The following is a 288358-nucleotide window of genomic DNA, read 5'->3' on the forward strand; positions in this document are numbered from 1 at the left end:
CAGCTCCCATTCCCCAACCCCCTTCTCCCTCCTCATCCTATCTAGCTCCGCCTGTGCGTTTTTCAACTGCACCTGAAGGGCACAGATCTTACGCTCCTGGGCCTCGATCAACTTACTCTTGCTACATAACCTGCAGTTCCAGGAGAGGATCTCACCAGAATGCCCACTGGCTTCCCCACTGCATTCCCCCCACGTGAAAATACGAGGGTTATTCCAAAAGTAAGGTCCGATTGATTGCCAAATTGAAACCGCAGTGAACATCAGAAATGTTTTACTTGTGACAATTAGCTACACCTTTCAGCTACTTCTCTACGTAGTCGCCGTTCTGACTTAGACTTTTGTCATAGCGTTGTACCAACTTTTCAATTGCCTCATCATAGAAGGCAGCCGCCAGTGCTTTCCGCCAATTCTCCACGCTGGCCTACACCTCGTTGTCTGTGTCAAAATGTTGTCTTCAAAGACAGCGGTTCATGTGACCAGAGATGAAACTCAGGGGGAGACAATTGCGGACTGTATTGTGGGTAATCTAACATTTCCATTTGAAAACGATGCAGGAGCATCTTCATTGCCCCTGCAGAATGCGGCTGAGAATTGTCGTGAAGACGAAACAGCACGACAGTTATGTAATGTTGGCTGCATAGCTTCAGGCGACATTTCTCACCAGGCCCTCGTACTTGGCAGCAGGCACTATTTTCTAGACATCTTTACGCACTCACTGCGAGCTCAGAAATGAGAAGAGCGACGTGATGCTAACTGGGGTTATACTAGAGACACTACCCAACACATCTGTGCAAAGCTTTATCGGATTTTCATAGTCGTTTCCATTTCGCGACCGATCGGACCTTACTTTTGGAATAACCCTCGTACTTCGAACAAGTGTCACACCGCAATCCACTACTCACGAACCTACTGTTCATTAGCCTTAGTGACTGGCGAGTGGCAGCGTTTCAGTGAATTTAATTTCGCTTGCCCGGTGTAGGTGGATAAATACGATATTGCAGTGCCTATGTTGTTCCGATGTACAGTGCAATATTCCTTCAAACATGCATGCGTTTACCTGCCGGCAACAAGCAAGCGACTTTTAATTAAAATACCTCCCATACAGGGGAATATACACAATGCATGTACGAGTATAGGCTGCAGATCCGTGGTTGACGCCATATGGGAGTTTGGGTCTGGCTGCAAGTCGTGTTCGGATAGCCTAATGCTAAGGCGACCGCTTGTCATAAGCGGGAAATCCGGGTTCGTGTCCCGGTTCTGCACAAATGTTCATTGTCGTCATCCCATATAAAGATGCTGGTTGTTGCCATTCCTAACTGCGAATACATTTCACTTACTTCTACATCTGTAGATGCCGAATCGAGTCAGGAATTTTGCTTGATATCACATAATCTTTGCTGTGATATCGAGTCATACGCTTTTCAGAAGTGGAGAAATACTGCATCCACCTGACTGCCTCCATCCAGGATTTTTAGGATGTCACGAGAGAAAAAAACAAGTTGGGTTTCGTATGAACAATATTTTTGGAATCCACGCTGGATGACATGAAGGAGGTCATACTGTTCGAGATATTTAACTACGTTTGAGATCAAAATATTGTGTAGTGTTCTACAATAGATAGACGTCAATTGTATAGAACAGTAGTTTTGAGGATCACTTCTGCTACTTCTCTTGTGATGTCTTCCAATCCCTGAGCACAATTCATTGTTGAAGGGATCTTCAGTATATTGTTTTTGAACTGAGAGCTAACACAGCTGCAGACTCTGTATAGAATCTGACAGGGATTCCAATGTACGAGTAACATGGAACCTTGCGGCTATTTTTCAGCACCACTGACACTGGAATAAATATCTTTGCTGTGGTGCGAGAATTGAAGTGGGGCAACTCCTCTTTATCTTCCTTAGTAAAGGAACATTTGTAAACGGAATTCACCGTTTCTGCTTTAGCTTTGCTACCCTCAATTTCAGTTCCTGTATCGTAAATGAGTGTGTGGATACTAACGTTACCACGGACAGACTTTACGTATGACCAGAATCTATTTCGTAACGTCTTAGACCTCCTAGCAACGGACAGAACTGTACTTACCGAATCAGTTAGCGTAGAGGGAGGTATCAGTGATGATAAGGTTGTGACAGCAAGTATGACTACGGTTATCACAAGAAACGTTCAGAAAGGTAGCAAAACGTTTTCGCTTAGCAAGAGTGACAGAATACAAATTGTAGAGTATCCGAATATCAAATATTCACTGCTGAGGAAGAAGATGTGGAGCACAAATAGAAAAAAATTCGAAACCGTCGTTCAACATGTCTCAGACAAGTATGAATCGAGCAAGGTCTTAAGGGATGGAAGGACCCGGCGTAGTTTAATGACTGTGTTCGGAAACTGCTACGTAAACAAAGAGAGCTTCATCACAGATTCGAGAGAAGTCAAAACCTAGCTGACAAACAAAAGCTGAACGAATAGAAAATGAGCATAAGGAGAGCAATAACACAAACGCTCAACGACTTTCAAAGTGAAATTTTATCAACTGACCTAGCTAAAAACCTTAAGAGGTTGATTTTCCGTAAAAGCAGTAAGCGATTCAAAATCATCTCTTCAGTCACTCAGTGACCATACTGACACAGAAACGGAAGATAACAGAGACGGGTGAAATACTGAATTCGGTCTTCCGGAGTTGTTTCACCAAAGAAGATCTTAAGACGGTCCTTATTTTCAGTCATCGTACGAACGTCGAAATGGCAGATATTGAGATTATCGATAGTGAAATTATAAAAGAAATTACAGTCGCTTAGTAATGGGAAGGCCCCAAGACCAGATGAGATACCTGTGAGAATCTACGTGGGATGTTCAATAATAATGCAATACATTTTTTCCTCGGCCAATTTCGGTTACAAAAATGCGGAATTTCATGCGGGATATTGTGGAATATTCCCGTTTAAGCCCCTGTATTATCAGGAAGTTGTGATATGTGGCGGTGACAAACGTGGCTTTCAAAATGGCGTGTGTAGCGAGAGAGCGATCCAGACAGAGAGCTATCATTGAGTTTCTTTTTGCTGAAAACCAGAACATCACAGATAACCATAGGCACTTGTACAATGTGTACGGACACCTGCCAGTGAACAACAGCACGGTGAGACGTTGTGCGAGGCGTTGGTCGTCATCGTAATACGGACGCGCAAACCTGTCCCATCTCCCGCGTGTTGCCGGCTGCACGCAGCTCTGACTCCTGCTATTTTGGAGCGACTTCAGCGTTTTTGTCGCCACAGAAATGCAAATGAACTTCTAAATCTCCATGACAACGCAGGGCCTCGCACAAGTCTGCGCACCTGAGAGGAGCTCACAAAACTTCACTGGACTCTTCTTCATCACCCACCCTGCAGCCCGGAAGTCGCGCCTTCAGACTTTCGTCTGTTTGGCCCAATGAGGGATTTACTCTGCGGGAAGCAGTACGTGGATGACGGGGAGGTTATTGGTGCAGCAAGACGTTGGCCCCCACGTGTACTAGTGGAGTGGTACTATGCGGGCATACTAGCCCTTACAGTACGGTGGCGTCAGGCCGTCAAATTGCACGGACATTATGTTCAAAATCAGGGTTTGTTAAAAGAAGGATTTTATAGCCAAAATAATGGGGAATAATATGGCGTATTGGAATCCTGAATAAAAGCAACATGCTTTCAGAAAAAATGCTGCATTACTGAAGATTAGATGGGTAGATCACATAACTAATGAGGAAGTATTGAATAGGATTGGGGAGAAGAGAAGTTTGTGGCACAACTTGACCAGAAGAAGGGATCGGTTGGTAGGACATGTTCTGAGGCATCAAGGGATCACCAATTTAGTATTGGAGGGCAGCGTGGAGGGTAAAAATCGTAGAGGGAGACCAAGAGATGAATACACTAAGCAGATTCAGAAGGATGTAGGTTGCAGTAGGTACTGGGAGATGAAAAAGCTTGCACAGGATAGAGTAGCATGGAGAGCTGCATCAAACCAGTGGTGGTGGTGGTGGTTAGTGTTTAACGTCCCGTTGACAACGAGGTCATTAGAGACGGAGCGCAAGCTCGGGTTAGGGAAGGATTGGGAAGGAAATCGGCCGTGCCCTTTCAAAGGAACCATCCCGGCATTTGCCTGAAACGATTTAGGGAAATCACGGAAAACCTAAATCAGGATGGCCGGAGACGGGATTGAACCGTCGTCCTCCAGAATGCGAGTCCAGTGTGCTAACCACTGCGCCACCTCGCTCGATCATCAAACCAGTCTCAGGACTGAAGACCACAACAACAACAACTTACCGAAGGACTCTCCGACAAAGATTATGCGAAAGAACTTGCCCCCTTTCTAGCAACAGTTTATCGTAGGTCACTGAAACAACAGAGGATACCTAGCGACTGGAAAAAAGCGCAGGTCATTCCCGTTTTCAAGAAGGGTCTTAGGACAGAAGCACATAATTACAGGCCTATATCGTCGACGTCAATCTGTTGTAGAAATATGGAACCTCTTTTATGTTCACGAATTATAACGTTTTTGGGGAACGGAAATCTCCTCTATAAAAATCGACATGCATTCGGCAAATAGAGATCTTGCGAAACTCAGCTCGCTCTCTTCCTCCACGAAATTCTCAGCGCTGTAGAAAACGGCGCTAAGGTTGATGCCGTGTTCCTTGACTTCAGGAAAGCATTTGACACCATCCCGTTCTGCCATTTAATGAAAGAAGCTTACCGAGCGACTGGATTCAAGACTTCCGCTATTAACGGAACAAAATTGACAGATGTTAAGGTAATTTACGGAGTAAGCCAAGGAAGTGTGATAGGGTCATTACTAGTTACAATGTGCATGATGCAGAACGCGACAGAAGCTCTTGAAGACTGTTCCCAGATGATACGTTCGTCTATAAGAAAGTAGCAAGCCAGAAGACAGTATCTGTTTTCAAAATGACCTACAGAAGACTTATGATAAGTCCAGTCTCTAGCAGTTGACCCTAGACGTAAATAAATACAACACATTGCGCATACATAGGAAAAGCGCAGTTGACAAGTGGGATGCACTCAGCCTTCGTGAGGCCTATTGAGGAGCTACTTGACTGAGCAGTAGCCCTGGTCACGAAAACTGACAACACCGGGAGAACGGTGTGCTGACCACATGCCCCTATATATCCGTATCCACTGACGCCTATCGTCTGACGATGACACGGCGGTCGGTACCTTGGCCTTTCCGAATCCTCTTCGGATGGAGTTTAGTTTTAGTTGCCACTGCGCATACACAGGAAAAGTAATCCACTGCTGTACAACTACACTGTTGATGACCATTGCCGGCCGGTGTGGCCGAGCGGTTCTAGGCACTTCAGTCTGGAACCGGGCGACCACTACGGTCGCAGGTTCGAATCCTGCCTCGGGCATGGATGTGTCTGATGTCCTTAGGTTAGTTAGGTTTCAGTAGTTCTAAGTTCTAGGGGACTGATGACCTCAGATGTTAAGTCCTATAGTGCTAAGAGTCATGTTTTGATGACCATTGCTGGAAAATAGTATCTACTGTAAAATGTCTAGGAGTAACTATCCAGAGCGACTTTAAGTGGGAAGACCACATGAAATAAATAGTAGGAGAAACAGAGGCCAGACTGAACTGTATAAGAAGGATCTTAAGGAAATGTAACTTATCCACGAAAGAAGTGGCTAACAAGGCGCTCGTTCGAGCGATTCTTCAGTATTGTTTATCAGTCTGGGGCCTTTACTATGTAGGGCCGATAGAAGAGATAGAGAAGATTCAACAAAGAGCGGAGCGTTTCGTCACGGAATAGTTGAGTCGGCGCGAGAGCGTTGGAGATGCTCAGCCAATCCAGTGGCAGACGCTATAAGTGAGGTGTTGTGAATCACGGAGAGGTTTACTACTGAAATTTGGAGAGAGTGCTTCTTCCCACATACATCTCCAGAAATGACCGCAACGAGAAAATTGGAGAAATTAGAGTTAATACAAAGGCTTCCGACAATCATTCTTCCCACTACGAGTGGAACAGGGCAGCGGGGAATTGGTGGTACCAGAACTACCCTAAACTATATACGGTCAGGTGGCTTGCGGATTATAGACGTATATGTAGAAGGCATTATTCTTACAAACTTAGTGCGTGTGTGTGGAAACGCTAGTGAATATCAAAGAATGTAGTACGCTTTGGACCAATTTGAAGTATGTTGACGCCGCCTTCATGGTGTTGCAATTTTAATGGCGAACAGTGTATACAGGGTGTTACAAAAAGGTACGGCCGAACTTTCAGGAAACATTCCTCACACACAAAGAAAGAAAATATGTTATGTGGACATGTGTCCGGAAATGCTTACTTTCCATGTTAGAGCTCATTTTATTACTTCTCTTAAAATCAAATTAATCATGGAACGGAAACAAACAGCAACAGAACGTACCAGCGTGACTTAAAGCACTTTGTTACAGGAAATGTTCAAAATGTCCTCCGTTAGCGAGGATACATGCATCCACCCTCCGTCGCATGGAATCCCTGATGCGCTGATGCAGCCCTGGAGAATGGCGTATTGTATCACAGCCGTCCACAATACGAGCACGAAGAGTCTCTACATTTGGTACCGGGGCTGCGTAGACAAGAGCTTTCAAATGCCCCCATAAATGAAAGTCAAGAGGGTTGAGGTCAGGAGAGCGTGGAGGCCATGGAATTGGTCCGCCTCTACCAATCCATCGGTCACCGAATCTGTTGTTGAGAAGCGTACGAACACTTCGACTGAAATGTGCAGGAGCTCCATCGTGCATGAACCACATGTTGTGTCGTACTTGTAAAGGCACATGTTCTAGCAGCAAAGGTAGAGTATCCCGTATGAAATCATGATAACATGCTCCATTGAGAGTAGGTGGAAGAACATGGGGCCCAATCAAGACATCACCAACAATGCCTGCCCAAACGTTCACAGAAAATCTGTGTTGATGACGTGATTGCACATTTGCGTGCGAATTTTCGTCAGCCCACACATGTTGATTGTGAAAATTTACAATTTTATGACGTTGGAATGAAGCCTCATCCGTAAAGAGAACATTTGCACTGAAATGAGGATTGACACTTTGTTCGATGAACCATTCGCAGAAGTGTACCCGTGGAGGCCAATCAGCTGCTGATAGTGCCTGCACACGCTGTACGTGGTACGGAAACAACTGGTTCTCCTGTAGCACTCTCCATACAGTGACGTGGTCAACGTTGCCTTGTACAGCAGCAATTTCTCTGTCGCTGACTTTAGGGTTATCGTCAACTGCACGAAGAATTGCCTCGTCCATTGCAGGTGTCCTCGTCGTTCTAGGTCTTCCCCAGTCGCGAGTCATAAGCTGGAATATTCCGTGCTCCCTAAGACGCCGATCAATTGCTTCGAACGTCTTCCTGTTGGGACACCTTCGTTCTGGAAATCTGTCTCGATACAAACGTACCGCGCCTTGGCTATTGCCCCGTGCTAATCCATACATCAAATGGGCATCTGCCAACTTCGCATTTGTAAACATTGCACTGACTGCAAAACCACGTTCGTGATGAACACTAACCTGTTGATGCTACGTACTGATGTGCCTGATGCTAGTAGTATAGAGCAATGAGTCGCATGTCAACACAAGCACCGAAGTCAACATTACCTTCCTTCAATTGGGCCAACTGGCGGTGAATCGAGGAAGTAAAGTACGTACTGACGAAACTAAAATGAGCTCTAACATGGAAATTAAGCGTTTCCGGACACATGTCCACATAACATCTTTTCTTTATTTGTGTGTGAGAAATGTTTCCTGAAAGTTTGGCCGTACCTTTTTGTAACACTCTGTATATACATGTTCATGTTAAAGATATCCTGGTTCCCTATCATCATGTCAGTTTGGAACATTTTTTTTTTTTTTTTTTTTTTTTTTTGGTGATGCACACTATGTTACATAATCTCCGACACACAGGTATACTTACAAAGTTTCTGTCTTTTTTTTGTGTACACTAATCTCTCTATCTCACTTATGTTGATGCCTGTCAATTGTCACTATGTGTACAAATTTCTTGTGTATGTGTGAATAGTTACAAAATATTAGACACAATAATATGCTACAGTTAAACGAGAGTATTTTTGTTTGTGTATGTGAGCGGGATATCTGTGGTTAGAATTCTGGTTAATGGTGAATGGACCATCAGTCAATCAATCACTGTGAAAAATTATCATCCTTTCTGTTCAGGGAAACAACGTGAGTGTGGTTAAATGTTTCAACCATGAAGCATAGAAATATTGTTTGTCTTTTTGCCTTCATGCAGAAGTATGTATCTGTTTGAGTTGGGCACCAGTAGCTAATTCTTAAATGTTACCTTAATGAGAAGCTTGCCGGTCCATTAGGTTAACATTTTACTGCAGCTTCGAAATTGGCCTTCTGGCATGTGTTCAACATTTGTATGACTGTGTAAGTACGTCCTTGTATGACAGTGGGCTCGCTCAGGGTGAATCTGTGTTGCGTGTGACTTATTCAAAAAATGGTTCTAATCTGCCAATTTGTTGTGACATTTTGGAAACTGATTAGACCGATTCTTATTGAGTGACTGACACACTACCTTTGACAAGTGAGTCAACCACTAGCAAATATAATCAAAAGTGGCTGGGAGGTAATGAGAGGTTCCATGCCCTCTTTTGCATGTCTCTTCTCATTTTCATCAATTTTATTAGTGTTCTATGTCATTGCACGGTAGTAACAGGCCGAATAAGGTTATTGTAATGAATTTGTACTGAGAGCTCAAAAACTACTTTTCACTTGATTCCCATGCATGTCGGTTTAGTTCCATGGGTGGCCTGTGCGAGGCAAGCATCGGAGGACGCGGCACACGGCATTTCCGGTTGGGAGCTGCACTTCCCTGAATTCTGTGGGGTTCGTACAGTAGGCTTAAGGCCGGTTCCCACTAGAGCGCGGCAGCGTGGCGTGCGGCAACGGCAGCGGCAAGCGTTTTCCGCTTTGATGCTGCGGTTCGCGGAACTGGCGTTCCCACCTAGAAGCGGCAGACGCTAGCGGTAGCCAATGACGGATAGCCACTGAGGTACGGGGCGGGACCCACTGAAAAGCACGGTGCGTTTGATTAACTATATCTTACACCTACATGAAGGAAAGACGAAGTTGGGTGAAGACACACCAATTTTTTTTTCTGTACAATGTACTCTTTCACATATTTCATTATTCATATTTTCTCATTTCACCATAAATAGATTTCATGACTACCGCTCATGATTTTTCACCATCTCCTGCACATTGAAACAATGTACGACAAAAGAGATTATTCAGATAGTTAAGCGAGACAAAAATTTAAAATGTGATACGGTAGCAGGTACAGGAAAACAGTAAGAGCACAAAGGCTTTGGGGAAGGGATGAAAGTGGAAGCCACCTGATAGAATTTCGCACAGAGCATAATGTAATCATCGCCAGCACCTTGCTTAAGAATTATGAAAGAATAATACATATTTGGAACAAAGTTTTCAAAACCAGATTTTAAATTATAAGACATTTCCTGGTGCAGACGCAAACCTACAATAATTTATTGGTTACGAGCTGCAATTTACAACTAAAGAGACAGTAAACGGTAGCAAATTAAGGAGATGGAACTTGAATAAGTCAAGACCCACAGTTTTTCGATAATCTTAAAGTTAGCGTAATGCAACGAGTGACTGTAACAGAGGAAAGAATCCGCTAGAATACGAATGGATATCTTTGAGAGAAGAAATTGGTGAATGCAGCAGAGTATGTGAACGGGGAAAAGGTACAGTAGAAATCGTTAGATAAAATGTGATATATTAAATTTGACATGAGGGGAAAATATAAAAATGCAGCAAATAAAGTAGGCCATGGGAAATAGAAATGTCTAAACATGACGTTGACAGAAAGTCCAAAACCGCAACGCGATTTGCATTTGGAAAACATAGGAGAATGAAAATGAGAAAGAAGAAAGAAAACTTTGCTCAAAGGAGAAGCAACTGTCAACAACTCATTTGGCAAGCCAGAACTAAGCAAATAAGAGAAGGCTAGAAAGTGGAAGGGATATGTAGAGAGGAGAGTGGAAGGGGTTGTACAAACTAACATAAACACAATGTTAGATTCCTGTGAAATGTCTGAACACGTAAGGCAATACTGATCCTACCACTTAGCTAAGTAGACAGACTGAAGAACTGCGAAACTGTTTTATAGCATTTGCATGTTTAGAGAAAGGTTTTGACAATATTAATTAAAACATTCTTTCAAGCTCTGGAAATGTCATCGATAAAACACAGGGACACAAGATTATCTACAACTTGTACAGAAACCAAACTGCATTTCTAAGACTCCAATGACTTGAAAAGGAAGCAGTAACTGAGAAGGCAGAAGTAGAGAGGATATAAAATGAATACTGTCAATAGCAAGAAAAGCGTTCTGAAAAAGAAAATTTGTTCACATCGAATATAAATTCTAATAGTTGGATACCATTTTACAAAGGTATTTGTGTGGAGTGCAGCCTTGTATGCAAGTGAGACGTGAACGATGAACAGTTCTGTCATGAAGGCAATGGACGCTTTCAAAACATGGTGATCAATAAGAATGCTGAAGATTAGATATCAGGATCGTGTAACTAAAGAAGAGGTACGGAATTAATAAGAGGAGGAAGAGGAAATTATGGCACAACTTTGACTACAAGAGGGGTTTGTTGACAGGACATATTATGAGGCGTCAAAGAGTGAGGACAAAGGGGTTGTGTGATAGCATTCTGATAGTAATCATCTGCTGAAATGCTATTCTACTATTTTGCCTGTTAATGTAAGCAGTGAATCTACTCTTCCATGCACTCCTCCACAAAACATTTAAACCAAAACTGAAATCAGCTTAACACCAAACCTTTCAACCACTGTCTGACAACTATTGCATTCACGAAACTTCCTGGCAGATTAAAACTGTGTGCCCGACCGAGACTCGAACTCGGGACCTTTGCCTCTCGCGGGCAAGTGCTCTACCATCTGAGCTACCGAAGCACGACTCACGCTCGGTACTCACAGCCTTACTTCTGCCAGTATCTCGTCTCCTACCTTCCAAACTTTACAGAAGCTCCCCTGCGTACCTTGCAGAACTAGCACTCCTGAAAGAAAGGATATAGCGGAGACATGGCTTAGCCACAGCCTGGGGGATGTTTCCAGAATGAGATTTTCACTCTGCAGCGGAGTGTGCACTGATATGAAACATCCTGGCAGATTAAAACTGTGTGCCCGACCGAGACTCGAACTAGGGACCTTTGCCTTTCGCGGGCAAGTGCTCTACCATCTGAGCTACCGAAGCACGACTCACGCCCGGTACTCACAGCCTTACTTCTGCCAGTATCTCGTCTCCTACCTTCCAAACTTTACAGAAGCTCCCCTGCGTACCTTGCAGAACTAGCACTCCTGAAAGAAAGGATATAGCGGAGACATGGCTTAGCCACAGCCTGGGGTATGTTTCCAGAATGAGATTTTCACTCTGCAGCGGAGTGTGCGCTGATATGAAACTTCCTGGCAGATTAAAACTGTGTGCCCGACCGAGACTCGAACTCGGGACCTTTGCCTTTCGCATGCAAGTGCTCTACCATCTGAGCTACCGAAGCACGACTCACGCCCGGTACTCACAGCCTTACTTCTGCCAGTATCTCGTCTCCTACCTTCCAAACTTTACAGAAGCTCCCCTGCGTACCTTGCAGAACTAGCACTCCTGAAAGAAAGGATATAGCGGAGACATGTTTCATATCAGCGCACACTCCGCTGCAGAGTGAAAATCTCATTCTGGAAACATCCCCCAGGCTGTGGCTAAGCCATGTCTCCGCTATATCCTTTCTTTCAGGAGTGCTAGTTCTGCAAGGTACGCAGGGGAGCTTCTGTAAAGTTTGGAAGGTAGGAGACGAGATACTGGCAGAAGTAAGGCTGTGAGTACCGGGCGTGAGTCGTGCTTCGGTAGCTCAGATGGTAGAGCACTTGCCCGCGAAAGGCAAAGGTCCCGAGTTCGAGTCTCGGTCGGGCACATAGTTTTAATCTGCCAGGAAGTTTCATATCAGCGCACACTCCGCTGCAGAGTGAAAATCTCATTCTATTGCATTCACTTTCAACTTTCTATAACTATCACTGGCTAACCACACACACATACAGATATAAGGAGAACAGAAATAAACAAACATTAGTTTTCTGCGTGTAATTCTTTACGTTGGCAACATGTACAGAAACAAACCAAACAGGGAGGGACATGAGGTGAACACACTGTAGTTAAGACTTCAAATCAGAGTTTTCAGTAAAATGTCTAGAGCTAGTGACAGAAGAAAAAAGAGCGAACATGAAAATGTTCCATAATCTAAGTTTTAGTTCGACCTCCAGCATGTGACCAGGTGAGGGGAAACGCAGATGTCCGCCAAAAACTAGATTCACTGTAAGTAATCAGTTATTCACGTAAAAAATGATGTGAACTGTTTTATAATCTGCAAGTATCACATATCAAAGCAAAACTGAATCATTCTAGATTCCACCGAAGATGCCTTAAAGTAAAAGGCGAAACGCCTCTTGAACCAATAAAGTACACTGGATCAAGAAAAAAAACGTTTGTTACTTACCAAAGGAAAAAATCAATAGCTGTAGATACTTAGCTAATTACATCTTATGACATACCAGCAAATTAGTTTCGGTTTAACTTCTCATTCCACATGCTATTCAATGCCATTTAAAAAAATGCATCTATCCCTTCTGAAAAACTGTAGTTACTTTCCTATCTCGGTAGATAAATAGATTCTGGGTATTTATCATGCGACGAAATACATGACTTTTTACAAGTTATCGTTTGTAAAAAAACACGTTTCGATTGCTTGAACCGTTTACGAAATTTGCGATTGATATAACCACATGTTTTACGACGAGCAGGACAAAGTATCGGTCGCGCGCTCACCGCACAGCCCGTCCGCCGACATATCATTCATAGCTATTGTTCTGCTCTCAGCTTTAAAAACAATTTCGATATGTTGGCTAAATTTCATATGCAATAATTTATTACCTAAAATGAACGGTACGCAAAGTCCACGCAATGCGTTTTTACATCTGCACACTCATTAAAATTTCGTGTAAAGGTTTACGTAAATGTGATACAGCAAGTAACCATGACGAATAACGAAAAGAAATACGGTCGTTTATCGAGAGAAGATATCAGGGTGAAACATGCACAAAAATCAAATTTTTCTACCGAATAGTTTCCTTGGAATCGGATGATAAGTATTTCATAGCTGCCACCGCGTCCGCGCCAGCGGTTCGGCGAAAGTTCGTGTGGCCCGGGATTCCGTATCTGACGTCACGCTCAGCGCGTTCTGTGATTAGCGGCGCGGACCTGGAGTGCGGCACGCGGCAGCGGCAGCGGTTCGACATGGTCAAACCGCAACGCAGACCCGGCCGCGCCGCTGACGGCATTTCCATGTCAACCACGCCGCTGCCGCGCGGTTATGACGCGCGGCACCCCTAGTGGCAACCGGCCTTTAAGCGTCTGGTGGAACGACTGACATTGGTCGAGTTTCGCCTATTGTATGCAGGGCGAAACGACCTGCGAGACATCTGACTGTCACCACAATGTATGTGTTTACCGTTCCGGTGCGTCCGGAACTAAGATTCCTGGCACCGACTGACTACATTGTCCTCTTGATTCTGAGAATACTTGATGACTGTGCCCTGCTGGGTGAGACTGTCTGGCGCCCAATGACCGGTGGTCTAGTCAGGTTGTTTTCGTGGCCGGTCAAAACGGCAAGTTCAGTGCCCTCAGCTGAATAGCAAAGGCAAGATTGGTCAACTTAAACTGAGGCTAATTGACGTCATATGGCTCTGAGCACTATGGGACTTAACTTCTGAGGTCAACAGTCCCCTAGAACTTAGAACTACTTAAACCTAAGGACATCACACACTGATGTCATAAAGCCCTGCTCGAAATTGGAGGGAACGGTCGCTATTGGCGCAAATGAAGTTCTGAGACAGTGTGGGAAAATTTTGAAAGTAGATCTGAATGCTGATTCGCAGTTTACGAAGAGAGTAGGGAGTAGAGCAAGGTTGGCTTCGCTGTTGCATTGCACGGGCGGGGATTGCGGGATCTGATCTTCGTCGGAGTCAGACGGTCTTGCGACTTGGTCGCTCTTTTTCGGAAGAATTTAGACTCCTCGGACAGCCTTCGAGACCAGGGGTTGACACAGAGTTGCTGCATGGCAGACGTCGGCGCCTACATCATCAGGACACTGCCTACCGACGACGTGCTGCAGATTTCAGTATTGGTACAGTATTTTGTGGCTCTGACATTGTAGGACCTTATCAATTTTATACTGAATCCCTCAATAGCACGTGCGCTCGCTTTGCTACACGTCCACCTTGCTTGTTTCTGCATGTGATCCCATTTGAGCTCTCACTACCAATTGCGTTACTGCTATATAGTCGGGAGATTAATATTTGACTCTTTAGGACCTCCAGTCATCATCGTCAATCGTTTGCATCACAGAGAGTAGGAGCCCCTTGTTCTCGAGCCAACTCTTATTCTCATAATATTTCAGTATACGCTGTCCTTTAACCCACTGTTTGTGTCGATAATCATGTACATTTAGGTTCTGATGTATAATAAATCTCATTGTAATATTTAATCCGCATATCATTTCGTAGATATATGCAAAATCCCATTTCCTGTTGTGTATTATGATAAAGTTCTCTCTGTTTTCTGAGTAGATTACGATTTTTATTAAATTATTGTGAGTGTGCACTCCTTATTTTACCAACTAGCAGCGTCCACCATCATTTTCTTCCGTTACCGTTGTGCACATAATCAATTAGGTGGTATGTAAGGAGGGGGTCGAGTGCGTGTCCAGTTCTCATGCAAAATTCGTCTGAATTAAAGAGGTACAAACTCTTCTCCACCCTGGCACCTCGCGATGTTACCATAGTGATTGCGACTTAGGCCAAGCAGAGCACTGTTGTGGCGCAGCGGACTGATTTTCCACACATGCGTGACACTGTGTCGCATCTGTTCTATCTGGGTATCCACATCCTGCCAAGTACAGTGTCGACGCGCAAACTGTTCCGTACGAAGAATCCGCCGTATCCTTGGTGAAGTAACAGCAACCCTTCATTCTCCAGAGCTTTAGGAATCAACACACGTGACTGTCTAATGTTATTTTGAACAAGAATCACACCTTACTGTATAGCGAGGCTGTGGCGGCATGCAAAGTATCGGGGCACTACAGAGTTCTTTATGCTATGCAATGAGTGAGGCCAAGACGTGCAAATGTACTTTAGCAAAATGTCAAACCAGAATCAGCTTGCGTGGTGTTGTGTACATAGTTCCGCGTAGTCAGAGCGTACACAACTTTCCCAATAGAGCGCGCCCCGCTAAGCACAACAGCGCAGGCGCAGTGCTCGTCCGTCTCCGCACTACGAGATGGCGCTGTCTTAGAGACGGACCAAATTCTGTTTCCGCCGAACCACGTATTAATATGTCATGCAGCCAATGAGATTGCTGCTAATGTAGAACCTTTTCTCCTCGTGGATCACACTCGCGCAGTGATACCTGAATGCTCGAGGTATTATAACGAGTGTACAGGCCTCCGATTACTCAGTCTGCGTTAGTCTGCATTAGTCTATAGTTAAGTTTCAGTCTGCACCTCATAAGATTATCATATGCCTGTACATAGCCATGAAGATAAATGTATAGACACTTTGTCAAGTATGAGAGATATGTGAGAATAAGATTAACGTACCAAGACCAAAGGAACTTCAGATTGTCAATTGCAAATAGCAAGTTAAGTAATTTTATGTTGTTATTATTTTAATAAATGTGTGTGTTAATCAAGTTCTGTTTAAAGTTGGTCACCGTCAATCTGCTACTCTAAGCGTGCAAGTGGCATTTCTATCGTCTGACCTGACGGCAGAAGATAAACACGCCACGATAAGACCACGAGACATATTGCTGACACTCGCCTACTTCGCTAGAGCGACAAGTCAAATAATCTGATGGTGTGTCTACCGTAGGTCTTACAGTACTCACACCACACGTGGCCTGAGCAATTTTCCTATAGTTCGGCGGAAAGGATTGAAGCAATTCAGAATCGTGAGCATCGATGTGACAAGATGCAGCAGAAGCGTGAAAGTCTGTATCAGGACCAATCGGAAGACGTGAAAGTGCATCTACATTACCATGTTGAACTGTCGGACGATACACAATCTCGTTCTGGTATTGAGACAACAGGAATCTGCTTCATCGGATGAAACAAAGACTGCAATGGCTTGTGATCCGTTACAGGTAGAATTATCTGCCCTACAAATAGTGGTGGAATTTGGTGACACCATACACAATAGCCAAGTTGCACTGATCTTTGAACAACTCTTTTGATGCGAAAGCAATAGGCCAGTCTTCATCCAAATCTGTGCGAAAGCACTGCACCGATTCCGTAAGAAGAAGCGTCAGCTTGCAACACAACTGGTTTGTCAGGATCAAAATGAACCAAGCATCGATCACTGAGCAATGCATCTTTAAATTTTTGGAAACCTTTTTGGCGCGCATCTGTCCAAACAAAGGGGACATTCTTGCGACGCAAACGATGCAATGGAGCTGCGATTTGTGCGGCACTCAGTAGGAACCGAATAGAATAGTTCATTTTCCCTAAGAGTGACTGCAATTCTGTGATATTGCGAGGAACTGGCAGGTCACGTATGGCTAACAAATGTGACTGAAGAGGATGTACATCTTGACTGATTGTGACATGACCAATATACTGCAATGCAGGTTTAGAAAAATCACACTTGTCCAGTCTACACTTTAGTCCTGCATCAGATAACACACGAAACAAAGCAAACGTCGTCGAACTGTACGTGCAGATGGTTGTTGTCTTGCAAACGTTCCCATCTGTTGGCTCAGGGATCGAGACGTGGCTGCACGATCCGTTACAGCCATGCGGATAAGATGCCTCTCATCTCGACTGCTAGTGATACGAGGCCGTTGGGATCCAGCACGACCCTCCTGAACCCACCGATTCCATATTCTGCTAACAGTCTTTGGATCTCGACCAATGCGAGTAGCAATGTCGCGATACGATAAACCGCAATAGCGATAGGCTACAATCCGACCTTTATCAAAGTCGGAAACGTGATGGTACGCATTTCTCCTCTTTACACGAGGCATCACAACAACGTTTCACCAGGCAACGCCGGTCAACTGCTGTTTGTGTATGAGAAATCGGTTGGAAACTTTCCTCATGTCAGCACGTTGTAGGTGTCGCCACCGGTGCCAACCTTGTGTGAATGCTCTGAAAAGTTAATCATTTGCATATTACAGCATCTTCTTCCTGTCGGTTAAATTTCGCGTCTGTAGCACATCATCTTCGTGTTGTTGCAATTTTAATGTCCAGTCGTGTATATTTTCCGAAAACGAGAATGTCTTGTCCATTATAAGCTCTTAGGTGGGTGCAAGTTTGAGACAGGCGTGGGGAGGCTAACAGTTCATATGTGTTACGATTCAGCATTGTAACAGCGGCATCCATGTCCAACTGAAATTTCACAAGTTTTCCACAAAAATGCAAATGAACGAAAAGTTTGTTGGACTGGCGTAGCACTGAAGAAACTGTTTGCTTGCTAATTTTGCTAATGCCTGCAGTAGGCTTTGAATACACTGCATTGATTACATGGGCCTTGTGACTAGATTTTTGTGAGTGGGCAGAATTCTTATGTTTGTTCCATTGCAAACATGCAAACTGTCTGTGACCATTCTTGCCACAAGCGTAACACTGTGCTTGTATGGACGGGCAATCTTGGCATTTTTGCTGTGAGTAACACCGAGGGCATGACTTAATTCTTTTCACAGATGTAGCAGCCTGTTTAGAGAACTGTTTACGTGGCTTGGCGCGCATGCTGTTGCTGCCCACTGGACCGGTCGTGAGCAAGGGACGACTCAACACAACAAATTGGTGGCTGCTCAGATTTATCCGCCGCCACAGCACTTGATCGTACTGAACTAGAATTTGCACTACGTGATGAAATGATGGATCTCACTGTTTAAAAATCTGTTCTCTAAGTTTCACATCAGTAACACTGTTCACGATTGCATCACACAACATAACATCTGAATATAAAGCACCGAAAGCACACTTGAATTTGTATTTCCTTGTGATACCCAGCAAATCTGTTACCCACTCGCGATACGTTTGTTCTGACCGTTTCTTGCAATGAAAGAATTGGTATCTAGCTGCCAACGCATTCACTTGTTGGTCATAATAGAGAAACTACAATCTGATCATAGGAAAGTTCACTCGGACTGGCGTTAGGGAACGATTTCTGAATGAGGCGAAAGACTGCACTTTCTACCGTTGACAAAAAATAGTGTAGTTTCACAGTATCTGATACTTGGTGATCAATGCTGTGGGATTCATACTGTTGCAACTGCTCGAGCCATTCCTCTTCTTTTTCGTTAAACTGGCGAAAAGGCGGTATGGCACTTGGAACTACGGTTGTTGCATGTTGGTCACGTGGTCGCGCTGCATTTGTTGCTTGGTTGGACAGTAGCTGCTGTACCATGTTTAGAAGGGTTGCAATCTGCTGTGTCTGAAACTGAAACATCCTTGTTAGCTGCATTGCTTCTCCCGCTTGCAGCTAAGGCGCCTGAGCGGGAGGTGGGAGAGGTTGGGTTGCTCATTTTGGAACAGGCAAATGCAATAAACAGACAATACAAAAAATAAGCACACAAGCAAGGAAAATTTCTGCAACGCCCACCTGAAAACACTGAATAGAAAAAAATACTATAAGAGACATTGTTAAAACATGTAAACACACCCCTGCAAAGAAAAGACAAGGTAGAATGAAGACGCCAGCAAAACACAAAAGCCCATGACAAAACAAAACAGAGACGATCTGTGGCAGCTGGTGGCTCTGGTTTCGAAACGTTAACAGATTGCCGCTATGTTATTGCTCCTATATCGTCGGCACCATATTATTCGTACATCTCGTCGCCATGTTGTTGTGTCTAGAAATGCTGCATACTCGGTTCACTAGACATACAGGGTGATTCAAAAAGAATACCACAACTTTAAAAATGTGTATTTAATGAAAGAAACATAATATAACCTTCTGTTATACATCATTACAAAGACTATTTAAAAAGGTTTTTTTTCACTCAAAAACAAGTTCAGAGATGTTCAATATGGCCCCCTTCAGACACACGAGCAATATCAACCCGATACTCCAACTCGTTCCACACTCTCTGTAGCATATCAGGCATAACAGTTTGGATAGCTGCTGTTATTTCTCGTTTCAAATCATCAATGGTGGCTGGGAGAGGTGGCCGAAACACCATATCCTTAACATACCCCCATAAGAAAAAATCGCAGGGGGTAAGATCAGGGCTTCTTGGAGGCCAGTGATGAAGTGCTCTGTCACGGGCTGCCTGGCGGCCGATCCATCGCCTCGGGTAGTTGACGTTCAGGTAGTTACGGACAGATAAGTGCCAATGTGGTGGCGCTCCATCCTGCTGAAATTGTGGAATTTGCAGCTCTCTGCTAGCTCTGCGAGTCGATTTTCCTGGGCTGCGAACAAATGCTTGCTGGATGCGTGCTACATTTTCATCACTCGTTCTCGGCCGTCCAGAACTTTTCCCTTTGCACAAACACCCATTCTCTGTAAACTGTTTATACCAACGTTTAATACACCACTTATCAGGAGGTTTAACACCATACTTCGTTCGAAATGCACGCTGAACAACTGTCGTCGATTCACTTCTGCCGTACTCAATAACACAAAAAGCTTTCTGTTGAGCGGTCGCCATCTTAGCATCAACTGACGCTGACGCCTAGTCAAAGAGCCTCAAGCGAACAAATGTACAACTAAATGAAACTTTATAGCTCCCTTAATTCGCCGACAGATAGTGCTTAGCTCTGCCTTTTGTCGTTGCAGAGTTTTAAATTCCTAAAGTTGTGGTATTCTTTTTGAATCACCCTGTACAATCAAACAACTCGTATTAATGAGTTTTATTGCAGCAAGACACCTACAAATACTGAACCTTTATCTGAGAGTTCTTGTAGTCCTTTATATATGATTATCCACAAGTGCAATTAGACTGATGAGTTACAAGCAAAGGCTGACATACAAAATAATCAGTCTGCTTCGACATAGGCAAACACGAGTAACACTTCTATTCCTAGCGACCACTTCTAACAAAAGCCTGTCAACTGAACGGCAGTGATGCTAATCTCTAACTGTGCTACATAGAGATTGCTAACGAAGAGGCTACGATGCAACAGCCAGTCAAGTGGCTAACGTTGAAGCTGCTAACGAATTGGGGTCCCAGCTGTCGGACGCGGTGCTTATGTCGTCTTCACCTAGGGGCAACTGCTGTCGCGTTGTCGTCCTGAAGGGAGGTCGGTCATCGTGCGAATGGCTGACCTCTTGTCACAGCCTTCTCTTCTCTGTCATTCCCGGCTGGCGTGCCGGCGCTGACTTTACGCCGTAACACTGTGTCCAAAGCGATGTCCTCAAAATGCTTCATAAAGAGGTTGGCCACAAGTGGAGCTAATAGGCTCCCCATCACAATGTTTGGTTGAAATATTCTCCACCAAGTAAAAAATATGATGATGGCAGGCTATCTTATAAATCCACGATGGTGTCAAAGAGCCGGGACTGCAAATCTGTAGAGTCTGTTATGGGCACACTCGTGAACAGGGAAACCACATCAAAACTAACCATAACATCCCCTTCACCAAGGTAAAGACATTTCATTCGATAGATGAAGTCCTCGGTATTCTTCATATGGTGCATACAATTTCCAATGTGCGTCGGGAGGTGGCTGACCAAAAGCTCTACAAATGTGTAGCTTATAATCTAAAATTAGGTGTAGTAGAACATGCACTGGAGAATGGGCACCGAATTGTATTCGACGATACTTCTATTATTAAACGGACCAACAGCTTTTTTATCCCTCCTAATGTTCTCAAACCTTCCGTTCCCCACTAGCCATACGATTTTGCCAGGCATCATGAGATCATGTGTGACGTCATCTCCAGGAAGGAACTGAGGATTATCAACGTACATCCCGTCTTTGTCCCCGTTGACTGGGATCATATCATCCAGGTCTCCGTCAAGTGGGTACAGGAGGAACACGGACGGGACGGAAGAGGCATTCCTCTCATGATTAACAACTCGTCGTCGACTACTTTAAGAATTCAAGAAACTTTTTTAACCACTGGCTTGCTAACAGTACTGTATATTAGCTTCCAGTTACAACTTCAAGCCAGCCCATAACGAGAGGTACCTTACCACCAACCAGCTAGGAATTAGAAGGAATAGCAGTCCCCGCGTAGCCTCCGCCCTCAACAGACTGAGGTCAGGTCCTTCTGGTTCTTGCAGTCGCAGTCACACGACGGGCAACAACTCGACAGTGGCAAAGGAGTGGTTGGTTTGGGTTGATTTGATGGAAGAAACCAAACAGTGAGGTCATCGGTCTCATTGGATTAGGGAAGGATGGGGAAGGAAGTCGGCTGTGCCCTTTGAAAGGAACCATCCCGGCATTTGCCTGAAGCGATTTAGGGAAATTACGGAAAACCTAAATCAGGGTGGTCGGACGTGGGATTGAACCGCTATACTCCCGAATGCGAGTCCAGTGTGCCAAGCACTGCGCCCCCTCGCTCGGTAATGGCAGAGGAGATCTCTGCCGAAAGCTCTTGGAAAGTTAAATATTTGATGCGGCTTCAAACCCGATAACATTTTATTAATATACTTCTACGTAATGCATTTATTATATACATAAAAACAAGCATGTGTTACAGGCCACTGAAAATGCTCCATAAAAGCGAAACGCGTATGGTAAAAAATGAACTGCCATTCATTTAGTTGTAAAGACAGAACCTGCCTCCATGAATTTTGAAGCAACCAAGGAACGACAGAAAATGGAAAAATTGACGATTCCTACAGTGCTCGGCATGCGAAATCACCCATAGTTGGATGCAAGCTATTATTATAAAGGGTGTATCTGAAATGAATGTAGAAAATCAGAGGGCTAGCAGAGTGGGTCATAAGAAGCATATTTCACATAGTAACCCATGTGCACGTCCCTAGGCGTCGTTGAACAGAGTCGGGCGCTGCCAAGAGGACACAGCATGCCATCTGAGCTGTTATCGCAGCAGGTCTGCACGGCAAAATTTTCAACGTATTTGTGGCATCAAGATAAGTGAGAAGTATGGGTAAATATTTATAACTTTTAATTTGAAAACAGTTACAAAAAGTCTTCGAAATGACGCCCTCTACTTGAATGCACGCAACGCTGGAATGACTGTCGCACTATTTCAAACATTCCTGGCGAAGTGGAAATTGCATCAAAAACTGCCACTTTGCCCGCTATCAGCTCTTTATCATCAGTGGGTGTTTCATAGACAGCAGATTTCAGGTGGCCCCAGAAGAAAAAATCAACGGGCGTCAAGTCAGGAGAACGTGCAGGTCATTGGTTCAAATGGCTCTGAGCACTATGGGACTTAACATCTATGGTCATCAGTCCCCCAGAACTGAGAACTACTTAAACCTAACTAACTTAAGGACATCACACACATCCATGCCCGGGGCAATATTCGAACCTGCGACCGTAGCAGTCGCGCGGCTCCGGACTGAGCGCCTAGAACCGTGCAGGTCATCCACCGGCCCAAAGCGCCCTATGTAATTCTCACCAAAGGTTTCATCCAAATGCATTCGCAGTGCATGTGCGAAGTGCGCAGGTCTACAATCGTGTTGGTAACACATTCGCTGTCACACGTTGAGTAGAACATGTTCCAACAACTATGACAGAGTTTCTCGCAGAAAGATAAAGCGTCTGTTTGCGTTCAGTCCGGGAGAATATGTATTGACCGTCCAGATTATCGCCTATCAAGCCAGCCCAAATTCTGACAGCGAAGCGATCTTGGTGACCACGAGGAAAGGCGGCTTGGGGATTTTCCTGTGCCCACACGTGTTGATTGTGATTGTTGAACATACCCTCTAGTGTAAATGATGCCTCATCCGTAAAAAGTACACAGTTCGGAAAGTCTAGTTGAATAGTACATTTTTGCTGAAACCACTGGTAGAATACAGTTCGACGTGGAAAATCATCTTGGTTAAGGGCGTGAACCTTCTGAAAGTGCCAAATTGTGGAATGGCTTACACCATTTCCCGTGTAACAAGCCGCCAGCTTATTGATGTTGTGATCTCCAGCAGTGCTAACGCCTTGTCTTCAAACCCGGGTATACACACAGTGCGTTGACGACCACGTCCGTCAGACCTTCGCACTTGTAACACAAAATGAATACACCAGGCTTCGAAATAAACCTTAAATGTACATGTGCCATTACGAGGACGTTCCAGTGGAAAATGTACCACAAGTGAAACTGTCTCTCGTAGGGACCTGTGGGTGGTGGGAAATGTGCGTGCATCTGGCACTCGACGATTCGGACTCCATGCTCCGCTGCATAAGCACAGTACATGTCTGCCCTTGCCTCCCGAGAACAGCGCTCAGTTTCCTGTCCGCTCCACACAGTAAGAAACACAAGAGTGTCCCTGTTCGATGACAAACCGACGCAGGGCGAACCAGACTCCGCAGTGTGATCGGGTGCTGCCCTCTATGCAACACCTATCAAACAGGCATTTGCACATCCATAAGCAACACGTTCACGTCCCAGTGAAAGGTGGAAAACCTGTAGTGTTTTCCCGTCTGGAATATCTGCAACAATGCCGGCCGCTGTGGTCGAGCGGGTCTAGGCGCTTCAGTCCGGAAACGCGTTGCTGCTACGGTCGCAGGTTCGAATCCTGCCTCGGATATGGATGTGTGTGATGTCCTTAGGTTAGTTGGGTTTAAGTAGTCCTAAGTCTAGGGGACTGATGACCTCAGATGTTAAGTCCCACAGTGCTTAGAGCCATTTGAACCATCTGCAGCTATGTCGACTACAGCGTTTGCAAATAAAGGTTATAAAACTTCAACCCGACGTCTCTTTTATCTTGGTATCACGAATATATTGAAATCGTTGCCCTGCAGATCTGCTACCACGAGGGCTCGGACGGCATGTTATGTGCCTACGCTCTTGGCACTGCGCGAAACTGTTCAACGACGCCTAGCGCCGTACGCTAAGGGATGCGGAGATGGGTTCCTATGTGAAATATGCTTGTTAAGACCCACTCTACCAGCTCTCTCATTTTCTACATTCATTTCAGATACGCCCTGTAGAGCCGATTTTCTTTCTCCCCTAATACCGTCGTCAGTTAGTGGACCGCCAATATCGATTTGGCAGGCCAGCAATAGTTTTCCAATTTGGTAAGGGTGGTATAGGCCTATGTGCCTGAGAAGGTGACGGTGATATGGAAGGTAGTGATCGAGACTCCACAGCCTATTGCAAAATAAACAGAGCCAAAAACAACATACCTGAGACCTTCGTGGCCACTTACTGACACGTTGCGTGTTTGGTATTGTCTCGGAATCTGCTATCAAAGTTTGTTTAACGACATTTCTGCTGTTTCGCCTTCACGAAAGCCTGGCATTGTTAAAGATTCATCCTCCACTGTTGGTGGGGGCCTTGAGTCAAGCAATGGAATGGAAATCTTTGACAATGTCGGCAACTCGTGCTGGCGAATGTCAGAAAAAAATCGTTAAACAAACTTCGGTCGCAGATACTGGGACGAAAGCCAGCAAGCAATACGGTGCAAAAACCGTTTTGCACAACCTGTACATATGCGAACACGTGTGAACTCAGACTCAATGCCAACAGGAAAATGACTTTACTGTGAAACAAAATGACACAATTACCAAAATACACTTTAAGCCAAAAAGAAGAAATACCACGAAGGAATTATCCAAACGGGACCGAAATCGGTAGATGTGACCTACATGTACAGACAAACAAATGATTACAATTTCAGAAAAAATTGTATGAGAAAGAGCTTCACAAATTGAGCAAGTTAATAATGTGTTGGTCCACCTCTGACCCTTATGCAAACAGTTATTCAGCTTGGCACTGAATGACAGAGTTATTGGATGTCCTCCTGAGAGAAATTGTGCCAGATTATGTCCAACTAGAGCGCTAGATCGTCAAAATCCCGTTCTGGTTGCAGGGCCTTGCCCATAATGCTCCAAACGTTCTCAGTTGGGAAGAGATCTGGCGACCTTGCTGGTTAAGATAGGGTTTGTCGAGCACGAAACAGGCAGTAGAATCTCTCGCCTTGGGCAAAAGGGCATTATCTTGCTGAAATGTAAGCCCAAGATGGCTTGCCATGAAAAGCAACAAACGCGCCGTAGAATATCGTCGATCTACCGGTGTGCTGTGAGGGTGCCTCAGATGACATCCAAAGAGCTGCTGTGAAATGAAATGGCACTCCAGACAATTTGTCCTGATTGTCGGCCCCATGGCGGGTGACAGTCAGGTTGGGATCCTACCACTGTCCAGGGCGTCTCCAGACACGCCTTCGCTGGCCATTTGGGCCCGGAATCTCATTGACTGGAGTAGAATTGTCTTTAGTGATGAATTCAGCTTCTAACTGAGTCTCCATGACCAGCGAAGACGTGTCTGGAGACGCAGCGGACATCGGTGTGATACCAACCTGACTCTCACCCGCCATACGGCCCGACAGCTAGGAATGATGGTCTGGGGTGCCATTTCATTTCATAGCAGGGCCCTTTTGTTGTCATCCGCGGATATGTAGATATTTTTCACAAAATAATGATATACATTTTTTCAAAAAAATAATTATATATATATATATAAAATACCGATATTTTTTCAAAAGTAGTACCAACCTGACTGTTGCCCGCCATACGGCCCCACAGCCAGGAATGATGGTCTGGAGAGCCATTTCATTTCATAGCAGGACCCTTTTGTTGTCATCCGCGGATATGTAGATATCTTTCAAAAAATAATGATATATATTTTTTCAAAAAAATAATTATATATTATAATTATATATATCGATATTTTTTCAAAAGTAGTATATATATATATATATATATATAATTTAATGATTGCAATATATATATTTATGTAATGATATCTACATATTTATCATAATGTTTTTGAAAAAATAATTATATAATGATTACAATACAAAATATCGATATAAACATTAGGCGTGCAGCAAAGGTAATACACACACACAGTGGAGCTCAAATCTCAAAGCAAGGAATGGAAACTAGCAGGAGAACCGAGAACAAAAAATTCGCGAAAATTAAGGTCCAATGTGAAGACAATGTTGATTGTTTTCTTTGATTCTAGGGGCATTGTTCACAAGGAACTTGTCCCTCCCGGCCAGAGAGTGAACGGAAATTTTTACGTTGAAGTTCTGACACGTCTCAGAGCTCGTGTGGCCCGAGTTCGACCGGAGTTGGCAAAAGAGGGCAGGTGGATCCTTCATCACGACAATGCACCCGACGATCAGTACAAATTGTCTGGCGTGCCATTTCATTTCACAGCAGCTCTTTGGATGTTATCTGCGGCGCCCTCACAGCACACCGGTAGATCGACGATATTCTACGGCCCGTTTGTCCGGAAAATACGTATAAAAGTTGAATAATAACTTTATTTTACAATATACTCTCCTCCAAAGTACTCGCCCTGAGACGCGATACACTTCTGCCAACGCCGTTTCCACTGTTGATAACAATGCTGAAAGTCTTCATTTCTGATGTTGTTCAGTTGCCGTGTCGTTTCCGCCTTCATGGCTTCCACATCTCCCAAGTGCCGCCCCCGAAGCACCATTTTGCATTTCGAGAACATGAAGAAGTCACACGGGGCTAAATCGGGTGAATAAGGCGGGTGGCCTGTCACGGTGATTGAGCTTCGGGCCAAAAACTCGTGCACAACGAGCGACGTGTGAGCGGGCGCATTGTCGTGATGAAGGATCCACCTGCCCCCTTTTGCCAACTCCGGTCGACCTCGGGCCACACGAGCTCTGAGACGTGTTAGAACTTCAACGTAAAAATTTCCGTTCACTCTCTGGCCGGGAGGGACAAGTTCCTTGTGAACAATGCCCCTAGAATCAAAGAAAACAATCAACATTGTCTTCACATTGGGCCTTGATTTTCGCGACTTTTTTGTTCTCGGTTCTCCTGCTAGTTTCCATTCCTTGCTTTGAGATTTGAGCTCCACATCGAATTCGTAAAACCAGGACTCGTCTCCAGAGATGACTCGGTTGAGAAAGTCCCCTCGTTCCTCTGCTTCCAACCAATCCTCACAGCACTCAACCCCATTTGCTTTCTGTTCTGGCGTCAAGAGCTTCGGTACGATTTTCGCACACAATTTCTTCATTTCAAGTTTTGTGTCAGGATTTCGATTGTTTTGGGGATTGACAGCTCGTCAGCAATCATTCTGACTGTCAATCTGCTCTTTAAGAACACAAGCCCCAATTCGTTCAACATTTTCATCGGAACTTGATGTCGACGGGCGTCCTGGGCGAGGGTCATCGTTCACTTCTTCTCGGCCATCCCGGAACCTTTTTAACCACTTGTTCACGGTTGGTTCCTTCAGAGAATTGTCTCCGTAAACCTGTTTCAAACATTCAAAAATCTCACGGCCATTCTTGCCTAGCTTTGCAAGAAACTTGATGTTGACGCGCTGTTCCTCAATCAGAGAGAGCTCCATGCCGACGGCAGGTGAAAAAGGGTAACTGTCAACAAGTTGCCGCACAATCCCACCTTCACGCAAAGTGCTCTGACTCGAACTTAACGTTGATGGGATTGATTACAGCAGTAGTCCCACCTGCCAGTGACTGCAACTTACAACATAAAGACATTATTCAACTTTTATACGTATTTTCCGTACAAATCTCGTATATATATATATATATATATATATATATATATATATATATATATATAGAACATAAAATGAAAATATCGGCACTCGATATTGCCATTTTGATATCGCGGGAAAATTCGCATATATATATATATATATATATATATATATATATATATATATATATATATATGCGAATTTTCACAATGATCGGTAAATATTCGAAGTCGTTCTATTGAAACTGCAGTAGAACATAATTTTACTTAGCTGTGTGAAGGGATCTTATACTTTCTCAACTTTCATCACATCCAATCGTACTCTTTGACTATGTGTAGCAAGTATATGTGGCACAAAAGAAGAAGTCCGATTGTGATGGGAGGTGGGGTGGGGTGGGGTGGGGAGTGGCGGTATGAATGGAATAACAAGATTTCCGATATGAAGAAACAGCACACTAATTGCGCTAAAAAAAATGTAACGCAGCAAATGTGCTATTTCTTCAGACCGGCAGCCTTCAAAAACAGTTCCTGAAAATGATGAACAAAAACGTAAACGACGAGATTGGTGTTTACTGTGGACGGAGATGTGTGAGGGGAAATGCTGACGTAATCGGCTCTCGGCGCTACCAACAGAAACTGCAACGTTTAGCTTCACCACGCAATTTTGACACTACAGCTGCTAGGTACCTGGCGCTGGCAGCAATGACAAAACAGGAAAGTCGACATGAAATGTTCCGGACAAATCCGATGTGTGACGAAACCTAACGACGGACCCATCGGACGCCTTTTATTGTGCCACTTACATGCAGTTACCATTGTTAGCAATGCGGTTATCGCCAAGCGTGAACGTGCATTGTTTTCCTTTCAACTCATACTGTAACGGGGATGTGCCGTCTGCTAGCTTGTTGATGTACAGAACATCTAATAATAAATCAGTACTGAAATATACAGGTCTAAAACCGGCAGTATATTTACAATGTGCAGACGATATTTTTATAGTCTGGTTGTCAATATCTTTATCGTAGATATATCGATACCTTCCTTCGATATATCAATAGGCAGTGGTGATATTTTTTAAATATCGATATATCGGAATCCCAATATTTTTAAAAATATCAACAGTCCTACCTTACAGCACTGCGATACAACGACTATATTCTACGCCCCGTTTTGTTGCCCTTCATTGCAAGCCATCTTGGGCTTACATTTCAGTAAGATAATGCCCTTCCACACACGACGAGAGCTTCTACTGGTTTCTTCGTGCTTGCCGACTCTTGCCGCCGGCCTTTGTGACCGAGCGGTTCTAGGCGCTACAGTCTGGAACCGCGCGGCCGCTACGGTCGCAAGTTCGAATCCTGCCTCGGGCATGGATGTTTGTGATGTCCGTAGGTTAGCTAGGTTTAAGTAGTTCTAAGTTCTACGGGACTGATGACCTCAGCAGTTAAGTCCCATAGTGCTCAGAGCCATTTGAACCGATTCTTGCCTTGGCCCGCAAACCCACCATATCTCTCCCCAACTGAGAACGTTCGGAGCATTATGGGTAGAGCCCTCGAACCAGCTTGGGGTTTTGACCATCTATCACGCCAAGTGGAGAGAATCTGGTACGATATCCCTCAGAAGGGCATCCATCAATTCTGTCAATCAATACCAAGCCGAATAACTGCTTGCATAAGGTCAGAGATGGACCAACGCATTACTGACTAGCTCAATTTGTGAAACTCGTTCTCTTGCATACATCAACCAATTTTTCTGAAACTGTCTGTAAAAGTGCGTCATATCTACCGATTTCCGCTTCATTCGGATAATTCCTTCGTGATGTGCCTTTTTTTATCTTACAGTGTAAATGCATAACCTAAATTAACCAAACCTACACATCAAGAATGGTGTGTGCACGAGATATCTGCGACCGCGTCACGACTGAGATCAGTGATCGATTCAGTTTTAATGATCACCTGTCACGTGCAGAACCCTCTGAACTGCTATTGTTTTCCAAACATAAAATTGTTTCCACAGAAAAAGAACTTAAATTAGCTGTTAATTTGTTTAAATTACAGTGTTCAGACTTACGTCATGAACTGAATGTGCTATACAACCGAACTGATTTTATTAAAGCCTCAGGTGATTTGCCAATGTTGAACTTTGTTTATGAAAACAGTTTATCAAAAGCTTTTCCCGAATGTGTTAAACTTCTGCAGATAATAGTAATCTTTCCAGTGACGACAGTAGAGGCAGAACGCTGTTTCTCTACATTAACGAGAGTGAAAACATTAATGGGTAATACTATGAATGAGGACAGACTTTGTGCACTTGCGAAGTGTTCTCTCGATAAAGAACTACTGAATCAGCCAAATTTCGATGAACTGGTCACAGACCATTTTGCCGCACAGAAGGGGAGACAAGCTGATTTCATCTACAAACAAATGAATTATTGTAAGCAAAAGTGCTTTAACAGGTGATAAGAAGCAATTCCTTTGTTGTAACTATCAGTTTACTTCGCGAAATTCAGTGAAAAACAATGGCATGTTTGGCCACTGACATCACATTTTTCAAAACGCGTCTTTATTCATACACTACGTGATCAAAAGTATCCGGACACCCCCAAATCCATACGTTTTTCATTGTAGGTGCATTGTGCTGCCACCTACTGCTAGGTACTTCATATCAGCGACCTCAGTAGTCATTAGACATCTTGAGAGGGCAGAATTGGGCGCTCCGTGGAACTGATGGATTTCGAACGTGGTCAGCTGATTGGGTGTCACTTGTGTCATACATCCCTAGTTCCACTGTTTCCGATGTGATAGTGAAGTGACACGTACAGCACAAAAGCGTATAGGCCAACCTCGTCTGTTGACTGACTGAGACCGCCGATGGTTGAAGAGAGTCGCCATGTGTAATAGGCAGACATTTATCCAGACTGTCACACAGGAATTCCAAACTGCAACGGGATTCACTGCAAGTACTATGACAGTTTAGGACCTGAGACATACCTCGAAGTCTTGGCAGAAAAACGTATGTATGGTAGCGTACGAAGTGTGTTAGAAAACAGTGTTTCAAACAATGACACATGGTCACAGGATGTCCCTCTTGCGAGTTACAGTATAGTCTGTGGGATACAGTCATCATCCTACATTACGGGTGATGAAACCTTAAACTGAACTCTGCAATGGATCAAAAGCTGTATATTTAATAGGACCGTCCCACATAGGTGGCAGGAGCAGTTCGACAAGTAAATTCGATGACGGACTGGGTGTCCTGTTAGGAATGCTAGGAGGAATGCAATCCTGGAAAGCATTGCGACAACTCTCTCTGAGCCGGATCCACATCGCAGCTGTGCATCATCAGGTGAGGGATGGCGCCCAGGTGAATTCTATATCGAGTGAAGTTAGTGGAGCTTTTATAGTTCGTAATCTTTTTCTGTTGGATGGAGCAGAATAATGATGATAGCATGTTGGGCTGATATATTTGAATGGATGCGGATCTGCTTCGGTCTGTAGTATCTGGATCTAGTTCAGAGACGTACCACATTGCGCACATTTCCACCGAATCATTAAAACACGGTCCTGTTGCGTTAACTCAGGTCGTTCTGTTTCTACATGAGTTGCAGAAGGTGATGTATATGTCTTTCTCCGACTTCTGCTCAGTTCCGACTTAAATTGGAACGATCACATGCACTAAGCTGTATAAATGGGAGCAGTTGCAAGATGCGTAGGGGGTGACTAAAACCACGTTGGAATTTTACTGTAGCAAACATATTCGAAAAATGTGTCTCATTTTGAGATATGAGAGTGCCAGAAATATGATTCACTTGTGGGTGCGATCCGACGCAGGTATGTGGTTGAATGGAAAGATTAGATTCCAAATAATGGACATCATTTCTAGCAGAGATCTGAAAAGCTTGTAAACAGTTTCTTACAACCTCAATCAGCACATCATCTACTGCTACTGTTTGTGCTCCTTCTCAATCAGCGATCGCCTATAACACAGGGAATATATCGCAGAACCTCTGATATGGTATCGAGTGAGAATACGTTACAAGTACTATAAAAATATCTAGTTGGGGAGGTGTGAGAGAGTCGCAAATACTGCTTACATACCACGTCCCTTAGCCAAATCACTTTCAACATTCAGTGATTTTATAAAGAGATTGCATCGTGGGCTAGGTGTAACTGGAACGAGGGTCTGATAATATACACTCCAGCGATCACCGTCTTAGTATCTGTCTGGATAGAAAAACCACCTCATTCACAGGTAATGTCGCACCTTGATTTATAAAGTCAGTATAGCTTTTAACATGGATACTTGTGTGCACCTGTAGAATCATGACCACTTGTGATAGTAACATACAGTAGTTTTTTAACATCTGGCCGATTATGTCTCTCTTTCTAGGACATGGTGGTAGCACTCGCAAGAAAAACTTATGAGACATGTCCACCCATGGTTGATATTCTCTCAGTATTATTTCGTATCGCCAGCTATCGGTTATTGACGAAGTATTATACTTAGTAGTAGGGGGTGCGTGATACGTTCGCATTTGAGCATCAAGCTTATGAAGTATGTGTTTCGACATGTGTAAAAGAAGTTACTATGTCCAGGCGTAAGGACGGCATGGATTTGATGTGGAGTACTGTGATAGCATGGGAAGAGTATGTCGGGTCATAAGAATGTTACTGATATTTCTATTTTCAGAGCCACAACTGTCAACAGAGTGTATTTCCGATACTTCGCTCATTGTCGAATGTCGTTCAACTGAGACAGCGAGCCAGCCGGGGTGGCCGAGCGGTTCTAGGCGCTACAGTCTGGAACCGCGCGACCACTACGGTCGCAAGTTCGAATCCTGCCTTGGGCATGGATGTGTGTGATGTCCTTAGGTCAGTTAGGTTTAAGTAGTTCTAACTTTTAGGGGACTGATGACCTCAGAAGTTAAATCCCATAGTGCTCAGAGCCATTTTTGTTTTTGAGATGGCGATCATAACATTTAGTTGTAAGTACAGGGATAAAATATGTATGTGACTGATTTCTTAGGATAAACATTCTACCTGTACGTGCTTAGCCTACAGCGCCAGTGACCTGTGTGGGGGTCATTCATGTTTCCCATTAACGGTAGGAGCTGTCAGACTAGAGATGCCTGTTGGAGTGTAGTAATGTAGATGAATTAATCATGTTGTCCTCTAGACGACCAAATAGCGAACTAATACTTAGTATGTGTTGGATAGCTTTCGTGATTGCGTGGAAATTTGAGGTGACTGAATACGGAGGTGCATTTGCGCTGGATCGTTACTCCCGCCCATGTAACTTGTTCAGTTGACTGCTTCTGCACATTTCACATCTTTATGTAGTTGAGAGAAGATCGATTATGGTGTGTGCATCTAGCATGTGGAAGACACGTTGCCGGCGGGTGTGACCGAGCGATTCTAGGCGCTACAGTCTGGAACAGCGCGACCCCTACAGTCGCAGGTTCGAATCCTGCCTTGGGCATGGATGTGTGTGATGTGCCTTGGTTAGTTAGGTTTAAGCATTTCTAAGTTCTAGAGGACTGATGACCTCTGACGTTAAGTCCCATAGTGCTCAGAGCCATTTGAACCGTTTTGGCCGGCCGCGGTGGCCGTGCGGTTCTGGCGCTGCAGTCTGGAACCGCGGGACTGCCACGGTCGCAGGTTCGAATCCTGCCTCGGGCATGGGTGTGTGTGATGTCCTTAGGTTAGTTAGGTTTAAGTAGTTCTAAGTTCTAGGGGACTTATGACCTAAGATGTTGAGTCCCATAGTGCTCAGAGCCATTTTTTGAACCATTTTGAAGACACGTTTGTCAGTTCTCTAGTCGTGAGAAAGACTTCAGTTGACCTCGTAAATTATGGGGATGATTTGGAATATACTACATCACCGACATCTGTATTCGAGAGTGGAAATAGCAGTTTCCTCTATTTGTTTCGAGCTGTCGAGTAAATGTCTTTGCGGACGTGACAAGTTTCTAGTTAGTCAGTGGTTTACAGCACGCCACACCTAGCTAAAGTTTCGGGGTTGTAGAGAACTAATTTCCAGTCTATACCTTGGGAATTATGTTGCGCTACCGATCGTTATGATGCTGCCTAGTGCTTGATATCGAGAAGTACCGCGAAAATGGTATAATATTATCGCGAACCATACTCAGAAATACATGTGTTCTTGTAATCCCCGAGTCTGGAGATGTGTGTAGAGAAGCGAGCAAGCAAGGAAGCAGGTACGAAGCAGAAACAGTAACGTGTGTGTGCTGAGGGGAAACAATCCCGACTTTGTAGAACAGTTCTGAGAGCGATTTCTTTCCACTCTGGTCGCGTGTTGGTGGTGGATGACTTGTGAACGTCTGCTGGGGGAAAATATCTAGTGCTGAGAGGAGTATATATACAGTACTGCCCATCTACGCGGTATATGTACGAATGATGTGAAAGGGATGATTTTGTTTGGCGAAGGATAAGAGTAGTATGTTTACTACATCAACACGGTATGCAGTGATATATTGCTGGGTTGGAGATGAGTTGCACTCACTAATATTCGAGCTCGGTGGGAGAGAAGTGTAATAGAGTAGAGTCTTTCCATATTTGATGTTACATGGGGCACGTGGTGATATATTGATGAGTCACAGGTAGGTGTCACATTCTAATATTCAAGCTCCTGTCTTCAGTGGCAGAGCAGTGTAAACGAGTAAGAGTCTCTCCATATTTGACGATATGTATGGTAGTTTGCAAGATTTAATAGCCAGTGCAATATGGCGATCTGTGTAAAATAACTGCTGAAAGTCCTTTCTGCAGAAAGAAAGAAAAGGTGGATGGTGCTTCCATACCGGCGGCTCAGTAATTCGGCGGGTAAATTCTATAAGAGCCAATCGTAATGTTCGATTCATTCACATCCTTTGTGCTGGAATATAGGAGCCTCTGTAGAGGAAGAGAAACACGTGAAGGATGGGGCACCATGTTAGGTCCGTGAGGAAGACTACATTCGACATTATTCTGCGCTATTTTCGTAAGGGCAAGAATTTCCGTGCATACAAGCTGAAACAACAAGAAAGAGAGCGTTAACTATTTGTGGGACACTATACAATTTCCGCGAGGTTGACTCGATTGTTATTTTTACGTAGTCATGTACCATCAGTATAAGATTGAGAACCTTGTTAGATGCCCTTGCGGGGGTTTGTAGCTACGCGCATGCACTTCGCGATGTTGCGTCAGTCATGCTGGGCAGTTAAGCACTGTCAGATGCATCTTTCATGTTGCACGAGGAACACTGCACCCTCTGCTATTCTAGGAAGAACTGGAACATCTCTCTCGGTGCTGGACCGTACCACAGCTATGCGTCATCGCGTATGGGACCAGCGTGAGCGCGCCTTTGAGTTCCGTGACGTCAGTATAACATTCGAAGAATTCTAACTGTATACACGAAAATAGACCCTACTTTCACCTGCAGTGGTGTGAGAGCGATGACTCGCACTGGCTTGCGTCTGGCAGTGGGTCGCGGCGGCGGTGGCGGCTGCGGCGGGGCAGGCGGCGGCGTCGGACGTCGAGTGGCGGGGTGTGTTTTTTATTAGCAATCTTTTGTTTAAGCTATATTCCATCGGTTTCACCGACCATTAGGATGCTGCGAATTAAGAAAAACTACGCCATACTTATGAAAATACTGATTTAATTAATTTGCATAAATTTTTTATATCAATGTGGTGTTAGTGGTACTGTAGTTAATGGGAGGGAGTGCATGAGTAGGTGACATGGAGCAGAACTGCAGGCTAAGTACAGAATACTAGGTTAATTTTCATAATTTTTATGTAAAACACAGTATAAAACTTTAGGGTTGTGTGTGGCAAAGAAGAATGCGCCATAAATGGCGTTCAAAAGCATTTGAAATTCGAAAAGTGTACCATAAAATAGTGGGAGGACATAATTAATTACTTACTTTTGTATCAATGGTGGAAGAATATTTTAAGGAAATGGGGGTGACATGGAAAACCACTTAACAGAACAGTAGGTTAGGTGCCAACAAAGGCCCAAACATTAGGCTAAAACACCCAGAGTACAGTGCTGAACATAAGGTAGTGCATCATGTTTGCTCCATGTAATTACTTCTTACAAGACCTACGTGTTTCCAGAGAGCAGGGAATGATGAGCAAGAGAAATACAACACCCACAAACTGTTTTTTTTTTAAATAAATAAACAATATATCTTTGAATTTCCTGTTATGAGATCCTTCCTCTCCACCAGTTTCCATATACACCATACAATGACTTGAATCCACTAAATTGTTTAAATAAACAATACTCCACACAATGTCAAAGTTGTTTAAACAATATTCCATACACTAAAATCGAATACCCTCCAAATGATCGATTAAGTTAGTCTTTTTCGCGCCAATCCCTAGGAGGAGGTGGTGGTCGGATGATTTAGGTTAGTGGAGGTCCTCTTTTTCCCACCATTTTCTTAGGTTAGTAGAGGTTGCATTGTCCTGATGGAATTTGAACTTCCCACCATGGGGGCATGGCACTTTCCCACCAGAGAGGTTAATTAATTGATTAATTTAATTAATTAGTCAATGTGACTTAAATTATCTTCCCACCATCTTCCTGTGCTAGTAGAGGTTGCATTGTCCTGATGGAATTTGAACTTCCCACCAGGGGGCTGTGGCAGGGATTAGTGGCACTTTCCCACCAGAGAGGTTAACTAATTGATCAATTTAATTAAGTAGTCAAAATTGATAAGAGTGAGAGGGGGACCTATTCAAATAACTGAGTTGAAGGTGTACCTGTAGCAGTGAGGGGGGAGAGTGTTAGAGGCAGGGGAGGGGCAGGGGGTACAACAAGTTCCTGTCAATCAAAAGGAAATGAGGGTGACATGGAAAAGCACTTAACAGAACAATAGGTTAAGTACCTGTCAATCAAAAGGAAATTAGGGTGACATGGAAAAGCACTTAACAGAACGATATGTTAAGTACCTGTCAATCAAAGAAGAAAATAGGTTCGTCCCTGAGTGCATACCTACCCCTGCTGTAGGCAATCCGCACTAACAAAATGGTCTAGCACTCCCTTCCTGAGGGGGAGAGGAGTGGGAGGGGGTGGGGAAACAATATGTTAAGTACAGCAACATGGAAAACCACTGAACAGAACAATAGGCTAAGGACCTGTCAATCAAAGGAGAACAATCGGTTAAAAACCTGTCAGTCAAAAGAGAACAATAGGTTCGCCTCTGAGTGCATACCTGCCACTGATGTAGGCAACCTGCAGTAACAAAATGTGCCAGCACCCCCTTCCTGAGGACAGAGGGGAGGGGGAGGTGGTGGGGGAACACTAGGTTAATTGTGGTGACATGGAAAAGGAATTAACAGAACAATAGGTTTGCCCCTGAGTGCATACCTGCCCCTGATGCAGGCAGCCCGCACTAATAAAATGTGCCAAAACGAACTTCGTTCTACTACTCGTGGTCAGGTGATTGGGTGTCACTTGGTTCATACGTCTGTACGCGAGATTTCCACACTCCTAAACATCCCTAGGTCCACTGTTTCTGATGTGATAGTGAGTGGAAATGTGAAGGGACACATATAGCTCAAAAGTGTACAGGCTGACCTCGTCTTTTGTCTGGCAGAGATCGCCGACAGTTGAAGAGGGTCGTAATGTGTAATTGGCAGGCGTCTATCCAGAGTATCACACAGGAATTCCAAACTGCAACAGGATCCACTGCAAGTACTATGACAGGCGGGAGGTGAGAAAACTTGGATTTCATGGTCGAGCGGCTGCTCATAAATCACACATCACGCCAGTAAATGCCAAACGACGCCCGCTTGGTGTAAGGAGCGCAAACATTGGACAATTGAACAGTGGAAAGATATTTTGCGGAGTGACGATTCACAATACACAGTGTGGCGATCCGATGGCACACTGTGGGTATGGTGAAAGCCCGGCTTGCACCCCTTGTTGTTTTGCATGGCAGTATCACAGCACAGGCCTACATTGATGGCGAATGCATCTTTCAACACGATTGAGCACCTTCTCATAATGCATGGCCTGTGGCGAAGTGGTTACACGACAATAATATCCCTGTAATGGACTGACCTGCACAGAGTCCTGAATGAATCCTATAGAACACCTTTGGGATGTTTTGGAAAGCTGACTTCGTGCCAGGTTTCATCGACCGACATCGATACCTCTCGTCCAGCACTCCTTGAAGACTGGGCTGCCATTCCCCAGCACCTGATTGAACGTATGCCTACGAGAGTGGAAGCTGTCATCAAGGCTAAGAGTGGGTTAACACCATATTGAGTTCCAACATTACCAATGGAGGGCGCCAAGAACTTGTAAGTCATTTTCAGCCACGTGAGCCGCGCGGGATTAGCCGAGCGGTCTAAGGCTCTGCGGTCATGGACTGTGCGGCTGGTCCTGGTGGAGGTTCAAGTCCTCCCTCAGGCATGGATGTGTGCGTTTCTCCTTAGGATAATTTAGGTTAATTAGTGTGTAAGCTTAGGGACTGATGACCCTAGCAGTTAAGTGCCATAAGATTTCACACACATTTCAGCATTTTCAGCCACATGTCTGGATACTTTTGATCATATAGTGTATTTCCTTGCCATTATTAGCGTTATTTAATGAGTTTTTTACTGAACACAGCTGGTTGGGTCAAATAAAATCACAGTTTAAAAACATGTATTACTTAATTCCAGTCAGAGTTCACATCCACACTCCAGCATTGTCCCAACGGGAAAGACACCAAGCAACATTTGCCTGCGCGCCTCACCACTTGCGCTGTTTCTGCCACATTTCCAGCATACAAAGTAGTCCCTCCAAAATAACAACTTACACAACTTTCTGACATTCTGGCATTCTAATGTTGTTATTTAATGCTAAATTTCGCTGTTCTTAAGGAAATATTCCTTTGTTACACTTACATTGAAAATTTGTAAGCACATGTGACGCATGGGTACAATATTTAAAGAGTACAGATTTCTGGTAAAAACAACCGACATGTGGAAATAATATCTTTGAGTTTTTTTCAAAGAGTCTCTACGATGTCTACCACTAACCATCTATGTTATTGTAATGTTGTATTTATCACTGTGTGTGTGCGTGTGTGTGTGTGTGTATTCGATATCCACATAAAAACTATAAGCATACAGCACATAGTCTTATAAACCACTAGCTGGGGCACCCAGCTTCGCTCAGGCAGTTGATATGGAGACTGTGTGATGTTGGAATAAAAGGATAAGAGGTAAAAAAAAGTTTATTGAAAACATATTCAAACTATTTACCATCCTTGTTAAAGTATAACAGGAACTTTTTTTATTGAAAACATATTCTAATTATTTACAATACTTGTTTATAAGCAACATTATTTTCAATTTGTTATCCGGGGTACATATGTACAAACTTTTCGAATTAGCAACTCCAGAGCAAGCTTTGGACAGCTGACCTTGAGAAAAGCAGGAGTCTTTGAGGATGATGCAGAAATATTTTAAATTTTGTCTTTGCGCTTTGTTAATTTTAAAACTATAGGCTAATTTGATCATAAGTTCGACTTTGATGATTTATTCGTTGGGTGTTTGACGATCACCATTGTTCCATTACATAGTTCTGGTGAGTTGATATCTCAGAGTAGTATGATCTGAGATCCAATTTTAAGTAGAAGGCAGTGTAATGGCATTCCTGGTACTTGCAAAGAGTTTAGAAATTCTGTAGGGAAGTTCATACTTCTTCAACGTTTACCATCGTGTCGATCGATTAGTATATTCTCCCATTGTCGGGAATTTTCTTTTCAATATTAAAATTGGTATCATCTACAATATTACTTTTAGTTGCCAAATTACCCTTTTAAATTACCAGTTCGGATTGGTATAGTTGTGAACAATATTTGGATAAAATTGGTCGACGAGTTCGTTTTCAGCAGTGGCTATGCTGCAGAAATCACTATAGAGTTTAATGAGGCCAGTACTCTGGTCAGTAGGATATGTGCCTTCGCCTGTTTGTAAAAGTTGTTGAGCGAAATGTGCTGTTGTTTCGGCTTTCGATAGTTCAACTCTCATATTTTTTGTTAGTCGCAGTATTGTATGTGCGGCCAGAGATGTGATTTTTTCAAAGCATGCATCGACATCGTCTGCTGGTGTTGACTGGGGGTAACTCGAAGTGTTTGTCGAAATTCTCCTGAGAGTATAAGAAGAAGTCCTCCCATCACTTCAGAGTTTCTTTGCAAGTCCTGTAATGTTCTGCCAGTGGCTTGGAGTGATTTCTTATGTGCTATTTTGCATTCGTCCCACAAGATAATTTTAGCTTGCTTTAAAAGTTCACCCCATCACATGCTTTTGAGATTTTACATGCCGGGAATTGTTCTTCGACTATATTCAACGGTAGGTGTAGGGCGGGGCAGTTCGTCGTCCTTCCATAACAGTGGCTGCAATGCCGGATGATGCCAGTGTAAGTGCGCTGTGTTGTTTAGCACGTATTTCCGCCAGCAACAGATTTGTTAGAAACGTTTTCCCTGTGCCGCCTGGTGTGTTCCAAGCAAATAATTCTGCCGGAATTGTTGTCGATCTGGTCCATGATAACGTTGTAAATTTCCTATTGATTGTCATTCAGGAGTGGTTTTTTTGTGAGCAATGTACTGAAATAGTTCATTAATGTTGTAGCTTTTTTCCTTTGTAATTTCGAAGTTTAGCACGCTGATAGCATCTTTTCATGGTAATTGTATCCCAAGTTGTACTAATCTATGGTTGTTTATTGCTAAAAATTTATGTTCTAGGCGAATGAGTGTTTCATTGAAGATGTCGTCATTGAATTCGATAGTCAGTTCAGGATAAACTTGTCGGATTTGGTACAGTATTTCATCATTCATACTCTGTTTGACGGTGTAACATAGCTGTTTTGGAATCGATAGGTCACATGTAGTTAGAATTATGGCGAATAAGTCTCTCACTTGTTCAGCTGAAGCGATGAGCGAGACATCTTGTAGTGTTAATTCCCTGTGGTTACCGTTTACCAGTAGCCCTAAGCGTTGGCATGCTTCTCTGTACGAGAGCATAGATAACCGCCAACAGTCTTGAGATCTGTGTAATTTGTTGGTCTCCATATTTCTTGTAGCAACATCCGGAGATACAAACATTCGGCGATGTTCGGGTATATGATGTATACTCGGCCTAGAGCGCCAGTTGTCATGATTCATGGATGATCTTCTACTGGAATTCCTTGCTCTGGTCGTTGAAAAATTTTTCTTGTTGTGTTCCACGTGTAATAGATAGTGCGGCGGCGCGGTTCTTTCCATCCCTTTACGACGGACCTGCACCTACCTGTGAACATTGTCTCAGCAGATCATCAGTAGGAAAGCCGAGTGAAACCTACTGTACTTCGACGTGAACCAGGCTGCAATTTAAGTCACTAATCTACGTTTTGGGAGAAAGTTTTCACACAAATGAAAGGTTGGAAATTTTGTCCTCAATTAATATATTCTGAAACTTAGGTGAACAAGTATCACTGCCACGCTCATGCTAGTCTTAACACAGCCACTCATAATCCCTTTCACTCACGTTAGCAAGTTTATGGTGTTGCATTTCCCGAAAACGTAATAGCTACAAAAATACTGATTGTTTTTGATTGATAATGCTCGCCAAATATTAAGTCTGTCGGTACCAAATGCAGTCACAGTTTTTAGCCACCGACCTGCTCAATACGCCACCCGGTTATATGTCTGTTTTCGTCACAAAATTCACTTAAAATTTCCGAAATTTCTACACGCCCATTGGAATAATTATGCCGTCACTTTACCACACTTTTGATGCATGAAACACTGCTAGATTCGGTAACTTATCGTTTCCATCAGAACTACTGCTACACACGTCCGAACTGTTTCATGGCTAGGCTCCCCACTCTTCTCTAGAATACTCTGTCTTCTCTACCAGCAGAGAAAGGCGCGCGAGGAATATTGCTTTACCATTGGTCAGTTTACTCAACATCCAATAGCAAAACAACATTCTCCCGCGTCAATCCGAGCTTTTCATCAATCACCAATCGCAAAATAGTAAACCTAACGACTGCACTTCTTACCGACGTAATTATCTAATATGCTGAAGTTTTGTTTATGCATAAAATTATTTATTATTGTTATTTATACCTGCATTAACTTTCCCCTTACCATAATCTTACTTTACAAATCTATTCTACAAAAATCCGCTTTGTCCACATCCATACCTCTTCGAAATGTTCCCACACTAAATCCCACTACATAACTCGTTAAACAATTATGCTCATATTAACCTTAAACCACACTTACTCATCATTCATACTGCTAAAACACATCTATAACATTTTACCTACGCAAAAAAGACATAATAACACTTTATGAAAATACTAGAACAGTTTATGAAAAACATTCTATTACTTTAGTGCACTCTCGTGGGCACGACCGAGCGAGGTGGCGCAGTGGTTAGCACACTGGACTCGCATTCGGGAGGACGACGGTTCAATCCCGTCTCCGGCCATCCTGATTTAGGTTTTCCGTGATTTCCCTAAATCGCTTCAGGCATATGCCGGGATGGTTCCTTTGAAAGGACACGGCCGATTTCCTTCCCCATCCTTCCCTCACCCGAGCTTGCGCTCCGTCTCTAATGACCTCGTTGTCGACGGGACGTTAAACACTAATCACCACCACCACCTCGTGGGCACGATCGAAACTAAACCACAGTCCCCTATCCAGTACTGCCCTCTATCGGCTGATACATAAACTACGTGCGCGTCCAGTCTCGCGTCACCATCTGTCACTATCCAGCTCTGACTTGTGAGACAATCTCCCACTTAACCGCCTCCAAGGCAGGATTGTTAATACGGCGCTACACCTCAGTAGGGACGTCGACATATAGTAATGTTTGCGCGAATGGATCCGTTTGGAACAGTTGGTAAAAACTGCTAATGTTGTATTCTGAGGTGGTTCGCTTGCAGTTTTTCTGACGGTGTCTTTTGTGAAGTAAGCTCTCTGTCATTCGTCCAAAAGTACTGCTAGATGTTGCACAGCTGGTTCGCGTTCGTCTACGGGAAAACCGAAAATCTGCCACGCTGCTTCGTTACTGTTCATGTATCTTCCCATTTGGCACATTTGGATCTCGTTTCTGTTTTGTTGTTCGCTGTTTTTGCCTATTTGAAATACTGCCATGTCACTGCCTTTGTTCTCATACTTACAGACATATTTGATGGAGTTCATTGAATTGCATTATTCAGTGTTTATGTGCCCTAGGAATATTTTGGAAAGTAGTGTGTTATATGGTACTACCCATTGATTATCTATTGCCAATTCGTCGCTGCCTCGTATTCGTATTTTTGCTGTGAAGCCACCGTTTTTGGGTGATCGTCTTCTGTATTTGTAGGGTGACCAAACGTCCCGGAAAACCGGGATTGTCCCGATTTTCATCCCTGTGTTCTGGTGTCCCGAAAATTTGTAGTAAGTTGTATTATTGTAACAGAGCTATGAAACCGTCCGATTGTTGCGCCACTTACTCTCACACTCATTGTCAGAACAGTGCAGTAGTTGATGTTTTGTCAGACACACTGCAATAGTTTCTCATATTAGTGGTATTATTGCTGCAGTACTGTGAAACGCAATGGCGAAACGTGCCTGCGTGTTTAGTGACTGTTATTCCAAGGAATGGAATTTCATTAATAGAGGTCGTTTTGATTACGAAGCAGAGTGTTCCGTATGTAACTGTTTTATTAGTATAAGTCAAGGTGGACGTTCCGCCATAGTTGATCACATCAGGTCAAAGAAACACATTAACAGATACAGTGCACCGAGCTGCAGTAAAACTCTACAAAATTATTTTGTGAAACATCAGTCAAGTGAAGAGACGAAAGTTCGAGCAGCCGAGCTTACACTAGCCTACCACACGGTAAAACATCACCAAACTTATAGATCTAGTGATTGTACTAATAAGCTTAACAACATTATGTTTGATGCCTCTTCCATTGTAAAAAAAGTTTAGTACAGCAAGAACTAAAGTGTCAGCCTTAGTGAAAGGAGTTATTGCTCCCCAGAGCGTAAAGGAAAGCCTTGAATACATCAAAAAGTCTTCTTTCTACGGGATATCCACTGATGCCAGCAGTCATAAGGCCACTAAAATATTTCCGTTTGTTGTTCAGTTTTTCGATATTAATCAGGGAATTCAGACCAAACTTTTGAAGGTGAGTTCCCTACCTAATGAAACATCTGACGAAGTTTCAAGATTTTGTATGAATACTATCGAAACGTTTCATCTTGAGAAAAATAAATGTGTGGCATTTTGTGGAGACAACACCAACACAAACTTTGGTGGTTTAAAAAGACAAGGCAAATGCAACGTATTTACCAAATTAAAGGCTACATTGCATGAAAACATTGAAGGCATAGAGTGTCCTGCACATGTTTTACACAATAGCGTGCACACATCTGCTGACAGTTTAAGCTGTGATGTTGAAACTATCGTCATGAAGGTATACTCACACTTTTACATATATACTGTTAGAACAGAGAGGCTTAAGGAGTTCTGTGATTATGTGGGAACTGAATATATGAATGTAATGTGTCACTCGAAAACTCGCTGGTTATCACTGTTTCCAGCAGCTGAAAGAGTAATCCGCCTGTTTGGGTACATGTGGAATGAGGTGTCCATTGGCACCCGGGTGAATGTGTCCCGGTTTTCACTGAAAATAATTTGGTCACCCTAGTATTTGGAACAGCCATCAACTCCAGTTTGTGTGTCGTTTGGGTACTTTTTTGTACATTTTCCATCACTCATACAAGGCGAATTGGGGTTTAATAGCTTGCATGGTCCTTGAATCACGTTTTTCACTATTATGTCGTTCAGTTCCGACTCTTCTCGTGGATTGGGAAATTCAGCAATGATGATTTTGTCGACATCCGTGGGATGAATTCTGTCGTGTAGCCATAAGAGATTGTGTGAATGAGGAACTTCTCGTTTTTCTCATGCGATTGTGTGCATCCAGCATTTAACGGTTTCGAAGATGTATTTTGTGATGACTTCAATACATCTCATTTGTTTTTATCGGATAATTCAGGCTATTATCTCATGTCGATGCATTCGAGCTTGTCTGTGTCTTAATTGTACTTTGATTTCTAGCAACGACAAGTTGCATGTAAATACACTCCTGGAAATGGAAAAAAGAACACATTGACACCGGTGTGTCAGACCCACCATACTTGCTCCGGACACTGCGAGAGGGCTGTACAAGCAATGATCACACGCACGGCACAGCGGACACACCAGGAACCGCGGTGTTGGCCGTCGAATGGCGCTAGCTGCGCAGCATTTGTGCACCGCCGCCGTCAGTGTCAGCCAGTTTGCCGTGGCATACGGAGCTCCATCGCAGTCTTTAACACTGGTAGCATGCCGCGACAGCGTGGACGTGAACTGTATGTGCAGTTGACGGACTTTGAGCGAGGGCGTATAGTGGGCATGCGGGAGGCCGGGTGGACGTACCGCCGAATTGCTCAACACGTGGGGCGTGAGGTCTCCACAGTACATCGATGTTGTCGCCAGTGGTCGGCGGAAGGTGCGCGTGCCCGTCGACCTGGGACCGGACCGCAGCGACGCACGGATGCACGCCAAGACCGTAGGATCCTACGCAGTGCCGTAGGGGACCGCACCGCCACTTCCCAGCAAATTAGGGACACTGTTGCTCCTGGGGTATCGGCGAGGACCATTCGCAACCGTCTCCATGAAGCTGGGCTACGGTCCCGCACACCGTTAGGCCGTCTTCCGCTCACGCCCCAACATCGTGCAGCCCGCCTCCAGTGGTGTCGCGACAGGCGTGAATGGAGGGACGAATGGAGACGTGTCGTCTTCAGTGATGAGAGTCGCTTCTGCCTTGGTGCCAATGATGGTCGTATGCGTGTTTGGCGCCGTGCAGGTGAGCGCCACAATCAGGACTGCATACGACCGAGGCACACAGGGCCAACACCCGGCATCATGGTGTGGGGAGCGATCTCCTACACTGGCCGTACACCACTGGTGATCGTCGAGGGGACACTGAATAGTGCACGGTACATCCAAACCGTCATCGAACCCATCGTTCTACCATTCCTAGACCGGCAAGGGAACTTGCTGTTCCAACAGGACAATGCACGTCCGCATGTATCCCGTGCCACCCAACGTGCTCTAGAAGGTGTAAGTCAACTACCCTGGCCAGCAAGATCTCCGGATCTGTCCCCCATTGAGCATGTTTGGGACTGGATGAAGCGTCGTCTCACGCGGTTTGCACGTCCAGCACGAACGCTGGTCCAACTGAGGCGCCAGGTGGAAATGGCATGGCAAGCCGTTCCACAGGACTACATCCAGCATCTCTACGATCGTCTCCATGGGAGAATAGCAGCCTGCATTGCTGCGAAAGGTGGATATACACTGTACTAGTGCCAACACTGTGCATGCTCTGTTGCCTGTGTCTATGTGCCTGTGGTTCTGTCAGTGTGATCATGTGATGTATCTGACCCCAGGAATGTGTCAATAAAGTTTCCCCTTCCTGGGACAATGAATTCACGGTGTTCTTATTTCAATTTCCAGGAGTGTATTATGAAGAGACCACATGATTCAAATTTTCTGATGTAGGTCATGGCATCTTGAGTGTATTCGTGCATGTGTCTCGGACTTCCTATCTATGATGAGGGTAAGATTACCATTGTTCCAACGTTGTCAACGTTTCCGTCATTTATGATTGCGTCTCGAAGGTGGATGTATTCTCTCGTGCGTAGTTTCTTCTGTTTCAGTCTCATGTAAAGCATCCATTCCGCTTCTGTTTTTGCATACATATCTACCAGGAATTGTTGGAATAAACGGCGAGTGTTGAGAATATGACTGTGTGTTTCATTGTCTCTGATCATTGAACGGTAAGCATAGAACTCTTCGGAAGTGACTTTTTTGTTTGTTTCTACGCCTGTTTCTGGTGGGGTTTGTTTCACATTAAAATAATATCGATCCTCTCCGTGCAGAAATATTAATGGATATTGGACCACATCATTATTGTACAGTGTGCCTCTGCAATGCGTTATAGTCCTTCTCTTATTTGTTGTACAATTATGTCACAGCTTGTGTTTTCATTGTTCACAGCTACGAATGCGACTTCATCTATCTGAAGTGCATTAAATCGACGTTCGTGTTCTTATAGTCATCAAAAATCATTCGGTCTAGTGCTGTTTTGAATACGGGAATCAGTTGATTATATCTATGTAATATCCTTTGAACATCTTGGGCTACTTCTCGTCTCAGTCCACTAATGTTTGTACATCGTTGATCAATTTCTGTTTCTTCATTTCCGATGGTCTTCGTTGGATAGTGGTAGTAATGACCCCATGTTTTGATAAATTTCTCCTTGCATGGAAAAAACACAATTAGTGTTGATCAAAGTGCCACCGAAAGAAGTCATTTGGAACCAAGCGTTGTACGCTTTTATATTTTGAAGAAAATGTTTTGATACTAGAGTTTCCCCGGTCATGTAATGTAAAAGTTCCTGCTGAGCTGCTTCCAGTGATGGTAACCGTATTTTTCCATTCACGCAACAGAATCCTGGTTTCTCTACTGAATTCTTTCGCGCTGCAAAATTGGCATATGTTATCCATTTTTCCGGTTACAATGTGTTTATGGTTGTTATAATCCGCCTGCTCGTTAGATTTTTGGCGCTTTAACGAGCAACCACACGGGTTTGCGGCACAAGGTGTCATATGGTTCGCTCCTTGCGAATTACTTGGGGTCGTTGTTTACGTGCCCTCCAGACCATTGGGGTGTACCGAGTGTGAGAAGAGATTGACGATAACGCACATGATGGACTGATGAGAGACATCAACGGTAATTATAGGATGTTTCAATCTCGCTGAACGATAAGACGACCTGGACATCTCAGCGACTGGCTGCTGTGAACATGCCCGGAAGAGAATTAAAAAACAAAAAAATGAAAACAGAACAACAAAATATGAAACAAACAAAATGTAATAAAGGTATTGTACTCCTTTATCCTTTTCTTTTTTTAACAAAACGATCAAAGGTGTATTTAATTTTTGTTCAGGGACGGAGCCTGAAGTGGTGGCAAACAACATTCCTAGTTAGTTTTAGGGGCCAACACATGATGTGAAAGAGATCTAGGGGGAAAAGGGATAAAAAAAGAAAAAAAAGATGAGTGATAACGTGTTTGCCTACCATGCAGCGGGCCCAGGTTCGATTCCCAGCCGGGTTGAAGATTTATTCCGCTCATGGATCATTTCTTTTTTTTGTGTTTGTTATATTCTTTCGTCGGGTCGTGGTGGAATGATTCATTTGTTAGGTTGTACTGTTTACTTGTCCTCGTGCCCCCTTCTCGGAGGCTGATATTTTCATGGCTGGCTTGAGTTGGCAGTCTTTTATTATAAGGTTGTGTCACAATTCTTGATTCTTCAATTCGTTCGTTTCGTTGTTCTTCTGTTTCTCTACTTCGCACGGTACTCATTCTCGTTTGTTGGGAACTTAAACGTGCTTTGCACTCTTCGCTATTCATTTTGTTTTCGGCATTTTGCTTCAGAACTGGCAATATCTCCTCCTATTTTGCGTCTGGGAATTGTCTAAAACGTAAGTCAAATCAACTTTGATTAACAACTACACTAAGTACACTTTACATACTTTGCAAACTTTATTTTAGATTTATTTTCAGTCACTGTATCACTTTGACTATTCGCACTTCACTGTTTTTTTTTGTTTTTTTTTTTTTTTTTTTTATTCACTCACTGCACTACTTCTTCGGTTGTTCCCTTCGTCACTGATAAGAAACACGTTCGAACCCACGACGGGTCTTGCTTCATATACCCCTACCAATGGGTAGCCAAACGGTGACGAATTCCAGAACATACAAAAAAGGCTTTGAATGGCTCACAATGTTCCAGAACATTCCACAACATTCGAGAGTGTTCTGGAATGCTCCACAATGATTTGGGATGTTCCGAGATGTTACTGAACATTCGGGAATCTTCTCGAATGTTCCACACTATTCCGAACATTCCAGATCATTGTGGAATATTCCAGAACATTCTCGAATGTTGTGGAACACTCTAGGATACTCTAGAATGTTCTAGAAATTTCTAGAGGGCGAAACTTCCCAGCCCTTGTATCTTCAAAAGAACGCCTTTCAAATAAAACTGGGAATCTTCTTCGTGGATGGGGGATAGAGGGCTATCGCACCATATAACTCCCTTGATCGCACCGGCACTCACTTCTGAGTTTCAGTGGCACGCACATTGTACACTTATTTTTATAATATACACTGAAGCGCCAAAAAACTGGTATAGGCATGCGCATTCAAATACAGAGATATGTAAACAGGCAGAATACGGCGCTGCGGTCGGCAACGCCTGTATAAGACAAGTGTATGGCGCAGTTATTAGATCGGTTACTGTTGCTACAATGCCAGGTTATCAAGATTTAAGTGAGTTTGTACGTGGTGTAAAGTCGGCGCACGAGCAATGGAATACAGCATCTCGAAGGTAGCGATGAAGTAGGGATTTTCCCGTACCACCATTTCACGAGTGTACCGTGAATATCAGGAACGCGGTAAAACATCAAATCTCAGATATCGCTGCAGCCGGAAAAAGCTCCTGCAAGAACAGTACCAACGACGACTGAAGAGAATCATTCAATGTGGCAGGAGTGCAACCCCTCCGCAAATTGCTGCCGATTTCGGTACTGGGTCTTCAACAAGTGTCTGCGTGCGAACCGTTCAACGAAACATCATCGGTATGGGCTTTCGGAGCCGAAGGTCCACTGTGTGCCCTTGATGCAGGACACAAAGCTTTACGTCTCGCCTGGGCCCGTCAACATTGACATTGAACTGTTGATGACTGGAAACATGTTGCCTTGTCGGATGAGTCTCGTTTCAAATTGTATCGAGCAAATGGACGTGTACGGGTATGGAGACAACCTCATGAATCCATGGACCCTGGATGTCTGCAGGGGACTGCTCAAGCTGGTGGAGGCTTTGCAATGGTGTGGGGCATGTGCAATTGGAATGGTATGGGGCCTCTGATACGTCTAGATACGACTCTGACAGATGGCACGTACGCAAACATCCTGTCTGATGACCTGCATCCATTCATGTCTATTGTGCATTCCGACGGACTTGGGCAATTCCAGCAGGACAATGCGACACCCCGCACGTCAAGAATTGCTACAGTGTGGCTCCAGGAACACTCTTCTGAGTTTAAACACTTCCGTTGACCGTCAAACTCCCCAGACATGGATATTATTGAGCATATCCAGGATGCTTACAACGTGCTGTTCAGAAATGATCTCCACCCCCTCTTACTCTTACGGATTTATGGACAGCCTTGCAGGATTCATGGTGTCAATTCCCTCCAGCACTACTTCAGACAATAGCCGAGTCCATGCCACGTCGTGTTGCGGCGCTTCTGCGTGTTCGCGTGGGCCCTAAACGATATTAGGCAGGTGTACCAGTTTCTTTGGCTCTTCAGTGTATATTGATTATAGGTCCCGATTACCTTATTTAAATATAGTATCGAGATACATTAGTGCAACTTACCATTATCGAATAATCCATTAAAACTACAGTCTTCCAAAACATGTACATACTTATGTACTCTAATTTTAGCGTCATAATTGTAAAAAGACGTCTTGCTCACGTGCTCAATATTTTTAGCTCGTGTTACTTTCCCAGTAGACAAATTACAGAACAACATTAGGATTACATATGCGAAAATTTTAATAGGTAACAGTCTAAGTCGGCTCGACAAACATTGCCTCCTTCACATATCAGGAAGGCATAATTCGTTGCCGGCCGCTGTGCCCGAGCGGTTCTAGGCGCTTCAGTCCGGAAAAGCACGACTGCTGCGGTCGCAGGTTCGAATCCTGCCTCGGGCATGGATGTGTGTGATGTCCTTAGGTTAGTTAGGTTTAAGTAGTTCTAAGTTCTAGGGGACTGATGACCTCAGATGTTAAGTCCCATAGTGCTAAGAGCCATTTGAACCATTTTATAATTTATTTTATATCGTTACCAGCAAGACAGTCAGGATTCACCTTTGCATTACAAGAATTACTGCCGCTAGATTTTTCCATATTCTGAAAACACTAACAAGAAACCTCTGGGGAAGGTATTTACTTGACAGCCATAGTAACTGCAAATAACAGACATGTTCCCAGTCTTGATCCTGTTCCATGTATCCCACACGACTAACGTGGCTGATAAAAAGATTAATAGAGTAGATGACCACATACTTTCGCCATCAGAAACTGCTCCCTTAAGACAGCAGTCTTATAATGCGTATGGTTACTCGTACCATACCAATCAGCTTATGACGAATAGACAGTCATCCAGCAGAACGACATAATATTCCACCAAGAGATAGACCTTAATGTCCATGAGCACGTCAACAACGCGTACCCTCATCGTTGGATTGGAAGGGGAGGTGCTTGCCATGGCCAGTGCGAATACTGGGTCTCAAATCTCTGGACTTTTTCCTCTGGTGTTATGTCAAGACGTTGGTGTATGAAATACCTGTAGAAATGGGTGAAGACCCGCTTTCTAGGGTACAAGCCGCCTGTCCTCTGGTACAACATACACCAGAGATCTTTGAGACAGTGCAGTTGAACTTCATGCTCCATTGCCATGCATGCATGTTGTAATCTACCACTCCCTCCATGTTGTTGCTACTGTCCACTATGGTAAAGTCTTTTCTAAAGATTCGAGAGAAATAAGATTTACAATAAACTTTTTACTTACCTTTTCTGTGGCTCCAGTTTTTCATGTCTAGGGGTCTGATTCTTGAAACTGAAATTCTCACATTTTAGGTTCTCATGGTTCAATTAATCTAAATAATTTTGAAGAATGTTGTTACAGAATTTTTGTTTTTACGATAATTTGTCTTACATTTTACTATATCACACTGTCTTTTGAATTTTCACATTAACAAAGTCGAAATTATATTGTTCATGCAAAATACAAAAATACTCCCGATCACATCAGAGGCGTGCTTACTACTACTTCACTCTGCGGTAATAACAATATTCCTAAGGGTTTACAATTTTTCTTGACAAACGAATTTCTATTACTTTAGATTATTTTATATTATGAATCCAGAAATAAACATAATAAACAGTACTGGATTGCGTAATAGATAATAGAAATTTTAAGTGCGCCAAATACTTCGTAATGTCAAATGTTTCTAAAAAAATGATTGTAACTGTACATGTCGACTGTAACAACGAAAATAAAATAATTCCTTTTCATAAATTTAAGATTAAAATTTAGCATATTGTGTGTAAAATTATATGAAATTCTTCAGGAAAACAGCTGAAATAATATTGACCTGTCCAAAATTCGATAAATATTAATGGTATCGACTACTACTGTTGAGGAAAAGTAATGCTAGAGGAAGACGTCCCCTTACAATGTCCATGACACAATAAATGTGCATTTCCGACCATTGGTTCCCTGCCTCAATATAGTCGGATATGGACCCATTGTCACATGTTTCAATTTGACTCAGAAGGTTTGAGACACCCTGTATGTTACTAATGAAGTGAAGAGTAAATGAGACTGTAAACGTAACTGCGTGTAGACTATGTTATGAGAAATATTATGCTAGTATTTAAATAATGGCTCAGAAAATGTAAATAATAGGTACAGTAATTAGTGAAATAAATTCTGAGCACAAGAACTTTGAGTTCAGGCTCAACTAGAGCAAACTAGGATGGCTAAATTGTACAATGTAAACTTTCCTGTAAATGTTTCTCAACACTGTTCTGGGAACACCTCGAATCAAATCTGAGATGTATTTGTTAATGGGCAGGAGAGTAAAGGACCACAAAGTAATAGGCTTCGAAATGGGGGAGAATTTTAACAGTCTTTTCTTGATAATGCAAGAGGTGAGCAAAGCGGGTCAATATGCAACCACCGGATGGAGTGTCAACAAGGAGAGACTGCTGATGTTACGTGCAATGTAACCAAAATATAGAGGTAATTGTTACACACCATAAGAGATGGTTATCAAAAACGCCAATACAGCAATAGGACAACATAGAGAGAGGAGGATGTCACTGTGTTGATCAGGTGAAATATAGTAACAAGTCATAACTTGGACATAGGAACAATTATTCAGAGTACCGAAATTGCACTTCATCTGAAAGTCTACAGCTACAGCCTAAGCGTACAGAAAGCTGGCCTGTCAATAGCAGACCAGCTGAAGTCATCATCGCCTTGCAATAGCAATGCATGTGAGACAGTTTCTGTGTAAGTATTATTCTTATGTAGTGGGTTGATCTACTTGTACTTAATTCGTAGCCTACCAGTCTGAAGGTAGGACTTGTGTCAGTCTACGCTGTGATTGTGGAGACTTTCTTCGAACTCTGATAGAACAGTGAGTCCTGCCAGGAGTACTTTGTGACTGATAGCCATTCGAGTCGAGACTCACCCTTAGGCGTTCTGGAACCCTAACGGGGGGCGGGGACAGGGAACAGACAACAATCGTCATCGCAGAGGTCCATGCTGCAGCTACTGCTTGCTTCCTGTACCTGCCGACATATTCCAGTGCTGCAGGTCTTACTGCTGTCAGAGGCCTCAGTGTGCCACAGTCTGAGATTGTACACTCTGTGTAGGATCAGTGGGTTCTCTCTGGAATGTCATGAGAGTGTTCTGGTAGCCCACTAGTCTGTGCTGCTGACACGAGAGACAGCACAGACAACACCAGACAAGCTGTGGCCAAGGAGCCGTGATGTTGCCAGATGCTGAGATCGCCCCTCCACCACTGCAGTGGCCGAGATGGCATGGCATGTGTGGGTGTCAGCCCATTCTGGCGAGACTATCGTCCTGCTGCATGCTGGCTGCCGTGAATCAAGGCACAGAGTATTTTTGGGGACAATAAATGTTTGTTTGTTAATAATGTTTTATTTAAGCCTTCAGGCACACAGCAGGCCACAGGCCATCTCACACTGAGCCACGCTTCACTTACACACGAGAGTGATGGTCCAGCCTGATCCTGAGCCCTAATATACCGGTCGGTTGCTGGGCAGTTACATCCTCTTATCCTTTCATCAAGATGAAAATACGACGGTTTTCCAGAAAGTAAGTTCCGATCGGTCACGAAATGGAAACCACTGGGAAAATCCGGTAAAGCTTTGCACAGATGTGTTGGGCAGCGTCTCTAGTATACCCGTCGATCGTGTCGCGTCGCTCTTTTCAGTTTTGAGTGAACAGTGAGCATGTAAAGATGCGTAGAAATAGCGTCTCCCGCCAAGTATGAGGGCCTGGTTACAGATTTCGCCTGTGCCATGCAGCCCACATAACACAGCTGTCGAGCAGTTCCTTCTTCATGCCAATTCTCGGCCACACACTGCAGGGGCAATGAAGACGCTCCTGCAACATTTCTGAAGAGAAGTGTTTCATCACCCACATTACAGTCCGCAATTGGCTCTCCCTGAATCTCATCTCTGCTTACAAGAACCATTGGCAATGATGACAAAATTTTTCCACAAACAACGAGCTGCAGACCAGTAAAGATAACTGGCCGGAAGCACAGGCGGCTGCTTTCTATGACGAGGGTGTTGGAAAGTAGATACAACACTAAGACAACACTCGAAGTTGGAGCGGCGACCATATACAGAAGTAGGTGGAACGTGTACCTAACTGTTGCAAATAAAACGTTTCTGGTTTTCACTGTGGTTTCTATTTCGCGACCAATCGGAACTTACTTTCTGGACAACTCTCGCAGATTATATTTTTGACTTATCGAAAGACAGGCGAGGGGAAACAGTTCAGGAGTTCACTTTGAATGGGGATAGGATCTCAACAATGGTGCACTGTGTGCTGTAAACTGTTTTCATATTTCTCAGATCAATGAGGTACAGAAATAAAATACTTTGGTAAGTTTCAATCCCGACTATTTGTTATTAAAAAGGCACTTGATTACTGCATTCTGCTGAAATTACAACAGGAATAGTGATTATTTGCCACATACTTCTTACCCTTTTTCTTCTTCATAGAAGCTCCATCCGTCGCGAATTGTGAGAAACACGTAAATTTCTCTTGTTGTCATGTTAAAATTTTCTTCTTTTGACATAACACAGCGAAGTTTACAAAATATCACATCACTAACATGTTAGTGGAGTTGCAATTGGTACAGAATATTGAAACAGTGGCTTATTAAACGAGGGACTGAGGACATATCAGGTGAATAGCGTATGAAAAAGCACATTCAGTACAAAAATATATGAGTAATTTCTTCAGTCATGCTGTTGCAAAGCCCCACTAATTCTCATTTCATCGGCTGTAGATGACCCTTAAAAAATTACGTTATTCCATTGAAAAAGTCCATAGTTACTTGTATATCATGAATTATGTTCCCCATGTTAAACATATGACAAAATACTCTCCTCTAACATTTGACAAAAACTAATTTCACCATCTCGAATCATTTAGGAGATACAATAGATGTCATGAATATTTCATTCTCGCTGCATCGTTAACGTATGCTACTGAAAGTTAACACACTACGTACGTGCATTTTCTCGAGAACGGAGCTCGATACAGATCTCCTCCCAAGTTTAAAGAAAAATACAGTGTGTTAGTTACATTTTATCTGCAGCAATGTATGACCAAACATGCGCAAAATGTAAAATCGACTTTATTTCATTGAAATATATCTGAATTTTATGTAATGTGTTACTTAATTGGAAAACATCACAATAACTATGACCAGTAATTAAATGGTAGGCAGTTCATCGTAAAGGTGACAAAGAACTTATAAGATGGAAAAGAAACAATTTTTTTTTTACTGAGTAGTTCTTTTAAAATAGTGTAAGAATGACTGGAGAGTAGCCACAGCTTCTTGATGTTCTACTCACAGGGCGTTGCTGCAACTTTACTAGTGGGCTAACACCGTATTCTCTGTGTGCGCCTGTAGGTGCGTAAAGGGTAATCATAAAAGTGTGAAGAGCTTTAAAGGTTATTACAGGGAGCTTGTGCTGTGAAATAATGGTAAAAAAATCGATACGTTGCGCCTTTTCAGAGTTATTTAGCAGTGAAGTTAGCAATTAGGTCGTTGTGCGCGCAAATTCAAGCACTTGCGCGCGCTAAAATTCGGCAATGCAGTCTCCGTGAGTACGTAAGTTACCACTTGTTCAAATGCTCGTTACTAGTTAAAATGTGCCTTTTTCGGAAGTGATAAATTAAGGCTAGGTGAGAAGAAGTTACGTTTGTTTGGTCTGAGGAAATCAAACGAAGAATGCAATTAGTGACACGTCTCTGGCAGGCTGCTTGAATTTGCGTGTGCTACGAACTGAATGGCCAACTTCAATGCTTAATAAGAATTAATCCTCAGCGCAACCTCCCCTGCAACACTCTTACAAGCTTTTCAGGCTGTTTCTGACCAACCTATACAATAGCGACGAATCAGTGGGCAGACTACCAGAAAGATGGGAGAGTGGAATTTCGCTGGCAATCAATTTCATGTACCTCCTAAATGGTTAGCTACTCAGGCTTAATTTTTTCACAGCTAGCAGTAGAAGCTAGAAGCTCACTAGTACAGGTGGAGCAAGTGGCATGTGGCATCGTGAGTATTTACACTGACAGAAGAAAATCACAACACCAATTAGGAATTGTGTGACATAAACGAAAGTTGGTAGGCGTGTTTCTACAGCTGAAAGATGGTGGCTTTTCAAATTTCGCCCCAGTCGCAGAAGAGCGGCACCAGTAGCGCCACTGTGAGGATGCATATCAGGTTTGCTTTAAATACACGCTGTAACGGTAGTGAGCAAGCGTTCTTAACTTTGAGATTGGATGTGGTGAGCTGATGTTAGTCAAGAATGCCTTCAAGGCAACACCTCACTGAATTTGAATTAGGTCATGTAGTAGGGCTACAAGAAGCTGGATATTACTTCTGCAATATTGCAGAAAGGCTTGGCAGGAATGTAGCTACTGTACATGACTGCCGGCAGCGTTGGTCAGGGGATTGCATGGTCGCAAGAAGAGCGGGTCCCGGATGGGCATGTGACGCGACAGGCAGGGAAGAGCATCATGTTCAGCCATGGCTGTGGCGCATCGTACTGCATCTGCAGCGGCAATTGGAACAACAGTTGGCACCACGGTAACAAAACGAACTGTTACAAATCGGTTACTTGAAGGACAGTTCAAGCAAGATGCACTGTAGCATGCATTCCACTGACCACAAACCACTCCCATTTGTGACGTCAGTGGTCTCAAGTGACAGTTCATCGGAAGGCAGGGTGGAAGTCTGTTGCTTTATCTGATGAAAGCCGGTTCTGCCTCAGTGCCAGTGTTGGCCATGTGTTGGTTAGAGGAGACCAGCTGAGGGCCCAAAACCAACCTGTCTGCGTGCTACACACTGACCCTACACCTGGAGTCACGGTCTGGTGTGCGATTTCGTATGACGCAGGGAGGACTCTCGTGGTTATCCCACACACCCTGTCTGTTAATCTGTATGTCACCACAGTCTAACATCAGTCGCGACACTCACTGCTGTAAAAGTTGTTACCGTTTGACAGATGGAGTGAAAGAGGAGACAGGTAGAACCAGAAAGGAACAGGAGCAAATAGCATTAAGGGTAGATGACAAATTAGAAACCGATCGGCATAGTGTGGCAAATCTATTTAACAAGTACTTTATATCCGTTACTGATAGAATGGGATTGTCAGGATCAGTAAATAATGCCCTTGAATATCTGAAACTAGCCTTTACAAATAGCTTCAGATACGTGAATATGTCACTCACTTCACCAAAAGAAATAACTTCCATAATAAAATCCTTAAAAACAAAGCATTCTAGTGGTTATGATGAAATATCAACAAAGTTATTTAAGGCATGTTCTTGTGAGTTTAGTACAATTCTAAGTTACTTGTGTAACCAATCAATTATAACTGGGACATTTCCTGACTGGGTAAAATATGCAGGTGTTAAGCCTCTGTTCAAGAAAGGGGATAAAGAGATACCATCAAACTAGAGACCGATTTCACTTTTGCCAGCATTCTCAAAAATTTTAGAAAAAGTAATGTACGGGCAGCATCTCAACCATCTGACCACAAATAACATATTATCAAGAACACAGTTTGGATTTCTGAAGGGTTCCAATATCGAGAAAGCTATTTACACCTACAGTGAAAATGTACTTAATTCATTAAATAAGAAATTACAAGCAACAGATATTTTCTGTGATTTGTCAAAGGCATTTGATTGTGTAAACCACAACATCCTTTTAAATAAATTAGAATTCTATGGTGTCACAGGCAGCGCTGCAAAATGGTTCAAGTCATACCTCACTAACAGGAAACGAAGGGTATCAGTGCAAGGGACTAGTGAATTAAGTCATCAGTCATCATCAGAATGGGAAGAAATTACATGTGGTGTCCCACGAGGATCCATTTTAGGGCCATTGCTTTTTCTTGTGTACATTAATGATCTCTCATCAGTTACACTGCCAGAAGCAGAGTTTGTTTTGTTTGCAGATGACACAAGTATTGCATGATATTTTCATGGATATTAATAAATGGTTTAAAGCCAACTCACTGACATTAAACTTCGAAAAGACTCACTATATGCAATTCAGAACCTGTAAGAGGTTTCCACCCAGCGTATCCATAAAGTATGAAGAAGAGCAGGTAGAAGAGGTTGACAGTCTTAAATTTCTGGGATTACAACTTGATAATAAATTCAGTTCAGAGGAGCACACCACAGAACTGCAGAAATGCCTTAACAAATCTGTATTTTCAATTCGAGTGTTAGAAGACATAGGCGACATAAAAATGAAAAAGCTTGCATACTTTGCCTACTTTCATTCCATAATGTCATATGGTATAATATTTTGGGGTAACTCTTCAAGTCAAACAGAAGTTTTCAGAGTCCAAAAGCATGTAATACGTATTATTTGTGGAGTAAATTCACGGACGTCCTGTAGAAACCTCTTCAAAGAACTGGGTATACTAACTACCGCCTCTCAGTATACTTACTCCTTAATGAAATTTGTCCTAAATAATATATCTCTTTTTCCAACAAACAGCTCAGTTCATACATACAATACCAAGAACAAAAATAATCTGCACAAGGACTTAAAAGCACTTACTCTAGTTCAAAAACGTGTCCACTACTCAGGAACACTCATCTTCAATAATTTGCCAGCAAACATACAAAATTTAGTTAAAAATAAAGATCAATTTAAAAGGATCCTGAAAGAATTACTAGTGCCAACTCCTTTTACTCCATTGACGAATTTTTTAATAGAAACAAATGATGTATTGTATATACTCATACTATTAGTATTGTCATTTCAGCTTAAAAAATGATGTAGTGTATATACTCATACTATTAGTATTGTTATTTCAGCTTAAAAAAAGTGATATGTTCCACATCCACGAAGATCTCCTCAGCACGGATCTATGCAACGAAAAACAAATGTAATCTAATCTAATCTAATGCTCCAAGCGGCGAGTAAGGTGAAAGTCGGACACGTCTTAAGCATAATGTTTGTTTTGCAGCCATTTTCTACGTAATTTACGAAATATTTGAGTTATTTTCTTGCCTCCAAGTGTTTGTGTAGTATAAGAAGGCATATATGTTTCTAAAAATGATTCTAAAATAAACGCAAGTATGGACAAAAACCGAGAATCGAGTGGCAAGCTACAAAACATTCGTGAAGAAACACTTGTGACGTTGGATAGAACTGCAGCTTACCACGTTGATATCAAAATAATATAAACACACAGATTCACACGTAAGAAGCACAGACATGTACCTCTACATGCAAAAGCGATCGACAGCTCATTTATCGTTCTGTAGGCCAACTGTGTTGGTCATTGTCGTCGCCTGACGCCACAAGTACGACCTTCATCTTTATATTATTCTAAGTGTGACAAGCAACTGTCAAATAGTGGGAGAAGTATGTTGTAAACATTATAATGAGCTGATTACATTACATTTCATGCAAAACCAAACATTTGAATAATTTTTAAACAATCTGTCAGTGAACAAGGTGCTAACAAAATAATGTCATCACACGAAGGAAGCAAGGAAAATTAAGTGACTAACAACAGAAGTGAGTGAAATACATATCAAACATTACGCTTTTGTTAACACACGAATAACTGTACTTAATCTAACCACTTCATCGTTAAAGCGGGTCTGTGTTGACGATTCACACGAATCTAGCACTGATACATGGAGAGTTGAACTGGCTGCTTCTGTGTCATAGGACTGATTTACAGCTTTAGATGGATTGTCGAATCTTTGTGGCAGTTTCCTCTTCATCGTCTGTTGAGGTGGCTTATTTGTGACGTGAAACAGTATGGGTACTGCATTCCATACGAGTTTATTGTTGTCTGCGTGCATGAACTGTTTTTGTTGGTAATGTAGCGAACAAAACCTAATATTGTTATACTGATAAACTGGATATTTTTTCATAATGTCTTCTCGTTTGCTATTTACTAGCCATTTTCTGCTTGTAAAACGAAAAATTAATAATAATACACACGTAGTTTGCAAGCGAATCCTGATGACACAGTTTAGTAACATGATGGTATATACCTATCAGGATCCTTAGGAAACCTAAAAAAAGATAGCTGTGTTGTCATCTTCCTGTTGTTGCTGCAATTTAAGGCGTTACAAACGCTCCCGCGTGTAAAAACCATTGTAGAAATCAAAATAAACAACCACTATTCGCTTTCACGATCGCGCCGAACTCAGTTTAAGTTACTAGCCGCTTGGAGAGCTGCTGGCGCGGTAGGAAACAAAATTGAGGCGAAGTGTCGCGACTGTTATGTTAGACTGTGACGTCACTCTGGTGATCTACATCTGCTACATCTACATCTACATGGTTACTCTGCAATTTACACTTAATTGCCTGGCAGAGGATTCATCGAACCGTTTTCATACTACTTCTCTACCATTCCACTCTCGAACGGCGCGCGGGAAAAAGGAACACCTAAATCTTTCCGTTCGAGCTCTGATTTGCCCGCCCCCCCTCCTCCCCCGAGACTCTGCCTCTTTCCTTCCCACATCCCTCCCTACCTGGCCCTCTTCAGCGCCCCCCCTCCCACCCATCTCCCCACTCTCTAACCCTCCCTCCCTCCCACCCTTCTTCCGGTCTCCCTCATCTCCTTGCGCCTGGCAGATCCTCCGTTTTGATCATCATCCGTGTGTCACGTCAGTATTGTGTTTAGTGCTGTTTCTCCTGTGCGTCGAGAGGTGTCATTTTAATTGTGTACTGCTTTGAGGTTCGCCGTCTGTGTTTGTTATGTGCTACGCCATCCGTCGATACTTTTTATGCTCCAGTCATACTGTGCCTTGTGTTCTTTTAATTGTCGCAGTGTGTGGCTTTTTGTGTGCGCTACTTTTAAACAGTTTTTTATCTCCATTTTACAGTCGCCCCTTTTTTTGTCTATTGCCTTCCATGATGTTCCCCCTTTTTTATATCTATGTTCACCATATTCTCTCCTTTGTATATTTTTCACTGTCTTCTATTGTTTGTTCTATGTCTTTCGGCTGAAGAGCAGCGCATATGCTGCTGCCAGCCCACCCCGATGGGGAATTGAAATACAATAAAGAAAAAAAAAAAAGCTCTGATTTATCTTATTTTATTATGATGATCATTTCTCCCTACGTAGGTGGGTGTCAACAAAATATTTTCGCATTCGGAAGAGAAAGTTGGTGATTGAAATTTCGTAAATAGATCTCGCCGCAAAGAAAACCGCCTTTGTTCCAGTGACTGCCACCCCAACTCGCGTATCATATCAGTGACACTCTCACCGCTATTGCGCGATAACACGAAACGAGCTGCCCTTCTTTGCACTTTTTCGATATCCTCTGTCTATCCTTCCTGGTAAGGATCCCACACCGCGCAGCAATATTACAGCAGAGAACGGACAAGTCTAATGTAGGCTGTCTCTTTAGTGGGTTTATCGCATCTTCTATGTGCTCTGCCAACAAAGCGCACTCTTTGATGTGGTCTTTCCAATTTAAGATGCTCGTAATTGTAATTCCTAGGTATTTGGTCGAATTGACGGCCCTTAGACTTCTGCGATTTATCGTATACCCAAAATTTATCGGATTTCTTTTAGTATCCATGTGGATGATCTCGCACTTTTCTTTGTTTAGTGCCATTTGGCACTTTCCGCACCATACAGAAATTCTCTCTAGATCATTTTGTAATTTGAAATTGATCGTCTGATGATTTTACTAGACGGTAAATTACAGTGTCATCGGTCATCAATCTAAGGGGGCTGCTCAGATTATCACCTAGATGATTGATGTAAATCAGGAACAGCAGAGGGCCTATGACATTACCTTGTGGAACGCCAGATATCAGTTCTGTTCTAATCGATTATTTACCATCTATCACTACGAACTGTGACCTCTCTGAGAGGAAATCACGAATCGAGTCACACAACTGAGATGATACTCCATATGTACGCAATTTGATTAATAGTAGCTTGTGAGGAACGCTGTCAAAAGCCTTCTGAAAATCTAGGAATATGCAATCGATCTGAGATCCTTTGACGACAACAGTCATTACTTCATGGGAATAAAGTGCTAGCTGTGTTGCACAAGAACGATATTTTCTGAATCCGGGTTGGTTATGTATCAGTAAGTCATTTTCCTCAAGGTGATTCATAATGTTTGAGGATAGTATATGCTCCAAAATCCTATTGCAAATTGCTGTCAGTGATATGGGTCTGTAATTCAATGGGTTACTGCTATTTCCTTTCTTGAATATTGGTGTGACCTGTGCTACTTTCCAGTCTTTAGGAACAGACCTTTCGTCAAGTGAGCGGTTGTATATGATTGCTAAGAAAGGCGCTATTGTGTCTGCATACTCTGAAAGGAAACTCAGTGCTATACCATACTTGCCTTTCTTAAGTGATTTGAGCTGTTTCGCAACACTTAAGATATCTACTTTTATGTCACTCATGCTAACAGCTGTTCTGGTTTCGAATTCTGGAATATTTACTTCGTCTTCTTTCGCGAAGCAGTTACGGGTAACTGATTTAGTAAGTCCGCTTTAGTGGCACCATCATCGGTAACATTTCCATTGCTGTCGTGCAGTGACGATATTGACTGTTTTTTTTGCCACTGGTGTACTTTAAATACGACCAGATTCGACCTGTTGTGCTGCTATTGATGAACAGTATTCCAGGGGGTGTTTTCCAACAGGATAACGCACTCCCACAAACCGCTGTTGTAACCCAACATGCTCTACAGTGTGTTGACATGTTTCCTTGGCCTGCTCGATCACCAGATCTGTCTCCAATCGAGCACATATGGGACATCATTGGACGACAACTCCAGCATCATCGACAAACTGCATTAACCGTTTCTGTATTGACCACCGAAGTGCCACAGACATGGAATTCTATCCCACAAACTGACACCCAACACCTGTACAATGCATGGACATGTGCATGCTTCTATTCAACATTCTGGCGGTTACACATGTTGCTAATGTTCCAGCATTTCACATTTTAAATGACTTATCTTGCACTTACATCGACCTATAATCTTGCAATGTTAATCACTTAAATATGTTACCTAGACAAATGTATTCCCAGAATTTCACTGCTGTACATTAATTATTCATCGGTGTTGCTAATCGTTTCCCTCAGTGCAAAATCTGAATATAAATTCGGAATCGGCTTCGTCTCACTCTCTCTTTTCCTTCACATTCTCATGAACAGTTCAGCTAAAATCTCGCCATCGCTGTCCGCATCTGTCTCTATCCCACGCCATCTTCAAAAGTTATTCCCCGATAGCTCGCTAACAGGCCAGAAATCGCCGACTAAGTTATCTATTTATTTATTTATTTGTTTATTATCATCCCAATGATCACATTTGTGATATAGGATTTGTCAGGGTACATTTTAACAACTATATAATATCTTTACAAAATTTGTATCTGTGCTGAATTCATACTAATCTATCTTATGTTTAATACAATATACAACTAATAAGGGTTTTTATAACATAATTTATTATGCACTGATGTAATTTCATTTGTCACATTAACTTAAACATATATTTTATACGGTTGTGCAGAGATATTCACTTATGCTGTAATAGCATTTGTCAAGCATGTGGTTCTTTAGAGCAGTTTTAAATTTATCCTCATTTTCCAGCTCTTTGATATGTTTTGGTAGTGCATTAAAAAGTTTGATGCCTTGATTACATACATTTTTCTGGCTTCGGGTCCTTGTTACAGCTTGTATGTGGAGATCTTTACATTGCCATGTATCGTAATTATGGAAGTCTGTATTGCTTTTCATTTTGTCCTGATTTCTTTTGATCACCAACAGACATTTCAGAATGTATAATGATGGAATTGTTAAAATTTTCAACGCTATAAAAAGGGGCCTAGAATGTGTTTGAGGTGGGCTGTGGGTCATTATCCGAATAGCACGTTTTTGCAATTTGAAAATCTCATTTAGACGACAATTTGTTTTTCCCCAGAATACTATCCCATAGGATGCAATGGACTGAAAATAGCCAAAATATACTAATCTGGTACAGTCATTACTACAAACTCTTGAAATTATTCTAAGCACAAAACATGCTGAATTTAGTTTTAGTGCTAAGTTCACCATATGGTCCTTCCAATTAATCTTCTCATCAATGTGCATACCCAGGAGTTTATTCTCCGGTTAGGCGTTATTCCCAATTCGTACAACGCGTTTCTCGCGCTATTTCGAGAATAGAGCTTAACCCGCTACTAACCGGAGATCATACAACTGGCCCTTAATCTGTGGTAGACCTATCCAAAGATGTTCCGTAATTACTAATTAGTCGGAAGTGTGCATCGGTGTACCCGTGTGGCGTGTACCGCACATGTGTGATGTGTGTTGAGTAGGTGGTTGTGTACATGTGAATGTTTTGAAAATGGAAGTGTAGTTGTCAACTGACTTAAATCCCAAAGTCAGAACATTTCATTTGCGCGTCGTGTGAATGTGTGACTATTGGATGTAAATTGACATTCAACGATCTTTCTATTAATCATAATGAGGTGAGGTAACACTAGTTTTATAAGTTTGACTGACGTTGTGTAGCAAAAAACTTGTAGCTTGTTAGCCTGTTAATTAGTAGATGTCATACGAATGTACAGAGCTCACATTTGTTTCCCACAAGGAGTTAAAAGTCTCAGTGAAATCGATTTCGTTGATTCATCACAGATTTTTAGGTAGTAATCCAATACACTAAGCAGATTCAGAAGGATGTAGGTTGCAGTAGGTACTGGGAGATGAAGAAGCTTGCACAGGATAGAGTAGCATGGAGAGCTGCATCCAACCAGTCTCAGGACTGAAGACCACAACAACAACAACATCCAGTTTGCAATCGTGCCTCACATAGTAGTCCTTTTATCATTTCAATGATAAACACTGATTAAAGAATTTTTAATGCCTTATTAAGGAAAGGAGTGATACCTTATGGTTAGCACAGTATACCATTGCCTTACATTGAACCAAGACAGATTGTACCTCTACAGAATTCCATCTTTTTAAAAAGGTTTGTGATATATCTGTTTCACTGTGTGCATATATTTGAAGAACATAATGCACATTTAGTTCGTACTTTCCTGTAATCGCCCAAAAATTATTTTACAATAGGAGTGATTTGTCATCTAAATACAAAGAAAAAGCAGAAAAAACACACAGCATGCACCTCTGTCCTCTCCAATCTGAGGCCTGAGTGCCTTAACAAATGCATGACCTCATTGAAGATACTTTGTGTGCCATGTTTGTATATTTATGCACACTGGAAACATTTTAGTTTGATGATAAAATGTCACTGCATTCGCCATACGCATTTGCTGGTGACTCCTACAGCATTACTATGCTGCCGTACCTCTGTTACATCTCCAAGTCTTCCCTTCTGCCCCTCTGAGCAACAGAGGCAGCATCCTCTCATAATGAGTGAGATGTTGACCTTAGGTAGATGGTAGACATAATCATTATGAGCTACAGATGTTTGTCCTGTGAAAAGCTGTACATTGTGAACGTGTGTAATCGGAAATTTTGTAGTGTACTTTATTTAGGAGCCTTATTTTGAGTGCTTTTGTAGATAAACATATTTTAGTTGTCAGTTTCATCTGTTATGAAATATTATAGAATTTTAATCCGATAGAAAATGCTATTTTTGAGTTTTTCATTTATTTTTCCTAGTTAAATTTAATTCCAAACTGGCTCTTATTCCATAGTTATGTAGGCCTATATAACTATTTGTGACTTCCTCACTAATATTTTCCCTGATACAACAAATGGGTAAATGAACTAACGTGCTTCTCTAAGGATACCCATTTTTTATATGGCTTCTTACTGTGCACCTGCTTCGTTATTATTTGTATGGCCTTTTTCTACAGTCTGTAAATTATTCTCCTGCTGTATGTATATAACCCCGAGAAAAAATCCCATAGCTGAAAACTGAGTGTACATAGGGATGTTATGTCACCAAAAGGGACATCCTGTTATTCACTGATGCAAACCTAAGGGCATATGCTGATGATGATATCTCTGCCAGTATCCTTGTGTGCTGTTTCCACATATTTAAGCTGAAGCTCATGCTGTAATTTGTCTTTATGTTCAGTGTTTATGTATTACATGCTGTCCTTTTGTAAACATCCTTGATGGTTTCATTTGCCTTCTCGACTGAAGTTCTGCTGTTTCATCTGTGACCCTAATGTTTCTGATATTAGCAACTTTTATTATCTGCATAATACATGACTTTTATCATTGAATGACATTTTCAACAAGCACTACCCTCCTGTATATTGTTTCGTAACTGTAATAATCATAATTTAGAAACTCTAGAATAGTATAACATTTGTGAAAATGACTAAGATATGACATTTAAAAATGTCTTTGAGGACTTTGGTAGCTGCTCAAAATTTATTAAAAATATAGTTCAAAACTACACAAATCAACACCCAAAACATTCCCTCATAGGCATGTTATAATATGTGGGTTGAATGACTTATGGCAGGCCGATATTGTAGATCTGATGCAGTATTAAATATTAGTGAATCTTATTCCTCCCTACCCCTAAACATGACCCACTGACTAATACCCATCTCCAATACAGTTCCCAAGTAAAAATATTATACACAATAAATCATTTATAACTTTGGGAAAATTTGATATTGGACATTTCACTTGACCTATACAGCTCACACATAACCACAATTCTATCCAAAAGCTGGTAAAAATTTCATTTCATTTGTGTAGCCAAAGCAAAGTCCTCAATACTACAAAACCGCATCTTTCTCTGGGTCGACAGAAGCGTCCGATCCAACGCGTCGGCTTTGACCCGTGACGTAAGGGTGTTCTCGTGTGTGACGTCATGACGGCGCGGAGTTTGGTTTGAGTGTGGCTGTCTCCAGTTCTGTTTCATCTTATTTTATTTACTTTTCTGATCTGTTCGTTCTATCCCGTGAGATTTTTTTTTTTTTTCAAAAAGACAAAAAACACTAATCAGCTACTGAAGCATCTTTATCTTCTATGGGTTGCAGGGGTTACGACCCCTGGGGAGGTGGGTGGGTATTCATGCATGGCTGTCTTCACTTACACGTTGTAGCTACGCAAGGCGTCTAAATTTGTTTATATTTAATTTGCCCCCCCACCCAAAACACCCCATTTCCCGCGCTTGTCCCGTTAGTGTCATTAGGCTTCTTGTGGAGTGTGTGTGTTTGTTTTTGTTTCCGCCATATTTGTGACGTCATGGGTCAAAGCAGACGGGTGGGATCAGACGCTTCCGTATTTCCCTTTCTCTGAAAGCTAGTATAGAAACTTTCACTTGACCTATATAGCTAGAGCCCTTCAGGCTGATTTGGACAGAGCGAGGAAGGAACTGAAGAGGTTAAGGGGGGAGGAGGGCAAACAGTGGTGGGAAGTGGTAGCTGGGAACAGGGGCCACAGAAAAGTTTCCCAATTGGCACAACCAATAGATTTGCCTTGCTACCACAGTTAAGTATGGAAGGGGCTCCAGTAGAAGTAAATGTAGTTCTGTTGCTAGGTAGCAGCCATGGAAGAGGTGTGGGCCAGATTTTGCAGGAAAAATTAGGTGACCGGTACCAGGTCACAAACTTTTTCAAGCCAAGTGCAAATCTTAGCCAGGTGGTAGAGGATATAGGTTCCTTGTGCAAGGGATTCACAAAGCAGGATCATGTGATGATAGTGGGTGGAGTGGGAAACAGTATTGATAGGGATCAGGGCTACAGCATTGAGTGTGACATGGTGAAAATAGCCTCGGCAATGACCCATACCAATGTTGGGCTGGTGCCTGCTTTCGCGCGGCATGATAAGCCCCAGTTGAACCGCTCTGTCAGGAGAGTAAATATGGAGTTGGATCAGTTGCGTTGGGCGGCCACTTTGTCAGACATTGGATTGGTTCCTGTCGAGGCTATTGATAGGGGGGATTTCACAAGGCATGGCCTACATCTCAATAGGAAAGGGAAGGGTAAACTGGCAGGGTTGTTAGCAAAATCCATAAGGGGGGACACTAGTACTCATGGATGTATCTCTTTTGTAGACTAATATCAGCATCCAATGAGAAGTTCAGGCAGGCAGGTGCTAAAGAGGTCCAAAACTCACAAGATTCTCACCACAGTAAAGTAAATAATAATGTTACCATATTTAACCAAAATATTGGTGGATTAAAGAAAAAGGTAGATTGTTAGAAAAGTAAAGTAAAAAATAATGTTCCCATTTTTCACCAAAATATGCCGGGATTGAAGAATAAAGTAGATGAGCTCCTGGTTTCTTTAGATGACATTGAATCTGATAATGTAATAGATATACTACGCCTGTCTGAGCATCACATTGTGTCTGATATGGAAAAGGTAAATATCAGTGGTTATAAACTAGCTGCACATATGAGTAGAGAGAATAAGGTGGGAGGAGGAGTTGCCATATATGTCAAAAGTTATCACTGTGTAGAAAGCTTAGATACAAAAAAGTTTTGTCTAGAGCAACATATAGAAGCACGTGCCTGTCAACTTAAACTGAAGGAGGGCTCTTTTATAATTGTAACAGTATATAGGTCCCCTTCAGGAAACTTTCATTTATTCCTGGAAAACTTGGATGCCTTGTTGTGCTGTCTGTCAGATAGAGGAAAGCAAATTATTATATGTGGAGACTTCAATGTTGATTCACTGAAAGAGTGTAATAGGAAGAATGACCTGGAAGTCTTGCTCGGTTCTTTGAATTTGACATCTGTCATTAATTTTCCTACTCGGGTAGTAAAGGACAGCAGCACATTGATAGATAACACTTTTATAGACCAAGATAGGTTTAAAAACATAAATTCTTGTCCTGTTGAGAATGGGCTTTCTGATCATGATGCTCAGCTAGTTACAGTATATGACATAGCTCCATTCAGTAATTCAAAACTACCCTCCAAAGTTGTGCATTCAGTTAATAACTCAACAATTAGAAATCTTCAGCAGTTAGACTGGGATGAGGTGTACAAGGAACCCGATGCTAATTTAAAATATAACTTATTTCATGATACAATTGTAAGAGAATTTGAAAACTGTTTCCCCAAGAAAGTAGTTAAATTTAATTATAAGAAACCATGCAAAAAACCTTGGCGTACTAAAGGAATAAAAAATCTTGTAATCGCAAAAGGGAATTGTATCTAACAACAAGAAAGAGTAATGACCCAGAAACAGCCAAATATTATAAAAACTACTGTTCTACATTAAGAAAGGTTATTAAAAAAATCTAGAAGCATGTGCATCATGTCTGAGATTAATACCTCTGATAACAAAATCAAAACAATTTGGAATATTATTACAAGGGAGACAGGACAACCTACTTTTACTTTTTCGTGTCCGGAGCTTTGTTTCAACGCCTTTCAGCCCAATGTCGGGCCAAGTCCAATGTTTATTCACTAGTGAGAAATCTCTTGAGGGATTTAAGTCTGCTACATCCATATGAAGAACCATGCAGCAGGTGGCACTCGTCTAAAATCTGTTTAAATTTTTCTGTATGTTCGTGCGCAATTCTTTGGGATTCAGGAGATGAGAATCCAGCTGGTTTGTATATTTTCCCAAGTGGAGTGGGTTTCATGCATCCTGTTGTTAGCCTGCATGTTTCATTAAGGACTGTAGTGACTTTTTTGGCATGTGTGGATCGAGACCATACAGGGCATGCGTATTCTGCCGTGGAGAAGCAAAGTGCTTGAGCAGTTGTTCGTAATACAGTCGGAGTAGCTCCCCATTTACTATTCGTCAGTTTTCTTAAAATATTGTTCCTGGCAGCAACTTTTTGGCAGGTTTTTTCACAGTGATGTCTGTACGTCAGTGATCTATCCAGCACGACACCAAGGTATGTTGGTTTGTCCGTATGGTCCAGTTTGTTGCTGCCATTCCAGGTGACGTTCAGCTTCCTGTTTGCCTGTTTTGTGCGGAGGTGGAAAGTGCTAACATGTGTCTTAGATGGATTGGGTTTGAGGGAGTTTTCTTTATAGTATTCAGACATTACGTGTAGCGAGCTTTCTAATTTCCCTTCTACTTCCTCGAAGCTATTTCCTTGTGCTGTAATGGCCAGATCATCGGCATACAAGAAATGGGTAGTACGTTCCGGTGTTGGTTGATCATTGGTGTATAGGTTAAATAGTAGGGGGGGGGCAGCAGACTGCCCTGGGTGAGACCGTTCTTTTGTCGACGCCATCGGCTTTTTTTTCCGTCCAGCATTACATAGAACTGTCTATTTTGCAGCAGAGATTCAATGATTTTCGTGAACTGATGATCCTTAAATGTACAGTACAGTTTTTTCCATGAGCTTTCTGTGGTTGACGGTATCGTATGCAGAACTTAAGTCCACCAATGCTACACCTGTTATTTGTTTGTTTTCAAACCCTTCCTCTATGTGTTCTGTGAGTGCTAGGATTTGACTGGTGCATGATTTCCCGGGTCTGAATCCAGCATGTTGGGAAATGAGCTTTTGGTCTGCGATATTTGCTATGCGGTTCAGTTTGTGCAGATGGCACAGTAGTGCTATTGGGCGGTAGTTCTTCGGTTGACCTGAGTCTTTCCCAGGTTTTAGTAGCGCCACTACCTTTGATTTCCTGCACATCTTTGGGATCTTACACGTTTTTAAGCAATGATTAAAGAGCTGCAGGATCCATTGCTTGGCGCTAGATCCGAGCTGTTTGATCTGTTCCCCGCATATATCGTCGACTCCCACTGCTTTCCCGATTTTCAATGAGTTCATTGCATGATTAAAATCTTTCATGGTAAATGGTATTTTGAACATGCTTGACTCTTGACTCTGAATTCTGCTGATTTTTTTATTTTCTTACATTTCTTGTTGGGTTTTCCATTTAGTAGGAGCTGATGGGCAATTAGATTGGGTGTTACTGAAGAGCATTGTTTAGCTGTCCCAAAGTCACAATTAAGTTTTTTATTAAGTTCCAAGCGGCTTTGCTACTGTAGGTCATATCCATTCTTTCCAGAGTTTCCACCCATTTCCTTTGTCTTGATTCACTAATCATTTCCATTAGTGTTTCTCCACATTGGATTACTTCTTCACTAAAGGGGTCCTGTTCGTATAGCATTTCGTACTCCCTCAGGATATTCTTTGATTCGTCAGAGAGACCTGGGATGAAATGCTCTCTGCAGCCTCGGGGTATGTGTCTTCGAGAAATCTTTTGGAGGGCCTCTACGAAAGTTTGATAATTTTCTGGAATTGGGTGTAGATTTTCTATTTCTGCATCCAGTTCCACAGAATATTCTATCCATTTAGCTTTTTTAAAGTTGAAGCGTCTGCGGAATGGTATTTTCGTTGTTCTCAAAGCAGCGTGTATTTGGATTCCAATAGGTCGGTGTTGTGTTTTAGGAAGAGGTGCGTATGCAGCTTTTAAGCATCGGTCTTCCATGTTTGCGCTTAAAAAACAAACATCAGGGTTGTATTCGCGCTTCCAGATTTTGCTGCTGAACGAGCATGGTAGCTTGGGATCATGGATCAGGGATAAGTTATTTATTTCCGCCCACTGCTCTAATTTATGTCCATTGTCGTCTGTATGTTTGTAGCCCCATGATATGCTGTGGCAGTTGAAGTCTCCTAAGATTAACTGTGTTTTCTGGTTGTTGATGTTTGGCGGCAAAGTCAAGTTGAACTTCTCTCCGGGCGGCTTGTATACTGACGTTACGGTGAAGGTGCTACACTCGACAGTCAGTAATTCTGTTATTGTATGTAGTTCTGTCAGTTGATATTATGGCCATCTCAGGTTTTGTGAAGACAGCGCTGCCATATTTAGGATGTGGATTTTCTAAGGCTAATTTCATTCCTTCTATTTCTGGTCTTATTGCCCCTTCTTTCTTGTGTGTTTCTTGTATACACAGTATATCCCATTTGCGCGTGCGGCAAAGTTGTGATATGATTTGTTGTTTGTTTTTGGTGATACCCTCTACGTTTAGGCTTGCAATCGTCAGAGTTGGCTCTGAGAAGGGCCCATTCTTTTTGCTTTTCCGGTGTTGGAAGGATTGGCCGTTGTCTTTTATTGCAACGTTTCCGGGGGACACCGGCATTATCTGACAGATGACTCTCGGTCTCTTATCTCAGATAGTGCACGCGTGGAGGCTCCTTCCTTGTCCCCCACAGGACAACCAAGAGTACAGGATGACGGCATCACCATCAAAGCGAATGGAAACTTGATAAACAACAAGCCGGAAGTCGAAAACATTTTGAATAATCATTTTTTAAATGTTGTAGAGAAAATAGGATCTACATGTTCATTAGAAGAAGCAAGGCAGTTAATGGAAGAGGCCTTATCACACCATTTGATACAATTGAAATTCCACCCATCTCTCCTTCTGAAATTAGGAAGATAATAAACTCTCTCAAGAATAAAAGCTCACATGGAATTGATGGCATTTCCAGCAGGATAATAAAAGCTTGTTCCCAAGAAATAAGTGGGATTCTTAGCCACATATGTAATAGCTCTCTGAAGCAGGGTATTTTCCCAGATAGACTGAAGTATGCCATTGTTAAACCACTGCATAAAAAAGTGGATACGTCTGATGTCAACAAATACCGCCCAATCTCTCTTCTGACTGCCTTATCCAAAATTCTTGAAAAACTAATGTATTGAAGAGTAGCTTCACAACTTTATTTTTACAAAGTTTTAACAAAATGTCAGTTTGGTTTCCAGAAGGGTTTTTCAACGGAAAATGCTATATACAGGGTGTTACAAAAAGGTACGGCCAAACTCAGGAAACATTCCTCACACACAAAGAAAGAAAATATGTTATGTGGACATGTGTCCGGAAATGCTTACTTTCCGTGTTAGAGCTCATTTTATTACTTCTCTTCAAATCACATTAATCATGGAATGGAAACACACAGCAACAGAATGTACCAGCGTGATTTCAAACACTTTGTTACAGGAAATGTTCAAAATGTCCTCTGTTAGCGAGGATACATGCATCCACCCTCCGTCGCATGGAATCCCTGATGCGCTGATGCAGCCCTGGAGAATTGCATATTGTATCACAGCCGTCCACAATACGAGCATGAAGAGTCTCTACATTTGGTACCAGGGTTGTGTAAACAAGAGCTTTCAAATGCCCCCATAAATGAAAGTCGAGAGGGTTGAGGTCAGGAGAGCGTGGAGGCCATGGAATTGGTCCGCCTCTACCAATCCGTCGGTCACCGAATCTGTTGTCGAGAAGCATACGAACACTTTGACTGAAATGTGCAGGAGCTCCATCGTGCATGAACCACATGTTGTGTTGTACTTGTAAAGGCACATGTTCTAGCAGCACAGGTAGAGTATCCCGTATGAAATCATGATAACATGCTCCATTGAGTGTAGGTGGAAGAACATGGGGCCCAATCAAGACATCACCAACAATGCCTGCCCAAACGTTCACAGAAAATCTGTGTTGATGACGTGATTGCACAATTGCGTGCGGATTCTTGTCAGCCCCCACATGTTGATTGTGAAAATTTACAATTTGATCACGTTGGAATGAAGCCTCATCCGTAAAGAGAACATTTGCACTGAAATGAGGTTTGACACATTGTTGGATAAACCATTCGCAGAAGTGTACCCGTGGAGGCCAACCAGCTGCTGATAGTGCCTGCACACGCTGTACACGGTACGGAAACAACTGGTTCTCCCCTTGCACTCTCCATACAGTGACGTGGTCAACGTTACCTTGTACAGCAGCAACTTCTTTGACGCTGACATTAGGGTTATCGTCAACTGCACGAAGAATTGCCTCGTCCATTGCAGGTGTCCTCGTCGTTCTAGGTCTTCCCCAGTCGTGAGTCATAGGCTGGAATGTTCTGTGCTCCCTAATAAGACGCCGATCAATTACTTCGAACGTCTTTCTGTTGGGACACCTTTGTTCTGGAAATCTGTCTCGATACAAACGTACCGCGCCACGGCTATTGCCCCGTGCTAATCCATACATCAAATAGGCATCTGCCAACTCCGCATTTGTAAACATTGCACTGCCTGCAAAACCACGTTCGTGATGAACACTAACCTGTTGATGCTACGTACTGATGTGCTTGATGCTAGTACTGTAGAGCAATGAGTTGCATGTGAACACAAGCACCGAAGTCAAAATTACCTTCCTTCAATTTGGCCCTCTGGCGGTGAATCGAGGAAGTACATTACATACTGACAAAACTAAAATGAGCTCTAACATGGAAATTAAGCGTTTCTGGACACATGTCCACATAACATCTTTTCTTTATGTGTGTGTGAGAAATGTTTCCTGAAAGTTTGGCCGTACCTTTTTGTAACACCCTGTATACTTTCACTAATGAAATATTAAATGCTCTGAGTAACCGGAAGTCACCCGTTGGGATTTTTTGTGATGTATCAAAGGCTTTTGATTGTGTAACCCATGGAATACTTCTAGATAAGCTCAAGTACTGTGGTATGAATGGAACAGTGCTCAAATGGTTTAAATCATACGTAACTGGAAGAGTGCAGAAAGTTGAAATAAACCGTTCACATAATATGCAAAAAACTCTTGATTTCTCAAACTGGGGAACAATAAATAATGGGGTGCTGCAAGGTTCGGTCCTGGGTCCTCTGCTGTTCTTAATATATATTAATGACTTGCCATTCTATATTCACGAAGATGCAAAGCTGGTACGTTTTGCCGATGATACAAGTATAGCTATCACACCCGACAGACAAGAATTAACTGGTGAAATTGTAAACAATGTTTTTCAGAAAATCATTAAGTGGTTCTCTGCAAATAGGCTCTCATTAAACTTTGACAAAAAACAGTATATTCAGTTCCACACAGTAAATGGAGTGACACCATTAATAAATATAGACTTCAATCATAAATCAGTAGCTAAGGTAGAATATTCAAAATTTCTATGTGTATGCATTGATGATGGGTTGAACTGGAAAAAACACACTGAGGATCTGCTGAAACGTTTGAGTTCAGCTACTTATGCTATTAGGGTCATTGCAAATTTTGGCGATATACATCTGAGTAAATTAGCTTACCAAGCCTATTTTCATTCTCTGCTTTCGTATGGCATCATATTCTGGGGTAACTCATCATTGAGTAAAAGAGTGTTCATTGCACAAAAGTGTGTAATCAGAATAGTTGCTGGAGCTCATCCAAGATCATCCTGCAGACGCTTATTCAAAGAGCTAGAAATCTTCACTGTAGCCTCACAATATATATATATATATATTCACTTATGAAATTTGTTATTAACAATCCAAACGAATTCAAAAGTAATAGCAGTGTACATGGCTACAACACTAGGAGAAAGAATGATCTTCACTACTCAAGGTTAAATCTAACTTTGGCTCAGAAGGAGGTAAATTATACTGCCACAAAAGTCTTTGGTCACTTACCTAATAGCATCAAAAGTCTGACAGATAGCCATATAGCATTTAAAAGGAAATTAAAAGAATTTCTCAGTGGCAACTCCTTCTACTCATTAGATGAATTTTTGGATATAGTGAGTGGGTAATTCCCCAAACCCCCTCCCCCCCCCCCCCCCCTCCCCGACACGTTCCACATCATTACGAAGTGTCGTATTCATGATCTATGGAACAAGTACTAATCTAATCTAGGATGAAGTCAAAGATGGCAAGATAGAACAACTTCACAAGTTGAAAGACTGGTATTGAAACTCCACCTATTATGTAGCTAGAACAAACTCCTCAATACCAAAGAAAGCAAAACTCTCAGACATAATGATTATCGAAAACTTAACTTGATAAAAATAGCTAGAACAAACTCCACAATACCCACAAACCTTAATCGTTATTAACTATAATAACTAACAGCACACCATAATGTAAATCAATAAAACTATGTCACAAATGGTCAACTCAGACTTCTTGAACCAGGGACTCATCCAAACAGATCACCAAATGTTGTCATGAGTACACCACCACATATTTTTGACCATGGTGTGAAACGTGGCAACTTTGGTTAACTTCATAAATTCATCACAAACACGGCACTTGACATACGTGGCCAGCAGACCATACAACATGAAGAACTTTCATCATTGTCACCATATTGTCCCCATTGTGGTGTGCAATGACCTAGTGAATTTCATCATCATATCCATAACAACAACAAATCAAAAGTAGAAATTAGATATCAAATCATTAACAACACGGCCAACTAACAGTCCCAACGCTGACCACAAATCTTGACAAACAACACTGCAATCGTCCACTCACTCACAACCCTCGAAAGCGACTCTGTAACATTGACATTCAACACTAGTGTGTGTCACCACACACTATAAGATGCCCTTTTCAAGCAAAAGACCATTTCAAATTGCCTTGTGACCATGACTTCATGTAACCCAACACAGTTAAGTCACAAGCCACAGCCGGTGACCATTACCACAAGTTTTGGTTGACCCAAGAAAGTTCGTTTTCTTTTGTCAGTGCACTGTCTTGAACATGGTTGGAGTCACAATTTGACTCAGATCCCCAAATGCAGCAGAGTTTGTGGAACTGTTGCATTAGAGATGGATGCGGTTATTCCCTGTATCACTTGGATGAGCTGTTCCACCACAGCATGTAAGTTGGTGTTTACACACTATCACAATACCTATGCGCCTTAGACACCAATGACTTGTGGAACTCTGAAATTTTCATAGCAGTTATTCACTGTGGTGTCATTTGTCTACTTGGAATACATATTTGTTGCAAGTATTCATCAACATTTAATACATTTAGCCATTTCATAAATAGTGCTCACCTTTGATCAAAAGCCAACATCATCTTTTTCTAAGTTGGAAAATACTCTTTCTTTATCCATAAAATGTAAGTAAAATGCACACAGAAAATGTATCAATCACATTGACAATGTGTCATACATCATGAGCCACATGTTACTGTCATAGCTAATAATGTAAATATACAGTTGTGTCAGTTTACAATAGCAGTAAATGAACATTGTACTTAATTGACAGAGAAGTTGCTACAGTGAAAGAAGCTACTATTTTAGAGCTGTATATTAATCATTTTCATCAGTTCAGTTTTTGATGTAGTGTCTGTATGTCTCAGAAGAAAAGCTAGCAAAGTAAGCTGAAAGCACACGGATGGTGGGGGGGCTTCAGAGTTGTAGTTGGCAGAGTCTGCATTACTGTACTAGTGTGATGAGTAAACTAAGTATTATAAATAAAGGCACACAAACATTTTAGTATCTCATCACAAACTGAAAAGTGTAACGAGAAAAGCAGTAGCTTTATTTAATTGAAAATTGTACCTGTCCTGTGAGTTGTGACTATTGCACATGTCACAAATGTCGTAAGTTGCCTGTCTTTAATGCTAGCCTGTTATTAATGTCTACAGTAAAACATTGGAAAACAATGTCACTTTTTGAAATTTTTTTGTTTGCTTTCATTATGATTTATATGCTTTCACTTTCCAGTGACAAAACTCTGGTAATTGTGCCTGAGACTATTAATTTTCCTGCTGAAGAGGAAATTGTCTTAGCATTCTGGAAAGACAAAAATGTTTTCAAGAATTGTTTGATACAGTCAAAGGGAAAGCCAAGGTAAGTGAGCTATGTGCAGAAATAGTTATAAATGGCATTAGAAAAGTTGTGTTAACACAGACATATGTGTTACTTTCTCCTAATCTTTCACACATTATATGTCTCTCCACATTTAATTTAAAAAAAAGTTTAGTATGTCTTTTCTGACAGCACTGTACATTCACCATCCTATATCTGCAGGGTGTCATTATCCATAGAAACATATCTTTTCATTTACGTCAGGGCTAAAGAAAGTAAATTATGCATGTCATCCCATGCTAAAACCATTTTGCAACAAGTGGTGCATTGTCAGAGGAAAGTACATGTTCCAAGTTTCATGTATTGCTGTGAGAAAGATAAAAGGTGCATCACAATATGCAACTAAATTGGTGCAGCAACTGTAAACATACTCCCAAGTTGAAGTAATCTGGACAGTACAATTCTTGTGAGGAAAACATCTAAATTGCACACAGATTCATAGTGATATCCTGACGGTATGTTGACCAAATGCAAAGTTGCATCCAGTCCTAGTGAAATGGTGCCAACAATTTGACCAAGGCCACATAAACATGAGTGATGCTGATCATAAAGGAAGATATTACATCATTCGGTTTCCGTCTTTTTGGCAATCTAAAATATCATTGAGTTGGAGGGGGGGGGGGAGGGGGACAGATATTCAAATGAAGAGTACGTTCACATAACAGTTCTTTGATGGCTTGATGACCAATGAGTGGATTTCTATCATTGAGGAATTAAACAACTGTTTAAACTTCCAGATTGTTATTTACAGAGAGTTGGTGACTACATTGAAAAATAGGTCATGATCTGTGTTACTCTGAAGTGTACTGCACCACTAAAAAAAAAAAACTTGGTCTGCCATAATAATTTTTAACCTACGTTTTGAAGTCCCTTCTTAGTTCTCAAAGTTTGTCAAGGAGTGTTGGACAGCTTTACAGCTACAGACTGCAGCTCTTAGCTTGGTGAAATACACTCATGCTCATAAATTAAGGATAATTGCAGAATGTGCCGCCACACAACGTGGCACTACAAGAAACTGGTGCTAATAGCCTAGGCACACAGGGAACACACACGACACGGATCTATAAGTCCACGGTATTGGTGATACGTTGAGAAAACTGTCCTGAAACACATGTGCTACAAAATGCCACTGTTTTCTGCACATGTACCCCGACATCAATATGGGATACGATGGACATGCACACATACACAGGCCGCACAATGGGTTGGCATACTCTGAGTCAGGTGGTCGAGCAGCTGCTGGGGTATAGCCTCCCATTCTTGCACCAGTGCCTGTCGTAGCTCCTGAAGTGTCATAGGGGTTTGAAGATGTGCAGCAGTACGTCGACCGAGAGTATCCCAGATGTGTTCAATGGGGTTTAAATCTGGAGAACAAGCAGGCCACTCCATTGGCCTGATATCTTCTGTTTCTAGGTACTCTTCCATGATTGCAGCTTGGTGGGGGCTGTGCATTATCATCCATCAGGAGGAAGGTGGGACCCACTGCACCCTTGAAAAGGCTGCCATACTGGTGCAAAATGACGTCCTGGTACACCTGACCTGTTACAGTTCCTCTGTCAAAGACATGCAGGGGTGTACGTGCACCAATCATAATCCCATCCCACACCATCAAACCACAACCACCATACAGATCCCTTTCAAGGACATTAAGGGGTTGGTATCTGGTTCCTGGTTCACAGCAGATGAAAACCCGACCAGAATCACTGTTCAGACTATACCTGGACTCGTCCGTGAACATAACCTGGGACCACTGTTCCAATGACCATGTACTGTGTTCTTGACACCAGGCTGTACAGGCTCTCCTGTGACCAGGAGTCAGTGGAATGCACATTGGAGGTCTCCGGGCGAATAAACCATGTCTTTTCAGTCGTCTGTAGACTGTGTGTCTGGAGACAGCTATTACAGTGGCTGCAGTAAGGTCCTGAGCAAGGCTACCTGCAGTACTCTGAGGCTGTCTGCGGGCACTGATGATGATGAGATATCGCTCCTCTTGTGGTGTTGTACACTGTGGACGTCCTGTACTGTAGCGCCTGGACACGTTTCCTGTCTGCTGGAATCGTTGCCATAATCTTGAGATCACACTTTGTGGCACACAGAGGGCCTGTGCTACGACCTGCTGTGTTTGACCAGCCTCCAGTCGCCCTAGTATTCTACCCCTCATAACATCATCAATATGTGTTCTTTGAGCCATTTTCAACACACAGTTACCATGAGCACGCCTGAAAACGTCTGCACACTTACTCGCTGCTCCATACTCTGACATGCACCAACGCACCTCTGGATATTTGGACTGCTGCCAGCGGTACTGTGTGACGACCGCAGGTCAAATGTACCTCATGGTCATATCCCGAGGTGATTTAAACCCGAAAACCACCCACCAGAGAGTTGTTTCATCATGTATCAGCATTGTCCTTAATTAATGAGCATGAGTGTAAGTAAACATCTCATGGCTGACTCAGAGTTATGCTGTTTGAGAGATCAACTCTCACAAAATTTGCAAAATATGTTTAGCAGTTAGAGAGAGAGAGAGAGAGAGAGAGAGAGAGAGAGGACGGGGGGGGGGGGGGGGTACAGCAATAATTGTATAACACATTTGGTCACATTTTCATCTTTACACTTCATAAAGAAGGAGAATCTTATGTTTCGACAAAGTGTGTTGACCTGTTTTTACCTTGTTCATAATAAAAAGAATGGGAAACAACAAAACAATGTATTTATGGTTGTAAAATTAACTGCACAGCCCTGGAGAATATTCTGTCTGCCACTCAGATGAAAAGAAGTCATTCCAGTAAGTTTGAGAATAAAGCATACCCCCCATCTGCCCTTCCCATAAAATGCTGGCTACAGCCTTTCAGCAAATGAAATAAACTTGTTCCTATACTGGGCCACCAGCTACTGGTTTGATTGCTTTTTTCTTTCTGATATGGATTGGTACACCCGAGTGTTATCCACAGTAACAAATTAGCACATCAGATGGTTTCTTCTTAGTACAGTCCAGACATTACAATTAATTTTGACAGTATAATTTAGTCAGAATTCAACAACCGTTGCACACATTGTGTACAAAGCTTTCTCACACTTAATTCTCCATGTGAAATGTACTGTACCATTCTCTTTCTTCAGATATGATTATGGCATTAGCTATTTATACACCTTTTAATCACGAGTTGTCCAGGACTGTATTGTGTGTTGTTTTGATGTTTTCATTTCTAGGTGCAAATATGGGATGTCCTTCACACAGATTGTCTTGAAGAGAACTATGGGCTCACTAGAATTTGCCCACCCATTTCTTAACTGTTGAAAATGGATAAAGATAATTTTGGAAAAGTGCAGTATTTCTGTTTGCCCTTGTGAATGAAATGTGCCAAATGTGGCAGTTTAAAAAGCTTTATAAACATAACTTTTGTGCAGAAAGTTAACATTTGAGTTATGTTGTTGTTATTACATTTAATAGTGTATCAATGTAACAAAACAAAATTTTGTTGATATCACTACCATCTCTATGCCAGACTGAGAATATTTCACCTTGTTCTTGTTCTCTACAGTACTTACTATTGTTACCAGAAAGAAAATTTGAGCATAAGATACACTAATTTTATAATTATTGATGTAAGTTTACCGATTAATAATTTCACTCTTCTGTGCTTGTTTAGCAAGTCTCTTTTTTTACAGGTTCTCTTTTTATGATGGACCACCATTTGCCACAGGTCTTCCACACTATGGTCACATTCTAGCAGGGACAGTGAAAGATATAGTAACCCGTTTTATGCACCAGTGTGGTTTTCATGTTGAACGGAGGTTTGGCTGGGACTGCCATGCTTACCTGTAGTAAGTTTGTCTTCAACAAATGGTGACAAATAATATATTCTAACATAATTCTTGTATTCCATCATGACAAATCTGAATTCTCGCTGGAAGAAATGGACTTATGTGGCCGATACACAGTTGACAGTACTTATGGAGTGCTGCAATAGCCGACATAATGCCACCCACAAACTCCTCACATGAATGCTCCATCCAGTAGCTCTCACCAAGGCTAAGATAAATACAGCTGCACAGCCACTGATCAATCAGACTGGTATTTGCTTACATTGTGTAGTGACCCCAGCTCCAGTGTGTGTCTACTGTGTTATCGCTTTGTCTTAGTTTCTTGCGCATTGCTAGAGCTGTCATTTGTACTCTGATGATTCGTGTGTAAAGGTTCCCAAAGTGATTATGGCTACATGACTGGCATTAACAGACTTTGAACATGTTGGATCTAGACATATGGGACATTCCATTTCAGAAATAGTTAGGGAGTTCAATATTCAAAGATTCATGGAGTCAAGAGTGTGCAGGGAGGGGGGGGGGGGAGGGGGGCAGATTTCTGGCATTACCTCTCACCATGGACAACACAAAGGTTGAAGGCCTTCACTTAACGACTGAGACCAGCGAATTATGTAGCATTGTCAGTGCTAACAGATAAACAAACTGCTCGAAATAACCACAGAAATCAATGTGGGACGTATGTCGAACATATCTGTTAGGACAGTGTCGTGAAATTTAGTGTTAATGGGCTATGGCAGCAGACGATAAATGCAAGGACCTTTGCTAACACTTACAGCAGCTCTCCAGAGCTCATGACCATATTGACTCTACCCTAGATGACTGGAAAAACCATCGCATGATCAGTTGAATCATGATTTCAGTTGATAAGAGTCATTGATAGAGTTTGAGTGCAGTGCAGACTCCATGAAACCATGGACCCAAGTTGTCAACAAGGCATTGTGGAAGCTGTTGATGGCTCCATAATGTCGTGGGCTGTGTTTACATTAGCATTGACCAGAAATGGTTATGTTTTGCTACTTGGAGACCATTTGCAGTCATTCATAGACTCCATCTTCCCAAACAATGATGGGATTTCTGTGGATGACAATGTGCTTCATCACCAGGCCACAATCATTCGCGATTGGTTTGAAGAGCATTTTGGACAATTAGAGGGGAATGATTTGGCCACACAGATAGCCCGACGTGAATCCCCTCAAACATTTATGGGACATAATCGAGAGATCAGTTCATGCACAGAATCTTGTACCAGTAACACTTTTGCAATTACAAATGGCTATGGAGGCAGTGTGGCTCATATTTCTGCAGGAGACTTCCAACGACTTGTTGAGTCCATGTCACTTAAAGTTGCAGCACAATGTCAGGCTAAAGGTGGTCTGACACAATATTAGGAGGTATTGCATCACTTTTGTCACCTCAGTGTATACATGATGATCAATGGATACAAATGTTAACAAATAAAAAGCTTTTGAAGGACGTGGTTTTCAGTAGACAACACAGTGCACAATAGTATTGTATAATATGTGATTAGAAAACAAACTATCATTCAGTTTCAGACAATAGGCTGGCATAACAAATTAATTCTCTTATAACTCTCACAAAAAGAGTTAGATTAATTGGCCATTTTATCTTGTTATGTAATGAGGTCGTAAACAAAAGTAAGGAAACTCTTTGACTTAGCAGTAACAGAAATACTGTGCCTAGAAAACAGTTTCCTGCACTGTTATTCTAAAGACAGTACATGATGATTGAAAACAAATATCGATATCGGGTGGTGGTTGTGTAAGAGGAGCAATGCTGATTATGTTCACTGATTACCTTCTCGGTATGTGAAGTTTAAGAGAACGTCAGAAAATTTTGCTCCATCAGTTACCAGACTGGAAATTTTCAGTCACTCACTTGTTTAACAGGCCTATACCTTGTCAACAAAGTGAATGGTCTCACGTTACAGTCTACGTTAAAAATTTTGTGTACTCGGGAAGCCCATATTATGATGCCACTATCTGCGTAATGTTTAAAGTTTGTTTCTCATGATAAATTGTACAGAGTGATTACAAAACAGCATGTGTGTCTGCTGTTGGTTACATATGAGAACAATTGTGCAAAATTATAGACCAACGCCTCTAACTTCCTTCTGTTTCTGGACTCTAAAGACATTTTATGACCTCATATATGACAATATCATATGATCAATCGAGCCATCTCACTAGAAATTTGTTAAATTAGTAAGCATTATCCATATGCAGCACATTTGAGATGGGTGGGTGTTAAAATCTGCTTTGTGACAATCCACATTTGGGTTTTCCTTTGTTGTCTGAAGTCCACCACCAGTAACCCAATTGCAGAATAATTTCTCCTTTGAAATGGACACGGCCAATTTCATTTACCACCCTTACCCTACTGGAGCTTGTGCTTCATCTCTAATGACATTCTTCCTGACTTGATATTGAGCCCTAATCTTATTTTTCCTTCCTCACATACAATTTCATACAGCTCATGGACAGAGACTCAGTTTTCCCAAGTTTCGTTGCAAAGTTTTACACTGTGCCTCATTGCGGTTTGAAAACAGACATACTATCATATGGAGTATCCACAAAGGAAAAGGAATGTAGAAACAGTGGACAGATCTTGGCTTTTATCGTGCTTGATACGTGCTAATCAGGGTGAAAAATTTTGTAGTGTCAGATATTCTCCAGGAGGCATAACAGGGCGATGTGTGTCAAAAATGTATTTGTAAACAATCCAACAGGAGTGAACAATTCTTTTCGAGTGTTTACTGATGATACCATAAGAAAGTATTGTCACTGACGACCTACAAAATATCCACTTTGGGGAGCAAATAGCATCTCCATAAACATATACATGTTCAAGGTTTCATTTGTAATGGAAGAATTAAGTATTGTGTTACAGTGCAGGAAACAAAGAAGTGAAAGATGCAAAGTTGCAGTTGTAACGTACTGGCTTAGTGGGAACAAGAGATACCCAAGAAACATATGTGGAAACTGTTGGTAAGAAGACAATGGTTTCGTGAATAATTATTGCATAAAAGTCAAGAGGCAGTATCTGATACGGACTCAAAAGCAATGATGCTCACACTCTGCTGCTTTGTATAGCAACCGAAGGAAATAGAGACCAAAGTGTGTATTGGGGCAGATTGTAGCCACATGTTTTTCTTTTGATACATTCAGTAACAGAATAAGAAAAGTAGCGACTATAATGATGTGATGTGCCCTCTACCATCCATTAAACAGTGTCTTATGTAGCATAATTGTTGAATGTTTTTCAAATTTCACAATTATTGTTGCTTATATAAATGTTATTGAAATAAAGGACTATATGTAAGCCGTTTGTACTGTTTTTCTTTTTGAGGAATTTGAGATTGATAACAAGCTTGGAATAAAAGGGCCAGATGATGTAGCGAAATTGGGTATTGCCAATTACAATGCAGAATGTCGAACTATAGTAATGCGATACGCTACTCAGTGGCAGGAGATTGTAACTCGTATGGGGAGATGGATAGGTAAGATGAAATTTCCAGTTGATTGTAATTTTATCCCTTTTTATTAATTATTTATTCTAAGCAATATATTTGTATTTTTCCAGATTTTGAAAATGATTACAAAACTATGTATCCTGCTTATATGGAGTCTGTGTGGTGGGTGTTCACAGAATTGTTTAACAAAGGTCTAGTGTACAAGGGAGTTAAAGTCATGCCCTTCTCAACTGCATGCAATACTCCATTGTCTAATTTTGAATCGGGCCAAAATTACAAACAGGTGCAAGATCCTGCAGGTAAGGGCAGATAGTGCAGTTTAATGTTATTTTCGTGTTGTAGAATCAGCTTTAATTTTACACTTTATAAAGAATTGGTCCTGTTCCCTGTAATGCTTTCTTTCCATCAAAGATAAAACTGATACACATTTGTAAGTCCCTGATCCTGTTTTCTTTATTCAGAAAAAAAGAGCTGACAATAGAAGTGATGAGACCAGTATGATGGTGGAAACAATATGATGTAGGGTTATGCCTTTCTGAGATCCCAAACTGTATAAAATATATATATATATATATATGTGCGTGTTCGCATTCATGTGTGTTCGCAGGTCCCACCGCGCTTTCCGTCATTCCTACCCCGCAACCGTCCCGATCGCAGTTAAAAAAAAAAAGAAAATATATATAGTAACTGTGATCGGGACAGTCGCGGGGTAGGAATGACAGAAAGTGCGGCGGGACCCGTGGAGAGGCCCGCGGACAACAACACAATGGGAGAGGATGGACACGACCAACGGAGGACAGAACGAACAACAACAAGATCGAACAACGGAGTCACATGGAAACCTAACAAACACGTCCACTCGTACACAGAACCAGTAAGCAAGCTGTCTAACGTGAGGCGCTGTGTCAACAGACGTACGTGAGATTAGACTGGCTGGCTGAGCGAGAGGCAGGCGCTTAAGTACGCTATCGGGGGCGCCGCTATTGGCTGCTGGAACCACAGTGTTCCACTGTGGCGCCCTCACACTAAAAGTGGGCCAGGAGGCACGCATGGCCACAGCTTACGGCGCGATGGTGCAGAGACCTCTATGGGTCCATGATGTCTGGTGCGGATTCAAATTCCGCGGCGCGTGGTACCAGAATATTTTTAAATTTCTAACTAGTTTTCAGCTTATTGGGCCATCTTCAGGAAACAACTGACTGGTGTGTGCAATGAGACACTAGTTCCTAGGTAACTAAACATTAAGAGCAAAGATACAATCCAGTCGCACTGAATTATGTGCACCAAACGTGTTTTTAATGTTGAAATTACACTTTACACAATGGACAATATTAAGTGCAATAAATAACTAAAGTACACCATATTACGGTATTACAGATTATATATTTATAATGCTAAAGTCTGTGAGGTATTCACATTGGTTGAGAAATGGTCAAACTGAGCGCTCTTCATGTATGTTTTGCACCAGACATGCAGTTGCAATGTTAATCACTTAAATATGTTAACATAAACAAATATAATCCCAAAATTTCATTACTGTACATTAATTATTTTTTGGTGTTGCAATTTTTTCTGTTATTATATATCCTGCTATTTGTAGATTATTCTATGTTAGCGATAGTTACCTGATCATCTGCAAATAGCATAATCTGTTTACAGTCTATATTTTCAAAATAAAAAAGAGTTGTGATGAACTTGGATTCGGATTTGTCAATGTCCAGTATTAGTTGGAGAATTATAGGATACTTTGTAACAGGTAAGGCATGCAGTACATGGAGAAGAATACCAAACTACTTCTGGCTTGCATATGTTCTTTCGCAAAGAAACCTGTCCACAGGCCCAATGATAAATTATGTACAGATGTCACGGAGGATAGACGATCAGTCCCCTTAAAGACATGTTATTGGTTATCTCCAGAAAGGTCCAGCAAATAGTGCTGGAACTACTTCTACTTGTAAATGACACTACTAGCCCTATAGTACAGGAATGGAATGTCTGATGAAACCTGGACCGAATAGCAATGAAATTTTAATTTCAAATTAGTATGTACAATTGCTGGTCAGTGAAAGCCTTAAAAATACAATATACATTTTATCTCCTGTGCCATTGTCTGTAAGTTTGCAGCAGAGTTACTAGTGCTTCAAAGAGCACCCAACACGTGGTAGCAAAGTGTATACAAATGAAGAGCAGCATTCTATCTTTCTGTCTTGCATTTTCTGAACAGTGAAGGTATGAAACCTAGTGAATGAAAGTCCAGTAATGTAATTCACATTTATTACTGCAGCAAGTGTATGAGTGGAGTAGGAACTTCAAAAACAGTGTGACTTCTGTGGTAAGTAATCCCTTCCTAGGTATGACTGAATTGTGACACCAGAGCCTATTGCAGCAGCTGAAGCCACTGTGATGGACAATTGTCATGTATGACATAGCCATAAATTTGAACATTAGCCATGGCTCACCACATCAAATGATTCATGACATGCATAAGTTTCACAAACTGTCTGCAACATGTGTGCTACATCATCTAATTCTAGAACTGAAGGGGTGATGTACTGACACCTGTGAAGAAATTTGTGGTGCTTTGAAGCAGATGATGACAGCTTCCTTGCAAGACTCACTCTGGGAGAAGAAACTGATCCTCAACAATCAACCTGAAACCAGGAGAGCAAGAAAAAAATGGTGCCATTTATGATCACCTAAACTCAAGAACTTCTGGGTTCAGCTATCTGCAGGAAAGGTTATGCTGACTCTTGGGATAAAAAAGGCATTATCTTGGAACACTACATGCCGAGGGAAACACCATCACTATTATGTCATATTCTGATTTGTTGAAAAAGCATCTTTGGTATGCAATCAGACCAAATTGACATGACAATCTGACTTCAGGTGTCATTTTGCAACATGACAATGCTTGGCCTCGTACTGTCAGTGCAACAATAGCAACCATAACTAACCTTCACTTCAGGAAAGAAATTCTGTTCCGATGAAGAGGAGCAACATGTAATGCACCAGTGGCTGTGCACATGACCTCAAGAATGTTTTCTAGAGGAATTCTTGGACTTCCTATGCACTGGAGGAAGTATGTTGAATGTCAGGGGACTATGTTGATAAATAACACACTTGTGTTCCAGTTCTGTTCAGGAAGTCACATGAAAAAAAGTTTTAATTTGACTCGTGCTTGTATATAGTAAAAACAGCCATTCACTGGCCATGGATGTATGTTTATAGCTGTAAATAATACTACATTTTTTTGAGGTTAAATACAGGCTCCGAATCTAAAATAAATTTCTGGCATAAAATATGGGAACCGGGTGCTTTTGTAGAACCCTACCTCAGAAACAGTAATGGTAGAATATTACAGGGAAAAATTGGAGAATGTTGTGCTTAAATTTTCTGATGGTGATATTGTGTTTGGAGAAATTTCGACTTCCAGCCATAAAATGAGTGGATGAATGCCTTACCTGAAAATGACCTTCAGTAGTCATAGACCCCCCCCCCCCCCCCCAGGGGATCCACAACTCTTTTGTGGATACGTGCGTAGCGAGCACAGGACCCCGAGCTAATGTGGCCTTCCTTCCTTTCCGGGCTGCATACCTTCCCTTTCCGCATCCATCCCCATCCCCCATCTTCGCCCCCCCCCCCCCCCCCACCCCTCACCTCAGGCTCTTTCCTTCCCTTTCTCCCCCTCTGGGAGTATGGTTTGTGCCTACGTCCGGAGACGGACGCTTGTAAATGTACCGCATTCTTCGCCTTCCTTGCTTGTATGTCTTCATCCTTCCTTTGTCCTTCTCTTTTCCTTACCTCTTCTCTTTACCCTTTTCTCCGCTGCGGCATTTGAGACCTCTCTTCTTTCCTTTCCCTTTCTCTTTCTTCCTCCCTGTGCATGTCTGAAGGCCGACCCACGCACATCCATGCGTAGCTGGTGACGGGGTAACGCGTAATTCCCCGCCCCGGGTAGACAGGTAGGACACGTACGTACCCCCTGGTAACGGCCAGGCCCAGGGAGGGGTGATTACCCGAGCTGATACCTTCCGAAAGTGCCGATTGGTCCCTCCGTCCGTTTGTCGGGAGGTGTGACCTGAGGTGTGAACAATCACCTAAGGCGGGAGTGCCCTCAGAGAGGGCCCCCACAAGGGAGGAGCGCGCCATCGGAGACGCCGGTAATCATGGGGGATTCTTCCGCAATGGTTTCCTCACCTTCCACTATGTCTGCTCACAAGCGTAAGTTCACTGAGTCTCAGCCACAGACAGTTCTTCCATCGTTGCCACAGTTCCTTGTTGTTTCTCGGTCTGGTCACGACTTCTCCACGGTCAACCCTTTCATTATTCAGAAAGGTATCGACGCAATTGCAGGTCCTGTAAAGTCTTGTTCCAGATTACGGAATGGCACCCTGTTGTTAGAAACAGTCAGTGCCCTCCAGGCACAAAAATTGCTTCGTACTTCACTACTACACACCTTCCCTGTCCGGGTGGAACCCCACCGTACTTTAAATTCCTCGCGTGGAGTCGTTTATACACGCTCCCTCGATGGATTGTCTGACGAATAAATTCAGCACTACCTGTCTGACCAGGGCGTAACGGCTGTTCATAGAGTTATGAAAAGGGTTGACACGAACATCATTCCAACCCGCACTGTCTTCTTGACATTTGACAAAGTTCAACTCCCATCGAAAATCAAAGCAGGCTATGAGATAATTTCCGTTCGCCCTTACGTCCCAAACCCTACGTGTTGCTATCGGTGTCAGCGATTCAATCACACCAGCCAGTCCTGTTCCAATCCGGCCAAATGTGTTACGTGTGGCAAGGATGCCCATGAGGGTGCTTGTCCACCTCCATCCCCTCGCTGCATCAACTGTATGGGTGACCACGCTGCTTCCTCTCGAGATTGCCCCGTTTTTAAGGACGAAAAGCTCATCCAGGAAATCAGAGTGAAGGAGAAGGTGTCGACCTTTGCTGCTCGAAAATTATTCGCCAGTCGACAGCCCACCGTGCCTCAGACAGGAAAATACAGCACTGTCCTTGCTTCTCCTCGGCCAACAAAGGAGGCTGCCACGCAGACTTGCGACCTCACCTTTAGTGCCACGGTCATCAGATCGGCCAGCGCAAAGATCGCCCATTCAACCTCACCACTTTCGCCTGCCCACTCTCTGGCTCACCCTTCGTCGGGTTCTGCTAAATCTCGAGCCCAAAAGTCAGACACCAAGACTTCGAAAAAAGAGCATACTCGTGAAGAGCTTTTACGTCCCGCAACTTCCCAACCATCGGTTCCTCCTTCATCTAAACATCATACTTCCAAGAAGGCTACAAAGAAACCCAGTTCCTCTCCTTCTCCGCCAAGGCGTGTCCCATCTACAGCACCACCTGGCGGAAATCGCCCTCGGCCGTCTTCTGTGTCGCCGAGGCGCACTGCTGGCGGCCGATCAATCGGCCGATCGCTGGTGGCAGGAGCTGCTCCTGAACAACCTATGGATCAGGATCTTCTGCCTTCGGCTGAATGCCATTCCATGCTGTCGGTTGCAAGCTCCGAGCAGTCGTTGAGTTGACGGCAACCTTGGTCACATTCCTCCATTTTCTGTTCACCCTATGTCCATTATCCACTGGAATATCCGCGGTATTCGAGCCAATCGGGATGAATTTTCGATCCTCTTATGATCCTACTCGCCGGTCATCTTCTGTCTTCAGGAAACAAAGCTGCGTCCCCATGACCGCTTTGTTCTCCGTCATTTTCAGTCCGTCCGATATGATCTCCCCTCTGTTGAAGGCACTCCAGCACATGAAGGACTCATGATTCTTCTCCATGAAACTCTCCATTATCACCCAATCCATTTAAACACTTCCTTCCAAGCTGTCGCCGTTCGTCTTTCCCTTTCCGGATACACGTTCTCTCTTTGTACTGTATACATTCCATCGTCCACACCAATGGCACGAGCTGATCTCCTTCATCTTCTTGGTCAGCTTCCACCCCCATATTTTTTGGTTGGGGACTTCAATGCCCACCACCCGCTTTGGGGATCTCCACATCCTTGTCCACGTGGCTCACTATTGCTAGACGTCTTCCACCAAGCAGATCTAGTTTGCCTCAACACTGGGGTCCCTACATTTTTGTCTGTCTCCACGACAAATTTATCTCATTTGGACCTTGCGGTCGGCACTGTTCCGCTAGCTCGGCACTTCAAATGGTTCGCCCTTGATGATACACACTCGAGTGACCACTTTCTATGTGTCCTTAGACTGCAGCCTCAACTGCCCTACATGCGCCCGCGGCGCTGGAAGTTTGCCCAAGCCGATTGGACACTTTTTTCGTCTCTAGCGACATTCGATGACCGTCACTTTTCCAGCGTCGACGATGAGGTCACACATATTACCGACGTTATTCTTACAGCTGCGGAACATGTCGCCATGCCATGATGCAATACGTGAGCGGCGACGTGCTCTCCACGTTTTCCGCCACCATCCTACTTTGGCCAACTGTATCCGCTATAAGCAGTTCCGAGTGCGATGCCTTCGTGTCATCCGCGATAGCAAGAAGGCAAGCTGGAACTTCTTTATTAGCTCATTTAACACCTTCACTCCCTCCTCGGAAGTTTGGAGTCGGCTTCGACGGTTCTCAGGTGCGCCTAGTTTCTCCCCGGTCTCTGGGCTCACTGTCGCGCATGACACATTAGTGGACCCCATTGCAATTTCTAACTCGTTGGGTCAGCACTTTGCTGAGACTTCGAGCTCTTCAAATTACCCGCCAGCGTTTCTCCCGAAGAAACGTGCAGCGGAAGTGCGACCTCTTGCTTTCTCCTCTCAAAATCGCGAAAGCTACAATACTGTTTTCTCCTTGCGTGAACTCCAACATGCACTCTCTTCTTCTCGCTCCTCCGCCGCAGGACGGGATGGTATCCACGTCCAAATGTTGCTGCATTTATCAACCCATAGTCTGCGTTACCTCCTTCGCCTTTATAATCGAATTTGGACCGACAGTACTTTTCCCAGACGATGGCGGGAAGCTATCGTCGTTCCTGTTCCGAAACCTGGAAAGGACAAACATCTCCCCTCTAGCTATCGCCCCATTTCTCTCACGAGTAGTGTCTGTAAGGTTTTGGAGCGTATGGTGAATTACCGTTTAGCATGGTGGCTGGAATCCCGCAGTCTTTTAACACCTGCCCAATGTGGATTCCGAAAGCATCGTTCTGCAGTTGACCATCTTGTTGCTCTCTCCACTAATATGAACAATTTTCTCCGGAAGCGCCAAACAGTAGCAATATTTTTTGATCTGGAGAGAGCATACGATACCTGTTGTAGGACAGGCATCCTCCGCACACTGTTCTCTTGGGGCTTTCGAGGTCGGCTGCCCCTTTTTCTTCGCGAATTTATGGCAGAGTGCACATTTAGGGTGCGGGTGAACACTACTCTCTCCCGTACTTTCTCCCAAGAAAATGGGGTACCCCAGGGCTCCGTGCTGAGTGTTGTACTGTTTGCCATTGCCATCAATCCAATTATGGATTGTCTCCTTCCTGATGTCTCGGGCTCCCTCTTTGTGGACGATTTTGCGATCTATTACAGCTCTCAATGGACCAGCCTTCTTGAACGACATCTTCAAGGATGTCTCGATCGCCTCCACTCTTGGAGCATCGAAACCGGCTTCCGTTTTTCTCTCAGTAAGACCGTTTGTGCTAATTTTTGGCGACGTAAGGAGTTTCTTCCGCCCTCCTTACATCTAGGTCCTGTCAACCTTCCGTTTTCAAACGTCGCTAAATTCTTGGGTCTTATGTTTGACAGAAAACTGTGCTGGTCCTCCCACGTTTCCTATCTTTCGGCTCGCTGTCTGCAATCCCTCAACACCCTCCGTGTCCTGAATGGTACCTCCTGGGGAGCGGACCGAGTGGTCCTCCTCCGCCTCTATCGCGCCTTAGTGCGCTCGAAATTGGACTATGGAAGCATAGTCTACTCCTCTGCTCGGCCGTCTATTCTTCGGCGTCTTGACTCTATCCACCACCGTGGATTACGTTTAGTGTCTGGAGCTTTTTACACCAGCCCTGTGGAAAGCCTTTATGCTGAGACTGCTGAACCTCCGCTGTCCAATCGGCGAGCAGTCCTTCTGAGTCGTTATGCTAGCCATCTGTCTTCCATGCCTGCTAATCCAGCCCATGACATTTTTTTCGACGCGTCCTTTGATGTAGGGTATGCAGGCCGCCCCTCCTCCTTACTACCACCGGGAGTCCGCTTCCGTCAACTGCTCCATTCTCTTTCCTTCCGCTTTCCTAAAACCTTCTTGACAACTTGGGGTACAGCACCGCCTTGGCTCCATCCCCGGATCTGCCTGCTCCGTGACCTTTGTCGATTTCCCAAGGATGGTACCCCTTCACTTGTTTATCGTCGGGCATTTGCTGCTCTATGTTGCCAAATGACGGACGCCACATTTATTTACACCGACGGCTCGAAAACATCGTTAGGTGTAGGGAGTGCCTATATTGTTGGCGACACCCCAAATCACTTTCGGCTTCCCGACCAGTGTTCAGTTTATACTGCGGAGCTTTACGCTGTTCTCCAGGCTGTCCACTACATCCGCCGCCATCAGCGGATACAGTACGTTATCTGCTCAGATTCTCTCAGCTCTCTCCTCAGTCTCCAAGCTCTTTATCCTGTGCACCCTCTGGTCCACCGGATTCAGGACTGTCTGCGCTTGCTCCACCTGGGGGTCGTCTCGGTGGCGTTCCTCTGGCTCCCGGGACACGTTGGTATCTGTGGAAATGAGGCGGCCGATATTGCAGCCAAGGCTGCAGTTTCTCTTCCTCGGCCAGCTATTCAATCGATTCCCTTCGCCGATCTACGGAGCGTTCTATGTCAACATGTTGTTCATTTATGGCACACGCATTGGTCGACACTTACCCATAATAAATTGCGGGACATGAAAGCTCTTCCTTGTGCTTGGACCTCTTCCTCCCGAACGCGTCATCGGGAGGAGGTAATTTTAACTAGATTCTGGATAGGGCACTGTCTTTTTAGCCATCGACATCTTTTAAGCGGCGATCCTCCCCCACTCTGTCCCCACTGCTCAGCTGTGGACGGTAAGACACCTTTTAATTGAGTGCCCCTATTTTAATCCGTTACGCTCCCGTCTACAGCTATCGCCTGATATATCGTCGATTTTAGCAGATGACACGCGCTCAGCCGACCGCGTTCTCAAGTTTATTAGTGCCAGTGAAATGACGTCAGTCATTTGAAGCTTTTTTTGGGGACAACCAACCCCTTTCTGTAGTGGATTTTTAAGCCTTCCTTCTGCTTTTAGTTTCTCCAATTTTATGACTTTCGTTCCCATTGCTGCTGGTTTTCAATTTCGGTTTTTTACTGTTTCCTAAGTCACGGACCGGGCGCTAATGACCATAGCTGTTTTGCGCCCTAAAACCAAAACCAAAAAAAAAGTAGTCATAGAACTGACTCATAAAGGTTACATATTATATCTCCTGGTTACACATAAGACCGAACTTACTGATTCAGTTAACATAGAAAAAAGAGTCTGAAATCATAAGGCCATTGTAACATCATTGACTGCGGGCATCAATGTAAATGTTAAGGAAGGGGAAGATATCTTTGCATAGTAACAGCGACAAGAAATAGACTGCAGATTACCGGAGTGGTCAGTATCATACATTTGTGGTGGCTCAGTGCCCTACACTTCCACATTGGGGAGTGGGAGTCTACCTGTGGTAAGAATGCCAATATGCACCTATGCATATTTTTATCCCAGAAGTGGTGATCCCATTGTGAGACTGGTCCACTGTCAGGCTCAAATTTGAAACTGCTGAGGGCACAGTTACAACAGTGGCAATATCAGTATCAGCTGCAAAATCACCAGCTACAAGAGCAGCAAGAACCACTTTACCAGCAGCAGGAATTCCTCTGGGCTCAAGAACAACTGCTCTGTGATCAAAAGTATCCAGACCACCCCCCCCCCCCCCCCAAAAAAAAAAAAAAAAAAAAAAAAAAAAAAAAAAAAACATATGTTTTTCATATTAGGTGCTTTGTGCTGCCACCTACTGCCAGGTACTCCATATCAGCGACCTCAGTAGTCATTAGACATAATAAGAGAGCAGAATGGGGTGCTCTGCGGAACTCACAGACTTCAAATGTAGTCAGGTGATTGGGTATCACTTGTGTCATACATCAGTAATAGGGATTTCCACACTTCTAAACATCCCTAGATCTGCTGTTTCCAATGTGATAGTGAGCTGGAAATGTAAAGGGACACACACAGCACAAAAGTGTACAGGTCGACCTTGCCTGTTGCCTGATGGAGGCCGCTGACAGTTGAAGAGGACCGTAATGTGTAATAGGCACACATCTATCCAGACCATCACACAGGAATTCCAAACTGCATTAGGATCCACTGCAAGTATTATGACAATTAGACGGTAGGTGAGAAAACTTGGATTTCATTGTTGAGCGGCTGCTCATAAGCCACATATCACGCCGGTAAATGCCAAACGACGCCTTGCCTGGCATAAGGAGCGTAAGCATTGGACAATTTAACAGTGGAAAACCATTGAGTGGTGTGACGAATCACGGTACACAATGTGGCGGTCCCACGGCAGGGTGTGGGTATGGCAAATGCCCAGTGAACGTCATCTGCCAGCGTGTGTAGTACCAATAGTAAAATTCGGAGATGGTGGTATTATGGTGTGGTCGTGTTTTTCATGGAGGGGGCTTGCACCCCTTGTTATTTTGCATGGCAGTATCACAGCACAGGCCTACATTGATGCCGAATGCACCTTTCAACATGATTGAGCACCTGCTCATAATGCACGGCCTTTGGCGAAGAGGTTACACGACAATAACATCCCTGTAATGGACTGGCCTGCACAGAGTCATGACCTAAATCCCATTGAAAACCTTTGGGATGTTTTGGAACGCCGACTTCGTGCCAGGCCTCACCGACCAACATCGATACCTCTCCTCAGTGTAGCACTCCATGAAGAATGGGCTGCCATTCCCCAAGAAACCTTCCAGCACCAGACTGAATGTATGCCTGTGAGAGTGGAAGCTGTCATCAAGACTAAGGGTTGGCCAACACCATATTGAATTCCAGCATTACCGATGGAGGGCACCACGAACTTGTAAGTCATTTTCAGCCAGGTATCTGGATACTTTCGATCAGATAGTGTATTTTAGAAGGAGGTAGTCACCTTACGTTTATCTGTAGACTGAAAATATGCAGTATAAGATGACAAATAATGTTGTACAATACAGCAGACTGATGTGTGTTGAGCAAAGTTGTGAGGAATGGGAAAGATCCCCCATGATAAAACAGTCATGATAGAAAGTTCCCCTGAAAGCTAAGCAAACTTAAGCCTAGATTTAATACCTTGTTGACAAAAATGAAAAAAGGCAAAAGTTGTACAAAGAGTGGCATGCCTGAAGAGTTCAATGACTTTGAAAGTAAATTTCTGTTCATGAATCTGGCAAAAATCCTAAGAAGTTTTGTTTGTGCTTTAAGTGAGTAAATGGATGAATGGGGCAGGTATGGATACAGTCACACAGTGACCATACTGGAACCAAAATGGAGGACAACGGAGGGATCAGCATAATGCTGAGTTCTGTTTTTCTGAAATTGTTTCGTTACGGAATGCTTTACAATAATTTCTCCATTCAATCATTACATCAACACCAAAATGACAAATGCAAGATATGTTACTGGGATGCAAAATAAACTAAATTTGCTCAACAGTGGGTAAAGACTAGGACTCGATGAGATACATATACAATTCTGTCTAGTGTATGTGAAATGACTTGCTCCTTTTCTAACAGCAACCAAGTGATGTAGCACAGTGGTAAGACACTGGACTCGCATTTGGGAGGATGATGGTTAAAATCCTTGTCAGGATACCTTGACTTAGTATTTCCTCAATTTCCAAGAATTGCTTAAGGCACTTGCTGGGATGGTTTCTTTGAATAGAGTATGTCCACATTCCCTTATCAACTTTCCCAACCCTGACTTTGTGCTCCATCTCTGATGACTTCTTCATCAATGGGACAGTTAAGCTCTAATCTTCCTTCCGTCTTCTAGCAGTATTATATTATGTTGTAGAATTCTGGAACACATTTTAAGCTTATGTATTATGACATTTCTGGAAACCGAAAATCTATCTGTAGGAATCATCAGGGATTTCACAAATGTTGTGAAAACCAGCTTGTTCTGTCTGTTTATGAAATCCACGAGGTAATAGATACCGGTGACTAGATTGTTGTTATGTACTTCGACTTTTGATGGGTATTTGATGTAGTTGTGCCTTTTTGTCTAATGAACAGAATATGTTACAAATACATCTTTTGAAGTTTATAGTATTGAAGTTCGTTTCTCGCAAGTTGGATTATAATCATGAATAAAAATGGTGATCCAGGAAGTGTTGAATAAGTTTCTATTATTACGATGATCATAAACTGGATCAAAAGACTTACTGAAGTAAGTGACTTTAGCTTACATACCCTGCTCCAAAGAGTTTGTTAAACTTCATAGCTACGCCTGTGATATTTTTTTTATAGCTACTTGTTATAGATAAAGCTCTTCCCATAGCTAACAGAAGTTACAGTATTCGTCAAATGGAAAATAAATATTATTTAAGCAAGTTAATCCATAACAAATAACAGTGATGACATGTATTAAGTTTCTTTCCTAGGCTACCTGGAGTATTTTGAAACATAATTGCTAGATGCTTACTAAGTCCATTGCATGTGTTTATGTTGCAGTTATTGTTAGTTTTCCATTGGTTGATGAACCTGATGTTTCCTTGATTGCTTGGACTACTACCCCATGGACTCTCCCTAGCAATATGCTGCTGTGCGTAAATGCGAAAAAAGTTTATGTGAAAGTGAAAGGTATGTTGTTTTCATAATTAGATAAGTTTATGTGAAGTGAAAGCTAAGCTAAATATTGGATGAACATATATATATTTGTGTTGTCATTACTGTAGTTGTTCTGATAGTGAGTAGGAAATACTGCCACATTGCATAGTAGTGTTGTGAAATCCTTGTCCCACAGAGTGGACAGAGAATTGGGCTATATTTCAGTCCACACATTTGTATAATTTTCCAAAAATAAGTGTGATGTTATTTCAACACCACTATGTGTAAAGTTTTTGATTTTTAAGCTTTATCTTTGAGTATTCTGCAAGAATCTTTGTGATTGAGATACAATGACAAATGTCTGTCCTGGAAATTAGTGGAACTGGAGGACAGAAACAGGTGATTGCATAAATGAAGTTTGGATCAGGACTAACATGAGTTTATCAGCAGCAATATCTCATTCAGTAGACCCCTTACAGTTTCTCCAATTCAAAAGGAAAATAAAATGTGTTTGTAGCATAGTCTTCTAATTGGTAGCTGTTTCATTGTAGTGTTCATTTGCTCAGAGCAGAGAATAGATGGAAAATTGTAGTTTCTTTAACAAAATATATATACTCTATTATTGATATAAACATGTCTGTTCTGTGGTAAAAGAATTGATATAAAAATAATGGGAAGCCAGTTAACTGATTTGTTTGGGTGTGGTGAAAGCTACACATCTCACACTGGTGATTTTTTTCGTATCTGCAAAGTATCAATTAAATTCTTATGATGTATGCAAAAATCTTGTTGTTTTCAGTCTGAAGACTGGTTTTATGCAGCTCACCACTCTAGTCTATAATGTGCAAATGTTTTCATCCTCAGATAACTCCTGCAACCTATATCCATTTGAACCTGCTTACTTTATTCCTCAACTGTGTTCACCCCTAGTTTTCCACTAGAACTTTTACCTTGTACACTTCTCTCCGTTACCTAATTGACAATTCCTTCATGCGTCACGGTGTTTCCTACCAACCAGTCCCATCTTGTGGTGACGGTGTCCCATATATCCCCAATTTAATTCAGTGCCACTTCATTAGTTACACAGTGTACCCATGTCATTAGCAGCATGCAAAAATCCTAATTTTAAAATTTTTCCAGCAATACAGCAAAATTCAGTTTGTGTAACTTTTCTTTATTATTTTAATTTTCAACATTGTAGATATCAGTACTGTTTGATGGTATTTATTTTTTTGTTTTAGACAAGAAGAGAGAGTCTGTCTTTATCCTCATGAAAGCTAGACTTGAATCTTTATACAAGAAGAAAGATCAGTATACAATATTAGAAGAATTTGAAGGATGTGTTTTAAAGGGGAGACAATACAAGCCACTTTTTAAGTACTTTCTTAATGTAAGTATTTTCTTTATAGAACATTTTAAAATTATCTCTGTAACTTGAGTGTTTATTCAGCTGCTTTGGCATTATCCTTTAATTTTTGGTGGTCCTCTATGTCAACATTGGTATAGTTGTCTAGCAATCCATTTTTTTACAAAATGAATTATTTTTGCTGTATCTCTGTGACTTTGCATTTAACTCATTTCAGTTGACAAATGTTTGTTATGGTTTTCTTGTATTGTACTGAAGCTGGAACAAATGTGGACTGTTTTGCCTAATTTGTAAGAGGCCACTAGCTTGGAAAAATATGTTAATTTCCAGTTGCATGAAATGGAAAGCATACACAAGAAAATGGCATATGAAAATAAAGCTAAGAAATAGTTACAGGAATATATTTTCTCCTTTGTAATGTGCATGTTCAGAGTCACATTTACATGCTCACGTGCTCAATGATTCAGTATAAATCAGCAGCGGGTATTTGGTGCAGATAATTAAGAGGGTACTTCAGATGATGTAGATTGACAGATTTATAAAAGTACAAGGAATCTTTTTAAAATATGCTGTGCTGTTCAGAATGCTTTGTTAAAACCCTGACTATTTACCGTAAATTATGACCTGTGAATGTGGTACTGGTGCAAAGAGGTGTGAAGTTTTGGATGTTAAACACATTTTACATTGGGGCCGACTGAAAATTTGGAGAAAAATGAATACCATGTGTCAACCAGTAATATTTCAGTGTTAGTAGTAATGTATGCTGAAGGATAGTAAGCATTGCCCAAAAGTGTATAGAGAATAGAATGTGGATGTCTTGAAGTTTGTACCACATATGGACTGCGAAGTTGAGAGAGAGAGAGAGAGAGAGATTGATGAATTTCCTGTCACTGCATCAGAAATTGATTCTGTTGAGCTAATGAATTATTCTTTGTCAAGTTTGAAGGTGTATTGCTTGTGAGGAGGGGATCTAATTAAACTGCCTTGAAAGAGCCCATTACAGGATGATAGGCACCAGGAAATGTTATTGTTTGGAATGGCCTGCCACAAATTCCTCTTCTCTGCCAATCTCTTCGTCTCATAGAAGAACTTGCAACCAGTATCTTCAATTGGTTGTTGGATCTACTTCAGTCTCTGTCTTTTCCTACTTTTTTGCACTATACGGAGCTCACTGGTCCATGGAAGTTATTTCATAATGTCTTAACACATGTCCTGTCATCATATCCTTTCTTCTAGTCAGTGTTTTCCACACATTTTATTCCTTGCCAATGCATCAGAGATCCTCCTTATTTCATATAAGTAGTCCACTTAGTTTTCAGCATATCAAACATTTCAATTCTCTTCTCTTCTCTTTTCCCCATATTCTGTGATTCACTTTCATCCAGTGCTGTGCTCCAACCATACACTTTCAACTGTAGACTCTTTTGTGTTGGAAAATATATTGTGTGGTTTATTTATTTGTGATGTCACCTGTAAGGAGCACTTTCTTTTAAACTGTGGGTGATTCACTGACAGCATTATTTTTAAGTTTGGTAGTTTCTTTTTTTAAAGAAAGGTAGTAAGCCCACTCATAGCTATGCTGTGTGTATAATACATGGAAATATAAAAAATATATGTGAGGCTGTTGTGAAGAAAACATTCTGAACTGAAGATAAGTTACATATAAAAGATTACACTCTGGCAGCTTACTGGGGAGAATCACATATGGGCTTCTCCATGGCTCAATCACAGGACCATGATTGCTTCTCATGTATGTAAACAATCTTCCGATTAATATACAACAAGCAGAATTGGTTCTTTTCGCAGATGATCCTAGTACTGTAATCAATTCAAGCATACATACAGAAACAGAAGAAATGGTAAACAGTGTTCTTAAAAGTATTATTGACTGGTTTTCTGTGAATGGTATCACCCTCAGTTTTAAGATGACCTAACATAATCAGTTCTGCACATCTACGAGTGCTACACCAGTGAGTGTAATACATGCGAAGAAAATAATAAATAGGGTGGAAACTTCAAAATTCTTAGGTGTCCGTACTGATCAGAATCTAAACTGGAAGAGCACATTTTGGAACATGTAAAACAACTTAGTTCAGCCACATTTTCACTTAGAATAATTGCAAATCTTGCAGCAAGATGAGTCAGTAAGATGACATATTTTACATATTTTCATTCAATAATGTCATATGGAGCAATGTTGTGGGTTAACTCATTTTAAGGAAGAAAATCTTCATTGCTCAGAAACATGCTGTAAGAATAATATGTAGTGATCACTGACGATCATCTTGTAGATGCCCGCCCCGGTAGCTGAGTGGTCAGCGTGACGGAATATCATGCCAAGGGGCCCAAGTTCAATTCCCGGCTGGGTAGGACATTTTCTCCACTCAGGGACTGGGTGTTGTGTCATCATCATCATCATCATCATCATCATCATCATCATCATCATCCCATCCCGTCCCCATCAACACGCAAGTCGCTGAAGTGATGTCAACTCTAGACTTGCACCAGGCGAACGGTCTACCCGATGGGAGGCCCTAGCCACACGACATTTCATTTCATCTTGTAGACAGCTGTTTAAGAAGATAGTCATTCTGACTACTGCTTCATGATAGGCGTATATTTATTCCCTCATGAAATTTGTTGTAAGTAATTCACTACTGTTCGAAAGGAACTATGATGTATTAATTGCAATACCAGAAGGAAATGGTGACATTCATTACTCCATGTTATGATTGTCTTTAGCACAAAAAGGGGTGTACAGTGCTGCAACAAAAATTTAGATCACTTACCAAGGAACTTAAAATGTTGACAGATAGCAAAACAAATGGAAAAAGTTTCTCCTTGACAACTCCTTCTGTTCTATACAAGAATTTCTATTCTTGTAATGCATAAAAAGTGATGGGTAGGAATTACTAGCTCACATCTGTATATTTAAAATAAATAAATAAATAAAGTAAATGTATAAATGTTCAGCATGTAGCCACATTTACAAATTAATTTATGATGTAAAATGACTCATTCCACATCATTATGATTTATCGTGCAAAATGATCCATGGGTCATGAATCTAACTAACTAATGAATTTATTGTGGTATACTGTTCAGTTGATGTGTTGGGGTATCATAGGAAAGGTGCAATGAACAGTGTTTGTTAAGTAGGTTGTGCTGTTGAATTAATATCTCTTAGTCAGTTCACTTGCCCTGAAAGTTTCTGTGACTATCCAAGGGAATATATTTCCTAGGATTAGTGTGGATGTACCATTAAGGATGATCAGTTTGCTCGTCTGTAATTACAATTATAACTTTTTAAGTTGGGAAATAAGTCATAAATGAAATTTGGAAGTATAATATGATAAATAAAATATCTTCCAACAAATGATACAGTAAGATTGATAATTGTAACCATAGTCCTTTTTTTTATTAAGTGAGAAAAAACACACATTTTCATAATGTTGGTATAGTGTGCAGAAAGACAAAATTTGATTGCAATTTTTGTTCTAGTATGAATCGAGAGGAGCTTTCCGTGTCCAGACAGATGACTATGTGACAGAAGAATCTGGTACAGGTGTTGTTCATCAGGCTCCATTTTTTGGGGAAGATGATTACCGTATTAGTTTAGCCGCTGGTGTTCTCACCCGTGATGAAAATTTAATGTGCCCAGTTGATGAAAGTGGCTGCTTTGTTGATCCTGTTGTAGATTTTAAAGGCCAGTATGTGAAGGTAATGTTACTGGTGTGTTAATAACTTTAAATGTGCAGAATAGAATGTATGAATCACAAATACTTCCTGTATGTTTACTTGCAAATTATTAGACATTCATTTATTTTCACAATACTTGTTTCATGTATCTGAAGTTGACCCTCAGTGTAAACAAATGTAGTGTGTTGTATGTGACAGAGTGAAAATAGTCATCATTGTTCAATTAGGTGATCGATGATCAGTCCTTGGAAACAATGACAACTGGAAAATAACTAGAGTTTGCATCCAGAGTGATGTAAGTGGAATGACCATGTAAAATTAATTTATGTAAATCAAATGTCAGATTGAAAGTTATTGGAAGAATACCAACAAAGTGCAATTCACCCATGAAACTTTTTGCTTTCAAAACTCTTACTTAACTGATTTGTGGATATTGCTTTTCCTTCTGGAACCCTTACAATGTCTAATTAATAGAGGAAATAGAGAAGATCCAAAGCAGAGGAGCATGTTTTGTCTTGGATTTGTTTAGTAAGAGTGTGAGCATCACAGTGATATTCATCCTACTCATGGCAGGTGTTCCAAGAATATGCATTTTGAAAAAAGTCAAATCAATTTGTTACTACTTCCCATATATATCTTATGAAACTAGCATGACAATAAAAATGAGACATTTGAGCTCGTAGGAGGCATATCAGCAGTTACTCTTGCTGCGCTCTGTAACATAGTTTTGAAGGAAAGGAGGCTGGGGAGGGACAGACAAATATTAGTGATAACCAATATATTCTCTATATATCTAAAAACAAAGATGATGTGACTTACCAAATGAAAGTGCTGGCAGGTCGACAGACACACAAACAAACACAAACATACACACAAAATTCAAGCTTTCGCAACAAACTGTTGCCTCATCAGGAAAGAGGGAAGGAGAGGGAAAGACAAAAGGATGTGGGTTTTAAGGGAGAGGGTAAGGAGTCATTCCAATCCCGGGAGCGGAAAGACTTACCTTAGGGAGAAAAAAGGACGGGTATACACTCGCGCGCGCACACACACACATATCCATCCACACATATACAGACACAAGCAGACATATTTCACAGTTTGTTGCGAAAGCTTGAATTTTGTGTGTATGTTTGTGTTTGTTTGTGTGTCTGTCGACCTGCCAGCACTTTCATTTGGTAAGTCACATCATCTTTGTTTTTAGATATATATTTCCTACGTGGAATGTTTCCCTCTATATAACCAATATATTCTCTGCTACATATAGCAAGGTGGCTTGTATGTGGAATGTAGATATAGATTTAAGTCTATGATGGAGCACCTGTTCTTTCATATTAACTTTCCAACATGGCTATAGAGTCACAGCAGGTGTTTCCCATCCCTCACAATATTGCCTGGCATTTACATGTGTATGGCGTATTGTACATTGTTCTTAGATTTTTCATCCCCAGAGATGAATGTTTGATGTTGACTGCACAGATAATCTGCAATCTGTATCCTTTCACATTTGCCGGGCAGAAATATTTTCTACCTTTATTTAAATTTATTTCATCACTAGTCACAGATGTAATAACAGCCTATGCTAACTGAAGTGAAACGCTTGCATCTGAATATCAAATAATCTGAGACATTGCCCTCGTGAGTTACATCTCTATAATCCCATTCAGTGGTATTGTAAATACACAACTGTTTTAAAAAGAAGTTCAAGTATGATACTCAGCTAATTGCTTCATATGTATCTTGAAGATAGTCCTAAATTGACTGAAATTGATTGTTTAAGAAAGAAAAAGTGCAGCTGTTGTCAGCAAACGAAGATCTTTCTCAAGTGCCTGAAAGCTATCAAGACTGCCTGCGCAAAATATTGCTTGTTCATAGAGAACTTGAAGGAGAGCACCTTGGTCACAACTACCACAAACCCAACTTAATTTTATTGCTACGTTGACAATGCATTCATTGTGTAGTAATTAGCACATGGGGGAACTGGGAGAGTTATTGGAATATCTCAGTAGTACCCATAACTGCATAAAGTTTGTGGTGAAGGTAGAAAAAGTGTGTGCCTTGCCTCTCCTTTACACCCCCATTTGCTGCAGACACAATGGGTGTCTCAGTGCCAGTATGTATAGGAAACTCGATCACACTGATGTGGACAGCAACCAACTGGCAGTAAGTTACTACTTGACAACAATAGCTGAGGGGTGCTCGGAGGTATCATAACTTGACGAGGCTGAAAGTCTTAGATTATTTTATTCAGCATTGAGTCTTTCCATGCATTTATGCCCAATATGTTAATCTCTTACCGTTGAATGTTAGCTGCCAGTCCCTGCACCAAGCAGCTATCCGCCATAGTTCTTCCTTACTTTGGCTCTGACATTGTGATTTACTTACATGCAGCAGCAGCAGCAGCCTCTATGAATGAACTACTGGAGTTCCATTTGGCGTTTTTGCTTATACAGTGAACAATGAAACTGTGATAGTGCTGTAATACTTCATTTGGTATATCCAAAACTATTGTCACTTTTGGCAATTTTTCCCATTGAGATTAAGATAGTGATTTGTGTTTGCGTGGAGGTCTTCAGTCCAATTAGAAAGTAGTTCCATTGAAATTAGGTTAGCTTATATTTTGTTGGCAAAGTAAATAGGTAAATTTGTGCGTTATTTTTTTGGAACTATACAAAGAAAAGGATAATTAAAGCTGGAAACATAAGTTTCCAGATACTTGATGTTTATCATCTCCCATTAATGTGCTTTACTCAGTACTGTTCCATAATGATAAGAATTTTTTGTTTTGTTTTACTGTACGAATTCTTTTTTTTGTTTACGCAAGTTATTAGTAAACTTAAGACATAAACATGTAAAAGAATGTGTAGCAGTATATGTTGGAAGCACTAAAATAATGGTTAGAATGTTCAATTTTTATAGTAAAGAGAAATACCATGCAAATTCAACCTGTATGGAACTTGAAGAGGACTGGATTTTTTAAATGTTATCCAAATCTGTTTTAGATTGTGTAATTGCAAGTAGTAAAGTACAGGTTGAAAACTGATAAGACAGAAACATTGAACTCATAAACTCAGTGGAGGAAGAAAGGGGAAAGTGAATGGAATGATGTGTTGTAGGTCACTGAGATGCAGTTCTAGGAAGCAGTAAATTTTCTTAAGTTGTCATGACATTTTTCGTACTTGCTGTATAGTATTTGTAAGAAATGTTCAGTTCTTGTTATTTAATACTCAGTAAATATAAAAGGCCTAAGGACCTTCATTTCTCTTGCTCTGCTTGTAGGATGCAGATAAAAATATTATAAAATGGGTGAAAGAGGCTGGCCGGCTCGTTGACAACTCAACAACTGTGCATCAGTACCCATTCTGTTGGCGCTCAGATACACCTCTTATCTACAAGTGTGTGCCATCTTGGTTTATCCGTGTGCAGGAAATGACTGAAAACCTCTTGAAATGTGTGCGAGATACCTACTGGTAAGTTTGAAGGTGAAAATCTCTTCAGACAGATATGGAATACCTTCTACATCTACGTGAATACTCTGCAAATCACACTTAAGTGCCTAGCAGAGGGTTCATTGAACCACCTTCACAATTTCTCTATTATCCCACTCTCAAACAGCACGTGGAAAAAACAAACACCTATATCTTTCTATGCGAGCTATGGTTCCCCATATCTTATTATGTTGATCATTCCTCCCTATGTAGGTAGGCATCAACAAAATATTTTCGCATTTGGAGGAGAAAGCTGGTGATTGAAATTTTGTGAGAAGATTCTACGGCAACAAAAAGTCTTTGTTTTAATGGTGTCCATCCCAAATCCTGTACCATTTCCATGACACTCTCTCCCTTGTTTCACGATAATACAAAATGTGCTGCTCCTCTTTGAACTTTCTCAATGTACTCCATTAATTCTATCTGATAAGGATCTCAGACTGCCCAGCCGTACTCCAAAAGATGATGGACAAGCATAGTGTAGGCAGTCTGTTTAGTAGATCTGTTACATTTTCTAAGTGTTCTGCCAATAAAATGCAATCTTTGGTTTGCATTCCCCAAAACATTTTCTTTGTGTTCTTTCCAGTTTAAATGGTTCGTAATTGTAATTCGTAGGTATTTAGTTAAATTTACAGCCCTTAGATTAGACTGACTTATTGTGTAACGGAAGTTTAATGGATTCCTTTTAGCACTCATGTGGATTACCTCACACTTTTAATTATTTAGGGTCAGTTGCTAATTTTCACACCACTCAGATCTCTTTTTTTTTTTTAAATCATTTTGCAATTTGTTTTCATCTTCTGATGAGTTCACTAGATAACAAACGACAGCATCATCTGCAAACAACCTAAGACGGCTGCTCAGAACGTCTCCTAAATCATTTATATAGATAAGGAACAGCAGAGGGTGTATAACACTACCTTGGGAAATGCCAGAAATCACTTCTGTTCTATTTGATGACTTTCTGTCAATTACTACGAACTGTGACCTCTCTGACAGGAAATCTTGAATCCAGTCACATAACTGAGACGATATTCCATAAGCACGCAGTTTCACTTGATTACTTTCTTTCTCTTAAACATGACTTTATGCAAGTAATATCTATAATTTTGTTGTATCTGAATGCCCTTGTAAACATTTTTCTATGGGATAAGTAATCTTGATACACATTTATATGTATTACGGTCTCTCTCATTTTTATCAATGTGTATCTAGCAAATATTTTCTTTAAATTGAGGTACTTGAGGTGTTTAATATACCTGGCATGTTCCTAACTACAGCTGCTTATAATGTTGTCCCATTAATATGCCCTTTCTTAAGAAAGACTAGAATTGTTGTGTAACCTTCTCTAAATTTATTATTCCAGTGCTATGGTATCCATACCGTGGACAGGGGGGCGGGGGGGGGGGGGGGGCAGGGGTCGCCCCTCCCCACTCGCTCCTCATCCATGCTCTCAGGGGGAGGAAAAAGAAATAGTGTAGTCACATGTTTTTTCTTTCAAGAAAATGATTTAAGAGTCAGTATTACATAGGTTTTTAACAGGTTCAGAACCAGAACCTTCTTATGGTTACTTGCAAGTACCATTTTTTATTTCTAAATATTAAAAATACTTCATACCCCCAGGTATAGCCCACCCTGTCTACAATCGTATGAGCACTCTTGTCCCAGTGGCAAGTACTTTTAAATTGCAGCATGGCTGAATGAAATAGCAGAGAGACTGTGAACAGCCATACTTAGCAGCACTATTAAATAAAAGGGAAAACATAATTTTTCTTGTAATAGTATTACTCAGTACCAATATTTTTTGCAATTTACCAAGTAACTGAAATTCCAGAAATGAAAAATATGCCCTTCATTTTATGTCATATGGACATTGACAGTGAAAGTAATGCTCATTACTTCATGGTATTTGCTGAGAAATTCAGCTGCATCAAGAAACAGTTAAATAAGTATTCATTCAAGCAGCATGTAATAGTTGTATATAGCTTGAGTCTGTAAAGACCAGTTGATAAAGAAAGAATATGGGCTGTAACAAAGTAGTTACAGAAGAAGAATGGTGGAAAGACACGGGAAAGTGGACAAGTAACAGGCTGGACGCTGGATAAATGGGACCATGGAGCAAGAAGTATAAAGTCTTGTAATCAGTCAGATGTATCTATGGATCAGATGATATACAGTAGAGTCTCATTAGCATGTTTTTTAAAGGATTGCATATTTTAATGACATAAGGAGGAAAAAGTACTACCAAAAGATAACTAATTTGGTAATATTCAATTTGTTTGTGAAAATACAGAATTAAGGGTGCCATATTTGGGGCAATATGGTATCTCACTACGCCACTTTTCCCAACATTCTGTAATCAATATATAATAATTCAAAATGTGCCTTTTCAAGATTACATTTGGAATATCAAACCCAGAAACTCTCAGAATTGTGTGTTAGTATACAAGAAGCAGAAATGTGTTAAATACAGTGTCATTGGCAAAATTCAATGTATTGGACATAGTACACTTCTGCTATCACCCAACTGGAAAGTAGGAATGTCATGTGATATGAGAGCACAATCTCTAGCATCCAAAATACATACCTGGAATGTGATGTAGAAAAAATGAAAATATGCTAAAATTGTACATTTGATTACAATTCTCAAAACAGATGAACGTCATTCATTTAGAATCCCTCCAGTAGTGAATCACTAATGGTAACTGAATAAGGGTTGTCATTTCACCAACGTGTTGGTATATTGTACATGTTGTTAGCGTAACTACACTATAGCACAATAACATGTGTAGTCCTGTCTTCTCAAAGGTTTTAGGTGTCAATAATTGACTTGTTTATTTTGTCATAATTTTAATACCCTTTTGTCCATCTTAGTGTGTTCTTCACTTTGTCGTTGACTTCAAAACTCAAAACATATCGCTTAATTGTGGGAACTAGTCAAGATTCCAGTTCATCCTAGTCTTCACTTTCCTCTTGTTTCTCTGCCATCTGTTCTTGAAACACTTCAGCAGTTGTCATGGACCGACAGATGGCACTACCTTCTTCATGATCAACATATTCATGGACACTAAGGTAGTCAGTGTTTTCTTCTTGCACCCGTTATTTTCTGCCAGTGTTCAGCTGCAGTTACTTCCTTTTCTGTGAGTATACGATGAAAGCCAGCCTTCTTGAAGCATTATGAGATTGTGCTTTCTTGCATGGAATCCTAGGTGCTTCTTACAAAATACATAATGTTAAAGATGAGAGGTGGACCAACTTGTTGTTGACTTGCTTAATTTATGAAGATCTTTCTCTTGAATAAACCATCCAGTTTTTCTGAATTTTTAATTATTATTAATTTTTTTTTTTTTCCTGAATGCATACATCACATCTACTGATTTCCATTCCATTCAGATGATTCCTTTGTGGTGCTTCATTTTTTGAGTATATTTCTTTAGCATGAGCCACTGCACCATCAATAAGAATGTATGAAGAATGAGCTCATTTCATCCACTTTAGTAGCACAGAGCTTTCCAGTTCGGGAAACTGAGCATCACACACTTGTTTTGTTTCCTGTTTCTTCCTTCCAAACGTGGTGCTTCAATTATTTTTCATTTGCTCACTGTTGTATTTAATGTTTGTGGAGGAATGTTCAATTTTTGTACAATATCAACATGGTTCATGTGTGAATTTTTGTCCATTTCTTGAATAACAATCCTCTTTTCTTTATTTGTTAACTGTCTCACTACAATTTTGTGTGTGATGAACTGGTATACTGTTTAACACAAAAGTCACAGACTTAAAAAAAAAAAAAATAAATAAATAAATAAAATAAAAAATAAAAAAATCATGGAGTAAGCACCAATGAAATATAAACATGAACTAAGGATGTCAGTGAATGACTTACATGCTATTCAGTTTGGTTGGTCACTACAGAAGTTGGAAGTTATCGGAGCTACTGCCAACCTACACGAACTGCTACTGTTCGTAATTTCTGTCATAGCAAACACTCTTATTAACTTGCAAAAGTTGTCAGTACTGAGTAGCACTGTCTCCCTGCACATTTCCGCACAACCTTGCCACAAATATCCTCCTCCCACTTCTCTCACAACTCTCGACAGCAATAGTTGCATTTGCCAAACAGTACCAATACTGCCAAATCCGAACGCACTAATGGGGGAGGGAGAACACACAAGTGTTGCTTTTAATGCAATTGGGGTTGGGACTTTCAAAAATCAACATACTATGCAGGAAAATGCAGTAATAAGGAATGTGCTAATGAGATTCCACTGTAATTATGCATACATGTGATGAGTTCATTCATCTTGGCACAGAAGGTATGTTTTCCAGCACCAGATCACTTGGTAAAATACCTACAGCATAATTAAGGGCTGCTGGGGACTGGAATGGGCTCTCTTGTCAACCAGCCAATTTTTATAACAAGCTGCCCCTGTATCTTTTAACAGTAACACTATGCTACATTATTTTGTCTTGGTTTGTGATTTGGATTCTGTTGTTACCTATGACATCATTTGGTCAGCACATGGATTTGTCTGCTTGTCTAATGCAGAACAGTCTTTGCTCACCATTCTATCAACCAATTTTTTTTCAAATGAACAAAGTAATGGCGTATGGGTGCACCAAAGAGCATGGTTCATATCAGTGTGTTTCCCAGTCAAACGTAGAAACAGTGTTTTCCAACAATGATGTGTGTGTTATTAAAAAAAGCCTTGAGAGTACTGTATTGACCAGAAGGTAAGCACCTCCAGAAGGCTGTTGTTTTGTTTATGTATTTCTGAAAGAGTCTGAAGCTGTTCCTTTCTTTGATTTGATCGTAAATAAGTTGTGCTTAATAAAGTCTGTGTTGTTGGAGAAGCAGACTTACAATATAAAGCAAGCACAAATAACTGCTTTAATTATATATTGAAACCAAAACTGCATTTTATTGGCAGAAGTTGCAACAAGTATATTAAAGAGGCTGCCTACCCTACACTTGTTCGTCCTGTTCTCGAGTGTTTCAAAGTAGCACAGGATTCTTACTATAAGATTGACGGAGGACATTGAAAAAGTTCAAAGGAGGGCAGCTCATTTTGTATTATCACAAAATAGGGGAGGTCCTGGACGCACTAATAGAGTTGGGATGGCAGTTTCTAAAAGACGCCATTTTTTGTTGTGGCAGTATCTTTCCACAAAAATTCAGTCACCAACATTCTCATCCGAATGCCAAAATGTTATGTTGACTCTCACTACATTGGAATATACAACCATCGTAATAAAACAAGAGAAATCAGAACTTGTAGAAAAAGATATACATAGGTTTTCATTTTTCCATGTGTGCTGTTAGTGTGAGGAATGGTCTAGAAATAGGTATGTGGTTCTATGAATACTCTGCCAAACACAGAATAGTCATGTAGATGTAGGTTTTGGGGATATAGCAGTAAGAAAATGTGTAGAAAAGGGTCTCTCTTTAGCTATGAGTTCGGCACTGCTCATACTGATTAATCTGCCAAACTCTTATCATGGGCATTATTCTAGGTTTTTTATCATGAGCAGTGTTGTAGTAGTGGTTGTTGACCTACTGACTGAAATGTTACACCATGAATAAAAAGCCGTATTCATTGGTTAAATAGGGTACCTGGTACATTTTTATTATAACTATGTTTCTTTCTTCCTCTCTTCCTTACTTTTACTTTTTGATCTGATTCATTAATATTTCATGAGTTTATGTATTTAAGTGCATATTGTTCAAAGTATTCTCAATCTGTGTAAAAGTCCTTTATATGTGGATATTAATTTTTCAATTTTTACAGAATATGAATTGTTTCAGGGTTCCAGACTTTGTTAAAGAAAAAAGATTTGGTAACTGGTTGAAAGATGCTAGAGACTGGGCTATAAGCAGAAATCGTTATTGGGGGACTCCTATACCTCTTTGGGTTTCTGAGGATGGTGTTGAGGTTGTGTCCATAGGAAGCATTGCAGAACTGCAACAGAAGAGTGGCCAGAAAATTTCAGATATACACCGTGAAAGGTAAAATGTGCAAAACTTGCAATACAACTTCAAAAATGTATTAAACCTTTATCACATGAGGTTGTGTGTGTGCATGCGTGCGTGTGCACGCGCGCGTGTGTGTTTTAAGTAAGTACCATTTGTATGTTAAACACAGACACAAATATATTTTAAAACAATTTTATTATTACATGAAAACCTATATCTTGAACTACTTTTTCACACAATTTATACCAATATTTAAGGCCCCTTGAAAAATGGAAAACCAACTACTGAATTTCATTCTCATAAAAATATGCTGCCTAATTTTCCTATCATTCCTGAATGGCCATTGTCATGTTGTCGTCATTTTGGTGAGTGTGTACACGTTTTTTCGGGTATGTGTGACAATAAGTGGTGACATTAGGTGCTCTTTTTTTTAACTTCTCTATCAACTTTCTGCACCAAGTCTTCAATGCTAACGGTTGGTTGCCCACTTAGTATTTCATTCTTTACATTAGTACAACCATCATTAAACACTCTGATCCAATTTATTATGGGTCCAAAGCCTCCAAAAAAATATTTTTGGAAGAAAACATTGTTCACAGTAGGTTGTACAGTTATGTCTTTTATTCGTTGTGTGATTTGACAATTTTGGCACTGTCATTTTCAGCTCTTACACATATGCATTATGCAATATACTGTACATGCTTTGGTATACAATTTAAAATTCATACGTCATGTGAAATAATTAATCTACAATACAATCTGAGAATGAAAACATCACCCTAGAAACATATAGCCACTTCATATCATGAGTGAACCACAAGACTTTGACATACAAACTCAGATGGTTTGTTTTACCAAACCCCTGACTCAGATGATACAGTTTTCTGAACAGTTCAAAGAAAAGTTGAATCTTATTTCAAATAGGTATCCCACTCACACAATTATAGTTGGTGGTGACTGCAATCTACCATCAATATGTTGGCAAAAATACACGTTTAAAGCTGGCAGTAGGCATAAAACATAGTCCAGAATTGTAATGAATGCTATCTCAAAAAATTATTTTGAACAATTAGTTCAGGAGCCTACTCGAAGTGTAAATGATTATAAAAACATATTTGACATTGTAGCAACAAATAATCCTGGTCAAATAGGGAGCATCTTGATGGATACAGACCAGATTTACTGAGACAAATATCATAACATCCAAACCCACACAAAATAAATGTAAAGTCCATCTATTTAAAAACGCAGATAAAAATTCGCTTGATGCCTTTCAAAGAGACATTTTCCACTCATTCTGACGGCAGTTGAGAGATGTATAGCCCATAAATTAATAAGGGGTGGTACTGATTCTCCATGGTACACAAAACAGGCCAGAAAACTGTTGCAGAAGCAATGAAAAAAGCATGCCAAATTTAAAAGAATATAAAATCTCCAAGATTGGTTAAGTTTTACAGAAGCTCAAAATTTAATGCCAACTTCTATGTGAGATTCTTGTAATAGTTTCCATAATGAAAAACTGTCTCGAAATCTTGCATAAAACCCAGAGATTCTGATCATGATGTAAAGTACACCAGCAGAAAGACACAATGAATACCTTCACTGCACGATAACAATGATGATGTCACTGATGACAGTGCCACTAAAGCAGAATTACTAACAGGGTTTTACAAAACTCCTTCACCAAAGAAAATGAAGTAAATATTCTAGAATTCGAATCTAGAACAATTGCCAACATGAGTAACTTTATAGTAGGTATCCTCGGTGTAGTGAAGCAACTTAAATAAAGACTTCTGGTCCAGATTGTATACCAGTTAGGTTCCTTCCAGTGTATGCTGATACAGTAGCTCCATACTTAGTAGTCATATACAACTGCTCACTCTTCGAAAGATCCATACCTAAAGACTGAAAGTTGCACAAGTCACTCCAATACCCAAGAATGGAAATAGAAGTAATCTGCTGAATTACAGAGCTGTATCATTAACATCAATTTGCAGTAGTATTTTTTAACATATGCTGTGTTTGAACCATATGAATTACTTCAAAGAAATGATTTATTGACTAATAGTTAGCCCGTATTCAGAAAATATTGTTCTTATGAAACACAACTAGCTCTTTATTCTCATGAAGTGTTGAGTGCTATCGAGAGGGGGATGTCAAATTGATTCTATATTTTTAGATTTCCAGAAGGCTTTCGGCACCGTTCCTCACAAGCGTCTTCTAATCAAATTGCATGCCTCTGTTGTGTGACTGGATGCGTGAATTCCTGTCAGAAAGGTCTCAGCTCATAGTAATTGATGGAAAGTCATCAAATGAAACTGAAGTAATATCTGGCATCCCACGATTAAGTGTTACAAGTGCTGTGCTGTTCCTGATCCACATGAATGACATCGCAGACGATCTGAGCAGCCCTCGTAGATTGTTTGCAGATAATGCAGTCGTTTACTTTCTTGTAAAGCCATCAAATGAATAAAACAAATTGCAAAATCATTTAGACAAGACACCTGCGTGGTGTGAAAAGCAAACTCTAAATAATGAAAAGTGTGAAGTTATCCACATTAGTACTAAAAGAAACCCACTAAATTTTGGTTACACGATAAATCACATAAACCTGAAGGCTGAGAATTCAACTAAAAATGAATACAAAATCTCCAAGATGGCCGATCTTTCACTGGAGTTTCAAATTTAGTGCAAACATCAATGCGAGATGCTTATAGTAGTTTCCACAACGAAACTTTGTCTCAAAGCGTGGGAAAAAATCCAAAGAAATTTTGGTCGTATGTAAAGTATGCTAGTGGCAGGACAGAGTCAATGCCTTTTCTGTGCAATAACCATGGAAATACTATCAATGACAGTGCTGCCAAACCAGATTTACTAAACACACCCTTCCAAAATTCCTTCAGCAAAGAAGATGAAGAAAATATTCCAGAATTCGAGTCAAGAACAGCTGCCAATATGAGTAACGTAGAAGCAAATATCCTCAGAGTAGTGAAGCAACTTAAATCACTTACTTTTATTAAGTCTTCTGGTCCAGACTCTATACCAGTTAGGTTCCTTTTAGAGTATGCTGATGAGCTCCATACTTAATAATCATATACAACTGCTCGCTCGACGAAAGATCCATACACAAAGACTCGAAAGTTGCACAGGTCACACCAAAATTCAAGAAAGTTGATAGGAGTAATCAACTAAATTACAGGCCCATTTCATTAGCATTGTCTTTGAACATTATGAATTACCTCGAAGAAAAAGGTCTATAGGCACACAGTCAGTATGGATTTAGAAAACAACATTCTTGTGCAAAACTACTAGCTCTTTACACTCACTAATGTTGAGCGGTATTGACAGGGGATTCCAAATTGATTCTGTTTTTCTAGATTTTCAGAAGGCTTTTGATGCTGCACCACAAGGCCCCTCTGGTTAGTGTTAAAAACAGGTTTCAGGTGCTATCTGTAGCTGACAGTATCCCTTGACCAGATGCAGTCACTTCTTCTATTTCAGAGGAAACCTTTCAGCCTCCAGGCAGTCACAGAGAGTTAATTATTGATAGTTGGGAGCTCCAGTGTTAGATGTGTTGTGTGTCCCATTAGGGACATGGCTGCCAATGAGGGGAAGAAAGTCAGTGTACACTCTGTGTGCATACCAGGTGCAGTAAACCCAGATGTGGAATAGGTCCATCCAGATGCCATGAAGAGCACAGATTGCAACCAATTGCAGGTGGTGGCTCATGTCGGTACCAGTGATGTGTGTCACTTTGGATCAGAAGAGATTTTTTTTTGGTTTCAAGTGGCTGTCTGAAATGGTAAAGGCTGCCACTGATTGCGGCCCTCTGGTACAGAGCAGAATGGGGGTTCTGAATCAGAGGCTCAGATGGTTCTGTGACCATGTAGGCTGCAGATCCTTTGATTTGGCCTTAGGGTGGGGGGTTTGGGTACTGATAAATAGGTCAAGAGTCCATTACAAGCAGGAGGCAGCAACATGGGTAGCAAGGGCTGTATGGTATGCAGTGGCAGTTTTTTAGATTAGAGTGTCCCAGGGGAAACACAGAAAGGGCTTCAGTCTCAAATGGTGCAGGTCGAAGACGAAACACAGAAAGGGCTTCAGTCTCAAATGGTGCAGGGCGAATACATGAAGAACATATATCTGGGAACCATGAGTATAACAGTTAGAAATTGTTGTAGTTGTGTTGGGAAAGTACCAGAATTCCAAGTACTAATAGAAAGCACTGATGCACAGATTGTGACAGCCACTGAAAGGTAGCTAAAGCTGGAGATAAATTTAGATGAAATTTTTGTGGAAAACCTATGATGTTCAGAAACGAACAATAGCCTAAACACAGTTGGCAGTGGCATCTTTGTTGCTGTTAGAAGTACTTTATCTTGTAGCAAAATTGAAGAAGGTAGCGCCTGTGAGTTAGTAGGGGTAGAGGTCATTCTTGGCAACTGGAATAAAATGATTTGATCCTTGTGCTGACCTCCCAACTCAAATAATACAATTGCTGAAAGGTTCAAAGAAAACTTGAATCAAATTTCAAAAGTGTACACAACTTGTACAATTATAGTTAGTGGTGACTTCAATTTGCTCCCAGTATGTTGGCGAAAATACATGTTTAAATATGGAAGTATGCATAAAACATTATCCGAAATTGTGGTAAATGTATACTCTGAAAATTATTTTGAGCAATTTGTACATGATACCACTCTAATAGTTAAAGGTTGTGAAAATAAATTTGACCTCTTAGCAACAAAAAAATCCTCAGCTAATAACAAGCATCGAAATGAATACAGGGATTAGTGAACACAGGGTTGTCATAGTCACTCTCAAATCCGCCAAAAATAAACAAAAAATATATCTGTTCAAAAAAGCAGATAAAAATTCATTTTACACTTTCTGGAGAGAGAATCTGCATTCATTCCAGATTAATGATGTAATTTTAGACCAGATGCGGCTTGAATTCAAAGAAATAGTATTGACAGCAATTGAGAGATATATACCAAATAAATTAGCAAATGACGGAGCTGATTCTCCTTGGTACACAAAACAGCTCAGAACACTGTTGAAGAAACAACAAAAAAAGCGTGCCGTATTTAAACAAACACAAAATCTCTAAGATTGACGATCTTTTACAGAAGCTTGAAATTTAGCATGAACTTCAATACGATATGCTTATATTAGTTTCCACAGAAAAAGTTTATTGTGAAACGTGGCTGAAAATCCAAAGAGATCCTGATCGTATGTAAAGTACACTAGTGGCATGACACAGTCAATGCCTTCTCTGCGCAATAGCAATGGAAATAGTGCTCCTAAAGTAGAGTTACTAAACACAGCCTAATGAAATTCCTTCACCAAATAATACGAAGTAAATATTCCAGAATTTGAGTCAAGAACAGCTGCCAACATGAGTAATTTAGAAGTAGATATCCTTAGAATAGTGAAGCAACTCAAATCACTAAATAAAAGCAAGTCTTCAGGTCCAGATTGTATACTAATTAGATTCCTTTCAGAGTACACTGATGCAATTACTCCATACTTAACAATCATATACAACTGATCCCTCAACAAAAGATCTGTAATCAAAGACTGGAAAGTTGCACAGGTTTCACCAATATTCAAGAAAGGCAATAGGTGTAATCCGCTAAATTATGGGCCCATATCACTAACGTCAGTATGCTGTAGGATTCTGGAACATATATTGTGTTTGAACTTCATGAATTACCTCCAATAGGATGGACTATAGACACACAGTCAGCAGAGACTTAGAAAATGTTGTTCTTGTGGATACAACTAGTTGTTCACTCACACGAAGAGTTCAGTGCTGTTGACAAAGAATTTCAAATTGATTCTGTATTTCCAGATGGCTTTTGACTCTGTACCTAACAAGCAGCTTGTAATCAAATTGTGTGCTTATGGAATATTGTCTCAGTTATGTGACTGGAGTCAGGGAGGTCACAATTCATAGTAACTGATGGTAAGTCATCAAGTAAAACAGAAGTGACTTATGGCTCTCCCCAAGGTAGTGTTATAGTTCTTCTGCTGTTCCTTATCTGTATAAAAGATTTAGGAGACAATCTTAGCAGCTGTCTTAGGTTGTTTGCAGATGATGCTGTTGTTTATTGTCTAGTAAAATCATCAGAATATCAAAACCAATTTCAAAACAGTTTACGTAAGATGTTTGTATGGTGCAGAAATTGGTAGTTGACCATAAATAATGAAAAGTGTGAGGTCATCCATAAGTGCTAAAAGGAAACTTCAATTACACAATAAACCAATCAAATCTAAAGGCTGTACATTCAACTATATACCTAGTAATTACAGTTACGGACAACTTAAGTTGTAAAAAAAAACAAAGAAAATGTTGTGGGGAAGACAAACCAAAGTCTGTGTTTTATTAGCAGAGCACTTAGAAGATGCAACAGATCTAATAAAGAGAGACTGCCTATGCCACACGTGTACAACCTCTTTTGGAGTACTGCTGTGCTTACCAGATACGTAATGGAGTTCATCGAGGAAGTTCAAAGAAGAACAGCAAGTTTTGTATTATTGAGAAATAGGGGAAAGACTGTTATGGACATATACAGCATTTGGGGTGGACATCATTAAAACAATGGCATTTCTTGTAGCAGCGGGGTCTTCTAATTAAACGCCAGACACCAGCTTTAAAAATATTTTGTTGATGCCGACCTACACAAGTAGAAATGATCATCATAATAAAATGAACAAAATCAGAGCTTGCATGGAAAGATATAATAGGTGTTTGTTTTTTCTGTGCATTGTTCAAAAGTGGAATAATAGTGTTGTGAAGGTTGTTCGATGTATCCATCCCCCACCCCGCGGCCAGGCACTTAGTTTGAACTGCAGAATAATCCTGTAGATGTTGATGTAGATTATTTTTGCGTACAAGAGGCATTGACCCTCTGCACTTGTGTTGGTTGGGAACACCAGCTGGAATGCGCCTCAAGGCCCTCAGCCAGAACCTCCACATAACCCCCTTAGAACATGCTTGTCATATTTTCATCATGCATGTGCCCCCACCCCTCCTTCCCCTTGATTAGTATCATGACCATGAATTAGGACTGATCTGTTTCAAGGACATAAAACTTCCATCATCCCCCCCCCCCCCCCCCACACACACACACACACATCCTTTTGGTATCTGTTTCTCTCTGTTCTTTGGGATTGTCAGGATGCCACTATCATTTACACTGACAGTAGTAAAACCATGGATAGGATGGTAGGATGGGATACGCTTTTATTTCCCCTACCAGTCAGGAACAACATTTGCCTCTGGGACTGTGTAGTGTTTTACAGCGGAGCTGATGGTCCTTAACAGCGCTCTAAATTTTATTAGAAAGACGTTCCCTGGCCACAATTTAATTTATAATGCCTCATCGAGCAGTCTCCAGGCTATTGGTCAGTGTTATTGTTGTTGCCTTGTGATAACTGCTGTTCATGATCTTGTCTCTGACATTCGTTGTACTGTCTGCTGAGTTGTACTTCACTGCGTCCTAAGCCATGTGGGTATCTCAGTGAATAAAATGGCCGACCATTTGACTCGAGAAGCCAATGTTTGCTTTGACAATCTGAGGTGTGGATTTTCAGGCATAAATAAGATCTCTCCTCACTTGGAAGTGAAACAAAATCTCATGGGTTACTGCTCCCTCTAGTAAACTCCACACTGTTAAGGAGACTACTACTGTATGACACTCTTTCTTCCTTTCCTCTCAGAAGTAATCCACTGCCCTCTATGACCTTTACATCAGTCATATCAGATGAACTCATAGTTTTATCTTATGCAATGAGCCACCCGTACATTGTGGTTGTGGAGCTTCACAGACAGTAGCTCTTATCCTAGTGGAATGCACCATCCTACTGGCTCTCCATGCTAAGCAATGTCTCACTAAGTGTTTACTTCTAATATTGGTGGATGATGTATGAATGGTTGAACTGGTCTTTTGTTTGCCCCGAAAAAGAGATTTTTATTCTTGTATGTAACATTTTAAAGTAATGTTGGGGTGGAGCCAGAGTGGTTAAGGTTCGGGAATCTCCCGTTGCATGCTGGGTCTGGGGATCCTCAAATCCACCTCCTCTTCTTGTTGCCTTGGTCATCCCTGTTTTACTCATGTTTCAGTTGCTATAGATGTGATTATCCCTTGTTTTTGCTGCACACTGTTTTACGTTTTTGGGGTAGAACTCCAGTGAAGGTGAGACCTTCAGGATTCCTTGTCCTTGATACTAGCTGATGAAGAAAGAACAGGTTTTATGCTTCCTCAGAGTTAGTGGGTGCTGTTCCTGTCTTTAACACTTTGACTATAACAAATTGGAGGTGGGATGGCTGTGGGAAGGACGATTCCTGTTGCATGCAGAGCCCTGGGGGAAACTCGTCTGACTCCACCCACATACTGACCTGATTATTTCTCTCACCTTACTTTATTATTGTTGGTACAGTTGATGGACATTCCATTTTCAGCCTCCTAGAAGACCTTTCCTCCATAACTGTCTTAGCCCATAATTGGGTTGGTGGGATGTCAGATGTGAGTGACCTTTCTCTTGCCACAGATGAACCCTGGAGAGTCCTCATCTGTTCCCTGAGCTGCATACTGGCGTGACCCATATACTTTTACCTCTTTTAAAATTATTTCTCCACTCGGGCATCAATATTGCTTTCAATGCCTTGATTTTACGACTCCTATATAATTTCATAATTCAGTTTTCTGGCTGATGTTAGTAACTCCAGATGACCCTTCTGTTGATCAAGGGACTGATGGCCTTGCTGTTTAGTCTCTCAACCTCCCAGTCAAACAACCTAACTAAGCATTACTAATCTACCAATGAGTTTCACTTTCAATGGAATTTTGAATTAATTGAGGGATTATGAACAAACCTGAAGTGTAAGAACTCAAAATGCATGCATGGATTGCCAACTTCGGTGCTGCAGTGGCCATATTTAAAAACAGGTACATAATTAAAAAGTACATCCCACATTTCAGAATATGTTTTTAATAGTGAAAAGGAAAGAGAGGAGCTTCAAGAAAATTTTAACTTTTTGTACTCCAAAAGGGTTAGAATGAATTGCCGACAATTTAAAATCAGCCAAGCGATTGTGTAATGGGCGCTGCTGGTGGAGACATCTAGTACCCAACAATTTAAGAACCTCCAGAAAGCTCAGTGCCTTGGGAAATATGCCATCAAAACTGAGGTGTACACCACCTTGAATTACAGCAGAGGTGTTGTGACTTGCAGGGATCTGGTAGACATTTCCAAGGAGGAAATGAAATGAGTAGGCCCCAGAAGATATAGTCGACATGCAGAATATCATGAAAGGGGGGGGGGGGGGGTCTTATCAAGTCTGACTCCTTTATCTTGATGTTTAATGACACGAAACTTTCTGAGCATCTTACAGCAGGTTTCCTTCACCTAAGCATGTGGCCGAATGTCCCCAATGCAGTGTTCTGTTTAGATGCCAGCACTTTGGGCATAATATTCTTGGGTGTCATGGAGAAGATGCTTGTGGCAATGTGGCAAGGCCACCCACAAATGAGTCCCTTGTTCATCTCCATTTAAGTGTGTGATTGCCCTGGAGCTCACTCTATATGGAAATGGGGCTGCAGTGTGCATCTAGAAGAATGAAAACTACAAGAACTTAAGACTACAAAGCATGTCCTGTATGGTGAGGCCAAAAAAGACCTCTAAAACAGTTGCTGTAGAAAGCCAGTGCTGCTACACAAATGGAGGTTGCTAGTTTGAGCAGTATTACCTGCGTTTGTCAATGCACTTGTGGTGCTGCCGTTATTTCAACACCTGTAACCCCCCACCCCACCCCCTGCGAACTTCAGAAAAGTTAGTGGTTGCCAACATTGTGGAGCTTCCTGCCCCTCCAAAGATTCAGTCTGGAAAAACATCTAGTGCTGCCACAACCATAGCACAGTTGTATTTCCGGAGCCTATCAAAGGCAAAGTGTCAACCACTGATGGAATCAGGAAATAAAGAGCAGACGATGTCGATGTCATCCTCTCTGACGTCTCTTTCGATTCTTCTTCATAGGTGATGGACCTTGATGTCAGACTGAGTCAGTCATCTCGCCCTCACCTTCACCCGTTACAGGCTCCCCTCTACAGAAGAAAGTCTGAATGAAAGTGCTACCCCGTGATAGATGGCTTCCATCCTACAGTAGAATGTTAATGGGTTCTACATCTACATCTGCATCTACACGGATACTGTGCAAATCACATTTAAGTGCCTGGCAGAGGGTTCGTCAAACCACCTTCACTGTTTTAATGATGCCCACCCCAAATCCTGCATCATTTCAGTGACACTCTCTCCCCTATTTCGTGATAATACAAAATGTGCTGCCCTTCTTCGAACTTTCTTGATGTACTCTGTCAATCGTATCTGGTGAGGATACCGCACCATGCAGCAGTATTCTAAAAGAGGGCAGACGAGCTTAGTGTAGGTAGTCTCTTTAGTAGATCTGTTACATTTTCTGAGTGTTCTGCCAATAAAATGCATTCTTTGGTTTGCCTTCCCCATAACATTTTCTGTGTGTTCCTTTGAATGTAAGTTGTTCGTAATTGCAATTCCGAGGTGTTTAGTTGAATTTACAGCCTTTAGATTTGACTGATTTATCATGTAACGAAAGTTTAACTGATTCCCTTTAGCACTCATGTGAACTACCTCACACTTTTCATTATTTAAGGTCAATTGCCAATTTTCGCACTATATAGATATCTTTCAGAACACTTGTGGAAGGAACTGAAGCTGCTGACACAGGAACGCTCGCTGTGCATTTGTATACAGAAAATGTGTTTTAAAGTGTCTGATGCCCCTGTCCTGTGGACCTATACACTCTTGTCACAGGGATGACCTGACTGGGGAAAGGGCCAAGGCAGGGGTCACTGTGTTTATCCATAACATGCACCACTCCTCTGCTCTCCCCCCAAGCTACTGACCTGTTGCAGTTCATGTATGTCGGAGGATCACAGTTCGTTCACCGTATTTACCTCCACTCGATGCGATTGACTCTGAGACTCTAACAGGTGTTATAGAGAAACTTCCCCGACCATTTTTCATACTGGGAGACCTCAATGCCTGTCATATATTGTGGGCTTTGACCTCTACTTGCCCTCAGGGTCAGGTTTTGGAGAGCCTCATGACATGTCACGAGCTGTTCATCCTCAACACAGGCACTCGCACTCATTTCTGTGCTGCTACAGTGTCTTTCTCAGCCATCAACCTCTCTTCGTGCTGTCTAGCCCTCAGGACTCTGTTCAGTGGGAAGCAATTGACAACCTTCACTCCAGTGACCAGTTCCCACTCTGCATTCATCTCCTGGATGGAGCATTATCTACACAGAAGCCACCAAAATGGATGATCAGTAGGGCTAACTGGATGCTGTTAAGTGACCCACCTAGTTGTGTTTGAACACAACAGCATCCAGGAATGAGTGATCCATCATGCTGCTGACTTATCAATCCCAAAGTCCTCAGGTCATCTTAGGAAGAAACCTGTTATTTGGTGGACCAGTGAGTGTTGCTCAGCAGTCCAGGTCAGGTATGTGGCTCTTCGACAGTTTAAGTACCACCCAACAGCAGATAACCTCACGGCCTCTCGTGTAATGAGAGCCGAGGCTGACGCATGATTAAGGAGAGCAAGAAAAAGTCATGGCAAGCTTTCCTGGACTCCATCAACTGGTCCACTTGTTCCAAAGAAGTATGGGACGCCACCAGGAGGATTTCCAATAAACACAGTCATTTACCAATAACAGGCGGTGCTGAAACAGGGGTGTCTCCAAACAACACCTGGAGACATTGCTCAGACGATGGCAGTGTGTTTTGTGGGGATTACTGCCGACACCAGCCAGGATCCAGCATTTTGCCACTACCGTGTGACTGTTGGTCTTCAGATCCCACAATTCTGAGTCTTACAACTGCCCTTTCTCCATGTGGGATCTGGAATTGATACTATCTGAGACTCTTGATACTACACCTGGTCTTGACTAAATCTGGTACTGCATGCTTCGACATTTGCCAGCAGCACTAAAGGAAATCCTACTCAAATGTTTTAATTTTATATGAAAGACATGCAACTTTCCCAACTTGAGAGAGGCAATTCTGATACCTCTTCTCATATCAGGTAAGGACTGCACGTATCCCAGTAGTTAACAGAATGTCAATGAGCTGTATAGGAAAGACCCTGGAGTGAATTGTTAACCGTCACCTGGTCTGGTTGTTATAGACCAGGCAACTCCTTAGCCCCTCTCAGTGTGGATTCCAAGGATTTCGGTCCACTGTCAACAACATGACCCTCCTATAGGCAGCTATTCAGCAGGCTGTCCTACATAAACACCACTGTCTTGACATATTCTTCGATATCAATAAGGCATATGACACTAATTGATGATGCAACTCCATATATGATTCTTCCTGTCTAAGCTTTCTTTTAGGCCATGAGTTGGTGATGTGCCATCGAACCGTTTTGAGCAGGAGAACGGTGTTCCCCAGGGCAGCATTTTAAGTGTTACTCACTTTGCCAAAACCATAAACAGTACCATGTCCACAGTAAGGAGCCCTGTACAGTGCTCCTGATTTGTGGACAATTCTGCTGTTTTCTGTTCATCCTCCACTGTTGCAACAGCAACCTGTCAGTTACAGCTTATAGTGCAAAGGTTAGAGGAGAGGGGTGCAAAGACTAGTTTTCAGTTCTCTGCAGTTGTGTGTGTGTGTGTGTGTGTGTGTGTGTGTGTGTGTGTGTGTGTGTGTGTGTGTGTGTTAATTTTAATCATTCTTGTCATATCTTTAATTTACCTGAATTGCCTATTGGGGTCACCATTCTACATTTTAAGGACTCAGTGAGTTTTCTGAGCCTCATTTTTGACTCCAAACTACCTTGGTTACCACACTTCAGAGACCTGATATCCAGAACCCAGAAGGCCCTGAATATCATGAAGTGCCACAGGTCTTGGGAAGCAGACAGTGCATGTCTGCACCAGTTTTATAGGACATTTCTGCATTCATGGCTAGACTATGAAGGCGCAATGTTTGAGTCGGCGAGGCCTTCTTACCTGAAGATTATTGACTCTATTTGCCATGAGAGGATTAGGCCTGGCCTCAGGTGCTTGCAGTACCAGCCCTGTACCCAGTCTCTGTGTGGAGGCTACGGAACTGCCACTTACCATCCCTTGGCAGATCCTCATGGTTTGCGAAGCACGTAAGATCCTCATAGCTCCAAATTTACCTGCATACCATACTGTTGCTCGTCCACCTTTGGCACACGTTTTCTCCAATCGTCCACGAGCAACAATGCCATTTGGGATCTATGTGCAGTGTGCACTGGAGTTACTTGGTGTGTGAAACATGTGACCTCAAATCCAGGGTTTAACTGTCTGCCACCATGTTTACTCCATAGGCTCAGTGTGATTTTATATGTAGTGCAGTGCAGGAGAGATTGCGCACCTGCATATGTTTTTAATACTTTATTTTCTTCCATTTTAACTGAGTCTGAAAACTCTACGGCTGTCTTTACAGATGGGTTAAAACAGGGGGACTCTGTTGGTTTCCCCTGTTGTTTTCACTGAACATGTCCTCAAGGTCTGGCTGCCTTGAGACTTTACTGTCTTCAGCGCGGAACAGTCCACGATCTTGCAGGCACCGGAGCATATGAGGCAAGCTTCAAGTGCTAATTCCTTGTTTGTTCAAATTCTCTGAATGCCCTTCATTCTCTACAACACTTGTACCTAGCATATAAAGTAGTTCAGAATAAGCCGGCCGATGTGGCCGAGCGGTTCTAGGCGCTTCAGTCTGGAACCGTGCGACCGCTACGGTCGCAGGTTTGAATCCTGCCTCGGGCATGGATGTGTGTGATGTCCTTAGGTTAGTTAGGTCTAAGTAGCTCTAAGTTCTAGGGGACTGATGACCTCAATGACCTCAGATGTTAAGTCCCATAGTGCTCAGAGCCAGGTTGCCCTCCTTCAACTATGATGACTGGAGAAGGAGGTGTCTTCCTGCTGGGTGTCAGGATACACGGGTATTCCAGGGAATGAAAGGACGGATGTAGCAGCCAATGAGGCATGTAGTGATCCTCAGTTTTTTCAGTGTGCTGTCCCCATGCATGCTATCACCTTGTTGAGTTATGGAGTCATGTGTCGGTGGGAAGACGAGAGGCTGGAAGTCACTGATAATAAGCTGTGTCTAGTAAAGCCCATTATGTGGCCATGATGCACCTCCTTTCGGCGTTGAAGATGGAATCAGGTTCGCCTAGGCCACAGCCCTCTGACGCATGGCTTCTTGCTCCAGTGAGAAGATCCTCCAATGTGTGGTGCTTGTGGCGTGTAGATAATTGTGCACCACATTTTACTAGTGTATGTTTTATTTTTGCTGGCCGATCTGCCCTTTGCTTTAAGTGACACTGAAATGAATGTAGTTAGAGTTTTAAGGTTTTGTGATAAACCCAACTTGTCTTAACAGGCTGACTGGCTCACCCATGTTTTTTGTAAATGTCCATCAGTCAGATTTCCCTGTACTTTTCTTTTCTCTTATCTCTTTTGTGGGTTTACTTCTATTTTAATTCCAAGAATAGCACCTTTCACCTGTCTCCATTGTGTTAAGGCCTGTAAGATAGAGTGGTTGTGTGGGTCAACGAGAGTGGGGTGGGAATGAGTGAAATAGTGTCATTTTATAGGTTTCCTCCTCACTGTGAGACAAAAATTTTAGACATTTTATTAACATTAGTTTGTTTCTTTTCATATGTGTAAGAGTGCTGATAACCTTGGTGTTGAGTTCCCTTAAGGTCCAACACACACACCCTCTCTCTCTCTCTCTCTCTCTCTCTCTCTCTCTCTCTCTCTCTCTCTCTCTCTTGTGTATGCATGTTCAGCTTCGAGAAAGTATATAATGTTTATAAAATTATTTAATTGTAAATGCTTCAGTTTATTTCCATGATTGATTTCACTTTTGTAGCCTTTCACACACAACAGTAATTATTTATATTGTAACATAGAATTATGGAAAGTGCATTTAACTCTGAAGCTGTTGGAGTTAAATGAAATTTATCCTAAAATCGGTATGTTAGCATTGTCATGAAGTAAAGTAAAGAAATATGTATCCAGTGGGGCCAGCAGGAATGTAGAAGGAAGTTGTTTGACTTAGATAGGAAAAAGGGGACTGCGTAAGCTCAAGTTACAGTTATAAATGAGAAAAGATAAGCACAAACAACTACATAAATAATGAGCACTTTGTCTTGCCAGAAGTGAAAATGTCTGTCAGTCAAATTAGTTGGAAATAAGAAGTTCATTATAGTAAGTTTTGCAGTTAAACAGCAAACAGAGTCTCTTGTTTTCACTAGAGGCATTGTTGTCTGTCTCAGACAAGCTGAGACAAAACTGCTGTGCACCCATTACGTGTTTATGAAGTCATACTTTCTGCAGTAATCCCACACCAGCTGTGAGGTAGACTTGAAGACAGTTAAATGAATGTGGCCAGCTATTTACCATTTGGGATCCATAATAGTTGTGACCGCCTCGTAGAAAAACAGTCTTACTCCAGATCAGACTGTGGCTTTGTTCTCAAAGCAAATTTATGTTGGTGAGACTTAATGAGGTGTCAGAGTGGTTATGAAACTAGACTTACATTTAGGGGAGACTGACATTTAGGGGGTGGCAGTTAAATCCACATCCAGCAGTTAAGACGTAAGTTTCCCGTGCCTTTCCTTAATTGGTTAAAACAAATAACTGGATTGTTCCTATGAAAAATATGCAGCCAAATTCCTTCCTTCTCTAATAACCTTGCCATTAATGGGTCATTAAAACCCTAATCTTCCTTACTTCGTGTCAGTGACAGGATGATTGACTAAGGTAGGAAGCAAAGTTTGAAATGGACAAATATTTATAATAAGAGTGTCTTGGCTAAATAAGTGTATTCCACTTCAAAATTGAATTCCAGTGTGGACTGAGATGTAAAGGCAGGGTTTAAATAACATTATCAAATGCAAAATTGTCCTAAACTATAGAGTGCAGTCATTGAAAGTCACATGAATGTTACTCACACCAATAAGCACTTACGTCTAACCATGTCACCAACAAACAGATGTAGATAAGAAAGTAAGCAAGGTGAGTGTTGTGTATTTATTTACTTTGACTATGTATGTTAATATTTAAGGAAAAAATTTCATTAATTGAGCATCCTTTTAAAATTTTATTGAAGGGCTGGAGAACAACATAAGTTAGTACACTGAGTTAACTGTATTCATGTGTGTTTGAATTTTCACAACCAGATTTTCTTTTCCAGCATTGATCATATAACAATACCATCAAAGCGGCCAGGCTGTCCTCCTCTGAAGAGAGTCCCAGAAGTATTTGACTGCTGGTTTGAATCTGGATCAATGCCATATGCTCAGTTACATTATCCATTTGAAAACAAACAAAAGTTTAAGGATAGTTTCCCAGCTGATTTTATTGCTGAAGGCATAGACCAAACAAGAGGCTGGTAAGTATCTGCCCATGTGACTATGGTTCTTAGTTCTGGTCTTTTGCTATGTTGTAGAACAAACCAATTTACATTATTAGCAAGAAGTGGCATACAAAGCTGTAGAAGCATGCGTGACATTAGGAAAGTTAGAAGCAGTGTGTTTGAAATTCAAGAAACCTTTGGTGAAGAAAAGAGAAGCAGTTGTACGAATATCAAAAGGTGAGATGAGTAGCAAGTGTTAAGGAAAGACTCTGAAAGGCTGAAGTATATATAGAACTGCTATGCAAAAAAAAAAAGAAAAAAGAAAGACTAAAAGGAAGATGAAATGGTTGAATATTAGACATGAGGTATGATATTGTGAGATTAATTTGACAGAACACTGAAAGACCTATATCAGATTAACAGAACTGAATTTGACAACATTTCCTCAGATTTATTAATATCTTTAGAAGAACCAGTCATAACAATTACAGCCCATTTGGTGTGCAAAATACACGAGACGGGATAATACCCTCAGACTTCAAGAAGCAAGTAATAATCTTAATACCAGGAAAGGAAGACATTAATAAGGGGAATATTACTTACCAATCAGTCAATTTAGTAACTCAAGGTTGCAAAGCACTACCACAAATTACCTGTACGAGAATGAAACGACTGGTAGAAGCTGACCAGGGGGAGGATCAATTTGTATTTCCTAACAGTGTAGGCATGTGCATGGCACTATTGATAAATTGAAGAAAGGCGAACATACATTTAGAGGATTTTTAGATTTAGAGTAAGTTTTTGGCAATATTGAATGGACTACTTACTGAACCTCTGAAGGTAGCAGATATAAAACACAGGAAGCAAAAAGTTATCTACTACTGATACAGAAAATAGACTGCAGTCACAATAGTCGAAGGAATTAAAGATTGGCGGTAATTGAGAAGGGTGTGAGACATTGATGTGTTATACCTTGCCAGAATTGTGGAAATGCCAACTTCTATTAGACATATGAATATTACATTTAGTTGTAAAAGGTACTATATATGCAGTGATACTTCAGAGAAAGCATGCTTTTCTGAGTGTTTTTGACAAGTGTCAGTGTTGTTGAGTCATAGGAGTCATACCGTAACTAGGAGAAAAATTTCCTGTGCATATTTTAAAGATACAACCATTCTCTGCTTACAGGCAAATTTTTGCTGCTTTCAGATTAGTTGTTTTGTCCTTTTTTGGTGTATGCAGATTGGTGCAGTTCACGTAATGGTGATACAGATTAACAAGGCGAAAAATGTAAATGCGGACTCTTTTATTGCCTTTCACTGCTGGTATTTTTTTATGCACATAAATCTACATAAAACACTAATACCATGTATTTAATTTATTTGCTTTTGCGTCCTTAGGCACCGCGTGTTCGCATATGCTATGTTGCCGGACTTCTGAAAAGTATTTCAGTTTCATTATTCATTGTTGTAGTGTTTACATTGGAGCTTCGTGTCAGATAGGAAACAATCATGTTGCCATTTGTTGTTGTGTACTCAAGTGAAGCATTGTACTAGTGTAAAACCATGCATCATTTATGGAGTTATGAAAAGTCCATGGGGAACAGCGCATGTGCTTACTTCAAGGCTGAAAAGGAACACGGCATGAGCAGTTCTCTATCACAGTCAGTAAAGAGAACTTCTGAATGTCTTGGGTTTAGTGAAAGTACAGTGAAGCAAATTTCCAGATAATACAGAGAAACTTCACATCTTTTATCTCCAAAAGGAGTTCTGGCAGGTGACAAGTTTGCATAGGACACATTTACTCAGGGAGAGGTAAAAAGGAAAATCCACAACTTCTATATAGAAAAGCACTTTCTACATCTACATCTACATCTACATCCATACTCCACAAGCCACTTGACAGTGTGTGGCGGAGGGTACTTTGAGTACCTCTATCGGTTCTCCCTTCTGTTCCAGTCTCGTATTGTTCATGGAAAGAAAGATTTTCGGTATGCCTCTGTGTGGGCACTAATCTCTATATCCCCATGATCTCTTCGCGAGATATATTTAGGAGGGAGCAATATACTGCTTGACTCCTCAGTTAAGGTATGTTCTCTAAACTTCAACAAAAGCCCGTACCGAGTTACTGAGTGTCTCTCTTGCAGAGTCTTCCACTGGAGTTTATCTATCATCTCTGTAACGCTTTTGTGACTACTAAATGATCCTGTAACGAAGCGCGTTGCTCTCCATTGGATCTTCTCTATCTCTTCTATCAACCCTATCTGGTACGGATCCCACACTGGTGAGCAGTATTCAAGCAGTGGGCAAACAAGTGTACTGTAATATACTTCCTTTGTTTTTGGATTGCATTTGCTTAGGATTCTTCCAATGAATCTCAGTCTGGCATCCGGTTTACTGATGATTAATTTTATATGATCATTCGATTTTAAATCACTCCTAATGCCTACTCCCAGATAATTTATGGAATTAACTGCTTCCAGTTGCTGACCTGCTGTATTGTAGCTAAATGATAAAGAATCTTTCGTTCTATGTATTCGCAGCACATTACACTTGTCTACATTGAGATTCAATTGCCATTCCCTGCACCATGCGTCAATTTGTTGCAGATCCTCCTGCATTTCAGTACAATTTTCCATTGTTACAACCTCTCGATATATTACAGCATCATCCGCCAAAAGCCTCAGTGAACTTCCGATGTTATCCACAAGGTCATTTATGTATACAGGGTGTTACAAAAAGGTACGGCCAAACTTTCAGGAAACATTCCTCACACACAAAGAAAGAAAATATGTTATGTGGACATGTGTCTGGAAACGCTTACTTTCCATGTTAGAGCTCATTTTATTACTCCTCTTCAAATCACATTAATCATGGAATGGAAACACACAGCTACGGAACGTACCAGCATGACTTCAAACACTTTGTTACAGGAAATGTTCAAAATGTCCTCCATTAGCGAGGATACATGCATTCACCCTCTGTTGCATGGAATCCCTGATGCGCTGATGCAGCCCTGGAGAATGGTGTATTGTATCACAGCCGTCCACAATACGATCATGAAGAGTGTCTACATTTGGTACCGGGGTTGTGTAAACAAGAGCTTTCAAATGCCCCCATAAATGAAAGTCAAGAGGGTTGAGGACAGGAGAGCGTGGAGGCCATGGAATTGGTCCGCCTCTACCAATCCATCGGTCACCGAATCTGTTGTTGAGAAGCGTACGAACACTTCGACTGAAATGTGCAGGAGCTCCATCGTGCATGAACCACATGTTGTGTCGTACTTGTAAAGGCACATGTTCTAGCAGCACAGGTAGAGTATCCCGTATGAAATCATGATAACATGCTCCATTGAGTGTAGGTGGAAGAACATGGGGGCCCAATCAAGACATCACCAGCAACGCCTGCCCAAACGTTCACAGAAAATCTGTGTTGATGACGTGATTGCACAATTGCGTGCGGATTCTCGTCAGCCCACATATGTTGATTGTGAAAATTCACAATTTGATCACGTTGTAATGAAGCCTCATCCGTAAAGAGAACATTTGCACTGAAATGAGGATTGACACATTGTTGGATGAACCATTCGCAGAAGTGTACCCGTGGAGGCCAACCAGCTGCTGATAGTGCCTGCACACGCTGTACACGGTACGGAAACAACTGGTTCTCCCCTTGCACTCTCCATACAGTGACGTGGTCAACGTTACCTTGTACAGCAGCAACTTCTCTGACGCTGACATTAGGGTTATCGTCAACTGCACGAAGAATTGCCTCGTCCATTGCAGGTGTCCTCATCGTTCTAGGTCTTCCCCAGTCGCGATTCATAGGCTGGAATGTTCCGTGTTCCCTAAGACGCCGATCAATTTCTTCGAACGTCTTCCTGTCGGGACACCTTCGTTCTGGAAATCTGTCTCGATACAAACGTACCGCGCCACGGCTATTGCCCCGTGCGAATCCATACATCAAATGGGGATTTGCCGTTTCCGCATTTGTAAACATTGCACTGACTGCAAAACCACGTTCGTGATGAACACTAACCTGTTGATGCTACGTACTGATGTGCTTGATGCTAGTACTGTAGAGCAATGAGTCGCATGTCAACACAAGCACCGAAGTCAACATTACCTTCCTTCAATTTGGCCATCTGGCGGTGAATCGAGGAAGTACAGTACATACTGACGAAACTAAAATGAGCTCTAACATGGAAATTAAGCGTTTCCGGACACATGTCCACATAACATCTTTTCTTTATGTGTGTGTGAGGAATGTTTCCTGAAAGTTTGGCCGTTCCTTTTCGTAACACCCTGTATTGTGAATAGCAATGGCCCTACAACACTCCCCTGCGCCACACCTGAAATCACTCTTACTTCGGAAGACTTCTCTCCATTGAGAATGACATGCTGCGTTCTGTTATCTAGGAACTCTTCAATCCAATCACACAATTGGTCTGATAGTCCATATGCTCTTACTTTGTTCATTAAACGACTGTGGGGAACTGTATCAAATGCCTTGCAGAAGTCGAGAAACACTGCATCTACCTGGGAACCCGTGTCTATGGCCCTCTGAGTCTCGTGGACGAATAGCGCGAGTTGGGTTTCACACGATCGTCTTTTTCGGAACCCATGCTGATTCCTACAGAGTAGATTTCTAGTCTCCAGCAAAGTCATTATACTCGAACATAATATGTGTTTCTAATAGTAGCAGCTGTATTTTAAAAAGTTGAAGACTGAAGGGGAATACTTTCCTTGTGTGAGTGAAACAACCCTATGGCATGCTATTTGTAAATTGGGTTTCAGGTACAATGGAAAATAACTGTGTATCAGGAAAAAAGAGATGAGTTCTTGTGGGAAATAACACTTGTGGAACATTGAATTGACTATTACTCTGATGAATGTTGATGTGATGGAAATCAATGCAGAAGGTTTGGATAGCAGGAAAGAAAAATGCCTTATGCATCAGAAAATATCTACAATTATCACAGGGAAGTTTGAATGGCTGATAAGGAGAAATTCAAACATTTTCCAATTCTGGAAAAAGGATTATAATCTGCCACATTGGGGATGAAGATGGGTTCATGCAAGATGCTGGCTTATGTTTTATTCGACAAAAAGGAGGTGCAGATTATCATTCTGAGATGAATGCCAGACACTCCAAAGAATGGTTTAAGAGTGTCCTCAAAAAATTATGAAATAGATCTGCAGTTGTTTTAGACCAAAGAATGGTTTAAGAGAGTCCTCAAAAAATTATGAAACAGATCTGCAGTTGTTTTAGACCAGGGTATGTATCACACAATAATAAATCCAGTATCATTAAATCCATCTATGAAATGGAGGGAGGATTATGTTATTGAGTGGATGGAAAGCAATTACGTAGAACTCCCATCGAACGCTGCATCATATGGGGAATATACTAAAATAGGCCTACTGGAACACATGTGACTGCACTTCAGTTCACAAGATTACCTCTTGTAAAGTGTTTTGCACTCAGTGGACTAGGAGATTAAACTTCTTCGGTTGCCTGTGATGCACTGTGAATTCAACATCACTGAATTTATTCTGGGATTTTGCAAGAACAAAGTATTAAACAAGAACAAGAATTTTGAGATAAATGGCACACTACAGTTGTCACTCTGCTCTGGAAAGTGTTCCCCAAAGCGCCTAGAGGAATTCACTGTGTCATGTGCACAAACTTGAAAACATATATGCACAAAGAGCCCCAATAAAACCATTGCTGATCAGAATAGACGACTGAAATAGCAGCAGCGAGACCTCTGTCAGTAGCAAAACCAGTTGAGGTAAGTTTCATTTCATTGTTTCCTACAAAGTTTGAGGTAGTTGATTTTTCATTTACAGTTGAAATGTACAGTACACTACATTATTCATTTATTGGGAACTGCTTTTGTATTGAATGTTTGCTTGCAATTTCTCATTTTATTGCTCTCTCCACATGACAACAACTGAATGTGGTAATGCAGTATTGAAAAGCTAGTACGAAGTTGCTACATTTTGCTGTTGAGTAGATGCTTATCACACATTACAGCAACGGTAGTGCACTGGTTATGCCAGCTATGCTCCACCACACCCTCCCATGGATTGCAGCTACTAAAGCAACTGCTTTAAAATCTCTTAACTGACAAACACGGAAGTATTCATTAGTAATGACATACGATAAGCTGAATCACAGCATCTTGCATTTGACATTATAGTGATAAAACGACTTATCAGAAAATGAAGAAAATTTTCCTGCAAATATAAAAAGGTTGTCTCTGTAAATTATGTGAAGGAAATTTTTCTCCTAATTACAATATGACTTCTACGAGCCTTCAAAGTTGACACTCGTGAAAATTGCTCGAAAAAGCACAATGTCTCTTAAATATTACCATGTAAGTCACCCTCAGTTCAATTCAAATGTAGTATTTATATATCATCTAGCAGTAGACATTTCCATAGTTCTGGCGATATACAACACATCAATGTTTGTCATGCATTGTGACCAGAATATGAAATGGATAATATTATGGGTCGTGAGATGGCTAGTATATGTCTTGGAATAGTTTGTTCGAGATTATGAACTAATTTGCTTTAGCAAAATCAAGAAATTATGTTTTGTCATTTAACTTTTTGTAATGGTGATCTCCATAGCTGTGCTTATAGTTCCAGGTTCATTCCGCATAACCACATATATGTGTCAAAGTAGTCCTCATCAAGAGCTTATTGTAGGACACAGGCAGAGAATACTTTAATCTTTCAGATCGAGGAGGAGGGGGGGGGGGGAGGGGGAGGAGGATTTAGTGGTGGAGATTTTTCAGTTACACCAGTAGAACTATTTATAGAACTAACAATAGGTCTTGAAATTCTCTGTTGACTAAAAAGCAACTACTTGTATTAATACTACTACACCACAGCTAATACCAATACCAACAAAACCTCACAAAATTATTAGCTACAACAAAAAATTCAAACGGCCACTGGAACACTCAACGAAGTTAAAACACTGAACGAAAATTTTACTGAAATATTTCACTAGAAACAATAAGAAACGTCAGCTGAAAACTAAAGCACGAAATTTACTAAACGACTTCAGTGCACAGAAAACTCTAAAAAACACAGTGAGCGAACATTAAAAAACACAGTGAGCGAACATTTCCAAAAGTTTGTTAAATCGTTATTTCGCCACAAACAGCGTGGAACACCACTGAAAACTATTAAATTTAATTACTGTATAACAGTGCGCACATATGTTTATCAGTACTTAGCTTTACAACAACCATCTAGAATTGGTGTATATGTTCTTATTTGCAAATTTTTGTAGACATCACTCCCTGTGGGTCTTCTGTTTTAAGTTCTTCCGTTCTTCCCATTGGTTCTCATTGTTGTGTTTCTTTTTTTTTTGCCCCAGTGCTGGGAAAATTCACTTTCTGATGATTGAAATTCTTCAGGGTGTTGTACCCCATCATTGTATGAAATATATTTAAACTATAAAACCAATGTTTCAGACACATTACAGTGGCCTTCCACAGGACAAGACTGGTATACTGGAGGAAAGGTGCCCCTAATTGTTGCAAAATGTCGCCTCCATAGATTCGTGGTTGTCATCAAAGTTGTCACTGAATTACTTGGATAACATCAATGGAATAACTCGCAAGTGAGCCTGATTAAAGAAAGATCTGGTCAGCAGATGACAGAACAAGAAATTTCCGGAGCTAATAGGAACAAACAACATACACAGCCAAGCCCGGATGTATCATGTATAGTGGTAAACATATCAACACAGAGCATCAGTGAGGCAGTGGCATCAGTTCTGTCCATGCAGTAGCCACCAGAAAGATCGCGGGAGGCGCACATTGGCACGGCGCGTCACGGATGGTAGTTTCCGCAAGTAGAGTCCCGTCCACCAGAGGGCACGTGAGAATTCGGACGCGACCTCTGCCGGCATAACAACAACAGCAACAACAACAACAACAACTACTACTCCGGCAGCACGGGCCGTGCCCAGTCAGTTAACATCGGGCATGCCTAACACACAGTTCCGGTCTACGCCAAGTGAAGTGTGACGTAAACGTGAACAGTGTTACTACAGTCCAAAAGCTAAACTTTGCAGTTATGTCCACAACGATTCCTACAGAACATGACACCAACAAATACTGCAGGTTGAAGTGGAAATGATTAGGCAGGAAATCATGAGAATCCTACGAGGTACAAATTGACCGAGACATATATTACATATGAAGAAAGTCAGGTCATAAAAGAGCCCAGGAATAACAAGGATATTATGGTCCTACAGGTGGACAAAGGAAATGCTACAGTTATGATGGATACGTCAGAATATGAAAGGAAAATGAAAGAGCTTTTAAGTAAACTAAAGGAGTAATCAGACTGTGAAGATAGTCAAGAATACAAAGGCCCTCCTAAAGGATACAAGGATTGTTCCTGGCACAGCCAAGAATCTCATCACCAAAGTTCCTGTACCTCCTAGAATTCATCAAGTACCTAAACTCCTCAAAGAGTGTTATGCATTGAGGCCTATAGTAAATGGAAGTCACACACCAACTTATTATATAGTGAAACATGTCGCACCAAAATTGCATTGCCTGTTCGAATGAACACACTTATGTGAAGGATTCTTCCCACTTTGTACAACTGATAAAGGAAATGACATTATGGTTAGTTCTGACATGGTCTGTTCACCAGTGTACCTATAGTGAAGACCAGCCACACCCTACAGGAGCAGATCCAACCTGATATATATGATTTTGTGTGCATAGTCTGTCATCAGCTTACTTCACCTATGGGGGTGGGGGAGGGATATTATGAGCTATTAAATGTAGTGCCAGTGAGTGCCCCCCTCTCTCCAGTCACTGCAGACCTCTTCTTGGAAGCTTATGAGCGAACGGCCGTAGCTTCTGTAATGTTACGCCCCCGTTGTTGGTTAAAGTATGTTGACAACCCATTTCCACATGGAGAAGCAGAATTGAGAAACTTCCTTCAACACTTAAACAGCCTGCATAAGAACATATAGTTCAAGCACGAAACTGAAAATGACAGTAAGATACAATTTTTGGGTGTGGGAGTATAAACAAACACCAATTGTAGAATGAAACACAAGGTGTACTGGAAGCCAACACGCACCAGTCAGTACATGCATGTGGACAGCCTACATTGCCCAGCTCAGTATTCTGTCGTGCTTATACTGGCTGCTCCAGCCCACCAAATGAATGACGCTAAATAATATTGGAGAACAACTGAGGGAACTATACTACACCTTTTGTGCCAACAGGTGTGACAGCAACATCATAAGCAAGGCAACCAAAGCCAACTGGAATAAAACAAGAGGAGGAGGCAAGAGAAGTTTCCATAGTGCACTAAGGAAATGTGAAGGGTGCCAGTGAATCACAAGGCAATGTCTTCTGCTGATGAGGTTTCAGACATTTTCTGCAACAACCATAGAAGCCATGACCTAGGATGCCGTGGGCAACCTTAATACTGCAGGAGTATATGAGCTGCACTCTGAGTGTGGAGTCTGTGTAGGGGACACAGGAAGGTCAGTCAGTGCACACAACAGAAGGTAATGCTTTGTGCAATTAGAACAGCACAAAAAATAGGTGATAGGAGAACACCATCATGGTTGTAGATAACCTATTGTGTTCCAGGAAGCCTGTGTACTGGTGGAAGTCATGGGTGTGACACACAGAATATTAAGGGCAATTGAAATTATTTAGCAGCCTGACAACATTAAAAGAGAGGATGGCTACAAACTTCTGGTGTCCTGGTTGCCAGCTGTTCCAGTCCTACAAGCTGCAAGCCTTCCCTGAGAAAAGCCTTTGTAATATGACCGAAGTGTGAGTTTTATATTTCATATATTTTGAAGGCTTTTAAATGTTATACAATAACACAGTAAAACAGTGAGAAGAATTTCAGTCGTCTTGACATTCTTATATGCTGTTGGCCTATTATCCAAACTCCCTACTACAGTGCCTTACTGCTCCCTATACAATGCAAATGGGAACTGCAGCAAGCGCTGTGGTGTAGTTTATTTGTGAGTTACTGTGGATGCCCTCACAGCAGGTGCTACCTACAAAAAATGCTACAGCAGTTGTTCCTATGCATTTCAGAGGCATCAATTACTTAAGTTTCCCATGCTATGTAACAAACTGTGGTATTACAGTATTGCCTGTCTATCTGATTACATGTTGTTATTGTTGTTGTGGTTGTTGTTGTGGTCTTCAGTCCTGAGACTGGTTTGATGCAGCTCTCCTTGCTACTCTATCCTGTGCAAGCTTCATCATCTCCCAGTACCTACTGCAGCCTACATCCTTCTGAATCTGCTTAGTGTATTCATCTCTTGGTCACCCTCTACGATTTTTACCCTCCACGCTGCCCTCCAATACTAAATTGGTGATCCCTCGATGTCTCAGAACATGTCCTACCAACACAGAGCAGAGTTGGTAACATTTTGTGTCTAATATTGTCATAGCAGATATTATTTTTCTGTGAGTTATTCTAGACACTATAGTCTTTTTGTGTCTAATGTAATCTTATTGGCGTTGAGTATCACAGGTTTGCACATCACGAAAATGCCCTTTCCCCAGCTGGATTAGACTCCACAAACTTTTGCTAAAGCAGTTACCAGCATGACTTTATAATTGGAATTATCTGATGTATTATTCGGTAGCAGCTGGAAATAGAAGAAAAAAAATTGTTCTTTTTGCAGGTTTTATACTCTCTTGGTGATTTCAACATTATTATTTAATAAACCAGCTTACAAGAATTTAATTGCAAATGGCCTTGTATTGGCAGAAGATGGCCAGAAGATGTCAAAAAGGAAAAAGAATTATCCAGACCCTATGAAGGTTAGTGATTTGTTAGATTTTTTGTGTAGTTTTTATTGAGGGCACTGGCTATAAAGGTCTTTGTGGTATGGTGTGTGTATTTTGGGGCAAACTGAAAATAAAGGGGACTTCCTTTTACATGTGCATCATTAAATAAGGATACTTTGAATTGAAGAAAACAAACTTTGTTGTTCAGAATAGGAAATTAGGTAAAATTTATGAAGTTCTAACCAGAGACTTTATTTTTATTTTCTTTTTAATTTTATTTTTTATTTTTTTAATTGACACACACAAAAGATATGGGTGGATGTCAGTGTAACTTCGTATACATGCACACCCTTGGTGGATATGTAAATGACATGCATTTGCAATTCCGTATGACAGGTGGAATGACCACCAGAGTTCATTAGTGTTACTAGTGTTTAATGTTGTAGCAGGGCTGATAGGGTATATAAGGGATGTGAACAATGTCAGATGTTTAGTGATCACTGTGAAGGACACAGAGATGTTGTATATTTGCGTAGAACAGTGTTTTCAGCATGTAACTGAGATTGAAGGGATCCTCATTCTCGACCTCCATTTGGCCAGTGATCAAATTGTGTTCTATCCGAATTTGTGGGAATTTGGATGTCAGGATCACCATATTGTTAGGGGTGTAAACAATAAGGCGAAATAAGCTGTTCTTACTGACATAATGCAAAATTGATAGTATTTAAGAAGTATCTCAATTTAGCATTTTTTCCTGTTATAAATCTGAAGGCAGCAGTTTACTGATATTGATTGCTGATAATTATTTAATGTTGAAATAGGATCTTGAATTTTCTGGTCAAGGTTGAGGTATGAGTTAACTTTAAAATGATTGTTCATTTCTTGTTTAATACGCTGACACCTCGATGTAGTGTCAGCCAGTAAAAATCTCATCTGCCAAAATCAGCTTTCCTGATCTTTTCGTAAAAAAAAATTGAAAGAAAAAACAAACAAAAAAACATTGCATTATGGAGAGATCTTGAGTGTGGTGCATTAATTAAAGTGCTTATTTTCATAATGCACATGTATAAATATAAAAACCAGCAAAAATGGCACTTGAGCTTTGTAAACACGTAAATCGACATGGCTTTTTGTTGTTTTGCTCATTTCAGTCATTCAGGCTACTCTACATCTACTGCAAATCACATTTAAGTGCCTGGCAGAGGGTTCATCGAACCACCTTCACAATTCTCTATTATTCCAATCTCGTATAGCGCGCGGGAAGAATGAACACCTATATCTTTCTGTATGAGCTCTGATTTCCCTTATTTTATCTTGGTGATCATTCCTTCCTATGTAGGTTGGTGTCAACAAAATATTTTCGCATTCGGAGGGGAAAGTTGGTGATTGTAATTTCGTGAGAAGATTCCGTCGCAACGAAAAACACCTTTCTTTTAATGATGTCCATCCCAAATCCTGTATCATTTCTGTGACACACTCTCCCATATTTCGCGATAATACAAAACGTGCTGCCTTTCTTTGAACTTTTTCGACGTACTCAGTCAGTCCTATCTGTAAAGGATCCCACACTGCGCAACAGTATTCTAAAAGTGGACGGACAAGCATAGTGTAGGCAGTCTCCTTCGTAGGTCTGTTACATTTTCTGAGTGTCCTGCCAATAAAACGCAGTCTTTGGTTAGCCTTCCCCACAACATTTTCTGTGTGTTCCTTCCAATTTAAATTGTTCGTAATTGTAATACCTAGGTATTTAGTTGAATTTACGGCTTTTAGATTAGACTGATTTATCGTGTAACCGAAGTATAACGCATTCCTTTTAGCACTCATGTGGATGACCTCACACTTTTCGTTATTTAAGGTCAACTGCCACTTTTCGCATCATTCCGGTATTTCTTCTAAATCATTTTGCAGTTTGTTTTGATCTTCTGATGACTTTATTAGTCGATAAACGACAGCGTCATCTGCAGACAACCGAAGATGGCTGCTCAGATTGTCTCCCAGGTCATTTATATAGATAAGGAACAGCAAAGGGTCTATAACATTAGCTTGGGGAGCGCCAGAAATCACTTCTGTTTTACTCGATGACTTTCCATCAGTTACTACGAACTGTGACCTCTCTAACAGGAAATCACAGATCTAGTCACATAACTGAGACGATATTCCATAAGCACGCAATTTAACTACGAGCCGCTTGTGTGGTACAGTGTCAAAAGCCTTCTGGAAATCCAGAAATATGGAATCGATCTGAAATCCCTTGTCAATAACACTCAACACTTCATGTGAATAAAGAGCTAATTGTGTTTCACAGGAACGATGTTTTCTAAACCCATGTTGACTGTGTGTCAATAGACTGTTTTCTTCGAGGTAATTCATTATGTTTGAACACAATATATGTTCTAAAATCCTACTGTGTATCGACATTAACGATATGAGCCTGTAATTTAGTGGATTAATCCTACTACCTTTCTTGAATATTGATGTGACCTGTGCAACTTTCCAGTCTTTGGGTACGGATATTTCGTCGAGCAAACGGTTGTATATGTTTGTTAAGTATGGAGCTAATGCATCACCATACTCAGAAAGGAACCTAATTGGTATTCAGTCTGGACCATAAGACTTGCTTTTATTAAGTGATTTAAGTTGCTTCACTACGCCGAGGATATTTACTTCTACGTTACTCATGTTGGCAGCTGTTCTCAATTCGAATTCTGGAATATTTACTTCGTCTTCTTTAGTGAAGGCATTTCGGAAGGGTGTGTTTAGTAACTCTGCTTTGGCAGCACTGTATTCGATGGTATCTCCATTGCTATCGTGGAGAGAAGGCATTGATTGTTTCTTGCCCCTAACATACTTCACATACGACCAGAATCGCTTTGGATTTTCTGTCAGGTTGGAGACAAAGTTTCGTTGTGGAAACTGTTATAGGCATCTTGCATTGAAGTACGCGCTAAATTTCGAGCTTCTGTAAAAGATCGCTAATCTTGGGAATTACGCGTCTGTTTGAATTTGGAATGTTTGTTTTGTTGTTTCTGTTGTTTTCTCTACGGATCATGCTGTCACCCTAGGCTTAATTTAACATAATAGTAAAAATAATATTGAGTAACTATTTCAAAACGCAACATCTGTATTCTGTTCTACTGTCAGAAACATGTTTTCATGATCTCACATGTCCTGTTTTGTTATTTTTTGGTAGAAGCAAACCAAGTAGGTGCCATGTTGATTCATGTGTTTTTTAAGCTGAAGTGTCATCTTTGGCACTTTTTGTATTTACATGTATATCTTATTAAAACAAGCAGTTTGATGATGTGCAAAATTAAAAATCTCTCCAAAATGTGCAATTTTTACTATGGTTTGCTGTGCAAAAGCTTCAGGAAATATGTCGTTGGGAGTTGAAACTGTTTCTTTTATTCCAAGTTAAAATTGTTATAAGATGGATTCATTATTATGAGAAAAGGAATTTTTAATTTTGAAACTAGCAAACTTTTGAAAACCATGATGAAAAGTACTTTAGGAAGTGGTGAAGGAAAGAGTGAAATATGTTGTGTTGCTCCTTCAAACTAGCCTGCCAACATTCATGGCCACAAATGCATACAAGTCTGTGTTCACAGCAGCAGGTTCTTGTTGCAACAACAGAATGATAATCGTGAACTCTGTTAATGAAAATGTGGCAGAGAGCCTGTTATGTACACTGGAATGACAGGTGTCTGCGGTATAGAAATTCTGAAGGTATACAAATCCCTTCAAAATGCAGTGAAATAGCAACTTTTCATACCAGTAGAAAATGTGGATGTTGTCAAATGTCTGCTGTTGTACTAAAGGCAGTTTCTGTGTGCATGTTCAAATGTAGACCCCCAAATGGCAGTCTTAATACCATATGCAATGTCTCGTTTATCTTGACCACAACATATAACTTTTTTTCCAGAAGGAAAATAAAATATGTATCAAGCAAATGTTGCTCAGGGGGAGACATAACCAGCATTACTGGCTTTCTTTTGACTCTGTTCATTATGAAGATGTGAACAGCAATACCCATTTTTTTTAATAGCACCTTGTATTCTTTATTTGGTAATTCACTTTGTCACCTCAACACCTGCTCAGAAATATACCACAGAGTAGCATTCTTATAAACATGATGTTATTAAAACATAACACAAAACTGTCTTTGATTCTCTTGGAGCAGCACACAATGCAGGTACCCAGGTAACATAACTCATCCAGTTGCTGGAGTTGACAGTGAACAGAACAATAATATTTTCTTCTTTATGATACAGGTACATGTAGTGCACTTCTGTAGAACTTTTAATCAATATGTTTTGGGCAGTAAATGCAGTCCTTGATTAAAAACTGCATCATTACTTTCCATTTACTGTTTTTGAAAATAGGTGTAATGTTACACAGGCAGAGGAACTCCGCAGAGAGCGATATCCTGACAAGAAGCTATCTTAGTGCAATTTCTTTTCTGCTAACTTACATTCTCCGTAGATGAGTAGCATTTCTATCTTCTTTTCATAGGTGTACATTGCACCTGCACAAACCTTCGAATGAGAACAGTTGACTGAATGAGCTGTGTGCATTTTCTTCGTGTTTCCATTTGTTTACTGTCAACACCTGCAGTTGGACGAGCTATATTACCCCCATGTTCCTTCTCTGTGTGCTACTACAGAAGACTCAGTCAGTTTTGTGTTATAACATCATGTTTATGTGAATGGTTCACAGCGATGCATTTCTGATCAGGTCTGGAAGAGAGTATTGCATAAAAATTACTAGTTACTACAGGGTCTCTACCAAAAGTTTCCAGAATGAATTTTTTTAAAAATTATTTATTCCATGTCAGTTTACAGTCTTTTCAGAACTTTTCGAAGTATTCTCCCCCTGCTTCAGTGCACTGTTGCCAACACTTCACACAGTCATTTAGAGTGTCAACGGGAATCTCCTTTAGTGTGGTTGTTGAAGTTGCTTTTACAGCCTCCAGCATCACATGTTGAGTTCCTTTCAGGATTCTTTCAATCCTTGGGAACAAATAGAAGCCTGTTGCTGCCAGCTCGGGGCTGTACAGTGGCTGTGGCAGCATTGCCACACCCATGTTGGCCAGCAACACGGAGACAATGAGTGTGGTGTGGCTTGACGCATTGTCATAGTGCACAATCCAATTGTCATGAACTTCTTTTGAGACAAATCTAAATCTGTTGCACAACCATTTGAGTACTTCACAGTAAAACTCCTTGTCGACGTTTGACCTTGTGGCACATATTCACTATGAACACCTTTTCTGTCAAAAAAGAAAACAATGAGCATTGCCTTGATTTGCGATTTGCTCATCTCCGCTTTTTTCGGGTAAGGAGGCTCCTTGGTATATGCCACTGGCTGCTCCAACGCTTTATTTTGGGCTCATACTCAAAAATCTGTCTCATCCCTATCACCACTCTGCCCAAAAATTCTGGGTCCATTTTGTAGCGCTCATGCAATTCCTGGAACTTCAGCAAACACTGCTCCTTCATCTCACATCATTTTTGCACAGACATTCCTCATTTGAAGATCTTCAGTTAAAATGTGGTGAATGATTGTTTTGGGCATTCCATACTCCTCTGCAATCATCCGAACATTTAATCATCAGTCCTTGTCCACAATTTGATGCACTTTTTAAACAGGTTTTTCATTTGTGATGTTGATGGGCATCCCAAGCAGTTGTTGTTGACGGACCCCCAATGTTTGTGGAACCTCTTGTGCCACATGAAAGTTTGGCTTTGTTTCATTGCCCTGTCACCGTAGCCTTTGCAAAGCATTTCAATCATCTTTGTCCCATTTTTCCCCAGTTTCATACAGAATTTGATTGCATAACAACACTCAAAAAATTGGTCCAGTTTTTGCTTGATGAGGGTGCAATAGATACCTTTGCATGGAGTGTGACTGTACCTCAGCAACTGCCCGCAGGCGACCGACTCCAGTCTTGTTTTGAAGCTTAGATCCCCCACCAGCTTCTCCGCACAAAGCTCTGCCCCATCAGCCAGCATTGCCAACTACCAAAAATCATTCCAGGAATTTTGGGACAGGCCCTGTATTCAAAAAACACACACTGCTGTTCATATCTTTGTACTGAACAATGTTAAAAGAAAGATAATAATTGTGGTTAAGGTCCCCTTGTAGCTAAACAACAATGCCTTGAGGCCTTGAGACATTTTTTATTTTGCTTCTGGACAAAAAGTTATTTAGGGTGTTCAAAATACATGGGGCATCCTGTGTTGACAGCATATTGTCTCTAATAGAAATTTGAAATGATGATAGTGCTTTCTTTTGAAAAACTTGCAACTTTGTTTGGATGCATTGGATGCAAATTTATTTCTTCTTTAATTTGTATTTTTCAACGGGTTTTAAGTAAAGCCTTTAGTATTGAAATCAAATGAGATCTGTGATGTCAGTGAATGTAATACAATTGATAGTTTGTTCATTTCCAACATATGACTGAAAAAACCATGAAATATGACAAAAATAAAGACCGTAATTGGAAAAATAAACCATCAGAAAATAACTCTGAAACTGGCAAAACATAACGATTTTTTCCTGCACTTACATATTGTGCACAAAGCATTCTCATCTCTGCCTGTGATCAGAGGACAAGTAATGGCCTCCCAGCAAAGTTCTATGTCATCTCACACAGTTGGTCAGAGATAGCAGCAGTCAGACCAGGGAATTACCGTCCCCTGTTGCTGTTAACACCACAACATAAATAGCTGTATTTGGAGTGCTGCTGTGACTGGGAAGCATGGACTGCTGATGATGAATGGCTTCACATTGTGTCTGGCAATTAATCACAGTTCCACACAACCACAGATGGCCACTGTTGACGAGTATGGTGGTGACCAGGGGAGAGGCCCCATTCTCCCAATATTATGTTACTCTTGATGCCATAGTATGGGGAGCCATCAGTTATGATTTCACGTCATGGCTGTTAGTGATTGAGGCGGCTTTGGTGGCACAATGGTATGTCATGGACACCTTGCATCCCCATGTGTTTTTTCTCGAGTGACAGTATTATGGTGCCAGTTTTCAACAAAACAATGCTCGTCCACTCGTGTGTGTCTATGAACTGTCAGCAGGATGTTGAGGTACTCACATGTCCAGCAAGATCTCCAGATAAGTCCCAATACAACATTCATGGGATCAGCATGGATGTCAACTCTTGTCTCGGTACCATTATCACTGATATCAAGGCCCATTTACAACACTTGTGGGCCCATTTGCCTCAGGAGAGGGTACAATGGCTTTGACATCCTTCCCCAACTGAATTGGTGCATGCATCCAGGCCAGTTAGGGTGCAACATTGTTAAGTGGGCCCATACTGCCAAGTTACTTGTAAATTTGAATCAGTTTTATAATTACTGTAATAGCATCATATACGCTCTCAACACATGAAGTTTCATTTCATTTCCTCCTTCCCTTCTGGGCACTTCACTCTTTTTGTTAGGCAGGGTATAAAGACTCTATTCAGTTCACTAACAATTGTTTTCATGCATGTCTTGGGTCTCTGAGCAGTGGCATTGCTCATGTGTCACTAAAACCAAGTGTTTTTTCTCCTCTAGTTTGATAATCAGATGCTTCACATATACCCACAAAAGGAAACAAAGTGTATAGTAGTATACGGACAGGAAAGTGCCTCCATTATGTCTAATTCTGGATCAGACTTCACTGAAACAATAAATTGCATGTCACATACCCGACGATTCATAATATGCTCCAATAAAGACATTTCAATTTAATTATTCACAGTTACTGTCGCAGAGAAGAATGGTTCATGACCCTGCACTTCATTAGTGCATGCTAAGTATAATCTCGATCATTTTGTGCCTCCACAGTGAAATAATGTAAATGTTAATCAAAAAAACACGTCTGTATGTCAGGTGCATTTATTACATCACAGCCAGTTTCTTTATAAATGAACGTCTTTAGGTGATAATCTTTGTAACTAATTCTCTGCCAATTTGTAAGATTTAGTTACAAAGACTTTCACGTAAAGACATTCATTTAGAGCGAAACGAGCTATGGGATTACAACACACTACCAGTTGGGGTAATCATATGCCATCCCAGGGGGAACAGGGTTGCGACATAAAGGGCATCTGGCCACCCCTTACATTTACCATGCCAAATCCATTAATAACTATACCGACCGTGTGCCAATGTGGGACAACGGCGTGAGCAAAAGATGACGATGATTTCTTGTTCAATTTTAATAGTGCTTTGTCAGAATGTGTTTAATTAAATCTTAATGGTTCAGTTATCTCTTGCTGTAAACAGATTTTCAGTTATGCATGAGAGGTACTGACTAGCTTCTAAATAAACTTTGTTTTCAACCAGTTGTTCTTTTACATTGAATAATGTTTGAATTGAAAATCTGTATTTTTAGGTTGTCAGCGCCTTAGGAGCTGATGCACTAAGATTGTATCTGATCAATTCCCCTGTGGTCAGAGCTGAAAATCTCAGATTCAAGGAACAGGGTGTCAGAGATCTGCACAAAGACGTTTTTCTTCCGTGGTACAATGCATACCGTTTCCTTATCCAAAATATTGTTAAGCTCAAAGGTGTAAGTACTATTTACATATTTTATCCAATGTTTTATTGGTGTATTTCAATAAGTTGCTTTCTTACTTTCATTGTTGTCTGTTGCAATATCACTTGTGTAATTTTTCACCCAAACAGTTGTGTTATTGTAGATATTATTCTTCACTATACTTCAGAACACACTGGATTGATGGAACATGTGTCTCTCTTTATATACTTTTAAACCATCATGAGACTCTTTTATTAAATACACCTTTCCACCAGTAATACAACAGATAAACCATGATCAAATGCAGGTAAAAGCGATGGTCAGAGATATTTCAGCACAATAGAAGTCAGAATAGTAAACCAGAGTTTGAAAAGTAGGAACAGTAGTGTAGTTACTTCATAAAGGACAATCCTGTAGTCTCCACGAAGTGTGATCAATGACAAGAGCAATGAATAAACAAGGCTAACTGGTGTTTGTATTGACCTTTTATCGCTGCACCAGGCTCAAATATACCATGATGCAGTTATGGTGATGCATTTGTTTGTGGGACATACATACAGTGGATACAAAAAACTTTTTCTAATCCTTTGGAAATGTACCAGTAAAAGAAAACTATTCTTTCTCTTGAAATGTTTTCGTTGTTTGGAAGATGCAGCGTCATATTTTTTTTATCATTGTAAGGCAGTCTTTGTATAGTTTAGTTCAGCTTTCCATTCCATTAACAAATAGTTTCTTCTGGAATCTGTTTCACCATTTCCTGTCCATTTTCCTCTTTGACTGTTTGAATGTCTCATTAGTGTTTGAACTATTTATTGTTTCATCAAACAACTCTGATTTCTCTTGCTGGACTGACAGGTGGTAGTATTACATATTTGAATAATAGCACCGAAACCCAGTTTTTTAAAGTAATTTCTTCTGCAGGTATCACAAACTGATATTGTTTTCTACATAAAATGGCATGGATAATTATTATCTGGCTTATGTGCATAATTTTGTGCAGCATAAGTCAGCTCTTGTATAACTGACAGTTTGGAGAGTTATCTGCAAAGGTTTTGTTAACCAAGGGTTTGGAGAGCAGTGTGCAAAGTTTTGTTACCTTTATCTCCTTTTCCTTGCCACCCAAGACAAGAAGAAAGATTATCTGTAGTTTTCACTTCTGGAAGGCAGTTTTACAGCTAGTTTGTACAGCTCTCCAGTTTTCCTGTCCTTCGTGTGTGTACTTTTGCTGCGCTTTGTACTACTAAATCTTACTGTTCATAATGTCATTCATTGCAGCCATGGGAACAGATTTTGCAGCCTGAAAGTTAAGTTTTGATTTTGTTAGCCTGTTGTTTACTCTGTATCCCAACCTTTTTACTAATGTGATTATAAATCACTTTTTCTGTAAGTTTCACCAATGTATCATTTAAAATAGCGTACAAAAATTTGTAGAGGTTTTCCTGTGATTACTGAAGTCAATTCGAATTTGAAACACTTTTTTATTTCAGTAATTTAGATGTTAAATAAAAAAAGGAAGTCCGTGTACTTTATTTCAAAATGTTTACAAGTATGCTGAAAACAGTTCATTGTGCATTTATTGATGCTTTTTATTTACCGCTCAGTGCAACTGGTGGTGAATGTTGTGTTATGATGGCGTTAATCTTCTGAATGTGGTAATGGAATATCCTTGGTGGGATATAAATATTGGGAGGAGCAGTGCTTATGCAGTTTAGTCAGGTGTGGGTCTCTCTCTCTCTCTCTCTCTCTCTCTCTCTCTCTCTCTCTCTCTCTCTGTGTGTGTGTGTGTGTGTGTGTGTGTGTGTGTGTGTGTGTGTGTGTGTGTGCGCGTGCGTGCGTGCGTGTGTGGGCGCACACGCGCACGTGTTTAGCTCTGAATGACAACTCATCCGAAGGTTAGAAATGTTTTCTGTTTGTTTATGTGCCCATTGATTGCTCAGTTGTTATTGTTGTCATTATTTCCCTGGCAGAGCACCTGGTAGCAATGGAACTTACACAACTGTGTTTCTTAGTACGAATTCACTTTGAGTCTTTAATTACTTTCTATCATTGACTGGACAGATACTATTGCTAAACTGAAAATTGAAACATAAATATTTTTGCTAAGCAGCCAGATAGGTTAGTTACCAAAGATTTGAAATTTAGTATGAGATATTTGTACATAAAAAAAGTCAGGTGAATGCTGATTGCCTTTATGGATCAAAATTATTCAAGCAGCATTTGAAGGTTTCAGTTTATTTACCTAGTACTGGTCAGCTTGGATTTAATTCAATACTGTCATAATAACTAACTGAATTGTTCCAAAATAGCATTAGCATGTTGCTGGTGATGTCTGTTTGAACAGTTATAGGACTTTATTTAAAGCTTTTATGCTGCTGTCACAAAATACTACACAGTCATAATTCTACAGATATTCTGTACCCACTGAAATATTTTACTTATCCTCAAGACGACAGTATTGTTCCAGATCATTCCCAGAAATAAAGAAATTTATAATGTAGTAATGTGCAATTTTTATTATATAGAATAATGGGGCAGCGAGTGTTTCTTTCGAACAAGAACAGGAAGTTTGCATTAGCAATCTGTCTTCGAATTAATTGGGTAAATGTGGCATTGTAACTGATAATTTAATATATATCCTCCCACTCCATGACAATGATGTGCAGCAACCATAGTCACATTTACAACAAGAAAAATAGTCTACACAAATTGTACTAGTTGTGAATATAGAACAACATGTGTTCATGCTCCATAAATAAAGCTTCTGGTGTCGTTTACAACATAGATTCTTTTTCTTATTGAAAAAATTGATAGTTGAATCTTACACTTTTACTTCCTTCTAACCTTCAGTTACCCAGGAAGATAGACCATAATACAAAAGTCTGTTAGGTGTAGTATGTGCTGATATGAATCTAGTTTAGTTTGGAAGAGGAGTGAAAAGGGGAAAGTGAGAGATTCAAGCTGCAAGGTATGCTTAGTTAACCAAGTACTAAAGCACTGTCATTGTCAGTATTCATCTCTTACTACTACTGTCAAGTTGTATGGCATTGTTGGTTGAGGGCTTTCTATGGACAGGTTCAATCATATAATAGGCATATTTTCCTATGTTAAAAATATGGTTCAGATTGTTATTCTGAATGACCATAGCACTTAAAAACGTAACATATTTGGTCAACTTTCTCACAAAACATCTGTCATTTTTACGTAATTAAAGCTCAAAAATCATTAAATTTGAAGATTTGGTAACATGATCAGAAACATTCTGTTATTGGCTGAAGCTCTGCTGACATCACAGGCTAGGAGCAAGGAGAAGCTATACACTTGTTATAGGAGTGTTAGCCAAAGTTACTTAATGTTCTTCTGTATTTTTTCTACAAACTGTTTAATTACTTACTGATACAAAATGAATTTACAACTCTTAAGTAACAATGGAAAGGAATTTTGTGAAGGGCAATAGTGGAAACCTTCCAAAAGTTGATGCGTTTGTGTGCTCTTTGTTCTTCAAAGACAATCCAGATTTTTATGTTCCGTAAATAAGAAACATGAAACTGCATTGCAAGGCAACTGGGATGGAAGTACTGCGACACAGCAGTAAATCGCAGAACTGTCTCAAAAATGAAAGAATCTGGAATAGGGTTATTTACTCGGACCAACTGAAAATGTTTTCCGGGCCAACTTGTGAAACCACACACAGTAAAACACAGAGGAAACTTTTTCATTCAGAAGGTAATTCTTTTTGTTAATTGCTGTGGTTATTTCCCCAACCAATACTGTTTTCCAGGTACCTCTTTTCTCAGCTTTCAAATTTTCATACAGCATAGTAATACCCAGGGAGTAATGTCCATGGGAACTGAGTTGACATTTGGTGCAGTGGCTGTGTGTCAGCTTAGTTTGCACAGACAGGACTTCAGAGCATCATTATATTTACCTTCAACAGCTTTACACATTGCAGTTTTTCTGCTCCTCCAGGTCATCAATTTAAACCACCAGAAAAGTATGTCTATAAAATATACCGTTGGCGCAGCAGAACCTTAAAATATCTGTTGTCCTACTGTATGCATAACTGCTGCTGAAACACTATGATTTAAAGGTGCTTAAACAGGACCAACTTGCATTACATCATACTGCCCTGGTCTTATAACATTTCCTTATAGGTTCCAAGCAGTTTTCTATTTTTCTCTTTGTCAAAATTATACAACTTTACAACAGCCTCAGTGGAGATGGTTGGAAGTGACAAATTTGTTGTGTTCAATGACTTGTCTGCTTGTCTGTATATGTGCGGATGCGTGCGTGCGTGCGTGCGTGCGTGCGTGGTGTGTGTGTGTGTGTGTGTGTGTGTGTGTGTGTGTGTGTGTGTGTGTGTGTGTGTGTGGGCGCGCGCGCGAGTGTGCGAGTGTATACCTGTCCCTTTTTCCCCCCCCCCCCCCCAAGGTAAGTCTTTCCGCTCCCAGGATTGAATGACTCCTTACCCTCTCCCTTAAAACCCACATCCTTTCGTCTTTCCCTCTCCTTCCCTCTTTCCTGATGAATCAGCTGTGGGTTGCGAAAGCTTGAAATTTGTGTGTGTGTTTGTGTTTGTTATTGTCTCTATCAACATACCAACACTTTCGTTTGGTAAGTTACAGAATCTTTGTTTTTAGATATATTTTTCCCACGTGGAATGTTTCCCTCTATTATATTCATTGTATTACGAATAAAGTACACTTAAGGGAACAGTGTATCAAGTGAAGAGAACAATGTATCAAGTGAAAAAAAAAAAAAAAAGAAGAAGAAGAAGAAGAAGTTGCTCCGAATAAGGATCAGTCTAGAGAACATAGCTTTAGTAGTCCAGCATGCTATTGATTATGCTACAAGTGAAACTGTTGTTATGGAGTGTTTTTACTTACATCAGAATGATCCTGACAGAAATAAATACACATAGTGACTGCTGTCTCATTTGGATCTCTATGAATGTGTTGCAAGCACATTTTATGCATCTTTTCATTCATTTTGTAAATGTATTTCTACAATGTGATACTACTCACTATTTGCCACCCACTTTCTGCTGTGGAAATTCCAAAACAAGTCGTCACTGCGAATGAGCTTTATGACATTAGGAGCAGCATGCTAGCCACTAATGTCACAGGCGTCATATGACTCAAATTTAATCTTTCCAGCAAGCTTTAAAATTATTTTAATTTTGTTTTTATTTTGTAAAAAATAATGAAATTGATTTTTTTTGTGTGTGTGTGTGTGTGTGTGTGTGTGTGTGTGTGTGTGTGTGGAGGGGCAAGGGGGGGGGTTGCACTTAGAGTTTTGATGTTGTTTGTTGTTGATGACAGTGAGAGAGAAGGGAAGAAGGGAGAGTAGGAGAGTACCCAGTATTAGCATGTAGCTTACTGTTCTGAAATGTTGCCAAACTGAGTGTCACACACCTTACTTAGTAAGATATCGCAAAAGGTTTTGAAATTTAGACCTGGTCATTACCCCAAGCATAGTGTTGAGGGCTGTATGCCACCATCGTTTATGCCTTTACCTGCCAAATATAGGTGGTGAAAATTTAATCCACCATCAAGATTCAACACAGTTTCCTCCAAGTCAAGTGCAACCTCACAGGCATATATGGTAGCAACTTGGTCTACAGGATCACGTATCTGTCACAACTGATCTTCTACAAACAACAAACTGCTCATATTACTGCAAACTATGCTGCATAGTAAAACAACTTAAATTTTTGTACTGTCTGCGCAGTATTTAAGATAATATTAATGTAAAAGGCTATTTTAAAAAAAAATCCTAGTTGGTTCTTGCAGGAGAGTGCTCTGTTACAGTGATGTTTGGTACGAGGTGTGATTGGAAAGTCTTAAGAATGGGATTGTAATTGTACAATGGTGGTACTTACATGCTATGGTGATGCATCTCCTTCAAAATAGTCCCCTTCTGACTGAACAAACTGACTCCAACGGTGTTTCCACTTTTGGAAACATTCCTGGAATTTTTTTTCCTGAAGTTTGTTAAGGACACTCTCCGTATTTGCCTGGATGTCTTCAATCGAGTCAAAGCTATGCAACCTCTGAGTTTTGCTGCTACTTTTGCATGAGCCTTTAACAAGCCAATCACCAAGTGTGATGTGTCCACACAAACTCAGACCATAGATTCAAGTACTAGCACATGCACTTGTCGGTGCATCTGTTTGGGGGAAAAGCTACATTTGAACCAGAAATTATTTGGAAGCCATTGGCAATGGGCTTACAACCTAAGTCACATACTGCTGCCCACTGCAAGAAGCCCACTAAGCCATCCCCTCAGCCCAAGCAATCAACTCCTGCCATAAGCAAGGAGAAATGTTGCTCAAAAAGTAGTTCAAAGTCAAAGAAAGTGGCAGTTAAATCTTCAGATAGGCAATCCCTCTCCCTCTCAGATGAAGACTTTACTCTTGAGGATATGGATTTCCACTTGTAGGAACCAGAGAACCGGGCACCTGCTAACTTTCCCTTGACCTCACAGATAAATCTCCACCTCCGAGGAAGAAAGACAGGACCAACCATCTCTGATCAACTCCAATGGGGACTTCTGTGTTGCAGTGGAATTTAAATGGATACCGATCACATTTGGAAGAATTGCAGCTCCTGGTCCAGGAGAAACTGTTCTGCATGTGCTTACAAGAAACTCATTTTAAAATCACCGACACATCTGCATTAAGGGGTTATCACCCCTACAGGAAGGATGATATTACTGGAGATGTGGCTAAAGGCGCAGTGGTTGTTTTCATTGATGACAGATGCCACTCCTGTCCTTTGTACTGTGACCATACAAGCAATTGTCGTGAAAGTTCTAGCACCATTTATCGTCACGGTGTGTTCTTTACATCTTCCACCTCATGATCCTGTGGATGCCGATGCTTTGATCGAACTCTCCCAGGCACTCCCATGCCCATTCCTCCATGTGGGGGGGGGGGGGGGGGGGGGGGGGGTCAGTGCACAGAATACGCTGTGGGGCTCAGCAACCACTTGCCCCAAGGGTTGAATTATCGAGCGACTGAGCGACTTGTCCATTCTGTGAATATCTGCCTGTTGAACTCTGGTCAAATGACACTTTTTCCACAGCTACAGGGTCTTTTTCAACCATTGACCTTTGTTTTTCCTCACTAGCTATTGTAGACTTGGTTCAGTTGAAAGTGGCTACAGGTTTACATTCTAGTGACCACTTCTCAATGTGGATCTGTCCGCAGACTTAAACCATGGTTGACAGGAGACCACGAAGATGGATGATTCAAAGGGCAAGTTGGTTGCAGTACTATTGGCAGGCTATTTTTGAACAAAAGGATTGTGCACAGCAGACAGTGACCCACATCACTTATGAGCTCCAATGGGCTGCCACAGAATCCCTCACCTGGTCTAGCAACCACCTCAGACGACGGACTGTACCCTGGCGGAATGACGTCCATTGCTTGGCAGTCGGAGCCAGATGAACAGCTCTGTGGAACTTCAAACACCATCCATCTACAGAAAACCTTCCTGCCTTCAGATATGTGAGAGCACATCCAAAGCGAGTGATAAAAGATGGAAGAGGGGTTCCAGGAAGGAATTTATATCTTCCTTTAATCGGTCCATTCCCACTGCGCAAGTTTGGGATTCAATAAGCTGGTTTTCAGGCAAAGAGAGTGTATGTCTCTTTCAGCCTTGTCAAGAAATGTAGCATTGAAAATGCATTTTCGTGCGTTACCATCGACCCTTGACAACTTAATTCTTCTGGAGATGGTGATACAGGAATCCTTACACTGAATCCATTTGGTTTGTGTGTTTTATGACCTTGAAAAAGCGTACAGCACCACTTGGAGGTACAGCATCCTTTGCCAACTTCACTAATGGGGCCTATGTGGACGTCTGCCACTTCTTACCCAGTTCTTCCTCTAGGACTGGTGCTTTTGATATCACGTTGGTGATGCCTTGTCCAACTGCTATGTTCAAGAGGGTGAGGTCCACCAAGGCAGTATATTCAGTGTCACATTCTTTGCCATTGCTATCATCGGCATTTCCTCTGCAGTCAGGAGCCCTGTCAGATGATCTTTGTTTGTGGGTGACTTCGCAGTCTTCTACTCTTCCTCTGATCTTACAGTGATGATGAGGTAACTATGGCTGATCAGGAGGCTAGAAACCTGACCCAAGACAACTGGTTTTCGGTTCTCATCAGAGAAGACTACATGTGTCAGTTTTAACCATGCTCATAAAAGTTTTAACCAACCAGTGCTCATAGTGGGGGACAATATGTTACTTTTTCAGGAAAATGTGCACTTTTTGGGTTTATTATTTGAATGGAAATTAACTCGGCCCCCACACCTAAAAGACATATGAGCAATGGGATTCCAGTCATTGAATATTTTGAAATACCTTAGCAGAAAAATATAGGAAGCTGACAGGTCCCACCTCCTGAAGCTTTATAGAGCATTTGTTTGATCATGTGTAGATTATGGCAGCATGGTCTGTGGATCAGCTCATATTTCCTACCTCAAGGTGATAGATGCTGTCCACCACGAGGGCATTCGGATATCGACAGAGTCTGTATGCAGAGGCTGGTGAACAACCCCTTTGGATTCAGTGATGTATCCTTTTGGCTTTACAGGCACTGAAAATCTCAGTGTAGCCTCAGTCATTGGCATTTAGTGTAGCAGTCCAACCCAACTTTGAATGGCTGTTCAGGAATCGGGCCAATGTGACCAAGCCATTCAGGATATGTGCTACTGACTGTCTCGAAGATCTGGATCTATCAGACATCCGAATACACACAGGGATGGAACACATTGCCACCTGGTGTCTTCAGAAGCTCAAAGTGATTTTAAGCTTGTACTCCAGATTACGTTTTTACAACTTCGTTTTCTTCCATTTTAAATACATACCACAGTTTTATCATTCTTTTATACAAATGGATCGCAGCAAGATATTGTCCTTGGTTGTTCCACTGTTTTCCCCGGATAGGGTTTTCAAAGTGTGTCTTGTGGAACAACTTACAAATTATGATGCGTAGTTACATGGCATTATGATGCCACTGGAGAGGATTGGCAGACATCACCATACAAGGTCTCTTGTCTGTTCCAATTCACTTAGTGCACTACAAGCACTTCACCAAATGTGTATAGTAGACCAGTTGATTAAGCTCATCCATGACTCTTTAAAGCAGCTCCATCACCATGGCAAGGGACTGGTCTTTTGGGGGGTACCTGGCTACGTCGGGATACAGGGAAATGACGTGGCCAACAAAGTAGCCAAGGAAGCATGTCGAGATGGTGAATTCCATCAGTGTCTTATCCCGTTGCATACCATCATCTCATTTTCTAACAGATGCATCATGTGTCAGTGGGAGACTGAATGGTTGAAGATGACAGAAAACAAACTGTGGTCGCTCAAATCAACCAAACAGTTGTGGTGGACTTCACGCCAGCCTCACCACCGGAAGGAGGTTCTGCTTACCAGGCTGTGCATTGGACATAGCCCTTTAACACATGGCTTCCTCCTCCAGTGGTAGGATCCACCACTCTGTGAGGTTTGTAGTGTGCCACTTTCAGGTCAGCACATTTTGGCAATGTGTGTCTTATACACTGATACCAGGACAACCCTCTGTCTCAATGGAGATCTGACCACAATCCTCATGTTTTCAGTGTTACAAGAGTGGTGAAGTTTTGTGAACTGTCAGGCCTCAAACCTAAACTGGTGGGGAAGGGAGGCAGACTTTAATTCATTAGAAACTGGTCCACATGTGGGGACAGCCTTCGTCCCCACCTAGGAACTGGTCCACATGTGGGGACAGCCATCATCCCCATCTATGAGATCGGCATGCTGACTTTTCGTCAGGGCACTGATGACCATGATGTTGAGCATCCCTCACCTAAAATAATCAATATCATCATCATTGGTCAGGTGAATGAAAAACCAACTTCTCTCTCTGCAGATAACTAATTTGTATCCAGAAAGCTGATAAGGTTTTCTGCTATCACAGAATTATACTGCTCACTGAAATACTGCAAAAAATGAGACAAATTAGAAATTAAGTACGTAATTCAGAACATTATAAGAGCCATACCAGGAAACTGACTGGTTCTAGGTGTCAGTAAGAAAGTTATTACAAGTTGGTTCCTTCAAAGAAGAAAGCAGCAACCAGTTACTGGTAATAATGCAATTTATTTACACTATTAGTGCTGTTACCAGTTTCGAACCAACAGATTCATCTTCAGACTGTTGTTCAGTTTACAAAGGCATGCTGAAAAGTAATGCCTCAAAGTTTTTTATGTGAACACTCTTAAAGATTTTAAATAAAACAAACTTGAGGAACATTGTACATCATTAATCTTCATGTCTGCATATTTATTTCTCAACATAGTTACCCTGACAGTTTACCAACTTCTCCCAATGAGAGACCAATTTGAAACTTCCTGGCAGATTAAAACTGAGTGCCCGACCGAGACTCGAACTCGGGACCTTTGCCTTTCGCGGGCAAGTGCTCTACCATCTGAGCTACCGAAGCACGACTCACGCCCGGTACTCACAGCTTTACTTCTGCCAGTACTTCGTCTCCTACCTTCCAAACTTTACAGAAGCTCTCCTGCGAAGGTTCGCAGCTGTGAGTACCGGGCGTGAGTCGTGCTTCGGTAGCTCAGATGGTAGAGCACTTGCTCGCGAAAGGCAAAGGTCCCGAGTTCAAGTCTTGGTCGGGCACACAGTTTTAATCTGCCAGGAAGTTTCATATCAGCACACACTCCACTGCAGAGTGAAAATTCTCGTTCTAGAGACCAATTTGTTGATGACCCTCACTGTAGAATGTTTGACTTTGTTGATTGAGCCACAAACTCACCTCTGTATACACCAAGTAATGTCAGTGAAGGTGTTCTTTCAGTTTTTGGAAACAGGTGAAAATTGGATGGGGAGAAGTAGAGACTGTATGGAGCATGATCAATGACAGTGGACCCAAGGCACTGCATTGTTGCAGATGTTGCAGCACTTGTTTGTAGTCTGGCATCATCACCATACACAACCTTCATTTTTCTATGGATTTCAATTGGAGGCATGTTTTCTGCAGTTGGAACCTCGATTACAGCATGCTGTTTCTCACGCACTGACATAGTTACTTTACACACCATCATGTTACACACAAAAATCCAGAGTGCTCTTGTGACGGAGGGTTGCAACTTGCATCACTGAAATGGGAAAGTCAGCCGAGTAATATGCATGACTTGTAAACACCTCAACTGAAATTGAGAACAGATAAAAAATTCAGGCACATTACTTTTACACACACCCTCGTTTATTGCATTTGTTGTTTACACATGTTGTTGGCAGTTTTTCTCCAACAAATAATGTAAACAACAACAAATGTAGTAGAAACATAAACAGCCATCTGAAAATCAGCCAATTGGGTCAAAACTGTTAACTGTACTATTTGGGTAAATGAATAGCATTGTTGCTGCTTTCTTCTTTGCGGGAATCAACTTGTATTTTGTACACAATCATGGTCTCGAAAAATGTCAGTTGTTGGAAAAATAGTGGGAAGAAAGTTTTTGTTCCAAGTGTCATTAATACGTTTAGTTTGTGATAATACAAATACAGAAATTCAGCATTAGGTTTTTAACTAATAGGACTGTAGTCAACAAAAACTATTTCTCATAACTTTTAAAATTTTGGAACTTGAGAGCAAAGCTCAGCTTGGCACAAAGACCATGCAACATCTACTAATGCATGTTTGAAAGACTCTTTTCTTGGTTTCGCACATGGATCAAGTGTAGGAACATGCAGCAGAGTAACGAGAACACAGGAGCATTGAAAATGCATTTTTTTGGACGAAAAAAATGACAGAACATTATCCATTTACACTCTTCATTTAATGTCCTTGTGCCCTGTATCACATAAACGTGCTCAAACAAATATCTCCATGAATTTCAAATGTTTATTCACATTATGCATTCAAAAACTGAGTTTTGAGCCTGAAAACACAGAAGCAGCCTCAATTATAGCCCTTCAAGAGTATTTTTGGGGGGAGCCAAATTCACAGCTGGAGCAATCTTTGTGCAATGATTGGTGATGTTATTGGGAAGATTTTAAACTGAGTTGTGTTTTCTGGAGTCACGGCAGTAACTAACCAGGATTATTGAATTGTGATGACAGTCTACAAACTAATTGTTAGGTTACCTCGCAAGCACATAGCTTTTTCCGGAAGGTTGTGAAAGAATTGTCATTTTCTGGAACATCACATGAATCAGATTAGATTATGCATCTGGAAACGACTTGTAGTTTAGTGTGTACAGCTGCTATTTAACAATTTTGAAGGGTGTTGCTAATGCTTTGACAAACAGGCAAATGGCAGGTGTGTCTCTTCTCATTTACCTGACCCACTTATCCTTTTACATGTTTTCCAAGTTTCTCACAAACCATCCCAGATGAATGCCACTGTTGTTCCCACATAGTGTAATGTTTACGATTAACAGAAGGAAGACTCCTTCATTTTTTAAGAACTAATTTGGATATTAATTTTCCCAAGCAGTTAAACATTTATTACATTTGTGTATTTTTATCTACTTTACAAAATGTTGGTGCGTGTTGATTTTAATCCACAATGAAGTTCAGTATGTTATTCTTTTGGTTGTCAGGAAGGTGTGGACTTAAAATTTGATCCAGATGAGAGAGTGGAAGAGTCTTCAACAAATATAATGGATAGATGGATTCTATCTTTCACATATTCATTAATCAAGTTTGTGAAAAACGAAATGGAGCACTATAGGCTTTATACAGTTGTTCCTCGCCTCATCAAGTTCATTGATAATTTGACCAACTGGTATGTGCGTATGAACAGGAAACGACTAAAGGTGAGTAAGAGATGCTTTACTTGGAAAGTGGTGGTGTTGTGTCCCAGTTCAATTCAGTATCTCTCTATTAGTTACCTAATTTAACCATCTGATATTCAGCATTCTTCTGCCACACTACATTTCAAAATCTTCTATTTTTTCTTGTCTAAACTGTTGAACATCCACATTTCATTTCTGCTCCGGACAAATACATTAAGGAAAGACTTCATAAACGCATGTGTCTGCTATCAAATAATTTCTGCAAATACTTGCTAAAGCTATTACATTAGAGCAAAAATTTGCACATGTTTACTTTCGCAAGTTGCTTGGGCAAGTGAATTTGACGAACTTGCTGCCAGTACTTGCAGAATTATTTCCACCAGTGATGATGTAAGGTGGCCAAGTGGAAGTTTACAGTGTAGTGCTTAAAAGCCAGAGCAGCTGCCACCATTGTATTATTATTATTATTATTATTATTATTATTATTAAATAATAATTGTAGTGAGGGCCATTGCATGCCAAGTGCAAAATTTTGGAAAAAGTTCCCACATGACCATCACGGATTTTGCTGAAATTTTGTGTGAACATTGACATGTGTTCCCAGTTAACATTGGTAAAGTTTTACCTTCGCCAATTAAATACTTACAGAGATATAGTCATTTGTTTGGCCCCGTAGCGCACCTATCAATAATGCTGCTGCGAGTTTTCGGCAACTTTGAGACATAATATTTCTGGGAATATTTTCTTGAAAGAAACAAAACTTGGCCATCTTGTACTACTTTTTGCTCACTGTTAAACAAAATAATAAAAAAAAATATTTCCTTACCAATTTTCATATGGATAATTTGAAGTAAAGTCAGACAAAAAAGTACACACTCAAAAAATATGCTGTTTAATTTTTCATATGTCAGGGAGTAATTGTAGTATAAATGTGAGATTTTCATGTGCAAACTTACCAATACAAGTTTGTAGAATAACCATAGTTTACAAATTGGAGACAAAGTTGAAGATTTTTCTAAAAATGCCAAAAATGGCAACTGTTTTCATTAGAAAGACCATGTTCTAAACCATCTAAAAAAAACTATATTTCTTTTTGCAGTGCAAGCATATAAGACCCTAAAAAGCAATGATAATGTGAAGCCAAAAAAATAGTTGCTAGAAAAAAGTGTGAAGTTAAGCCATTTATATCTCTGAAAGTAACTGCAGCATAAACGTGAAACTTTGCTCGTATAAACTTACCAATGAAAGTTCTTAAAAATATTAATTTTCATTCATCTATTGCTTTTCAATATTTGCCAAAAATGGTTATATATGGCCCACTTTTACAAAAAGGAATCTTCTGCATCCTCTTTTAAACCATTTTCATTAGAAATACTATGTTATAAACCACATGAAAACTAGGTTTGATTTTGTAGTTCGAGCAATTAAGGCCTAAAAAAAGATGACTAGTTTCAGGTGCATTGAAAATGGGTCCATGTTCTGCTGGTACTCAAATTAAATTCAACATTTTTCATTGCAAAAGCTAGAAAAGGTCTCTTTTTAGGATCCTAAGCTTAGGTTTACTTCAAGCTACTTGAATTTTTTAAAGGGTTTCATTAATTTGCTGTAGAATGTCATGAGGGAACATAACTGTGCTACTATGGTACACAGTTGCTTAAACACTGCTGGTACCTTTTAAAGTGACAAAACCAGCATCACCATCACCAGCATCACCACACGGGCCATGCCTGACAGCTGTGCAACAGCAAACAAAGGTGGATTTCTTTACCCCATGTTCCCAAGCCTGATAAAATTCTTTAAGCATCAGGGGCAAAAGCTAGAAAAGGTCTCTTTTTAGGATCCTAAGCTTAGGTTTACTTCAAGCTACTTGAATTTTTTAAAGGGTTTCATTAATTTGCTGTAGAATGTCATGAGGGAAACAATGCTGTTGGCCAGATGATGTCACTCATGGCATTTTTTGAAAAGAAATTTTGGCACAAAAGAACCTAAAAAATTATAATTTACTGATGTGATTAGCTCAAACTGTTACTATCACAAAAAAGAGAAAACTATTCTCTTTATTGGACTCTTAGCCACTTCAGTTTTTTATTCAAAGAATTTTGTAGAGTTGAATGCTGTAGAGATGTTTAAAAACACAAAAGAGACTACTTATTTGCAGTTTTTGTGACTCAAGCTCGTTTGCTAGTAACCAGAACTTTTGATATTATCTTCCACAGAGAGTACTCAATGATTGAAGAACATAATGAAAGATGTCAAATTTGAGTACCAATGGAGTGATGGCCCAGTGTCGTTTTTTAAGAGACTTATATGCTGACATTGCAAAAACTTTTTTTTGAAAAATTTTCAACCTTGCCCTCAATTTCTAAACTATTGGAAAGAAATAGGAGAACAAAATTTTATATGCTACAACCTTGTATTGGTAATTCTCTATGTGCAGAGTTTCAGGCTTATCAAGAAGTTGTTTCCAGAGATATAAAAAGCTAAATTTAACATTTTTTTGGGTGTCTATTTTACGAACAACTTTGCTTCAAATTATTCGTATAGAAATTGGTCAGGAAATTTCTTTTTTATTATTTTATTAAGAGAGTGCAAAAAGTTGTACAAGGTGACCTATTTTTATTTCTTTCAAGAAAATATTGCCAGAGACATTATGTCTCTAAGTTGCCAAGAACTCATGGGTGCACTGTTGATAAATGGGCTATGGGGTCAAACAAATGACTACATCTCTGGAAGTATTGGATTGATCGTGCAACTTTACCAATGTGTACTGGGAACATGTGCAGATGTTCATACAAAATTTCATCAAAGTCTGTGATGGTCATGTGAGAACCCCTAGACCAGTTGGCATGGAATGACCCATTAACAATAATTTAAGAAAAAAACACAGTGTTTGGGTGAAGTAATGGATACAGAGGCATGCATATTTAAGGTTTCAAGGACTGTTGTACAATCAAGTATTCCAAAACAGGATACAATAGTGTGTCAAGCTACATCACCAAGAAATCACCTTCTAATTACTCTTGAATTTCTAGACATGGTATTTATTAATTTTATTACAAATTTAATGCATTTACATTTAAATTAACATTTTAAAAAAATCAGCTAACATTTTTAGACACCCAAGCCTTCCCCTTCCCCTTTTGCTGAAACAAAGTAAGCAGCAAATTCATTTCCCACTTCTTTCACTGGCTGTGGGCTATTATGTATTTTTAGGGGTTCCAATGTTCATTTGTTTCAGTCCACTTGTATCTGTGGCATTCTCCTTTCTGTTATTGACATTTTCGTACTGATAATGAACATGGAACACTTAGTCAAGTTTGAAAATCACACTCAACAGCTGACAACTTCAGCAAGTAATTGCAGCAACATGCAAGAGACTGTTTCCACAAACTACTGCTTCTTTAATTCCACAAAACTTGCAAAAGTCACTTTGCTGGCACAGTTTCTATGTCAAAGAACTTGCAGGAATAAATTTTGCAGGTGACTTCAGGAAGTTCAGTTACTAATGGACACATGCCTTAACACTTAAATATATATTCAATGCCAACAATTTTCTCTTGTTGTATATACATGCTTTTCTTGTTATTGCCCATCTGCAAATTGACTTTCCTATTTTTAGCCCTCGCCAGTTATTTTTCTGCCTAAATACTGCAAAAGAATGAAGGAGCTGTGTGAAAACTCAGGAAAGTGCTTGTAGTAAAAACATGAGTATTGTTTCCAGTCAATGATATGTCCACTTTAGTTTCCATTTTGCATTCAAGGTTCCAAAAATCTACAAAAAATTAATGGTATTTTTGAATGAAATAGGAGAGGAGAAAATCCCATTTTACTACTTTCTTTACACTTTAGTTTTCTTTTCACTTTTTCTATTTGAATATATTCTATTGCCTTGAAATTTAAATTTTTATTGCCTTCCACTAATGTATAGACTCTTAAAATTTTGTCACATACTTTTCTTATTAAAAATCATAGCATTGATTATATTTCTGGACTAATAACTTGAATCAAACACACATCAGAATGACATACCATATTTACCCGATTATAAGACAAGGCTTTTTCCCCAAATTGTCATTCTAAAAATACGGGGTCGAGATCAAACTGCTGCTGCTGAGTTCAATGTTTTTGCGTTGTTTAATGATTAATGTAGGGGTCATCATACATTCACACAGGAAGCTTTGTATTGAAGTTTTGTACAGATTAATTTTGAACAATCCCGAAGGGTAGGACATATCGAACAATTCGAGATTTCCTGATATGCTGAAGTGCTCGATATGGTATCTACTTTGCTCGAACAAACATGTGAAATTTGACTTGTGGCACTAGTGCAAGGGATATGCGAGAAACTACGAGCAAGCCACTACAACAGTATAATGCTCTGCTTAAAAACTGATAGTTTTATGAAACACAGGAGGTAATAACATTAAATTCTATCAACTTAAAAACTTTTATTTTATTTGAACTGGATTGCAATAAATGTTCTCATACATGTTTGGATACTGTATATGTACATTTATGCTGTTTTTTAAATAAATTTAACTTTCAAAGGAGACAATCTTTGCCTTCACAAACCATTAGTTGATTCTGAACCAAGATCAACATTTTATTTGGCTGTGAGACACAACATTTTATTTGGCTCTGAGACACAACATTTTATTTGGCTGTGAGACACAACATTTTATTTGGCTGTGAGACACTGAAATGATTTGCTAAGGGGTTGCAAATGAGAAATTAGAATACTGGAGAAAATTGAAACCATTTTTTAATCATTTATAGAAGAAGATGATGGCATTCAGATGAAACAAGAAGGCAAATTATCTTCTAGAATGAAATGTCTAAACTGACTGTAAGTGTTCTCACAAGAATAAATTACAGTGGAAAGACTTGTTGAGGGGATAGTACAGACAGATGTGTCTAGATCATGGGATGAGTGAAAGATCAATAATGATTGGACTGAATAGTGATTGCAATCTTTTAGTTATGTATTAGTTGCTGTTTGTACATACAACCTGCACCCTAGATGATGTTTCACTGTTGCTCAGGCACAAAACTATGGAAAGTTACAGGGGGGACAGTGACCCAGATTGACTGAGAACTATGAGTGTGAGGAGGAGAGTGTTGAACTAGCAGAAATTTTGTCATGCAGCCAGCCATGGGAATGTGTGCTGTGTACTTTGGCTTTTTATGAATTATTAAATGATTAAACTGCAGTTTTCCTGAATCCATTTTCACTCGGAATCAAATTGACTGCAAAATTGGAGAAATACTCAACAATAGCATACGTGTCTGCAGGTAACGTTAAAGTCTAGGTGGGGGGCCAGTGGCGTACTTATGTGTTTTATACAGCAATGTTGTCAACAGTCACCATGAGGTATGACTGGAACGATTGGGGGTGTGTCAGCCTCACAGACAGTGAGATTGGCGGGCAGACAATACGTTTGGAAGCAATAGACATTCTCACATTCATACGTTGGTATAGAGGGACAATCTGCTATATGTTTTTTTTTTAAAAAAAAAAAAAAAAAAAAAAAAAGGGCTATGTCCTCCTGTTCCACAGTAACCAAATCCACAGAAATCGCAACATATTTGGAAGAAACAGCCAAATATTTATGACAACAGAGATATAACTTTCACAACCGTCCTGTCGGGATGACGACAACGATGATTAAAAATGGTGATACCACATATGAGAGCTAAGTAAACAAAAACAGCAGTGAAGATAGAAATTAATGTAAACAGTTTCTTTTTGTTTTATTTAGAAATTAATTTAAACAATTTATTTTTGATTTATTTTATTTCTCCTTGTATTATCGCAACATAGACAATTAATAAACGGCATGTTAGAGTAGGTATAATGTTACAGTTCGTAATTGTGATTAGTCAGAATATGTTAAAAAATAAATTTGTCTCAAGGAGCCTCTTAGAAAAAAAGGGGTCATCTTATTTTCACGGTCATCTTATACTCGGGTAAATATGGTACTTTCAAGATTACCAATAACAAGTTAGTTGTCAGTTGCTTTGTAATTTCATGGTATGATTTTTCAGGGAGCTTTTGGAGTAGAAGAGTGTACAGGTGCCTTGAATGTGCTCTTCGCTGTCCTTTTGCTGATGGTTAGAATAATGGCACCATTTACACCATTCATTACAGAAACAATGTACCAAAATTTAAGAAGGGCACTAAAGAAACAGAACTTTGAAGGCTGTGATAATACAGAAAGTGTACATTATCTTCCTTTTCCCAAAGTGAGGTGAGTGGTTTTCCATGATTTTTATGGCTGTGATTCACTGTTACAAACTTGAGATCTAGTTTATTTCTGTGGATTTTTTTCAAATGAAGTGCAATTTCTGCTTAATCAAAACCTGTAAATACAATCAAACTTGAGTGAATTTATGTGCCTCATTAGTAATAGATGGCAGTTTAGAAGACTGGTACCATTCTCAAATTAAGAGGGTCAGTCAGAAAGTAATACCTCCTATTTTTTATTGTCTGTAAATAAAGTTTAAGTGAAAAATTTGAATTTGGCACTAATTCTGTAAAGCTTCTTCTCCAAGCCACTGAGGTTGTAACTTCCTTTATTAACAGATGCCAGTACTGCAGTGACTCACAAAATGGCTGATATTGATGTTTATATTAGACAGCGTTCTGTATAAATTCCTAAGTGCAGGAGGTGAAACGCCCATTAACATTCATGCAAGGCTGCAAAATGTGTATGGTGATGCAACTCTGGATATCAGCACTTTTAGGTGATGGGTTTGTCACTGTAATGAAGCTGAAGGGGAGGCAGCATTTGCTGATGAAACGCGGATAAGCAGGGCATTGACAGTAATGACTCCGCACGACATTCATTGAGTTGATGACGTCATGCAAAGTGACTGCAGATGATTTGTGTTGCATTACTCCCCTCAGTAGAAGCAGTGTGATGATGATCATTCAACAACTAGTTTGGATACCAAGAATGCTAAGCAACCAGAGTAGAGAGACAAGAAAAACAATTGCCTGTCAACTCTTGCAGTGCTTCCATTTAGAGGGAGAGAAGTGTCTGAAAAAAAAAGTGACCAGAGATGAAACATAGGTTATTCTTTCTGAAACAGAATCAAAGAGGCAGTCAATGGAATGGCATCACAGAAACTTGCTGATGAAGAAAAAATTCAGAACTTAAGATTGGCAGGGAAAGTTATGGCTACATTATTCTGAGATGCTGAGGGTATGATTACAGTTGTGTGTGTGTGTGTGTGTGTGTGTGTGTGTGTGTGTGTGTGTGTGTGTGTTGTTGTTGTTTGTTTAAAAAAAAAAAAAAAAAAAAAAAACAAACAAACAGGGATGCACAATAAATTCTGTCTAATACGTCAGAACCATCAAACAAGTAACGTAGGTCTTCAGTGAATTTGCCCAACAAAAACTGTGATGGATGTTATTCTTTTGCAACACAGTGTGAGACCACACACTAGTCACAATTGGATGGCAAGTCTTGCCTCATCCCCGATCCAGCCCTAACCTGGCACCATCAGACTTCCATATGTTGGGGCTGTTAAAAGAAGCTCATTGTGGTACACACTTTAAAGATGAGGAGGCCATGAAAATGTCTGTGCATCAATGGCTGTGGAAGCAGGACTGTGCGTTTTACTTTACTGGCATACATGCTATTGTTAAAAGATGGACCAAAACTACGTCAGTGTGGTGGTTGCATTTGAAATTCTTGACACACACACACACACACACACACACACACACACACACACACACACACAGAGAGAGAGAGAGAGAGAGAGAGAGAGAGAGAGAGAGAGAGAGAGAGAGAGAGAGAGAAGGGGGGGGGGGGGGCAGTCAAACGTCCAGGGTTATCATCCCATCGTGAAGTACATTTAATGTTAATGGTGCACATAACTGAACATATACAAATAAAAACTTACAATTAATGTGGTACAATAATGGAAAGTCCTGATAGAGCATGTACAAGTGTTTGCCCTCACACACACTTTAAATGCTGTGATGTGAACCTAAACATCTGTTCATTGTACAAGCACAATTAGCATACTGCCTATTCCCAGTGCCCCACCAGGTTGTCATTTGAGACAAATTATTTTTAAGTGTTCAGATGTCGTTTTATACACCAGTGCTGTCAAGTATGGCCAAAACATGTAAATCAAGTATAAAGTTGCAGCTCAATAACAGTCACTGTTCACAGTCTTGTGAATTTCATGGCAATTGCCATATGATTACTTTTTGTAGTCACAGAATTAATAAGCAGAAAATATGATTAGAATAAATTCCCCATTTCAACCACATATCACTGAACTTGTGTATTGCAGGAACCATGACATTCTAACATCTCGAGGAGAACCCCACGCCAAAGAGGCAGAAATTGGTGAGGAAATGCAAAGGTTAAATAAGTAGAAAGTCTTTACAGGAAAGAGCTTGCAGTAAAGATTAAGCCTTGTGATAATTTGTTTTTGAATGGCAATTAAAACTCTTCCAAAAATGTTATATTGCCAACCTACGCTTTCCTCCAATTCACTGCACTGCACTATATCCAACATTGTTTTCACTACAGATGTTCACCATTTAGTGATGCTAAAAATAATAAAGTGGTGCCAACGAGACAGGCAGCAAAAACAATGTGCCTTACATATCACATGACTCTGGCGCTGATGCTGATGTGTGTGTCTCTCACCGAGCATGGTCGTTTGAAACGTGTGCAGATCCACACAATGGAAAATAAAGTGTCTACATCCAGTGACTTAAACACCGTAAAGAAGGGAATAATTGATTAGAGCTCCCAAAATAAGAAAAAAAGAAAAAGAAGAAGAAACTGAGCTTCACATACATTAAATCATTGTACAGAGGAAAAGTAGTATGCAGGAAAATTTAGCATAGTGTGTATGGGCATTTGGTCAGGACCAAAAAAAATGGACATAATATAGAGGAATGTTATGAAGAGGTAACAACTATCATTATTACTACTGGTTTTATAGTGTTTACTCACCAAGCGGCTGTTGTGATTGGCAAGCTTTCAGAGCCAGTTGATCCTTCTTCAGGCAGAAGGGTTGAAGGGGAAGGAAGGAGGGTGAAGGAAAGGGACTGGAGAGGTGTAGGAAAAGGGGTAGATTTTGGGAAAGTCACCCAGCACTATGGATCAGGAACAACTTACCGTACAGGATGAGAAGAAAAGATGGATTGTTGGGGACTGCATCAGACAAGATTTGAAAACCTGAGAGCTTAAAAGTGGGAGGCAGGATAATATGGAAGAAAGAGATAACTACTAAAACATTGTGCACAAGTTAATAAGAGTGAGAAGCTAAGTGCATTGTATGTAACAGAGGTGGGAGGGAGTGGTGAAAAATAGACGGGAAAGACAATGAAAGATGTAGTAAACTAAAACAGAGTGAAGAAAAGACTAGTTACAGTGAAGAAAAGCTGAGACGGAAGAAATTAACGTAAATTAAGGCCAGGTGGGTGGCAAGAACCAAGGACATGTAGTGCTAGTTCCCATCTGTGGAGTTCTGAGAAACTGGTGTCTGGGGTGTCTGTGGTGAAACAGGTGCCGAGGTCACAAATTTCACGTTATAGGGCATACTTTGCAACAGGATATTACAAGTTGCCAATGTATACCCTCCACCTATGCTCATTTACCCTAACTGATAATTTGGTGGTAGTCAAGCCGATGTTGAAGGCTATACAGTGTTTACATAATGGCTGGTATATGACGTGTCATTTCGCAGGTGGCTCTCCCTTTGATAGTATATGTTTTGCCAATTACAGGGCTATTATAGGTAGGAGGGTGCATAGGGCAAGTCTTGCAGCAGGGATTGTCACAGGGTTAGGAGCCATGGGTTAGGGATATGGATGCAGAAGGAGCATAGGGTCTGATAAGAATATTGGGAGGGTGACGGAAAGTTATTCTAGGTGTGGTGTGCAAAATTTTAGACAGAATGGATCTCATTTCACGGCATGATTTTAGGAAGTCATGGCCCTGTCGAAGTAGCTGATTAACACATTCCAGACCAGGATAATACTGTGTCACCAATGGTGTGCTCCGAAGCTGTTTTGTGGTGGGCTCAGCAGTACCAGGATTGAATGTGATGGCCCGGGAGATCTGCTTTTTAACAAGGCTGGTGGGGTAATTACGTGCAGTGAAGGCTGAGGTGAGAGTGGTGGTGTATTGCTGTAAAGAGTTTGCATCCAAGCAAATATGTTTGCCTCGGATGTCAAGTCTGTATGGGAGGGAACATTTGACATGGAAAGGATAAAAACTGTCAAAATGTAAGTATTGTTCTTTGTTGGTATGTTTAATGTGGACAGAAGTGTGTAGCTGGCCTTCATTGAGTATGAGATCAACATTGAGGAAAGTGGCATGGGATTTGGAATAGGACCATGTGAAATTTAAATGGGAGAAGGTATTCTGAGATTCCAGGAATTTTAGCAGGTCAGCCTCACCATGAGTCCGTATGGTAAATATGTCATCAATGTATCTAAACCAAATCAGGGGCTGAACACTTATGGATCCCAGGAAAGCCTCTCCAAGTGACTCATGAAAAGATTGGCATAGGAAGGAACCATCTTGGTTCCCGTGGCCATACCCCTGGTCTGTTTGTATGTCTGCCCCTCAAAGGTGAAGTAGTTGTTGGTAAGTATAAAGTTGATTAAGGTGAGTAAGAAGGATGTCATAGGTTTGGAATTAGGTAGGCACTGACTGAGGAAATGTTCAGCAGCAGCAGACAGACCATGTACGTGGAGAATATTTGTATAGAGGGAGGTGGCATCATTGGTGACAAACAAGGTGTGTGGTGGGAGTGGGACGGGCATGGATTTCAGATGATCTAGGAAATGGTTGGTATCTTTGATGTAGGAGGGGAGTTTTTGTACTATGGGTTGCAGGTGTTGATCAACTAAGGCAGACATACATTCGGTGGGTGCTTTGAAGCCAGCATCCGTAGGACGGCCAGGATGATTGGGTTTGTGGATCGTAGGAAGAAGGTAAAAGGTGGGGGTGCATGGTTTGGGTGGGGGTGAGAAGTTCTGTGGATTATGGTGTTAGTCCTTGTGAGGGTCCTGAGGTTTTAAGGAGGGATTGCAGGTCAGTTTGAATCACAGGGATGCGATCTTGATGGCAGACGTTGTATGTAGAGGTGTCAGACAGCTGGCGTAGACCTTCACTAACATACTCCTTTCGGTCAACTACTACAGTAGTAGATCCTTTGTCTGCTGGGAGGATAATGATGGAGTCATCAGCTTTTAGGGAATGTAGAGCCTGGAGTTCTGCAGAGGACAGGTTAGGGTCATGTTTGTAGGGACCTGAGGAAGGGTTGTGAGGCAATCCTGGATGTGAGGAGTTCTTGGAAGGCTTGTAAGGGATGATTTTGAGGTAGTGGTGGTGAGTCAAGTTGGGATCATGGTATGAACTGTTCAAGGCAGGGTTCGATGTCAGGTTTGCTGTTCGAAAGGTTTTGGGTTGGGTTGCAAAGTGATATTTCCAATGGACATTAAGTGTGAAGGAAAGGAGGTCCTTCACCAAAGCAGCATGATAAATTGCAGGTGTAGGGCTAAAAGTGAGGCCCTTAGAAAAAACAGATAATTCAGGAGGGAATAGTGCTTTAGATGAGAGGTTAAGGACACTTTACTGTTGTAACTGGTTTGTGGGATTATGGGTCTGGTCTGGGTCTGGGAGGCAGTGGTGAAGGAGTTGATGTTAAGGAGGCTGGCCTAGCTCGGTTTGTAGGAGAGTGGCGGTGGTTGATGGTGTGGCTGTTCAGGGCGCTGCAGAGGGACAGTAAGGGAAATACCTCTGTTCAGGTAGTTTAGGAGAAGGTGGGATAGCTTTTTGAGGTGAAGTCTGGCATGTTGTTGCAGTTTGAAATTGACTTGGCGGATGATGCAAGGTGGTACAGTGATTAAGACACTGGGCTTACTTTCAGCAGCAGCAGGATTGCTATTGCTCTAAATCTCTTCATGTAATTGGCGTGATGGTTACTTTAATGGGTAACAAATAGCTGCTTTCTTCCACCAGCTCTGCCCAACTGATGGAAAAGAATGCCAAGAGGAAAGGTAAACACGTGCCAAGTAATTGAGATGCTGAGCTTTTAAATAAGCACATAAACAAGACTGATTAAAACACACACACACACACACACACACACACACACACACACACACACAGAGAGAGAGAGAGAGAGAGAGAGAGAGAGAGAGAGAGTAGAGAGAGAGAGAGCGCTACATTGTCACAGCACTACAAGCACGATCTCCATCCTACCTCTCCACCCCCCACCCAAAAAAAATTGGCCAGATTTTAAATTGTAACCTTTATTTTTGTCATTCGCAATTCCTAACATACATTCGCTAGTCTGTAATATGACTGTTTATAGTTGTGAGTGCACTTGCGGACTGCAGTTAACAGACGGGATACATAGTGACACTAGTTACTGGTAAATTCTCTTGCAGGTGATGAAAACATTATCCAGTATCTTAAGTACTGGGTTGACCTGAATGTGCCAAAGGAACATCTGGTGCACAGTTGCATATCCTACAGCCTTCCTCACACCGCAGATGTCCTACATCTACATATATACTCTGAAAGCCATCGTACAGTGTGTGATGGAGGGTGTGCTATAACACCACTAGTCGTTTCCTTTCCTGTTCCACTCACAGGTAGAGCAAAGGAAAAATGACTGTCTATATTTCTCCATATGAGGTCTAATTTCTAGTACCTTATCTTCGTGGTCACTGTGTAAAATGTATGTTGGTGGCAGTAGGGTTGTTCTACAATCAGCTTCAAATGCCAGTTCTCTAACCTTTCTCAGTAGGGTTCTTTGAAAGAAATGACTTCTTCCCTCCAGGGATTCTCACTTGAGTTCCTGAATCACATCTGCGATGCTTGCATGCCGATCAAACCTAACAGTAACAAATCTAGCAGCTGGCCTCTGAACTGCTCTGATGTCTTTTTTCAATCCAACCTGCTGCAGATCCCCCACACTCTAGCAGTACTCAAGAATATGTTGCACTAGGGTCCTGTACGTGGTCTCCTTTACAGATGAACCACACTTTCGTAAAGTTCTCCAAATAAACCAAAGTCGACCATTCACCTTCCCTACCACAATCCTCACATGCTCGTTCCATTTCATATCTCTTTGCAATGTTATGGACAGATATTTAAACAATGTGACTATGTCAAGCAGGACACTACTAATGCTGTATCCTAACTTAAGGGTTTGTTTTTCCTACTCATCCACATTAATTTATATTTTTCTACATTTAGGGCCAGCTGCCATTCACCACACGAACTAGAAATTTTGTGTAGGTCATCTTCTATCATCCTACAGTTACTGATCTTCTACACCTTCCTCTACACCACATCATCATCAGTGAACAACTGCACCTTGTCTGCCAGATCTTGTATGTATGTACAAAATAGCAATGATCCTATCACAGTTCCTTGGGGCACCCCTGATGTTACCCGTCTCCACGAGGACAACATACTGGGTTCAGTTACGTAAGTAGTCTTTGAGCCAGTCAAATGTCTGGGAACCTATTCCATACACTTGTACCTCCGTTAACAGTCTGCAGTGGGTTACCAATTCGAATGGTTTTCGGAAATCTAGAAATGTGGAATCTGCCTGTTGCTCTTCATCCATAGTTCGCAGTATATCATGTGAGAAAAAACGGTGCTGATTCATGGACATAAGCTTTTTGGTCTCTAGGAAATTTATTATATTTGAACTCGTAATATGCTTTAGGATTCTGCAGCACACCAATGTTTAGGATATTGGTCTGTAATTTAACAGGTCTGTTCTTTTCCCCCTCTGATATACAGGAGTCACCTGTGCTTTTTCCAGTCACTTGGCACTTTGCGTCGGTGAAGAGATTCGCAAGAAATGAAAACTAAGTAAGGGACCAGTGACGTAGAGCACTCTTTGTAAAACTGAATTGGTATTCCATCCGGACCCGGCAGCTTACTTAGTTTCAGCTGTTTCAGTTGTTTCTCTATGCCAAGGATGCTTATTATTATGTCATCCGTACTGTTAGTTTGATATTTTACGTACACTACAGTTATCCAGAAACGTAATACACCATAATTCATATGTGCATCTGAATCTGTTCTGCTTCCTGAGAAGTCACCTTGGTTGTTGCAGCTCATAGGCTTCTGTGACACTGTCTGTCTTTGGTATTGACTTAATCACCTTCTGCACAGTGTCAAAAACCTTTGTGCAGTCTGTAGAGGATGCTATTCTATATATTGGGAGCTAAGAAACCACTGGTCATAAAAGGGCAATTTCAAGAGGTACAAGGTCTCAAATGAGCAATGTGTATGAAGTGTATATTTTCAAATTGCTTATTTTTTCATAATATACAACATCAGCATTGGTGATGCTGCCTCAGAAGACAATATGCATTTCTCTGTGACATTTTCTTAACGTAGTTTACTCTCGTTTACAGTTCATATCTGTAGAAAATGGAGCATCACTCATTACAGGGACATCAAGACATGATTTTAATGTATGGTGCAGCATGATGTAGTGTCTTGAAAACTGAATGAGTTTACGGATGGAAGCTTGAGAAATAGAGCCACTCAAGCCACAGAAAGCTGGGCGAGAGTCTCAACAAAGAATCGTTCATAAAATAGAATTTGGGGAGGTGGTTTTGGATCATGTGGGAAAAGATTCATCAATAAATATCTATAAACATGTCCACAAAATGCACTCTCTGATGAATATAATATGGGGAGGACTGGTGGAGTAGCAGTTACTCATTTACCGTAAATAAAGGGCTGAATGATTTTGGACACACACATCTGCATTACCTAGTGCAGTACTGTTGTGGCAAAGTTCCTACAGTTTGTGCTGTTTAAATATGAACCCTCTTTTAACCATGACAGTCTTCTCAACTGCCACAATAGCTGTGTTTGATATGATGAAAGGGATCATGTACAATCTTCATAATTTTCGACCTAAAATTTGGGACACCCTGTAGTTTTCCATTGGCATCAAATAAGCTGCGCTATATTTTGACTGGTTTTTGCATTGCATTTAACATTTAGTACATAATTGCAATGGAGAGTAAAAGTTATTGCAAATACGGTGCCACTCTTCAACTGGTGATGTTTGCATGACATGTATGCCAGTGTAATAGAAGTACAATTATTATACACGCTTCACAGAAGTGGTTAATGGTTACTGTAATAATGTTGTTAGTGGAGGGAAACACAGTTAATACTTAACATTTTGTTTTTCAGAGAAACCTGCATTGATAGTGATGTAGAAAAAACTGTTGCAAGAATGCAAACTGTAATAGACTTGGGCCGTGTAATACGTGATAGGAAGACAGTTCCAGTGAAGGTAAAGTATGGTACAAAATTTGACAGGTAATTTTTTTAGTGGAAAGTTTTGAATAGCCTTGTTTCATTTGCAGTACCCACTGCCTAGCATGATAATAATACACCCAGATGAAAAGTGCATAACAGATCTGATGCGTCTGAGGAGGTACATTGCTGAGGAGCTCAATGTTCGCCACGTGACCTTGACAACTGATATGGCTGGCTATGGAGTAGTGAGAAAGGCTGAGCCTAATTACAAGGAACTAGGAGTCCGTTTCAAGAGTGAATTGAAGACAATCACAGAAGCAGTAAAGGTACTCAAATCTTCTTATAATACTCCCCTTTAAGTATTGTACACAATTTAGTACTCCATGAGCTTCATGTACAAGAGGGTACCATAAATAAGTGATAAAAGCTGTATATATATCAATCAAATTTTACAAAAAACCTTATAACCTTCAAAGTATTCCACATTGTAAAGTCCACCCTTTGGTGAATCCATTGTTGGAAGCATTTTTATTCTCATCAAAACTGATGGCTGGCATTTTTATTATTATTATTATTATTATTATTATTATTATTGTTATTATTTTTAATCAAATTCTGTATTCGTCTTAGTATATTTCATACAATTGTATCCATGTAAGCTCACAATAGAGTTAACTTTCATATATAATCAATTTACATATATGATCACAGAAAATAATTTGTTTTAGAACTACAAGGTCTTCTTTATTACTTAGGAAAAACATCTCCACACATATCTAAATTGAAGTCCCCTGTTTGCTTCTGTCTGCATGTTGCTGCTGATTTCAGGATCTACTGTAGGGATTTTGATAATGGTTTTTATTTATAGCTAGATTGATTTATAAGGAAGGTTTGTTTGTGTAATTCAAAAATGTTTTGCACAAATTGACATAACTGTGATGTACCAACGTCAACTACCACTTAGAAAACAATGCCATTGGCATCTACCAATGAATGGCAGAACTTGCAGCACAGGCTGTTGCTGCTCAATCAAGAGCATCTGTTTGGTGTTCACTGCTCCTTGCAGTGGCGACACATTCGTTCTTAGATACCATTGTCATGTTTGTGTGGCTTATTGTCATTTTCCATGTAAGATTACAGATATAATTACACCTTGTGTATCGATATGTGTACCTTACATGGAGCAGCCTAGCGCAGCAGCACTGTCGGCAGGTGAACCCTCAATGATCGAGCTGCTTGGTTTGGCACCAATCATTAAGGGCAGTGTGGAAGGCAAGTAGTAGTGGGGAGTCATGACTGGACATCAGACATGGTAGGACGATACATGGATGCTTGCTTTGGGAAGTTCAATAAATCGGTTAAGTGTTACAGTGTTCATCCACAGGATTGAGGACTCATTGATATTAGAAGCGAGTCATTAGCAAAGATTGGTAGAAGCAGTGGTTACCTCAGAAAGGTAAAAAACAAGCTGAAATAAGAGGGAGCATCAGTAAGTGTGCTTAGGAACATTAGGAATGTAGCGTGGCTTGTAATAGAGACAATAAACTTTTCACTTCTATGAAGTCAGTGTAGCCTTTAGAATCCTTTTCATATCTATTAGAACTGAGTGTGAAGAATTTTAATGTCAAGTGAGTTGCTTTTCATAGCACATGTACTGGTAGGCACACAGTTTCATCTTTAGTTTTCAGATGCATGCTCCTTGGAAGTAAGATGCCCCCTCTAACATGTGCAGCATAAACATTGATCTGATCACCATAGTTATATTAACACAGCTGGTTTTAGAGAGATACTTGACCATGTTAGATGTGAATAAGCGAGTAGGCTTCTTACATCCATTCTGGGGTTTTTACTCTTTTATGCTGCTCACACATCTTTGTGGATGAAGACAGTATTTTGCAGTACGCATGTAAAGTGGCATCTGATTGAAAGACTTACACTAGTGACCATTGAGTGACACAAAACTATTAGTACCACATTCTATACATGTATACATATCTTTTTCTATGCATTTTATAAATTAAAGGCTCCCACTGCTTTTTCCTGTCTGTATGTGTAGGCTAATCTCACAAACTGCTTTAGGGACTTCGATACGGTTTTCAGTAACAGATAAGACAGAGTCATGGTTTCCCAAGTGGTGTAATAGCTCGCAACTCCCATCATTCCCATGAGATGTCAGTCCAAATGCCAATTAAATATGGGACGCGGGACATACGTGCTTCCTGAGAACTTTGCTGCCATGCGCAGCTTACATTGTTTAAGTTATACGGAAGTGATTTTTTTCACTTGCTAAATGTTGCTCTCTAAACATTATTAATAATTCCATGCAGTGGCTATAAAAAGATTATTGCTGTGCCACACAATTCATCCAGCCATAGATACTTAGTGCTATCTAGTTACTCAGTGGTATGCATGTGAAGCCAGGCTGGGTCAGTAGTATATTATAATGATTATTTTCAAGGAGTTCTTCAGTTGAATAGAATACACTGTTTTACCAAAGTTTGTAATACGCTTTTATATTTATTTATTTATTGGTTGTGTACAAGCTCAGTATGATAATTTACTAAAAAATGCTATGCTTATGTACTTACAGTTATTATGAACTATAGGAAGACAAAGCCCACAAGTGACTGTGTCCAGTATTGTGTGCATATGTGTTTACATCTCATGTTGATTTTTTTCCAGGTTTCTCTGGCACATGTTACACAGTTGTACAGGGTATTTTGCTGTTCCTATTACAGGCTTCTAGGGATTATAAAGACGACTCAGTAGATAACGTTTTGATGAGGAATCCATGCCCAGAAATGTACAAATACAAAATAAGTTTGAAGATCAGATCACTCTTAGATTTCCCAATTCATGATATATACACAAACAGAGAAGAGGGCACCATCATCAGTCTCTGTTGTAATTATAACACATACCATTTTCATCCCGCTATAACAGTGGCTGTGAGAAACTGGTACATTTGCAGGTAGGAGGGTTGCCTGTGGTGTTTTGTGGATGTGTTGCAATCTCAGCTTTGATGAGGACATCCTTCATCACATAGAAGAGAACCCATGGGCAAGTACTCGAAACATTGCCCATGACATGGCCCCCTAAAGAGAACAAAAGTCAGAGCTCATTGCCTCCACCATGTGTGTACTTTGAAGCACAAGATTTGAAAGTTATCTGACCTTCAGACTTATTTTACATCCATCGGTACATTTCTGAACATGGGTTCCTCATCAAAACCTTCTCTACTAAGCCCCCTCCACAACCCCTAGAAGCCTGTAATAGAAATTGAGCACTACCTTGTAAATGTACAGGCTAGGCACTGTCATTATGCCAGGACATCGAAAGTTGTTTGAACAGGTATCTCGAGGTGCTAATCCTAAATTATGTCAGGTTGCTTTCTTCTGCCATCTAAAAATAAATCTTAGTTCATGGGGAATCTCCCCAAAGCAATATTCCCTACTGCAGATGAGAATGGAAGAAAGCATAGTATGAATCGTGTAACAACTGTTTGTTCGCATTGTTTCTTAATCCATACATATTCTAAATTAAATTCCCTGCCTTGCTTTTAAGAATTTCGATAGGGTTTTCACTAATAGGTAGACAATTCATGCAAAGGTTTGTGTATGTAATTTATTACTACTATGCCAGACAAGTTGTGCAGACATTGATTACCTGGTCAAAGCTGGGGTGGGTCAGTAGTTTAGACAATAAAAAAATACATCAGCTAGTTTGCTGCCCAGATGAGTAGTGTGTCCTTCCCAAGAGTGGTTTTGGTCTGTGATCAGTTCAATTAATTTAACTGTTCTATTTTTAATTTTTAATAAACTTGAGATTAAAATTTATTTCTTCTCTTTATCTTACTTAAGCACATGTATGTCATCAGTGTGGTCAATTGTCATATGGTTTTGTGGTCATAACCACAGCACTATGTCTCATGACCAGTAATGATCTTGAGAAAAAAAATTCAAAACAAGTTCAGAACTTGCACTTGAGACACATTATTGCTGGTTAGTCAGAACCTTAGGTTTTGTATCTGCACAGATATGAAAATGCTGTGGAACTGTCGCTGTCAACACAGAATATAACTTAATAGCTGATGGTGGCTCAATTACAAGCCAAGGGGCTGAACTTGGGAAGAGGGAACAAAAATCAACATCCAGGTCAGTCTGCAGGGGAGCAGAGTATCTGAACACTGCTTAGAGATGAGCACGGAGCAAAACACAATGCAACCAACATCAGCAACTGAATAAACTAAGCACATAGCGAACAGAGCACTGCGTGAAATGAAGGCCAGGCATGATGTAGTTGATGTCTGCTTGACATCACACCTGGGTCAGTGGCTCTGCACATACCACACATTGTGCACGCCCTCCGTGACAGCATTCGGCACTGTTCCACAGCTATAACCAAGCCAGCTCGTCTGCATCCATCTCAGTGTCTGCTGGTGGGGATACTGTATTACCCCTCCCCCCCCCCCCCCCTCCCCCTGAAAAGTTCATATAGGGCCCAAAATGGCCTGGGTTCTGCTGCAACCTCCATTGCAAAACTGGAGAGGGCCCGACAGTTGGTCCATCAGCATCAGAGGGGTGGGGGGTGGGGGGGGGGTGGGGGGCAAGGATTCATCCTCTGGTGACTGGGGGATGGAGGGCAGTGGTTCAAATTCCATGGGCTCTGCATCAGTAATCAAGGGAGCCATCTCTACCAGCACCCTATTCCATGGTAGAAGGTAGGATGCAGAGAGCACGGTGAAGGTGGCCCTGGATGAGCACTCTGCTGTGATTGGGAGCCTCCCATTGTAAAAACACCATGACTGACCCTCTCGCCTGCCTGGCTAGGAGACGGTGGCATTGAGGGTCCAGCAATTTGAGATACAAGTGATTGGGATGACGGGTCAGCTGACTACTACTACACCCAGAAACTACCCCACTGGCTAGAAGACTGGGCACAAACAGCAGCCTCATGAGGAAGATGCAATGTGCCATGACGGACCGGGGTCTGCGACTTGGAGTAAATACCCTGCACCTGGCTGGCACCCATGCAAATGTTCTGCCAGACTGCACCCATTAACCAGTGTTTGCTGGCACGCGGCGAGGAAACTAGACAGGGGATCATCATGGGATGAGGCAGATACAGACTTCGTCATTTGATTTATGAACAATTGCACAAAAACTCCACCTCAGAGTTACAGGGTAGTAATTAGATGCTGGGTACTGTTGTGGATGCAAAAATGCTTGCTTGTTGAACCACATACTCACTAACATTGAATTCTGACATTGTTTTCTTTTGACTGAGAGGGTAGAGCTAAAGTTAAAATTTGAATTTCTTCAGGTACTCTTACACTAGCCAGTTTTTCTTTCATTAAGAATATTATGACATCAAAATCTTTCATCATCAAATTTTTCTTCTCTACAGTCAGAATCTTCAGTAATGCAATTAATGCCTGGCACACTTTTCATTCCAAAACATGCTTCACTTTGTCTACCTTCTTTTTTCGATATGAAGCCTTGCTGCGATTTGGAATGGCGTGATCACCCCAAATCATGTGAAGTTTTATTGCATCCTCAATACCTTGACTTTTTAGTAGTGATTAGTGAAATGTCACCTCTGGGTCATCTGCATCACTTTCATTTCTATCACTGAGTCAATTTTCTGTTCACAGATCTTACGACATGTTGTGCGCAGTTTTTGGCGTGGTTTTATGTAGATTCTTATAGTACTTAATGTTGTAGACAAAGACAGGCAAAATGACCTCGAAGTTTTTTAACTATTTGTCTGTGTGTTTTGAATGGATCATGACAAGTTCTCTGATGACTTTCAGAAACTTTTAAGTAATAGTATCTGTGACGTCCACATATAGTAGCACTTCCTTGACCTTGTGGAAAGCTGGTATCGGATTGCAGCAATATCAGATCTAGTTGGTTCCCACTCAGCTCTTCTATTTTTTTTTGCAGAGTTTTAATTAAGATATAGGTTGTCACATGATATTATGTTTTTAGTAATTTTCCAGCAGTGCATGAATTCACATTTTCCATTGCAATTCACTGAGCACTAATTCACTTAAAACATACTTTATACAAGTGGAATGACAGGGCCACACCACAAACACATATGACCTGTCTCATAGAAATATAAAGAGGAGCTGAGGCCAAATAGACTAATTGTTGCACGTCAGTTATTCTCAACAATGAATTTCAGCAGTTGTTTTGTTATTTTCATGCCTGTAAAGGATTCAAACAAGCTAATGCTGTCTAAGTACACTTTTTTTTATCACTGTGAGCAGGAATCATATATATCACAGTCTTTAAAAATTACTGAATTAGTCAAATGAAAGGAAATAAATTTTCACACTTATCTTCCCTGCCTAGAATGAGTTATACTTAAATATACTAATTCTACCGATGTGACGTCAAGCCCTATATCCCTCCCCCGATGCGGTGCTTCAAGTGCTGGAAGTTCGGCCATATGTCTTCCCGCTGCACTTCCAGCCTCACATGTCGAGATTGTGGACGCCCATCTCATCCCGATACTCCATGTGCCCTGCCTCCCATCTGTGTCAACTGCGGGGAGCACCATTCACCTTGCTCGCCAGACTGCAGAATATTCCAGAAAGAGCGCAAAATCATGGAATATAAGACCCTGGACCGACTGACTTACACTGAGGCCAAAAGGAAATACGACCGATTACATCCTGTGAGAATGACATCTTCCTACGCCGCTACTACAACACCTGTGCTCGCCCCATCAGTTTCCCGACTTCTGGCCGGATCGACGAGTGGTACAACTCCTCCTGCCCCCTTGCCAGTGGGGGGCTCTACCCACCGGGTTGCTCCTGCGCCTCCTACCTCAGGAGCAACACCGTCCCCCCCATCGGGGACGTCCGTCCCTGCTTCTAAGCCGGAGAAGTGTCCAACTTCTTCGGCTTCTCACGCTCGCAAGGGCTCCCTTGGGTCCTTCCCTTCCCAGGTTTCCACCAGCGGGAAGGCTGACGACCGACAGTGGCGTCAGTGCCCACAATCAGCTGGTTGAAGGGCTTCACGATCCTCCTCAGTCCCGGAGACTGAATCGGTGAAGCCCTCGCGGCCAGTTAAACCCAAGGAGCAGCGTGAGAAATCCAAGAAGAAGAGTTCTAAGCCCAAGGAACTCGCGGTGGCAGCCACCCCACCGCAACCTTCCAGCTCTGCGTCTGAGGACGAGGTGGAGATTCTTGCATCCGCTGAGGACCTCGATCTCGCCGGTCCCTCAGACGCCATGAATAGCACTAGCACAGGTGCTCAATCGGAGGCAGCAGGTGACCCAGCGGCTTAATCTGCCTTCCCAGTCCCGTCACGCCTTTCTCAGCCATGGACAATACCATCCTCCAGTGGAACTGCAGCGGTTTCTTCCACCATCTAGCTGAACTTCGCCAACTTATCAGCCTTCACCCTTTCTTCTGCATTGCTCTTCAGGAAACTTGGTTTCCAGCAATGCGAACCCCCGCCCTCCGTGGCTATTGGGGTTATTATAAGAACCGAGCAGCATATGAAAGGGTGTCTGGTGGCGTCTGCATCTATGTCCTTAACTCTCTTCGCAGCGAGTCTGTCCCTCTACAAACAGCTTTAGAGGCTGTTGCTGTCAGGGTGTGGACGCCACAGGCTATTACCGTCTGCAGTCTTTACCTTCCACCGGATGGTGATGTCGCGCAGCCTGAGCTGGCTGCGTTGCTAGCCCAATTGCCATCACCTTTCTTGTTACTGGGCGACTTCAACGCCCATAACCCTCTGTGGGGTGGGTCAGTGGCGACAGGTCGAGGCGCCACCATTGAGCATTTATTGGCACAGCTCGATCTTTCACTTCTAAGTGATGGTTCCTTGACACACTGCAGCATGGCGCATGGCACGTACTCCGCCATCGACCTTTCGATCTGTAGCCCTCGCCTCTTCCCGTCTGTCCAATGGAGTGTGCATGACGACTTGTGTGGCAGTGACCACTTTCCGATCTTTCTGTCACTGCCACCACGTCACTCTTCTGGGGCCCCAGCAGATGGGCCATGAATAAGGCTGACTGGGACTTGTTTTCCTCCACTGCCGCTATTGAGCCTCTCTCTAGTGATGACATTGATGCGGTGGTTCAATCGGTCACCACCGGCATCGATACTGCCACCGAATCTGCCATTCCCCGTTCTTCTGGGTCCCCTCGGTGGAGGGCTGAGCCTTGGTGGTCGCCTGAGATCGCTGAAGCGATTTAAGATCGCCGGCAGGCACTCCAGCGTCACAAGCGACATCCCTCCATAGACCACCTTATCGCCTTCAAACGGCTGCGTGCGCGGGCCCACCTCCTTATCCGCCAAGGCAAGAAGGAGTGCTGGGAGCGGTATGTGTCCACCATTGGCCTCCATGTCACTCCATCGCAGGTCTGGGCCAAGATTCAACGCGTCTACGGCTATCAGACCCCTGTCAGCGTCCCTGCGCTCTCACTAAATGGAGCAGTTTGTACTGACTCCGACGTCATTGCAACCCGCTTAGCAGAGCATTTTGCTATGAGTTCCACTTCTGCGAATTACCCCCCAGGGTTCTGTTTTAAGTGTCTGCCTGTTTTTAATAGCCATTAACGGGCTCGCTGCGGCCTTGGGCAATTCTGTCTCCGCTTCCCTGTATGCTGACGACTTCTGCCTTTACTATAGCTCTATTGGCATTGCAGCTGCTGAACGTCATCTACAGGGCGCAATCCGCAAGGCGCAGTCTTGGGCTGTAGCGCGTGGTTTTCAGTTTTCGGCAGCCAAGTCCTGCGTTATGCATTTCTGCCGGCGACGTACTGTTCACCCGGAGCCGCGGCTTTATCTTGCCGGCGAACTTCTTTCAGTGGTGGAATCATACAGGTTTTTGGGGGTGGTTTTCGGTGCCCAGTTGACTTGGCTGCCTCATATCCGGCAGCTTAAACAGGCATGTTGGCGGCATCTAAACGCTCTGAGATGCTTGAGCCACACCCGCTGGGGCGCCAACCGATCTACCCTGTTGCGGCTCTACCAGGCGTTAATCCAGTCCCATCTGGATTATGGGAGCCTGGCTTATGGCTCAGCATCTCCATCTGCGTTGCAGGTGCTGGACCCAATACTACACAGTGGGATCCGACTTGCCACTGGTGCCTTCCGCACCAGCCCTGTGGACAGCATACTTGTCGAGGCAGGTGTCCCTCCACTGCAACTGAGGCACCAACATTACTGGCGGCTTATGCTGCCCATGTTTTTAGCTTGCCTGGGCATCCAAATTACCGTGTCCTGTTTCCGCAGTCAGTCGTCCATCTGCCAGACTGTCGGCCCCGGTCGGGTTGTCCGATCGCCGTACGCGCCAAAGAGCTCCTCTCTGGGCTTGGGTTTTTCCCAGTTCCACCTCCTTTCCGGGCACCTCTGCGCACGCCCCCATGGTGTGTGCCTCGCCCTTGTCTTCGGCTTGATTTGGCACAGAGCCCGAAGGACTCAGTCCCTCCGGAGGCCTTCCGATGCCACTTTTATTCCATCCTGGCCACGTATCAGGGCTCTGGATTTGTTTACACCGACAGCTCGATGGTTGCTGGTCATGTTGGTTATGCTCTGACTCTAGGGGATCACTATGAACAACATTCATTGCCAGCTGGCTGCGGCGTTTTTACTGCTGAGCTGGTCGCCATCTTTCGTGCCCTAGAGTATATCCGCTTCTGCTCAGGTGAGTCCTTCGTCATCTGTAGCGATTCCCTGAGCGGTTTACGAGCTCTCGACCAGTGTTTCCCTCGTTCTCGTCTGGTGATGGCTATCCACGAGTCCCTGCATTTTCTTGCCCGTTGCGGCCGCTCTGTGGTCTTCGTGTGGACCCCCGGTCATGTCGGTATTCCGGGCAATGAACATGTTGACTACCTGGCCAAACAGGCCACCAGTGAACCCACCCTGGACATTGGCCTCCCGGAGACTGATTTGCGGGCAGTCTTCCGCCGCGAAGTTCTCTCGCTTTGGGTTGGGACGCCAAACAAACTCCGTTCTCTCAAGGCAACGACGCGTGTGTGGCAGTCATCCATGCGAGCCACTCGCAGAGATTCAGTTGTTCTTTGTCGGCTCCGCATTGGCCACACCCGACTGTCTCACAGTTATTTATTGCGTTGTGAGGACCCGCCTCTCTGTCGCTGTGGTGCGGTTTTGACGGTGGTGCACATTTTAGTAACTTGTCCGCTTTTAACTGTGCTCAGGCAGACATTTGCGCTGCCTGATACGCTCCCTGCCCTTTTACTAGATGACTCTGCCATGGTGGACTTAGTTTTGTGTTTTATTCGGGCAGGGGGTTTTTATCGTTTAATCTGAGTGTTTATGTTTTTTAGTGTTGATTCTGGCTCTTAGCCTCTGATTTTAAACTGAGTTTTTAATGTGTTCTTGGTGGTTGGCTTTTCCTCTTTTTTTTTTCTCTATGGTCGGCCAACCACCGTCACTCTCTGTGTGTTTTAATTTGTTTTGTCTGATCTCTGTCGGAGTCTTTCTTGTCCTGTGTCGTCTGACATCTTTCCTGCTGTTCGTTTTTATTCTCTTTGGGCGGTTTTAATTTTTTGGAAAAAGGGACCGACGACCATCGCAGTCTGGTCCCTTTAATCCCACAAACCAACCAACCAACCTACTAATTTGATACCCTTGCATGTGAGGCAGTGAAACAGTGAGTGGATGAACCTACTTTTCTATCACAGAAAAAAGTATTTTGATTTCAGATCTAGAAAAAAGTATTTTGATTTCAGATGTGTGTGTGTGTGTGTGTGTGTGTGTGTGTGTGTGTGTGTGTGTGTGTGTGTCAATTAGCAGAAGACCCATTAAAAATTTTATTTTATTAGAAAGCTTACAATCTAGGAGATTATTTAAGACCAAAATCAGGTTCCCAGCAGGTTGGAGAAATGTGAGACAAGTGTTTTTCCATGTCCTCGCAATTTTTCTGAGATAAACAATGACATACATTAATATTTTTTTAAAAATTTCTTTGCAACTCTACTGCTTCAATAACTGGATATCTGTTAACTATGTGCCTTACTTAACTTCTGAGAAAATTCCAAATTGTAAGCTTCATAAACACATGAGTTATGGCCATTTATGTAGATAAGTACCATTTTGCGTTGACATTCTTGCAGAGCCCAATTATCAAATATCACTGCATTTAAAATTATATATAAAATAAAGTTGTGGTCTGAGACCAAAAAGATTTTGCAGAAGTTCATATAAGTATAAGCAAATGTGCAAAGTTGTGTGAAAATCTGAAATAGAAGGTTACAAATTGTTGAATTATTTCGTGTTTTGATGTGGAATGACCTTCAATGTATTCCTTTAATCCAATATGGTGGGGATCCCAAACACTCTAGCAGTATTCAAGAATGATGGGTCCCACCAGTGTTGTGTTTGCAGTCTCCTGTACAAAACAACCACACTTTCCTAAAATTCTGCCAGTAAACTGAAGTCCACCATTTGCCTTCCCTATTACCATCGTCACTTGGTTCCATTACATCCCGCTTTGCAGCATTATGTCCAGACATCTAACTGACGTGACTCTGTCTAGCAGCACACTGCTAATGCTGTATTCGAGCATTGCAGGATTGTTTTCTTACTCATCTGCAGTAAGCTAGCATTCATCACAACAGCTAGACATTTTGTCTCAATCATCTTATATCCTCCAACAGTTAGTTAATGACAACACCTTCTTGTACACCACCATCTGCAAACAGTGACAGATTGGTGCTTACCTTGTCTGTCAGATCATTTATGTATAAAGGGAATACGAGTAATCCTATCTCACTTCCAGTGTCACTTCTGATGATACATGTGTTTCTGATGAACACTCGCTGTCGAGGACAACTATCTTACTTCAGAAGTCTCCAAGCCACTCTCATATATGGGAACCTATTCATTATGTTCATAACTTCAGTGACAGTCTACATTGGGCTACCATGTCAAATACTTTCCAGAAATCTAGGAATATAGAGTCTGCTTGTTGCCTTTCACCTATGGTTTGCAGGATATTGTGAAAAAAAAGGCAAGCTGAGTTTCACATGAGCAGTGCTTTCTAAAACTGTGCTGATTAATAGACAGAAGCTTTTCCAACTTAAAGAAATGTATTATATTCAAACTGAGAATATGTTCTAGAATTCTACAGCAAACTAATGATAAGGATACAGGTCTGTAATTATTATGTACAGGAGTCACCTGGGCTTTTTTTCAGTTGCTTAGGACTTTGTGCTGGACGAGAGATTCACACTAAATGTGAGCTAAGTAAGGGACATATACCAAAGAATAATCTATATAAAACTGAACTGGTATCCATCCAGACCTGATGACTTGCTTGTATCCAATTCCTTCAGTTGCTCATCTATGCCAGGGGTTCCTATTACTGTGTCTTCCATGTCGGAGGCTGTGTGACTGACAAATGACCATATGTTTGTACGATCCTCCTGTGTGAATGATTTCTTAAATCTAAAATTTAAAATTTCAGTTTTCCTTTTGCTGTCTTCTATCGCCACACCAGGCTGGTTAACAAGTGAGTTGGTAGCAGCTTTAGACCTTCTTAACAATTTTACATAGGACCAGAATTTTCTTGGGTTCTTGGCAAGATCTTTTGCTCAGGTATGATGGTGGTAGTTGTTGTACGCTTTATTCATCGATCTGTTTAGAGATGCACACATTTGTACTAACTTTTGTCTGTTATTGTTGGTAGGTTCTTTTTTGAAACAAGGGTGTAACAGTCTTTGCTTCTGCAGGATTCTGCAAATTTTGTTATTAAATCATAGAGGCTATTTCCTGGCCTTAATCCACTTACTTGCACATATTTATCCAGGGTGCAATTTACAATCCGTTTAAAATTTGCCGATAATTCCTCTGCATCCATCCTATTGGAAGTAAATGATGTCTGTTCCTTGTCTAAGTGGGATGCTAAAAACTGCTTATCTGCTCTTTCCGGCCGAAGTACTCTCCTAGCATTCTTGAGGGATTTATTAACTTCAGTAACCATCATCACTGTGGTGACATCCCTGTCTCTGGTGACTCAGTTTGACAAGGCCTGGCCTGTTCTTAGCTACAAGGTCTAAAATATTTCCGTTGGTTGTGGGCTGTTGAACCAGCTGCTCCAGACAGTTTTCAGAAAACACGTTCAAAAGTACTTCACAAGACTGCTTGTCTATACCACCTGCAACGAATCCATAGGTGTCACAGTCTATACTTGCCTCCAACTACTGCTGCGTGATGTAGGTATTTCTGTGCTACTGAGCATAGACTTCCTTCGAATGATTGTAAAACTGTCACAGCGGAATTTATCTAAAAACATCCAATAATTAACGTGTGTTCACCTAGACATGTTACATGCACCCTGGTAGCTTCACAGTCGGACTCAATTTCGGCCTCAGTAGACACAATATTTTTGTTAACTGCAATAAACAAATTCTCTCCATTCTGTGGCATTTAATCTGTCTTTTTGATATACTTTTCATGTCTCACGGAATATTTCAGATCTTTTTACTTCTGACTTCAGCCAGCTCTCTGTTTTGAGAACAATTTGAGTATGAAAGGTTTTCTGGGGGGATTAAATTCAGGAACTTTGTTACAAATTTTTACAATTTACTGTTAAAATTCTGACTTTATGTTGTATGCGTTCTGATTTTGCTCTATGCATATCAGCTAACTTCAAACTACAGTCTAGTCTTTATACCCAAGTTGCTTCTTTCCTTGTGTAGTGCATCCATGACTCATAAAGGGGAGTCCTAATGCAGGTTCAGAAATCTGCAGCCAATACAATCACAGAATTGCCAAAGCCTTTGGTTGAACTCTCCACTCGGCTCCAACCCAAAAGACCCTGATCAATTCTGGAAACTATGTTGCAAATTGTGAGCTGTGCTTGTACACGGTGCACGAGGCCAGCAGTCTTTAACACTTCCACCAACCACCCATGCAAATTGAGGATGGCCTCAGAGCCCAAGCAACAGACATCATAAGTGTTGACATGAGCCACAACTTGCAGATGACTGCAGCCTGCATGCTGGATAGCCTCAGGCAGGGCTTCCTCCGCATCTTGGATGAGGCCTCCCCTCCCCCCCCTCAGCAGACATACCAAGTACACATTATATTTCTTTGTGGCCCTGGATGCTATTTCCCTAAGTGTCTCTGTAATGTGCCTAACAGTGGAGTTCCCAATAAGTAACAAATCCCCCACCCCACTCTTGTGTTTGCCTGCTCAGACCCTGCTGAAGGACCAGTACAGGGTAAATAAGTGAGGCCAGATGGGCAACCTCTGCATTGACTCTCCACCTCGAGCACCAAAAATGTATTACCAACCACTACTCACCTGTGGTGAGGGCAGACCCACCCCATCAAGTACACTGCAGATTACCTCTGCAGCCAAGCCTGTGGGCAAAATGAGCGACACACGATAGATTCTCCGCCATTGCCATACTCACCCCGAGGCAACAGCCGGAAGGTGACTGACAGTCGCCAAAAGCATCTTCAGCTGTTCATGAGCTGCAGCCAGCGCCACCTGCACCATTCTACCTGTCCAAGCTCTACTAACTTAAGAATTAAGTATAAAAAAACACATAAAGCTGACTGTGTAACTTGCTATCCTCCTGATGTCACCATGGAGGCTGATGCCTTACTGAGCTGTGTTACTGACCATTCAAAAGAAATAACTGTTCTACAGGCATCACAAATATACACTTTACAGTTACTAAAACACGAGATTACACTTCTTAATTACAAAAACACCTAAGATTACAGTTAAGTAAAGAAACATGCAAGGAATTTAAGAATTAAATTACGATAACTAATTAAAGTATTTGTCTGTGGTGTAGCCTTATATGGGAGGGAAACGGAGACAATAAACAGTACAGACAAGAAGAGAGATAAGCTTTTCAAATGTGGTGCTACAGAAGAATGCTGTAGATAGGTAGAGCAATAAATAACGTAGAGATGCATAATCCCAATAACTGCCTGGGATACTAAGTTCAACAGTAAGAGGTAGGCAACAGTATAGCACCTCTGATAGGGATGTGTCTAGTGAAGCACTGTAGTGTTCAAACCAACTTTCATATTAGTGACAGTTTCACTGACTTTTTACAAAATGAATTAGTGAGAAGCGAGTAAAGAAAGTTGACACAAATTAACTAAAATAAGTGACCAGTTGATAGGACACATCTTCAGGCATCAAGGAATCATTGGTTAGGTAATGGCGGAAGATGGGGGAGGGGGGGGGGGGGATGGTATGGAGGGAGGGATAGGTAAACGAGTGTTGCAGAGGGAGACCAAGATTTGTGTACAATAAACAGATTCAAGTGGGTATATCATGCAGTAGTTCTGCAGAGATGAAGGGGCTTTCAGAGTATAGACCAGCATGGAGAGCTGCATCAAACCAATCTTGAGAATGAAGACAATGTCATCATCATCATCATCATCATTCAAGTGGAAGATGCCTGGTTTGTTGCTCCAGCAAGAGAAATTTCATATGGGTGTTGCTTTTGTTGCCTAGATTACAGCGTACCATATTTTAGATGATTATATTTTATCTTCAGACAAAAGTCAGAGGCTAGCTAACTTGCACATCTGGTCCCTAATTCAGAAGACAATGAAATTAATGTAGTTATGACATTTAATATTCTGTGAAATATGCAGTCTTTTGTAAGGGACCAGTCTGTAGTAAAATCCTGAGTTGTTCTATTTTAGCGTCCTTGTTGTTGTTGTATGTGAATTTTAAGAAGGTCTTAAAATAATATGAACATTAATAAATATTTGAAATAGATTTTACAGTTTGAATGCATGTAATTGTGAGTGAAAATGGTAGAGGAGGACTCTGATTTAACTGTGTTTCAATTTTACGGCTTTATTAAGTGCTACACTTCTGACCATATTCATATGTCACATTTTTCCCATGCTTTTCGTGGGCTTCTGTTAATTATATACAAGGAATGTGTTGATAATTGTAGTTTCAAATTCTCTTTGGCAACACTGAATACCATGTCCCACATCTTGAAGTACCTCGACATGAATGTAGTATCCAGGAAATATATTGTACGATATGAGACAGTAGTGATATTTTGTGATATGACCATATTTTATATTTCTCTAATAATTGAAGATTAGAAGGAAGTTATGGTGCTGGAATTTATGGAGAAATGTATTTGCAGCATGTAAATTAGTGTCAGTCATTAATGTTGGAGAAATTATTTGTTATGGGTACCAAAAACACAAGTATGTAAAAAAGATTGTAGTATGTAATAGTTAACTCGTTTTACCAACACTCTGTCTTTTTGTTACAGGACTTCTCAGAAGATGACATTCAAAAGTTCATTGAAAATGGCCATGTCACTCTTTTCGGTCACAGACTGGAATCATCTGATATTGTTATAAAACACCACTTTGATGTAGTGAGAACAAAGACTGGAAAAGGAAAATTTGAAGGAGACAGCCAAGACAATGTGAGTATGGCATTTTCCCAGTTCTGCCAAGGGTTTTTTTCAGTTGTGATTATGAACTTTCCAGTAAATGAATCACAATCTTTCAGTGTACACTATTTCTGACCACTGTTAATGCAGGCAGCTTATTAACCCTCGTATGAGCACCAGTAAATACATTCATGACAGTCAATATTATAGTGCTTGTTAGTTGCAGTTAGCTATAGTTCACATTGTTTGTCTGTGGCAGGTGCCACCAACTACAAAGTGCACTGAATTAGCTCTATACGACATTGGTCACATTCTTACACTTCATACACTGGATGAGTGTTAAATATCCTCTTTATATAAATACTGTTAATGTTGCTGTCTGGAATCTCATGCCTGAATTAAGGACCATACATAACAGATGTCAGAGGCTTTCTTCAATTTGCTTCCAGTCCTAGCATCATTTGAGTAAGTGTAGTCTTGTTTGAATGAACATTGTCATCTAGATTTTAAAACTTTGCTTCCACACGTACTTTAATTAATTTAGCAATTGTACTGTTAGCAACAATTGAACTTCTCTCACTGGCAATAACCTGTTTAATTTTTGATGTTCCACAATTCTCTTGTAATGAAAGCTGTCGTATTAAATCATACTCTGTATCATAGAATAAATTGTACTGCGGCCTCATTTTATTTTCTGATAGAGTCTTTAAAAATGCATGACACTGACTTTGTAAAAATGTTCTTGTGGTTCTTGTTAATTATGTTTATACAAAAATTAAAAATACGTTATTAACCTGCTCCTTTTCTCTCTCGCAGCCCGCCTTCCTCTCGCAGCCCGCCTTCCTCTCGCAGCCCGCCTTCCTCTCGCAGCCCGCCTTCCTCTCGCAGCCCGCCTTCCTCTCGCAGCCCGCCTTCCTCTCGCAGCCCGCCTTCCTCTCGCAGCCCCCCTTCCTCTCTTCTCTGTTCCGCCTCTGTTCTCTAGAACTGGTAAAATTGTAGTTTATTGAAATACAGCTGGTTTTGCAGCCTTTAGCCACATCATCAGGTGCAACCTACATGGTAAAGGCAATGTGCAGTATCACTATATTGTGGATTTTAAAATTAATAAAGGAATATCTAATATATACTCACAGTGTTAAAAGGTCAAAGGCTTACCCATCACTCGTAGTCAAAATGTACTATTCATTGATTATTGTCAATACTATGGCAAACAAAAGGCAACAAAGATGTGCTCCCTTCATTTAGGTCAATGCTGATAGGTGGGACTTGCAATTACACAACCATGGTTTAAAATTTGCTGCCTCAAAAAAGAAAAATATTTCATAGTGGGAGGATGCTAAAAATATTTTTTAAAAGGGCTGGATTGGCAATAAAAAAGTTATCATTGCTAACATAGTTAGCTATGGCACTATATGAATTACTGTGTGCAGTGTATCAGATGGCACTGTCTTACTGGTGTGATGGCAGGGCAACCCAGACTTGGGCAGAGTAAAAGTGGCCCTCACAAATGACTAAAAGAGGCTAGATAGCTGTTGAAATGGAAACTATCGGTCTGGACAGTGTGAAGTCATGTACTGCCACCTGATACATTCCGCACAGTAATTTACACAGTACTGCAACTAATTATGTTTGCAGTGACAGTTTTTTATTGCCTGTCTTGCCCTTTTTAAAAAATATTTTAGCATCCTCTCAGTATAATTTTTTTTTGTTTTAGATGCAGGCAAATTTTAAAACATGCCTCTGTGACTGCAAGTTTCACTTATCAGCAATTTGTCCAAAATGAATGGAGCACATCTTCATTACCTTTCAGTCACCATAGTATAGACAATATTCACTGAAAAGTAAATTTTGACTAGGAGCGATGGGTATGCCTAATGACCTTTTAATGTTGTGAGTATATTTTAGACATTCCTTTATTAACTTTAATATCCACGAAGTGGTGACAGTGTACATTGCTCATTGCCGTGTAGGTTGCACCTGATGATGCGGCTCTAGGCTGTGAAACCGGTTGTTTCAACAAGCAACATTTTTACCAGCTGTTAGTGGAATTCTTCGTAAATTACTGCTTTAACTATCTGGTTTTTCCACTGAAGGGTTTCTGGACAGCATTTAGCATCCTATAAAATTTCTAAATTTCCTCATATCTTTCTGATCCCTAAGAAGCTCCAATTCTTTGATGATTGCTTTCATCCATTTCTTGTTTTTCATTAAGGGGTTCTCTTTCTCAGTCCTCCTTTTTTTTCCTTTATAAACTTCCATCATTGTAGTGTTCCTCTGTGTGCTTCATCACTTTTCTTTTTCACTGTCTCATGCTCAATATCATGTCAGTTTCAAGTGTTTCATTTGCTGACATCTCCACTGCATTCTTTATCATTTCACATTAATGCTTGCTGTTGTTGCACTTTTCAGACCTTTAAAGACTGTGATATCTTTTTAATTGTAGGTGTGACTTTCGTCTTGCAGCGATCAACATACAATTCAGTTGGTTACAAATGTCCCCATGATGTGACTTTCATTGCCCTTTGTGAAAGTGTTAGTGTGGGAATTGTGAGGAACACTCAGCCATGTTTCAGGATGCTGCAAATAGGAGCCGCCTTGTTCCATTATCGCAGATTGTTGTTTGCTTGCTGTGATGTCCAGTTAGCTTAAATATTTGTTCCATTGCTGCGTGAGCAGTCCTTTTCTTTTTTGTCAGCTTCCTGATTGTTGAGGAGCTTGGACTGATAGTTGTGAACCTGATTACAATATGCTACCGTTCATTTTTCTAGGCTTCCACTTCAACTCACTGTACTTCTTGTAGGTGGTCCCTTTGAAAGCACTTTCCCACCCTCCTCTAATTCAAGCATTTGCTCCATCTCAAATGACCTCATCATCAGTGGGACATTATACATAATCTTTCTTAGTTTCCCTATTTTCCTTCATTCTTCTTCCCAGTTCAGATTTGTATTATAAAATAAGTTATTAATTATAGATTAATTAAGTGTTTCAAATTTTACATTTTGTTAAGTTTAACTGAATGAATTGTTGCTGATGATGATAATATTTTCAGATTATAGTCCTGTTGGATATGGAGGCAGGAAAGGATCTCCAAGAAGAGGGACTGGCTCGTGAAATAGTAAATAGAGTTCAAAAAGTGCGTAAGAATGCGGGGCTGTTGCCAATGGATGAAATTGTTATTTATTATGATGTAAAGCCTCCTAAAAGTGAACTCAGTAGTGTTGCTGAGCACTACAGTGAATATATATATGGCACTCTTAAAATGCCGTTCAGGCACCTTAACAGTATTCCACCTGATGCTGATATTATAAAGGAACAAACTTTCCAGGCAAGTAAATGTGAATTTTAATTGGAGTAATGCATAGAAATTAAATATTAATGTTCACAACTGCTTGTGAGAAGTAGAGTTGTCTTACAGTAAGATGAAAGCTATATGATTCCAACAAGATAATGTTTAAAATAATTTTTAGTCTTCATCTTTTGAAGTTAAATATATACTTGTGAAACTTATGAGAGAGAAAAAGATTTGGAAAGACAATGATTTGCAACTTTTTGTATGAGTGAACATCGCACCATAGGAAAAAACACACACAATGGCAAGCTGAATTTGCTCAACCTGGTTTTGAAAGACTGTTTTTCATGCAAAGAAGTGCTTGTTTTTTTATGTAGTGCCCTTTTATTACAGTGCTCTCTGTACAATGTATTTCCAATAAGTAAAGTGCATCCTGGAAGTGAAATTCTAGAAGGTTTGCAAAATACTCATATACAGATGCTATAACCTCCTCATTGGAGCACCAAGTGGTGTCATGCAGTGGTAAGACAAAGCAGTTACCCTATGTCACTGAAGGTAAAGAGCGGGATGGTTCGTCTCTAATGCCCTTGTTGACAAGATGTTAACCTGTAATCCTCATCCTTTCCTTATCAAGACGTTTTACAGCAAAAAATTTCTTTACGTGTGGGAATTGTTATGTCAGAGGGTGCCCAGTCTAGTGGAAAGGCTGGATGTTCAACAGTACGTACTTTAAATTATTCAGTTTGTAGTTGCCAAAGCACCCAAGTGCCTTGTCCTGTGATAGATGCAATCGCTGTTCTCATGACGTGTTTTTCATCCAGGTATGTAATATACACCATTCATTATTTTATGTTTTATCCTGGGGAAGGTAAATCCATTTCTGTATCTAGTCCATACATTGCTAAAAGATTCATTTATATAAAAAAAAATTCTCTGTGTGAAGTCTTTGTGCAAAATAAACCATATTTTCTTCTGTAAATACTTTAAGAGTAAAGGAGACCACTCACTGAAAAGCAGAAAGGGGGGGGGGGGGGGGTCGCGGTTGCATTCAACTGTCAACAATGTGGCAGTTCAGCTTTTTGATGAATGGTCTCCTTTACTCCTAAAATATTTACATTCTTACATAAGTTTCCTACCATATTCTTCTGATACATATTTGGCATCAGCTATTTTGTACACCTTCAATTGTCGATTATCTAGTGGCATACTGCACGATTGATGCTGCTTTCATCTGTAATTTGTTTTGAAACTGATTTCATATGGAGCTTCTTCAAGAGTAATACTGCCACATTTGAATTCAGCTGGCAATCATTTAACCATTGAAAATGAAGGAACAGACTCATTATAATCTTTTACTGACTTTGGATGGATTTTCATTCACTGTAAGCTGTCAAAAAGAAAGTGAATAAGACAGCATAGTTCCGAATATGGTACCAGCCTTAACAACTGTAGCATCTCCCTCTGTCTGATGGCTCTGTAGATTATTGTTCAGTAAAAAGTGTTCTTGAGGCATGTATATTCTTCCATTGGGATTAAAATAATGAGCTGTAGGATGGAAGGAGAGTTATTTGAGTTGAACTTTGGTGTAGATTAATGAAAAGTTGATGACAGCAAAGCAAAATGGACTTTGGTGAACAGTTCATGCTTGGTTTAAGAATAGAGGTTGTAGAAATGTTAACTGATTTTAACACAACCTGTTTCAGCTGAAATACTGTATTAAGCTCAAATATCTGCGACAGTCAGTAATAGCCATTCAGTACCATTGGGATGGGCTATACAAACCGTAAAATAATGTTATGATCGTACAGGTTTAGCAAAGTAATGTGTTTCTTGACTTGTATTGGATCTTGAGCACCTGGAATTGTGAGGCTAGGACTCTCGGCAATGCAGTTTGTTGAGCATTTGGTGCACTTACCCATTTGTGATGAGGCACCCGGCTTACCTATTTCTCTTTCATTAACATGATTTGGTATAGGTGCCAGACAGACAAAAGATGCTAAAGAGTTGATCAAATTTGGGTTTTGTGAATGAGTGGATTACATTTCCATAAGATTCTTCTGCTAATTCGCAATCTATCATCTGCTTTATGCTCATCCAGGTCCATGTTGTTCCTCACTAAATCAGTATGGATCGATATTCGTAGGTACTTGATGGTTATGACTTGATTCTAGTGACTGACTATGGAGTAAGTGCTTAAAGCACACATTCCACTGTTTGTTCATGTCATTGGTCAGCCGCCAGTCTTTGCACCAGGTGCTGATCATTTTCATATTCTCGTAAAGTTCATAAAATGTTTTCTTACTACATGACCACCTCATAGACAGCTATATTGTTTGTGAACAGGCTCAGCAAGCTAAGATACAGTGTACCAGATCGGGTACATGTGTGCATATTATAAATTACAGTTCCCCACTGCATTTCAGTCTGTATGTGAAGGATAATCACAGGAACTATGGTAGGAATTTTGATGCAATTTTCACTAATAGGTTGGCTGATTCATGAGAAAGGTTTGTTTATGTAATTTACTAGTAATCCAGCTGTAGATACTTAGTACTAGTCATCACAGCCATATAATGTAAAGAGTTAGTGTCCAATCACACTTCTTAGACGTGCATCAGAAGCGATTTTTGCTTCTGTCATCGTCTCCCCATTAATAATGGCTGAGAAGTCTTCCATCCTATTGCAGAACTGTATTGAAAGCTAACTGGAAGTGAAGTACATAGTCACAGTTAGGGCTCCACAATGTACTGCTCTCTTCACATTGTAAATGAAAAGAGGAAGCTGAGTGTCATGTAATTGATGCGTGCAAAATGTGTATTAATGTCTATAGAGTTGTTCAGTTGCCAAAAGTGTCATCAAATGCAAGCATAAAATGTTTCATAATTCTACAGTGTCCGCCCCGATAGCTGAATGGTCAGCGTGACGGATTGCCGTCCTATGGGCCTGGGTTCGATTCCCAGCTGGGTCGGGGAATTTTCTCCGCTCAAGGACTGGGTGTTGTGTTGTCTTCATCATCATTTCATCCCCATTCGGTGCGCAGGTTGCCCAATGTGGCGTTGAATGTAATAATACCTCCACTACAGCGGCTGGACCTGCCCCGCAAGGGGCCTCCTGGCCAATGCGCCAAGTGCTCATTTCCATTTTCATAATTCTACAGTGAGGTAAATCTGTAGTTCTACACATCCATCATCTGACTTTCTGTATAGAATGAAAAAATATCTAGACTGTTATTAGAAGGGAAACTACATCATCCACATATTTGATATAGAATCTTAACAGTACTCTATAAGGTCAGGCAGCCTTCTTGCTGTTGGCCATCTTCAGTTGTTCTTAATTTTGCACTCAGTCATTCCTATATTATCTGTCATGTGGCAAAAAAGAAGAAAATTGAGTTTTTTATTCAGAAGATTGAATTACTAAATTCTGTCTTCATTTTAAAATCGTCTGTTTTGGTGCCAACACAAGCATTTTATCATTTCAGAAAATCATAACTTGGAAACTAGTAGAGATAGAGCAGTGTCATTTGTTGTAAAATTTTTAGCAGCTCTCAAAGTTTTTCTTTTTTTTTTTCTTTCTGTTATGCTAGAATTTCATTGTGAACCCCACTAGTCACTCATAGAACGTCACGTCTGTATTAGAGTTCTGCCCATATATGGGTCAGCATGGCAGCATCCGCCTCAGGTAACACACAGACAGTTTTGATTGTTTTGTCAATTCATCATGAAGGGTAGCCAAGTCATTGCCTGGCGTTGTGTACACGCAATCCTTGACATAATCCTACAAAAGTTGTCTAATGGCATGACACTGGAGAAAGTGGGGGCCGTATAATTGTACAATCACAACCCATCCACTTTCCAGGAAATGTCATTCAACACACCCCACTTATTTGGACTCTAGATTACCTTGCTCCCTACATTTTGTATTAGACACAAGAAATTGACTTCTAGAGTTTGTGTTGATATGCAGCTTGTACTCTTTCAACACATTTTTAATAAATGGGTAGGCACTATGGAAAATGTCTTCAATACTGCCTGTCTCTTTGAAGGTTTTGAACTACTTCCTTATGCTTGCTTTTACTGGTGGTGCTCTTCCAAACTGTCATCGATAATTCTGACAATTCACTAAATTGTAATGTTCTTAACATGTTCATCTCTTCATTTGCGAAAAGAAGTGGGATAATTTAAAAATCCTTATCCTGGCAGCAGAGCGCTTCAGTGTAGTACCCTTTTAAGTATGTCTACTTTGTCCAAAAATTTTTAGAGAGTAGATTTCAACCGTTTATTATGATGGAAATCTGCAAAATACTCATTGACAGCTGTCATTGCCTTCCAATTGGACTCCCAAAACATTTTCCAGACACATTTTCTTTCTTTTTCTTTCAGATGTGGGAATATGCAAATGTCTGTGTACTGAAAATGGCAGACACATTTGCTCTTCCAACAATTCCTACTTCAAATCCCTGTTTTTCTTCCACTAAAACACCTGTGTTGGCAAATGGGTGATCTTTATAACCAATAAAGTTTGTTTCTTTCGGAATCCACACCTCTTATCATGCAATTATTTCATATCCTGGTGACCCAAAAGACTTTTGTATACTGTTCACCAATTATTGTTTTACCCTGTGTAAGAAAATCGATAAAAAATTTGCTTCAGTTCATGTTTCACTTCTGACGGGATGTGGGCAACCCATGTCTCATCCACTGTAACAGCACACAGAATCACTTGATTTCTTTTTAAAATGATTCAGACATTCGAACAGATAAGTCCCACATTTGTGTTTAGTTTTCATTTAACAAATGTGGCATGTCATTGATAAAAGCTTTCAAATAGCTGGTCCTCCATAAAAAATGTAAAATACCCATTATTGTGCCTATGTAACCACCTATTTTTATACATTGTTGCCAATCCCAAGCTATATTGTGCACTCTCATGTTGTCTTTTGCCACCAATTTTTAATTGTTGTAAATGAAGAAATGAACTCCTTATAAACATTCACCAGCTGTATAAACTGCCAAAGATACAGAGAGAGAGAGAGAGAGAGAGAGAGAGAGAGAGAGAGAGAGAGAGAGAATTTTGGGGCAGCTGGGTATTAAAATTTATTAATTTTAACAAAGTACACAACAGTGTTAATAAGTTACGTAAACAACACTATAATTATCTTTTGTTTTGTACGTGTACCAGTATAACAAAAACCAAAAAAATTAATTGATATCAGCATCTTCTCTGTGCCAGGCTGATAACTTTCACTTTATCCTCAGTGTGGGTGTCTCTATTAATGGTAGTTGGTCTGAACCCTAGATTAAAGTTGATATTTGTCACAAATCAATAGCCTCTACCACAAGGTTCACAGAAGTTTTATTTATCTAAACTGCTGCAATTCATTTAGAAAGATCTTGGTGGTTTTTCATTAGTATAATTTTCCACAATTTTGAATTCATGGTTAATGAAGTTTCATCTTATTCTAGGTGAAAGATGCCGAACTGCAAGTAGCTTTGGTATCATGCAACAGAAGGCCCAAACCTGATGTTCAGAGGAATGAGGAACCCTTCTGCAGGTAAATTTGCTTCTGTAACATTTAAGCTGATGATATCTGATTTTTGTTGTTGTTGTTGTTGTTGTTGTTGTGGTCTTCAGTCCTGAGACTGGTTTCACGCACCTTTCCATGCTACTGTATCCTGTGCAAGTGTCTTCATCTCCCAGTACCTACAGGAACCTACATCCTTCTGAATCTGCTTAGTGTTTTCATCTCTTGGCCTCCCTCTACGATTTTTACCCTCCACGCTGCCCTCCAATACTAAATTGGTGATCCCCTGATGCCTCAGATCATGTCCTACCAACCGATCCCTTCTTCTAGTCAAGTTGTGCCACAAACTTCTCTTCTCCCCAATCCTATTCAATACCTCCTCATTAGTTATTTGATCTACCCATCTAATCTTCAGCATTCTTCTGTAGCACCACATTTCGAAAGCTTCTATTCTCTTCTTGTCCAAACTATTTATTGTCCATGTTTCACTTCCATACATGCCTTTTTGCCTGCTTCACATACTGCATTTTTATATTTTCTCCTTTCATCAATTAAATTCAATATTTCTTCTGTTACCCAAGGATTTCTACTAGCTCTCGTATTTTTACCTACTTGAACCTCTGCTGCCTTCACTACTTCATCCCTCAAAACTACCCATTCTTCTTCTACTGTATTTCTTTCCCCCATTCATGTCAATTGTTCCCTTATGCTTGCCCTGAAACTCTGTACAACCTCTGGTTTAGCCAGTTTATCCAGGTCCCATCTCCTTTAATTCCCACATTTTTGCAATTTCTTCAGTTTTAATCTACAGTTCATAACCAATAGATTGTGGTCAGAGTCCACATCTGTCCCTGGAAATGTCTTACAATTTAAAACCTGGTTCCTAAATCTCTGTCTTACCATTATATAATCTATCTGAAACCTGTCAGTATCTCCAGGCTTCTTCCATGTATACAACCTTCTTTTATGATTCTTGAACCAAGTGTTAGCTATGATTAAGTTGTGCTCTGTGCAAAATTCTACCAAGCGGCTTCCTCTTTCATTTCTTACCCCCAATCCGTATTCACCTACTAGGTTTCCTTCTCTCCCTTTTCCTACTACCAAATTCCAGTCACCCAAGCCTATTAAATTTTCATCTCCCTTCACTATCTGAATAATTTCTTTTATTTCATCATACATTTCTTCAATTTCTTCATCATCTGCAGAGCTAGTTGGCATATAAACTTGTACTACTGTAGTAGGCTTGGGCTTCGTGTCTATCTTGGCCACAATAATGCGTTCACTATGCTGTTTGTAGTAGCTTACCCACACTCCTTTTTTCCTATTCATTATTAAAACTACTCCTGCATTACCCCTATTTGATTTTGTATTTATAACCCTGTATTCACCTGACCAAAAGTCCTGTTCCTCCTGCCACTGAACTTCACTAATTCCCACTATATCTAACTTTAAACTATCCATTTCCCTTTTTAAATTTTCTAACCTACCTGTCCGATTAAGGGATCTGACATTCCATGCTCCAATCCGTAGAACGCCAGTTTTCTTTCTCCTGATAACGACGTCCTCTTGAGTAGTCCCTGCCTGAAGATCCAAATGGGGGACTATTTTACCTCCGGAATATTTTACCCAAGAGGATGCCATCATCATTTAACCATACAGTAAAGCTGCATGCTCTCGGGAAAAATGATGGCTGTAGTTTCCCCTTGCTTTCAGCCGTTCGCAGTACCAGCACAGCAAGGCCATTTTGGTTAGTGTTATAAGGCCTGATCAGTCAATCATCCAGACTGTTGCCCCTGCAACTACTGAAAAGGCTGCTGCCCCTCTTCAGGAACCATACATTTGTCTGGCCTCTCAACAGCTACCCCTCCATTGTGGTTGCACCTACGGTACGGCTATCTGTATCGCTGAGGCACGCAAACCTCCCCACCAACAGCAAGGTCCATGGTTCATGGGGGGTGGGATATCTAATTATGCTTCACATTGTGAACGCCCTAGAGTCTTTTGTTTCTTGCAAAAACTTCCCATTAAGTATTCAAGGGATTTCTTCAAAATGGTGTTGCTTTGAGTACTTCCATGTAGTTGTAATTTACCATTGTTGCCCAATGGCACAAGTCAGTAGCTGCCAGACTTCTGGAACAACACTTTTGAAAGTGAAAAATATAATGGTGAACAGAAAAAGAGGTGCTTGTAACAACGAACAAAACCACTTGTATCATCTGAAGGGTTGTCTGTCCAAGACCTAAAATTCCACCATCAGGTTTGTCCAATCTTTCTGTTAAGAAGTAAATGCAAATTTCTGAGGTTTCACATTGTAAACATCACAGGAGTGTTTACAGTGGCTTCAAAATTTATGGTCTCTGTACAGTATTTAATCCAGTCTGACATAGTAAAAATTTGTCAGAAAGCACTTTTGCTGGTTGCAAGTTTGTTTGGATACAGAATGTGAAACCACAGTCTAAGGCAGTTTGCCAATGACATTTCTTTCGGTAATGGAGAACAGAGTACTCTCTTGATTGGGGGCTTACAGAACTCTTGCAGTAGACTTAATTACAATAACTTTGATCCTGTAACAGGTGGGCCCCACTCATACAATTGGGAAATATGTAGGGACTTCAGAAATTAAGTTACACATGTAAAGTGCTAAGACCATTGCAAAACAAGAATGGCACTTTGTCAGAAGAGAATACATGTTCCAGGGTTTCTGCAGACATTGTTCTGCTGCAATATGTGTTACACGTGCATCACAGTGTGTGGCTAAAATAGTGTCGCAACTGGAAATGGATCTTGCTGGGACGCCTGCTAGACTGAGTTGAGGGGCTGACTTGAGTGGAGTAGGTGAGAGAGAAAGGAGACAGGGAGGTGGAGAGAGGTTGTGGAAGTGTAACTGGTGCCTAGGTGGGAGAGCCAGCAGGTTCATGGGATAGGAATGTGGGTTCTAGAAGGTCACACTGGTATGTGTAAAGGGAGGGAGGAGTTCACTTGCTTCTGAGAAGTACTCATCTGAAAGCCATCTATGTGCCTGTCAGTGCTCAGCAACACTATTATTCACTGGATTACTTCCTCTACTCCTTAAATTATTTACATTCCATGAAGGACTTTCCCATAATGTGTGAATTCTTATCATTAATCCATGTGAACAGCTGCAGTCTTTAGTGGACTGGAACTCGGAAAACAAACTGTATGTGTATGTAGCTTGAAGATGTTTTACATCTTATAAAGTGTATCCCAAATACTTACTGCCAAAGTTACATAGATTGCAAAACTAAGTATTTTGAGATTGGGAACGAAAGGGCTTAGGTGAATATTTGAAGTGGTGCTATGCTGGAATAGCACAGGGTCAGCTAACCCTGTTTGAATGTTGCATGTTACCTGCTGTTTACTCTAAATGTGCTCCACAGTTGTTGGAGGATGTGTCTCTTGTTATATGTGAGAGGATGTGATTTCGACACAATGACACATCATGTCGCTTCAATATGAATGTCTGTGAGCGCCAAGTAGCAGGTACCCTCATCCTTGGATCAAAGGGGAAGCCCTGTCGCATGGCCAGTGCTGTCATTAGATTTCACTTCTATAGGTTTACACGGTGTTGGTATATGAAACCCCAGCTGAAACTGAAGAGGAACTGTTTTGTAGCATGTGCTGTTCCACACAGTCAAAGTGCTCAGTAGGATTTAGAATCTGATGAGTTTAGGGAATAGGGGATACCTTCATTGGATTACTGAGACTGTTCCTTTGCAGTATAGATGTAATGAAACTGTGAAATAGTGTGTGCCTACCTTGAAAGTTACTGTCTCTCTTTGGTGAAAAAGTGCAGCATTGGTTGATGCATCTGAACTGCGAAGTTAGAACCTCATTGTGTATTCCTATGTTCACACCAGAAGACATAGTTTTCCTCCTATATCATTCCACCACCACCAATCTTATTTTTTCTCTAATTCCCTAAAACACCATTCTAACCACCACCACCTCTCTCCTCCTTCCCCCAACAAATACTTTGAGACCAATATGTGCATTATAAGTAATTTTGTAAGTTGTGCCCAGAGATTACTATAATACGCACAAATCTGTAAACTGTTTATTTGTGAAGTTAAGGAATGGAGTGGTAAATATTATACCAGGCAGATGGAATACTTTCAATGAGAAGAGAAAACTGTAGTATGATGGAAAGGACAGGCTGGAATACAGCAACAACTTAATATAGTAGCATCTGAGGTATTCAGTAGGAATCAGATACATACTGTATTTACTCGAATCTAAGCCACACTTTTTTTCCGGTTTTTGTAATCCAAAAAACCGCCTGCGGCTGAGAATCGAGTGCAAAGTAATGTGAAGTTCTGAAAAATGCTGGTAGGTGCCGCCACAACTAACTTCTGCCATCGAATATATGTAGCGCTACACAGGCATGCTTGGCAGGCACAAAGATAAATACTGGTGCCAAAACCTCTGCGTCCATAAAGAAATTTAAAAAAAAGGTTGAAGATGAGCTTTTTTCTCTGCCTCAGTTTTCGACCACTGCATTTTCATACATTATCCAACGAAGTAAATTCAAATTCCGTATTGTTAATCTACAAATGTAGCAGTATTTCAATGTACTACAAAAATCCGACTGGCAAGACTGTTTGGGATGTTTGTCAATATGGCCAACTCTACGTTCTGAATTTTTTCCTACCTATGAGAAGAGATGGTTGTTAATAGGAACTTTTATGAATTGTGAACCACATACAGTATTCTCTTCACTATAATATGAATATAAACATTTTGCCGTGTATTCTTTCATATTTGCTGCTATCTCATTTAAATACTGTCTGCCTAATAAACTACGAAACTAGAGTGGACAACAGTAAACGCGGAAGAATATACATATCATGTCATGTTTATATTCCTATTATTCTTATGCCTAATAGTGATACAGGCAGAAATGAAGCACGACAATTGACTAGATTTTTAAATCTAAGATGACTCTTATTTCTGTGCAGACTGTAATGTACTAAAGAGGCATCTGCACAGATTTTCAAACGGAGAAACATTTTTGCTAAACTCTCGTTCAGAACATCATCTATCATACGCAGTCTATTATTTGGTTCTTGTCCATCATTGTCAAAGAAAGCAGCAGTGTAAGTAACAACAAATAGCAGTCTCTTGCCATTGTTTCGCTAATGAGACGATTCCTCTCTTATTTTTAATTGTAAGCGGCGGTAGCGTGCACAAAAGCAAGTCATGCCACGAGTGGCAACAGGCCGTAAACACTCATTATCAGAATGCGACAAACAATGCATGACACAGTACAGTAATGCGTTTTCAGCTTAGAGTGACATAAACACCTATAACAAAGAGAACGGCACTTATCAGATCAAACAAAAATACGTAATCGATTCAAACCAGATGAAGCACGTGAAAAAGGAAGGGTAGCCGTATAAATACGGACGGAGCGCCTGATGCGTAGCAATTGCTACCTGGTAAAGCTTAACTGCTAAGCTTACGACTCAAACCAAACTACTGTAGCTGTGTAGTCATCCATTCGACCTAAATTGTGTCTCATATTACAACGGACCAATTTTGTTTCGATTTGGAGGTGCGGCCTAAAACACTTCTCTCCCCTTGAATTTCGAGTCTTAAATTTCAGGTGCGGCTTAGATTTGGGAAAATTTTTTTTCCTTGATTTCGAGTCTCATTTTTTCAGGTGGGGCTTAGATTCAAGTAAATATGGTAAACAAGACTGAACTCGTAGCTAAGCTAAACCTTGTTTATTTGTGTGTTGGTCACTCAATGCAATGATGATACAGTGAGAGTGAGTTACTTATGGCACAAATGAATTGAGAGTAGCATGTAATGGTCTAAAGAACTTTTACTAATCTGAGCACACCTGAGAGACTGGGGAAATCCTTAATACAATTATGCATAAATGGTAGTATCAAATAACCTGCACCAACAAGGTAGCTAATTTGGAGTAGTGTACTGCTTTAAGCCATTACCTATAAACAATTACAGGGTTTCACTGGGCCATGGAACACTGTGCACATTTCACATTGCATTATAGAAGACTAATGTAATTTAAAAAGAAAATACTGTTCTTTGTAGATTTGTCGGTCTATATGAAGCTGCATCTCCGTGTTCACATCAACTCTCCATGATTCTCAATTCTATTTGTATTTATTTTTACATATAGTTCTTACTATTACAACCTCAGAAGTGTTCATACAATTGCACTAAATTTCTAGGTATACAAATGTGATTCTGAATACAAGTGGACCGACGAAGTATGGCACAGTGTTGCTTGAGAATCCTGTTGGAAAACTCATCTCATTTCATGAAATTGTTCAACAGGTATGACTGTATGTTGCAAACATTGTTTATATACACCCTGTTTACTATGAACTGAGAATAACCAATCATAGTGTCTTGCAGGTAAAAGTACTGTTCTCTCTGGATGATGAATTCAAGTTACATTTGCCTGGTGTCGGTGATCTGGACTGTGTGAATGATGTCACAGAATTACATACGAGGACACTGTTGATTAATCAACCAGGAGGAAAAGCCAATACTGCTAATTTTCTGAAAGAAGATATATCTGTACGGTAAAGTATCCTTTAAATGTTAGTGTTATGCTGCATCGCACTCAAGTGAAAGCGGCGTATGTGAATGTGGTCAACTAAATAACTTATACATAGCTCTCAGTTGTGGAGGATGGAAACACTGTTTGGTGTGGAAATTTGAGACCTGAAACCAATGAGCAAATTACAGTGCATTCATACATGATCAAGTAACATTAATCTGACCACCTCTTAAAAACCCGAATAACCACCTTTTGCAGTGTGGACATGCAGGAAGAGTGTTAACAAGGTTATGGAAGGAACTGACAGAGATGTGAAGCCATACCGACTTCAGTGCCGTTGCCAACTGCACTAGGTTTCTTAGTTGAGGATCCACAGCGCAAAAAGCTCAATGAGGTGGTCCCATCAAACATAGGCAGTGATCATAATGTGACTGGATAATGTATATGCTAGTGTGGCCTTACATCGATGATTACAGTTTTAAGTGTAAAATGTACAGGGTGATTCTAAAGTCACTATAAATTTTGTACTTAAACAAATTTTATTAACCAATATGTAATGGCACTGCAACTTATGTTACAATAGTACATAATATCAGTGCATTTCACATGTGACCACATTGCATGTCTAGGCATGTCCCCCAGTGCTCCACTGTAGACCGAAAAACCTGGCCAAGCATATCTGGTGTAATCTCAGCAGCTGGGGCTCGAATCCACTGTGTTAAGTTTTCAGTGCTGCGGATCTTCACCTGGTATACCTTAGACTTGATAAACCCCCATGCAAAAAGTCTAAGGGTGTCAAGTCAGGAGAGCGGGGTGCCCACATCCGTGGAGAGGCATGACAAATCCATCTGCCGGGAAATGCCTGACTCAGATAATCCCGAACAACGAGGGCAAAATGAGGTGGTGCACCATCCTGTTGAAAAACAACAGTAGCCATAATCCCATCAGATATTAACTGGGGCTCCAAAAACTGTTCCAACATATCTAGGTATGTGGTTCCAGTAACAGTTTGTTCTGTGAAGAAGAAGGGTCTGTACACTGTTGACTGCATTATCCCTAACCACACATTCACTTTTGCTGTGTCCTGTTGCCTCTCCTGCAGTACGCTCGGTTGTTCGTCTGCCCAGATCCTGCAGTTGTGTCTGTTCACATGTCCACAGGTATGAAATGTAGCTTCATCACTGAACAAGACATTTTTCATCAAATTATCATTTTCCACAGCTTGTAGCAGGTCATGACACGGCTTGTCTGACTGCGTAGTCCTCCGCTTCAAGCTTATGTACGACCTGGATATGGTACGCATGTTTGTGCAGCTTGTAATGAAGAACTCTCCATACAGTGGTTTGAGGAATACCAAGCTCCCTACTAAGTCTCCTGGTAGATGCGGAAGGGCTATGTGTGATCGCATCCTGCACACTTTGCACGGTGTCTGGTATTATGGCCGGCCTCCCTGGATGTTCTTCATCTGCAACACTACCAGTACACTGGAATTTATTGACAGGGTCTTGATAGCAAGCCTGATGGGGCCTGTTTTCCGGAATCGACGGGCAAAGTCTGTCTGCACCTGTTCATACGTCATTCCACGAAGACGAGAAGAAACAACAGCGATTCGTTCTTCTTCGATTAACATTCTGCCATAGTACGTGAAAGAAACAAAGATTCCGTTACTATATCACTGAAATGTATAGTGACTTTAGAATCACCCGGTATTGGAAAGATGACTTCACTGAGATATACATTCAGTGTTTATTTGGGCAACTGACAAGAGAACTTGCAGCTATGTATTTCTTGCATAATTGCTCAAGCTTAACTAAATTTACAACTATACAGTTCCCAATGAAAATAGTTTCCATAAGAGAGAAATCCACTATTGTTGAAGAAACAGTTGTAATTAAAAGCTAAGTCACTGGAGGGCACTTTTTGCACCAACACTGTATAATAGTTATTCACAAGGGGCTTCCTAAAGTTAAAATGATTTTGGAATGATGATCAATAGCAGATTGCTGGTAATTTGATTGAGAATGCCATGAAAATAGGATACAGAAATTCCATAATTAACTCCAAATGGCTCTGAAAGTTAGCACTGGTGCTGATGTTGCCATGCATCAGCTTCATAATTTTTGCCTGGGCACAGTGCCTTGTGTTCGGTGCATACTATGTAGCTGCAGTTAGGTTTTTTTAATGTTTTGTTAGAATTAATCTTCATGAAATGGACATGAAACCTCACGTGATTTTCTTTCTTTGTTGTTCGTATTTTAGATGTGTTGCTTTGTTGTGCCTGTAGTGTCACAGTTGTGCAATTTCAACACTGAAAAGCTGAGAGTTAGGCAAATAAGCTCATTTTCATATCTTGTCGCTAGTTCTTCAGATCAGTTCCGATTCTCAGTCTAGGGTTTCTCTAAATCAATTGCAGCCTGTGCCAAGATGGTTTCCTTGAAAGCAACATGGCTGATTTCCATCCCCGTCCATGTTCTGTCAATCATATGATTATTCGGGGTTATTCATGTGTCTGTGAAACTATTTAAATAATTTGTAAGAAAAGAAGTATTTAATATATCAAAGTTTTATAGAACTGAAATAAAAGTGCTCACAAAAGTTTTGTAACCTATGTTACAAATGTTGTTCAGTGTGTCCACCTTAAATAACGTGGCCAATATCTTTGCAAAACTCCATTTCATCCCTTCATTCTATTTCAAAGTAGGAATTAAGACTCGCATCTTTGTCCATTCCAGTAAGCTTCTAATGCAGATCAGCTTTGCAGGGCTTACTTTTAAGTCTCTTATCAATAATTTGCCGCACTGTTGGCTTCAAGACGCCAAACTATAAACTTGTCTATGTGGTTGACTTGCGAAGGCTGTGTTGCTAAGCTTCTATTCTGGGTGCCTCTGTGCCTTGACCTACCAGTTCCATCCTCATCTGAGAGATGAATAGTGTGATCTGAGATTTCTGTCTGGAAGGAGAATGTGGGTAGTTGCCACATGGTTGTAGCCATCTGTTTTAACTGGTATGAGCTGTTCCTGAAAGTATGTCTTAGACAGCATGAAATACCTTGTCTGTTGGGACTGGTGTAAATTTTCCTAAAGCACAGAGGATGATTGTGCAAGATATTGGCAGCTCCAACATATGTAGATAATGGAGCTCTTCCAGTTACATAGCTGTCATATAGAGAAGAAATTCCACTGTGCACTTGTTATCTTTTCTAGTTTTGTGCAAAAATTTGGTGGAGACTCTGTCAGGAGCTGCTGAGCACACTAGTTGGATTCGCTTTACTACAGTGAAGTCAGCATTTGAGTGTAGATGCCACACTTGGTTCCTGTTAGTGCCTGGCTGGAGTGGTGTACACCATTAGCCTCTTTTGCAGGATTGTCCCCAGAACCACACACTGTCCTCTGATTTGGAGGCTGCAATGTGTTTCTGTAGTGACCTCAGATGCAGTTTTCTTAACGTGTAGTGCAAGGTTATAATAATTGTAAGGTTCCTCTGAACAGGTCAAGCAAGCTACCCAGGTAACAGAGAACACAACATGCCCATTCATATTTATAGATTAGAGAAAACTACTCCATAGGCTTGATGACCAGGTATGTGCAGTATAGTAGACAGAGAGAGTAGTAGTTAATATGATATCAGATAATTGCCCCAGAATTTGCCTTAATTATGAGTGGCAATGATGCACTCATAGTATTATGAACAGATAGTTGCTTGAACCTAGAAAGGAATAATTGTGAAACTGTAAATTCCATATGGAATATATATATATCATTAGAATCTAGAAAACCTGTTTACATCAAATGAGATGATTGCTCCTTTCTGAATGTGAAATATTTTGGGTGGAAGTAAATGTTACTGGTGAATAAAAAATTGTAGTTTCATGTAATAGGCAAGTTGTAGTGGGGAAATGCTTTAGTGAAGACTTTGGGATGTAAAATCTAAATTTCCCAATTGTGCTGTGGTAATGGGGGGGGGGGGGGGGGGGGCAGATTTCATCTTGACAGCTATGGGTTGGGAAAGGGAGGGAGAGAGAGAGAGAGAGAGAGAGAGAGAGAGAGAGAGAGAGAGAGATGGGCATTTTGAACATATTTATTATGTAATATTGTATTAAATTTCTTACCTGAAATTTGCCTGGAGCAGATAATTAGAGAAGTAACATCTTGGGATAATCATAATCTTCTGATCACAAACAGACCCAGACTCAAGTCTGATGGTGTACAGTAGGGAATTAGTCACCATAAAGTCTGTGTTGTGTACATAGTTCCACGTAGTCAGCACGTACACAACTTTCCCACTAGAGCGCGCCCTGCTAAACACAATAGCGCAGTGCTCATCCTTCTCCGCACTACGAGATGGCGCTGCCTTAGAGACGGACCAAATTCTGCTTCCGCCGATCCGCGCATTAATATGTAACGCAGCCAATGAGATTGCTGCTAACGTAGAACCTTTTCTCCTCGCGGATTACACTCACGCAGTGATACCTGAACGCGCGAGGTATTATAACGAGTGTACAGACCTCTGATTAGTCAGTCTGCATTTGTCTGCACCAGTCTGCATTTGTCTGTACCAGTCTATAGTCAAGTTTCAGTCTTCGCCTAATAAGATTACCATATTCCTGTACATAGCCATGAAGATAAATGTATAGACACTTTGTCAAGTATCAGAGATATGTGAGATTAAGATTAACGTACCAAGACCAAAGGAACTTCAGATTGTGAGTTGTAAACAGCATCCAAAATCAAGTTACATAATGTCTATGCTTTTTATTATTTTAATAAATGTGTGTGAAAATTAATCAAGTTCTGTTTAAAGTTGGTCACCGTCAATCTGCTACTCTAAGCGTGCAAGTGGCATTTCTATCGTCTGACCTAACGGCAGAAGATAAACACGCCACGAAAAGACCACGAGACATATTGCAGACACCCGCCTACTTCGTTAGAGCGACAAGTCAAATAATCTGATGGTGTGTGTACCGAAGGTCTTACAGTACACACACCACAGTCTGTTTTGACTTCAGTGGTGGATGTTAGGAAAATAATTCTGCTTATCCAAGCTCTCAATATAAAGTGTTCACTGGAGAAGTTCACATGTGCTGCATAGGTATATTATTTGAGGGGGTGTATTTACTAACCAGTATCAACAGTGCAGAAAGAAAGTATTTGCATTGTGTTATCTCAGTGTCCAGTTTTAAGCTGAATGTGACAATTCATCTTCTGGTACAGTACTAAGTGAGAGGCGTGAGATTATTTTTGTGCATACTCATAGATAAACAGGAAAAGAAGAAGAAAAGATAAAATAGATTTTTCATCCGTATCAAAAAATATGATTGTGGAATGTTTCATACTGTATTTGTGATTTGATGGAAGACAGTATTTTTTCAGAACAGTAGTATTGAATAACACATGTGGAGCTTGTGTCATTGTTTGACCTATCCGGGTGTATACAACCCGGGATATCCGGGAAAAACCCGGGAATTTTTTCATCCGGGAGAAAACCCGGGAATTGTTTAGAATTCCGGGAATTTTTCATTGTTTTAGTTTTCAGTTAAATTTATGTGATTTTGACTGGTAAGAAACAATACTCTAAAAAAGGATATTACTGTATCCTGCTACTGCAAAATAATACTGCAGCAACAAAACATGAACAGGAGAAAAAAAGAAAGGAAATAAAAAGGAAATGCGCCGTATACAACAACAAAACAGTGCTCATACAAGCGTCTGCCAACAGCAAAGTGTGTCAAAGGCTTTAGGAAGACTATGCAATGCTTTATAACAACAAATTGCCTTCGATGAGCGTGGCGTGACAACTTTTTGAATTAGATTCATTTGAGCCGTTGCGGGCGGGCTCTTGCTCATGCTCAGTTGAATCGCATTTGAATAGTACCTTCTACTGCTTCTCGTTACAGATGTGTGGCTGGGCGCCACTACTTAATATTGCCCCGGTTCGGAAATTAGTAAATCTGGGACTGATGCACAGAGTGGGTCGTCTCCATGTGACCTGTGTTTATGTGTAGTGATTTTGTTGTTTCCTCTTCGTTTATTGTTCTCATGTTAAACGATAAAAAAAACGGATTTTTGTGGCCGGGAGCTATCAAATGAATTAAAATACGTTCGCTTAATTACGGAAGGCTAAAATATGTTATTAGTTTTAGATTTTATTTCCACCTTTCTGACAGTCAAACATTAATCGCCTTACAGAACAATGAAGTTATTTTGGCCCGTTTGCTAAAGAGATTTCGCTTTTGTTAATCTTTTCTGTTGAGGCAGTCAATTTATTTGAAGCGAAGTGTTTAATTTCACACTATTGGCTAGTTTCAGCTGTTCGCTGCATTTCAAGTGCACGTATGGCATTATGCCATAATAAAGAACCAAAATTTTAAGCCGAATTATGCATTTTAGTATGGTTCACGAAATTCCGACACTCTTGAAGTATCCTCTAATGTCTTGTTTCTTTTATGACATAATGTAAGATCTTTTAATGTTTTACACGTATGAACATATGGGCTTCCTGCATCATCGTAGCTGCGCAAGCGCGTGACGCTTGTTACCTGGCGCTCTCTTGTAACTGATGAAACAAACCTATTTCTAACAGGTCGCGGGAAAATATTGTGAATGTTGGTTTGAAAAGCGTTACATTCAGAGGAGATTTCCTGTTACGTAAGATGAGCTATGTGCGAGAATGTACGATAAATTTCTTAAATCACAAAGCGTTTGACTCTCATTTAAAAATCAACTCTTTGAGGACGACCAAATTTCGAGCCCAGAAGATCAGACATTTACGTCGTCATTAAAAATTTTACTGACACATTTGTGTGATGTATCTTAAAGCGTAACAAGTGCAGAAAAGATCAACATTATATGTGGAAGCTTAGCTTCTCTTCCAGCTTATTAATCTTCGAGACCAATATTATAGGTGAATGCTATGTATATTAATTTAGACCATTAACTTTTCTTACTTGTGTGTTCGCGCTACTTAAGAGTGATCTTGCTATTGGCTGATTACATCATGTGTCCTATGGTGTCATCAGCTGGCGAGATCAAGTGACATGAGCTATAACTGGCTTAAAAAGCGCACTGCAATCTTGATTTCAATGCTTCGGAAAGTGACATGCAGTGTTTGGTGGGATTCGAATTTATACCTTCGTAATACGAAAATATACAGCGTACACGTTGCTGCGCATCAAAGGTCTTTCAAAACGTGTTTTTCCCCCCTGAGTTAAGTTTTCTAAAGTGCCGGGAAATTCTACTCCGGTATATAAAACCATTAACATTCAAAGGATTGATGAGTTTTACAGTGCCAAATAAGAGTATATCGTCACTTAACAAAAGTGTATTTTCACCCGGGAGAAAGTGTATTTTTAACCGGGAAATCCGAGAAAAATCCGGGAATTTTTTTTCCTTGTCCACGTATACACCCTGCTTATGCTTGCATGATCAAACCATACAGAATATACAATTCAGAAAAGCTGCTATACCAAAGGAGACACTATCACATACTTTAGTTTTCACACATTTAAACATAACATTATATTTTGCTTTAACAGGCAATACCATATTAGAAGTTTAATTGTTTTTTATGTAACTCAGTAACGGATAGCTTTTGATATAAACTGCTCCTACGGAAAATAGTTTCTGGTGCTCCGTACTTCTGTTGTAGTTAACATGTTAAATACCTTCCCTTTGATTACAGTTTGGTCCCACAATAAGAACATCTTAGTCTGTCATTTGTACCATACTGACAGAGATTTGTTTGCTAATCCTCAGTCATTTTCTGTTTTCTCTCTTATTCTTCTTTACTTTCCAAATATTCCTGAAGAACAGCTGCTGTGAATTGTTAATAATTAACTTAATTTTCCTGATGTAGTGGCAATATTTATTTTCCCGGAGTAGTGGCAGTATTAGTAAATTCATCATTATTTTGAATGTAAACACAAACAACACTGGTATAATATTCATTTAAAAAAGTATTTATTTCTTGCTGCAATTCGGAATTATCTTGTACAAAGGTTGAAGCCAACTGTATATTTTGAATACTATGTACTACAGTGTGCTTCATCTTTGTTGCTGTCTCTTTGTTGGTAATCAATGTATTTGGGCTGTTTTAAGTTAAAACAAATCCTCATAATTTTTCACAAGAGTGATAAGTATTGCATCATTCATTTTTTATTTTTGTTTTACACACCTATACATGTAGGACCAAATTGATGAGCAAATCTCAATAGTCATGGAACAGGTCAGTACATGAAATTAACATCAGAAAAGTTAATAATAGATAAAATAAAATGTACATGAATCCTGCTGCTGAGTATATATTGACGTCAAGGAGTTCCTTGGAGGGTGGGGGAGTGGCTATGCGTGTAAAAAAAAAAAAAAAAAAAAAAGGGTATTCGATTTGAGTCCATAGAGGTATCACGACACTGCACTGAACACATATTTGAATGTTGTGCAGGGGCAGTTGAATTTAGTGAAACTAAACTTCTAATTGTTGTTGTTTATAGGTCCCCTAACTCTGACTTCAGAGCATTTCTGCTCAAGCTAGAGAGGGTTCTGGATTTACTTTGTAGGACTACCAGAAATTAGTTATATGTGGTGGCTTCAATATTAATTTTGTATATAATGGTGCAAGAAAAAGGATGTTGGTAGATCTCCTAAATTCATATGATCTGATGCAGACAGTGTTTTTTTCCAACCAGGGTGCAGGGGAATAAACCAGGGTGCAGGGGAATAGTAGCTTAGGCATAGACAATATTTTTATTCATTATTCATTACGAGATGGGCATTCTGTTAGTAAAAGGGTGAATGGGTTTTCAGAACATGATGCACAAATTTTAACACTAAAAGGCTTTAGTACTAAAAAAAAGTCACATTTAATTACAAACTATGTAGGAAAGTTAATCCAACAGCAATAGAGTTTTTTAAACCTTGTCAAGGAACAAGAGTGGCAGGATGTTTATAGTGCCAATAACATAGATGATAAATACAATGCTTTCCTTAACACATTTCTCATGCTCTTTGAGAGTTGCTTTCCATTAGAACATTCTAAACAGGGTACTAGCAGTAAGAGGCAGCCCGGGTGGCTGACTTGTTGGGTAAGGATACCATGTAGAACAATGTGGAATTGTATTAAAATGTTAGAAGTAGTCACAGTGAAGCTACAGTAGCCCATTATAAACAGTATTGTAAGGTGCTTAAAAATGTTATTAGGAAGGCAAAGAGTATGTGGAATAGCCAATTCACAGGATAAAATTAAAACCATATGGTCAGTTGTGAGGGAAGTGTCTGGTCAGCAGCACAAGGTCAACGATATAAAGTCAGTTTGCAGTAAAAATATTTCTGTTACTGATAAATCAGATATACGTACAGTATTTAACAATCATTTTCTGAGCATTGCTGGTGAATTAAATAAAAATTTAGTTTCTACAGGAAATCATATAACTTTCTTGGCAAATGCCTACCTGAGATTGATGTCTGAAATACTCCTCTGTGATACAGACAAGAGGGAGATTGAGTCAGTAATTAAATCACTGAAGACTAAGGACTCTCATGGTTTTGATGGAGTGCCTAACAGAATATTAAAGTACTGTGCTGCACATGTTAGTCCTGTATCTAGCCATATTTGTAATTTTTCGTTCAGGAATGGTCAGTTTCCTGAACGATTAAAGCACTCAGTAGTAAAGCCGCTTTATAAAAAGGGCGAAATGGATAATGTAGATAATTTTAGACCTATTTCTATACCATCAGTGTTTGCAAAAGTTATTGAAAAAGCTGTGTATCTAAGCATAATTGATAATATCACACGATTTCCTATCAGATGTACAGTTCGGCTTTAGAAGTCGTTTAACAACTGAAAATGCTATATTCTCTTTTCTCTGTGAAGTACCGGATGGGCTAAACAAAAGGTTTCAAACGCTAGGCATATTTTTTGGTTTAACTAAGGCATTTGATTGTGTTTATCACAAAATATTGCTCCAGAAGTTGGACCGTTACGGAATACGGGGAGTAGCTCACAATTGGTTCACCTCTTACATTGGCAACAGGCAGCAAAAGGTCATTATTCACAATGTTGATAACGCCTGTGATGTGGGATCTGAGTGGGGTACTGTCAAGTGGAGGGTGCCTCAGGTATCAGTGTTGGGGCCACTCCTGTTCCTTATTTATATAAATGATATGTCTTCTAGTATTACGGGTAACTCTAAAATATGTCTGTTTGCTGATGACACTAGCTTGGTAGTAAAGGATGATGTGTGCAACATTGGCTCGGTTTCAAATAGTGCAGTACATGACCTAAGTTCATGGCTCGTAGAAAATAAACTAACGTTAAATCATGGTAAGACTCAGTTTTTACAGTTTCTGACACACAATTCAACAAAACCTGACCTTTTAATTTCGCAGAACAGGCATATGATTAGTGAAACTGAACAGTTCAAATTTCTAGGTGTTCAGATAGATACTAAGCTGTCGTGGAAAGCCCACGTTCAGGATCTTGTTCAAAGACTTAATACTGCCATTTTTACTATTCAAATAGTATCAGAAGTGAGTTCAACATGAAAATTAGTCTATGTTCCTTATTTTTATTCATTTATATCGTATGGTATTATATTTTGGAGTAACTCTTTCCATTCGAAAAGGATATTTTTGGCTCAGAAGCGGGCGGTTTGGGCAATAAGTGGTGTAAGTTCACGAACTTCTTGTCGACCCCTGTTCACGAGTCTGGGTATTTTGACATTGACCTCTCTCTCTATATATATTTGGATATTTGGATCGGACTTACTTAACTCTTGTGCAAAAAGGTGTGCAGTATACTGCTGCATCCATTTTTGATAAGCTACCACTCAAATTCAAAAATCTTAGTAGTAATCCACGCGCTTTCAAATTGAAACTGAAGAGTTTCCTCGTAGGTCATTCCTTCTATTCTTCAGAGTTCCTTGAAAAATTAAGCTGATTCTTATTGTATAGTTGATTGTGTTTACTTAAACTTATGGACTGATTTTTTTTCAGGTTCATAAACATTTATTTTTATCCGTTATTATATTTCTGTTGTAATTTCATGTATTGACATGTTCCATGACCTTGGAGATTTGCTCCTCAATTTGGTCCTATGGAGCTTGATGTGTAAATAAATAAAAATAAATCATGAACAATATAACACAGGTATTTGCTTAATGTTTTCCTAGGAACTCCCCGACAGAATAGGAATAAGCCATGAAGAAATTCTGCAGTTTAGACTTGAAAAGTCAGGATTACTGCTGATTTTTTTTTTATTCTTGTGGTAGCTTATTGAAAATGGGTGCAGCAGAAAACAGCATGCCTTTCTGCCCAAGAAAGGTGTGATCTGAATGCAGCTAGGATTTCTGCCTAGTGTTAACTGAGTGAAAACTGCTAATTCTTAGGAAGAAGCTGATATTGTTAACAAGAAATAACATTAAAGAAAACACTCTCCCAGAAAAAAGACAACATGCTCAGAAATTGTGTTCAGTGGCACCAGGGTATAATACACAGAGGTGACAAATGTCATGGGATACCTCCTAATATCACGATGGGCGGCATTTTGCTCGACATAGTGCAGCAACTCGACATTGCATGGACTCAAAAAGTCATTGGAAATCCTTGGCAGAAATACTGAGCTATGCTGCCTCTAAAGTCATCCATAATTGTGAAAGTGTCGCTGGTGTGGGATGTTGTTCATAAACTGGCCTCTGTATAATGTTCCATTAATGTTCAATGGGACTTATGTAAGGAAATCTGGGTGGCCAAATCATTCGGTCGAGCTGTCCAGAATGTTCTTCAAACCAGTCACAAGCAATTGTCGTCCTGTGAAATGACATTATTGTTTAGGAACATGAAGTCCATGAATGGCTGCAGATGGTCTCCAAGTAGCCAAACATAATCGTTTTCAGCCAATGATTGGTTCAGTTGGACCAGATTACCCAGTCCATTCTATGTAAACCCAGCCTACACCATTATGGAGCCACCAGGAGCTTGCACAGTACCTTGCTGACAACTTGGGTCCAGGGCTTCATGGGGTCTGCACCACACTCAAACCCTACCAGCAGCTCTTACCAACTAAACTGAGACACAACAGACCAAGCCACGATTTTCCAGTCATCTAGTGTCCAACCAATATGGTCACGAGTCCAGGAGAGATGCTGCAGGTGATGTACTATTAACAGAGACACTTGCACTGTTCGTTTGCTGCCATAGCCCATTAATGCCTAATTTCACCACTGTCCATTAGATATGTTTGTGATACATACTACATTGATTTCTGTGGTTATCTCACGCAGTATTGCTTGCCTATTAGCACTAACAACTCTATGCAATGCCCGCTGCTCTCAGTCATCGAGTGAAGACTGTTGACCACTGCGTTGTCCATGGTGAGAGGTAATGCCTGAAATTTGGTATTCTCAGCACACTCTTGACACTGTGGATTGTGGAATATAGAATCCCCTAACGATTTCCAAAATGGAATGTCTGATGTGTCTAGCTCCAACCACCAATCTGCATTCATATGGACATAATCACATGAGAAACCTTTTTACAAGACTCACCTGAATACAAATGACAGGTCCACCAATGCACTGCCCTTTTATACATTCTGTACACGATACTAGCACCATCTGTGTATGTGCATATCGCTATCCCATGACTTTTGTCATCGTACATATTGAGCTGTTGTGTAGTGTTTGTGATTCATTTGTTGAAGTTGTCAGTGATCAGATGACACTCAGGAGACCTGTCTGTCTGCCCTCTGTTTTGATTCTGCAGGCAGTAACTGTGCTGAATTTAGAGGCAAACATTGTTTGCAACATTAATTCTTGGGTACAACCAAGTTCTGATAGCATTGGCCTGTGGAACATTGCCACACCCATAGACAAGGTACTGGACATCCATGTAGTACGGATGGATGTCAAAATTTATGCGTTGTGCGAGTGGCACTGGCTCACTGAACATCATCCAGGGAAGAAATCTGGGCTTGTGTTGCACCTGCTGTCGCTAAAGGCAATTGGGGACAGTCTATCTGCAGCAGTACGAAGATCACATGTGCATCTAGCCAGGCTACCACTGACAAGCACAGGTACTCTTGAATTGTGAAAGAATTGACTGGAGAGTGGAATGGTGCTTTGTTGTCTTCAGTGAGGGGAGTAGGTTCTATCTGTATACAAGTGATGGATATACATGTGTACAGTAGCAGTCCCACTCCAGGCTTCATTTTGTGTGTGTGTGTGTGTGTGTGTGTGTGTGTGTGTGTGTGTGTAGGGAGAGAGAGAGAGAGAGAGAGAGAGAGAGAGAGAGAGAGAGAGAGAGAGATCTAGTGACCATGCTGGTCAGCGCAGTTTCTGTATGTCACAAATACCATGTTGCTTTATAGCGGGCACTGCTTATTTTACCCTGCAGAAACATCAGATGTGACTGCAAGTTCTAACTGATGGCATTGCCCCCCCCCCCCCCCCACACACACACACACACACACATGGTGGGGTGGGGTGGCAGTGACATCAGTAAAACTCGCAGTCACATTTGATGTTTCTGCAGGGTAAAATAAGCAGTGCCCGCTATTTTCCACAGGTTGTTATCATCATACTACTGCCGTATTGGCTGGGAGGTGATGTGCTTTTTTTAACAGGACAGTGCAAATCCATATATTGCTGCTACTATGCAACATGGTCTTTGTGATGTACAGAAACTGCGCTGACCGGCAGGGTCACTAGGTCTCTCGCCAATTGAACACAAATGCGATATGATGAAGCAGAAATTTAATCATTCTCCGGAGCCTGCAAGAACCATTGCCAAATTGCAACAAAGGGTACAAGATACTTGGGACAGTCACCTTTATTATACTTGCTTAGGAGAGTACATGCCTATGTTGTACAATTTTTTGGTCATCCTTTACTATGATGGGTGTTCCATCGGGTCTGCATTTGTCATTGTGTACTCCTACAATGATGAATTACCTAACACATCACTTCTCACTATAATGTCCTTGTCCCTGTAGGTATTTCATTTTTTCTGGCGGTGTATATATTGAGTGGCCAATGTCAGAATTCACAGACTCCTGAACAGGTGTCAGTAAGAGATCCACGACCTTACACCACATATTGCTTGTAGTGCCCAAATCTGAATCAAAATACACTTTGTGAATGGGAAGAGCAGCCCAGAATATAATACTGTATGTTATAAGCAAATAAAAATAACTGAAATAGGCTAGTTTTCATGTTGGACAAGCATTTATTGCAGATACTGTTGTAATGGGAAATATGGCAGCATACAGTTTTTGAACGAGATCCTCAACATGAACTTTCCATGATGCCTTGCCATCTATCTGAACACCTAGGAATTTGGGTTGTTCAGACTTGCCAATCATACTTCCTTTCTGTGTAATCAAAACATAAGTTTTGGTTGAATTGGGTTTTAAAAACTGTAAAAAAATGGCTCTTCTAGTGATTTAACATCAGTTTATTTTCTACAAGCCTCCAACTTACGTCGTGAACTGCGGTACTTCATACATTGCCAATGTTGCACTCGACTTCCTTCACTACTAAGCCAGTGTCATCAGCAAATGGAACACACACACACACACACACACACACACACACACACACACACACACACACACACACACACACACACAATGTGTGTGAACCAGCACTCCACCAGCAGACTTTCAGAGGTGGCAGTAAAGAAATGCAGGTTAGTAAACACGGATTCTAGAATTCATGTCTCAAGAGCTATGAGCAGTTGATCATTTTTGTTACTGTGAAGCACATCGTTTTTACTGAACAAGTGCTCATTGCTCTTAAGAAATGCATTTTAGAATCCTTTTTTACTAGAAATTTTTTCTATTTTGGTCCATACTAACTAAACTAAAATCCATCCGAACAGCACTCCCAAGGCCCACCGATACTGACTGACTACTGTGTCATCCTCGGCCAACTGGCGTCATCAGCTGTGGGTATGGATGAGCAAGGGGGTACTACACCACTTTCCTTGCAATTTTTCATGCTCTAACAAGAACTGGTGCATCCACTGTGGTACAGACGTTGACTTTGATCCATACTACCACTTCTGAAAGTTTCTCAGTGGAGTTCTGGCTCATCCTTTATATAAAAGAAATAGGGGTCAGTGCTAGGACCACTATTGAGTCAACCCTCCCCCTCCCCCCCCCCCAATCCCTTCCTCCACTTAATAATGCCCCAATGAGATGTTAACTCATAGCCATTCAACTTCTGCAGGAAAGTTTCGCGATCGACACAATCAAACACCTTAGATAACTCAAGGAAGATGACCAGTGTTCACAGTTTTTTGTTTAATCCATCTAGTGCCTCACAAAGAAAAAAGAATATAGCATTTTCAGTCATTAAACCACTTCTAAAAACCAAACTATGTTTGATAGCAAGTTATATGAACAGAAATGATCAATTTTGCTTAAATATACAGCCTTTGTAATAACTTTTCCAAACACGGATGATGTGTAAATAAGTCTAAAATTGTCTGCATTATCCCTTTCCCTTTTTCTATAAATTGGTTTCACTCTCTGAGTACTTCAGTCGTTTGTGAAACCGACCATTCGTAAAGGAAAAATTACAAATGTGGCTAAGTATTGAGCTAATATGTGCAGCACAGTGCTTTAGTTTTCTGCTAAATACCATATCGTATCCATGAGAATCCTTAGCCTTCAGCTATTTAATTATTGCCTCAATCTCTCCCTTGTCATTATTACAAAGGTGTATTCTGAATAGCAGTCATGAAAAGCCTTTTTCTATTAGAGTTATATCTTTCCCTATAGTAACTAAGATTTTATTTAATTCACCTGCTATATTCAGAAAGTAATTGTTAAATAAAGTACATATCTGACTTGTCAGTAACAAAAATATACTATCTATATCCTCGACCTTGTGCTGTTGGCTGGGCACTTCATTTGTGATTGATCATATGGTTTCAATTTTATCCATAGAATTTGCTATTTTATTTGAATATCACATGGTTTTTACCTTCCTAATAGTGCTTTAAGAACATTGGAGTACTGTTTCTAATGGGGTACAGCAGCTAGATTGTGACTTCTCGCCCCCCCCCCCCTCCCACCCGACCCCCAGTCCCTTCTGTGAAGAATATGAGAATGTGGAAGCATGTGTGCCCCTTAAACATTTGTAGATTGTTTAAGAAAAAATATTGGTATGTTTCTCGAGCACTATGGTTCAATGATGAGTTTCTGAAACAGAATCTTGTTGCAGTCTCAACTGATGGGGATGCAGTAATGATAAGAAAGAAGAAAGATGTAATTGCTTTAATAAAGCAAAAATTTCCCAGTTGTTGTTCTTACAGGCTAGGGCTTCTATAGCTGATGTTTTGAGTAAAGATTTTCCCTCACATGTAAACCACTTTAAATCTTTCCTTGATAAACTGTTTATCACCAGTTGCATAAAAATGCCAGTGAATTGAAAGTTCATGCAGAGGAACTTGAAACTGTAGTCTAAAAAAAGAAAGGATTTAATATACAAGATGGGTTGCTTCTAGCTTTAGAGCAGTCTCAGCTGTGTGGAAAAATTTTGAAGTTTTAGTGACACATTTCATAAGTGACAAAGATGATGATCCCAAAAGAGACAAAACTGATAAAGTTCCGTATGGAGGACTCCTTAAGAGGACCTGGACATCATGAGGGCCGAAAAATGTATTTTTTAATTTAATAAAATTCTGTGATTTTTTCCTGATTCTAAAAATATATACTTTATGTAGAGTACCTCATCATTTTCATGTTTAAATGTCTTTCTAAAGCATATGGGCTATTTGAATGCCTACTATTGAACACAAAACCTTGCCTAGTGTCTCGTTATTTAGTTTTGGTGCTGCTGTTTCCATAGTAACTCATTTGTATAATATCCTTGAAGAATGTATCAACTATGCTATGATCAGACATTTATTACAATCGATCTTTCTGTCAATACAAGTAGATTACTTGAGTTCACTTCTGCCTTTCATGTGTATTCATGTTGTAAACTTGTTGTTGTGATTGCGTATTTCAACCATTTTACACAGTAAAAAGCCAAAAATGGAGTTTAATAAGTCATACATTTTATGGAATGCCTGTTGTCAGAAATAGTAAAAATTAAGAAATTGTTATGCTGCAATGAAGTATGGTTAGGACTAAAAGTTCACCAGGCAGTGCTTCAGAATGCAAGTCAAAGCATCTTACTGAAAATGAACAAGATGTTGGTGTTGTAAATAGCGAAAATAATGGTTACATTTTAATTAGTAAGTGCAAGCTTTCAGAATTGCTTCTGTCTGTTGCTAAATGTAAATACTGTAATAGTGAGAGATTCCATACATTTCGTGAAGACATAAGTAAGGAAAGAGGCCTAGTCAGCAAAATTGTAGTGGAATGTCAAGTGTGTAAAGTAACAAAATGTACAATGACATATCGTTTAACATGCACAAAATTTAGTGAAGTGAATATTTACCTTGCTTATGCCATAAGGTGTATTGGGAATGGAAGAAAAGCAGCCCAGATATTTTGTGCTATGATGGAGGATCTCCCATCTCTATCTGTCAGATTTGAGAGGTATTATAATGCCTTAACAGAAATCAGTGAAGCATCTATGCAGAGGGCAGCAAAAGAAACCGTATATTTTGTCAATCCACTGATATTATTGCTGCATTGTATGGTTCCTGGCTAAAGAGAAGCCATACATCACTGAATGGAATTGTCACATTTCCCTCTGTGGATACAGACAAGGTGCTGGATAGTGAATGTCAGGCAGAACACTGCCAAGATTGTGCCAATAAGGTAAATGAACACAAATGTGACAAAAGTTTGAAGGTTTCATTGGTGGTATGGGAAGCAAGGGGGCAGTTGCCGTTTTTAGTAGGTCACTTGCTACATGTGGTGTGCAGTACTCTCACTGCCTTGGTGATGGTAGCTCTAAAGGCTTCAATGATGTTAAGGCTGCTACACCATATCGTGAAACTGAAATAAAAATAAAAATTGGAATGTATTAGGACATGTGCAAAAGAAAATTTGGCAAGACTTAGAAAACACTGCAAGTACATTGCAGGAAAAAAACTCTCTGATAGCAAAGCAATTGGTGGACAATGCAGACTCACCAGATCAGAAATAGAAAACTTCACAGAATATTATGATCTAGCCATCAGGAGAAACAGCGAAAGTGTCTGTGATATGAGAAAAGCAATTTAGGCAACTCTTTTCACAGAATATCCTTTGATGAATATCCACAGCATGACCTGTGCCCGAAAGGAAATACTTCATAGTGTAAATGTAATAGGTTTGATGCAAATGGACAAATACATAAACAGGCACACCCCATTCCAGAAACTGTTGTGGTAGAACTGAAGCCAACATATAGAGATCTTTCAGATTCTACACTCCTGTAAAAATGTTTACGTGGCAAAACACGGAATCTGAATGAAAGCTTCAATAGTTGTGTTTGGAAACACTTGCCAAAAACTGTTTTTGTTGGCATGTCAGCTTTTCAGGCCAGGATAAGAAAGAAGAGAAAGAAAACTAAAGATGATGAAAAGGACACTCAGAATCAACAAGAATATGGAGCTGAATGTTTTGAAATTTTATCATTGATAAGAAAATGACATACGAATCTTTAGTTTCTGTCTCCTACAATCAACATTTTTTCATACTTAGGTATCATTATCTCATTCAAAATTAAAGCTATGAACACAAAATTTTGCATAAATAATAATATAATGGTTGCCTAACAGTGAACCACGTTATTCAATAATGTATTAAATATTTTAATGGCTTTCTTTAAAAATAAACAAAAGAACAAATTGGTAAATATTCTTGGCTTACTATTTCAACAAGTTAATAATTATAAAAATAAAATCAGTTTTGACGTTTCATTTTGAGTAGCGTGAAAGCACAGTATACCTAAAATAAAAATTACTTGTAACTCAGTATGTAAGATAAAAATCAATACTCACTCCATGTATTCCACAGTTTTTAATTTTTTTTCATATAGAGGTAACAATATACTAATTATTTGGTTAAAGCTTTATTCCAATATCTGTTAGATTTTTTAATTATTAAATTTCAAAATACCAGTTAAAACTACAGACCATGATGTCCAGATCCCCTTAAACCCATAACCCATGTCAACTTTGTATTAGACCTTGCATTGATGTGTGATACTCTTCAGAAGTTGGCAGACCTCAGTGTTGACTTGCAAGCTAGTGGCGTAACAGTTTATTCAGCCCATTAGAAGATAGGCCAGCAAGGTAAGGTGTTTTCTGAAAGAAAGGCAAAACCTGGTCCATACTACATGGAAGCCTTAGAAGCAGCAGGACTGTTAATGGTTAAAGGCTTGACTCTTGAAAAAGGAGCAAGAAATAAAGGGAATTGCATTGATGCTGTGAAGTTTTATGAGTGCCTGGACAGGTGTGAATATCAGAAAATTCAAATCCCAGAATTGGCTACAGTTTTGAACACTACCACTTGGACAGAAAATTGGGATGTCACTAGTGGAGAAGCAGAAGTAAGAAACTTGTGTAAACATATCAAGCTCTGTGAAAGACAAATCTTAAGAGGTTTCCATGAATAACTTGCTTAGAAGAAAATTTGCAATGTATCTCTTGCCCCTTATCGCCATGAGTAGCATCCCAGTTTCAACAAGTGAATGTGAAAAAGACTTCTCTTAAATGAACTTTATCTTGACTCCACAAGAACATCATTGCATCTTAATACAATACCAAATTGTGTTTTCATCAAATTCCACTAAGAATATTCTAATCTGTAGATTATGTGAATTCATGGTTCCTGAAAGGAAGACATCTGGTGACCCAGCACGAAAGGCAAGGAGAGGAAGTGGGAAAATACCAGTGAACAGCCCCTTTTACCAGTTTGGAAGGCCCTGTAAGCAGCTCAGCAAAGTGACACACTATAATAGTGCTTATATTTGTGAGTTCACTTAATTTTAAAATGCAAAATGATTACAAATACTGAGTGCAGTTACAACCTTGACATGTTGACCGCAAATAAATTAACCCAATGCAACCTTCATTTAACTGAATTTCAGGACCCTCAGTTACACCCAGATAATTTCTTTGTTACTGACCTCCAATTAGAATTAATCCCAGACCTCCCAATTACGGCCTGTTAGTTTGTTTAGTTCCATGTGCAGCATAGCCAAACACTGCATAATTGCCTAAAATTGTTAGATCATGATGTTTTGTCAACTACAACTGAGAGTACCATATAAAAAATGGAACCAACCTGATTTTTTGTCATCTCTTTTTCTTTGCCTCTTTAGTAGAGCGCCAGTCTGTAGCTGTGAAACTGAAAATCGTAATGAATAGTGGTTGGTGTTTACTTAATAATGTATACAACTTCATAGTTTTGGGTTCAGTTTTTCACACATTTATCAAACTTGATGTCATATTGTTGAGACGATGACCAGTTTCCTAACTTTGTGATACAGGTAATGCCTAACTCAGATTAACTCTCTCATCCAACAAGAGTCCAATGGCAGAGTTTATCACCTAAATCATAATGTTATTAAAGCATGGTTTTCAGAAATAGTACCATTGGACTGATTGTTGTTCTAAAAGTCTTCAAAACAAAATACTGAGTGTGGCACAGAACACAGCTCACATTTACATCATGCATGACAGTAAAGACAGTGCCTTGCAGTAATCTATCAAAATAAAGTTGCACATAGATATTTCACTTGGTCCATTCCTTAATGACAGTCGTAGTGTTCCAATGACAATGATGGTCTAACTTTTCTATTATTTACAACACAATTTAGTCAGAGTAATCACAGACTTGCATTAGAGAACTCACCAGTGGGTTCTTAAGCACCGATATTACCAAGTCTTTTCAGATACTGACACTTGCACTTTCATGGAAATGTTAGTACGTTCACATTCAAATGCTGACCACTTTACTCATAAGAGTAATGTGGAGATGTTGCCAAAGTGAATGGCTCCCCTCAGCCTGCTTGGAGGTGGGATGGGTCTCACAAAGACCGGTGTAAAGACATATTTAAGATGAAAAGAGACCTCTTGTTGAAATTTTTTTTATTTTGAGTTATTGTAATTTTTACACTCAGAATTAAATTCTGAACAGTTTGAAAAAAAAAAAATTAAAAAAAAAAATAAATCTATCTTTAAATTTAAGGGAGTTATGAAAGGTTGAATATTTTTTAAGGAAAAGAGGTGTTTTGAGGTAATGCATTTTAAAGAATCACTTTATTACCATTGTTTAATTGGGCATATTTAAGAAACAAATTCTGCATGTACGAGGTGGAATCCAAAATTTTCGGGACTGGTGCTGCCATCTGGAAAGTAGATCTTTGCACCGCTAGGTAGCAAGAGCTGCATATATGATGAGTCAGTGTCTGGAGTGGCATTCAGCTGGGAAGACGTGTTACGTGTCCACAGTGATTTCCGTAATACTCTGTGTTTGGTGTGTGGCGATTTTACGATGGATCCACAAACAGAGCAGTGCGTGTGTATCAAATTCTGTGCGAATCTCAGGAAAAGTGCTACAGAGACCTGTGCAATGATTCAACAAGTGTTTGGGGGACAGAGCATGAGCCATACGTGTGTGGTTGAGTGGCATGCTCGGTTCAGGGCCAGCTGTACAGATGTTGAAGATGATGCTCACACTGGAAGGCCCGTTAGCCGCACAATGTCAGATATTGTTGCCAAACTTCAACAATTGGTTCAATTGGATCAACGTCAAACCATTCCAGACCTTGCGGATGAAGCGGGTATTGGTTATAGGACATGTCAACGAATATTGACTGACAAATTGGGCATGCATTGTGTTGCCGCAAAATTTGTGCGAAGGATCTTGACTGCCGATCAGAAGGCACAGCGTGTTGAAGTGTGAACAGACCTTCGTCAGACCACATCTGATGATCCAGCCTTCTTGTCATGGGTTATCACCGGTGACAAGAGCTGGATTTACAGTTATGACCCAGAGACAAAGCAACAGTCATCCCAGTGGAAGAGCCCAGTCCCTCCAAGACCCAGAAAAGTGAGACAGGTGAAGAGCATGATCTTCATTTTCTTTGATACCAAGGGAATTGTGCACAAAGAATTCATCCCACCCAACCAAACAGTGAATTCCGTGTACTACTGTGACATTTTGCGACAGCTCCATGAAAATGTGCAGCAACGACAGCCCGAACTTTGGTGTTAAGGGAACTGGCTGCTGCATTATGACAACACGCCCTGTCACACATCCTTGCTCACCAGGACCTTTTTGGCGAAAAACAACATGGCAGTTGCGCCCCACCCATCATACTCGCCAGATTTGGCACCTTGTGACTTCACACTATTCCCAAAACTGAAATTCAAGTTGAAAGGTCGTTGGTTCGATGCTCTAGAGCAGATTCAAGAAGCATCGCTGGCGGTGATAACAACACCCTCAAAGAACAGGACTTCCAGAAAACGTGGGACCAGTGTGTACGTGCGGATGGGACCTACTTCGAGGGTGATGGTGACCATTAGTCCAAAGGTAAGGTTTTCAACAGATGGCAGCACCAGTCCTGAAAATTTTGGATTCCACCTCGTATATTACCCTTAAAATGTCCTTTTTGAAATGGTAGAGAGTTTCTTAAGTTAATGTTACAGATTATGGGGTTACTCCCTTCAGACCTATAGCACATTACAGAACACACAAATTTAAAACCAAGTAAATTGGGCCCAAATTGAAAAAAAATTGTGGCCCTGTGCTGTTTTTTGGCAACAAATTGGTATTTTTATTCTATATTATGGCCAATTGCAAATCAGCAATGTCCATAGGCATTTATAGTTTTCATATAAAAAGGGAACACTTGTCTTGTTTGACATTATTGTAATCAGAAAATGTTCTTTTACACAAGGCTACTCTGATCTCCTTGAAATGCCTCTAAAATTTAGGAGATGCTGCTTTGTGAAGCATTACATACACAGCTGTGAGATTTTGAAAAGAGGACTCTTGTTGAGCCAGTGCTATTTTCCAATAATGAGAAGAGGTCCATTTCCAGAAGACTACTGTTGGATTCAAATAACTTTCAGATCAATACAAGCATGTACAGAATGAAGTAAATTACTACAATACACAAACAAGTGAAAAAACAGATGTTTTAAATGTTATCAAATGATTTTGCTTCTACTGAAAATTTTTCTTCTCCGTCAAGAGGTCCCTTTTTGCTTTCCATCTATAATATTGTGATTTTGGAAACTGTACAATCATTTGAAAGAGTGATAGATTAGCTTTAGCTACTCAGTGTGGACTGTAAGTATTAACAGTAATTTGGTTTATGAAATATGTGGTGGTCTAAGGAATTACAAAGATTTATGAAACGGTTTCATATCTCTGCATTGAGAATACCCTGTTTACAGGTACAATTGCTGTATTGAAATTTATGCAAAAAATCTTAATTAATGACCTAATCAATAAGAAAGTTGTCACTTTGTACATAAAAGTCAGGTCAAAAAAAGTATAAGGTAAGAATTTAACAAGCATAGAAGCAAAATCTGCCATGGAAAATGTAACTGGTCACACACTTGAATGTTAATTATATCTTGGGTTAATTATTTTCACAAATATTGAAACATGTCACTGAAAAGTCGCAAAACCAGTCTTTCTAATGAGTGCCGTCACTGAGTCCATAAATACACAAAAGCTCACACGAAATTTGCCATTATTTACTGTAGTAGATTTTTTAATTAAGCATAACTTTTAATAAACATGCCTGTAAATAAAATTAATTATATTTTAACAGTCAGCTGATACAAGACTTTTAAATGCAGTGATGAAACAGAATTAAATATGATTTAATAATAAGTGGACAGCTTCATACATTCATTATATATACACAATTCAGAAAATCAGAACCAAATACCAATAAAAATAGCAAAAATATTAATAGGGATATTAGAAGAGCAGATGGAAAATTCTGGTTTGCTCTGTCTTGTGGTGGCTTGGTACTCATTACCGAACAGCAGAACCTTCCTCTTTCTATCTGAATTTACAACTGAATTAGACTTGTTAACTGTTGAGATCTGCTGCATGCTTCCTACACATACAAGAGTCTCCTCTCCACTGAACCCCAGCATTGGTGATGCACTAAGTGAAATTGACTGAATAAACCCTTCTCGTAGCAGCCTTCTTACAAAGTGTCAGTTCACTTTTTCTCTAGCTCCTCCTCCCTCTTCATTCTATCTAGTTCGTCCCTCACGTTTTCTGACTGCATCTGAAGAGCACAGATCTTACGCTCCAGGCCCTCTGTTAACTTATGTTTGCTATGTATCTTGGAATTTCAGGAGAGGATTTCACCGGAATGTCCACTGGCTTTCCCACTGTACTTCTTCCTCAATGAAAATACTTTGCATAAGTCTCGCATTGGAACCCACTACTCACAAACATGTGACAAAGTCCACACTTCTCATACATGGTAAAAATTTTATGTGACAGTAGTTATGCTACTAGTTTTATTAACTTCCAAATTTTACTCTCTAGAATGTAATGGCTGCTACTAACACCACTACTCCACCACAAATACTTCACACTATTACATGTCTAAAACAAAAGTTTCACCCATCCACTGGTACACTCAACGAACAATGAACACTGCTAAGTCCTTGCACCCTTGCACCCCCCCCCCCCCTCCCCCCACCTCCAAAATGCGGATATTAAATTTGGTGTCATGAATTCACTATGTAAAATTTTTGTATATTGTCACTCTTCCAGCTGTGTGTGTAGCCCCCTCATCAATGCTGGCCACATTTTTAGCCGCTCAGCTTTGGTGGCATGGCCTAGTGCGTGCATTCCTGTTGTAAACATTACAGAGAATACAGCAGTTCAGTTTCTGCAATGTGCCCAGTGAACACGAAATTTAATACGGAAAATGTGCAGTATCAATGGATAAGCTTGTACAGCATCCTCTAGATGGGTATATTCTAAACAGGATTGTTAGGGATGAAAGAGGCCGACAGGGTTTGAAATCCATGTCAGAAATCTAAAACAGTGGAGCGATCCTTTAATCACAGATTTAAATGTAGCCAAAACCTTGTTCCACTCTTGAATAGCGCATGAGGAAAATTAATTTTAAAAATTTTATTTTATCATGATGGTCATTTCTCTCCCTGTATCTGGCAGTCAACTATCTTCAGATTTGTAGAGAAAGTTGGTGATTATAATTTTGTGGAAAGGTTTCACTGCCAAAAAAAAAATAAAAATTGAACTTTTGTTTTATTGATTGCCAACTGAATTTACTGATTATAACCATGGCAGTTTTTCCCTTGTTACATGGTAATACAAAACAAGTTGTTGTTCTTCAAACTTTTTGGACTTCCTCTGTCAATCTACTCACCAATATTCCAAAAAAGGATTGGCAAGTGTAGTGTAGGCAGTTTCTTTAGCAGATTTGTTGCATCACTTTAAGTGTTGTGTCAGTAAAATACAGCCTTTGTTTGCCTTCCCCACAATATTTTTTGTGTGATGGTTCCGATCTACATTATATGACGTCAATAGGTACGTAGTTGAATCAACGACCTTTAAGTCTGTGGGTGACAAATTTTCTTTTTAGTGTAATGTGGAGGACCTCTCGCTTTTTATTGTTCACACCATGCAGCTATTTTGTCTAAATCATTTTGCAATTCCTGCATGAAAATCGTGTATAAAATGAGCTGTAGTGATAGAGGGAGTCAGGTGTGCCAGGAATCACAGCATGTTGATATTATCAGAAAAGGCATTATTAGTGAAGTGTTACGATCAGCATGGAGAATCCACTACTGCTGCAAGATCTCTTGCACACATCATTTGGTGAGGATGGCATGCTCGGTCACCACTTCCATCATGCTTGGCCTCCCAGGTCCCCAGACCTCAATCTGTAAGATTATTGGTTGTTAGGTTACCTCAAGTTGCAAGTCTTCCACGATTGGCCTACTTCATCAAGGGTGCTAAAAGACCGCATGTGACAGAAATTTCTCACCATACATACTGATACACTGTGCAGTGCTGTTCACAGCACTGACCCTTTATGAATGACAGCCGACAAGTTGAGAACATTTTCTTCCATAAAACTCAGTTATTATGTTAATTATTGCTATTGTGTTGTTTGACGCACTATGTGTTGGTCATTTTGTGCACTGTTTCTGGTTTCAACATAATCCCATGTCGTTTCAAGCATATGTCAGTTTTTACCCCTCTACCTACACTATTTCATGAAGTATTGAATTTACAAATGTTAACAAATATTTGAGTCACCCTGTAGACTAAGAACAGCAGTGGGCCAGAATCCCAGATATCATCTCGGTTTCACTTGATGATTTCCCCCAATTATTATAAACTGTGACCTTTCTGACAGAATATCGTGAATATTGTCGCACAACTGAGACGATACTTCATAGACACACAATTTGATTGGAGGTTACTTGTGAGGAACAGTGTCAACAGTTTTCTAGAAATCTAGAAATATGGAATCAAATTGAGATCCCCTGTCAATAGAACTCATCAGTTTGTTTGAATAAAGAGCCGTTGTGTAACAAAAACAATGTTTTTTTTTTTTTTTTTTTTTTTTTAATTCTTACTGGTTTTGTGCTAACAGAACAATTTCCTCAGAGTATTTCGTAATGTTGGAACGCATCATATGTGCCAGAATCCTACTACAAACTGATGTCAATGAGATGGGTATAAATTCAGTGGATTATGTCTATTTCCTTTCTTGTGTGTTGGTGTGATTTGCGCAGGTTTCCTTTCTTAAGATATAGATCTTTTGCCAAGCAAGTGGTTATATACAGTTGCTAATAATAAAGCTGCTTCATCAGCATACTCTGAAAGGAACCTAACTGGTATATAATCTGCACAGGAAGAGTTGCCTTTATTAAATGCCTTAAGTTGCTTCAGTGTACCAAGTGTATCTGTGAAGGACAATCAAATATTTTCCGTTTGATGGCATTGCTGCAGTGTATATGAAATGTAGTGTGACTCCAATGTGGGTGTTTAAGCACTGACATGTAGCCAAGAGATAAGTGTGGCATTTAAGTCCTTCCGACGTGCATGCAATAAATGTGGAAATGTGAACTATGGGGATGTTATAGCCAAATGCGTCCTAACAGGACCAGCATGCTGTTGTTCTTTTTTTGTTTGCCAAAGGACAAACACTGGTTGATATCCATTGGAGAATGTGTATGGGGCAGCATTTCTGTTGAAACCCACCCTTGCGGAATGGTGCACCAAGGAATGCTGCTGCTTCATGATAATGCATGTCCTCATACCGCAAAAGTGATGATGCAGAAGATAAACCCACTCAAGTGGGTGACACTCAAGCACCCACCCTATAATCGTGATCGCTCCCCGTGCAATTATCATGCCTTCAGTCCCTCAAAAAAGCTCTTGGAGGGTTGACAATTCTTGTCTGATAAGAATGTGCAGCAGGCAGTAACAAACTTCTTCACACAATAGGAAACGGTGTTTTACCAAACAGGTATCTTCAATCTGGTGAGTCGGTGGGATGATTGCCTCAATGCTCATAGTGATTTTGCTAAGTTAGCATACTGATTGTGGACGATACAGCGTTTGAACAGATAGTTTTTGATCGCACCTTATACACTGGTGTGCAAAGCTTAAGGACGAAAGTAACTGTTGTATGATTTGTCACAGCAGAGTAACATAGCTTGATGAAACCATACGTACAAAGAAATTTTAGAGTATAGTACAAAAGGTAACAGTAGAAATTACACAATGAGACATATAGAAATGATACTTTTATTCCTAGACAATAATTACATGGAAATCACTGCAATTTACAAAAGACAGGAGATATGGTTCTTAATAGGGTGCGTGTGATCGTGGACAGCAATGCATGCTCTGTAACATGCTTCCATGCTGGCCACAAAGTTCGTTAAGAGTTCTTTGTGGTAGGGAGTACCATTCCTCCACCAATGGGGATGGCAACTGTTGGATGGTTATTGGTGCATGTGGATGTGCTGCAGTGCATTTCTCCGATGCTTCCCGTTGTGCTTGGTGGGATTTAAGTTGGGGGAACAGGCAGGGAAGTCCATTCGCCAAATATCCTCTCATTGCAAGAGTTGCTCCATCTGTGCAGTTTGAAGCAGTCATCCATAAAAATGAAGTCAGAGCACCCCTGAAAAGATGCACATTGGAAAGGAGTACTGTGTCACAATAATGTTATCCGGTCAGTGTACCTTGTTAAAATATCTGAAGGTCAGTACGCCCATGCAACAGTATGCTTCCCCACACCATGACATCTGGATCACTAAGAAAGACCAAGTTCCTGGGTGCATTATGTGTTTCCACCTTTCACCATATGAGGTTTGTTTTTGGAGGGTTTGGATATAATGGTGTTCTGTTTTACTACAATGACCTAGTGGTTACTAATTCCTGTATCCATCATTAGACACACTATTTGCTCGGGACTTTCGTTTCTAAGAGATCTAGTACGTTGCCATAATGATTTACACATCATTTGAGGTGAGCCAGTATTCTTACAGTTTTGAGTTGCATTTGAATTTCTCTCTCAAGTTGAGAGATCTTAACATGTGGCTCATTCATCCATTCTTTGTGTGTACTTTTCTGGCTTGTATTATGAAAATAAATGTTTTTCTAAGTTAAAAGGGCTTGTCTTCAAGTTGAATTATATCATAAATACTAATTGTCAACATCAGCTGTAAGTGGTTTTTCTGAGCTCAAGCTTTGTTTAAACGACACACACACACACACACACACACACACACACACACACAAAATTACATATATATTCACACTTGATAAAAATCTCTCCTCTATGTAATGAATTGTAAAGCATATGTACAAATAAAAGCACTGGCAGGTCGATAGACTCGTAATCATACACACAAAATTCAAGCTTTCACAACCAACGGTTGCTTCATCAGGAAAGAGGGAAGGAGAGGGAAAGACGAAAGGATGTGGGTTTTAAGGGAGAGGGTAAGGAGTCATTCCAATACTGGGAGCGGAAAGACTTACCTTAGGGGGAAAAAAGGACAGGTATACACTCGCGCGCGCGCGCGCACACACACACATACCCATCCGCACATACACAGACACAAGCAGACATTTGTAAAGTCTTTCCGCTCCCGAGATTGGAATGACTCCTTACCCTCTCCCTTAAAACCCACATCCTTTCGTCTTTCCCTCTCCTTCCCTCTTTCCTGATGAAGCAACCGTTGGTTGCGAAAGCTTGAATTTTGTGTGTATGTTTGTGTTTGTTTGTGTGTCTATCGACCTGCCAGCGCTTTCGTTTGGTAAGTCACATCATCTTTGTTTTTAGATATATTTTTCCCATGTGGAATGTTTCCCTCTATTATATTCATATGTACAAATAAGAATTTTATAATACTATTCAGTTTAACCGGTTATTCTTATTTTTAGGTATGCAAATGTGGAATACATTTTGAATGGCAGATGTGAAAGGGGAACTGTTCTTTTAGAAAATCCTAACAATTCTGTTCTGAAATTAGATGAATTTGTTAATGAGGTATGCCAAGTACAATTTCTCTTTTTCAAGTTATTTTTATCGATTAATAAATTTACATTGATAACTGACAAAATGTTCCCTATTGTAGCTTACAGAGTTATTTGACCTGTCTGGGTACTATACATTATCATCACCTGTCAAAATTGCTCTGAAACAAGGAGAAAATGCAGCATTATTCCACAAGAAGACACTATTTTTGTACCCGAATGGAAACTCCAATATCGCCAGGTAACTGTGTGCCCCTGTGTTGGAACACGCATTATAGTTGTTTTTCATTTTATGTACTCAAGTTTCCGATTCCAACTATTAACTGCCTGCCTCCAAAACAAACTAGCCTGTATTTTTGCAAAGTAGGAGAGTGTTAAATACCTAAGATTCCACAGTATCCGTACTCCCCCACCCCACACCCCCATAATCGATGAATGTTTTAGCAAACTCTGCAAATGCCATTTTTTCAAAATGTGTTTTTTAACAGATACTGGTACTTTAATAAGAGTGTCATACAATGACTGAAAGAAAATACGACAAAACTCAATATTAGCCATTGTAAAATGAGCATGGATATAGCAAATTTTTACAAAACTATAGGTCTTCATTTTTTTCAAGGTTTCAACTAATCCTCCTCCTCATACTGCATGTTTGAAACTTAAAACATAAAATTTAAAAGTTAAATTTAATAGCCTGTGCACTTGCATTTTTTGTCACTCAACTGCGCAACATCCTACATGATAAACCAACTATTTGGTAATTGTTTGTTGGACAACAATGCACAGTATCTCACTTCTCTTTCCTGTTCAGCCACTATTTTACTAGCTGTTATAGTACACTTTTGTTGGAACATCATTATTAAGATGTTGGAAGAGCCATAATAGTCTGAAAGAGTTCTGGAGTTCAGAAGTGCGAGATAAAGCAGGAGTTGTCAACAAAAAGACGGAGTAGTACACGATTGCACCATCAGAGAAGTACACGATTGCACTGTCAAATGAAAATGTGAATATTGTGAATATTGAAAAGAACACAAAATTTTGCATTTGGTAATCAAAGATTGACAATTTTTACCAATTTGAAATAATGTATTGCCAACCACCAGCTGTACCAACACCCCATTCCCGTACTGGTTTTGGTTTGTAAAACCATCGTCACTGGAGGGAAAGCTAGACATTGGTGATTTACACATATATATCAATAAAATGGCACTTCACTATAAACTTGACTCTGTCTTGGCTTGCACAACATTTGCTAATCAACTTGTCTCAGAGGATCACAATCATGAACTTGAAATATTTTAAGTTGAGTTTTGTAAAATATTTCAAGTTTGTGATCCTGATCTTCTGATGCAAGTTGCTGTAATGATCAGCAAATGTTGGTTGAACCAAGGCAGAGGCAAGTTTATACTGAAGTGGCATTCTACTGATATGTATGTGTAAAGCACCAATGTTCTGGTTTTACCTCCAATGATGGTTTTATGATGCGAATCCAGTATAGTTATAAAGTTGTGTTGATACAGCTTGTTGTTTGCAATGCATTATTTGAAGTACTTGACAGCTTCAAGAAAATTATTTTAGCAGCTTGGTGGAAAAGTGAGTTACGCTTATGTTCCAATGCACGCAACTCTAAAACGGATACTGCAAATGAAAAATGTCATACATGAAAGATGGAGAGCATAAATTTCTGTGTGAAAAGAGCACCCACATTTTAGAATTCTCTCACCTATTTGTGCAAAGATAAAAATAAAAGTGTGAAAGTATCCATAGCACCAAAGAAGAAATAATGTGGATATGTTGAGTTTTGTAAAAAATTATCATTTCTAACTTTTTTCCTCGATAACAGAGGTTAGTGATGAACTTCAATTATTCCTTCACGAACCATTATCTCCATGGATAACCCATAATATATTTTTGAAATTTTTTGAATCAACGATATTAAGTACAACTAAAAAATACCTCTCCTATAAAATTCTGTAAATGGCATTTGTTGACTTTTGTTAAAAGGGTTGTCACCTGGCAGTGTTCCATATGTGTGTTACACTATTAATGGAAAAGGCTAGGTTCACAGTTGCTTTGTTTCACTATTTGTGCCATATATTAATCTTTAGCCCTTAGTTGTAATATTTCAGTTAAACCAGTATCATAGCAAGCAATGACTGACAGCCGTATAACTGTATGATACATCATCATTTTGTTTCAGAGTACAGTCTCCTGGTGAAAACAGAAGCTGACACTACTACAACCATGAACGTTAAAATGCTACATTATCATCAAGTTGAAGTAAAAATGGGGCTCAGTTATTTTGAAGTTCTGCACTACCATCACTCGGAAGATCATTTACACTAGAAACCTCTTCCACCATTATCCAGGATCACCACTCCCCACAAAATTGTTTGTGCGTTTTGTAGCAGTAAATGGTTTTCTTTATAACATTGAAGGACATTTAATAAAATTTGACAGTAGCATCAGATAATTACAAAGTGAGAGAGAAAATCATTGCAAAGAACAGCACATCTGTAAGCAGTTGAAAGTAAGCATCAGCAGAGTTCTATTGTAATAATGTGAAGTCTCAGCATAGCTAAAGACTGTTAACAACTGCAAAATTCCTGTCATGTCGCTACAATTCAGCCAAAGTGCATCCCAATAAAATAAATAGTGTGAAAGTATGTGATATTGCATAGGAGCAATTGTTATATGGGATTAGGGTAAGAAACTAACTGATCAGCCATATTACATATCTGAGTCTGTTTTATATGAGTGTGATTATTCCAGATGGGTGATGCATACTCTGCAGTTTAGCAGCGCAGATCAAGGGTGAGAAGCTGAGAACATCCCAAATATTACTAATAAGCTTACAGATCACATTCTGGTGACAGATTAAGCTTTATTCTGCAGTACCGAGAGTGCCATTGTGAGAGACGTATCTCATCACTCAATGTTATATTCTCCTTGCTGTTGGTTTATATTCCTAATTTGCCAAGTTTCAAAGTTTTCAAATGCTGTTGATGCAAAAGTTTTAGCTTGCACAACAACACTTTATCTGACCAGTTGGTTGTTTGTCACTGCCAAATGAAAGAACATTTTCTCTAGTTTCTGCACTGACTAATTTTGTTCTTTATGGTGACATTTCTTTTGTTTGTGGTAGCATATAACTATCTGCTCAATTCAATGGGTCTGCCATGTGGACAACCTGAGCTTGATTCCTTATACTGATTTTTCTCCTCTCCTCTCTCCCCCCTTAGTGGGAGGGCTACAACAGGGGTGCACTCAGCTTGGTGAGGGCAACCGAAGATCTACATCTGTGAGGTGGTGGCTCAAAGGTATACAGTTTCCAAACAAATTTTCTATGAGTGACAAACTCATATGCAGCAATGTCTAATATAACAAGCTCCATTCCAGACCTTGAAAGCCACCATGTCATCCTCTACCTTGCAGCATCTTGAGGATGTGGTATACAGTGACATGTGGTCAGCACACCACTCTCCTGGTCATTTTGCAGACTTTACAGACCGAGGTGCCGCTACTACTGAGTCAACTAGTTCCTCAGTTGGCGTCCTGAGGCAGAGTGAACCGCTTACCAGTCCTCTCACCAAGGAAAAATCCTTGGCAGTACCAGGAATCAAACCCAGAACTTCCACATGGCAGCCATTTACACTGAAATGAAATCTGACTGTCTATGACATGACCCATCTCAAATCTGTCAGGTCAGGTTAAATATCTGATCAGAACACAACCTCTATAGATGGAATGCACACAGTTCCTTTATAAATGTCTGGTCAGAATGCAGAGATATGGTTCTCTCTCTTATGAAATGATAACATTTTTGAAAACAAGTTTATGATACATTATTCAATTTATTCCACTGTTAATTTTCCATGTGGTTCCACAATACAATGACATGTAAGTATATTAATTTTAAAAACACATGATTGATTGATTTGTTATCATATTAGACTAATCAGAAGCACTTTAACACATCTCCATCTAACTCGGAACAATGTGCCAGATGTTTGACAGTATGGTTGTATGCATTAACTATATAAAAAGGAATGCAAATGTTAGGGAAGAAGAACAACATAACTTGTACGTTACTATGTAACACATGTGAATTCAATGCTGAAACTACCCATAAGTGACTTTATAAGGTACACTGATTGATCGATGCATGTAAATATGTTCAAAGTAATACATAGCATATATGCTATCTGTGAGGTAACATGTATAGGGAATGGTCAGAATTCTTTATTCAGCATCAGTTCTGTAACAACATATATTGTAAAAATATTTAACATTATATAATTCATACAAGAAATTTAAGAGCATCTTGGGGATGAAATTTATAAAACTGAGACCCAGACATTCTGTCTTTGTTGTCATAATATTAGTTGGTAACTTTTGCCCTCTTAAAACATATAGGTCATGGTACAAATATGTCTTACATTACAATCTATGAAAATACCATCACATTCATCTTCACATTTTTTTAATGAATAAAAAACAATGTGTCTTATAAAAATGTGTTCCCATGATACTCTTACATTATTGTAAGAATTATATTTAAAAATATCTAATAAAATATATATTTTGTCCTGAAATTGATACTGAATAAAGAATTCTGTCAAAACCTTAGTTTATACTAAAAGATCAATGCATCATCTCTTAGATAGGTATTTATTATCGTAAACGTCTTTGCACTTGTGTTTTATTTGTCTTGCCTCATGCACTAAGGTGTGTCGAGTAAAAAATGTTTCTAAATGTATGAATTATACACTTTTAAAATTCATGTACTAATATTGCAGAAGCATTTGGAAACCTCTTCAGCCCTAATCCAATAGAATTTCATGCCAAAGTCAGTCAGTTGGTGAAAATATAATTTCATAATACAACGTGACTGGCTCCACCCAAAATGAAATAGTCAAAAGTGTGTGTGCTTTTATTTTCCTGTGTCTTTTTTACCTTTAAATATCTTCATGTGTGGGTCCACAGCCTCAACATAATTCCTAAATGATGAAACTATTTTAAAAAAATCACTGTAGGTTGGCAGTTCTATTATGCAAGATATTTTATTGCAGCATATACATATATGGTGAAAGAGAACTATGACAAATTTCCAGGTGTTGTCCACAGATACCAAGTGAGTATTTTTGTATCCAGTTTATTACTGGAATCACCCTTGTTTCTGTAAAAATACCTTCATAACAGTCAACAAGCCTGTAATATGCAGTAACCAAAATGTACAACACAAAACACAGAGTAATACAACGATCCTCAGACAGATGCAAAAGTACTGTTATGCGGTTGCTGTTGGTACAGGAACAGCTGTGCTGTCATCCTGCTCTTACATTGAATCCAGTGAACCCATAGACGAGGTGCATATTGGTCAACTCTTCATCACTAAAACTTTACACCATAATACCGTCAACATTTCCTCTGTTGAGCATTATTTTCAGTGCAATACAGATAAAAAGTTAATTGTGGCAAGAAATCAGACAAAAAGCAATAACTCTGTAATCACTTACAACAAAATACTCGGAAGGTATGCCTTAACAACTTCAAAGTTTATGGGTGGAGTTCTGGGTCACCCTGTATATGACATTACTGGCCAGATTCAGATGTATTTTATCGGGGATACATGTGTAATTTAAAACCTGTTATGTGCTACATGGGAACAATTGTGTTCCTACATAGCATGAAACAGGTTTTAAATATGACAGGCATCACTGACACAATACATTTGAAAATTGCCACAGGCTCAAACTAGCCATTGTCATATGCCTACCAGAATATTTTAATTTTTGTAGCCCTGAGAAGAATATGATTGTACCATGTTGAGATTTTCTTAAAAAGCACAAGAGGTCAACACTTGGTCATGAAATGCTCCCATGTTTTTTTGAACTAGTCCACCAACCTCTAGATGAACTTCCAGTGAAGGATACTATTTGACCAAGGTGGCTGACCCTGTAGAGGTAATGGTGGATTGAGATGAACTCCAATAAAAAATGATTCCGTACTTCACTTACAACAGAGCCATATGATTTGATATCTGTTGTATAAAATTATACTCAAATGCTAGAAGGAATTTTCACTTTGAAATACATACTAATTAATGCTGATTTCTAAAACCGTTTATTTCCTTGCACAAATGGTTTTTTCTATATCCTATTAATGCACTAAAAGAGACAACAATACTATGATTATCAGACCTCTTGCAAAGTGTAGAGAGATGTAAACTGATCTAAGTAAGTCAATAACACACAGAAAACAATTTGTTTCAAATGAACTGGTGCTATGATTGAGGTGAAATGTCACTTACTGTGTGGATATTGAAAAACAGTGTAGCAGCATTTCAGAAAGTGATCAAAAGATTAAAATAGTAATTTTATAACGAGATAATTGTACCACTAACAAAACTGTAACTACGGGAGTCTTTGATTGCATTTGTAGTTGTAGCAATATTTTTATTTGAACTTTTCTGGAAACATAAGTGACATACAATTTTATTTTATTTCAAATAAGTACACGAACATGACACAGATCTGGCACCACATTGTACATGATAAAAAAACTTCCAGTGTACATAGAACTGGATGAACCATATGAGGCTGAGTATTAGTGATGCAGATGTCAGTAGAAGAATGTGTGGTCATTCCTAAAACAGCATATATTCCTCTAACAATAAATGATAGAAAAGGAACTACTGTCCATGGTGAACTATTTGACGTGCTTTAAATTTTACAACTTTAAACAGCTATAGTTCTGTAACACAACATTACCTATATAATTTGTACATATTGGCTCCAAACCCTTTTGAGCAAACCAAGGTAACACAAAAGCTGTACGGTGTGCTTCAGGTGAGTAGTATTTTAGGCCAATGTCATCCAATTCTTGGTCAGAAAATATTCGTAATGTCCCCCTGAAGTTTACAACATGTTACAGTTAGAAATTGCAAAAAAGTTAGAGAGAAACTACCAGACAACAGCCTACTGATTCTTTCTGTGTTTATAAGGGAACACGACTAATCCTACTACAGCTTTATGCGACGTGCTTTCCTTTGTTTCAGAATCTATTACCTCATCGAACATCGCCAAACGTTTTGCTATATGAAAAATCAAAATGTCATTATCTAATTCTTAAAAAGCTGTTATTAGGAATATTATCCAAGACTGGTGTGGAGTCTCGAGCTGATTACATCTATTTTGCCACTGTCTGCTAGATAAAACGAAATGGGTCTTTCTAATATTGCAGCAATTGTAACGCGCGCCAAATAAGCAAGGCTGTTTTGTCACAAATGGTCATTTTTATGTACCTCATTTATGTAAATAACACGACAGAAACTAATTTACGGAGTTCCAGTATCAAATGCCTATTAGACCTTCCATGTAATTTGCCTGTCTCTTCTCCTTCTAACAAACAATCTTGTCATCAGGAATTCTGTAACTGTACTTGCCATTGTCAAAACGTATTCTCCAGTTAACTTCACTAATCCTTGTGGAATTACCGGTTCAGTTATCCCGGGTTTGTACAGTGCGTTTTCCACTCTATTCCGAGAATAGGACTTAGCGGCTGCTGGTAGTGGGACAAGGCCGGCATTGCCCCACTCTACATTGTTGCCAAATTTATTCAAGATGGCGGCTATAGATATGGCAAAGTCACAATGACATCATGGTGGGAAGTAAAAATTTTGGCAGGCAAATACTGGGCTACCTCCACTACCCTAACCTCTTAGCCCCCCCTCCCCAAGAACATGGCGGGAAGGTCAAATTTTCGTGGGGAAACGAGCACTAAGAAAATGGTGGGAAAATAGGTCGCTTGGGCTTCCTCCACTAACCTAAGTCGTCCGGCCGCCACATCTTCTTTGGAATTGGCGGAAAAAGGACAGCCTGTGCTCGGACATGGTTAGCATGGACGTAAGTCTTTATTTTGCAGGCAGTCTTTATTTAAACAATTTGAGGCAGTAGCTCCATTCGATGTGTTCACCATGAGGTCCAGAGTCCAACTGACCTAGTTCACAGTACTGCCACCAGAGGCCACTGTCATCCATTCCGTGACGTTATTGAAGATGGTGGTATGTGGGAAAAATGGCAGGAAAACGACTCAACCTATTCTGGGCTGCTGGATAGGAAAGTACTCCGTGTTCAGGTCACAAGTGGCCCATTGGGACCATCCGACTGCCGTGTCATCCTCAGTTAAGGATGCGGATGGGAGGGGCATGTGATCAGCACACCAGTCTCCCTGATATTATGATGGTTTTCTATGACCGGAGCTGCTGCTATTCGGTTGAGTAACTCCTCAATTGGCATCACGAGGCTGAGTGCACCCCGAAAAATGGCAACAGTGCATGGTGGCTGGACGGTCACCCATTTAAGTGTCAGCCACGCCCGACCGCTTAACTTTGGTGATCTCACGGGAACCGGTGTATCCACTGCGGCAAGGCTGTTGCCCGCTGGATAGGAAGGATTGTACTTTATTTACTTTGGAACAATTTAATTAGGGATGGATTTGACATAGTACAAGGGTTGGAACTTAAATAGTGGCAAATACACTCCTGGAAATTGAAATAAGAACACCGTGAATTCATTGTCCCAGGAAGGGGAAACTTTATTGACACATTCCTGGGGTCAGATACATCACATGATCACATTGACAGAACCACAGGCACATAGACACAGGCAACAGAGCATGCACAATGTCGGCACTAGTACAGTGTATATCCACCTTTCGCAGCAATGCAGGCTGCTATTCTCCCATGGAGACGATCGTAGAGATGCTGGATGCAGTCCTGTGGAACGGCTTGCCAAGCCATTTCCACCTGGCGCCTCAGTTGGACCAGCGTTCGTGCTGGACGTGCAGACCGCGTGAGACGACGCTTCATCCAGTCCCAAACATGCTCAATGGGGGACAGATCCGGAGATCTTGCTGGCCAGGGTAGTTGACTTACACCTTCTAGAGCACGTTGGGTGGCACGGGATACATGCGGACGTGCATTGTCCTGTTGGAACAGCAAGTTCCCTTGCCGGTCTAGGAATGGTAGAACGATGGGTTCGATGACGGTTTGGATGTACCGTGCACTATTCAGTGTCCCCTCGACGATCACCAGTGGTGTACGGCCAGTGTAGGAGATCGCTCCCCACACCATGATGCCGGGTGTTGGCCCTGTGTGCCTCGGTCGTATGCAGTCCTGATTGTGGCGCTCACCTGCACGGCGCCAAACACGCATACGACCATCATTGGCACCAAGGCAGAAGCGACTCTCATCGCTGAAGACGACACGTCTCCATTCGTCCCTCCATTCACGCCTGTCGCGACACCACTGGAGGCGGGCTGCACGATGTTGGGGCGTGAGCGGAAGACGGCCTAACGGTGTGCGGGACCGTAGCCCAGCTTCATGGAGACGGTTGCGAATGGTCCTCGCCGATACCCCAGGAGCAACAGTGTCCCTACTTTGCTGGGAAGTGGCGGTGCGGTCCCCTACGGCACTGCGTAGGATCCTACGGTCTTGGCGTGCATCCGTGCGTCGCTGCGGTCCGGTCCCAGGTCGACGGGCACGTGCACCTTCCGCCGACCACTGGCGACAACATCGATGTACTGTGGAGACCTCACGCCCCACGTGTTGAGCAATTCGGCGGTACGTCCACCCGGCCTCCCGCATGCCCACTATACGCCCTCGCTCAAAGTCCGTCAACTGCACATACGGTTCACGTCCACGCTGTCGCGGCATGCTACCAGTGTTAAAGACTGCGATGGAGCTCCGTATGCCACGGCAAACTGGCTGACACTGACGGCGGCGGTGCACAAATGCTGTGCAGCTAGCGCCATTCGACGGCCAACACCGCGGTTCCTGGTGTGTCCGCTGTGCCGTGCGTGTGATCATTGCTTGTACAGCCCTCTCGCAGTGTCCAGAGCAAGTATGGTGGGTCTGACACACCGGTGTCAATGTGTTCTTTTTTCCATTTCCAGGAGTGTATTTATCCACAACTGATACAAAAAGAGTTACATGTTTGCACCTGTTACTGTCCTTCAAAGTAGTCACCAGCGTTGTGTAGAACCTGTTGCCAGTGATGTGGAAGGCGTAGTATACCGTTAGCAGAGCCTGTTCTGTTGATGGTGCGAATGGAGTGGTCTACTGCCTGTCGAATCTCTGGAACAGTTCTGAAGCGAATGCCACGAAGTGGTCCCTTCATCTTTGAAATCAAATCAAAGTCACAAGGGCTTAAGTCCGGGGAGTATGGTAGATGGTACAGTACTGACCGAACAGAGCAGCCACAGCTTGTGCTGTATGCCCCCGCGCATTATCGTGCAAAATGATGGGTGTGTTGCAGCAGAAACTGTCACCGCGTCTTTCGCAAAGCTGGTCGTAGGTGATGCTCCAAAAAATAACAGTAATATGACTTAAGTCCTTGTGATGAAGGAAGCTCTTTCTTGGCATTTGCTTCAGAACTGTTCCAGAGATTCGACAGGCAGTAGACCTCTCCATTCACACCATCAACAGAACAGGCTCTGCTAACGGTATACTACACCTTCCACAACGCTGGTGACCACTTTGCAGGACAGTAATAGGTGCAAATATGTAACACTTTTGTATCGGTTGTGAATAAATAGTTGCCTCTATTTAAGTTCCAAACCTTGTATATTTATTATACTAGTACAAAACACTCGCTTTGACGCGCTTGGGGTCACACTACATAGCCACAGATCTGCAAACTACTCGTAAATTATCGAAATAATAAAGTACACTGATGTACATACACGCAAACAACTGGTAAATTACCGAAATAATGCATTGCACACCCTACAGACCTGCAAACTACTCGTAGATCACCGAAATAATGCATGTAAAACGCTCTGCAGACACGCTCACTAATTGTCAGCTGTCGAAATAATGCATGTAAAAGGCTCTGCAAACATGCTCGCTGTCGAAATAATGCATTGTAAAGCCTACAGACCTGTCAACAAAATAATGCAACAGACACGCTCACTACGTGTAAAATTGACAAAATAATGCTGTATAACGCTCTGCCAACTTGCTCCAGAATGTTTAAACAAACGAAAATAATGCAGTGCACAAACACGCATTGCACGTAAAAAACGCTTTCGAACTATCGTCAATCACAACATATCAGCGAAGTGCACCCCTGCAGAACTCCTAGGCGTGCACACGCCGACGCTGCCGTCCCCGCTTTGCAAGGCTAACCGGACACAAGCCACTGCCAGACAAACGAACGCCGGGGTGCGAGCCATCCCTCTCACGCTGCTGCTGCCGCTTATAGCCAGCAGGTGAAAGTCGCGTCTATTTTCGGGTTGTTGTTGTTGTTGTTGTTGTTGTTGTTGTGGTCTTCAGTCCTGAGACTGGTTTGATGCAGCTCTCCATGCTACTCTATCCTGTGCAAGCTTCTTCATCTCCCAGTACCTACTGCAGCCTACATCCTTTTGAATCTGCTTACTGTATTCATCTCTTGGTCTCCCTCTATGATTTTTACCCTCCACCCTGCCCCTGCAAAATCCTTGTCCTTCTCCCAGTTCACGTACTGTCTTTTATACTACCTCATGTTGCAGGAGCAGGCTTCGTTTGGTGCTGACCTTATACATCGTACACTGTTGGCAGAGCTACAACAACTTGTTCCCATTTCCACCAAATGATCAAATCACAGTTCTGTCACACTAACTCAGATCACTCTGTTTCTACACAGGTAGCAGAAGGTGGTGATATAGCTCTCTTGATGTCTGTTCAGTTCCGGCTTAAATTGGAACGATCAGATGTGCAAAGCTGGAGAAATGGTAGCAGTTGCAAGAAGCGTAGAAACTATCTGAAATTTTACTGTAGCAGATAGGTCTGAAAAAAGGTGATTCGTTTCGAGATATGAGAGTGCCAGAAATATGATTCACTACTGGCTGTAATCATTAAAGGATTTCGCCATAGGATATGATGTAGGTATCTCGATGAATGGAAAGACTTGAGTCCAAATCATAGACATCATTCCTATTGGAAAGCATAGCACTAGAGATCGGAAAAACTATAGTGTATATTTCTTATGACCTCAATCGGCACACCATCAAGTGTTTGTGATCCTCCTCAATCAACCATTGCCTATAACCCAGTCAATATATCACAAAACCTCTGACGTGGCATCGAGATAGAATCCAGTACAAATACTGGTGCCGGCCCTGGTGGCCGAGGGGTTCTAGGCGCTTCAGTCTGGAACTGCGCGACCGCTACAGTTGCAGGTTCGAATCCTACCTCGGGCATGGATGTGTGTGATGCCCTCAGGTTAGTTAGGTGTAAGTAGTTCTAAGTTGTAGGGGGCCTGATGACCACAGATGCTAAGTCCCATAGTGCTCAGAGCCATTTGAACAAATACTGGAGAAATATCTAGCTGCGGCATGAGAGAGTTGCAAATACCAGTTTCATACCATGTTCCTTAACCGAATCACTCTCTGTAAGTTCGGTAACTTTATTACAGGGTTGCACCGTTGGTGACGGTTCAACCGCACTGTTGGTCTGATAATATAAACTCTGGTGATCACCGTCTATATTCAGTGTTACGGTATTTGTTTGAAAAAAAAAAAAAAAAACACACTTCATTCGGAGGTAATCCCATGCCTCGATAAATAAAGCCAGTACAGCTTTTAACACGGACACTTGTGTGCACCTGTGGAACCAACAATGCTTGTGACAGCAACATACAGTAGTTGTTGCGATTGTGTTTTTTGACGTCTGGCAGTTTGTAAGAAGATTACGCCTCTCTTTCTAAGACACAGTGGTACGACACACAAGAAAAACTCATGAGATATGTCCACCCATCACTGATTTTCGATCAGTATTATTTCGTATCTCCAGCAATTGGCGAAGTATTATACTTAGTAGTTGAGGATGCGTGATGGATTCACCTTGAGTATCAGGTTTGTAAAGCATGTGGTCCTGTTCTGACATGTGCAAAGGAAATGACTATGTCCCGTGGTAAGGAAGGTAGGGATTTGACGTGGAATATTGTGATAGCAAAGGAGGAGTGTGTCAAGTCATAAGAAGGGTAGAGACATTTCTATTTTCATAGCCACAGCCGTCAGCAGGGTGTATTTCTGGTACTTCGCTCATTGTCGAATGTCGTTCAATTGACACTGCAATCGTAACATTTAATTGTAAGTATAGCGATCAAATATGTATGTGGCCGGTTTCCTTGGACGATTCTGTCTAGGGAAGCGTGGCGCGCCAGCTGTGGCCTGTGGCGGGAATGATTCACATTTCCCGCTAACGGCAGGAGCCGTCCAAATGGAAAGGCCTGTTTTGATGCAGGAATGTAGCTGACTTCACCGTGTCGTCCTCTAGACGGCCGAATAGCGAACTAATACTTAGTATGTGTTGGATAGCTTTCGTGATCGCGTGGAAATTTGAGAAGATTCAATATGGACATGTGATTTCGCCCCCCACCCCCCATCTAAATTGTCTGGTTGACTGCTTTGTAGAGTCACCACCGTTTAGGATAGGGAAAGTTGGTTTTGTGCAGTATTCTGAGCACAAGTTACAGCCAGGTGCGGGCCGGATTGAAGTGAGTTACGTATACCAACAAATGCGAAGCAGAATAGAGGCCACAGGCCCATCAAATTGCTGAAAGAGTATACGTAGCGGTTTTGCACGTCGCAAATCACAGGCAGAAGGGGCCCACTGGCCAACCTAGCGTGTTAAGAGTACGTGGCGCGAAGCAGCGCATATGGTAAAATAGAGGTGCACAGCCACATATAAATAGGTCAGAATAAGCGTTAGGGTATTTGGGGCAGTAAGATTTTTTTTTTCGTGGCATTTAATTGCTTTTGGATTGGTTTGAGTTATCATGAAATCGCCGCTGTACAACACCCACTAACGAGCTCACACCTGCAACTGAGACGGCCACACTGACTGAGCGCCGGGCCTGCGAACCGCACAATGCATCGCTCATAAAGGACAAACGGTTGCACCCATCGCATTCGAACAAACTACAAAATTAAATTCAAACCTTTCTGAAACTTTTCTCGCTTACACCCCCGCAAAAAAGGGGAAAAGTTTGCCGCTTGCTATTTTTCGGATGATGATTTGGTATAAGTTCTGCATCAGACGTGAGATTTTAATTTATTACTTCACTATTACTGACTCTATTGGGCAGAAAATTTGTAGACGTCGTCAACATATAGTACTGAAGGCAATTTAAAATTATTTCGCTGTGCAACACACAGTTTAGGAGATATGGCGTGATAAATATAGAGTAACACGAAAAAACAACTTTTCCTGAAAGCTTAAATATTTCTCTTTTTCAGTGACAATAAATTTTAATGTAATGTAAAAATAGGTGTGGGAAGGTAGTTCTCGGATCACTTTATCATGTTCAGGTGCCAAGTTATAAAAAACGCGACTTTCATTTTTTTAATTTCTGACGCCCCTGTCTTGTACACCCCTCGACGGCAGCGCCGTGGTCATGCGCCTTGCCGTGTTTACAGTACGTCTCTTGTTTCGGTGAATGGAGTATAGGAGTAGATTTCTTGCATCAACATCATGCCAAAATTGACCTTGGACAACGGACTTTGGAACTTGGTGGAATGTTATTTCAGCTAGGGGAAACTGTTGTCAATGCAGAGCTGTCGTGAGGGGCGTTCAACGTAATGAACAAACCAACTGAACTGCATAATTAGCATTAAGGCTTAATTCGCATGAGTGTGTGTGTGTAGTGGCATTGGGAAGTCGCTTTGGGTAAGTGTGGAGTCAAATCTACCTTTGGGTACAGTATGTGTTATTGAACCATTGGAGGATAATGAAATTTTGGGTCCATTGGGTTGTTTTGTGAAATGTAGTGTTGTACGCATACAGGAGGGGAACGATGGCTTAGTAGTTCCCGTGAACTTGGATAATTTTAGCGCTGTAGACGCGAATTTGAGGAAAGGAGTTTTAGTATTATATTTAAATGTGCCAGATGACGAAGACGTGTTCGAGAGGTAGGCGAAGCGATCAACCACTAACTGCCAATAAAACTGCATTGCGTGACAAAATTAAGCATTTGAAAGGAGGAGAAAGAGAGCATGTGGAACAATTATTGTGGGAATTTAAGGATTTGTTTATTCCACAAGGGCCGTTACCAGCAACTCCATTAGTTCAACATAGGGATACCAACAGGGAATGAAGCACCTCTTTACCGTAAACCATACAGAATACCGAGGTATTTGCAGCCGATTGTGGTGGATTTCATTGATCAGCAGCTTCCGGACGGTATTATAGAGCATAGTAATAATTACTGGGGAGCGGGTATTGTAGTTGTGCCTAAAAAATCTGTGGATGGAACTAAGAAATACAGGTTCTGTTGTGACTACCGATACCTCAATAACAAGACAGTAATGGACGCACACCCCATTCCAAACATATCGGAGACTTTGGATCACTTAGGACAGTGCCAGTATTTTTCTACGATGGATTTGACAAGTGGTTATCATCAATTAGAGGTGGTTCCAGAGGATCGTCCAAAAACTGCTTTCTCAACTCTTGGAGGCCATTACCAGTACATTAGAATGCCATTCGGTTTGGAAAACGCTCCGGCAACGTTTCAGAGGTTGCTAGACAGTGTCTTGAGGGGTTTGAAACCACGGCAGTGTCTGGTCTATTTGGATGACATTATAGTGTTTTCAAGTAGTATGGACCAACATAGACAGCGGTTAAGGGAAGTCTTTATGAGGTTAAGAGCACCTTGTTCGACGTTGAGCCTGGAGAAGTGTCATTTTGCATTAGAAAAAATAAAATATTTGGGTCATATTATCACTAAGGACGGAGTGCGAACAGAACCGAGATTGGTACGGGCTCTAAGGGATTTTCGGAAACCGAAAACAGTTAAGGAAGTGCAGTGATTCATCAGAATTTGCAATTTCTAGCGAAAGTTCGTGAAGCACAGTCGTAGATGCGATTGTTACGGAAGGGTGCGAAATTTGAGTGGACAGAAGATTGTCAGAAAGCGTTTGGCAAACTGACAGAAGTGTTAACATGAAGTTCAGTTCTTGTGTTTCCGTATTTTGAAAAGGAGTTTATACTAGCATGCGATGCATCGAATCAAGCATTAGGGTGTGTTCTTAGTCAGGAAATTGATGGGAAAGAACACCCTGTAGCCTATGCGTCTAGGCAGTATAATGCAGCTGAGAGGAATTACTCAACAACTTCATATCGGATGTAATGAAGGAACTGTGTAAATTGTTGAACGTAAAAAAAGTTGAGGACGAGCATGTTGCATCCACAGGCCAACGGAAGGACAGAATTGGTACACAGCTCAATCAGGAAGATGCTGAGTTTTTATGTGGATTCTCATCACCATTAGTTGGACGAGTATTTGAAGCATATTGTATGTGCATACAATGCAAAAGTCCATAGAAATTCCTGTTTGTCTCCATATGAGGTAGTGTATGGGCGAAGAATGCCGTCACCGTTTTATTTGGTGAGGCTACAGAGAGGATGGATCGGTGCATCTGTATGTCAATTCGCAAGAACAATTTGGGATGTTTGTAAATGGGTACAAAAGGCGAATACAAACGCTTCCAAAAGCAAGAAGACGCAATAAAGTGGAAAGGAAGTTTAAATCAGCATCGAGTGGGTCAATGGGTAATGGTGTCCAGCCCCTATATGCAAAAAGGGAAAATGAAGAAGTTCCTCACGAGGTATCAAGGGCCATACCAAGTTGTTGAAACCACATCCCCTGTTAATGTTAAGCTTCAGCTGCCAACTAGAACAACGATAGTACACATTGGGCGGTTACGGCCATTTAAGGGTGGCCCGGATGTGATTCCAGGCATGTCACAGGAAGGAAAGAGGAAGAAAGAGAGAATGAAGAGAGGTGCTAAGCACAGAGAAAACCAGGAAGATAGAGTACAACATGAAGTACCGTATGCTTTGTGATCCAGAAAGTAATAGAGTATTTGTAGTTTTTTTGTTTTCTTGTCATGTACCATTGGGTTGTGTAGAGTAATTAGGCATTGTATTTTCATATGTTGTATGTATTTTCGAATATAGCCTGCTGCGGACAGCAGTCCTTTTGAAAAGGGAGGAAGGGTGATGGTGATCCCTGTCCTCAGGTCACTGAAAGGGGGATCGTTGGCAGTGATTCATCTCTTCATCATCGGGGTGGATGCCTTACGGGTGCAGCACCTGGATGGGGGTGTGCTGTGCTCAAGGCAGGAAGATGTGGTGGTGCCGAGTCACCAGTGGGCGTTAAGGTTGGTATTGAACGTATGGGAAATGCTGAATTAAGTAATGGGGCTTGAGGAAATGTTCAAAGTGCTTAGGCAGTGTGCACAGGTCAAGGGAATTCTGAAGGAAGTGGCAAGGGAGGAATCACAAAGCTGCCATAGAGGGAAGGGTGGTAAGTACCAATCTGGACACATGCATGGTGCAGTTATTTTTAGCCAGGGGGAAAGTAATAGACTGTCCAAGGGACATTGTGGAGCCAAAATTGAGCTTGTAATGGGTCGGGATGCATTGGATCTTCTCCACCTACTAGAATTTGGTAGTAGTAACAAGTTGTTTTCAGCGGGGAGTATTTGCAGAAACGAAACGTATAGAGCTCGAGGGGAGCGAAATTTTTATAAATGGAACTGCGTGTAACATAATAGGACCAACCTTCCACTTGCCAGCGTCAATGTCAGGCGTCACGCAATTGAATGTTATGCAGCCACAGCTGTTCTGGCCAGAAGCCACTTTGGAGTTTTTTCCAAGACAGAATCTGAACTTGTTAAATCAAACTCTGCAGCCAGGTCTGTTGAGATCCATAAACCAGTTCATTTTAGAGCAAGAGGGGCGCATATCAGTGAACAGCTTGTGCAACATGTTGCTCAGTATAGGGAAAGGCAATGGCAAATAATGATCATTTTGAGCACGTCTGTGCCAAGGGTCAACGCAGCTTTAACTTTGTTATGTGTTGTTTTCTTTCTGATTGGATGGAGAGCTAATTCCAACAGAGAACCAAGGGTAGTCCAAGTGCCAGTGGATTGGATACCGAGGGTGTGAGACGAGTAGGTAAGGGGTTGGTCGCCCAGTAAGGAGTTTTTACGTTTTGTTTCATGTCATGGGTTTAAGGGGGACTAGGCCACATTTAAGTTTTCTAATAGTTGCAGTGAGTTGCACATACCAACAATTGTAAAGTAGAATGGAGGCCACAGGGCCATCAAATTGCTGAAAGAGTATACGTAGTGGTTTTGCATGTCGCAAATCGCAGGCAGAAGGGGCCCACTGGCTGACCTAGTGTGTTATGAGTACACAATGCGAAGCAGCGCATATTGCAAAACAGAGGTGCGCAGCTGCACATTAATAGGTGCGGGTTTCTAACGAGATTCATTCAAATGTGACAGCTCTCCTGGATAGCGGGGCATGTCACACCACCAGCTACACACAGCAGCAGATGTGGCCCCAGCACTCCAGTCCACGGCGGGTCGCTGGTTCGACACAGGGCACGTAGCCAGCCAGCGGTGGGCCACTCCACGGCTCGCTACCGCAGGCAGTTGTCGTGGCTTCCAACACATGCCAGAGGCATCCTAAGGTGAGGGCCGCAGATTCAGACTCCAGATTGCGAGCGTTTGTTGTCGCCGCAATCTTAGACACACTGATGAGAAGCACTCAGCTGGACACCTGCGGCTCACACCGAGCGGTGCTGAGTTGGCAGGCTCGCAGACCCCTGAGTCAACTGCCAGCATCCTGACAGCGCATCAACTCCGCTGCCCGCCTAGGCCGACTCACAGCAGTGTGTGCATGGGTCGCTGAGGCAGTCATTCTGTGCCAAGCCGTTTCACAGACAGCAAAGTGGTGTCCTCAGCATTGCGGGACCCAGTGATGCAGATCGATAGGAATGGGGGCACTGTAGTTGGAAACAATAAAACACTTGGAAGTCTTGGAAGAGTCTTAATATGGTGCCTTCTGCCTCTTACCACTACATTTGGTGTTGCTGTTACATTCAGTGCCAGAAGTTGCCACTACAGCTTCTTCCCATTTCGTGCTTTTATTTAGTTGAGGGGACATTGATTGTAGTTTGTGCATCTAGCAGGTGAAATACGGGCGGAACACTTTTGCTGGTTCTCTAGATGTGAGAAACACCTTGAATTGTATGTTAACCGGGGACCTAGTAACGATGGAGAGGCTCCGTCCCTGCCGCAGCCGCAGTGGTCCACAACCCCACGACGACTACTGCAGTCCACTTCACCCTTCATCTGTCCCACACCGCACCACTCTTCCAGGCTTATTGTGCGGTTCGGCCCCTGGTGGACCCCACCCCTCCCCTCCCGCGAACGTCTCACACCAGATGAGTGTAACCCCTATGTTTCCATAGTAGAGTAATTGTGGTGTACGTGTACATGGAGAACTTGATTGTGCAGCTATCACTGACATAGTGTAGCTGAGGCGGAATAAGGGGAACGAGCCTGCATTTGCCGAGGCAGATGGAAAACCACCTAAAAACCATCCAGAGACTGGCTGGCATGGCTAACTGGGTAGGCACTGAGAAACACCTTAGTTGGCTGTGTAAATTACAAGGATGATTTGGAATCTGTTACATCACGGACATTGGAATTTGCTAGTGGAAATATCAGAGTCCTCTATTTTTTTCAAGTTGTCACGTAAAGGTCTTCGCAGATGGGATAAGTTTCTAGTTTACTGCGTGCTCCACCTCGCTAAAGTTTCGAGTTTCTAGAGAAATAATTTCGAGTCTATATCTTCGGAATTATACTGTGTGAGTGATACTGCTATGCAAGCAATACTGCTGTGTGCTTGATATCGAGAAGTACCGCGTAAATGGTATAATATTCTGGCAAACCATGTGAAAATACATGTGTTCTTGTAATCCCAGGGCCTGGAGATGGATGTAGAAAGCAAGCAAGTATGCATGTTGAGGTCAGAAACAGTAACGCCTCTGTGCCGAGGGGAAATGAGGGGAACTTTGTACAACAGTTCGGAAAGTGACTTCGGTCCGCTGAGGACGCTCTCGTCATGCGTCGGGAGCGGATGAGTTCTGACCATCGGCTGCAGTGAATGACTGCCCAACCTCATGGGAAATATCTAGTACTGCAAGGAGTGTATACAGTGCATGTGCTTATGCTGTCTGTCTTCGCAGAATATGTACAAGTGTCTGGCAGTCGATAGTTATATGCATGATGAAAAAGGGGCGATTTTGTATGGTCCAGCATACGAATTGTGTGTTTAATACATAGTTATGGTACGTGGAGATAGGTTTCATACTGAATATTCAAGCTTCTGTACTCAGTGGCAGAGATGTAATTGAGCAAGAGTCTTTCTGTATTTGACGGTATGTAGGCCACTTTTGCAGGGCTTAACTGTCAGTGCAATATGGCGATCTGTACAAAATTTTTGCTGCTGATAGTCTCGTCTGCAGGAAGAAAAAGGCAGATAGTGCTTACACACCGGCAGCATCAGTAATTTGGCCGCTAAATTCAGGAAGAGCCAATCACAATGCTCCATTCATTCGCAAGACATTCTTTGTGCTGGGACATAGCAGCCTCTACTTAACAATGAGGACGTTTGCGTTTCTGAGATGTTTGTTGAAAGCAGGAAGGGTAATAGTTGATCGATGGGTTGCCACATTAGGACCATCAGGAGGAATGCATTCGTCTTTATACTGGGCTATTTTTGTAAAGAGGTTCTGTTAGGACAGGAATTTCCATGAAGACAAGCTGAGACATCACGTATGCTACCACAAAAGCGACCGTTAACTATTTCTGTGGCACTTTACGATTTCCGAGAAGTTGACTTGGCTCTTATTTACATAGCCATGTGACATCAGTAGAACATTGAGAACCTTTTAGCTGCACCTGTGATGTTGCGTCGCTACGTGAACATTTTGCAGTGATGCATCAGTCACGATGGGCAGGTAAACACATGCATAGCTGAGTAAACACATATGCAGCTGGAGGCGTCTCACATGCCCCGTTAGGATCGCTGGGGTGAATGCACCCTCTGCTATTCTGGGAAGCATTGCAACACATTTCTATAGTGTGTTCAGAGGAGAGACTTGGCTCATATTTACATAGACCTGTGACATCAGTATAACATTGAGAACCTATTATGTCCATCTGCAAGAGTGAGCCGCTATGCAAACATCTCTCTCAGTGCTGCATCGGCAGGTACACCTCAGCCATGGTGGTTAGGTGAACACATGCGCGTACAGAGAGTGACTTGGCCTTAATTACATATACTTGTGACGTCGGTATAACACATGAAGAATTCTAACTGTATACCCAAAAATAGACATGACTTTCACCTGCTGGCTGTAAGAGGCTGCTGTGTGAGAGCGATGTCTCACACCCCAGCGTTCATCTCTCTGGCAGTGGCTTGTGTCCAGCTAGCCTTGCAAAGCACACGTGCGGGGTCGGCGGCGTCAGTGTGACCGCACCTTGGAGTTCTGTAGGGGTGCACTTTGCTGATATGTCACGGTTGATGATAGTTCGAAAGGTTTTTTTACGTGCAATAAGTGTTTGTGAACTGCATTATTTTCGGCTGTTTAAGCGTTGTGAACATGTTGGCAGTGTGTTATACAGCATTATTTTCCCAATTTTACACATAGTGAGCGTGTCTATTGCATTATTTTGTTGACAGGTCTGTAGGCCTTACAATGCATTATTTCGACAGCGAGCATGTTTGCAGAGCCTTTTACATGCATTATTTTGTCAATTTACGAGTAGTTTGTGTGTCTGTACATCAGTTTACTGAATTATTTCGACAGCTGACAATTAGTGAGCGCGTCTGCAGAGCGTTTTACATGCATTATTTCGGTGATCTACGAGTAGTTTGCAGGTCTGTAGGGTGTGCAATGCATTATTTCGGTAATTTACCAGTTGTTTGCGTGTCTGTACATCAGTGTAGTTTATTATTTCGATAATTTACGAGTAGTTTGCAGGTCTGTGGCTATGTAGTGTGAACCCAAGCACGTTAAAGCGAGTGTTTTATCCCAGTATAATAAATATAAAAGGTTTGGAACTTAAATAGTGGCAACTATTTATTCACAACCGACACAAAAGTGTTACATGTTTGCACCTGTTACTGTCCTTCAAAGTGGTCACCAGCGTTGTGGAAGGCGTAGTATACCGTTAGCAGAGCCTGTTCTGTTGATGGTGTGAATGGAGAGGTCTACTGCCTGTCGAATCTCTGGAACAGTTCTGAAGCAAACGCCAAGAAAGTGCTTCCTTCATCACAAGGACTCAAGTCATATTACTGTTAGTTTTTGGAGCATCACCTACGACCAGCTTTGCGAAAGATGCGGCGACAGTTTCTGCTGTGCAATGCATTATTTCGACTATGAGCATATTTGCAGAGCCTTTTACATGCATTATTTTCACGATTTACGAGTAGTTTGCGTGTCTGTACATCAGTGTACTGCATTATTTCGATAATTTACGAGTAGTTTGCAGGTCTGTGGCTATGTAGTGTGACCCCAAGCACGTCAGAGTGAGTGTTTTGTATCAGTGTAATAAATATACTATGTCAAATCCATCCTTAAATAAATTGTTCCAAGATAAATAAAGTACAGTCCTTCCTATGCAGCAGTCCAAAACAGTCTGAGTCGTTTTCCCGCCATTTTTCCCACAGACCGCCATCATCAATTACATCACAGAAGGGCCGACAGTGCCCTCTGGTGATGTTACTGTGTGCTAGGTCAGTTGGACTCTGGACCTCATTGTGAACACACTGAATGGAGCTACTGCCTCAAATTGTTTAAATTAAGACTGCCTGCAAAATAAAGTCTTATGTCCATCCTATCCAGCAGCGCAGCATAGGCTGAGTCCTTTTCCCCCAAATTCCAAGGATGATGAGGCGGTCGGACGACTTATGTTAGTGGCTGTAGCCCAAGTGACCTATTTTCCCATTATTTTCTTACGTTAGTGGAGGTAGCTCAAGTGCCCTTTTTTGTCATCCAAAATTTGAACTTCCCACCATGACGTCATTGCGACGTTGCTATATCTATTGCCACTTCTTGGATCCGTCATCTTCAATAAATTTGGCAACAATGCAGAGTGGGGTGACTCCAGCCTTGTCCCACTACGTCTGCTAACCGGGGACTGTACAACTGGCCCTTAGTAGCCTTCTGGCAAAATTTTTCTGTCAAAATTGCATTTTATTGGATACACCGCAAAGATAATATGTAACCATTCTTACCTGTTATATCTGTTAGTCGTTTCTTTTTCCACTCTGGTAGTCTGAAACTATGGATTTCGGTAATAATTATAATGACGCTGATCATTCGCATGCCCAGTTAGCCACATAAACAAACAGTGATTGCCATTCATCAATTCGGGTTCACTGGGCTCAGCCCTTATAGCCCCGTCTCCTTTTGTCTGCAAGAAAGTTTTCTCTTTTTAGATGCAACGGGGATTCCCCTGGCAGGGACATCACATACACTATGCACGCATTCAAAAATAATCTTATGATTCGTTCAGAAATCAACGTAGCAAGTGTTCAAAAATCTTCAAAAAGAAACTGGGATGCTTTTCAAGATCATATGAATAATCCATAGACGAACGTGCGCTGGATGCCAGGCGCTTTGTGAAACACACGTTTCTTTTTTTCCCCGCCTATAAGAATATGAATTTGGCGCCCTCTGAAATTGCTCTGCTGGTCAGATACCCCAGCTTGCCTCCCCTTTCCCCCCTTTCTAAATCTGAGTCTGCACACTAATAATTGTGAAAGATTGGAGAAAAAATTGCAGTCATCTTGTTCAAAAATAATGTCTATTAACGGAGAACTACGTTTTTCTTATTGAATTAGGCTACGACACGATTCGCAAGTGACTCCTTTTTTAACTCCCTTCACACCGAAATCACCGAGAAAAACAAGCAATGCAAGTTTAATAGTTACTTCTTCCAGCCATGTAACAAAATAAAGACATTAGATTTATTTTGTAATGATAATATTGTTATTATTTATAGCACTATCACCATAAAACCTTTTTGAAGCTATGCATACCTTGGGGCCCATTAACGTTCTGCAAGATTTTTGTCACTGTTTCTTGGACCTTAGATATAACTTCCGATGAAACTAGCTCAGCTAATAACAATCATCTCACGAGCAATATGATTTGTTGTTGCAAAGGAATTCCTATCTTCAAGATTCTTTTCGGGGTACGGTCTGGGGCTCTTGAATCCAGCAGGTCAATGATACCTGAGGTCCTCTTCAAAGTGCTAAAGAACATTTCTATAGAATCGCCATTAAAAACTCTTGTTAACACGAAATGAAAGCCCGACGTCAGTAAATATCGAACTCACGGTACTGTAAAACACGTATTCAAACGAATTGCCTCGTAAGTCTCGTTGCCGTGGAAAACCACTCCTTGCTCGTGGCATGCTTTTTTCGCATCCTGAAGCTACGTAAGGAACTCATTTTCCAGCCGATGGAGCTTGTCATCATCTGTGTTGAAAAAATGGCTCTTGACAGGACAAATCTTAGCGTTTTTGTAACTGCTAACATCATGGATGTTGAACCATTTCTGAATCATTTTCATGAATTATACGGTCGCTGTGCAGTCTTGGAACTAATTGGCCTTTGGATCTCCAGAATGTGAATATTCGATAACTGTTATTATTGATGTAGAAAATATATTCTTCGCTTGCTACACATTCATTTTTATATGTTGTTAAGACTTATGTGTTTTCGGATCAAAAAGTGGACAGGTTCTACGACTTTATTTGCTTGCAGTTCATAGAGGTTTCTCACGTGACAGCCACTTATTTCGTCTTTTCCATCAAACATGGTCTTCTCCAAAAATATGTTTCTTATAGTTTTTAAAATGTGGCATTGGTCAAACGCAAGAAATAGTGGTCGCTTCAGATTACTTAGGTGAGTATTTTGTGTCTTCAAAACCTTATCATTGGCAAGACGTCTCGTCATATTTATACTGGTCTTGTGATTGTCAGTACCTATAAGAAATTCTTACTCCTCGATATCTGTTGTTAACAGGCAGTGTCAGATTATGTAGTTCCTTGCCTGAGATTTGTTTGGTGAAGAAGTATGCAGCAGGAAGCCTTACTTAGTGCATAAACCCACTATCATGAAACATAGCAAATTGTTGGCGAGAATTCCGCATTCGCTCACATTCTTCTCGTTCTTAACTTCGAATGTATTATCGCTAATATTCCGATAGCTTTTGTTAACAGGTGTCGTTTTATGAGCAACGAAAGTATCCAGCTATCAAATTGTAATTGTTGTTTCATTGTAATTTAATCCACTATCAAGGAACAAAATCTTTCAACCTCGTACAAACTTTTAGCTTCTAATGTTAATCTCTCTTTTACAAGGTTCATAACTCCTGTTTCGCTTGAAGTGTCACCCAAATAGCGGGATAGTGTGCTAGTAGAAGGCAACTGAAAGATATTTTTTCAAGCATACCTTTATCCTTGGGTGGTACTGATTCCCACACTATATCATATTTTATAGTATCTTCTAACCATCTGGGAGAAGAATTCTTGAAATTTACTGTTTGCACAAGAAGAAAGGAAGATTTTGCATTTGATGGACCTCGTTCTGCAGTTTTAATTATGTGCTACAAAGCTCTGTAATAATTGTTATTATAAGGTGCCAACTCATGAGTGGTTTCATTGAGATTCTTTTCAAAACGTAAAAGGTTAGCCCTCGCTCTCCACCGTTTCAGTCACAATTTATTTTGCTCTATTTTGATCATCTTTTCGTCTAAAATGTCACAGCTGATGTGAACAGAAGAACGGCGATTATTATTGACGTGATATTCGTGCAGGGAGACATCTGAAATAATGTTTTGGTCATCGGTTTGCTGAGTGCGTTCATATTTTCGTTTTTTTGCATGTTCCATTCAATGAATGTTTGGTCTTGTTTGACTTGCCCGACTTTATAAGCTGGATAAAAAGGGAAAATCGGGGGAACAACAGCGTCCTGCAGTTTCTTCATCTTTAATCCATGTCGATAGTTAGATTCTGAGACATGAAGGCTGCACACCACACAAGATCTAATGTTTAAATTGGGTGTGAAATCTGCTCTTGATATGTTTTAAGCCATGTTTGCTTAGATCACTTTGACTGGGAAATTCGTGAAATGAAACCTCTTTCACTTTACCACTTCGGCTCGTGCAAAAGGCACACAGCAATAAACCACTGCTGTAGGTAAAGTGAAACCTGTAACGAGACGTCACTGTTTTATTGTAATGTATGGCAAGATCATAACAAACAACTGATGGCAAATCAGAGAGGACATGTGAAACACGAATGTACATCGGATACATGTAAGCTGTGTAATGGTTACTTATAATAAATTACTACGGTTACATAGCTCCTTATGATGAAATAAATCTACCGTAATTCCTGTATCACACCTCAGTAATATAAATAATGTAATAAAATAAACCTAGACAGAGAAACAACAGAACACAATGTTTACTCCGTTTGCACTCTTGTTTCTAGTATTGTCCAGCTAGGGTTTATTGCATGTTCTTAAAGTTACAGCGGCGAAGGCTGTAACACCGAGCTGATGATGATGATTGGTTTGTGGGGCGTTCAAAACACCGAGCTGTCGCTGAATTACACAGATGCAGGGCCAAGTGGGGAGGCTGGGAGAATACTAGCGGGCGTCGCCACGGCAAACGCAGCACACGAACTGATTCATTCATGAACTTTATGTAACTAAATGGAAAGCACGTGGTATAGTTAACATACCTCAGAGGATATCAATTGCCCGCTAGTTTAGACAGTTTGCGAGCAGTCTCGGAAGTTTTTGAAGACTTCAGCTCCTTCTGAATTTGTTTAATGTCCGTGAAAAACCGATATTTCATATAATGAAGAATGAACTTAGGAACGGTGTCCATCACTTGATCTTCGCAGCATTCAGCGTTCGATATTTCAGCACTAATATGATCCAAACTGCAAGGTTCGCAGGAGAGCTTCTGTAAAGTTTGGAAGGTAGGAGACGAGATACTGGCAGAAGTACAGCTGTGAGGACCGGGCGTGAGTCGTTCTTCGGTAGCTCAAATCGTAGAGCACTTGCCCGCGAAAGGCAAAGGTCCCGAGTTCGAGTCTCGGCCGGGCACACAGTTTTAATCTGCAAGGAAGTTTCATGATCCAAACTGTTTAAACATTCATAAAAAATGTCGCCTCATAAACTGTCCTCGCGGAGTTTCATCGCGACGATATTTTCCACCCGGATAAGAACACTGAAGACGCCTTTCGATGGGTATGTGAGCAATGTCTTTCCTGTAGACGAGCTGTAATCTCTAATAGACGTCAGTAAAGAGAGTGGCATGTCAATCGAATTCGCATTTTGAAGACAAAAACACTTAAGGCATTTTGTAATGCTTCTTGCTTGATGCCCCACGTAACCTGCCGGATAATGAACTAGACATTCTTTTGCCAAGGAGCTTTCAGGCTGTCGACAAGGTGGCATATGTTGTGGATCGAGTTGAGCGTCTGTGAAATTATGTAGAACATACAGCGTTTTTAAAATTATATCTTCCAGTTCTAGAACTCTGTCTCTGTTCTTTTGCTGCAAAACTTTAGGTAACGTCCGCGTCTGGTTTACGTATGACGTCAAAGAAATTCACGTTTATGTTCACAGTTTCCACCGGAAGATAATGAAAGTTTAACAGGAATGTAAACACACTTACACGGAAAAGCTGGAAGTCTGTTACTAACGGATGATCATAATAACTCAGGGACCTTTGTGATATTCCTGGCTGTGACCGCCCGTATTTTATCTTGCTAGAAGCTCACCTTGATGCAGCTTGATACACGTGAAGTAGCATATGGTACAAAAGTAGAGTGAGGTACAAGCAACAGATGGTACAGTATGTACCATTCCAGTGGGAGACTCCGCCAATTGTTCTGAACTTGCTTCTGATTGGTCGGCACATTCTGGTGTTAGGCGCCAAAACGCCTAACTTCTCTTATTAATTATTTATATACTTTCATTGTATTTAACCCAGTTTTCAGTATGACAGTCTCTCATGGTTACCCTACGAGTCTATCGTTTTTGTTTATTAAATTTCACTAGTTTTGAGAAACATAAGAATAATGATATTACAACCGAAGTGCTTCGGACACCTTCCGGTCGCTTTGGCGCGCCTGGGAGACGAAGTACTTTGGCTGCGCTAGTCGCTCTGTTCCGGGTGTTCTTCAGAGCCAGATGTGTATCTCTGTTTCGGACGAACATGTCGTACTCTATATCGGAAGTTATCAGAAAAGTTACCGTACTATTAAGATAGGTATGTGGAGTATTGTAGAAGACAGTGTAGAAAGCGATATTTAAAATATAAACGAACAGAATACATTAATGAGAGGTGTCACCTACCATCATTGTCAGTACCACTGATCTTGGCCTCTGTAGATACAGAGACTAACCTGGGCAAGTGGCATCCCATAAAAAAGCACAATCACAGGTTCAAGTTTGAAATGACAGCATAGCGGCCTCCGCCGAAGAAGATCCCACGACCGACGAGCTGTCTTCTGCGCTGGGGACACAACCTTAGAAGACGACAGGTTGGTGGAAAGAACGGTTAGGGACTCTTATTCAGTCTCTACAGATCTCTCCATCTTTCACATCTTACTATACCGAGAAGACGTTCAAGTGATTAAATTTTGCTGTCAGAACATAGCTGAAACCTCTTTCCACAAATATTCAGATGTTCCTAACGTACTTTCAATGATTACTTTGAGACTGGAGAGTTCTTACGGAAGCAGAGCTGTTATTTCTATTGGCGAGAATAGTCTCCATTTCATTAACGTTCTGTGAGCCTCCGAGTTTTTGTACAAAGCAGCCTTAGGACACGAAGAGTTAAGTGCGTCCAGTAAGTTATTCATACATCTAGTGAATGATTCTGTTCATTCACTACCTTCGAATCCTGCTGCTTCAGTGTCCCGAAGAATTTAATTCCGTTGGCTACTGAGTTACTGAATAACTACAGAGCTAACTTAACGTTCATTCATTGAAATGACGTCACATTCAAGTGGCTGGAAGTTAAGTTGTGGCAAACTTTTAATCCGCCAAATTCTGGGGAATTGTCTTGTTCGTAAATTCTTCGATAAAAATCGTGGTTGACGATATCATCGTTTAAAAGTACCTCAGCTTTACCACAAAAATTATTTCTTTCGAATTTTATTATGTGAATAGCGTCTGAAAATGTTCGGATTCTTCAGGTTTCGTCAACTAGATTTGATATAGAGCAAGTATTTTTTATGACACTAATTCGTAGACATTGTCAGATCTTTTTTTTCCGGTTAACTGCCATCAGAAATGAATGCAAAGATTTTTGTTCCGGCTTGCTCTAGCTGGATACTTACTTGAATCATCTGTGAGATGACTTGCCTGCGACTAGCGTGCACTGAGGCGACAAAAGTCACGTCTGACTTCCTTTTGCTCGTCGTAATGCAGCAACTCGACGTAGCATGGACTCAACAAGTCATTACAAGTCCCCTGCAGAAATATTGAGCCATGCTACCTCTATAGCTGTCCATAGTAGCGCAAGTGTCCCCAGAGCAGGATTTCGTGCACAAACTGACATCTCGATTATGTCTCATAAATGTTCAATGGGATTCATGTCAGGCGATCTGGGTGGCCAAATCACTCGCTCGAATTGTCCAGAATGTTCTTCAAACCAATCGCAAACAGTTAAAGCCCAGTGATATCATGCATTGTCATCCATAATAATTCCTTGTTGTTTGGGAACGTGAGATCCATGAATGGCTACAAACGGTCTCCAAATAATCAAACATACCCATTTCAAGTCAATGATGGGTTCAGTTGGATGAGAGGACGCAGCCCATTCCATGTAAAAACAACCCATATCATTATAGAACAACCACCAGCTTGCACAGTGCCTTGTTGACAATCCAAGAGTAGAAGGATAATGGTGGTACTGGGGCATTTTGTTAGTGTGGGTTGCATATATTAAGGAACATATACTGTTATGCTTACTGATTTATGATCTCCTGGATGTTGATTTATGACTCCCTGGGCAATAATCCATTCTTCTGAGAAACCCCCACTACTCCCTCTTCCCCTGCTCCCCATACCCATCTGGCAAATTCCCAACCCTCCACTCTCCCCCTCACCGACACGAGAACATTTTTGATATCAAATCAGCTGACTAATTAATTAAATCGATCAATTACTTACCTCCCTTCCCCGCTGGGAAACTTCCAGCCCTCCTCTCTCCTTCCCCACCCCCTGCCCTGGACCATCTGGAAATTGGCGGGAAGAAGAGTCGGTCAGTGCTCACAAGCTGGAGAGGAAGGATATAAGGTAGTTTATTTTCTTTATTTTAGATGCTACCCTGTTGGAAATTGGTGGGGAAAAGGTTAGCCCTTTCCCTCTTCCACCCCCATCCCTCCATCTGGAAATTGGCGGGAAAAAGACATGGTATGTGCTGAGCTGCTGGAGAAGAGGGACATAGGGTAGTTTATTGTCTATATTTTGGGTGCTACCCTGTTGGAAATAGGCGGAAAAAGCTCAGCTCCTCCCTTCCCCCACCCCCTCCTCTCCCACATCTGCAAATTGGTGGGAAACGCTCAATCTGTGCTGAGCTATTGGACTGGAAAATGCAAGTGTTAACTTGTCCAGCAACTGCATGCCTTAATTACATAAGTACATTGCTGCAGATTGGAGGTGGTGTCTTGTGGGAATGTTTTCGTGTGTGGGATCACCTCGACATGCAGAGATCGACTAAGGTAGTGCACAATGCTGCCATCTGAGGACATCACATCCCCATACCTCGCCCACTTTCTCCCCTCTCATCCCCTCCCAGAACAAATTGGCATGAAAAAATCGTTGAGCTGGTGGACTTGAAACATCTCATGACAGGAAATTAAACTCCAATGCAGAGGGCACAATAACATATTTTTTATTTATAAAATTCAATTTGCATACCAATTTGCAGGGGTTAGATCTCTTTATTTGGCAGAAAAGCTCACCATTCTCTGATGTTTATTTAATTTTGGAAGATGCAAGTCATGTAAAATACGTCAAAAGAAGCAATTAAATGCGTAAATAGACCGCATTTTTCCGATCACACAAGGAATAGCGCCATAAAATGACATCAACATAGCTCACTGTACGTAATTATGCTTTTAAAAACCTTACAGTCGCATCTTCGCGCTGTCCACATGACAGACGTGCCACAGCTGCGTCGCCCGCCTCACGTATTCCCACATGCACAGATCGGGAGAGAGGCCCACACGTAGGGCTGACTTGTGCGGTGCGCAGACTGGAAGTTGCGCTAATCCCCCAAACAAAAGCGTCAGGTTCATATTATATTTAATACCTGGGAAACCACCTCCACTGTCTCTCAAGCGGTTACTTTATGTTTATGCTTGAATCAACCTGTCCAAATGGTTCAAATGGCTCTGAGCACTATGGGACTTAACGTCTGAGGTCATCAGTCCCCTAGAACTTAGAACTACTTAAACCTAACTAACCTAAGGACATCACACACATCCATGCCCGGGGCACGATTCGAACCTGCCACCATAGCGGTCGCGCGGTTCCAGACTGTAGTACCTAGAACCGCTCGGCCACTCGGGCCGGTAACCTGTCCAAATACACAGACGAAAGTTTTAATCTCTTCTCAGAATACTGTGTTTATATTGGCTAATTCTGGGGACAAAGACAGAGCTGACGCAATTTCGAAATAAAAAAGGGAGGGAAATAGTCAATTTGCATTACCCAATCAAATTAATTGTTTACCAATTTACAGATGTAAAATAGATCGCTTAAAACACTCACCACAACCTTATGATGATTCTTGTTCAGAATAAAACATATTTTCAACGTTTGAGAATCACACTCAAACAATTTGCAAATCACATAATTAAATTTCCGCCAAAAATAGATCGTAGCGATAAATATATCTGAGTTCTTGTATGCACCGACATTTGACAACACCAGCTCCCTTTTCCACTAAACATATCTGGTGAAAAAATCCTTTTCAATCACAAACACTCACTATCGCAAATAGTACACAGTCCGCCGACAGCCAGAAGCCACGGCCATACTGCCGGCCAGGACAGTGTGCGGGTGCCAGTCGGGGGAGACCCGCCCACGCATCGACCACGCTGGCAGCTGCACGCCCATCTCCTGGCATTAACACACCAGCCCTACCGACCCAAACACCTGTCATACTAAATTTTCTCAGACAACACACATGTCCACTTCTGTAGCCACCCACCCATCATAGTGGTTACATTGCTAGTCAGTCGTCCAGAGAGTGCCGACAAGTTGTAGCATTCTTTGTAACTAACCTCCCATCACAGAGTAAGCCACGGCTTCTGGTCGACCGAAGCCTCGTACCCGCTTGCGCCACAGGCCGCACTGCACTGCAAATCAAGCATGCGTAGCTTGGACGTATAATTCTAATCACACTTCCACCCTGACTTAGCCTCTCCCCAGTTTAAAAAATCCCCTTGACCCAATCTGAGACATGGTTGTTGTTGACAACACACCTCGAATTTCTCATAAATATGTGGATTTCTCCCTTCTATACGAGTTATTTTCGAAGACAGAAGAAGCTGGGCTATACACGCGTTTTCATATCACTAAAATATCGGCACTTGTGAAAATCCTTTCTTTACACCAATCACAAATCCTGTCCAAGTCATCTTGTATCCTCCTACAGTCACTCAACGACGACACCTTCCCGTACACCACAGCATCATCAGCAAACAGCCGCACATTGTTATCCACCCTATCCAAAAGATCATTTACGTAGAGAGAAAACAACAGCGGACCTACCACACTTCCCTGGGGCACTCCAGATGATACCCTCACCTCCGATGATACCGTCACCTCCGATGGTACTCTAGCCTTCACTTCCAGCCACCTGGCGGCGCGTCATTGATATGAAATTGATAGTCTAATTAATTAATTTGATCATGAGAGCCACTTTGCTCAGTGAGTAATTATTTTCCAGCAGTCGGATTACACTCGCGAGGTAGTTCAAATGGAAATCCCTGGAGAGAAGACGATGCTCTTTTTGAGAACATTATTGACAACTGACAGTTGAAGTTGACTGCAGAAGTAATCTACCGCAACCAACATACATTTCACATAATGACCACAAAGATAAGATACAAGAAATTAGCACTCACAAGGAGATATATAGGAAGTCTTTTTTCCTCACTCTGTTTGCGAGTGGTTGGCTCAAATGGCTCTGAGCACTATAGGACTTAACATCTGTGGTCATCAGTCCCCTAGGACTTAGAACTACTTAAACCTAACTAACCTAAAGACAACACACACATCCATGCCCTAGGCAGGATTCGAACCTGCGACCGTAGCAGTCGCGCGGTTCCGGACTGAGCGCCTAGAACCGCTAGACCACCGCGGCCGGCCTTTGCGAGTGGAATAGGAAAGGGAATATGTAGTAGTGGTACAGGGTACCCACCGCCACACACCGTATGATGGCTTTAGAAGTAAGCATATAGATGTAAATGTATATTTAGTCTACCTACTAAGATGTCATACCGTCCGTTTATACAGGGTGTTACAAAAAGGTACGGCCAAACTTTCAGGAAACATTCCTCACACACAAATAAAGAACAGATGTTATGTGGACATGTGTCCGGAAACGCTTAATTTCCATGTTAGAGCTCATTTTAGTTTCGTCAGTATGAACTGTACTTCCTCGATTCACCGCCACATGTGTGGGCTGACGAGAATCCGCACGCAATTGTGCAATCACGTCATCAACACAGATTTTCTGTGAACATTTGAGCAGGCATTGTTGGTGATGTCTTGATTGGGCCCCATGTTCTTCCACCTACGCTCAATGGAGCACGTTATCATGATTTCATATGGGATACTCTTCCTGTGCTGCTAGAACATGTGCCTTTACAATTACGACACAACATGTGGTTCATGCACGATGGAGCTCCTGCACATTTCAGTCGAAGTGTTCGTACGCTTCTCAACAACAGATTCGGTGACCGATGGATCGGTAGAGGCGGACAAATTCCATGGCCTCCACGCTCTCCTGACCTCAACCCTCTTGACTTTCATTTATGGGGGCATTTGAAAGCTCTTGTCTACGCAACCCCGATACCAAATGTAGAGACTCTTCGTGCTCGTATTGTGGACGGCTGTGATACAATACGCCATTCTCTAGGGCTGCATCAGCGCATCAGGGATTCCATTCGACGGAGGGTGGATGCATGTATCCTCGCTAACGGAGGTCATTTTGAACATTTCCTGTAACAAAGTGTTTGAAGTCACGCTGGTACGTTCTGTTGCTGTGTGTTTCCATTCCATGATTAATGTGATTTGAAGAGAAGTAATAAAATGAGCTCCAACATGGAAAGTAAGCGTTTCCAGACACATGTCCACATAACATATTTTCTTTCTTTGCGTGTGAGGAATGTTTCCTGAAAGTTTGGCCGTACCTTTTTGTAACACCCTGCAGATACACAAAACTCATGGAAAAATATTATCTCCAATTTATCAAGAAAACAAAAGACAGAGCTTATGCTGCTAACTGTCTCTTGGTAGAAATCTTCGTATTAGCTCCTAATTTTCTCATTGCAGTTACTTTGCAATATGTGTGTGAGACGTTGTAACATATTTGCCCACAGCAATTAGAAGAAGCGGTATAGAGCACACCTCTCAACTCCACTTTCGTCAGAATATCGCTTACCCGCCATATTCTCACGAATCTGGCAGTTTTCGATGTACAGCGTTTGGATCCACATGATTTCCACAAGTAAGAGATGTCACCCAACCAAGTCATAGAAGTCATAATTCTCTCTAAATCCCATTGTATTCCGACAACACTGTTCCGTTAGTTATAAGGCTGTCTATTCCTCCACCAGTCGCTGATTAGGTAGAGAGCTATCACACTGAGAGAAATGGCATACTAACGTATATCAGATAATTCACAACCAGTCAGAGCATACATGGACTGCACAAATAAATTAGCAGCATAACACCTACAGTTCATCAATATCAAATGACAATCTATAAATATCACCCTGTACATGTCCTGATCTCGTTTATCATATTCCTATGATTGCTGCATTACAAATACGACAGTGTAATGGTGTAAGAGACTTTATTGACAACAAAGTCCCTCTCTCTCTCTCTCTCCTAGTTATTTTTATAACATCCAATGGAGTAAAACTACGAACTATAAAAATTTTACTAACCTCACCTGGTAGAGAACTCAATGAGATATTACCGCATCCCTCTCTTCTGATACACCGAAAACAAATACCGTCTGCATGTTGGCATCTGGTATACACTCCTGGAAATTGAAATAAGAACACCGTGAATTCATTGTCCCAGGAAGGGGAAACTTTATTGACACATTCCTGGGGTCAGATACATCACATGATCACACTGACAGAACCACAGGCACATAGACACAGGCAACAGAGCATGCACAATGTCGGCACTAGTACAGTGTATATCCACCTTTCGCAGCAATGCAGGCTGCTATTCTCCCATGGAGACGATCGTAGAGATGCTGGATGTAGTCCTGTGGAACGGCTTGTCATGCCATTTCCACCTGGCGCCTCAGTTGGACCAGCGTTCGTGCTGGACGTGCAGACCGCGTGAGACGACGCTTCATCCAGTCCCAAACATGCTCAATGGGGGACAGATCCGGAGATCTTGCTGGCCAGGGTAGTTGACTTACACCTTCTAGAGCACGTTGGGTGGCACGGGATACATGCGGACGTGCATTGTCCTGTTGGAACAGCAAGTTCCCTTGCCGGTCTAGGAATGGTAGAACGATGGGTTCGATGACGGTTTGGATGTACCGTGCACTATTCAGTGTCCCCTCGACGATCACCAGTGGTGTACGGCCAGTGTAGGAGATCGCTCCCCACACCATGATGCCGGGTGTTGGCCCTGTGTGCCTCGGTCGTATGCAGTCCTGATTGTGGCGCTCACCTGCACGGCGCCAAACACGCATACGACCATCATTGGCACCAAGGCAGAAGCGACTCTCATCGCTGAAGACGACACGTCTCCATTCGTCCCTCCATTCACGCCTGTCGCGACACCACTGGAGGCGGGCTGCACGATGTTGGGGCGTGAGCGGAAGACGGCCTAACGGTGTGCGGGACCGTAGCCCAGCTTCATGGAGACGGTTGCGAATGGTCCTCGCCGATACCCCAGGAGCAACAGTGTCCCTAATTTGCTGGGAAGTGGCGGTGCGGTCCCCTACGGCACTGCGTAGGATCCTACGGTCTTAGCGTGCATCCGTGCGTCGCTGCGGTCCAGTCCCAGGTCGACGGGCACGTGCACCTTCCGCCGACCACTGGCGACAACATCGATGTACTGTGGAGACCTCACGCCCCACGTGTTGAGCAATTCGGCGGTACGTCCACCCGGCCTCCCGCATGCCCACTATACGCCCTCGCTCAAAGTCCGTCAACTGCACATAAGGTTCACGTCCACGCTGTCGCGGCATGCTACCAGTGTTAAAGACTGCGATGGAGCTCCGTATGCCACGGCAAACTGGCTGACACTGACGGCGGCGGTGCACAAATGCTGCGCAGCTAGCGCCATTCGACGGCCAACACCGCGGTTCCTGGTGTGTCCGCTGTGCCGTGCGTGTGATCATTGCTTGTACAGCCCTCTCGCAGTGTCCGGAGCAAGTATGGTGGGTCTGACACACCGGTGTCAATGTGTTCTTTTTTCCATTTCCAGGAGTGTATTTGGTGATCCTGTTAAATATACATGTATTGGTCCACTGAATCACGTGGCCAGTGATCGAAGTTGTTTGCACAAATCTGTATAAAGTTTTATTGCCCGTACATGTAGGAGGACCATATCCCACAGACTATCAATCACAAGAGAGTTTTCTTGTATTGTTCTTTCATAAGCAGTTTGATACATTGTTTTTCTGTTGTAACACATCCAAGCACTGTCGGACTACAGCTTTTTATACCGCCATAGATTTTGCTTTTTCCACCATGACTGTGAGGTGTGTGTTAAGTGCTGAACTGCCATTAACACACTTCGATCCAGCAGCTCTCACAGAAAGGTGGATATCGCATGGTGATGAGCCGCTCCCACAACACACAGGATGGTTCAAACAAAAGAGAGAGGCGATGTTTCTTATCGAAAAATGTGTGGGAGACATTGCAACATATGGAAACTAGAAGACTTTGCAGCATTGTGGAGAGTCTCAAAACAGCTCTCCAAAGGTAATGATGTCTACATTTAAATTCATGTTCCACAGTGTCAGGGTAGCTGATGTCTTGGTATTCTGTGTTCAAAGAGACTAAGAGCATTGATTCCTCATATTGACAGAGCATATAACACCCAGGTATATAATCACTGTTTTGGTGACTTAGGGTGGAAGCCATTATGACCACCAAATCTTTGGAGACACCACCTTTCTTTTTTATGGCTTACAATGTATAACCACATGTCGAACAAGGGGCTATTCTGCTGGACTTAAACCCATAGGGCACAGGTGGAGCTGACCAACAGTTGTCAACCGCACCAGACGAAGGAATGGAATGATTTTCTTACACTCAGCAAGTTTGTGAGTACCACCATTTATCGACATTTTTGTCTTATTTACATCTATTTTACGTATTTTCCATCAATTTTCGTAATTTTACCAGGTTTTCTGTAATTTAAACGCACTTTACCCAATTATTCGAGTTCCAAACCATCACTCACAACAAAAGTCTCATCTTGTCTTGCTATCAGCCAATGACTCAGCATAATGACTCTTAATTTCTGTATCATTGCCAAACCAGTCCCTCCACTACTTTGTGATGGTTATATACATGTGGACATATTGTGAAGCTTGTTACATCACATGACAAAAATATTGGTTTTTTTTCTTTTAGTGTAGGAAATAGCTATCAGCAGGGAGGGGGTGCAAAAACTACATTCCTTAGCCAAAACACTTTATGAATTTGGTAAGACTGGCCATCTCTCCCTATGTGGCTGGGCGTCACAAAGTATTCTCACATTCATGGATCCTGTGCAAAACTCTAGATGGTCTCTCTGTGCACTTTGTAACTGTTTCTCTGTGTTTAAACAACCCTCCCAGCAACATTGTCTCCGATTTAATTTGGAACTGACCAGAAGTACGAGCGCAAAATACCAACTACATTCGACATCTCGTTAAAGGAACAGAACGAGCTGAGTTCTATTTAATCGATACAGTTCGATATTTTGCTTTCAGAAAGAGCAAAACACTTGTTCCAATCTTGCACAACTGCCTGATGCCTGAGATATAGATTGGTATTCTCATTCCAATACTGTAACTGCCATCACACGAAGACTGGTCTGTACCACTCTTATTCGCATTAACCATCAAATTACGCACGATCTCTATAGATGCATGCATGCTAAGGAGGTTCACACCCCTTTATGGTGTATAGTAGATATGAGCCTGATTTGAGAGCGTTGTGGTGGTATATCAGACGAATATGAAGAAGAAGAAACGGATGGTTTATGCATGACAGAGCTCCAGGTGGAAGGCGTTTGTCACATTTTACATAAATCACTTGTGCTATCAATTCTGTAGTAATGCTGTAATGTTTGGATTCCATACCGAAAAGGTATTCGAAACAAAGAAAGGATTGCAGAACAAACACACTCCTAAGGTTACATGGTTCTGTACTTAAATATGCTATAGTGTTAAAGCTGTGTGATTTCCAATATATTAGTCATGTGCAATGCAACACTGTTAACACCCCAATGTAGGTAACATATTTCCAACACGTGAGATCCATTCACCCTACAAGTTATCTATTCACTATGGCGAGAAACTTTAAGATGATAAATTTACTCCCCTCTACGTCAAAGGACAAAAAGAGACTCTTTGTGCTATATGCACTAGACAGCTTACCAGAAGTGTGTAGCACTCACTGTTCACATCCGATTTTGGCTTGGAAATTATTCTATGCTCACACCAGTCCTATGAAATGATTGTCTGCAACAGAAAATGCGTGAAACAAAAACATCTTATGATAAAACAGACAAATGCATAGCAGCGATGTTTGACATGTGAAATTAAATGCCATGCAGCACTAACTCCGTGAACCGCACACTATCTCTTCCACACACAACATCTGTCAAGTAAATGTATATACATGGATCGCAGTACCTCAGAAACCTTTGTCACTAACTTAGAATCACCGCAGTTATGAAACAGAAAACTCAATTTATGTCCAAGATGTGACAGGGAAATGGAGCACTTTGCATACATCTTCGTTTATCTAGAGGATGTTGCTAAAATAGGTTTAGCATTGGTTTGGTGGACATGATTCATCACATATTTGTTGGAAGTCCTCTGCTGTCTGTGATATGGATACGTTTGCTGTTAACAATGGAAGGTACACTACTGGCCATTAAAATTGCTACACCACGAAGATGACGTGGTACAGGCGCGAAATTTAACCGACAGGAAGAAGATGCTGTGATACGCAAATGATTAGCTTTTCAGAGCATTCACACAAGGTTGGTGCCGGTGGCGACACCTACAACGTGCTGACATGAGAAAAGTTTATTACCGATTTCTCATACACAAACAGCAGTTGACTGGCGTTGCTTGGCGAAACGTTGTTGTGACGCCTCGTGTAAGGAGAAGAAATGCGTACCATCACGTTTCCGACTTTGATAAAGGTCGGATTGTAGCTTATCGCGATTGCGGTTTATCGTATCGCGACATTGCTGCTCGCATTGGGCGAGATCCAATGACTGTTAGCAGAATATGGAATCGGTGGGTTCAGGAGGGTAATATGGAACGCCGTGCTGGATTTCATTGGCCTCGTATCACTAGCAGTCGAGATGACAGGTGCTTATCTGCATTACTGTAACGGATCGTGCAGCCACGTCTCGATCCCAGAGTCAACAGATGGGGACGTTTGCAAGACAACAACCATCTGCGCGAACAGTTCGACGACGTTTGCAGCAGCATGGACTTCCAGCTCGGAGACCATGGCTGCGGTTACCCTTGATGCTGCATCACAGACAGGAGTGCCTGCGATGGTGTACTCAGCGACGAACCTGGGTGCACGAATGGCAAAACGTCATTTTTTCGGATGAATCCAGGCTCTGTTTACTGCATCATGATGGTCGCATCCGTGTTTGGCGACATCATGGTGAACGCATATTGGAAGCGTGTAATCGTCATCGCCATACTGACGTATCACCCGGCGTGATGGCATGGGGTGCCATTGGTTACATGTCTTGGTCACCTCTTGTTCGCTTTGACGGTACTTTGAACAGTGGACGTTACATTTCAGATGTGTTACGACCCGTGACTCTACCCTTCATTCGGCCCCTGCAAAACCCTACATTTCAGCAGGATAATGCACGACCGCATGTTGCAGGTCCTGTACAAGCCTTTCTGAATACAGAAAATGTTCTACTGCTGCCCTGGCCAGCACATTCTCCAGATCTCTCACCAATTGAAAACGTATGCTCAATGGTGGCCGAGCAACTGTCTCGTCACAATACGCCAGTCACTACTCTTGATGAACTGTGATATCGTGTTGAAGCTGCATAGGCAGTTGTACGTGTACACGCCATTCAAGCTCTGTTTGACTCAATGTCCAGGCGTATCAAGGCCGTTATTACGGCCAGAGGTGGTTGTTCTGGGTACTGATTTCTCACAATCTATGCACCCAAATTGCATGAAAATGTAATCACATGTCAGTTCTAGTATAATATATTTGTCCAATGAATACCCGTTTATCATCTGCATTTCTTCTTGGTGCAGCAGTTTTAATGGCCAGTAGTGTAGATTGGATACAGGTCAAACACAGGTTATATTAAACAACTGATTCACCTCAAGAGAACAACAGAGAGAAATGGTTAAATATGTGATAAATGACCTGCTTCAACAGCTCCCTCTACCTAGAATGAATCATCAGTCTATCAATAAATCATACCTCGCTGCAACCCCTCTCAACCAACTACTCCATCTACTTTCTATTGTCCTTTAATGCAAATCCGTGTCAAGTTAGAGGCAGATGGTTCTGTAAGGATGAGCCAGACAGTAGGGGATTTTACCTTAGTTTATTAGCTTTCAAAAGGTAACTTTATTTTTCTTGTTATGGCCAAGCCTCGGCCAGCAGTGTCGGCTGCCTGTAAATTGTCTCGTCCCACGGTCTGGCAACAGGAAGTCAGCACCAAGGAAAGCTACCTCGGTCACGCGCCTCCCTCATGTGCTGACAAAGTAACGCCGTCTATGCGACGCTGACCAGGACACACTCTGGAAATTTCCATGCCGCCCCTGCGGGTTCCTCGGCTTCTGACCAATCAGGGCGGAGGAAAATGCGTGGCCGCGTTGGATGTACCTAGCCGTCCGCCACCGGGGCTCTCTCTCTTGGTCACGTGCCCTGTAACAGTGAAGATCTCTGGTAACAGTGAAGATCGCTGACTTCTCCCGATGCTGTGGCACTGTGGACTTAGTTTCGCAGCCGGCATTGGTTCAAATGGCTCTGAGCACTATGGGACAACTGCTGTGGTCATTAGTCCCCTAGAACTTAGAACTACTTAAACCTAACTAACCTAAGGACATCACACACACCCATGCCCGAGGCAGGATTCAAACCTGCGGCCATAGCGGTCGCGCGGTTCCAGACTGTAGCGCCTAGAACCGCTCGGCTACCCCGGCCGGCCAGCCGGCATTCCGCTCGATCTTGCCCGATTGGCAGACACCAACTTTCGTTAGCTTCGCGAACTACGTTTTGCCAAACTCTACGCTCTGGTTCACCTTCGCCTACCTAGGCCTGGCTCTGTGACGCCTTCTTAACGTGCTTTCGCCAATAAATGACCTTTGTCTAAATATTATCCTGACGATTTAATTACCCCCACCGCCTCCCCATCTGCCCGTTTTGTACAACTGGTGTCAGAAGTTGGGATGCATTCCCAAAGCGACTTTGTCGCTATTCCAAATTTTTCTGGTGAAGCACCGAGCATTTTGTGCGTAGAATATGCCAACCGGCTGACATGTTCGCCCCGCACGGGCCGTGGCCACAGAAACGCACAGGGCGCGCTGTAGTGACGCGGCCGTCGGAGTCCGCCGGAATGAGTGACCCAGTCCAACAGCTAAGCGAGCCAGATGCCGCCACCACCACCACCACCACCCGCTGCCGCCAACAGGGGCCTGCCGCTGTCGCGGATTGGCCGAGCCAGCGTTGTCTGCCGCCAACACATTTGCCGCTGCCCGAGGCCACCCGCCCGCACCTACGTCCACTGTCGGCTCGTCTTCCAGCGCCACCACTCCGCCACACCGTCGCCGCCTCCAACGCGTCGCGCCGACTCCACCTGCATGTAAGTCGCCGCGATGCTTCCAACTTTAACATCGAGCTGTCTGCTGCGGGAATAGGTTATTAGTGACCTTTCTTTTTTGTAATAATCATTTTTTTGTGTCGCTAACGCCCCCTAATTTTGTAAACATGCCGATGGGAACACGAGAGACAGAACGGGATACTCCCGCAGAAGGACCAGCCTTGCAAGATCCGCTCGAAGCTGTTAATGCTCAAATGCACCAATCGTTCACACAAAATCAAGAATTACTTGAGCAAAACCGCGTCTTGAAACAGACGCTCGAAGCCAGAGTGCGAACTTCTGTAGCTGTGGCTAGTTCCACACGTCTAACAAGTGCACAACCCATGGCCACTAACACTAATTCGGTCACTAATGCGACTGCCACAATCTTCGCTAACATGGCGACCGTAAGTAATTTTCCTGCAGCTGATTTCATTCCCACCTTTTCTGGGAAGTCCCACGAAAAAGTGGCCGGCCGGAGTGGCCGAGCGGTTCTAGGCGCTACAGTCTGGAACCGCGCTACGGTCACAGGTTCGAATCCTGCCTCGGGCATGGATGTGTGTGATGTCCTTAGGTTAGTTAGGTTTAAGTAGTTGTAAGTTCTAGGGAACTGATGACCACAGCAGTTAAGTCCCATAGTGCTCAGAGCCCTTTGAACCATTTTGAACGAAAATGTGGCTATGTTCATATAGAATATTCGCGATGTGGGTCGCACTTGTGCCCGGCCGAATGATCTATTGGTAAACGTAGCCAGATTACAGTTGACAGGGCAAGCCCGAATGTTTATAGAGACAGTGGACGAATTGCGTGATATGCGTGACTTTGAAGTTTCGGCTCACGGACTAACTACACGTTATTCCGACGCCAGACGTACCAGATATTACAGATATTAATTATCAACCCTTAGGCAGAAGCCTAATGAGGATTTTGATGCTTTTGCAGATCACCTACAAGCCGTATCTTGTCGTACCTACAAGCTAGGCGAAAATGTCAGTGAAAATAGGATTTTGCACTCGGAAGCAGAAGCGCGTACAATTGATGCATTTGTTCACAGTATTGATCCCCTCATCGGAGGAGAAGTTAAAGCAGCCTTCCCCGCCTCTTTGTTTGAAGTTGTTCATTTGGCAATTTTACGCGAAGATGTATTGTGCTTCTGCGCTGCTGTACCGCGTCCGCCGGATGCAGTACCGGTATTAGCAAAGGAAGTATTTTGCCAGCATTGTGGGATACCCAACCATACGGCAATGCACTGTCGCGCATCTTTCTGCACCATCTGTCAGACGGTAGGTCATACTAATAATGTTTGTCCAGCCAGGTCCCAATTTTCTAATCAGATGCGCGACCACTGCCGCAATGCGGGGTCGAATCAGGGAAACGCGTGAGGGGCAGGCCCCGCCACCCACCCACACCCCCGACAAAAATAATACACCCGGTGAGGACCGGAAAATGTAAAGGAGTGGAACATGTTAGTTTAAATGGCATACTTGAGAACAAAATAATTAGAATTTCGGTTGATACTGGTGCACAAATTAGTGTATTATTTGTAGATAAAAATTATCGAAGGGTGCTACAGCCACCCCAATTTCATATCAGTGGCCTCGGTGAAGAAATAATTGTCCCTTCAGGCTCGTGTGTAGTGAATTTGCAAATAGACGAGAATAAATACAGTCAAGAGATGGAAGTGGTGAGGTTAAAGAAAGGTGATTTTGACATCATATCAGGGAATGACTTCTTGCACCGTTATCAGGGAACAGTGAACTATCGAACGCAAACTGTGCAGTTTGGCGAAGCAATTCACTGTTTCGGCAATGCACTAACCCATCAAATGCGAGGAAGCTGTGAAAGGCGCCATTCACAGTCTCCCATAAAACCGCGGATGTGGGCTATAAAAACTACTGACCCTGTAAGGATAAAAGGTGGAAGTGGAAAAATTCTTTGGCTAGATGTCAAAAATCGGGCGCAGCCGAAGACAGACATTCTGGTGGATCCGCTCATCCAGAATGATGTATTAGATCGTCAATCAGTGCATATAAAGAGAAGTATTTGTCGACCGGAAAGAAAACGGAAAGGTTTTGCAATACCGGTGAGTATAGATAATTTTGGTGTGAAAGATGTTGTGATACCAAAGGGTGAGTGTTCATCGGAGGTGAGGGTATCATCTGGAGTGTCCCAGGGAAGTGTGGTAGGTCCGCTGTTGTTTTCTATCTACGTAAATGATCTTTTGGATAAGGTGGATAGCAATGTGCGGCTCTTTGCTGATGATGCTGTGGTGTACGGGAAGGTGTCGTCGCTGAGTGACTGTAGGAGGATGCAAGATGACTTGGACAGGATTTGTGATTGGTATAAAGAATGACAGCTAACTCTAAATATAGATAAATGTAAATTAATGCAGATGAATAGGAAAAAGAATCCCGTAATGTTTGAATACTACATTAGTAGTGTAGCGCTTGACACAGTCACGTCGATTAAATATTTGGGCGTAACATTGCAGAGCGATATGAAGTGGGACAAGCATGTAATGGCAGTTGTGGGGGAGGCGGATAGTCGTCTTCGGTTCATTGGTAGAATTTTGGGAAGATGTGGTTCATCTGTAAAGGAGACCGCTTATAAAACACTAATACGACCTATTCTTGAGTACTGCTCGAGCGTTTGGGGTCCCTATCAGGTCGGATTGAGGGAGGACATAGAAGCAATTCAGAAGCGGGCTGCCAGATTTGTTACTGGTAGGTTTTATCATGACCCGAGTGTTACGTAAATGCTTCAGAAACTCGGGTGGGAGTCTCCAGAGGAAAGGAGGCGTTCTTTTCGTGAATCACTACTGAAGAAATTTAGAGAACCAGCATTTGAGGCTGACTGCAGTACAGTTTTACTGCTGCCAACTTACATTTCGCGGAAAGACCACAAAGGTAAGATAAGAGAGATCAGTGCTCGTGCAGAGGCATATAGGCAGTCATTTTTCCCTCGTTCTGTTTGGGAGTGGAACAGGGAGAGAAGATGCTAGTTGTGGTACGAGGTACCCTCCGCCACGCACCGGATGGTGGATTGCGGAGTATGTATGTAGATGTAGATGTAGATGTACTGTTGTTGCTAGTGGACAGGAAATTTTTTAAGAAGGAGGAGGAGTTGAGATTCCGCGAAGTAAAGATGAGAAGCGACGGGGTAAAAAGAAGTGCCCAGCTAGAGAAGTGCGTCGTCATTAAGGAACCAGTTAACAGAGAAGTTAAACCATTTATGCAGTGAGGAGAAAAAGGTGTTGCAGCCAGTGTTAGAGGAATTTTCTTGGTTTGAAGAGGGGCAATTTCTACCGACCACGGATTTGGTTCAGCACGAAATTCCGACGGGTGAAGCGCGGCCGATTGCGCAAAAACCATATCGTATACCGTATCATTTGCAATCTGTAGTCGAAGATACGATTCAGCAGCAATTAGCTGCAGGAATTATTCAGCCCTCCTCAAGTTCGTGGGCGTCCCCCGTGGCCGTCCTACCGAAAAAGTCCGTAAATGGAGAGAAAGCCTATCGTCTATGTGTCTATATGCGGGAAGTTAACCAAGTAACCACACCAGACATGTATCCGTTACTGTGCACTGACGATACATTAGACCGCCTAGGCACCAGTCTTGACTTACACTCTGGATATCATCAAATCCCTGTTGCACCCCAGGACCGCCGTAAAACTGCTTTTGTCGTACCTACAGGATTATATGAATTTGTAAGAATGCCTTTTGGCTTGAGGAATGCACCCGCCACTTTTCAAAGATTTGCAGATTTGTTGTTGCGCAGATTGAAACCCACTACATGCTTGGTATATTTAGATGAAATTATTATTTTATCTAAAACTATCAAAGAACAAATGGTTCAAATGGGTCTGAGCACTATGGGACTTAACATCTGAGGTCATCAGTCTCCTAGAACTTAGAACTACTTAAACCTAACTAACCTAAGGACATCACACACATCCATGCCCAAGGCAGGATTCGGACCTGCGACCATGGCAGTCGCGCGGTTCCGGACTGAAGCGCCTAGAACCATTCGACCATCGCGACCGGCATCAAAGAACATGCAGAAAGACTGACGGATGTTTTGGAAAGGATGAAAGGAGTTCACTTGGGTGTGAAACTGGAAAAGTGTACCTTTACCCAAACGCAGGTACAATATTTGGTACATATAATAAGTGTAGAAGGTGTCAAACCGGATCTCCGTTTGACCACAGCCGTAAAGGAATTTCCAACACCAACAAATGTCAAAGAATTACAGTCATTTTTAGGCCTTGCCAATTATTACAGGCGTTTCGTGAACAATTATGCTACCATTACGAAGCCCCTGACTAAATTATTGAAAAAAAAAGGAGTTAGTTGTACCTGGACCAAGGAATGTGATGAAGCAATGTGACAAATCTAACATGTTTTAACTAGAGCCCCTGTGCTAGCATAGCCATATTTTGAAAAACTATTCATTCTGTCAGTAGACGTCTCCGACTATGCTGTAGGAGCCATTCTGTCACAAGAAATATATGACGTAGAACGACCAATTGGTTATGCGTCTCGACAGCTTAACAAAGCAGAATCGAATTACAGTACCACTGAGAAGGAGCTTTTAGCGCTCATGTTTGGTGCAACCTATTTCCGATGTTATTTGTATGGGAGGAAATTTACTGTCATCACTGATCATGTCGCGTTACAGTGGATGCTCAGCTTAAAAGACCCTAGCAGCAGGTTAACTCGTTGGGCTTTAAAATTGAGCGAATTTGAGTATGAGGTAAAACACAAACCGGGCAAGTTGCATCAGAATGCCGACGCGCTAAGCCGGAAAGTCAGAGTGATTGTAACTAATGATGTTTCTATTGAAGAATTCAGGGAAGCACAGCAAAGAGATGTTGAATGTCAGAAATATGAAACTTCGCCTGAATTTTCTGTTGAAGATGGAATTTTGTATCGAAAGACCCCCTTGGGTAAACGAGTGGTAATTCCGAAAGCACTACGTCCTAAAATAATAGCACAATGTCACGATAGCCTGCAAGCATGTCATAATGGTTTTGATGCCACCAATTACCGAATAGCCGCCCGTATACAAAATTGTTTGCCTCGTGTTAAGAGGTCATTGCCACCTCGGAAGAAAGTGCCCTTACAGCAAGTAGAAGAAGCCACTTGTCCTTGGGCTTTCGTAGCACCAGATATTGTCGGTCCTTTCCCTTTGAGCCCACAAAATAACAGGTATAGTTTGTCCATCATAGATCATTTCTCTAGGTTCTTAATTCTTGTTCCCATACCAGATATGTCTTCCGAAACCGTAGTTCGTGCATTTGTCACCCACTTGGTGTTACCCTATGGAAGTCCTGAAGCTGTACTTACAGATCAAGGCACAAATTTTATGTCCGCATTGTTTACAGAAGTCTGTCGATTGTTGCGAATCAAAAACTGGAGAACGACACCATTTCACCCAAAACCGAACGGACGCCTGGAGCGGGTCCATCCCACCGTTACGCGCATGCTCTTACTATGTCAATAAAAATCACTCGGACTGGGACAGGTATGTCCAATACGTCACATCGGCCTACAATAGCCGTGTCCATGAAGCTACAGGATACTCCCCTTATGAAGCGGTATACGGCCGCCCTATGAATTCGCCTTTTGAGATTGACAAATTGCCCCCTGGAACTAAATCCAAAGACGTGAAAGGTTTGGCCCGACGTCTTAAAGCCATTTGGAAGAAGGTAAGAGGGAATAATGGAAAATCCACTGCTCAACAGTACTTATACGTTTGTGACTATTACAGTGCCATCTATCACAAAGCGAAAAAAGTGGTCCAACTAAAACATTCATATTTCTTTACGTACTACACGAATATGTAATAAAAGTGGGGGTCCCTATTTTAAAAAACGCAGTTGATATCCGTTTGACCTATGGCAGCGCCATGTAGTGGGCCAACCATAGCGCCATCTGGTTTCCCCCTTCAAGCTAGACGAGTTTCGTTCTTTGTAGTTTTTTCGTTTGATGCTTATTTCGTGAGATATTTGGCCCGGTCACTATGGACCACCCTATATATATACGGGGTGATCAAAAAGTCAGTATAAATTTGAAAACTGAATAAATCTCGGAATAATGTAGATAGAGAGGTACAAATTTACACACATGCTTGGAATGACATGTGCTTTTATTAGAACCAAAAAATACAAAAGTTCAAAAAATGTCCGACAGATGGCGCTTCATCTGATCAGAATAGCAATAATTAGCATAACAAAGTAAGACAAAGCAAAGATGATGTTCTTTACAGTAAATGCTCGATATGTCCACCATCATACATTAACAGAAGCTGTAGTCTAGGAATAATGTTGTGAACAGCACTGTAAAGCATGTCCGGAGTTATGGTGAGGCATTGGCGTCGGATGTTGTCTTTCAGCATACCTAGAGATGTCGGTCGATCACGATACACTTGCGACTTCAAGTAACCCCAAAGCCAATAATCGCACGGACTGAGGTCTGGGGACGTGGGAGCCAAGCATGACGAAAGTGGCGGCTGGGCACACGATCATCACCAAACGACGCGCGCAAGAGATCGTTCACGCGTTTAGCAATACTTTGTTGATGTTTTTTTTGTTCTAATAAAACCCCATGTCATTCCAAGCATGTGTGTCAATTTTTACCTCATAGAGAGAGAGAGAGAGAGAATATATATATATATATATATATATATATATATATATATATATATATATATATATATATATATATACATTTTTTCTTTTCATCTTTTTTTTCCACACATGGTGTGTGTATATACACGTGTACATCGTACACACAAAATTATCTACACTGTGATAGAAGGGTCATACAACTACTCTGCCCCTCTCTCTCTATCTCATTCTCTCCCTCTCAGAGTCCCCAATCCCTTGCCTCGCTACAAGCGAGTAGTGTCAGTACAGGCGAGTTTCAATCCCGTCATCACAAATGACCTTTTTATCGTAATGTGGCGACAGGCCCCTTTTAGGCTGCAGCACAGTGTACACCTCGTGTCCTCTCGATCAAATACTAGTTTGCTGTACCGTATGTGGCGTCTGCGGTGCAGCACTTTCAACACCGTTGTACAGGCACCGCAAATAGTCTTCGATAGAGAGGGCTCTAGATGCCATATGACTCACACCCTTAGCCCGCCTCTGGGTGGCACCTTCCATGTGCAATACGCATACATTTTTGATGGCAGACCTACAAACTGTGCAATCAGAAATCCATTCACCTCGTCTTTCCTAAGGTCAATAACCTTCATGTCCTGCGAAACAATACCATAAGTATTATCGGCCAAGTATGAGGGCATGTCGAATTCATTGCTATTATACCTCATTACTTCATGCACATCACAGTTCTTCATGCAATATATGAAGCTATCCGTATCCATTTAAAGTAATTTACGATCTATGAAATGAGTTTTCGGAAACTCATAATGAAAGCCGTTCATGTGGAGTTTGGATAGGTCTAGTACGCACATTCCCAGATAAATAGGTTTCGTAAACTCTACTGCAGTCTTCTCCATCTCCACAGCAACAAAGTTCTTATTGAATATGGTGACCTGCTTGAAATTTGGCTAGCAATGCATTTACCTACGCCATAACGCCCATCCTATTCGGTTCTAATCAAAATTTCACTTTGTTCCCTCAAATTATCCATTGTTTGACCGAAAATTGAATTATTCGTTAATTTATAAAAATTTTCTCAAAGTCACATGTTGCGGAAGCTCTTTGTTTCGTATTCAAGTCAATATACTCCTTCAAACAGAGAGACTGTTTGAAGGAGATAACCTGTGTGATTCTAACCAGCTCCGTCAACAAGCAGAGACACTGCTGGTGATATCGGTAATGGATAATGTACCTCCGTTTATTCCCCAGCATTGTCATCAGTTTTGGGATGGAGCCTCCTCGTGAAACTACACTCCTGGAAATGGAAAAAAGAACACATTGACACCGGTGTGTCAGACCCACCATACTTGCTCCGGACACTGCGAGAGGGCTGTACAAGCAATGATCACACGCACGGCACAGCGGACACACCAGGAACCGCGGTGTTGGCCGTCGAATGGCGCTAGCTGCGCAGCATTTGTGCACCGCCGCCATCAGTGTCAGCCAGTTTGCCGTGGCATACGGAGCTCCATCGCAGTCTTTAACACTGGTAGCATGCCGCGACAGCGTGGACGTGAACCGTATGTGCAGTTGACGGACTTTGAGCGAGGGCGTATAGTGGGCATGCGGGAGGCCGGGTGGACGTACCGCCGAATTGCTCAACACGTGGGGCGTGAGGTCTCCACAGTACATCGATGTTGTCGCCAGTGGTCGGCGGAAGGTGCACGTGCCCGTCGACCTGGGACCGGACCGCAGCGACGCACGGATGCACGCCAAGACCGTAGGATCCTACGCAGTGCCGTAGGGGACCGCACCGCCACTTCCCAGCAAATTAGGGACACTGTTGCTCCTGGGGTATCGGCGAGGACCATTCGCAACCGTCTCCATGAAGCTGGGCTACGGTCCCGCACACCGTTAGGCCGTCTTCCGCTCACGCCCCAACATCGTGCAGCCCGCCTCCAG

General features: G+C 41.2%; 1 protein-coding gene across 1 annotated transcript; it reads left to right on the forward strand.

Annotated features, from left to right (window-relative positions):
- The first annotated feature begins 77621 nt into the window (after nucleotides 1-77621).
- LOC126469701 (isoleucine--tRNA ligase, cytoplasmic) lies at nucleotides 77622-240214 on the forward strand. The gene is given in 24 exon segments (XM_050096875.1): nucleotides 77622-77764; nucleotides 81455-81614; nucleotides 84977-85127; nucleotides 85211-85399; nucleotides 97833-97961; nucleotides 99170-99318; nucleotides 102796-103014; nucleotides 106270-106460; nucleotides 112285-112485; nucleotides 128730-128927; nucleotides 139601-139739; nucleotides 148104-148280; nucleotides 160858-161073; nucleotides 167098-167300; nucleotides 176277-176379; nucleotides 176453-176671; nucleotides 192606-192764; nucleotides 195781-196056; nucleotides 201486-201574; nucleotides 207763-207868; nucleotides 207950-208119; nucleotides 237456-237561; nucleotides 237650-237789; nucleotides 239749-240214. Coding segments are annotated over 24 exon segments (3864 nt in total). The 3' UTR covers nucleotides 239780-240214.
- The last annotated feature ends 48144 nt before the right edge of the window (nucleotides 240215-288358 follow it).

The sequence above is a fragment of the Schistocerca serialis genome, chromosome 3 (assembly GCF_023864345.2).
Source record: "Schistocerca serialis cubense isolate TAMUIC-IGC-003099 chromosome 3, iqSchSeri2.2, whole genome shotgun sequence".
Taxonomy (NCBI): domain Eukaryota; kingdom Metazoa; phylum Arthropoda; class Insecta; order Orthoptera; family Acrididae; genus Schistocerca; species Schistocerca serialis.